Raw genomic sequence first — 288,358 nt, 5'->3', positions numbered from 1 at the left:
CGCCGCAGTACAGCCGACTGCCATGGCACCTTGCTCGAGCTCGTCGTCCCCTGCGCCTCAAGTTCCTCCTGCCGGAGCCCCAAGTCCGCCTCTGCCCCGCGCCAAGTCCTGCGCCCCTGCTTTGTCTCGCTGCAGGAGGAGAAGAGAGCCAGCGCCAAGCCCCCCCCCTGCGTTGACCCGTTCAAGCGCCAGCGTGGCCAGCCTCCTGGGCCGCAAGCACGCCCCAGGCCCAGATCTGCGCCGCTTGGGCCACCTCCTCTTAGCTGGGCTTGGCCCATGGGTGAGCTCCCCATAGCACCTCTCTGTTGGCCCAACATGCACCAGATTCGGCCTGCCATGTTTTTTTTTCTGCTCTGGACGAATTTATCTATTATCCAGGAGTTTACAGTTTTACAGAAAACCCCCTGTTCTTCATGCATTTAATAACTAATAAACCGTGCATCAGATTAAAATGATTTAAACATGTAAAATGCTTACTATTTTGTGTAGATTAATAATATGCTGCTTACATCCTTGTTTAAAATGTTTAAAAATGCTGCTTGCAATTATGTTGCTAAATGCCATGTTAAAATGATTTACTCCATAACTAAATAACGTAGCTCGGATTTTAATAAACTTTATATGTAAATGGGGTAGAAAAATGCATAGATTAACTTGCTGCACTTTATTTTGCTGATTAACAACATTAAAATTGTGTTTATGGTAGAACAGTACCAAATCAAAATATGCACATGAGGATTATCCGGAATTGTTGTTTGTTATTTCCGGCCTCATTTAAACTTGCCTAAATAGATAGTTTATTTATGCTTCACCTTTTGCCATGTTTAACAACATTTAATATCATGGGGTACACAACCGAGAGTTAACTAAATAATTAAATGTGGTGTTTCTTCATTATGTAACTCATTGCGTATTGAGCTCCACTTAACTTGTAGTATTGTTTGTTGCACTTTGCCATGCCATGCATATTTAAACTGGACATGCATCATACTTGTTTGTGCATCATGCCATGTGTATGTGGTGGTTGTTTACTATGTTGTTTGTTTCTTTCCGGTTTGCTTCTCCCGTTAGCTTCGGTTTCGTTCCGGAGTTGTGAGGATTCGTTCGACTACGTCCGCTTGTCTTCTTCATGGACTCGTTCTTCTTCCTTGCGGGATCTCAGGCAAGATGACCATACCCTCGAAATCACTTCTATCTTTGCTTGCTAGTTGTTCGCTCTATTGCTATGCCGCGCTACCTACCACTTGCTTTTCAAGCCTCCCAAATTGCCATGAACCTCTAACCTTTGTCACCCTTCCTAGCAAACCATTGTTTGGCTATGTTCCTGCTTTTGCTCAGCCCCTCTTATAGCGTTGCTAGTAGCAGGTGAAGATGAAGATTGCTCCATGTTGGATTATGTTTATGTTGGGATATCACAATATCTCTTATTTAATTAATGCATCTATATACTTGGTAAATGGTGGAAGGCTCGGCCTTATGCCTGGTGTTTTGTTCCACTCTTGCCGCCCTAGTTTCCGTCATACCGATGTTATGTTCCTTGATTTTGCGTTCCTTACGCGGTTGGGTGATTTATGGGACCCCCTTGATAGTTCGCTTTGAATAAAACTCCTCCAACAAGGCCCAACCATGGTTTTACCATTTGCCTACCTAAGCCTTTTTCCCTTGGGTTCTGCAGACTCAAGGGTCATCTTATTTTAACCCCCCCAGACCAGTGCTCCTTTGAGTGTTGGTCCGAACTGAGTAGACTGCGGGGCCCCCTCGTGGAAACTCGAGGTCTGGTTTTACTCGTAGGATGTCTCATCCGGTGTTGCCCTGAGAACGAGATATGTGCAGCTCCTATCGGGATTTGTCGGCACATCGGGCGGCTTTGCTGGTCTTGTTTTACCATTGTCGAAATGTCTTGTAAACCGGGATTCCGAGACTGATCGGGTCTTCCTGGGAGAAGATTTATCCTTCGTTGACCGTGAGAGCTTATAATGGGCTAAGTTGGGACACCCCTGCAGGGTATTATCTTTCGAAAGCCGTGTCCGCGGTTATGTGGCAGATGGGAATTTGTTAATATCCGGTTGTAGAGAACTTGACACTTGACCTTAATTAAAACGCATCAACCGCGTGTGTAGCCGTGATGGTCTCTTCTCGGCGGAGTCCGGGAAGTAAACACGGTTTCTGGGTTATGTCTGACGTAGGTAGGAGTTCAGGATCACTTCTTGATCATTACTAGTTGACGACCGTTCCGTTGCTCCTCTTCTCGCTCTTATTTGCGTATGTTAGCCACCATATATGCTTAGTGCCTGGTGCAGCTCCACCTCATTACACCATCCTTTCCTATAAGCTTAAATAGTCTTGATCTCGCGGGTGTGAGATTGCTGAGTCCTCGTGACTCACAGATACTTCCGAACAGTTGCAGGTGCCGACGATGCCAGTGCAGATGACGAAATCGACCTCAAGTGGGAGTTCGATGAGGAACGTGGTCGTTACTATGTTTCTTTTCCTGATGATCAGTAGCGGAGCCTAGTTGGGACGATCGGGGATCTAGCAGTTGGGTTGTCTTCTTTTCTTTTGGTTCCGTAGACGGACCTATGTGTGTACTCTGAATGTTGTATGAATTCATTTATGTATTGTGTGAAGTGGCGATTGTAAGCCAACTCTTTATCCCATTCTTGTTCATTACATGGGATTGTGTGAAGATGACCCTTCTTGCGACAAAACCACAATGCGGTTATACCTCTAAGTCGTGCCTCGACACGTGGGAGATATAGCCGCATTGTGGGCGTTACATACTATTACTCCACACATCGACCGCTATCCAGCATGCATCTAGAGTATTAAGTTCATAAGAACAGAGTAATGCTTTGAGCAAGATGACATGATCTAGAGGGATAAACTCATGCAATATGATATAAACCCCATCTTTTTATCCTCGATGTTAACAATACAATACGTGCATTGCTGCCCCTGCTGTCACTGGAAAAGGACACCGCAAGATTGAACCCAAAGCTAAGCACTTCTCCCATTGCAAGAAACATGAATCTAGTAGGCCAAACCAAACTGATAATTCGAAGAGACTTGCAAAGATAACCAATCATACATAAAAGAATTCAGAGAAGATTCAAATATTGTTCTTAGATAAACTTGATCATAAACCCACAATTCATGGGATCTCGACAAACACACCGCAAAAGAAGAGTTACATCAAATAGATCTCCAAGAAGACCGAGGAGAACTTTGTATTGAGATCCAAAGAGAGAGAAGAAGCCATCTAGCTAATAACTATGGACCCGAAGGTCTGAGGTAAACTACTCACACATCATCAGAGAGGCTATGGTGTTGATGTAGAAGCCCTCCGTGATCAATGCCCCCTCCGGCGGAGCACCGGAAAAGGCCCCAAGATGGGATCTCACGGGTACAGAAGGTTGCGGCGGTGGAAATAGGGTTTTGGCTCCGTATATGATGTTTCCAGGGTATATGGGTATATATAGGAGGAAGAAGTACGTCGGTGGAGCAACGAGGGGCCCACGAGGGTGGAGGGCGCGCCCAGGGGGGTAGGCGCGCCCCCTGCCTCGTGCTCTCCTTGATGATTGCTTTACGTAGACTCCAAGTCCTCTGGATCACGTTTGTTTCGAAAATCATGTTCCCGAAGGTTTCATTCCGTTTGGACTCTGTTTGATATCCTTTTCCTTCGGAACACTGAAATAGGCAAAAAAACAGCAATTTGGGTTGGGCCTCCGGTTAATAGGTTAGTCCCAAAAATAATATAAAAGTGTATAATAAAGCCCATTAAACATCCAAAACAGAATATAATATAGCATGGAACAATCAAAAATTATAGATACGTTGGAGACGTATCAGACACGTGCGGCGAAACACGCGAAGCAAAAGAAGAAACACAAGAGCAAAAGAAGAAGGAAGATTATCACCCCAAATGATCTAATTCTCCGCGGAGTCGTAACTGCTTCTTCATCGCCTCCACGACCTCCATCTCCTTGCGCATCTCCTCCGCCATCTTCTTCATTCTGTCCATGACGCGGGATTTCTCGACGCGAGCCTTCATCATCTGTTCCACGGCCGCATTACGTACCTTGACAGCAGCCGGGTGCTTGATGTGGAGCTTCGCCAACTCCTCCTTCTGTTCCATGACGAGGGCCTTCAGTATCTTCATCGAGGAACTACTACTCTCATGCAGCTTCTTCCAGCCGGCGTTTTCTCCTTCAGCAGGTCGAGCTCGTGGCAGAGCTTCGCCTTGTCCTCCTGAAGTTGCAGGATTTTGCCGGTCGCCTTCTTCACCGAGGCAATGCTCTTCTTCAGCAGCATCACCAAGCCGGCGGTCAACTCCCCCTGCTTATTGAGCTCAGCGGGCATGTCGTCGAGGCTCTCCTTCAGCAGCTCCACCAAGCCGTGGATGAACTCCTTCTGCTTATTGAGGTGCTTATTGAGCTAACCGGGCATGCCCTCGAGGGATAACGACTCCAGCGCCGCCAGCTCGGCATGTTCGCCTCCGTGGCTAAGGCGCTCCTAGGAGCCATTGCCAGCCCGTGACAGATCTTTCGAGGTCTCTACGTGGCGGCGAGCCCTCTCTTTTTTTCCGTAGCCTTGGTTGCCGCTCCCTTATTATGAGTATTTCTCGACCTAGAGCTCTGCGCACCGAACATGGCAAGGACGGGCGAAGAATAAGCACTTATGAGGAGGAAAGGTAGAGTAATTTTCTGTAGGTAGTTCCCCTTTTTATAACCTAAGTACTAGCACTAGTACTAATACCTGCATAGTGGGAACACGTTCAGGTTTGGTACGTACTAGTAGGTGTGAGCAGGCTTGCAATTAATTGTAGCACTAGTACTTTCGAATATGATGGGAACAAGGTAAAGATAAATTGATGGGTTTTGGTTTCTAGGCCCGAAACGGCTCCCGATGAGTTTAGTGGAACATAAATTTGAAGTAGACTACACTGCTCAGATGCGTAAATATTATGTTACTGTCAAAAATTGGCACAAAATACGAAGGGGACCAATGGAAGTACTACTAGCAACCCATGATTTAACTACTCGCATGCGCGCAGTGGAGTAGTAATGTCTTTCTTCTGCCCTCACGTCCACTCAATTTGCATCCACTGTATTAATTGACCATCAATGAAGTGAAGGACTTTACACACGTCAAATTATCACATGGGGTGGATCTTGGTACAAAATTGCGTCCGCCCGTGTACCCACGTGTGCGTGCGAGGGAATGAGTGCATGTGTGGCGTGCGTGCACATCTTCGCTTCGTGCATGTACCGCCAGTGTGGCTCAGGGAGGACGAGTACATTCTTCTGGATCCAGCAGCACGTCACTGTGATCAATCCACACAAGGATGTCGCGACAACGCCTCCACATGTGCCACATGGCTTCATGAACTGTAAGAGAGACACTGTGTAGCATGCCATTGTGTTTTGCACATACTCGAAGTACTAGTAAGGTACACGTGCATTGCACGCGTCAGATTTTGCAACCAAGTTATGAATTAATACCACACTATAACATGTAAGCTCTGAGTGATATATGCCTTATGTAGACCTTCGTTTAATTCTTATAGTTCATCTCATTCAAAATCAATTAGTTTTTATAAAAAACCTAGGGCCTCTTTGATTCGTAGGATTTCCAAAACGCGGGAATAGGAAGAACATGGGATTAGAGTGGAATGTCGTCTTGAATCCTACAGGATTGTACGAGTGTTTGATTGTGCACAGAAAAAATGTAGAATTCTTTCAAAGAGGTTTGAGTGGATGGGATGTTTCCTATGAAATCTAGTGCAAATGAATCATATGGAAAAAAATCCTATGGTCTACAATCCTACGAATCAAACAACCAAGATAGGAAAAATTCCTAAGGATTAGAATCCTCCAAAATTCCTTTGAGAATCCTTTGAATCAAAGAAGCCCTTAATCTATTTTATGATTCATGAATTGTGCGTTGTAAAGCATAAAGTAAAAGCAAATAATGGAAATTCAACTAGAAAAAAAGTTTGGGCAGTTATGATACGGAAGATTCTAGAACAAAGGAGAACCACTGTTGTTTTGGGATTTGTGCATTATGCTTAAGTTCAACCATGGAGTCTGCTAGATTGTACATGTGGCAAAATCCAGTGGGGGGCTGGAAGATGGTGCGAAGGGCCGAGTGGAGGGAGACTATGAAGGAGTGCGCAACTGCGAGATCGATATTTAGAGAGAGGGGGCGAGAACGTGCGCTGTTGCGCGCAGTGGCGGAGCCATGAAAAATGTCCCACGAGCTAGGGGGCCAAGCATTGCTAATCCTTACGAGGAGGGCCAATTCATCAATTTAAACCATTTTTACCAGCAATTGTCTAATGATCACATTCATATTAACCTCGATATATAGTGATGTTAGGGGGGGCAGGGCCCTTGCTGCCCCCTGTCTTCGCCATTGTGCGCGCGTCTGAGAGATGAAGCGGAAGACATGGATGATGAGAGGGGGGCATTGGATATATAATTAATGTCGGTGTATTAGCTATATATGTAATCCTATATAGAGAGGTATAGACTGATCAATGTGAACGTGGGAAAGAGGGTGAGACCTCACTAGATATATAGATTGATTGGTTTATGTGGAAAACTATGAAAGACCTAGATATATACACACACACATAGAAGAACATCGATCGTTGCGCATGCACGTGAGAGATAAAGAATGCTCGATATGATGGAGAGGGGGATGTGTGTGTGTGTGCCTTCATGGGAGACCGACCTGAAGAAAAAGATTGCATGTGTGCGATGGATAATGCCGACTGGTAGTGTGTGCGCATGCATGCACGAGAGAAAGTTAGTGGTACAATTATAAAGAGAAGACCAATGTGTGGGTGTAAAAGACTAGGTGGGGTCATAATCAATGTAAAGTTGAATTCAAATATTTGAATAAGAGATCATGATGTTTGAAACCCATGCATGCATGAATATAACGGAGATCTGCGCAGTGTGGTTTGGAAACGAGCATGTTGTAATGTATACACGTTGAATAAGGTCAGACTAGTTTGAATTTGAGATACCGATGGCAGACATTGTTTGGCCACATTGCATCCGTGCATGGACACACTATTCTAATTGGAGATGATGGGTGGCTTTCGCATCACATATCTATATCTATACCCCTATATATATATTATATTTTTTATTTTTTATATAGTGTGCGGATAACTTTAACTTTGAAAGATGGTCGTTGGATGAGGCCAATCCGATGGTGCAGAGCTGGCAAATTTGAGCACTATTGGCCGTTGGATATCATCTAGATTCCACCAGATTTTGCCACATGTACAATCTAGAAGACTCTATGGTTGAACTTAAGCATAATGCACAAACCTCAAAACACAAGCACTTCTTCTTTGTTCTAGAATCTTCCGTATCAGAATTGCCCAAATGTTTTTCTACATGATTTGTTTTTACTTTATGCCTTACAACGCACAATTCCATGAATCTTAAAATAGATTAGCTTTCTTATAAAAACTAGATGATTTTGAATGAAATGAACTATAAGAATTAAACGAACATCTACATCATGCATATATGACTCAAAGATTACATGCTATAACGAGGTATTTATTCATAATTTGGTTGCCAAATCTCATGCGTGCAATGCACGTGTACCTTACTAGTCTAAATGGTGTCTGTGTGTGTGTTGTGCGTGTTAAACACATTGTACGTAGTATATCATACTAGTCTAAATTGTCTTTTTTGGTACACGCTAAGCTTGTTCTCCCGAAATTTCAAGCCGCACCTTGTTATACCGAAATTTCAAGCTAGTGTCTCTGTCTATCGTGCTGCGAAACTCCCGCCTCTTCAACCCGCGCCTTGTTACCCCGAAATATTTAAGGTAAATCTTTGTCTCGTTGTGCTCCGACAACTCCCTCCATCTCAACACGCGCCTTGCTATTCCAAAATTACAACGCGCGCAAAAACTCCCACCTCCTGTGAAATCCCGACACGTGAAATGCCCGTGATACCCCTGAACCGAAAGAACCACCTCAAATCGGTGGGGGTACTTTCATAACTAACCCCACATTTCGGACAAGCGCGTCCCTAAGCCATGGTTCCCCACTCCTAATAACCCACAAGTATAGGGGATCGCAACAATTTTCGAGGATAGAGTATTCAACCCAAATTTATTGATTCCACACAAGGGGAGCCAAAGAATATTCTCAAGTATTAGCAGTTGAGTTGTCAATTCAACCACACCTGGATAACTTAATATCTGCAGCAAATTATTAAGTAGCAAAGTAGTATGATAGTAACGGTAACAGTAGCAAAAGTAATATTTTTGGGTTTTGTAGTGATTGTAACAGTAGCAACGGTAAAGTAAATAAGCGAAGAACAATATGTGAAAAGCTCGTAGGCATCGGATCGGTGATGAAGAATTATGCCGGATGCGGTTCATCATGTAACAGTCATAACATAGGGTGACACAGAACTAGCTCCAATTCATCAATGTAATGTAGGCATGTATTCCGAATATAGTCATACGTGCTTATGGAAAAGAACTTGCATGACATCTTTTGTCCTACCCTCCCGTGGCAGCGGGGTCCTAGCGGAAACTAAGGGATATTAAGGCCTCCTTTTAATAGAGTACCGGACCAAAGCATTAACACATAGTGAATACATGAACTCCTCAAACTACGGTCATCACCGGGAGTGGTCCCGATTATTGTCACTTCGGGGTTGCCGGATCATAACACATAGTAGGTGACTATAGACTTGCAAGATAGGAGCAAGAACTCACATATATTCATGAAAACATAATAGGTTCAGATCTGAAATCATGGCACTCGGGCCCTAGTGACAAGCATTAAGCATAGCAAAGTCATAGCAACATCAATCTCAGAACATAGTGGATACTAGGGATCAAACCCTAACAAAACTAACTCGATTACATGATAAATCTCATCCAACCCATCACCGTCCAGCAAGCCTACGATGGAATTACTCACGCACAGCGGTGAGCATCATGAAATTGGTGATGGAGGATGGTTGATGATGACGATGGCGATGGATTCCCCTCTTCGGAGCCCGAACGGACTCCATATCAGCCCTCTCGAGAGAGTTTAGGGCTTGGCGGTGGCTCTGTATCGTAAAAAGCGATGAATCTTTCTCTCTGATTTTTTTCTCCCCGAACACGAATATATGGAGTTGGAGTTGAGGTCGGTGGAGCTCCAGGGGGCCCACGAGGCAGGGGGCGCGCCCTGGGGGCAGGCGCACCTCCGACCCTCATGGAAAGGGTGTGGGCCCCCTGGCCTTGATTCTTTCGCCAGTATTTTTTATTATTTCCAAAAATAATCTCCATGAAGTTTCAGGTCATTCCGAGAACTTTTGTTTCTGCACAAAGATAACACCATGGCAATTCTGCTGAAAATAGCGTCAGTCCAGGTTAGTTCCATTCAAATCATGCAAGTTAGAGTCCAAAACAGGGGCAAAAGTGTTTGGAAAAGTAGATACGACGGAGACGTATCAACTCCCATCCCATTCACCCACCCATTCGTACGCCGAGGCCGGGAAAACCCGTGAAGCCCCACACCCTCCTCCGTTCGCCACCCAGCCAGAGCCTCTTCCCCGACGATGGCATCCACAGCAACACCTCGACGTCCCTCATCCACCGTACCGGATGAGGATTCATCGTCGATCTGGTCATCCCGCCGGTTCAGCCACCCCGTCCTCCACCACCAAGGAGCTGCCCCGACGTTCCCCTCGTCTTTCATGCCACCTCCATTCCCACACCGCCGTCTTCACCTGCACCACCGGAAGAGCATCATCATCACCGTTTCCTCGGATGAAGCTGCGGCCTAATCGTTGCCACCAAAGAGGATGTACACTAATCACCGCATTTTCTTCTTGATTCGATCTGACGGTGCTGCCGGCGCTCGGTCCCGAGCCGACACAGCGCGGCTCCATCCACGGCGGCATCGCCGGCCACTTCCACCATGGCGTCGCTCCCTCGGCGGCGATGTCCACATCAGTAGGAGCTACTACTGCTTTAGCTCTTGCTCACGCTGCTGCTCTGCTCTTGCTCTCGGTCCCCTGCCTTGTCTCCTCTTGCTCTTGCTCTTGCTCTTGCTTGCGATGCTGCTCTGATTTAGCTACACTTCAGTCGACTGAATCGACTTTTGGGTCAGCCGATTTTCATGGGGTGGGGGGCTCGCCAGAGTTAAGGAAGAACCAGCCACAGCAAGGAGGGGGCTCACCGGAGAGGTACCCCACTATCTATCTTAGGGTTCAGGGTGGGGGCGGTGGTCGCCGGCGGTGGTGGGGCGGTGGCATGGGGATCGCCAGAGAAAAATCTCGGCACGGGGGGGCCTAGAGGGATGGCCGGGGCGGCGGCGGACAGACGGTGGGGAGTGTTTTCGGGGCGGGCGGGGTGGCGCACCGCCGGCCGAGGGCGGCTGTTTGGCCGGTGGTGGCTGGCGGCTTAGGTGGGTGGAGGTTGAAGATGAACTGTAGGCCCTTGATTTCGTATCCAATGGCTGCAAAATTGACCAACCAGAGATGAAAAAGTCAGTCGACTGACGTGTAGCCTCACCTCTAGTGCGTTCAATTTCGACAGTAAAATTCAGTTTCGACAGCAAAATTCAGTTTCGACAGTCAAGTTCAGTTTCGACAGTTAAATTCAGTTTCGACAGTTAAGTTCAGAGATGAGCGACTGATGTATTTTACATCTAGCACTTTGTGGTTATGTATTTTACGTCATCTATTGGAGATGCTATTAGAATTCCACTCAGGTTAACGTTGTCTCTCTTGTCCTGCTTCATCCTCGGCGTCGTACAACTCACCGGAGCTGCTCCAACGATGAAACCCTCCATCACAGCGGAGCAGTACCTCGAGCTCCATCTCCAGACGCCTAAGATCTTCTTCCCCTCCTCCGACAGCCAAGTCAGCCGGAGCATCCTCACCGGCCAACCCAATCACGCTGAGATCGACATGGCTTCGCCAAAGAGGTTGTACACTTGTTGCATATGTTTTTTACTCTACATGTTATATATATTGTCCACTGAGCACACGGAGTAACGGGAAATACGATTATTTTATCCTACTATATGACAAGCAGTGAGGTACCAGGCAACTTAGCTATCCGTGATGGACTCTCTTGAACGCCATCATTATTTATCTCTGCGCGTTTGAGCTGTGCATTTGTCGATGGCCCTGGGAGTTGAGCTAGTAGGGCAGTGGCCTGGGTCCAAAGTAATAGAAGTAGCACAAAAACATTTTTTAGTGTAGGCTTTTCCTTGCTCAAGCCTGCCTACTAGAATCGCCAGTGCTTGAAAGGAAAAGTGAATGAAAAACATAGGAATTGGAAAGTTTTGTATGGTACTACTTTTCATGAATTTGGTGCGAAGGAATGGAGCAAAGGAAAACTGTAGGATTTGTTCCTTTAGTGTCTCCTTGAAAGAAAAATCGTAGGAATTTTAATTTCCACTTGTCCTCCTTTTCAAATTCCTATTCATGAAGCACAAGACTAAGAGATAGTAGCATACTAGCATTATAACCGTACATTTTCTTGTGGTTTGACTTAATCTCACCATGCTTCTTTGCATCCTGTGATCTTCCAATTCTTGTGAACCAAACACCCAGATTGGCAGAAATCCTGTGTTTTTAAATTCTCTGTTTTGCACGTGCATTCCTATCCTATTCCTGTCTATTTCCTATCCCTGCATTGTTAGAATCCTCAAATTCAAACAAGCCCTTACACAATTACTTCTGTTACAAATATGTGTCAGAGAAAACCTTGTGTGGTTTGTCCTGCTCCTGCGGTGCTGTGTTCCACCCCAGCTCAGCTGCTCCAACGACGGAAGGGTTCACCACAGCAGGTATCCGCTCTCCAGACTGTCTTTCGCCGCCTCAGATCTTCTTCCCCGCCGCCGGCAGCCACGACAACTGCATTACCATCATCAACTGAGCAGATGACCTTGAGGACTACACGGGTCCACAAGAGATGTGGCACTCTTTCGTGCCTGCTTACGTTATGCATCGCTTAATATGATGACATGCTACTTTATTGTCGTGTTCACCTATTAGACTCCGAGTCAGGTCCAAACTTATGCTCAAACTTGAGTTTTTAAATGGTTGTGGGGTACATATTGGGCCAGCAATCAGTACTATCTGTCTACTATCTGGTTAATCTCGGGTGTCTACTATGAGTTTCATGTTGGGTGCAAAAAAACATTAAAGGAGCCATTATCTGTATTTTTTAACTAAAGCTATTATCTGCCTGTTATCATTGGTTTTGGGTCTATCCACAGTTTGCTACCATCACTCTGGATCTGTGCATGCACTCCTTACATAATCTCACTATATTTTATTCCTATGCATGTCAGTTATTGTACACAATGGAACTGAACATGTAGAGCAAAAGCGATGAGCCTTGCGTGGCAATAAAATTTCATGCAAACGTCGCTCCATGGTGGGCGCATAGGCAGCCCCCCCTCCACCCATTTCGGATCGTAATCAAGAGGAAGATAACTGTTCTGAGGGGGATTCAGAAGCAGAAGACCACTCCTATTTACCCCATGAGGTCTTCGCTCTAACTTGGCATGCTGATGTTGGAAATATCATGCATATGGTGCCTTGCATTGCTTACTGTATACATCAAAGATGTCATCTGCTTAGTTTAGACATGCTTTGTGTCAATGCCATCGGTTTAGTTTCTTTATCATATATGTGAATCATGCAATACCATCTTGTTTAGCCAGGCATCATATATGTGAATTTTGCAATGCCACCCTGGTTAGCCAGTCATCTTATATGTGAATTATATCATGACATCATTTTTTTATTACGTGTTAAATTTGTCAAAAAGTTTAGTACATTCAATTACTCTTCCTGTGCATCAGCCATTCGGCACGGTCATGGAAAAATCTGGAGTGGAAACAAGGTCTTCAGAGCAGACAATGCTATCTGACGAAGCACATGTCTTGCTGGTTACAGATAGCTCCTCATTGGAGGATTCAGAGACAGATGACCAGTCCTATTCCCCCCCCCCCCCGAGGTGCATGCTCTAACTTGGCAGGGTTATGTTGCTCATATCGTGCGTATGGTATCTTGCATTGCTATGTCATTTGCTTAGTTTAGACATGCTTTGTGTGAATGCCACTTTTTTAGTGTCTAATTACCATATATGTGAATTATGCGATGCCATCTTGTTGCAAGACATTATATATGTGAATTATGCAATGCTATCTTGTTGCAAGGCATTATATATGTGAATTATGCAATGCCATGTTGTTTAGCCAAGCGTCATATATGTGAATTATATCATGCCATCCTTTTTTTGTATTTCTCATTGCTTTTGTCGACAATGTTTGTATATTCAACTGCTCTTCCTGTGCATCAGCCATTTGAATTGGTGATGGAGAAATCTGGAGTGAAAAAAAGGTCTTCAGAGTAGACAATGCTACCTGCTGAAGCAGATATCTTGCTGGTTATAGATAGCTCTTCAGAGAAGGATTCAGAGGCAGATGACCAGTCCTATTATCCCCCTGAGGTGTATGCTCAAACTTGGCAGGGTTATATTACTCATATCATGCATATGTTGTATTGCAATGCTTAGTTTTTACATCATATACACGATATTTAATGCCATCTCCTTACTTGACACATCATATATGCGATTGCCCTCTTCTCACTTCCTTAGTATATGAATCATATATTTGAATTATATCATGCCATGATGTTTACATAGACAGCATGTATCTGAATTATGGCATGCCAACCCATTTTCTAAATACATAATATAGTTATATCATCTCATTCTGTTCACATAGTCATCATATTTTGAATTATGTCATTCTATCCGTGAATTATATCATGCCATCATGTTTCCATCGACGGCATGTTTGTGATTTATGGCATGCCAACCACTTTAATAGACACATCATATAGTTATATCATGTCATACTGTTTGCATAGTCATCATATTTTGAAGTATGTCATTCTATCCTGTTTAGTTAGCCATCATACATGTGAAAATATGTCATGCTATCCTGTTTATTTAGCCATCATATATGTGAAATTATGTCCTGCTATTCTGTTTGGTTAGACAACATAAATGTGAATTATTTCATGCCCTATTTCCTTCCCTACTACCATTGCACCTGTCTATCTTACAATGTCTGTACATTCAATTACTTTTCTTGTTTATCAGCCATTTCAATTGGAGGGGGTGATGGCAGTATATGCGGGAGTAAAAACACGGTCTTCATAAAAGGTCGTGCTACCTGTCGATGGAGATAGAACCACGGTTGTACTTGCCCAAGAACCAGCCCCACCACACATAACCCAGACTCACGCAGATTTTACCCCTACCTAGTTGGACAGAGAACCAGCTACACCCCTTCTAACCCAAACCCCAGTAGATAGTAACCCAGTTCCCGTTGACACAGCACCGTCTCCACCACAGAGCACCCAAACACGAGCAGTTAGTAAGGCAACTGCAGTGCCCAAAGCACGAGGACCACCACTCCGAACCCCAAGTCAACGCTTAAAGCAGAAGAAGAATTGTTCTCAGGTCAGGTTCTGTAGCTATGGTTCATACTACTTTGCTCTTGCATCACTGTATTTACTCATACCAACTAATTTCAAATTTGAAGGATGCAATTGAAACTCCAATGGCGCAACAGGTATGTTTTAAACCTGTTTATTTAACGTGTTTGCTGTTGTAACTTGCTCTATGTTGATTTCAGTTTCAATTGAATAAACAGTTATGTTCTCATGACATGCACATTACAAGTGTTGTTATTGTTGTGTGGTTTCCCACACTTATATTCTGTCTATGCTGCTTTGTCTTAAATAGATATGATTCGAACTGTATCTATCTTGATTTGGCAACATAAACTAGAATGATATAGACCATACAGTGACCATACTACATAGATATATGTTTGTTTCATGCTGTTATCCTGTCCACCTTACTACTGAACTGGTTTACCAAAATGAGTTTCATATACTACATTGTAAACCTGTGATGTGTTTGTTTGTTTCTCTTTTAGAACGCGGATAAAATATTGGAGAAGAGTACCCCGTTATGCAATGGTAAAGGAAGTAATGCAGACAAGGTTCAAGATAGTGAGACATCCATGTTGGTCTCCAAGAAAGCTGATAAAACTATATTGAAGACACTGAGACAACCCCGAAGTCCTGTCTTGATGTAGTGTTCGAGTTACTGGCTACTACTGCTGGCACCAGCTCTTCGAACTCGCTTCCTGAATCAGTTCGGCTTCTTGAGTCTCAACTTCAAGTTGAAAGACATTGATCAGATGTTATGCGACAGGAAGCCGAAGGACTGAGGAAGTCCCTGCAGAATTCAGATGCATACTTTCTGGTGCAACAGCAAGTGCTGGAGGATTTAAGCGCCAAACAAGAGAAAGTTAATAAGCTTGCTAAGCATCTTGCCAGCATTATGGGTACCCAGGATATTCTGTCTTGAGCTCTTCTAAAGTGGTTTCAGTTCTGGCCTTGTTTTGCTGCGGCGTTTATATACTGCTTTGTTCCCTAGATATGCATTGGTGGCGAACTTTGATGCCCAGTGGATGTAATATGTGTAATAGCCGTGATAGCCTAGCATAAGTTGCTTGCTTATTTATTTCCTTATTGTCTTGTTTATTTGTTTTCTTGTAGTCAGTGCAATTCTTTTTCCGCGGTTTGCTAGTGGCCGCAATAACCTATTTTTTGAAACTAGATCACAATAACCATGGGCTACATATTTACTGTAGTTAACATGGGCCTCCTATGGGCCGTAGAAACAATGCGCCTTCTAAGGGCCGTAGAAACAGTGGGCCTTCTGCGGCGTAGAAACAATGGGCTTTATACGGGCCATAGACACAATGGGCCTTCTACGAGCAGTATAATCAATGGGCCTTCTACGGGCCGTATGATCGGTTGGCCAAACATGGGCCAATAACAGACCACATTATGGCCGTAAATGGGCTAGAGTTGAAATCGTCCGTTCATGGGCCGACCATAACGGGCCATCATTAATCGGCCGTATTTGATAACGCTATGAAAATGGCCCAACGTATTAATGGGCCACAAACGGGCCGACTGTAACCACGGGCCGAATTTGGCCCGGAAACAGAAGATGACAGTAACGGGCCGTAAGTAAACGAATGCTGGAAATTTGCCCAAGAATAAATGGGCCCTGAGAAGGCCGAAAGATAACATGCGCTGGAAACGGCCCAACGGAATAATGGGTCGTTAATGGGTATAAAGTGATACACTATTCATTATAGGCCAGTTTCACCACATGCCGTTAATGGGTATAAAGTGATACACTGTTCATTATGGGCCAGTTTTACCACGGGCCATTAATGGGCCGAGAGTTACTAAGGGCCTCATATGGGCCGAAAGACGTCATGGGCCATACATGGGCCGGAAGTTAAAACGGGCTGGAATTATATTGGACGGCCCAGATGACGCTACTGGGCCTAATTCGGATAGGCCGTCAACGGGCCCTAGGTAAGCGGGCTGTAAATGGGCTATATGCGAACAGGCCATTAACAGGCTTGCCGTGGGCCGGCCCGCCACCTTTTGACCAAGTCAAACGGGCAGGCCTTTTCACAGGAATGGGCCTCTGTTGGGCCGTGCCACGTGTCGACGTATCATAGGCGCTTTGGGTCCAATGAGTGGATGACATCTGTCCCAACGGTGAGCCAACACGTGTTTCCTCCAGCCAATGCTGATTTTACATGTGGAAAATCCCCATTGGTCGGGGCTGTTAACGGGTTATCGGATCCAAACCGGACCCGATAGCTTGACGGCGTTCCATTACGGCGGATGCCACGTGTCGGTCACCCTTGACGAAAGCACTTCTGTGACGCGCGATTTATCGTCATGGAAGTGGACACTTCCGTGATGATAATTTTGGTAATGTCATGGAACACTTCTAAGACAGCACAGGAATGACTATCTTGATTCTGTCATAAAATTGTCATGGATGTACATGCATGACAGAAAACGTGACCTACTGTGACAAACACGTATCATCACGGAAGTGTATTTTTTTGTAGTGTGTTGTTGAACCATTGGATGTAGTAAGCATGTGGATGTGGTCTAGTGGTGAGAGATAGCTTCTCCACCATCTCCATGCTAGCCAAGTTGTTGCAGCTCCCTCCATCTATGATGACGCGAACAAAACATTCCTTCACAACTCCCTTTGTATGGAACAAACTATGCCTCTGATTTTGCTCAACTTGCATGACCTGCACACTCAAAACACGTTGAGCAACTAAACTTTCATACATGTCAGCATCTTCAGCAGCCATGTATTGCGTCTCATGATCAGAATCATCTCCACCATGTTCTTCACTTGTAATAAGAGCCAAAGTCTCCTCATCATAGTCACTACCGGACTCATACCCACCATCCTCTGTAGCAATCATAACACACGGAGATTGGCATGCTCTCGCATAGTGACCTCTACCCTTACAATGACGACAAATAATATCATGTGTGTGCCCTATTGATGCCATGGATGAAGAAGAACTCTGTGCAGGCCCGACAGGTGTGCTCTTGGCAGATAAGGGTGGTAGTGTCTGCTTTCTTGTATCACGGCTGGAGGTTGCAGCTGACGGAGGTGCCGGTGTAGCAGAACGTGTGGAAGTAGAAGATGCACGCGATGTCCACGATGAAGGTCCACCTGCAGAAAAATTAGTCCGCGCCAATGCTTGTCGATCCTACACTTCACATTCAGCTTTGCAAGCAAGATGGAATAAACGAGTGATATTGTTATACTCTTTATACTCTAAAATGGTATGAATCTCTCTATTTAATCCACCGATAAAACGTGCAAGCATAGCTTCATTATCCTCAACAATACCACATCTAATCATGCCAGTTTGTAATTCCTAATAATACTCCTCTATAGAATTTTTTCCTTGTCTCAAACGCTGCAGTTTTTGAAGTAAGTCACGTTGATAATATGGTGGAACCCAAGGAGTACGCATAGCAGTTTTCAAAGCAGCCCAAGTAGTAGGGATATTATCATGATAAAGTCTACAATGTTCAGACCACCAAACAGAAGCAAAACTAGTGAATTCACAAACAGTAGCAGCAACACATCTTTCCTCAGGATATTGTAAGCAAGTGAAACATCGTTCAGTTTCTAACTCCCAAGTAAGATAGACATCAGGAATGTATCTACCCTCAAACGGTGGAATATTCAATTTTAGTTTAGGAATATGGTCATAATCTCGTACCTGAGGTGGTGTTGCAGCCCTACCGTTATGATTATATGGATGAGGTCGACCTGGTGGTGGTGGTGCTGGTGGTTGCACGTAGTTCTGATTTTGATCAACATCATCGTCGTAATAGTCATCCACCGCTGCAGTAGCAGTAGGAGCTACAGAAGCATCCACGGTAGTAGTAGCTGCACCAGAACTTTGTCCTAGCTCAAGAGGAACACGTTGCGCTCGCCCTACTGGATCGCGGTGTGGAGGCGGTTATTGATGTTGTTGCAATGGTGTAGCAGATGCGGGTGGTGGCTGTGGTAGACGTGCGAGTACTTCATCGAACTTGGCGTCCAACTTCATGTCAATTGTCTTCTCAATGTCATCAATCCTCTCCAGTGCCTGTCCAAAGCTGGCCATCACGTCTTCCACTTGTTGACTCAACATTTGTTGAAATTTATCATGAAGCTCCTTCTTCGTCATGTTCTCCCAGTCAATCTCGTCGGCTTGTGGTCCTGCCATGGTTAGCAGCAATAGAAACACACAAGAATATGATCCTACAGACTACTAGAAAGTGGTGGTGGTGGGGTGTCACAAATCCGTCAAGCAAATCTCAAATTCTTACCAGTTCTTACCCAGCAGCAGGTGGTGATCGGCAACCATTGTAGTCAAAACTCTCAAAGGTTGGACAGAGCGATTACCAGGTGGTATCAAATGCACGACGTAGATGTATATGGAGCTAGGAAGGCTTATTATATGCTAGCAAAAATGCCAGCACCATTCAATTCAGAGATGGAAAGTTGAATAAACGCTCAACAATGGTACTATGCTGGTCCGGCTATACCGTACTAGAGACACGAGCCTAGAACGTTAACAAAATCACGGTGCGGCACGTAAACAAGGGAAAAGCACACTCTGGATTTTTTTTTCTCCCTCTATTTTTTGCGCTCTTTTTTTGCGCTCCTATTTTTTGCGAAAAATCACTATAATGGAAAGTGTCTCAAAACTCTTCCCAACTCAAAATAACAGGATAGGCACGAAATTTTGTGCTCCTTTTTTTTGAAACCTACGCAGGCAAGGAAACACGAATCGGAAAAATAGATGAATCTCAAAGTAAACCTAATATAAAAAGAACTCAGGTTGGTGGTGGACAGGCATATGTATATGTGGACTCGGATTGGTGGTGGACAGGCGGATGTATATGGCAGCGGTAAGGAAAATGTTGGTGGTGGTGGTATATGGGAGGAGCGATGACGATGGTGCGGCGGTGGCGTGACAACTTGTGAACAGAACTTGGAACTATAAGGGTAACTAGACACTAAGACCAGCAACTTGACACGACGATGCAACCGAAAATTCAACAAAGCAAATATAGAAAATATTATGAAATGGCTCAGATTGGTTTGGATATGATGAACTAGCCCTAATTTTTTTGGCTTTTTCATGGGCTGTTGGTATGAAGAACGGACTCGATCTAAGCTACGAAAAACTGTAAAATCTCACCGAGCAACCTGCGAACCTGATACCACTTGATAGAGGCAAAGGTGTCCCGTCTTTCGATGAGATGGTGGCTATCGTTTATGGTGGAGTAGACTTTGACGATCCAACTATGAACGTGCGAGGACGTCATGCCTTAGCAACCGCTAAACCAACTCCGAGAGGTTATTGACCACGCCGGATCAGGATCAACCTGACCACGAGGGTCTATATCCTGCAAGCAAACGAATATCAAGAAAGAAACTGAAATTGCAATCTGGATATCGCGAATAAAAGAGGAAAGCTTTATTTATCAAGGTGGGGTTCTATGACGTCTTGGTCTACTCGTTGAAGACAAATGAAGTACGCAAAGTTGCAGCTATTGTGAACTTTTCATCTAAACAAAACCCAAAGTCTAAACGATGCCCTAAGGGTTGTATATATGGAGGAAGAGGGGGGAATTTCATGGCCCTTGGAGGAGTCCGAAACCAACCCTAACACTTGTTTCCCCACACATACGGACTCTAAAAATAGCCTATACTGAAGTATTTCCAAATTATATGGGCCTGGCCCAATAATAAGGTGACGCAGCACATAGAATAGCCTCTGGACAGAACTTATGAAGTGGCATCTTATATATTTCGTCCTAGGCTTCATGCACTCCTTATGGTGGCTTCAAAGTCCTGAAATCATCAATTGTAACTCCGTTCTTGTTCCCCTTGTGCATGCCATCATCTCCATGCTTGGTCTTGCTCCAATATCCATCCTTCTTGTCCAAGCTAGGCCCTTCATTTGTAAACAAGACAAACGTATCTAATTTAGGCAGCATCATATTCTCATGAACATTAGAATCATTACCAAGGAATGAAAGTACCTGGTAATTTAATTGGTGTGCGCGAGCTCTAGTAATTGGTCCAGAATGTATAGCAACAGGGGCTGTGGATGTAACAATGGAATTGATGTCCTCATCAGACGCTCTCTCGGCAGATGCGGCCACGCTCAATGCGGATGCACCCGCGCTCTCGACTTAGGCGACTGCGCTCACAGCACAAGCGGGGCCGCTCGAGGAGGACGCGACCACTGTACGAGCCCTCACGAAGTGTTTCCATGGTGTCATTCTTTGCAAGAAGGGGTTGCGGGAATGGGGATTAGGGATTTGTGGATTCAGGGGTGACCGGCACTAGAGCAGACGAAGCCGACGAAGCATATGGAGGAAGAGTTAAATAGACCCATGAATTTTCATCGCAGACGGTTCCTACAACAAATTGTGTGTGATGTTGTTGATATTTTGTGTTAGCTGTGAAAGATGAATTTGGAGTTCAGTGGCACCGGATGGTGTTTTAAATGTATGAGAAAATTTGGAGTACTAATACAACTGCCATGTCAAATTTTGGAAAATTTCAGGGGTCATTTGACCTTTTTGAGGAACATTTAAGTGATTTACTTGCAATTTAATTACCGTCATTCAAATTTGAACTACGTGTACATGCAACAGCTAACCATAATGGTTTGAAAAGTCATATTTGTATACTTGTGTGCGAGTTAATTCCCTGTGCAGTAAATTGGAAGAAATTTTCAAACATATTGGGGTGTCACGGCTTGGACACAAAGCACCGAGTGCCATGGCATTCAAATTCCAAGAACATAAAAAAAATATCAAAAATACATGAAACCTTGCTTGACGTAATCGCATGACACCTAGTTGGTGTGGTAGAAAATTGGCATGTTTGACGAAAATTTGGACGCACACCCCTCACAAACGGAGCAACTCACTAGAAGGCTCGTGGTTCCAAGAGGGCACAATGCATGTTTGATGACGAACCGGCGATAGCTTCCTCTTATGGCCTTCAAACGTTCTCAATCATTAACGTGCACTAATACAACTATCATGTCAAAATTTGGAAAATTTTAGGAGTCATTTGACCTTTTTAAGACATTTAAGTGGTGTTCTCACCATTTAATGACAGTAATTTAAATTTGAACTGCGTGTACATGGAACAGTTAACCATAATAGTATGAAAAACATATTTGTGTACTTGTGTGTGAGGTAATTCCACGTGCAGTAAATTGCAAGGAATTTTCAAACATATTGGTGTCACGGCTTGGACACAAAGCATCGAGTGCCATGGTATTTAAATTCCAAAAAATTCAAAAATGATCAGAAATACGTGAAACCTTGCTTGACATAATTGCATGGCACCAAGATGGTGTGTTAAAAAAATTGGCCTTATTGACAAAACTTTGGATACACACCCCTCACAAATGGGAGCAACTCATTAGAAGTCTTATAGTTTCGAGAGGGCACAGTGCATGTTTGATGACGAACCGGCAATAGTTTCTTCTTATGGCCTTCAAAAAAATTCTATAGTTAATGTGCACTAATACAACGGTCATGTCAAAATTTGGAAAATTTTAGGGGTCAATTGACCTTTTTAAGACATATAAGTGTTTTTCTAGCCATTTAATGACCGTAATTCAAATTTGAACGATATGTAGATGCAACAACTAACCATAACGGTTTGAAAAATCATATTTGTGTACTTGTGTGCAAGTTAATTCCATGTACAACAAATTAGAAGGAATTTTCAAACATATTGGTGCCATGGCTTGGAAACAAAGCATCGAGCGCCATGGCATTTTAATTCCAAAAAAATTAAAAAATGATCATAAATACATGAAACCTCGCTTGATGTAACGGCATGGCACCAAGATGGTGTGGTAAAAAATTTGGCCTGTTTGACGAAACTTTGGACGCACACCCCTCACAAACCGGAGCAACTCAATAAAAGTCTCGTGGTTCTAGGAGGACGCAATGCATGTTTGATGACGAACCGGCGGTAGCTTTGTCTTATGGCCTTCAAAAAATTTCTACAGTTAACATGCACTAATACAAGTCTCATGTCAAAATTTGGAAAATTTCAGGGTTCAATTGATCTTTTTTAAGACATTTAAGTGATTTACTAGCCATTTAGTTACCGCCATTCAAAGTTGAACTAGATGTACATGCAGCAGCTAACCATAACGGTTTGAATATTCATATTTGTATACTTCTGTGTGAGGTAATTCCATGTGCAGTAAATTGGAAGGAAATTTCAAACATATTGGTGTCACGGCTTGGACCCAAAGCATCGAGTGCCATGGCATTTAAATTCCAAATAATTCAAAAATGATCAGAAATACATGAAGCCTTGCTTGACATAATGGCATGGCACCAAGATGGTCTGGTAAAAAATTGGCCTTATTGACGAAACTTTGGACACACACCCCTCACAAACCGGAGCAACTCACTAGAAGGCTCGTAGTTATGAGTGGGGATAGTGCATGTTTGATGAAGAACCGGCTATAGTTTCCTCTTATAGCCTTCAAAAAATTTCTATAGTTGATGTGCACTAATACAACTGTCATGTCAAAATTTGGAAAAAATTTAGGGTCCATTTGACCTATTTAAGACATGTGTTTTCTAGCCATTTAATAACCGTAATTCAAATTTGAACGATATGTAGATGCAACACCTACCTAACCATAACGGTTTGAAAAATCATATTTGTGTACTCGTCTGCAAGTTAATTCCATGTGCAGTAAGTTGGAAGGAATTTTCAAACATATTGGTGTCACGGCTTGGGCACAAAGCATCGAGTGCCATGGCATTTTAGCTCCAAAAAATTCAAAAATGATCATAAATACATGAAACCATGCTTGACGTAATGGCATGGCACCAAGATGGTGTGGTAAAAAAATTGGCATGTTTGACAAAACTTTGGACACACACCCCTCAGAAACCGGAGCAACTCGCTAGAAGGCTCGTGGTTCAGGGAGGGCACAATGCATGTTTGACGACGAACCGGAGGTAGCTTTGTCTTATGGCCTTCAGAAAATTTCTACAGTTAACATGCACTAATACAATTGTCATGTCTAAATTTGGAAAACTTCAGGGGTCATTTGACCTTTTTCAGAAATTTAAGTGATTCACTAGCCATTTAGTTACTGTCATTGAAATTTGATCTACATGTACATGCAACAGCTAACCCGAACAGTTTGAAAAGCCATATTTGTATACTTCTGTGCGAGTTAATTCCATGTGCAGTAAATTGGAAGGAGTTTTCAAACATATTGGGATTCCACGGCTTGGACACAAAGCATCGAGTTCCATGGCATTTAAATTCCAAGAAAATCAAAAAATATCAAAAATACATGAAACCTTGCTTGACGTAATGGCATGACACCAAGATGGCGTGGTAGAAAATTGGCCTGTTTGACAAAAATTTGGACACACACCCCTCACAAACTGGAGCAACTCACTAGAAGGCTCTTGGTTCCAAGAGGGCACAATGCATGTTTGATGACGAACTGGCGATAGCTTCCACTTATGGCCTTCAAACTTTTCTATCGTTAACGTGCACTAATACAGCTGTCATGTCAAAATTTTGAAACTTTCAAGGGTCATTTGACCTTTTTAAGACATTTAAGTGGTGTTCTCACCATTTAGTGACTTTAATTCAAATTTGAACTGCATGTACATGGAACAACTAACCATAATAGTTTGAAAAAATCATATTTGTGTACTTGTGTGTGAGGTAATTCCACGTGCAGTAAATTGCAAGGAATTTTCAAACATATTGGTGTCACGGCTTGGACACAAACCATCGAGTGCCATGGCATTTAAATTCGAAAATGGTGTGGTATAAAAATGGCCTTATTGATGAAACTTCTCACACACACCCCTCACAAACCGGAGCAACTTAATAGAAGGCTCGTAGTTCCGAGTGGGGATAGTGCACGTTTGATGACAAACCGGCGATAGTTTCTTCGTATGGCCTTCAAAAAAATTCTATAGTTAATGTGCACTAATACAACTGTCAAGTCAAAATTTGGAAAAATTTAGGGGTCATTTGACCTTTTAAGACATATAAGTGATTTTCCAGCCATTTAATGACCGTAATTCAAATTTGAACGATATGTAGATGCAACAACTAACCATAACGGTTTGGAAAATCTATTTGTGTACTTGTGTGCGAGCGAGTTAATTCCATGTACAGTAAATTGGAAGGAATTTTCAAACATATTGGTGCCACGGCTTGGACACAATGCATCGAGTGCCATGGCATTTTAATTCCAAAAAATTAAAAAATGATCATAAATACATGAAACATCGCTTGATGTAATGGCATGGCACCAAGATGGTGTGGTATAAAATTTGGCCTGTTTGACGAAACTTTGGATGCACACCCCTCACAAACCGGAGCAACTCACTCGAAAGCTCGTGGTTCCGGGAGGGCACAATGCATGTTTGATGACGAACCGGCGGTAGCTTTGTCTTATGGCCTTCAAAAAAATTATATACTTAATGTGCACTAATACAACTGTCATGTCAAAATTTTGAAAATTTTAGGGGCCATTTGACCTATTTAAGACATATAAGTGATTTTCTAGCCATTTAATGACCGTAATTCAAATTTGAACTATATGTAGATGCAACAGCTAGTAACCATAAGGGTTTGAAAAATCATATTTGTGTACTTGTGTGCCAATTAATACCATGTGCAGTAAATAGGAAAGAATTTTCAAACATATTGGTGTCACGGCTTGGACACAAAGCATCGAGTGCCATGGCATTTTAATTCCAAAAAATTCAAAAATGATCATAAATACATGAAACCATGCTTGACGTAATGGCATGGCACCAAGATGGTGCGGTAAAAAAATGGCATGTTTGAAAAAACTTTGGACACACAACCCTCACAAACCGGAGCAACTCACTAGAAGGCTCGTGGTTCAGGGAGGGCACAGTGCATGTTTGACGACGAACCGGTGGTAGCTTTTTCTTATGGCCTTCAGAAAATTTCTACAGTTAACATGCACTAATACAACTGTCATGTCTACAGTTGGAAAACTTCAGGGGTAATTTGACCTTTTTTAAGAAATTTAAGTGATTCACTAGCCATTTAGTTACTGTCATTCAAATTTGAACTACATGTACATGCAACAGCTAACCCTAACAGTTTGAAAAGTCATATTTGTATACTTCTGTGCGAGTTAGTTCCATGTGCAGTAAATTGGAAGGAGTTTTCAAACATATTGGGGTTCCACGGCTTGCAAACAAAGCATCGAGTTCCATGGCATTTAAATTCCAAGAAAATCAAAAAATATCAAAAATACATGAAACCTTTCTTGACGTAATGGCATGACACCAAGATGGTGTGGTAGAAAATTTGGAGACACACCCCTCACAAACCGGAGCAATTCACTAGAAGGCTCTTGGTTCCAAGAGGGCACAATGCATGTTTGATGATGAACTGGCGATAGCTTCCTCTTATGGCCTTCAAACTTTTCCTATCATTAAGGTGCACTAATACAACTGCCATGTCAAAATTTTGAACTTTCAAGGGTCATTTGACCTTTTTAAGACATTTAAGTGGTGTTCTCACAATTTATTGACTATAATTCAAATTTGAACTGCATGTACATGGAACAACTAACCATAATAGTTTGAAAAATCATATTTGTGTACTTGTGTGTGAGGTAATTCAACGTGCAGTAAATTGCATGGAATTTTCAAACATATTGGTGTCACAGCTTGGACACAAAGCATCGAGTGCCATGGCATTTAAATTCCAAAAAATTCAAAAATGATTAGAAATACATGAAACCTTGCTTGACATAATGGCATGGCACCAAGAAGGTGTGGTGAAAAAATGGCCTTATTGATGAAACTTTGGACACACACCCCTCAGAAACCGGAGCAACTCACTAGAAGGCTCGTAGTTTCGAGTTGGGATAGTGCATATTTGATGACGAACCGGCGATAGTTTCTTCTTATGGCCTTAAAAAAATTCTATAGTTAATGTGCACTAATACAACTGTCATGTCAAAATTTGGAAAATTTTAGGCGTCGTTTGACCTTTTTAAGACATATAAGTGATTTTCTAGCCATTTAATGACCGTAATTCAAATTTGAACGATATGTAGATGCAACAACTAACTATAATGGTTTGAAAAATCTATTTGTGTACTTGTGTGCGAGTTAATTCCATGTACAGTAAATTGGAAGGAATTTTCAAACATATTGGTGCCACGGCTTGGACACAAAGCATCGAGTGCCATGGCATTTTAATTCCAAAAAAATAAAAAATGATCATAAATACATGAAACATCGCTTGATGTAATGGCATGGCACCAAGATGGTGTGGTAAAAATTTTGGCCTGTTTGACGAAACTTTGGATGCACACCCCTCACAAACCGGAGCAACTCACTAGAAGGCTCGTGGTTCCGAGAGGGCACAATGCATGTTTGATGACGAACCGGCGGTAGCTTTGTCTTATGGCCTTCGAAAAAATTCTACAATTAACGTGTACTAATACAACTGTCATGTCAAAATTTGGTAAATTTCAGGGTTCAATTGACATTTTTTAAGACATTTAAGTTATTTACTAATCATTTAGTTACCGTCATTCAAATTTGAACTACATGTACATGCAACAACTAACCATAACGGTTTGAAAATCCATATTTGTATACATGTGTGCGAGTTAATTCCATGTGTAGTAAATTGGAAGGAATTTTCAAACATATTAGGGTGTCACGGCTTGGACACAAAGCATCGAGTGCCATGGCGTTTAAATTCCAAGAAATTCAAAAAATATCAAAGATACATGAAACCTTGGTTAACATAATGGCAGGACACCAAGATGGTGTGGTAGAAAATTGGCCTGTTTGACAAAAATTTGGACACACACCCCTCACAAGCCGAAGCAACTCACTAGAAGGCTCGTGGTTCCAACAGGGCACAATGCATGTTTGATGAAGAACCGGCGATAGCTTCCTCTTATGGCCTGCAAGCTTTTTCTATTGTTAACGCGCGCTAATACAACTGTCATGTCAAAATTTGCAAAATTTCAGGGGTCATTTGACCTTTTTAAGACATTTAAATGGTGTTCTGGCCATTTGGTGACCGTAATTCTAATATGAACTGCATGTATATGGAACAGCTAACCATTACGGTTTGAAAAATCATATATGTGTACAATAGTGTGTGAGCTAATTCCATGTGCAGTAAATTGGAAGGAAATTTCAAACATATTGGTGTCATGGCTTGGACACAAAGCATCGAGTGCCATGGCATTTAAATTCCAAATAATTCAAAAATGATCAGAAATACATGAAGCCTTGCTTGACATAATTGCATGGCACCAAGATGGTCTGGTATAAAAATTGGCCTTATTGATGAAACTTTGGACACACACCCCTCACAAACCGGAGCAACTCACTAGAAGGCTCGTAGTTCCAAGTGGGGATAGTGCATGTTTGATGACGAACCAGCGATAGTTTCCTCTTATGGCCTTCAAAAAATTTCTATACTTAATGTGCAATAATACAACTATCATGTCAAAATTTTGAAAATTTTAGGGGCCATTTGACCTATTTAAGACATATAAGTGATTTTCTAGCCATTTAATGACCGTAATTCAAATTTGAACTATATGTAGATGCAACAGCTAGCTAACCATAAGGGTTTGAAAAATCATATTTGTGTACTTGTGTGCCAGTTAATTCCATGTGCAGTAAATAGGAAAGAATTTTCAAACATATTGGTGTCACGGCTTGAACACAAAGCATCGAGTGCCATGGCATTTTAATTCCAAAAAATTCAAAAATGATCATAAATACATGAAACCATGCTTGACGTAATGGCATGGCACCAAGATGGTGTGGTAAAAAAATTGGCATGTTTGACAAAACTTTGGACACACACCCCTCACAAACCGGAGCAACTCACTAGAAGGCTCGTGGTTCAGGGAGGGCACGGTGCATGTTTGACGACGAACCGGTGGTAGCTTTGTCTTATGGCCTTCAGAAAATTTCTACAGTTAACATGCACTAATACAACTGTCATGTCTACAGTTGGAAAACTTCAGGGGTCATTTGACCTTTTTTAAGAAATTTAAGTGATTCACTAGCCATTTAGTTACCGTCATTCAAATTTGAACTACATGTACATGCAACAGCTAACCCTAACAGTTTGAAAAGTCATATTTGTATACTTCTGTGCGAGTTAATTCCATGTGCAGTAAATTGGAAGGAGTTTTCAAACATATTGGGGTTCCACGGCTTGCAAACAAAGCATCGAGTTCCATGGCATTTAAATTCCAAGAAAATCAAAAAATATCAAAAATACATGAAACCTTGCTTGACGTAATGGCATGACACCAAGATGGTGTGGTAGAAAATTTGGAGACACACCCCTCACAAACCGGAGCAATTCACTAGAAGGCTCTTGGTTCCAAGAGGGCACAATGCATGTTTGATGATGAACTGGCGATAGCTTCCTCTTATGGCGTTCAAACTTTTCCTATCATTAAGGTGCACTAATACAACTGCCATGTCAAAATTTTGAAACTTTCAAGGGTCATTTGACCTTTTTAAGACATTTAAGTGGTGTTCTCACAATTTAATGACTATAATTCAAATTTGAACTGCATGTACATGGAACAACTAACCATAATAGTTTGAAAAATCATATTTGTGTACTTGTGTGTGAGGTAATTCCACGTGCAGTAAATTGCATGGAATTTTCAAACATATTGTTGTCACAGCTTGGACACAAAGCATCGAGTGCCATGGCATTTAAATTCCAAAAAATTCAAAAATGATCGGAAATACATGAAACCTTGCTTGACATAATGGCATGGCACCAAGATGGTGTGGTGAAAAAATGGCCTTATTGATGAAACTTTGGACACACACCCCTCACAAACCGGAGCAACTCACTAGAAGGCTCATAGTTCCAAGTGGGGATAGTGCATGTTTGATGACGAACCGGCGATAGTTTCCTCTTATGGCCTTCAAAAAATTTCTATACTTAATGTGCACTAATACAACTGTCATGTCAAAATTTGGAAAATTTTAGGGGCCATTTGACCTATTTAAGACAGATAAGTGATTTTGTAGCCATTTAATGACCGTAATTCAAATTTGAACTATATGTAGATGCAACAGCTAGCTAACCATAAGGGTTTGAAAAATCATATTTGTGTACTTGTGTGCCAGTTAATTCCATGTGCAGTAAATTGGAAGGAATTTTCAAATATATTGGTGTCACGGCTTGGACACAAAGCATCGAGTGCCATGGCATTTTAATTCCAAAAAATTCAAAAATGATCATAAATACATGAAACCATGCTTGACGTAATGGCATGGCACCAAGATGGTGTGGTAAAAAATTGGCATGTTTGACAAAACTTTGGACACACACCCCTCACAAACCGGAGCAACTCACTAGAAGGCTCGTGGTTCAGGGAGGGCACAATGCATGTTTGACGACAAACCGATGGTAGCTTTGTCTTATGGCCTTCAGAAAATTTCTACTATTAACATGCACTAATACAACTGTCATGTCTAAATTTGGAAAACTTCAGGGGTCATTTGATCTTTTTCAAGAAATTTAAGTGATTCACTAGCCATTTAGTTACCGTCATTCAAATTTGAACTACATGTACATGCAACAGCTATCCCTAACAGTTTGAAAAGTCATATTTGTATACTTCTGTGCGAGTTAATTCCATGTGCAGTAAATTGGAAGGATTTTTCGAACATATTGGGGTTCCACGGCTTGGACACAAAGCATCGAGTTCCATGGCATTTAAATTCCAAGAAAATCAAAAAATATCAAAAATACATGAAACCTTGCTTGACGTAATGGCATGACACCAAGATGGCGTGGTAGAAAATTGGCCTGTTTGACAAAAATTTGGACACACACCCCTCACAAACTAGAGCAACTCACTAGAAGGCTCGTGGTTCCAAGAGGGCACAATGCATGTTTGATGACGAACTGCCGATAGCTTCCTCTTATGGCCTTCAAACTTTTCTATCGTTAACGTGCACTAATACAATTGTCATGTCAAAATTTTGAGACTTTCAAGGGTCATTTAACCTTTTTAAGACATTTAAGTGGTTTTCTCACCATTTAGTGACTGTAATTCAAATTTGAACTGCATGTACATGGAACAACTAACCATAATAGTTTGAAAAATCATATTTTTGTACTTGTGTGTGAGGTAATTCCACGTGTAGTAAATTGGAAGGAATTTTCAAACATATTGGTGTCACAGCTTGGACACAAAGCATCGAGTGCCATGGCATTTAAATTCCAAAAAATTAATAAATGATCGGAAATACATGAAACCTTGCTTGACATAATGGCATGGCACAAAGATGCTGTGGTAAAAAATGGCCTTATTGATGAAACTTTGGACACACACACCTCACAGACTAGAGCAACTCACTAGAAGGCTCGTAGTTTCGAGTGGGGATAGTGCATATTTGATGACGAACCGGCGATAGTTTCTTCTTATGGCCTTCAAAAAATTTCTATACTTAATGTGCACTAATACAACTGTCATGTCAAAATTTGGAAAATTTTAGGCGTCATTTGTCCTTTTTGAGACATATAAGTGTTTTCTAGCCATTTAATGACCGTAATTCAAATTCGAACGATATGTAGATGCAACAACTGACCATAACAGTTTGAAAATCATATTTGTGTACTTGTGTGCGAGTTAATTCCATGTGCAGTAAATTGGAAGGAATTTTCAAACATATTGGTGTCACGGCTTGGACACAAAGCATCTAGTGCCATGGCATTTTAATTCCATAAAATTAAAAAAAGATCATAAATACATGAAACCTCGCTGGATGTAATGGCATGGCACCAAGATGGTTTGGTACCAAAATTGGCCTGTTTGACGAAACTTTGCACGCACACCCCTCAAAAACCGGAGCAACTCACTAGAAGGCTCGTGGTTCCAGGACGGCACAATGCATGTTTGACGACGAACCAGCGGTAGCTTTGTCATATGGCCTTCAAAAAATTTCTACAGTTAACGTGCACTAATACAACTGTCATGCCAAAATTTGGAAAATTTCAGGGTTCAATTGACCTTTTTAAGACATTTAAGTGATTTACTAGCCATTCAGTTACTGTCATTCAAATTTGAACTACATGTACATGCAACAGCTAACCATAATGGTTTGAAAAGTCATATTTGTATACTTGTGTGCGAGTTAATTCCATGTGCAGTAAATTGGAAGGAATTTTCAAACATATTAGGGTGTCACGGCTTGGACACAAAGCATCGAGTGCCATGGCGTTTAAATTCCAAGAAACTCAAAAAATATCAAAAATACATGAAACCTTGCTTGACATAATGGCATGACACCAAGGTGGTATGGTAGAAAATTGGCCTGTTTGACGAAAATTTGGACACACACCCCTCACAAACCGGAGCAACTCACTAGAAGGCTCGTGGTTCCAAGAGGGCACAATGCATGTTTGATGACGAACCGGCGATAGCTTCCTCTTATGGCCTTCAAGCTTTTTCTATTGTTAACATGCGCTACTACAACTGTCATGTCAAAATTTGGAAAATTTCAGGGGGTAATTTGACCTTTTTAAGACATTCAAATGGTGTTCTGGCCATTTAGTGACCGTTGTTCAAATTTGAACTGCATGTACATGGAACAGCTAACCATAATGGTTTGAAAATCATATTTGTGTAATAGTGTGTGAGTTAGTTCCATGTGCAGTAAATTGGAAGGAAATTTCAAACATATTGGTGTCACGGCTTGGACACAAAGCATCGAGTGCCATGGCATTTAAATTCCAAATTTTTCAAAAATGATCAGAAATACATGAAGCCTTGCTTGACATAATGGCATGGCACCAAGATGGTGTGGTAAAAAATTGGCCTTATTGACAAAACTTTGGACACACACCCCTCACAAACCGGAGCAACTCACTATAAGGCTTGTAGTTCCGAGAGGGGATAGTGCGTGTTTGATGAAGAACCAACAATAGTTTCCTCTTATAGCCTGCAAAAAATTTCTATAGTTAATGTGCACTAATACAACTGTCATGTCAAAATTTGGAAAAATTTAGGGGCCATTTGACCTATTTAAAACATATAAGTGATTTTCTAGCCATTTAATGACCCTAATTCAAATTTAAACTATATGTAGATGCAACACTTAACTAACCATAATGGTTTGAAAAATCAAATTTGTGTACTTGTGGACGAGTTAATTCCATGTGCAGTAAATTGGAAGGAATTTTCAAACATATTGGGTCACGGCTTGGACACAATGCATCGAGTGCCATGGCATTTTAATTCCAAAAAATTGAAAAATGATCATAAATACATGAAACCATGCTTGACGTAATGGCATGGCACCAAGATGGTGTGGTAAAAAAATTGGCATGTTTGACAAAACTTATGACACACACCCCTCACAAACCGGAGCAACTCACTAGAAGGCTCGTGGTTCAGGGATGGCACAATGCATAGTTGACGACGAACCGGAGGTAGCTTTGTCTTATGGCCTTCAGAAAATTTCTACAATTAACGTGCACTAATACAACTGTCATGTCTAAATTTGGAAAATTTCAAGGGTCATTTGACGTTTTTTAAGACATTTAAGTGATTCACTAGCCATTTAGTTACCGACATTCAAATTTGAACTACATGTACATGCAACAGCTAACCATGACGGTTTGAAAAGTCATATTTGTATACTTGTGTGGGAGTTAATTCCATGTGCAGTAAACTGGAAGGAATTTTCAAACATAGTGGGGTGTCACGGCTTGGACACAATGCATCGAGTGGCAATGCATTTAAATTCCAAGAAATTCAAAAATAGGAAAAATACATGAAACCTTGCTTGACGTAATGGCATGACACCAAGATGGTGTCGTAGAAAATTGGCCTGTTTGACGAAAATTTGGACACACACCTCTCACAAACCGGAGGAATTTACTAGAAGGCTCGTGGTTCCAAGAGAGCACAATGCATGTTTGATGACGAACAAGTGATAGCTTTCTCTTATTGGCTTCAATCTTTTTCTATCATTAACGTGCACTAATACAACTGTCATGTCAAAATTTGGAAAATTTCAGGGGTCATTTGACCTTTTTAAGACAATTAAATGGTGTTCTAGCCATTTAATGGCTGTAATTCAAATTTGAACTCCATATACATGGAACAGCTAGCCATAACGGTTTGAAAAATCATATTTGTGTACTTATTTGTAAGTTAATTTCATGTGAAGTCAATTGGAAGGAATTTTCAAACATATTGGTGTCACGGCTTGGACACAAAGCATCGAGTGTCATGGCAATTAAATTCAAAAAAATTCAAAAATGATCAGAAATACATGAAATCTTGCTTTACATATTGGCATGGCACCAAGATGGTGTGGTAAAAAATTGGCCTTATTGACGAAACTTTGGACACACACCCTTCACAAACCGGAGCAACTCACTAGAAGGCCCGTAGTTCCGGGAGGGCACAGGGCATGTTTGATGATGAACCGGCGATAGTTTCCTCCTATGGGCTTCAAAACATTTCTATAGTTAATGTGCATTAATACAGATGCCATGTCAAAATTTGGAAGATTTTAGGGGTCATTTCACTTTTTTGGACATATAAGTGCTTTTCCAGCCATTTAATGATCGTAATTCAAATTTGAACTATATGTAGATGCAACAGCTTACCATAACGGTTTGAAAAATCATATTTGTGTACTTGTGTTCGAGTTAATTCCATGTGCAATAAATTGGAAGGAATTTTCAAACATATTGGTGTCACGGCTTGGAGACAAAGCATCGAGTGCCATGGCATTTTAATTCCAAAAAATTCAAAAATGATTATAAATACATGAAACCTTGCTTGACGTAATGGCATGGCACCAAGATGGTGTGTTAAAAAAATATGCTTGTTTCATGAAACTTTCAACACACATCCCTCACAAACTGGAGCAACTCACTAGAAGGCTCGTGGTTCCGGGAGGGCACAATGCATGTTTGATAAAGAACTGGCGGTAGCTTTGTCTTATGGCCTTCAAAAAAATTCTACAGTTAATGTGCACTAGTATAACTGTCATGTCAAAATTTGGAAAATTTCAGGGGTCATTTGACCTTCTTTAAGACATTTAAGTGATTTACTAGCCGTTCAATTACCGTCATTCAAATTTGAACTACATGTACATGCAACAGCTAACCATAACGGTTTGAGAAGTCATATTTGTATACTTGTGTGCGGGTTAATTCCATGTGTAGTAAATTGGAAGGATTTTTCAAACATATTGGGGTGTCACGACTTGGACACACAACATCGAGTGTTGTGGCATTTAAGTTCCAAGAAATTCAAAAAATATCAAAAATACATGAAACCTTGCTTGACGTAATGGCATGACACCAAGATAGTGTGGTAGAAAATTGGCATGTTTGATGAAAATTTGGACACGCACCCCACACAAATCGGAGCAACTCACTAGAAGGCTCGTGGTTCCAAGAGGGCACAATGCATGTTTGATGACGAACCAGCGATAGCTTCCTCTTATGGCCTTCAAACTTTTTCTATCGTTAACGTGCACTAATACAATTGTCATGTCAAAATTTGGAAAATTCCAGGGGTCATTTTACCTTTTTGAGATATTTAAGTGGTGTTCTGGCCATTTAATGACTGTAATTCAAATTTGAACTACATGTACATGGATTAGCTTACCAAACACTACAAAAAAAGACACATCCATGACATTTTGGGCCGGAAAAAAAATCTGTCATGCTTATGACACATCTATTACGATAATTGTGACAAAACCTGATATCATCATAGATGTGGTGGGGTCCTACTTCTATGAGAGAAAATGGGCTTTTCGTTCTGGGCGGGCTGGAGACGCAGCTATATGACATTCTTTGGGCCGTCCATGATGGAAAAAACCGTGGTAGAAGCGAGGGCAAGGAAAATATCGGGGAGTTCCCGGTTGCAGTGGGTGGTCGGGGCCGAGCGATGCACGGAGGTTTGCGCGTTTCTCTTGTACACATATGCGCGTGTGTGCGAGGCGTTGAACTCTAACTGAACCCGAGCGAGGCATTGGGCTCTAACTGAACCCGAGCGATTGCACTAGCTATGTTACTGAACCCCGATCGGTCCCTTGCTATTAACTGAACCCGATGATTCCTTCGCTACTACTGCTAACTGAAGCCGATCGACGCTGCCTCTTGATGAACAGTGAGCGTTGTTGGGGGTGGAGGAACAGTTCCCGGTGGGGGGAGATGAACAGGACCCCGTGGTAGTAGAGGTCGTTGCCGCTGGATGAACATGACCCCGATCGAGCCAGTTGGGGGTGGATGAACAGGACCCCGTGGAGGGCTGGATGAACAGGACCCCGTCGAGGGCTGGTTGAACAGTAGCCGGTGGAGGGCTGGATGAACAGTATCCCGTGGAGGGGTGGTTGAACAGGACCACATGGAGGAGCGGTGGAGGCTGGATGAACAGGAGCCCGTGGATGAAAAGTGGCTGCTGAAGGCGGGAGGGGAGACGCCATGGATGAACAGTCACAGGTGGAGGCTGGAGGAGGTCGACGGTGAATGAACAGTAGCTCTTGGAGGCAGTCAATGGTGGAGATGAATAGTATCCCATGGAGTCCCGTTTTGCGGTACGCCACACCCCTCCCGATGAACAGGACCCCCGTTTTGACCGTAGCACTCCAACACAAGTCCGTTTCCTCCGTTTTGTGGTACGCCACACCCCTCCCGATCAACAGGACCCCGTTTCGACCATAGGACGTCCAAGAGAAGTCTGTTTCCTCCGTTTTGCGGTATGCCAGACCCCTCCCGATGAACAAGATCCCGTTTCGACCGTGGCCGGTCGAACACAAGGCCGTTTCCTCTATTTTACGGTACGCCAGGCCTCGTTTCGATCGGTTGTTCCGTCCAAGCCGGTTGGCTCCCAATGAACACGATGACGCAGTTTCTTCGTTCCGACCCAGCCATGTACACGAGCCCTGGCCGTACGTATGCGCGAGTAGGCGTTCTAGACCCCGCCCGTATGTACGTACGTGGCTGTATTTACTTTCTTGCACCCTGGTTGTACGTATGTGTACACGATATTAATGGGACTGCGTGACATGCTACGTGCACACCTCTACTACGACACGTGCGCGCTTATACTACGACACGTGCCCTTCCTTACACGGCCACGGTTCGTCGCTGCACCCTGCAGACTGACCGATCGTATGTACGTACACGTTCGCGGCCAGAATGACAACGCTACGTACGCTTCGACCAGGTGGGTCCCGACTGTCAGGCACTTCCTTGCGTGTTGATACGTCTCCAACGTATCTATAATTTATGAAGTATTCATGCTATTATATTATCCATCTTGGATGTTTAATGGGCTTTAGTATGCACTTTTATATTATTTTTGGGACTAACCTATTAACCCAGAGCCCAGTGCGAGTTTCTGTTTTTCCCTTGTTTCAGTGTTTCGCAGAAAAGGAATATCAAACGGAGTCCAAACGGAATGAAACCTTCGGGAAAGTTATTTTTGGAACGGAAGCAATCCAGGGGACTTGGAGTGCACGTCAGGGAATCAACGAGGAGGGCACGAGGCAGGGGCGCGCCCACCCCCCTAGGCGCGCCCTCCACCCTCGTGGGCCCCTCGTGGATCCCCTGACGTATTTCTTCCGCCTATATATATATATCCATATACCCTAAAACCTTCGGGGAACAGAATAGATCAGGAGTTCCGCCGCCGCAAGCCTCTATAGCCACCAAAAACCAATCGGGACCCTGTTCCGGCACCCTGCCGGAGGGGGGATCCCTCACCGGTGGCCATCTTCATAATCCCAGCGCTCTCCATGACGAGGAGGGAGTAGTTCACCCTCGGGATTGAGGTTATGTACCAGTAGCTATGTGTTTGATCTCTCTCTCTCTCGTGTTCTTGATTTGGCACGATCTTGATGTATCGCGAGCTTTGCTATTATAGTTGGATCTTATGATGTTTCTCCCCCTCTACTCTCTTGTAATGGATTGAGTTTTCCCTTTGGAGTTATCTTATCGGATTGAGTCTTTAATGATTTGAGAACACTTGATGTATGTCTTGCGTGGGATAACCGTGGTGACAATGGGTTATTCTATTGATTCACTTGATGTATGTTTTGGTGATCAACTTGCGGGTTCCGCCCATGAACCTATGCATAGGGGTTGGCACACGTTTTCGTCTTGACTCTCCGGTAGAAACTTTGGGGCACTCTTTGAAGTACTTTGTGTTGGTTGAATGGATGAATTTGAGATTGTGTGATGCATATCGTATAATCATACCCACGGATACTTGAGGTGACATTGGAGTATCTAGGTGAGATTAGGGTTTTGGTTGATGTGTGTCTTAAGGTGTTATTTTACTACGAACTCTAGGGCTGTTTGTGACACTTATAGGAATAGCCCAATGGATTGATCGGAAAGAATAACTTTGAGGTGGTTTCGTACCCTACCATAATCTCTTCGTTTGTTCTCCGCTATTAGTGACTTTGGAGTGACTCTTTGTTGCATGTTAAGGGATATTTATATGATCCAATTATGTTATTATTGTTGAGAGAACTTGCACTAGTGAAAGTATGAACCCTAGGTCTTGTTTCATAGCATTGCAATACCGTTTACGCTCACTTTTATCATTAGTTACCTTGCTGTTTTTATATTTTCACATTACAAAAACCTATATCTACCATCCATATTGCACTTGTATCACCATCTCTTCACCGAACTAGTGCACCTATACAATTTACTATTGTATTGGGTGTGTTGGGGACACAAGAGACTCTTTGTTATTTGGTTGCAGGGTTGCTTGAGAGAGACCATCTTCATCCTACGCCTCCCATGGATTGATAAACCTTAGGTCATCCACTTGAGGGAATTTTCTACTGTCCTACAAACCTCTGCACTTGGAGGCCCAACAACGGCTACAAGAAGAAGGTTGCGTAGTAGACATCAAGCAATTTCTGGCGCCGTTGCCGGGGAGGCTAGGTAAGCAGCACTCACACCCCGTCAACTAAGCAGTTTCTGGCGCCGTTGCCGGGGAGGTGAGTGCTTGAAGGTATATCTTTAGATCTTGCAATCAAATCTTTTTGTTTCTTGTTTTATCACTAGTTTATTCTATAATAGAAAATTACAAAAAAATGGAATTGAGGGTACCTCATATGCTTCATCTTTTTAATATCTTTCATGAAAATAAGGATTCCGATAATTGTGCTCAATTGCTAGAGGAAGAATGCATTAGAATGTTTGGCACTAAATCTTTGAATGATGAGAATGATTGCAATGTTATTAGTATGAATTCTTTGAATACCCATGATGCTAATGATATGCAAAGCCACAAGCTTGGGGATGCTATGTTTGATGAAGATGATATGTTTAGTCCCCCAAGTTTTGATGAGAAAATTGATTATGATGAAAGCATGCCTCCTATCTATGATGATTATTGTGATGACACTTATGCTATAAAGAATAATGATAACCATGAAACTTGTCATCTTGATCTTAATTTTCAATCACATGATAGTTATTTTGTTGAGTTTGCTCCCACTACTATTGATGAGAAGAATTTTGCTTATGTGGAGAGTAGTAAAAATTCTATACTTGTAGATCATGAAAATAATGCTTTAGGTGCTGGTTATATTTTTGAATTCATTCATGATGCTACTGAAAATTATTATGAGGGAGGAATGTATGCTTGTAGGAATTGCAATAATATCAAGTTTCCTCTCTATGTGCTTAAAATCTTGAAGTTATGCTTGTTTTACGTTCCTATGCAAGTTGATTCTTGTTCCCATAAGTTGTTTGCACACAAAATCCCTATGCATAGGAAGTGGGTTAGACTTAAATGTTCTATTCATCTTCTTCATGATGCTCTCTTTATGTTTCAATTCTCATCTTTTATGTGAGCATCATTGAAATCATCATGCCTAGCTAGGGGCGTTAAACGTTAGCGCTTGTTGGGAGGCAACCCGATTTTATTTTAGTTTATTACTTTTTGGTTCTGTTTAGTAATAAATAATACATCTAGCTTCTGGTTAGATTTGTTTTCATGTTTTAATTAGTGTTTGTGCCAAGTAGAACCTTTGGGAAGACTCGGGTGAAGTCTTTATGATCATGCTGTAAAAAACAGAAACTTTAGCGATCACGAGATTAGCTTCAACTTTTTACTGGAGAGAGCTATTTAGTTGATTATTTTTGCAGATGATTACTAGACAAATTCCTCAGGTCCACCAATTTATTTTAGAATTTTTGGAGTTCCAGAAGTATACGTTTGATACAGATTACTACATACTGTTCTGTTTTTGACAGATTCTGTTTTCTATGTGTTGTTTGCTTATTTTGATGAATCTATGAGTAGTATCGGAGGGTATGAACCATATATAAGTTGGAATACAGTAGATATTACACCAATATGAATTTAGAATGAGTTCATTACAGTACCAAAAGTGGTGATTTATTTTCTTATACTAACGGAGCTTACGAATTTTCTGTTGAGTTTTGTGTTGTGAAGTTTTCAAGTTTTGGGTAAAGATTCGATGGATATGGAATAAGGAGTGGCAAGAGCCTAAGCTTGGGGATGCCCAAGGCACCCCAAGGTAATATTCAAGGACAACCAAGAGCCTAAGCTTGGGGATGCCCCGGATGGCCTCCCCTCTTTCGTCTTCATTCATCGGTAACTTTACTTGGAGCTATATTTTTATTCACCACATGATATATGTTTTGCTTGGAGCGTCATTTTATTTTCTTTTGTTTTGCTTGCTGTTTGAATAAAATATCAAGATCTGAAATTATTAAATGGGAGATTCTTCACATAGTTACATATTTATTCAACTACTCATTGATCTTGACTTATATCTTTTGGAGTAGTTTGTCATTTACTCATGTGCTTCACTTATATCCTATGAGTAAATGGTTGAATGATTTGAATGTCATAAATCTGAAATGATATATGTTTCATATGATTATCCCATGGGGAGTAATTCCTTCACATATAAGAAGTAGAGATGGTAAATTTATTGAAGGTTAGCAAACATTGTATTGGTCACTTGAGCAATTCACGAAAGAATATTGAAGGAAGAGAGATTTCACATATAAATATACTATCTTGGACATCTTCTATGATTGTGAGCCCCATTAATTATTTTCAAACGTGAGAAAATTAGTTGAAGTTGGACAAGGAAGACAACATAATGAGTTATGCTTGGGTATATTTGTATAGAAGTTATATTGTTATGGATCCTCTAACATGTGGTGCTTGCTATTTAGAATCCTTTGCTAGCCAAAATATCTGTACTAAGCGGGAATACTGCTTGTGCATCCAAATTCCTTGAACCAAGTTTCTTCCATGAGTGTCCACCATATCTACCTATATGCGGTATTTACCTGCCGTTCCAAGTAAATTTGCATGTGCCAAACTCTAAACCTTCAAATAATAATCTGTTTTGTATGCCCGAATCGCTCATGTAGCGACTAGGGGCTAGCAGTATCTTCCATGCTAGGTGGGTTATTCTCACGATGAGTGGACTCCGCTCATCATTCACGAGAAAATGGCTGGTAACTGGGATGCCTAGTCCCATGATCAAAAGATCGAAATCAAATAAAAAATAATTGCAAACAAAACTCCCCCAGGATTGATGTTAGTTGGAGGCACCCGTTGTTTCGGGCAAGCCATGGATTGATGATTGTTGGTGGAGGGGGAGTAAAATTCTTTACCTTTCTGTTTGGGAACCGCCTATAATGTATGTAGTATGGAAGATATTGGGAACTCTTGGTCGTTATGTTGACAATGAAAGCATACCTCTCAAAATTATTTTCATCTCTGTTTTTGCTTCGAGCTCTGGCACCTCTGCAAATCCCTGCTTCCCTCTGCGAAGGTCCTATCTTTTACTTTTATGCAAGAGTCAGTAGTATTCCTTCTCATTCCAACCTACTCTTTAGTTGGCAAGCATCATGTGATGGAAAGATCTAAGCATATATGGCCATTCAAATATACTTGAGCATGAATTATTACTGTTGACATTACCCTTGAGGTAAAAGGTTGGGAGGCGAAACATTAAGCCCCTATCTTTCTCTGTGTTCGATGAATACTATTTATTCTAAAAATATGCTTTGAGTGGTAGCAATCATGGAAGACTAAATGATAGTTGAGTATGTGAAGTTTGCTGAATCAAAGCTCGGACATAGACTCTTCCTGAAAATAAGATGAATTGTAATTGTTTGATGACTAATAACACGGTTTGTTAGTTTTCAAGAAATTTTATGATCTATACTTTAACATGTGAATAGTTTGTTACTTGGTCATGCAAAGTTCTATGAGTTGAGCTACTATTATGACATATAATGATGCTAGAAAAGGTGATTGAAATTATCATTGATCAAACTTATGCACCTGCTAGCATTCACACTTCATAAATTCTTTCTTTTATCATTTACCTACTCGCGGACGAGCAGGAATTAAGCTTGGGGATGCTGATACGTCTCCAACGTATCTATAATTTATGAAGTATTCATGCTATTATATTATCCATCTTGGATGTTTAATGGGCTTTACTATGCACTTTTATATTATTTTTGGGACTAACCTATTAACCCAGAGCCCAGTGCCAGTTTCTGTTTTTCCCTTGTTTCAGTGTTTCGCAGAAAAGGAATATCAAACGGAGTCCAAACGGAATGAAACCTTTGGGAAAGTTATTTTTGGAACGGAAGCAATCCAGGGGACTTGGAGTGCACGTCAGGGAATCAACGAGGAGGGCACGAGGCAGGGGGCGCGCCCACCCCCCTGGGCGCGCCTTCCACCCTTGTGGGCCCCTCGTGGCTCCCCTGACGTATTTCTTCCACCTATATATATCCATATACCCTAAAACCTTCGGGGAACAGAATAGATCAGGAGTTCCGCCGCCGCAAGCCTCTATAGCCACCAAAAACCAATCGGGACCCTGTTCCGGCACCCTGCCGGAGGGGGGATCCCTCACCGGTGGCCATCTTCATCATCCCGGCGCTCTCCATGACGAGGAGGGAGTAGTTCACCCTCGGGGTTGAGGGTATGTACCAGTAGCTTTGTGTTTGATCTCTCTCTCTCTCGTGTTCTTGATTTGGCACGATCTTGATGTATCGCGAGCTTTGCTATTATAGTTGGATCTTATGATGTTTCTCCCCCTCTACTCTCTTGTAATGGATTGAGTTTTCCCTTTGAAGTTATCTTATCGGATTGAGTCTTTAATGATTTGAGAACACTTGATGTATGTCTTGCGTGGGATAACCGTGGTGACAATGAGTTATTCTATTGATTCACTTGATGTATGTTTTGGTGATCAACTTGCGGGTTCCACCCATGAACCTATGCATAGGGGTTGGCACACGTTTTCGTCTTGACTCTCCGGTAGAAACTTTGGGGCACTCCTTGAAGTACTTTGTGTTGGTTGAATGGATGAATTTGAGATTGTGTGATGCATATCGTATAATCATACCCATGGATACTTGAGGTGACATTCGAGCATCTAGGTGACATTAGGGTTTTGGTTGATGTGTGTCTTAAGGTGTTATTTTACTACGAACTCTAGGGCTGTTTGTGACACTTATAGGAATAGCCCAATGGATTGATCGGAAAGAATAACTTTGAGGTGGTTTCGTACCATACCATAATCTCTTCGTTTGTTCTCCGCTATTAGTGACTTTGGAGTGACTCTTTGTTGCATGTTGAGGGATATTTATATGATCCAGTTATGTTATTATTCTTGAGAGAACTTGCACTAGTGGAAGTATGAACCCTAGGCCTTGTTTCCTAGCATTGCAATACTGTTTACGCTCACTTTTATCATTAGTTACCTTGCTGTTTTTATATTTTCACATTACAAAAAACCTATATCTACCATCCATATTGCACTTGTATCACCATCTCTTCGCCGGACTAGTGCACCTATACAATTTACTATTGTATTGGGTGTGTTGGGGACACAAGAGACTCTTTGTTATTTGGTTGCATGGTTGCTTGAGAGAGACCATCTTCATCCTACGCCTCCCACGGATTGATAAACCTTAGGTCATCAACTTGAGGGAAATTTGCTACTGTCCTACAAACCTCTGCACTTGGAGGCCCAACAACGTCTACAAGAAGAAGGTTGCATAGTAGACATCACGTGCGAAGATGTAGCTGGTGGGTCCCAGCAGTCAGGGGGAAACATTTTTTTCATGAAATACTGTGGCCCATCCGGTGGGTCCCTGCTGTCAGGTGGAGGAATCATTATTTTGCGCGTAATAAGGAGGCACTTCCGTGCTGCGGCCGTGGAACCAGCTGTCAGCCTCTACACATACAGTACTCTTCCGGTGGAAGTCATTCCTTGACCACATTGACCACGCCGCGCCGAGAGCACTAGGGCGGTGGCGACGGCGAGGCCTAGGAAGGGGACGACGCGGAGCCGGGGAAGACGCGACAGTGGATGCCCACGCGGAGAGGAGTACGAGGGTTCACTGGTTCGGCTATGGTGTGAGGCTGCCGTCGCCGCAGGGCCTGGCCAGCGGTGGGAGTAGTAGGGGGCGGTGAGGACTCCGCGGTAGCACAGCCGGCCACGGCAGGCAGGAGCAGGCCACACGACCGGTGCTGGTTTGGGCGGCTGGAGCAAGAAGACCAGAGGTTGAAGAAGCACTACGGCCGTTGGATGGACATCGTACGGTCACCGGAGCTAGAATCATTCATATTGACTAAGTTGACAAAGCCCTCCGTCCGCGTCAACTTATTAGGCCCACAAGTCAGCCTCCCACTATGATGGCTCCCAGCTAGCAGGGGGAGTATTCATTTTTTGTGTGCGTAATAAGGAGGCACTTCCTTGCGTGCGAAGATATAGTTGGTGGGTCCGAGCTGTCAGCGGGGGGGAACATTTTTTTTGCGAAGTACAGAGGCCCTTCTGGTGGGTCCCAACTGTCAGGTGGAGGAATCATTATTTTGCGCGTAATAAGGAGGCATTTCCTTGTGTGCGGCCGTGGACCCAGCTGTCAGCGTCTCCATGTAAAGTCCACTTCCGATGGATGTCGTTCGTTGACCACGTTGCCACGCCGCGCCGAGAGCACCAAGGCGGTGGACGACGGTGAGGCCTACGAAGGGAACGACACGGAGCCGGGGAAGACTCGGTAGTGGTTGCCCACGCGGTGGGGAGTACGAGGGTTTACTGGTTCGGCTGCCGTCGCCGGAAAATAACAGGAGGTGTGGGTGAGTAGAGGAATGGCCTGGCCAGCAATGGAGTAGGGTGGGGCGGTGCGGCCTGTGCGGCAGCACCGCCGGCCACGGGAGGCGGGAGTAGGCAGTCCCACCGGCGCTGGTTTGGGCGACTGGAGCAAGAAGATCAAATATTGAAGAAGCAGCACGGCCGTTGGATTAACATCCAACGGTCACTGCTGCTAGAATCGTTTGTGGACTAAGTTGACAAAGCCTTTCGTACACGTCAACCTAGTAGACCCACAAGTCAGCCTCCAATCTGTCCCAAACAGCATACAACCCAAAATTTCTAGCCAAATTCAAATTAATTTAAAAACTAAACCTACCTTAATTTAAATCCAATGGAATTTTACCTGCACAAAAACAATGAAATTTAAAATATCAGAATCCGAAAGAAAAAAGTATTTTGGAACTAATTGTCTGTTTGTTGTATTTTTTTCATTTTACAGCCCATTTATTATTACTTATAGCCCATTTCTTGTTACTTATAGCCCATTTTCTGGGCAAAAAGCATCCCTCCTCGTCTTGAAAGAGTTCCGGCCCAGCAGGACGTAGAAAAGCAAGTAGGCCTATGTTGGTTATTCTGCAAAAAACAAAATAGCTCGGCTAGCCATTTTCATAAAGGGAAAAAACAAACTGGGCTGGTCATGTGGTAAACATATTAAATAAAATCCTGGGCTAGACAGGCCACAACTCCCGCACAACCCAGTTGATACCCTTCTCCGTCCCGAAGAAACAAAATTACTGCGCGCTGATGGGTCCCTACTGTCATCCTCACCATGTATAGTCATCTCCTTATTCCTCTCGGTTGTTGACCATGTTGACAACACCGGAGGGCGGTGCTGCGGCGAGCGAACCAAGGCGGAGGACGATGGTGAGGCCTCGGACGGGAACGAACAAGAGCCGGGTAAGATGCACAGAGTTTTAGGGTGCGATGTGGCCACGATGCGTGCGCGGCAGCATAGCCAGCCATGGGAGGCGGGAGCAGGCGGTCCCGCCGGTGCTGGTTTGGCTTTGGCGGCTGGAGGAAGAAGAGACTGAAGAAACACGACAGATGTTGAATGTCAATCCAATGGTCAAGGTTGGCACAATCGTTTGTTGACTAAGCCGACACCAAGTAGCATATTTTTTATATATAGGAAGAAAAGAAAACTGGGCTCGTTCGTCTGATAACATTCCCGAAATTGCGACCGTTCGGTCTTGTGTCGCAACTAAAACTGTGAGGAAAATGCGTTTGTGTCCCGTCCTCCTCCCAGGGAACGTTCGCCACATAAGTGACTAGCACCCTTGGTTTTCAACCGAGAGGTCTTGGGTTCGAGTCCCAGGAACTCTCAATTTTGTCCTCCTTCCTTCCTCGCAAAAAAACAAAGAAAATCAAAGACTTGAGAAGGCGTACAGAACAAGCTTGTGTACCAGTAAAGAGACGTTGCTGAGTTTTAGAAAAAAGAGAGACGTGCTCCTGTAGCTGGTTCGAATCCAAACCTAGACTATGACTATATATGGTGCTATGCTACTCTGCAAGTAATGAAACTGACATTCCAACGTTCGCTTCTCCTCTTCTCTACTTACTCTACCTAGCATCAGAAGCTCTGGCCGCAGCAACCATGTCCGCTGGCTGCTCGTCCACCCACTCTTCAGCAGGCAACAACCAGATATGTGCCAAGTCGCCACCTGTACCATCGCATGTGGGTCTCATCACACCCCCGCCGGCACACACACCGCAGCCGGTTGCTCATCGCAACCCGCTGTCGATGGTGTGGTGCCACTGTTGCAAATCACGCAGTCATCCATCGCGTCTCAACCACAATCCTCAACCTAGGCTGAGTCTTCTACAAATGCCCGAATCATGGGGTAATAATATGTTTAAGTGTTGTTCTGCTGCTTTCAGTTGCTGATTTTTTTAATAGTTTGGTTGATGATCTTCCAATTTGATTCGTGCAGAAAAGGGAAGATTCGTGTGATTTGTATTTCTGGGAAGTTGCTGATGTGGGGGAATGCAACTACGCTAATTATTTGGTTAGCCGAGGAATCCTAATACCAGTAGGTTGGGGTGTTGGACAAGTAACTGAAGGAACGGCAGAAGAGGAAGATGCAGAGCGGAAGGTTAAAGATGAAGTTCCTCTGATCATGGCCAAGCAACAGCTGCTGAACGGCCTTGACTACAATGAGGGAAGAGCTTGTGAAGACAATGGGTAAAATTGATGTGCTCTGTAGGATGATTGTCGCTTTATTTGCAGTGTATGTAGCACTCGTGATGTATTTAGTGGCTATGACATGAGCACTTTACTGAAAGTAGTAATGAATGCAACCTGTGTAGCAGGCTCGGCGTAGTGTTGTGAACATCTAATGATTTCTATTAATGGAAATCGGGGGGTATCCCCTTTTGCTCGTAAATAAATAAATAGCAGAGGCCGTTTTGGTAATAAATAAATAAATTAGCAGAGGCCCTGTCAGGTCAGCTTTGTTCCCATTCGAAGACGTCGAGAAAATTGCAGTCCATCAGCAAACTATGTCATCAAATTCAAGTTTCACAGCCAAATATGAGTACAACTAAACAACAATGTCATCATGTTTTAGTCGTCATACAATCACCAAACAAAAATCAACATACATAACATGTGATGTTCTCACAGCAAAATACTAAACAACACGTTCATCAGGTTTCAGTTGTCATAGCAAACACAATTTCACATAGTAGATAAAAAACGTCTTCTGACAGGAAAATACGACAAAAGCAATTTAATCATCATCCGCAGCAGCAGCGTCAACATCTTCACCATGTGTATCATTCTGAATCGTAATTCCCCACAGTGTCTTCTTCTTCATCATCCTCAATGTCCTCGAACGTTCGCTTCTTCTTGATCAACTCTTCTATGTCCACAGCACGATAGGCAATCTTTTCGCCAACGTGACGGTTCTCAAGGATATTAGGAACATCTGTGGAATCTTGTACATCAAGAGCAGTGTAAGCATCATCTTGTTGTGCAACTTCATTAAACGAATTCCTCTACTCAAACTGTTGCAATACTCTCCAGTCATCGCTGCGTGCAAATGTATCTTCCAAGAAAAATATATGTGTTGCTTGATTTGCCAAAATAAAAGGCTCGTTGGTCTGGTACGCTACCTTGACATTGATGGATTTTAAATAATCATCAGCTCTGGGTTTTGCGATCCTGGAAAACGGGTTATACCAATGACAGCACAACAGAACCACACACCGACGATCCTCGAAACTGGAGATATACTGCAACTGAACAATGTATGTTATGTTAGCATACATTTCAGTTGTCTCTCTATCGTACGTATCCGTGCTCATGATGGCACTATTTTGTGTCTTCCCGCCTTCGTCGCGTGCGATGGTGTTGTAGCGCACATCTCCAACAACGCAAGATTCATAATGTGTTACCCGAGTATCAGGACCCATTGCTAGTGCGTAAAGGGCATCATCAACTGCCTGCCCATCCTCTGCATCGTCTTAACCTATGGTTAGAAAATAGACAAGCTGGTCATCTTATGTACTCAATATATTAAAAAAACAGTGCAATTCAAAATCTTACATGGCTCTTGAACCATTTCGCAAATCCTGCCATAACCGGTTTGTCAATGTTTCTTGGATTTTGCGGCAGTAACTCCTTTTTGTAGATGCTGCACAACATAGTGATCGCATCAAACATCTAAATATATAAGAATGTGCTGCAAGTTTAGTAGATTACGATGTATAAGCTACAGTACTTAGCACTTGCTTGATATAAGGTAGTATCTCAGGACAGTTATTCAACACATACCAAACCATTTTGTCCAAATCTTCAGGTTTGTCCTCTTGTCGACTCTTCCTTGTAACTCAAACAGAATAATCAAAAACATTGAGCCGGGATTGTCTTCATCCACCTCTTTGCTAAGCTGATCAGCTGTTTCGATGTATTTTGAGCAGAATGTCAACGCTTCTGTAGCAATGTAGGCCTCTGCAATGGAACCCTCGGGTCTAGCTCTATTCCTAACATGGCCCTTGAACGTGCCTAGCCGCCTTTCAATAGGGTACATCCAGCCATACTGTACTGGACCTCTAAGTAGTGCCTCATCAGGTAGATGAACAGCCAAATGCACCATCACATCAAAGAAGGCTGGAGGATATATCTTCTCAAGGTCGCATAGGATAGTTGGTATCTTGTCTCTAAGACGCTCCAAAGCATCTATGCTGATATTTCTACTGCAGAGTTCCCTGAAGAATTGTCTCAACTCTGCAACTGCTCTGTATAAGTCAGGGCGGCCCAATCCTCTAAGGATAACACGTAAAACCCTTTGAAGTAGGATGTGGCAGTCATGAGTTTTCAACCCTTGTACCTTGTTTCCATCTGCACTGACTCTCCTTTCAGGGTTGGAAGCAAATCCATGTGGGAATCTCACACGTGACAGGACCTCGCAGAATTCTTTTCTTTTTACCTTGTCCAAGACGTACACAACTGGTGCTATATCCCATGGTTTACCTTCATCGTCCACCTGCAAATCCTTTCGGATACCCAGGTGTGTCAAATCAATCCTAGATTTTAAGGTATCTTTCGTCTTGCCTTCAATATTAAGAAGTGTGTCGATAATGCTGTCAGATATATTTTTCTCGATGTGCATCACATCGAGATTATGCCGCAGATCCAAATCTTTCCAATACTCCAAGTCCCACAAAGTGGACCTATGGGTAAGCAATAATCTCTCTTCTGCCCTGCCACGCTTCCTTTTCCCGCTACCATTACCAGGATGGTTTCCTAGTGTAATATGCCAGACCTTCTCTAATTCCACTTGCAACTCATCGGCAATGAGCCTCTTTGGCGCATCACGGTTTTCATGCTTTGCATTGAACACATGTCTTCGGTATTTTGTAGGACGCGGTTTGTCCTTGGCAAGGAAACGGCGATGTCCAATGTAACAGATCTTGCTAACTATTGTGTATGACAGCGGATTCCTGTCACAGCGAACACATGCATTGTAACCATGTGTTGTTCGCCCTAACATAGTGCCCAAAGCCGGATAATCATAGATGCACCAAATTATAACAGCACGCAGAAAGAAATCAGCTGGTGGGCTGCTATATAGGTCTCGAGTGAGAACACCCCTCCGTAGCTATTGAAGTTCCTCCACAAGAGGCTCCATGAATAAATCAAAATCATTTCCATGACTTTTTGGACCTGGGATGAGCAAGGCCATCATGTAGTTTGATTCTTTGGTGCAGACATTTGGAGGCATGTTGTAAGGGATAACAAGCACTGGCCACATGCTATATGTGGCGCTCTGGTGGCCAAATGGGTTAAATCCATCTGAAGCTAAGCCAAGTCTAATGTTTCTCGGGTCAGCAGCAAACTTTTTGTGTTTCTAATTGAAGCTTTTCGACTCACTACCATGAGATGGATGGCTCATTTCATTCTGATCTCTGTACTCCTGGTTCCTAGAATGCCACAGTACATCCTCTCTTGTTTCAGCATCATGAAACAACCTCTGCAATCTTGGTATAATTGGAAAATGTCTCAGAACATTATGAGGAATCCTCTTCACAGCATCGCCATCTTTCCATCTTGATGATTTGCTTTTCAGGCATTCACTTAAGTTGGCATAATCCTTCCGGAACAGAACACAATTATTCTTACATACATGGATCATATCATATCCAATTCCAACTGCACGAAGGAAATTCTTCATTTTACTATAGGTGTGTGGCAGCTCAGACGCATCTGGGAAAGATTTGCGGAAAGCAGCCAACATCGCATCGAATGATTTGTTGGTCATCCGCTCAGATATCTTCACCTGAAGAAAGGTGACCATAGCTGAGAATACTGACAGCTTATTTCCTGGGGTGACAGCCACGTTGCATTGTTCCAACATGCGGGCCCATCGTTTTTCTTCTGCGGGTGGAAGTTCATGAAATGCGCGAGCATTTCGTAGCATTGTTTCAATGTTGGTCAAACTCACTGGCACCGCCACCATCACCTCCTCCTCCTCTTCCACCTGAGCATCAGGCAGATCAAGATGGTGATCTGTTGCTTCCACATAGTTAGTAACATTAACGTTCACAGCTTCACCATGATGAGCCCACCTAGTATATGTGACCGACATCCCATACAAGTGTAGATGATTTTGCACAGTTGACTGGGGTCTTGTAACTGAATTCATACAACTGCTACACGGGCAGAGCACATCTGATTTTGGACCACCGTACTCAGCTCTGATAAAGTTCATGAAGTTTTCAACCCCCTCGACATATGCAGTGGAGAATCTTCGAGCAGAAGTTATCCAAGTCATGTCCATCTGTTAGGCATACAAATTAGGTCTTCTACTAGATATTACAGGAAAAGCATATATGCTTTTTTATGAAGTCCAGAAAAAATACCTAGGTCGATGTCTAAAGCTATGGCAAGATATTTGGACGAGCAGATCTAAGTAACGAAATATATGTAAAGCTAATTCAGCAAACAGATTTGAATGCTAAATTACGGCAGACTGTTTCAGCAGTCAATGAGGCTGAGAACATAGCCATCCAACTATCAAAGGCCATCTCAGCAACAAAGATCAAGTATAAAACGGTGTAGAGCTATTTCACCTAACATATTGGCTACTAGACCATGGCAATCTACGTCACAATAAATATATGGCAGGATATTTTAGCAACTAATCGGGCTTGGCATGCCATCTTAGCTAAGCAGATTGAGTGCAGAACAGGGCAAGGAAGCTTCTTAAGCAGAGCATATTGACTGCAAACTACTTCGGCAAACAGTGAGATTAACAGCGTCTATCAGCTAACATTCAACGCTACACCGACATGCACAAGACCTCAGTCTAGAATGTGCTTACCGTGGGAGAAGCTGACCGCCATGCGTCTCCACACGAACATCGCCAGCGGTGGCGGCATTGACCGCCGTGTGTCTCCACAAGAACGTCGCCAGCGGTGGCGGCGCGGCTAGAGGACGGCAATCTACGAGAGCGTACTGTGGAAGCGAGAGGATCGCCATGCGTCCCCTCGACGAACCGCGGCACCGACGTATCGGCGCAGCGGGGAGGGCGGCTTTGGTGGAGTGAATGGAGTGGAGGGGGCGGGGGGAGGGGGTTCTGGAAATATTATTGGCTAGTTGGCCGAAGGGCGGTTGAATTTGGGATTTGGGGGGAATTTTGGGGGGGGGGATTTTCGCGCGGTGGGCGGGGGGAGTTTGGCGCATGGTCGGTTTCTCCAAGTGCAGTCCCACATTTCAGTGAAGAGGCAAGCCGAAGCGCGTTCCGTTTGCGTGAGCCGTGTGTAGGACCAAACGTGTGTGGGGTGCAATGCGACCGCGACAGGGGTGCTGTGAGTGTACCGCCTTTTTTCCTTTTAAACTAGGTGCTTCGCCCCCTCAAAAAAAATTGGTGCTTCGCGCGATCCATCGATACTACTACTAGTAATCCGGTAATCCCGACTAAAACGGAGCGGCCGGGTCTTTTCCCGCGCGATATGCTGGGAGGTTGGCTTAGTTGGGTTTTTTAGGACGAGTAATGCTATACCTACGTAATCCCAGTTACGTAATTAACGTAATGTGAATCGTGTGAGCTATTGATTGTAGATTGGGGGAGGAAGGGGCCAACCACCATGAAAATCAGGGAGGAGTGAGAGAGGCAATTTACGTTAACCCTTTCGTAGGTTTCCGTAGATGTAGAAAGATGTGAAATGCGTGAATGTGTGGTGGACGTACTATTGGAGTGCCTAAGATAAATTGTGTATGTAGACCCTATGTGTTTATTTACTTCGCATGTTAGCTTTGTCTCAGTTCAAACCTTCTAAGTTTATACACACAAAAACGAATCATCATTCCATATCTATCTACTCTTATATACTCTTATAAAAAGCAAAGTTGGTGATGATGGTGTGCCTGCCATCCTGCAATATAGGCCGTCCGATCTATATCTAACGGATAGGAAGGAAACTATGACAATTTAGTAATTTACTCCTCTCCACATTTGCAGATAAGGCCTTCCCTCGTTCATCCTTTTCTCCCACAAGATCTTGATGTTTCGTGCAACGCACGGGCATCTTGCTAGTACTCCTACAATATACTACATTACTGTGAAAGTTCATATACACCGGCCGAGATTAATGCAAACATGGCAGATTTTCATTACATTTCGAACTTTTATAGGACAGAAAAATAAAAGAAACCCGACCCTAAGCCTATTCTACGGCGGCGACCTACATCCTCCATCTGTGATCTCCATGTACGGGGGCGGGGTTCAAGACCCGTGAAGTGAAGGTGCGGTCTCCGGCGAAGAAGAGTAGAACACGGGAGACAGACCGGCCAGTTGGCACACCATGCCCTACGGCCTCCCATGCCCTACTCATCCTCGAAGGAGTCCCCGACCTCGGCGGTGCCGGACGTTGGACAGCGGCAAGTAGGACGCATGGCTGACGGTGCTCCCATCGTCAGCCACCAGCGTGGCCACCGCTTGTGCTGTCGCGTCCGCGTCTGGCTACGCCGCTATTGCGTCGCGAGCGGCGACTTGAGCGAGGGCGGCGACCTCGAGCTTCATCCCCGAAGACAAGCTCTCCCGCAAAGCATTCGCGCTCGCAGTCATGGCGGATGTGGTTCCAGGTAGCAGGATGATGCGCTATGGTGTGGAGGTTAGCTGGGTGTTGCCACTTTAAGTAGCGCATTTCGATGAGGCCAAGCGTCCGGGTGCGTCATTAAGTCGCCGGAGTTGGTTCCTCGGGCACCGAGCCTCTTAACGATGGCATACGGACGGACGGACGGCGTGAATGCGGGCAGCTGGCGCCGGCTGGGAACGCACCGCACGAAGGCGCGAGGGACGAGGGTTTTTGGTGTGGCAGGGTAGTCAGATGCGGTCGTGGCAATGTTGGAGATGCCCTTTGCTCACATGCGATCCCCACATGTCATTGAAAAAGTAAGACGACCCGGCATGGTCTCAGGTCCTCGGGATGCAGTTGGCCGCGCTACACCACTCCGTGGACGCGGCGCGGCGCGCACGCACTTCGGCGCCCCGTGCATCCTCGACGAGCCGGGTGTTGATCTGCTGGTCATGCCATAGTGCTAACGCCACCCTCGGCACACTGAAGCCGACCGTGTCCAGCGACGATGAGCGTGTCGCTCACCGCGGTCGCCGTGTCCAGAGGCGGTGCTGGAGCTGCGCCATGTTGCTGGCCCCCACGACCCACATGAACGGTTGCCGGTGGCGAGGAGGTCGTGGGCCAGCTCCTCCATTGGACTAGTCTACGCAACATCGTCCCGATAGGTGTGCCCCACATGTCGGTTTCCCTATTTTCCCGACCAAATTCGGGCGTCAGTGCTCCGCGTTGCGCATTAGGCACAGAACAGGTGGTTTTTGTGCCCTGGTTCAAATGTGATACAGTACTAAGTTGTTACCCTAGCCCCAAATGTGGTGGTTTTGGGTACGGTACCACCCTTTTCCTTTTCAAGTAGTGAAGCGTAACAGTTGATTAAGTAGCCGGATAGTGTGCTAAATGTAGGTGTCCGACTGTTTGAAGGAATAATTGAGGTGTGCCCGGTCCGTGCCCGCGTTTAGGGGTCCAACTTACCATGTTCCGGCAGTAGTAACTATACTAGTCCCTGCATACTCCCTCTGTTTTTATTTACTCCACATTTTAGCTTTGCTCAAAGTCAAACTTTGTAAACTTTGACAAACTTTATAGACAGAAATAATAACATATACAATAACAAATCAATACCGTTAGATGCACTATTGCATATACTTTCACATCATATAGATTTGCTATTGTAAATGTTCATATTTCTACTCTTACTAGCAAGATGCCCGTGCGTTGCACGTAACATCAAGATGCATTTTTATGACTATTTTATCTTGTGAGAGAAAAGGATGAACAAGGGAAGGCCTTATTTGCAAATGTGGAGAGGTGTGTGAGTACCTTTTTGCAGAATTGCCATAGTTTCCTTCCTATTCGTCAGATATAAATTGGACGGCCTATATTGCAGGATGGCAGGCACACCATCATCACCAACTCTATTTTTATAAGAGTGTAGATAAAAAGCAGAGTTGGTGATGATGGTGTGCCTGCCATCCAGCAATATAGGTCGTCCGATCTATATCCAACAGATAGGAAGGAAACTATGACAATTTACCCGCACTCCTCTCCACATTTGCAGATAAGGCCTTCCCTCGTTCATCCTTTTCTCCCACAAGATCTTGATGTTCCGTGCAACGCACGGGCAACTTGCTAGTTTTCTATAAATTTGGTCAAATTTTATGAGGTTTGACTTTAGTCAAACCTAATATGCAGAGTAAATAAAAACAGAGGGAGTGTCTTACTCCGTGACCAAGACGGAGGGGAAAACGAGACAACTTATTGTTTATTTGAGCCGTTCAAGTATAATCATGTGGCGTTGCTTATTTCTCATTCATGTCCAACCCTCTTCTCCATCGATCATGCCGCCCTCCGGTCGAATCCGTCCTCCTGCATGCCTCATTAGAACATTCCGCCGAGTATCATTCGCATGTGGGCCTAGACCATGCTTGTATTTCCAATGTTGTAATTTCTCCAACATGCATACAAACAAACGGTTCGTTTAAAGTTTCACTTTGCCTCCACTACGTATCGCTTCCCGTCTTAGTTTTGACATCCCATTCGGTTCATGCCCCGACACATCTTGACGAGATCGATTGATGTTGAGAGATCAATTGCGTGTCGTGCAAGGAGATAAAGGTTTGGTCTGTTTCTATGATAGAAACACTACAAAAAAAAAGACACATCCGTGACATTTTGGGCCGAACGAAAAAAATTATGTCATGCTTATGACACTTCTATGACGATAATTGTGACAAAACCCGGTATCATCATAGATGTGGTGGGCTCCTACTTCTATGACAAAAAATGGGCATTTCGTCCTGGGCGGGCCGGAGACGCAGCTGCATGACATTCTTTGGGCCGCCCATGATGGAAAAAACCGTGGTAGAAGCAAGGGAGAGGAAAATATCGGGGAGTTCCCGGTTACGGTGGGTGGTCGGGGCCGAGCGATGCACGGAGGTTTGCGCGTTTCTCTCATACACGTACGTGTGTGTGTGTGTGAGGTGTTGCGCTCTAACTCAACCCGAGCGAGGCGTTGGGCTCTAACTGAACCCGAGCGATTGCACTAGCTACGTTACAGAACCCAATCGATCGATCCCTTGCTGTTAACTGAACCCGAGTGATTCCTTTGCTACTGCTGCTAACTGAATCTAATCGATGTTGCCTCTTGATGAACAGTGAGCGTTGTTGGGGGTTTGGATGAACAGTTCCCGATGGGGGGTTGGGTGAACAGGACCCCATGGGGTTGCCGCTGGATGAAAAGGACCCCCGATCGATCGAGCCGGTTGGGGGTGGATGAACAGGACCCCGTGGAGGGCTGGATGAACAGGACGACCCCGTGGAGGGCTGGTTGAACAGTAGCCAGTGGAGGGCTGGATGAACAGTAGCCCATGGAGGGGTGGTTGAATAGGACCCCGTGGAGAGGACTTGTTGAACAGCAGCCGATGGAGGAGCACGTGGTGGAGGCTGGATGAACAGGAGCCCGTGGATGAACAGCCGCAGGTGGAGGCTGGAGGAGGTCGACGATGGATGAACAGTATCTCGTGGAGTCCCGTTTTGCGTTACGCTACACCCCTCCCGATGAACAGGACCCCCGTTTCGACCGTAGCGCTCCAACACAAGTCCGTTTCCTTCGTTTTGCGGTACGCCACACCCCTCCCGATCAACAGGACCCCGTTTCGACCGTAGGAGGTCCAAGAGAAGTCCGTTTCGTCCGTTTTGCAGTACACCAGTATGAATAACAAGAAGTGAAAGATTACGAGGTGCACCGGTATGGGAAAACATATGAAACGAGGAAAGGGATATGATCAACACTGAAATATTGCATTTAATCCACTGGAGAGAAAAAAGGAGAACGACGAATGTTAAACTTGAAACTCGTGAACATCTCCATGAGAAATCAACGGTTAAGAACATTGAAGGAAAGGAATGAAGAGTCTTCACATGAATGAAATTGATACTTGATTAAGAAATCTGAGTCCTTGAAGAAAACGGTGGGTGGGTGGGAAAAGAAGAAGACAATTTGGGACGGGTGAAACTAACAACGTTGGGAAAATTGAGAAGTGATCTTGCGAATGGGGAAAATGATAGGATCATCTTGACGAGAAGCGAACCGGTTGGAAAAGAATTGACATGACAATCTCGATAAGCAAGAAGGATTAGCATCCACATAGAAATATGAGAACACTGCTTAGGGAAGGTATGGAATCAACACTTGACATTGAAGCAACTCGAATACCACAAACAAAACAAAACAAAGGATTGGCTTGTGGAATAAGCCGGAAACAAATATATGATGGAGATTTTGCCCAAAGTGTTCGTGATGAGGCCCCATGGGCACGACGTACAGCGGACATCACGAATGACAAACGAGACGTCCCCGAATCGGCATAGCCAAGGATTCTTTAAGACGTCTCGCGACCACTGTAAATCGACCGTGAAAAATGAACCGCTAGACGTTGGACCCCAATCTCATATCATGCATCTGTCGGAAAGATATCCTAGGTAACTACTTGAATTCCCACCTATGAACTCCCGAAACTTTCTGGTTCTGCAATCTGGTGTTGGGGATACAGGGAGGCACAAATATATCACACAACTAACAAGCCCTATGCTCCAACTGTATCCATCCGACAACACATAACCAAGAAACCTTCGGAAATTGTGTACCTCGGACCTTCGAAAACATCCGATATACTAGATGTGGCAATACATCTGATCGCTCTCCCCAGTACTGGGTGTCGTCAAACTACTCTCACCACAAAGAGTATAGAAGCATTTTCGATATCGGCGTGCTCTGGTATTCAGAACTGAAATGATAAGCACTGTGACAAGAATACCTTGGAGCTCAACTCCCCGGGACACTGCCACAACCCCTAAATGTCAGGAGGCACCAAGACAGAATTCCCGTCACAATGATATCGGAACGATTCCAAAATACCTGCGTGATCCTAAAAAAATTTGAGTGAAAAAGAGGAGAGTGAAGTCAAAACATCTACGTCAGGAGTCCTCACCAGAGCGACGAAGGGGATAAGGAGTAAAAATAATTCCTACTCTCCAATATATAACTTGACTCAAAATAGTTTTCTTCTAGACTCAACAACGGCAGCGGTTTGATCAATCAAGGGGGCTCCTAAGGTCGGTAAGGCTCTGATACCAACATGTAGCGCCCAAGATGCGATTCTATCCCAATCACGTGATGAATTCATGATCGGGACACAATCGCATTTTGAGCGCATAGCAAGGTGGATATCATTACAACATACCATGTACTGAATAGATGAGAATACAGTATAAAGACTTGCACTCGCCACAAGCTACAACATGAATACAACAGTTCATCAATACATAGCAATCATCATACAGAAGAGCAGGATCCAACTATGGATGAAACCAAATGAAAAAGAAGAACGACATCCACCCTGCTAATCCCAGGCTCCCCGGCCCGGAACCTATCCCTTGATCAAAGAAGAAGAACTCCAAAAGCAAAGCTCTCTCATCAGAACATCGCATTACGTGTACCTGCAACTATTGATGTAGTAATTAGTGAGCCACAAGGACTCCGCAATCCCATTACCATGGGTATCAAGACTAACAAAGCTTAATGGGTATGGAAAGGATAAGTGGTGAGGATGCAGCAGCGACTAAGCAATGTATGGTGGCTAACTTACGAGTACAAGAGTAAGATGAGAAACTACGCAAATGGTCGCAAACTAGTAATAATCACGTAGTGATCCTCAACTACTTACGTTCAAACATAACCCAACCGTGTTCTCCTCTCGAACTTCCCTGAAAAAGACAGTCATGGTTACGCATGCGGTTGGTGTATTTTAATTGAGTTTACTTCAAGTTCGCTATAACCGGATATTAAAAATTTCCCATTTGCCACATAACTGCGGGCACGGCTCTCGAAAGTTTAACCCTGCAGGGGTGTCCCAACTTAGCCCATGACAAGCTCACGATCCGCGGAGATAATCCTCCATCGCGGGACATCCGATCAGACTCGGGATCCCGGTGCACAAGACATTTCTACAATGGTAAAACAAATCCAGCAAGACCTCCCGACGTGCCGACACCCTGATAGTAGCCGCGCGTATCTCGTCTCAGACCATGATCGGATTGGCTAAGTTTCCGGCTGGCACACCCGTTGGTGGCCCCGGCTACTACTATTTTGGACCAACACTCATGAGGAGCACTAGCCCGGGGGGTTGATTAAGTCCTCGGGGTTCGGAAAGTCCCGATGCAAGTTTTAGTTGTTATTAGGCAAATGGTAAAACCAAGGTTGGGTCTTGCTGGAAGAGTTTTATTCAAAGCGAACTGTCAAGAGGGGCCCATAAATCCTCATCGTGTTAGGGACGCAAAATGAAGGAACATAACACCAGTATGACGGAAACTAGGGCGGCAAGAGTGGAACAAAACACCAATCAAAAGGCCGAGCCTTCCACCCTTTACCAAGTATATATGTGCATTAATTTAACAGTAGATATTGTGATATCCCATGATATCCATGTCCCAACATGAAACAACCTACAACTGCACCTGCAACTAGCAACGCTATAAGAGGGGCCGCATCCGCCTCGTGTTCCTCAAGACACTTGTAGAAGGTCTGCAATCAAACAAGGCAACACTAATTAGTACAATCACTAGGTACTGTTGATTTTTAATTTTGTAAAGGAGAAATTACCCAAAACCGCCGTCTCACAATGTCGGCCACCGTCTCGCACACGACACCGTCGACCATCTCCTCCGGCTGGGCCGGGGCAGCCTCGTACAGCTCCCAGGTCCGTGCTAGCTCTGGAAGCTCACCCTCACCGGGCAACGTGACCCACCCCGGGAAGTGGTGCCGGTCTAGAGTACCAAGGACCTGGTTGGGTCTGCGGACCTTATCTGCGTGTATCCAACCCCTGCAGTATGACAAGGCCAACACATTAGATATTAATTTGAACGAACATGAAGGCAAAAGGTTAAAAAAGACTAAATGCACTTACTTCTCCCCGTTAGGCTGAATCAACCACCTCTAGTCGCGGGTCACCGGCACGGACGGTAGCTTAGTACCACCACGCTGGTAGACCTTCTTGCCCTCCTCAACCAGCTCGCCCTCGATGTAGCTATCCTCAGATAAGGTCTCCTCGACACCATTACCATGGTCGCTAGTCTCCGGAGTCACGTGTGACGAAGACTCTAGGACCGGAGTCTCCTTTGAGGAAGACTGTGGGACCCGAGTGTCGTGGGATGAAGACACTAGGACCCGAGGCTCATCGACCCGAGGCTCGGAGAACAGAGGCTTGTCGACCCGAGGCTCATGGACCAGAGTCCGACACGGGTCCAGGTCATACGGGTCCACCTGAGACGGAGCACTCCGGTGGTCCGGAGACTCAGCGGGGGGTGGCGCGTGAGGAAGGCAGAACAACCTTCCTACCTCTCCCAGCGCCCCGTCCACCACTACTTCCACCCCTCTTCTTCCCCCGACTTCCTCTCCCGGCCGAAGAAGAAGCGCCCGCCGAAGGTGCTGGGGGTGTATTCATGCTGTCTACCAGCACTCTCCGAAGGTTCTGGGGTGCAATAACAACACCCCTCCCACGCGCCGAGGTAGGGGGCTCGGAGTGCTCTCGATCCAAGCCCACCATCTGTCAACACCTGCAATGACAAAGAGTAAACAACATTAGTACAACATAAACATAATAAAAAAATTGGTGTGTATCATCATCATGAACATAATAAAAAATTAAATACCTAAGAACATTAACTAATTAATATCGGGGTGTCGGTGTCGGGGGTGCCGTGTCAGGATCTCGGGTTGTCGTGTCGGGGGTCGGGGTGCCGGTGGTGTCGTGTCGGCGTGCTGTGTCAGGGTCGGGGTGCCCCTCGGCAACCCTCGGGGGTCGGGGTGTCGGTGGTGTCGTGTCGAGGGTCGAGGGGTCGGGGTGTCGTGTCGAGGGTCGAGGGGTCGGGGTGTCGGGGTGTCGTGTCGAGGGTCGAGGGGTCGGGGTGTCGTGTCGAGGGTCGAGGGGTCGGGGTGTCGGGGTCAAGGGGTCGGGCTGTCGTGGTCGGGATGGCAAATCCTTGACCCCTTGACCCCTCAGCGATCTCGACACCTTGACCCTCGACACGACACCCCGACACCCCGACCCCTCGACCCTCAACACGACACCCCGACACCTCTTCTTCTTTTACTTCTTTTTTTCATCTTTCTTGTTTATTCTTAAAAAAACTACCTAAACTAATTAAACTAAATAACCTAAACTAATTAAACCTAAACTAACTAAACTAAAAAAACCTAAACTAATTAAACTAAATAACCTAGACTAATTAAACCTAAACTAACTAAACTAAAAAACCTAAACTAACTAAACTAATTAAACTAAATAACCTAAACAAATTAAAACTAAACCTAAACTAACTAAACTAAAAACATAAACTAATTAAACTAAATAACCTAAACCTAAACTAAAAAACAGAAGAAGAAAACAAAAAAAGGAGATGGGGTGGCAGGGGCTCACCGCGGGGGAGGGGGCGGCGGCGACGGGTTGGGGAGGGGGCGGCGACGGGGCGCGGTGGTGACGGGGCGGGGAGGGGGCGCCGACGGGCGGCGCTCCTCTGGGGCGGTCAACCGGCGGCGGCGGCGGGGAGCTCGGGAGGAGGGTGGGGAGGCAGGGAGGGGCCGGCGGCGGTGCTCGTCGGGCGGAGAGGAGAGGAGAGGAGAAAGAGATAGGGCGACAGCGGGGGCCCTTAAGTTACTTTGAATCTTTGCCATTCGTCTCGCCTTTGCCGTCCGCTGGCGGACTTCAAAGAGGGGCCCGTTAGGGCTTACCAGCAAGTGGGCCCAACACCCTCTTTGCCGTAAGCTAGTGGACGGCAAAGAAGCTTTGTCGTCAGCTAGCGGACGGCAAAATGCTGGCTGATGGCAAAGCCTTCCTTTGCCATCCGCTGCCTCTTTGCCATCGGCTTTCCGCTAGCTGATGGCAAAGGACGGCAAAGATGGGGCGGACGACAAATCTTGTGATTCCAGTAGTACTCTGGTATTCGGAACTGAAACGATAAGCACTGTGACAAAAACACCTTGGAGCTCAACTCCCCGGGACACTGCCACAACCCCTAAATGTCAGGAGGCACCAAGACAGAATTCCCATCACAATGATATCGGAACGATTGCACAATACCCGCGTGATCCTAAAAAAATTGAGTGAAAAAGAGGAGAGTGAAGTCAAAACATCTACTTCAGGAGTCCTCACCAGAGCGACGAAGGGGATAAGGAGTAAAAAGAATTCCTACTCTCCGATATATAACTTAACTCAAAATAGTATTCTTCTAGACTCAACAACGGTAGTGGTTCGATCAATCAAGGGGGCTCCTAAGGTCGGTAAGGCTCTGATACCAACTTGTAGCGCCCAAGATGCGATTCTATCCCAATCACGTGATGAATTCATGATCGGGGCACAATCGCATTTCGAGCGCATAGCAAGGTGGATATCATTATAACATACCATGTACTAAATATATGAGAATACAAGATAAAGGCTTACACTCGCCACAAGCTACAACATAAATGCAACAGTTCATCAATACATAGCAATCATCATACAGAAGAGCAGGATCCGACTACGGATGAAACCAAACGAAAAAGAAGAATGACATCCAACCTGCTAATCCTAGGCTCCCCGACCCGGAACCTATCCCTTGATCGAAGAAGAAGAACTCCAAAAGCAAACATCGCTCTCTCATCAGAACATCGCATTACCTGTACCTGCAACTGTTGTTGTAGTAATCTGTGAGCCACGAGGACTCAGCAATCCCATTACCATGGGTATCAAGGCTAACAAAGCTTAATGGGTATGGAAAGGATAAGTGGCGAGGTTGCAGCAGCGGCTAAGCAATGTATGGTGGCTAACTTACGAGTACAAGAGTAAGATGAGAAACTACGCAAACGGTCGCAAACTAGTAATGATCAAGAAGTGATCCTGAACTACTTACGTTCAAACATAACCAACTGTGTTCTCCTCTCAAACTTCCCCGAAAAGAGTCAGTCGCGGTTTCACACGCGGTTGGTGTATTTTAATTGAGTTTACTTCAAGTTCGCTACAACCGGATATTAAAAAATTCCCATGTGCCACATAACTGCAGGGCACGGCTCTCGAAAGTTTAACCCTGCAGGGGTGTCCCAACTTAACCCATGACAAGCTCACGATCCGCGGAGACAATCCACCATCACGGGACATCCGATCAGACTCGGCATCCCAGTGCACAAGACATTTGGACAATGGTAAAACAAATCCAGCAAGACCTCCCGACGTGCCGACACCCTGATAGTAGCCGCGCGTATCTCGTCTCAGGCCACGGTCAGATTGGCTAAGTTTTCGGCTGGCACACCCGTTGGTGGCCCCGGCCACTGCCATTTTGGACCAACACTCATGAGGAGCACTAGCCCGGGGGGTTGATTAAGTCCTCGGGGTCCGGAAAGTCCCTATGCAAGTTTTAGTTGTTATTAGGCAAATGGTAAAACCAAGGTTGGGTCTTGCTGGAAGAATTTTATTCAAAGCGAACTGTCAAGAGGGGCCCATAAATCCTCATCGTGTTAGGGACGCAAAATGAAGGAACATAACACCGGTATGACGGAAACTAGGGCGGCAAGAGTGAAACAAAACACCAGGCAAAAGGCCGAGCCTTCCACCCTTTACCAAGTATATATGTGCATTAATTTAACAATAGGTATTGTGATATCCCATGATATTCATGTCCCAACATGGAATAACCTGCAACTAGCAACGCTATAAGAGGGGCTGAGCAAAGCGGTAACATAGCCAAACAACGGTCTGCTAGGTTGGTGGAAAAGGTTAGAGGCTATCATGGCAATTTGGGACTCTTATAAACAAGTGATAGGTAGCGCGACATAGCGATAGCATCGAGACAAAGCAAAGATAGTAATGGTATCCAGGGTAACGGTCATCTTACCTGAAATCCCGCTAGGAACAAGACCGAATCCATGAAAAAGGTGAGCAACGTAGTCGAACGAATCCTCACACTCACAACGAAACAGGAACTATCGAGAAGAAGCACAACCGGAAAGAAGCAAACAACATGGTAAACGAACAAGCATAATCATGGCATGATGCACAATCAAGTATGATGCATGTCCGGTTTAATGAGGCATGGCATGGCAAAGTGCAACAAACAATACTACAAGTTAAGTGGAGCTCAATACGACGAAACACCACATTCAATTATTTAGTTCTCTCCCGTTGATAAACATGGCAAGAGGTGGAACATAAGTAAACTAACTATCTAGGCAAGTTTAAATGAGGCCGGAATAACAAACAACAATTCCGATAAATCCCCATGTGCATATTTTGAATTTAATGCAAACAACACTTTTAAACATTTAAATGTTGTTATCATGATGCGGATGACATATGCAAGTTTTATGCCATTTTATGAAAATGTTAACATGAGCATGTTATGAAGCATTGGTCACCGTGGTGGAAAGGAAGGGTGCCACGGCGACGAATCCGAAAATGATGCCACGGCAACATATCGGTTCCGATAGCTCATGGAGATACCGGTGGAAAAGAGCACATGTGGATGTGAGTGTGGCATGCAAATAGCGGGGTGATCCCGGTTACCGGGTTCCCACGGGTCGACGACATGGCAAACAAGGAGTACCGTGCAATGACAACCCGGACACGGTGCAAACACGAGCATCTCATACAACACACATGTATTCGTTCATGGCGGTCGTCTCAGTGGTTATACCTTCAAAGCGTGCGTTTTCGAAGTGGGTCGAATTCGTCGAGGGAAATAGTCGTTCATGGAAGTCATGGGAGTAGTGGTACACGTTCGTTTCCAGGGCGATGGTAGTTGTACACGGTCTAGTCGTACACTCTCCATAGATGTCTGGGGTCATCACCGTACGTAGGTGGTGTAGTTGAACTTGACCAAACCCTCAGCGACAGTAGTGGTGCATGTCGTAGTGAAACTTGGCGCATCCAACGTCTTCGGGCGTAGAGGTACTTGCGAAAACCGAGATGATCTTGACGATCCGGCGAGACGACGTGGTTCGGGGCGGTCTCAGTCTTGATGGTCCTTGAGTCCAACAACTACTAGGTGGTCTTGGCGGAACAACGAAGAGGGTCAGTCACGGACGAGATGGAGGCGAGGCAAAGCTTGCAGCAGCGAGCATGGGAGGCGTCGTGCAGGAGGCACAGTAGGGAAGAAGGGCAGGAGCATCGGGCGAGGAGGCCTGCGGATGACGGGGACGGCCGGAGGTGCAGCAGCAGAAGCAAAACAGCAGCATCAGCGAAGAAGCCGGCGGCGGCTGGAGCAGATCGGGCGCGGGGAAGGGGCGGCGCCATGGACGGACTCCTGTCAATAGAGGAAACGATGGCATCGGCAGCTGCGGGTTGGAAAAGCAGAGATAGCGAGAGCAGGGAAGAGAGTTGGCAGGGCGACGGGGGTCGGCTACCCTCCGGCGACGACCGAGGAACCGGTAGGGCGGCTGGAGACCTGCAACGACCACCGCAGCAGCAGTGCTCGCACGCGTCTGCAAGGGCGCGGGAGAGGCGGAGCTGGAGAGAAACGGCGACGGGGGAAGGGAGAGGCCATGGATCGGGCGCAGGGGCTCCTCTCCTGAGCGTGGTGGTGGCACGAGGGAGGAGAGGGACGCGAGTGATTGAGGGAGAGGGAGAGGGGATCGAGCGCAGATGGGGATCGAGCAGGAGGCGGCGGGCTGAGGGAGAGATCGAGAGGAGGGGGTCGGGGCCTAGGGTTAGGAGGTCCAACTGGGCCTCCAGGAGCAAATGGGCCGGCCTGGTTGGGAGGCCCAAGTGGCCAGCTAGGCTTCTCTCCATAACAGACGAAAAAGATAGCAAAGAAAGAAAAGGGAGAGGAAAGAAAGGGGCTAGACAAAGAATTTGGGCATGGGGGGGGGGGGGGGTTTATTTTCTTGGACTCGCAAAAATACGAGGAATTTGACAAAAATGGCCTGAGGATTTTTAGAGGAAGTCAAATCCACATGCATTGAATTTAACTCGACAAAATAGAATTTCGGAACCCATTCAAATGAACTCCAAATGGGTTGAAATTATAGGAGGTGACCCTACACAATAGATGTGATTTATGGGCAGATTTGGAACATTTATGGGTAAAGTAAAATTGGAACTCAATTTTACTAAAAGGCCCCAAAGGAAGAAATGAAGTTGAGTTGGATAAAAGGAAATTTGAAGAACGGTGCATATGTGTTATGGGTGATTCCAAGCCAATGGAATGGTTTAATATAGCTCCCTAAATATTGGGAGGATATGTTATAAAGAGAAAACACCATGTGAATTCCCTCGATTTAAATGGATCGAAGATCCATACAATTTATTTATTTGAGTTGCAAAGAGTTAGTGACATGATGCAATGCAAAAGATGCCATGATGAATGCGGCAAACAAATAAAAACACCCGACGATAAGGAAAAACATGGAAGGCGTCCGGAGCGTCGGTCTCGGGTCGTTACAGCCAGACCCTTCCCGATGAACAGGATCCCATTTCGACCTTGGCCTGTCGAACACAAGGCCGTTTCCTCCGTTCTGCGGCACGTCAGGCCTCATTTCGATCGGCTGTTCCGTCCAAGCCGGTTGGCTCCCGATGAACATGACGTATTCCGTTGCCTCCCGATGAACACAACGCATTCTGTTGCCTCCCAATGAACATGACGAGGACGTAGTTTCTTCGTTCCAACCCAGCCATGTACACGAGCCCTGGCCGTACGTATGTGCGAGTAGGCGTTCGAGACCCCGCCCGTATGTACGTACGTCGCCGTATTTACTTTCTTGCACCCTGGCTGTACATACGTGTACATGCTATGTGCGCGCCTCTACTACGACACGTGCCCTTCCTTACACGGCCACGGTTCATCGCTGCAGCCTGCACACAGACCGATCGACTAGTATGTACGTACACGTTCACGACCAGAATGACAACGCTATGTACGCTTCTGCCTGGTGGGTCCTGACTGTCAGACACTTCCTTGCGTGCGAAGATGTAGCTGGTGGGTCCCAGCAGTCAGGGGGCGAATCATTTTTTCCCCGTAATATGGACGCACTTCCTTGCGTGCGAAGATGTAGCTGGTGGGTCCCAACAGTCAGGGGAAAAACGTTTTTTTTCATGAAATACGGTGGCCCGTCCGGTGGTACCCTGATGTCAGGTGGAGGAATCATTATTTTTCGTGTAATAAGGAGGCACTTCCTTGCTACGGCCGTGGACCAAGCTGTCAGCCTCTCCACGTACAGTACTCTTCCGATGGAAGTCGTTCGTTGACCACATTGACCACGCCGCGCCGAGAGCACCAAGGCGATGGATGACGGCGAGGCCTAGGAAGGGGACGACGCGGAGCCGGGGAAGATGCGGCAGTGGATGCCCACGCGGAGAGGAGTACGAGGGTTCACTGGTTCGGTTGCGGTGTGAGGTTGTCGTCGCCGTAGGTCCTGGCCAGTGATGGGAGTAGTAGGGGGCGGTGAGGCCTCAACGGAAGCACAGCCGGCCACTAGAGGCAGGAGCAGGCGGTCTCACCGGCGCTGGTTTGTGCGGCTAGTGCAAGAAGAGCAGCGATTGAAGAAGCAGCAGGACCGTTCGATTCAAATCCAACGGTCACTGCTGCTACAATCGTTTGTTGACTAAGTTGACAAAGCCCTGCGTACGTGTCAACTTAGTAGGCCCACAGGTCAGCCTCCGAACCGGTGCGCCCTAGATGTCAGTGGGAGGAATCATTTTTTTGCGTAATAAGGAGGCAGTTGATTGCGTGCGGCCAGGCCAGCGAAGGGAATAGGGTGGGCCGGTGAAGCCTGCGCGGCATCATAGCGGGCCACAAAAGGAGGGAGCAGGCAGTCCCGCCGGTGTTGGTTTAGGTGACTGGAGCAGGAAGATCAGAGATTGAAGAAGCACGTCGGCCGTTGGATGGACATCCAATAGTCACTTTTGCTAGAATCGTGTGTTGACTGACAAAGCCTTGCGTAAACAAGTCAGCCTCGAAATCTGTGGCGTGTACAGCCCATTTGCTATTATTATTTTTTTATAATTTTTACTCATTTTCTAATTCATATGTAATTTATTGCAACCCATTTTCCATTTTTAGAATTGCTGCCCATTTTCTGGTCAGTACCAGGGTTAAAAAATTGAACTAAAAATGTGCGAAATTTTGAAAATTCGCAATTTTTTGCTCGGGAACAAAATACTCTTAATCCAAAAATTAGTAGCCATACTAAAAGAAATTTAAAAATAAATTAGTACTATGTCATGTTAAAATCCAATGAAATATAAAATATCAGTGAACAAAAACAAAAAAAAGAAACTAATTTCCCATTTGCTATATTTTTTTGGAATTTTCAACCCCTTTGATATTACTTTTAACAGATACTGACCATACTCATTGGCCAGGCCGGAATGCATCCCTCCTCGTCTTGAAAGATTTGCAGCCTAGTAAATCGGAGAAAACAAATAGGCCTAGCTTGGGTATTCTTCAAAAAGAAATAGTGGGCTACCTATTTTCCCAAAGAAAAAACTGTTGGGCTAGTCATGTTGTTAGACGGGCCACAGAGACCGCACAACCCAGTTTATAGCCTGCTCCTCCGAACAAATCCTCAAAAAAAGTTGTGTAGTTCTGTCGTTAATTGACTATACGTTGAAAATGATGTGGATCCCAGATATCAGCAGGGTGGATTAGAGTAAAAAAGAGGGGTGCATCTGAGTAGTAAAAGAGGCGCTTGCTTGTGTTCGGGAGTGGACCTGGTGGGTCCGTACTGTCATAGTCACAACTACAGTCCTCTCCCGATTCACTATGCTGGCAGGGCCGGACGGCGGCGCCGCGGCGAGCGCACCAAGGCAGAGGGTAAAGTGCTGTCACCAATGTGCTGGGCTGGGTTGGACATTCTTATTGAAAAATAAAAATGGACCAGAACTATTTACGACGTTGACTATGATTTGCATGGGTCCGCTGGTTGTAGGAAGAAAATGGTGGGAGAAAGAAGACTGGTCGCTATCTTTGCCTAAGAATAATATCGACTGAATGTAGACACTATCATAGGAAATAATATCCTCCTGTTAAATCGTGAATTTAAAGAACTAGTGCATGAGCATTTAGCTTTATTTATTTACTTATTTATGTTTAGGGGACCATGAGCATGTACCTGGGCCGGATTCATGTGAGAGCCTCCCTTCTAGTTAATTATGTGCTTCTTTATTGGGCCTTCATCAGTGGGCTGCATGTTATCAACAAGTGGAAAATGTGTTCCGTATCAAAAATAGTATGCGCTACGTACGGTACGGGGCACTAAAGGATCGGACCGTGCAACGACTTCCAAAACATTGTGTTTGTCGTTCTAACAACACATTTATTCAACCAACAGACGAAATATACTACTGATTGTACATCGAAAACAGCAGCAGTAGCAACCAGGGTTGGGGGTGCAACAGAAGTAGTAAGCAGGCCAGAAGAGTAAAGACGCAACATCAGCCATTATTACAAAAGGGCTACCAAAAAAGAACAAGTGTATGCATCAAACTAAATAAAGATCCTACTACACCAAGTGTACGCATCTAACTAACTGGCTCAGTTAGATGTTACTATTTATTAAGCTGTGGAGATTGGCTGACGGCTTGAACCAGATGGGTGCCTGGCGGGGGAAACTCCAGCCAGCATGATACGTTGTGTACACACAGCTTTGCCTGATGAACGAAACCACGCTGCCATCATGATCCTTGTCGTCGGTTATCTCCTGGTTAATCGAATAATTCAGTCCGATAAACAAAGAGCGTGTGCCAAGGCTACTTACCAGCCTCCAGTAAAAAATTCCTGAAGGCCCAGAGAAGCTGGGATCCTGCTCAAAGACCTTGCAGTGACTGTGATTGTATTCTGCGAAACAACACGTCCGGTACGTGCGAACGATCGTCAATCATTCGCCATCGTCTAATCGAGCCAGGAACCACCTACAACTGCCATGCCGCTTTTCTTTGAAAGGTTCTGGGATTAGGAAGGGTAGGGACACCAGGCGGCCTACAACATCATATCAAGTTGGAGTCAAATAAAAAAGGGCTCTTAATGTAGTCAATCTTAAGAACAGCATGTTATGAGCATGAATATTTTTTCAGTAAATGTTGACAGTAATATAAGCAAGCCATCATGATATCATAGGAAAGTAACATACTGCTATAACAACCGTTTGTAGCGATGACCGGAGTAGGCCAGCAATACGTCCAGCCATAGAAGGAGTCGACAACATAAATGAAGCCCTTGTGTTCAATGGCATCAGAGAACCATGGAGGATGTATGATCATGTGATGGATGTGCAGATTCATCCACTTACCGCAGTGACTTGTCAGATAGGCGAGACCGCGTTTGAAGAACGTAGTTAGCCTGAAGTCTTTATAATTCGCAGATCTTGTGGGCACTTGGCAGATTACAACCTTGAGCAAATCAAACTTGGTATCATGTTGGCTACTGTAAGATTCCGAGTATTCTGGGCCGCGGTGCCAAAGCAGTGCAGTGTTAACCGAAGGAAGGGGGATCAATCGCCGGGTGTAGACCTCCATGAGCATCCAGCTGCCGCGATCATCGACGAGCACCATCCGAGACGTGTTCATGCCGACCCAGTACATACCGTTAATGTAGTTGAGGGTGACGGGGATCGGATCGCAGTCAAGGGGGTTGATGCTCACCACCCTACGATCGTTATGCTGCGTGGCACGCCATTTCTGAAGATCAGGCAGCATCAGCAAGCAAGGAGCTGGCTTAAAAAGCTCCGGCCAGAGGGCTTTGAGTAAACAGTACAGCCCCAACGAGCACACGGCGAGCGGCATGGTACTGAGATTGTCCACACGCGAAACAATGAGCTTGATTACCTCTGTGGGGACCGAATTCCAGCCACTCTTTCGGCGGACGCTGCTCGGTTCTGCCATTGTTAGTGCTTGGGTTTCGGAATAGGGGGGAGGCGCCTTAGCGGGGATGGAAGATTGGACGATTATGTGCGGGCAAAGATGGAGAAGCGATTATGTGGTGCGGGAAGTGGACAGGTGATGATGACTACAGCACGCCGCTTGACTTACGAGACATATACCAACAACGTAGGGTCATATCGATGCCAGACAACTTGCTTGAGTGATCACATTACTGGTACTCCCTACAGTACCTACTACTATGCCCTAACTTGCTTGAGTAGAGTAGCAGTGGAGTAGGACTCTGCTCTACTACTAGCACCGGAGGATTAGTATATTCTAATCTAAAATAGTTACAAACTTCAATGCCCAAGCGTGGAACGACTACGAACCGCCATCGATGCTAAATCTAATCCCCAGCAAACGTTCGCTGGCAGACATGGCAGTTGCAAACGCCCGCCACGTAGTTATAGTACGTGTGTAAGGTGGCGGTTTTGTCAAATACTATGGCTTAAAAATAGGCCACCGTCGGATGGAAATCTGATGGTTACATGGGATTCGCCAGGATTGAGCTCGTGGCGAACAATCGCCAGATATCATTACTAAAAAAGGTTAAAACACCCGGGGCTATAACTTGCACCGGCTGACCACTAACAATGATACTAACATAGTTGTAAAATGGTCAAAGACCGTGTCTACGTGGTGTTTGGAATTATATGCAAAAAAACTAGCAAGATGCACGTGCATTGCACGGAACATCAAGATGCATTTTTTGGAGTGCCATGTCATCTGTAGCCAACCACATTCCTCCCTTACCTCATCAAAACAGCGAACGGGCTCATTGCTATAAAGGTTTATCTCTTGCATCGTCCGCAACGAACACCTGGTGTACTGGTCCGGGCCGGATGCTCGCAGCGCGATGACCTGAGTTCGAATTCTATCCTAAACTTTAGCTTTTTATATTTTTTTAATATATACTTCTTTCGCTACTGTACTGGCAATGGAACCCACAGAGTACTTAGAATACAAGATTAAGGATGGATTTGTTTCTTTTTAACTTTCTGTATGAATCTGTAGCCAGCCTGCAAGTCATGTACACACTACTGACAATGGAACCCACAGAGTACTTAGAATACAAGATTAAGGATGCAATTAACTTTTTATAGAGGGAGAATCATACACGCAATTAACTCAAATGGATTGGATGTGACTCTATTATTATCCAATGACAAACGACAAATTTCCTCCCGCGGGCCGGAGTAGGTTTCTTGGTTTGCATGCGGGTTTAGCGGAGGCGTTTGATGGAGGCAAGGAGGCGTGTTCACCCGGGCGTGCAACGGGCGGCGCAGTACTATTCGATTTGACAACTACTAGTATATTATAAAAAAGAAAGAAGAGTAGTAGAGATAGAGATAAGAGTAGAGATAGAGACTAGGGAGGAGCACCATCTACTGCTTCGTGTGCTACTCCTGCGCTCCATTCGGCGGCCGCAACGTCCCCTATATCCACTCCCTCCTGCGCTCCATTCGGTGGGCGCTATTGAAATTTGGGGAGCGCACTCTCGCGACTGCTGGCAGCGATGACTTCACCAACGACGACTTCTTCCTCAACCTCGGCAACCTCTTCCTCAACGACATGGGCGACAACCTCAATGCCAACGGTGTTGCTCCCGTTGCATCATATGTGTTTTTGTCCTTCCTGTTCGAAATCATGGTAGAATTCATGTTTCTAGTCTGTATCCTAGATTCGATCTGCTCATCTACTATGCTAGTCCACATGATTAGTTTAATCTCTGTTATAGCCGTCATGATTTATTTTGTGCTTATTCCCACTAAATCTCATAGTAACTTGCTCATATATTCAATTGGCGCAACGTTCCCTACAACCACTCCCGTTTCATGGACGGCATGGTCGATGCCTCAAGGAGCCCTTCGTGTACTGCTATGAGTGCCAGATACCATTTTGGGGCTCGCCGGCGGACCTCGTGCATCACCTCACGCAGGCGTGCGGCGATCACTACTGGCCCTTGGCGGAGAACATCAAGTACAAGACGTGCTACCCGTTCTCTGTGCCGAAGTTGCTGGAGGATCACCGCCGCCTGCTAGTCTCGGAGGAGGATGGCAGCGTCTTCTCTTGATCGTGGGCACCGGCGAGGCCCATGCAGGTTGCCGCCCCGTCTCTATAGTGTGCGTCAGGGGCGATGCCGCTGACGCTGACACTAACAAGAGGTCGATGTGCGGGTGCGTGCTCACTGTTACTGCCCCTCAGATGTACGTGGGCGCCCACACCCACTCCATGACACTGGCTAGGACTGTGCTGAGCTGGGACCTTCCCGCTGATATGGACATGGAAGACGCATGGTATGATTCCCCCCCCCCCCCAACATGGTGCACGGGGACTCCAAGGAGGTTCACCTGGACATGTGCATTACCAAGTTAAATGATGATCATTAGTCTTCGCTCAATGTAATCCGCTGTCTAAGCATGTGGAGACTTCTTATTTATATAGTATAGAACCTTCCATGCATGATCTTGCTCTATTAGAGTATCGCGCTTGAATAACAGTTTATCCATTTATGGTTTAGTCTAGAATCATCCATGTATGCTTTTGCTCCATTAGAGTTCTCACTTGCCATTTATGAGATTAACTGAGAATTTTTACTACAGTACTGGTGAAAGACTTATGATGTACCATTTCTTACATCTCCTCTGCCCCCTTCCAAATCATCCTGATTTAATCCCTTCGTCTAGGTGTATAAGAGCATGGTTAATACTTAATAGTATAGCCAACTATTGACTATAAGAAAGTGCCATGTCATCTGTAGCCAACATGTATAATAATCGATACTCAAAAACTAATTCTTAAAGATCATTTCTTGCAAAGCACAATAAGTGTTATTTCTTCACAAGTTTTGGATGCAGGTTGAACAGGTTAACGCTTTTGTTTGCAAAAGATACTTTTTTATCTATTTCACCCGGATATTTGTGAGCTCTGGAGATGAAATAATATCCGGAGAAACCTATCGATACCCGTTACACATGAGATGACCCCACATCCTTTGTCAAAATAAACAACTCCCCGATCAATGCATTTCACTGTTCCGTGCAATGCACGGGCACCTTACTATAGATTAGTACGACCAAAATTTTAACTAACATTATATATAGTACGATAAATGCTCATGCATGTCACCTAAAATTATATCATTGAAAACTATGTTCAAATACGAATCCAATGATATAGTTTTTGTTGACACGCACTAACATTTTGTCAGTTAAATCTTCAGTCAAATTCAATGGGGGACTAATAAACCATGACCGATGTAGTACTACTGTAGAGGGCGGCGCTGCACAGGAGTCTCACCCCGCTCGTGGCACGGCAGTAAAGCCGTCATATCACAAAACCCAACCACTCCCAGTAATAAGTGGCATGGTAAAATAAACGGACAAGCAACCATCACATTCCTCCGTCTTTTTTGCATTTCATCTCTTTGCATTTACTTTCTCTGGTTCATCTCGCACACTCGATCCCTAGCTACCACTCCTAGTATCCCTAGCTACTACTCCTAGGGCCAGTTCTTTTGGCGGCTTAAAAAATAAGCCGTCTCTTCCCCAGCTTTTCCCATAAGACTAGTCACAGTGGAGAGTAACATTAAGGTGCCTCACTCATTTATTCGGGCTTCTAAAGTACTACTAGTACCTCCGTCCTGGTTTATTCGTCACCATTGTAATTTGTGCTAAATTTAGACCAAAGATTTAACTAATAAAATGTTAGTGCATGTGACATGCACAAACATTTCATTAGTTAAATTTATGGTCAAAATTTGACACAGATTACAATGGGGACCAATAAACCAGGACAGAGGTAGTAGTTATGGGATCACTAATCTAGAAGCCTAAAAGAACTGGCCCCTGGTACTCCTAGTAGTAGTACTCAAGTTGGAATTCCAACACAGCACAACTTGATAGGCAAAAAATTCGATACAGGGTGTAGGAAGCGGTTTGGGAATTTCATGCCTTCCCGACCAGTGAGATACTCCGTACAAAGTACGATACATAAATAACCACAAAGAAGGAAGCTAAAAGTAAACAATCAAACGAGCATTTTTGCATTTGTTTTGCATTGAATCGTTTCACAAGCTTGACTAGTGTTGTTTTCTACTTTTACAAAAACCGCATCGTAATGTTAAAACGTGCATTTGCACGTACATAAGTAATAGTAGTACTCCCTCCGTCTAGGTGTATAAGTCTTCCCTCGTTCTTGGTCACAGTGCACAACCAAACATGACTTATTCACCTGGACGGAGGGAGTAGCATAGTCTACAAGCATATATAGAGAGAGACGTGTAGTGCAATAGTATATAGTAAAGTTTGTGCTATAAGCACGTACTTACAAAATGCGTACGGATACACAAGGTTTCCAAACTTTTCCTTTTATACATACTTAATTAAGGACTCTAATAATTCACGAACGTTCGAGATTTATCATTTGCGTCTCAAAACTAATGAGATCGCCTTATGAAACTAAATTATATTCCTAATAAAAGCCACGACGCTCGCAAGAGCGCTTGCGGCGCGCCACGAGTGCCCTGATGCGCGGCCGTTTCCCAGCGCGCCGACACAACGCCTCTTCCTCAGCCTCACAACTCGCGAGGTGCTGATTGGCAGCTTGCCGGCGGGCGAGCGTGATCTCACTGGTGTGGTGATCCGGTGCCAACAGGTACTCCTCCTCACTGGAAGCATGCACCCGGTCCATGTACCGCCAAGCGTAGATGAGGCGATTGGGCCCGATTGCACTCAAGGGTTTGGCATAGACGTCCTCCACCACCCTCACGGCCCTCGCACAAGCCTTCTACCAAAGAGCCAATTGCCTGACTCTCTCGGACGCGACATAGGCCTGCCAGGCAGCTTGCCCCGCGGCGCGCTTCTCTTCCTCGGCCTTCTTCTCCGCCTCTATTTCGGCGCGCTCTGCTGGAGGCAAAGCCTCCCACAAGGCAACATCCATTTCTTCCCAAAGCTCCTCAAGGCTGGGGGGGGGGCGACGGGTGGCGCGGCGTTCTCCTTGTAGCAGGGAGTCGACGCGTCCTCCGGCGCGCGTGCTGGCAGGATTGGGAACGCCGACGCGTCCACCTCGACGCGTCGCGGAGAGGAGCGGAACACCGACATGTCCTCCTCGACTAGTGGCAGCGAGGAACGGAACGGCGACGCGTGACCGTCCGCGCGGTGCAGCGAGGGGTGCCTAGGGCTTGGCAGGGGCGATGCCATGGTGGTTGACGTGAGAGGGTGGGGGAGGAGATAGCGATGAACGTGAGCGTTCTTCCGTATGCCGTGGGAGCCGCAGTATTTATAGCAAGCAATGGCACACCTACGTAAGATATGGATTGACCTAAACTGACTTAACTGGAGGTCCAGTTGCGTCACTGACATGTGGGCCAGACGCTTGTTGGGCCCACATGTCAGTGACCCAATGCACCTGCAGTTAAGTAACTGAAGCAGCGTCCCGTAAGATATGTTGCGTGATTAACGTAATAGCTACGTGGGCATATTCGTTGGAGTAAATTACGGGGGAGGGAAGGGGTGGAAATATTGCTGGTCACAACGGATTGGACGAGCGCGGGGGGAGGAGAGTCATGCATGCAGACTTTTTCCACACGGGGTGGAGTGGTGGGACTACCGGAGGGAGAAGGAGAGTCAAGCAGGCGTTCAGATTTCAAGGTGCACTAAATTATTGCATGCGATGATTAAGGCTAGCCATAGTGGTGGTAATGTGGTATCTTACTAGTTGGTATCATGCACACGGGAATAGCAAACATGCTGATGTGACAAAGAATTAAAGAAGAGAGGGGGGTTAGAGTAACATAGGTAGATATCGTATCATGTTAAATACTATGCTACTTTGTGTCATACATGGCACTATAAAGGTAGTCCCGTATCATACACTAGTATCACGCACATGATACTAGTATATGATACTTTCTACTATGAGTAGCCTAAAGTGAATATTGACTAATCTCTACTCTCTATCTCGACTCCTATCTCTATTTTCTACTATATATATTTATTACTTATACTCCTATAAAAATCTCAATTTGTGGTGATGGTGTGTCTGCCTCTGGACAACGTGAGCCGTTCGATCTAGTTGGAACCAACGGCTGAGATGTGTGCGCATTGAGACATGGCCTTGTCACCGGAGGTATAGCTTATATTTACCCACCTCTGCCACAGTATAAAATACGGAACTACTCATTCTAGCCTCATTTCCTTTCTGGTTCATCTCCTTGCATTCTTGCTGGCGGCGGCGAAGATTCTAAAGATGGAGTCCAGACTCTAGAAACCACTACAAAAACTATTCCACCGCCTCTATCTTGGTAAGAGTAGGTGAAATTTTCGAATCGAGCCCTTTAAACTAGGAGTAGAAGGGAGGTAGTAGTACTCTAATAGCTAACCTTGTTGTGATGACTAGATAGGACATGGCACGCACCTGAACGGAGGAACTAGTCTGCATTGTGCATTTAAGTTCTGTCTAAAGTCAATGTACCTCTACTTTGACCAAACTTATAGAAAAATGTATCAACATTCACAATGTCAAATCAATGTTTTTGTACTCATTATAAAACGTAGTTTTTATACTCATTATAATCAGTATTGTAGATATTGATATTTTTAGTATAAATTTGGTCAAAAACTTTGCAAACGGTTGATGGAAGTAAAAAGGACCAGAGGGAGTATCATGCATGTGGAGTAGGCAAAAAAATTGCTCATTTATTGCCGGTCGAAGTCTCAAATGGCGCGACCACGCGAGGGAGGCGAAGATCATGGGAGGCACGACGGTTGACGAAATTATGTGAAGTTACATCCACGCGTCGGCATGGCGCATGAACAGGCAGAAGCTATACCGTCAGGCCTACGATATGGGTCTAGTAGACATGACATCTAGTGGGTCTTGCATAGTACCTGATAACTCTTTGGGGGCTTGCAGCCATTTATCCACTGGGCAAGCCAACAACCCCACGCTGTTCGCACGCCCTACTCGTTCCCATCTTCTACCTTACAATAGTTCGCTCCCAGTCGTCCCGTCCTTTCACATTACACCAGTTCAACTTCTCCTAACCCTCCTCCAAAATCCATGGCCTCCCAAATCTCCATGGTCGCCGCTGAGTACCAGGTTAGAGCTATCAACGGCGATGAGTTCATCGTCATCTACACCCGTGGATCCGCGACGATGAAAGCATGCCTTGCTCGCTTCCTACGCATGTTCAATAGTTCAAAGGATGAGTGGGTCGCTGGGCTAGATGTTGAGTACAGCACAGTCCTGGAAAGAGAGAAGATTCTAAAGGAGGCAGAGAAGAAGAAGCCTGCTGTGATCCAGGTTTGCGTAAATAATGTGTGCTTGGTCTACCACATATGCCATGCCGATGTTGAGCCAGGATTTTAAGAACTACCTCAAGGACGAAAGAGTAAAATTCGTTACGGTAGACTTTAGGAACGACAGGGATGTCCTGTGTCGGATAGGCCTCGTTGTAGGCTAGCCCTTCAATCTCCAGAAGGCAAGCCTGGTGTCCTCCTCTCAGCCTTCAATGCTGACCCTGGCAGCAGCCATGATTGATCCTTTGTACGCTAAACTGAAGAAACCTCACCACGAGTTTCATTATGCATGGGAGTCGAAGACAACAGATGAAGATCACATCCTGTACGCAGCAATGGATGCCTACCTTTGTTTAAATATCTACAAGGGTTGGATGAAGAAGCAGAGCCCAGTGTCCGGTTCAAGCAAAGAAGCGTCGGCGAAGAGGAAGAGGAAGAGGGACGAGGATGAAGTCGAGGAGGTGGACTCGGACTCCGAGTAAGGTGGCAGTGCCGTCGCTCATGCTGGTTCTACTGCAGTGTCAAGCGGACTAGTTGCTTAGTTTTATTTTAGGGGTGTGTTGTGCTGAGCCCCCCAGCAGAACTATGTTTATGTTCTTTCTTGTTATTTGAACTTTATGTTCTTTCTCGTTATTTTAACTCTTTAGTACGTACAGTAGTACTAGTACTATGTCTTACTACTGTTCTTCTTGGAGTTGGTACTACTGCTCGTATCTTCGTGTTCCTACTGTACTTAATACGTTCGTACTAGTAGTATAATTTGGGTCAGTCGATTTGTGAAAGAAGTTCGACGGAGCGAAGGAAGAAGACGACAGAGAAGCTACCCCAGTATCTATATTAGGGTGGCAGGGTGCCCATGATCTATCTTATGAGTGTTGGGTGTGGAATGCAGTTCACCGGAAAAATGGATCGTGCCCAGGATTAAACGGATGGCGGGGGTGGGGGGAGCATGGCGGTGGCAGGCGGTTTAGGGGAGGGCGGGGCGGTGGCGGTAGGCGGTTAGGCGTGTGGCGGGCTGAGAAGATGAACAGTGCATCAATTTCGGAGGTTGAAGAAGCCCTTCTAGCCATCCATGTTGCATCCAACGGCTCACAAGAGTCGACTGACCCAAATTGCTCCTTCAGATTGCAGGATCCACGTGGCATTCAAGGTCTCAAAGGTATATTCCGTGTCCGCACCCGGCTTGCGGGCTCGGCGCGGGCGCGACCGACTTCCGCCGCGACAGCCACCATGCACGCCTCCTCCGCGTGGGCGCAGACGACAATGACACGCTAGTTCCTCCTCGCCAGCATGCTGGAGCACGCGCTCGCCCTCCTCTGCGTACTCTGCGTGCATAGACGCGGCTCCACCAGTTGCTCGCATGCTTGGCAGCGCGGCGGCATAGCGAGGAGGGACTGTAGACGACATGAGCGGGCGAGCCTTCGGCTTCATGGCATAGGGATGGCGGCGACACGGCGGTGATGGGCGAGAAATGGTTGGCCGAAGCAGGCGCGCGCTGGCATGCACAATTGTGGCGGCGGCATATTGATGAGTGCGCGCATGGGAGCTTAGTTTTGTTTTGTATAGGGTTGTTCAAACTTAAAAGAAGACCGTACTAGTACACATAAACATTAGACTGAGGCAGCGCTTATATTAGTTACCACATCCACGATACGGAATCCTGTGCAAGCGCGTGAACCGTGGCCGCGCGGTTGATCGAATGGTGCGTCACCGTATCGCGCTCGAAGGACATCCACCGAACCTTTTGTTGGGGAACGTAGTAATTTCAAAAATTTCCTACGCACACGCAAGATCATGGTGATGCATAGCAACGAGAGGGGAGAGTGTTGTCCAAGTACCCTCGTAGACCGAAAGCGGAAGCGTTAGCACAACGCGGTTGATGTAGTCGTACGTCTTCACGATCCGACCGATCCAAGTACCGAACGTACGGCACCTCCGAGTTCAGCACACGTTCAGCTCGATGACGTCCCGCGAACTCCGATCCAGCAGAGCTTCACGGGAGAATTCCGTCAGCACGACGGCATGATGACGGTGATGATGTTGCTACCGATGCAGGGCTTCGCCTAAGCACCGCTACGATATGACCGAGGAGGAATATGGTGGAGGGGGGCACCGCACACGGCTGGAATAGATCAACAGATCAACTTGTGTGTTCTAGGGTGCCCCCCTGTCCACGTATATAAAGGAGTGGAGGAGGGGGAGAGGGCCGGCCCCTATGGCGCGCCCTGGAGGAGTCCTACTCCCAGTGGGAGTAGGATTCCTCCCCTTCCAAGTAGTAGGAGTAGGAGACAAGGAAGGGGAAGAGAGAAGAGAAGAAAGGAGGGGGCGCCGCCCCTCCCCCTAGTCCAATTCGGACTAGTCATTGGGGCGCGCGCAGCCTGCCTCTCTCTCCCCTAAAGCCCAATAAGGCCCATATACTTCTTTCCCCGTATTCCCGTAACTCCCCGGTACTCCGAAAAATACCGGAACCACTCGGAACCTTTCCGATGTCCAAATATAGTCGTCCAATATATCGATCTTTACATCTCGACCATTTCGAGACTCCTCGTCATGTGCCCGATCTCATCCGGGACTCCGAACTACCTTAGGTACATCAAAACACATAAACTCATAATACAAATCGTCACCGAACGTTAAGCGTGCGGACCCTACGGGTTCGAGAACTATGTAGACATGACCGAGACACGTTTCCGGTCAATAACCAATAGCGGAACCTGGATGCTCATATTGGCTCCCACATATTCTACGAAGATCTTTATCGGTCAAACCGCATAACAACATACATTGTTCCCTTGTCATCAGTATGTTACTTGCCCGAGATTCGATCGTCGGTATCTCAATACCTAGTTCAATCTCGTTACCGGCAAGTCTCTTTACTCATTCCGTAATACATCATCACACAACTAACTCATTAGTTACAATGCTTCCAAGGCTTATAGTGATGTGCATTACCGAGTGGGCCCAGAGATACCTCTCCGACAATCGGAGTGACAAATCCTAATCTCGAAATGCGCCAACCCAACAAGTACCTTTGGAGACACCTGTAGAGCACCTTTATATTCACCCAGTTATGTTGTGACGTTTGGTAGCACACAAAGTGTTCCTCCGGTAAACGGGAGTTGCATAATCTCATAGTCATAGGAACATGTATAAGTCATGAAGAAAGCAATAGCAGAATACTAAACGATCAAGTGCTAAGCTAAAGGAATGGGTCAAGTCAATCACATCATTCTCCTAATGATGTGATCCCGTTAATCAAATGACAACTCATGTCAATGGCTAGGAAACATAAACATCTTTGATCAACGAGCTAGTCAAGTAGAGGCATACTAGTGACACTCTGTTTGTCTATGTATTCACACAAGTATTATGTTTCCGGTTAATACAATTCTAGCATGAATAATAAACATTTATCATGAAATAAGGAAATAAATAATAACTTTATTATTGCCTCTAGGGCATATTTCCTTCAGTCTCCCACTTGCACTAGAGTCAATAATCTAGTTCATGTCGCCATGTGATTTAACACCAATAGTTCACATCACCATGTGATTAACACCCATAGTTCACGTCGTCATGTGACCAACACCCAATGGGTTTACTAGAGTCAATAATCTAGTTCAGATCGCTATGTGATTAACACTCAAAGAGTACTAAGGTGTGATCATGTTTTGCTTGTGAGAGAAGTTTAGTCTACGGGTCTGCCACATTCAGATCCGTATGTATTTTGCAAATTTTTATGTCAACAATGCTCTGCATGGAGCTACTCTAGCTAATTGCTCCCACTTTCAATATGTATCCAGATTGAGACTTAGAGTTATCTGGATCAGTGTCAAAACTTGCATTGACGTAACCCTTTACGACGAACCTTTTGTCACCTCCATAATCGAGAAACATATCCTTATTCCACTAAGGATAATTTTGACCGCTATCCAGTGATCTACTCCTAGATCCCTATTGTACTCCCTTGCCAAAATCACTGTAGGGTATACAATAGATCTGGTACACAACATGGCATACTTTATAGAACCTATGGCCAAGGCATAGGGAATGACTTTCATTCTCTTCCTATCTTCTGCCGTGGTCGGGCTTTGAGTCTTACTCAATTTCACACCTTGTAACACAGGCAAGAACTCTTTCTTTGACTGTTCTATTTTGAACTACTTCAAAATCTTGTCAAGGTATGTACTCATTGAAAAAACTTATCAAGCGTCTTGATCTATCTCTATAGATCTTTATGCTCAATATGTAAGCAGCTTCACCGAGGTCTTTATTTGAAAAACTCCTTTCAAATACTCCTTTGTGCTTTCCAGAAAATTCTACATTATTTCCGATCAACAATATGTCATTCACATATATTTATCAGAAATGCTGTAGTGCTCCCACTCACTTTCTTGTAAATACAGGCTTCTCCAAAAGTCTGTATAAAACCATATGCTTTGATCACACTATCAAAACGTTTATTCCAACTCCGAGAGGCTTGCACCAGTCCAAAGATGGATCGCTGGAGCGTTGCACACTTTGTTAGCATCTTTAGGATCGACAAAACCTTCTGGTTGCATCATATACAACTCTTCTTTAAGAAATCCATTAAGGAATGCAGTTTTGTTTATCCATTTGCCAGATTTCATAAAATGCAGCAATTGCTAACATGATTCAGACAGACTTAAGCATCGCTACGAGTGAGAAAAACTCATCGTAGTCAACAACTTGAACTTGTCGAAAACCTTTTGCGACAATTCGAGCTTTGCAGATAGTAACACTACTATCAGCGTCCGTCTTCCTCTTGAAGATCCATTTATTTTCTATGGCTTGCTGATCATCGGGCAAGTCAAACAAAGTCCACACTTTGTTCTCATACATGGATCCCATCTCAGATTTCATGGCCTCAAGCCATTTTGCGGAATCTGGGCTCATCACCGCTTCCTCATAGTTCGTAGGTTCGTCATGGTCAAGTAACATGACCTCCAGAACAGGATTACCGTACCACTCTGGTGCAGATCTCACTCTGGTTTACCTACGAGGTTTGGTAGTAACTTGATCTGAAGTTACATGATCATCATCATTAGTGAAAGATCGTGGATGTCGCCCAGAGGGGGGTGAATAGGCGCTTTAAAATAATTACGGTTGAGGCTTGAACAAATGCGGAATAAACCTAGCGGTTAATTTGTCAAGCACAAAACCTACAACAACTAGGCTCACCTATGTGCACCAACAACTTATGCTAAGCAAGAAAAACTACTTAGGTGATAGCAAGATATATGACAAGAAACAATATGGCTATCACAAAGTAAAGTGCATAAGTAAAGGGCTCGGGTAAGAGATAACCGAGGCACGCGGAGACGATGATGTATCCCGAAGTTCACACCCTTGCGGATGCTAATCTCCGTTTGGAGCGGTGTGGAGGCACAATGCTCCCCAAGAAGCCACTAGGGCCACCGTAATCTCCTCACGCCCTCGCACAATGCAAGATGTCGTGATTCCACTAAGGGACCCTTGAGGGCGGTCACCGAACCCATACAAATGGCAACCCTTGGGGGCGGTCACCGAACCCGTACACTTTGGCAACCCTTGGGGGCGGTCACCGGAACCCGTCAAATTGCTCGGGGCGATCTCCACAACCTAATTGGAGACCCCGACGCTTCCCCGGAGCTTTACACCACAATGATTGAGCTCCGAACACCACCAACCGTCTAGGGCGCCCAAGCACCCAAGAGGAACAAGCACAAGGGTACCAAGCACCCAAGAGTAATAAGCTTCTCAACTTGTAACTTCCACGTATCACCGTGGAGAACTCAAACCGATGCACCAAATGCAATGGCAAGGGCACACGGAGTGCCCAAGTCTTTCTCTCTCAAATCCCACCGAAGCAACTAATGCTAGGGAAGAAAATGAGAGGAAGAACAAGAAGGAGAACACCAAGAACTCCAAGATCTAGATCCAAGGGGTTCCCCTCACATAGAGGAGAAAGTGATTGGTGGAAATGTGGATCTAGATCTCCTCTCTCTTTTCCCTCAAAAACTAGCAAGAATCCATGAAGGGATTGAGAGTTAGCAAGCTCGAAGAAGGTCAACAATGGGGGAAGAACACGAGCTCAAAGGATAAGGTTCAATGGGGAAGAAGACCTCCTTTTATAGGTGGGAAAAAATCCAACCGTTATGCTCACAGCCCGCACAGAGCGGTACTACCGTTCCAAGGAGCGGTACTACCGCTAAGGAGGTAGTACCCCTTTGAAAAACAACAGCGAGGAGGCAAAAGGCCAGTAGAACCGCCGGAGCGGTACTACCGCTCGTCCCCACGGTACTACCGCTCGACCTCACGGTACTACCGCAAGTGGTAGCGGTACTACTGCTTGCGAGCGGTACAAAAAAAATACTTCCGTGCCTACTTCCGCTGAGCAAAACACGAGATTTTGGTCCGGAGCGGTACTACCGCTTAGGAGCTGCGGTAGTACAGCTCTGGAGCTGTACTACCGCTCAGGAGCCGCGGTAGTACCGCTCCAAGCGGTAGTACCGCTCCCAAGAGCGGTACTAAAAAATTACATCCGCAGCAGCCCCTTTAAAGGACACCAAAACTGACACAACTTCTGCAAACGGACTCCGAATTCGACGAAACCAAGTTTGTTGGAAAGCTAGCGACAAGGGCTAACACAATATTGATAGAAATACCGATAAGAAGCAAATGAGAAAAGGCCCAAAAGAAAATGGTGAGAACCCTTCCTCGGATAAGATCGGTAAAACATCCAACATCGAAAACATCATAGAAGACGCATGCAAACTCCGTTTTCGATGAACTCAAGCTTGTCATCAAGATGACCATAAGCTCTAAGACTCACAAAGAGAACCAAACAAGAACCAAGAAACATGATGCAAGGATGCAATGGTTTGAGCTCTCGACGAACGATGCGATCAAGCTACTCACTTGAGAGTCCCCCTTGATAGTACGGCTATCGATCCTATAACCCGGTCTCCCAACTACCACCATGAGACCGGTAAAATAGAAAACCTATCAAGGGCAAACCTTTGCCTTGCACATGGTCCACTTGAGCTAGATGATGACGATCTTGACTCCCTCAAGTTGGACCACCTTTCTTGATTGCGTTGGCTCGATGAAGACTAGATGATTACTCCCCCATAGTCCACTATGGGTGAGCCACTCTTCGGCACATCTTCACAAGTCCATTGTCACCACAATGGAAGGCAAGCTTCAAGAACTTGATCTCTTCATGATGCTCCACTTGAACTTGCACACGGCAATCTTGATGACGATCACCACTTGATGTCATCCTCTCCATGGGTTGAGTGATATCTTCCTCTTGACGCAAGCCCATGAACACGTACCTAACCCCACATAGAACTCTCACATAGACCATGGGTTAGTACACAAAGCACAATGGACAATGCTTACCATACCATGGGATCACTTGATCCCTCTCGGTACATCTTCTACGCTTTGTGAGTTGATCAACTTGATTCACTCTTGACTTAGTCTTGATCAACCTAGAATCTTTCCAACTCTCTTCATTTGGATGATGTCTTGAAGGTAAACATGAATGATCACACAATCTTCTTCTTCAAGACATGCTTGCAATAAGCTCAACTCTCACATGACGAATCTTTGGATAATTCCTTAATAGCACCTTGGTCAACACAAACTCTCCCTGAAACCAACACATGTACTCCAAGAAAAGCCTATGGACAAAACCTTCAAATATAACTCAAGGCAACCATTAGTCCATAGAGATTGTCGTCAATTACCAAAACCAAACATGGGGGCACCACATGTTCTTTCAATTAGCTTCCTCACTAATTGGTGTAGGAGTCACATGAACAGATTTCTGTGATGAACTACTTTCCAATAAGGGAGCAGGTACAGTTACCTCATCAAGTTCTACTTTCCTCCCACTCACTTCTTTCGAGAGAAACTCCTTCTCTAGAAAGGATCCATTCTTAGCAACAAATGTCTTGCCTTCGGATCTGTGATAGAAGGTGTACCCAACAGTTTCCTTTGGGTATCCTATGAAGACACATTTCTCCGATTTGGGTTTAAGCTTATCAGGATGAAACTTTTTCACATAATCATCGCAACCCCAAACTTTAAGAAACGACAACTTTGGTTTCTTGCAAAACCACAGTTCATATGGTGTCGTCTCCACGGATTTAGAAGGTGCCCTATTTAACGTGAATGCAGCTGTCTCCAATGCATAACCCCAAAACGATAGTGGTAAATCGGTTTGAGACATCATAGATTGCACTATATCCAATAAAGTACGGTTATGACGTTCGGACACACCATTATGCTGTGGTGTTCCAGGTGGCATGAATTTGTGAAACTATTCCACATCGTTTTAATTGAAGGCGAAACTCGTAACTCAAATATTCTCCTCCACGATCAGATCGTAGAAACTTTAGTTTCTTGTTACGATGATTTTCCACTTCACTCTGAAATTCTTTGAACTTTTCAAATGTTTCAGACTTATGTTTCATCAAGTAGATATACCCATATCTGCTCAAATTATCTGTGAAGGTCAGAAAATAATGATACTTGCCGCGAGCCTCAACACTCATCGGACCGCATAAATTAGTATGTATTATTTCCAATAAGTCAGTTTCTCGCTCCATTGTTCCGGAGAACGGAGTCTTAGTAATCTTGCCCAAGAGGCATGGTTCGCAAGCATCAAATGATTCATAATCAAGTGATTCCAAAAGCCCATCAGCATGGAGTTTCTTCATGCGCTTTACACCAATATGACCTAAACGGCAGTGCCACAAATAAGTTGCACTATCATTATTAACTTTGCATCTTTTGGTTTCAATATTATGAATATGTGTATCACTACAATCGAGATCCAACAAACTATTTTCATTGGGTGTATGACCATAGAAGGTTTTATTCATGTAAACAGAAAAAAAATTATTCTCTAACTTAAATGAATAACCGTATTGCAATAAACATGACCAAATCATATTCATGCTCAACGCAAACACCAAATAACACTTATTTAGGTTCAACACTAATCCCGAAAGTATGGGGAGTGTGCGATGATGATCATATCAATCTTGGAACTACTTCCAACACACATCGTCACCTCGCCCTTAACTAGTTTCTGTTCATTCTGCAACTCCCGTTTCGAGTTACTAATCTTAGCAACTGAACTAGTATCAAATACTGTGGGGTTGCTATAAACACTAGTAAGGCACACATCAATAACATGTATATCAAATATACCTTTGTTCACTTTGCCATCCTTCTTATCCGCCAAATACTTGGGGCATTTCTGCTTCCAGTGACCAGTCCCTTTGCAGTAGAAGCACTTAGTCTCAGGCTTAGGTCTAGACTTGGGCTTCTTTACTTGAGCAGCAACTTGCTTGCCGTTCTTCTTGAAGTTCCCCTTCTTCCCTTTGCCCTTTTCCTTGAAACTAGTGGTCTTGTCAACCATCAACACTTGATGCTCTTTCTTGATTTCTACCTTCATCGATTTCATCATCACGAAAAGCTCGGGAATTGTTTTCGTCATCCCTTGCATACTATAGTTCATCACGAAGTTCTACTAACTTGGTGATGGTGACTAGAGAATTCTGTCAATCACTATTTTATCTGGAAGATTAACTCCCACTTGATTCAAGCGATTGTAGTACCCAGACAATCCGAGCACATGCTCACTGCTTGAGCTATTCTCCTCCATCTTTTAGCTATAGAACTTGTTGGAGACTTCATACCTCTCAACTCGGGTATTTGCTTGAAATATTAATTTCAACTTCTGGAACATCTCATATGGTCCATGACGTTCAAAACGTCTTTGAAGTCCCGATTCTAAGCCGTTAAGCATGGTGCACTAAACTATCAAGTAGTCATCATATTGAGCTAGCCAAACGTTCATAACATATGCATCTGCTCCTGCAATAGGTTTGTCACCTAGCAGTGCATCAAGGACATAATTTTTCTGTGCAACAATGAGGATAAACCTCAGATCACGGACCAAGTCCGCATCATTGCTACTAACATCTTTCAACATAGTTTTTCTTTAGGAACATATCAAAATTAAAACAGGGGAGCTAAACGCGAGCTATTGATCTACAACATAGATATGCTAATACTACCAGGACTAAGTTCATGATAAATTAATGTTCAATTAATCATATTACTTAAGAACTCCCACTTAGATAGACATCCCTCTAATCCTCTAAGTGATCATGTGATATGGAGTAGTTTCAATGGTGAACATCACTATGTTGATCATATCTACTATATGATTCACGCTCGACCTTTCGGTCTCAGTGTTCCGAGGCCATATCTACATATGCTAGGCTCGTCAAGTTTAACCTGAGTATTCCACGTGTGCAACTGTTTTGCACCCGTTGTATTTGAACGTAGAGCCTATCACATCACATTGTGTCTCAGCACGAAGAACTTTCGCAACGGTGCATACTCGGGGAGAACACTTTTATCTTGAAATTTAGTGAGAGATCATCTTATAATGCTACTGTCAATCAAAGCAAGATAAGATGCATAAAAAGATAAACATCACATGCAATCAATATAAGTGATATGATATGGCCATCATCATCTTGTGCTTGTGATCTCCATCTCCGAAGCACCGTCATGATCACCATCGTCACCGGCGTGACACCTTGATCTCCATCGTAGCATCGTTGTCGTCTCGCCAACTTATGCTTCTATGACTATCGCTACCGCTTAGTGATAAAGTAAAGCATTACAGGGCGATTGCATTACATACAATAAAGCGACAACCATATGGCTCCTGCCAGTTGCCGATAACTCGGTTACAAAACATGATCATCTCATACAATAAAATATAGCATCATGTCTTGATTATATCACATCACAACATGCCTTGCAAAAACAAGTTAGACGTCCTCTACTTTGTTGTTGCAAGTTTTACGTGGCTGCTACGGGCTGAGCAAGAACCGTTCTTACCTACGCATCAAAACCACACCGATAGTTCGTCAAGTTAGTGCTGTTTTAACCTTCTCAAGGACCGGGCGTAGCCACACTCGGTTCAACTAAAGTTGGAGAAACTGACACCCGCCAGCCACCTGTGTGCAAAGCACGTCGGTAGAACCAGTCTCGCGTAAGCGTACGCGTAATGTCGGTCCGGGCCGCTTCATCCAACAATACCGCTGAACCAAAGTATGACATGCTGGTAAGCAGTATGACTTGTATCGCCCACAACTCACTTGTGTTCTACTCGTGCATATAACATCTACGCATAAAACCATGCTCTGATACCACTGTTGGGGAATGTAGTAATTTCAAAAATTTCCTACACACACGCAAGATCATGGTGATGCATAGCAACGAGAGGGGAGAGTGACGTACCCTCGTAGACCGAAAGCGGAAGCGTTAGCACAACGCGGTTGATGTAGTCGTACGTCTTCACGATCCGACTGATTCTGATATGTTGTGTATACATGAGAGAATAATCTTCTATTTTACTTGTGTGTGTGTGCGTGTGTGTGTGTGTGAGAGAGAGAGAGAAGAGCATCCGTAACACAACAACCATCTCTCTCTATTCGTCCGTCCCTCGCACGATTGCTTGTAACACATGCATCAACGCACACATTTTGACACCCTCACCCGGCCCCTGCCCACCTCAAGGCCCACACATCGCTCTCTATCTCGCACGCACAATCTCTTCGTGAAAACCCTATTTAGCATGTAGCTTTCCGTCACATACACACACATTTCTCTCCATAGGTTTGATTTCTCTCAATATCTGACACACACACACACACACACACACCGCACACACACTCCCCCTCCCCCGAGCACACAATTCATCCCCATCCAAGGTTATATGGCAACCACTCTCACTTGTGCTTCTCTGCACCCCAGCATGCACAACACCTCAATCTTCAAAGAGCGCATCGAGGAGATCGAAGACGGCGACCACACTGCACTAGAGAATGCGGGGCCATTTGGAAGTAGGATGATGTGACGATGACTGACTGACTCCCCCCTCTCTCCCCCGCACAAAATTACCAATCCCTCTGTCCCCCGCACAAAATTATCAATCCCTCAACCCACGAGATCCTTCCCCTCTCTTCCATGTTTTTCTAGCTCTTTCATCAAACCTGTTGTCTCTCCTCCTTCCACGTGTACAGAATCCGGATGCACACACATTTCACGTATATTACATGTCTCCAACTTTCTCACAGACCTAACTTCGTCCTCTCTCTATCTCTCTCTCTCGTTAGGTTTTTCTCCTACTCTCTCGTCCACATACATACAATCTTTCCCGCCCTATCTGCTCCATCTTCGCAAGCTCTCTCTACATGTTTCATTCACACATTGGGATGTGTTCAAAATGTTGCTTTTATAATGGATGATGTAGAGTTATGGTTAGTTTTGTTGCATCCTACAAAGTAATAACAATGAAATGCATTTAGATTCTCATTTGACTAGGATTATGTGAGTTTGAGCATATTGTGAAGTACTATAGACCTCGTATACATCTTGTAATTCAACAACGATTGTAACTATTGAATTGTATAGACCATTACATTCGAAGTCAGTAGCCTAGTATATTTATTTCACAATTACAACAAATGATTAATTCACTACAAACTAAGAAAACAAATGTGTACTCCCTCCGTTTTTATTTAAGTCCGCGTATTAGCATTGGTCAAAGTCAAGTTTCGTAAACTCTCAGAAAGTTTATAACAAAAAATATTAACATATACAATAACAAATAAATACCATTAGATTCATTATTGAATGTACTTTCATATCATACATATTTGTTATGGTAAATGTTTATATATTTCTATAAACTTGGTCAAACTTTAGGAATTTTGACTTCGGTCAAACCTAATATGCAGAGTTAATAAAAACGTAGGGAGTACTAGTAGTTACTAGTACTACTCGCTAGTTGCTTAGCCCAATCACCCAACACGCCACACGGGGAGTTCAGTGTCACAAATTTTTTGAGGTCGGCGGGAAAATCTCCCGCGGCCTGATTCGAGTAGTGCGAAGTTACCATCATAGCCTTCGGAACAGACCTACAGATGATGCTTGGTAGGGGGCTGTTTTTGTAACTTCAGGTTCACCCTACCCAGCCAACCCCACCCTGGCACCTAGAGTAGTACACATGAATACTCCCCATTTTATATCCCCACCGCAAAATAGACTTCTCCACGGCACCACAGCCTTCGTGCTCCTCCCCTTCTACATCTGCGCACTCGTCCACCGCAGCGCATATGCCTCATACGACCTCGTACGCCGCACTGGAGCTGGTCCACCGCCGTCGTCGTACATGGAGCCTCTTCCCCGGCACCGTCTTCCACGGTCTCGGATCTGCTTCCCGGAAGCCGACGCCAAGCGCAGAAGCATCACCGTCGTGGACAATGAACTAACTCCCGTTGCCGACCATGATGCACAGAGGCCGCCGCGACCATCGTTCTCCTCCTCGATTGGTAAGTGTGTATTGAATCACTTAGCAGTACATGTGTAGTTCCAATTTTGTTCATACCTACCTCAAATTTCCTGGTTGCTATTGTTCCCGTAAAAGTAATTGGTTATAGCCTCCATTGTCCAACAGAATATCAACTTGTAATTGTGCGTCGCTCCTGTATCGCGCTTTGCTTGGGTAGGTTCTTCAACTGCAATCGGTAGTGTGGCAAATGATGGAAAGTTTTTTACAACTAGCAAGATGCCCATGCGTTGCACGGAACATCAAGATGCATTTGTATGAGTAGTTTATCTTGTGGGAGAAAAGGATGAACGAGGGAAGGCCTTATTTGCAAATCTGGAGAGGGGTGTGGGTATCTTTCTACAAAATTGCCATAGTTTCCTTCCTATCCGTCGGATATAAATCGGACGGCCTATATTGTAGGATGGCAGGCACACCATCATCACCAACTCTGTTTCTTAAAAGATTAGAGAGTAGAGAAGTAGAGATAAATATAAAATATAAAATAAATATAACAGTAGAGAAGAGAGTAGAGATAGCAGGGACGTCGGGAAAGGATCGCGCGCGCGGGGGAAAAAGCGGCCGGGCGCGTGCTAGTTTTGGCGCGTGGCGTCCGGCGCGCTTTATAAAATCCAACGCCCTCCCACCGCTCTGTGCCTTTCCACCGCTCTCTCCCTGTTCTGTGCCTCGCCACAGCTCTCTCCACGCTCTGCGCCTCGCCACCGTTCTGCGCCTCGCCACCGCTCTCTCCCCGCTCTTTCTCGCCTCGCCGCCGCCGCGCCACCATGTCGCCCCGTCGCCGGGAAACTTGGGGATACCGCGGCATCCGCGCGCGCGCCCCTCCGGCGTCTTCTCCGCCGAGATCCAGTTCCGCAGGACGCGCCCCGGCCTCGGCAATTTCGGCACGGCCAACGAGGCCGCCCGCGCGTACGACGCGGCGGCGTGGCTCCTCCAATGGCCTCATAGAACATTGAACTTCCCCAATGTGCCGACGCGGGAGCGGGCGCATGAGCTCGCGCCTCTGCCGTGGCTTATCACCGACGAGGATCGTCGCGACAACTGGAGGCGGGAGCACCGTCTCGGCATCGCTGAGATGGACGAGGAAGCCATGGCACTGTGGCACCAATGCTTCCCGCAGGACATCATCAACGAGCGCGAGTTCTACGCGCAAAGGAGGGCGGAGAGGGAGAAGAGGAGGGCGGAGTGAGCCGCCTATCGCGAGGACAAGCGTACGCAAAAAGCGGACGCTCAATTCAACATGAGGCTAGGAGCAGCGTCGCCCTAGGAATCCGATGACGATCGGTATCTTCACGCCTACATTGAGATGTCGGAGGAGGACATCACTGAGGAGGAGTCAGACAACGAGGAGTAGTTGAACTATCTATTTTTTATCTATCTATGCTATATCTATGCTGAGAACTATCTATGTCTCTACTCTCTAGTCTGTACTCCCTATCTCTACTTCTTGATCTCAGCATTGTAAACGCTTTTTTAAAGCGCCGCGCATTGCGCTTCTGTTGGAGATGCTCTAACATGGCAGACGAGTGCTTTAATGTTGCCCACAAGATGCGTGAGTATTACTACTCCCTTCGTCCCATAATATAAGAACATTTTTGACACTAGTGTAGTGTAAAAAACGTTCTTATATTATGGGACGGAGGGAGTAGTATATTTTTCTTGCCATGTTGAGATTTTAAAACCACGAGCGCGAACATGCAGAGGAGTAATGAAGACCAGACACGGGATATTGGGGACATCTTCAAGGAGTGTGGCAAGTTAAAGAGGAGCTGCACCGAACCTGTAAAACGAGCTTTGGTAAGTAACACCCTTTCAATTACTTTCGTTTAGCCTCATGTTCTTTGATGTGTATATGTTGTAGTTTTGTTTCTCTTAGCCTCATGTTCTTCGATGTGTATTAAGAAGAGTCTTAATCGTCCTAATGCTTTCGTTTTTAGCTTGATGTAGGAAGTGGGTGTTCTCACCTTGTAGTCTGTTTATATATTTTTCCTTTTGAATTCACTTCTCCGAGTCATGTTTATCTGGCTTCTACTAAATGGATCTGGGTTGCTCTGAGTATTGATCTAAAAAAGAAGTAACTTCATGTCAGGATGCAGTTCCTGCGAGGAGGGAAGTATGGTCAACCTCGAGATCATGTTTCCAAAATGAGGTTGGATTACACACAAGGTGCCATTTCCCTAATTGTGCTGGATTAGACACAAGGTGCAAATTCCGAGATGATGCTGGATTACACACAAGCCAGGTGGAGTCGTCAACTGTTCATGTCCTCGTGGCTCTAGTAAAGGCTAAAACAGCGTGCAGTAGCCCTTGAGAATGTAGCTGAGTTCCTGGAGAAGCGAAAAGAGCAATCAGATGCTCTGTACACCCAAGCCAAAGAAGAGATGGAAGAAGCTAGAAATAAGCTAGTAGAGGCAGGCTAGGCGTCTCCTGCTATCTAAAACGGATGTCAATACAAATTTTTCCTTCATAATAGCTAGGTTCAAATGTTTATCCAGTCAACATGTCTGTTGTGATGTCCGTGCATCTACTGATGTGGCACAAAATAAATTTTTTTTCGGGTCATGTAATAACAGCAATTACTTTCCAAACAATAACAGACGAAGCATTGGACATGGTATAGTTCACGCGCAAGCTCGACATCCAAGTTCAACTTCCACATCAAACTCATGTTCACAGATATCTGCACATTCATAGATAATGTCCACAACCATGATTCACTTCGAAGCCAAAAAATGTGAGGAGAGTTATAAATAAAGAAAAACCTCTAGTTCCTGTTACCAGTGCGAGCACAACAAGTCAAGACCATGCTTAGTTAATTATATTTTGGTCATTTTTTGTGTTCTAAAATGCCGGCCGGCTCGCGGAAGGACGTGTTGCCGGCACACGCGCGGATTCAATGGAGGCAGGCGGGGCAGTCTGAAGCCGGTTGTATGCGGCGAGGAGGCGTGTTCATCCGGGCCTGCAGCGAGTGGGGCCCTATTGGCCGGCGTGCCGGTTCAATGCCTGCGCTATGAGAGGTCGCGTCCGTGTTAAAGCAATCACTCCCACTAGTCCTTTTTTGTTTGGGTATAACAAAATCTCGTTTTCCATTCACATTTTACAAGTAAAATTCGTGGACAAACTTTGACCCAAAATACGATGGGGACTAGTAAACCAGAACGGAGGTAGTAGTTTTTTTATCAAAGAAGGGTTTCCCCCTTCCAATTTTCATTACTGAAAACCAACATCTAAACCATAGTATTTGCCCTAGAACTACCAGGTTCAACATCTCGCATCATAAACCCATAGAACCATATGCCAAGGAGATAGTAGTTATGAATTCCATTTTTGCTCCATACCAATCGTTCTAAAAACTACTTAGTACTTATAACGCGCCATTGAAAATCGGAACTCTTACCCCGCTAAAAAAATGATATTTTCAACGTGGCTACTCGATCTGTGGCAACTGGCGAGCCACCGCCTCCAGGTCGTTCACCTGTGGTCCCAACCATCAACTCCTACGGATCAAATTATCACGCGAGCTGACTATTCCTACAAAGGTGCGCTCCACCACGTACCCGGTACCCGCGCATGCAGCGATCGTGCACCTAGGGTTTTAGGGTTTATTTGTTAACGGTGCCTTTACGTAACTCTCATGTGTGCGAGACGGCGAGAGACCGACTGCGTGCGTGTGCCTCTTCTCTTCGTATATGTACTCCACCGTTTGTCTGGTGTCCAAAAAATTATACAGTAGTAATAACTACTAGCAATGTGCCAATGCGTTGCCACACGATCAAAGTAGACTGATACATATTCACCTATTTGATAGAAAAAAAGAGTCTAGTTTTGAAATACGTATATCACTAAAAATATGTTACGTTTCACTCAAAATATATTCCTTTGGCGGTTTTGATGAGATAAGGGAGGAATGTTGTTGGTTTCAAGATTCGAGAAGTGGTATATCTCTAATTTCTACTCTTACTAGCAAGATGCTCGTGCGTTGCAGGAACATCAAGATCTTGTGGGAGAAAAGGATGAACGAGGGAAGGCCTTATCTGCAAATGTGGAGAGGAGCGCGGGTAAATTTCCATAGTTTCCTTCCTATCCGTTAGATGTAGATCGGACGACCTATATTGCAGGATGGTAGGCACACCATCATCACCGACTATGCTTTTTATAAGAGTAGAGATAAAAAACAGAGTTGGTGATGATGGTGTGCCTGCCATCTTGCAATATAGGCCGTCCGATTTATATCTGACAGATAGGAAGGAAACTATGGCAATTTTGCAAAAAGATACCCACACCCCTCTCCACATTTGCAAATAAGGCCTTCCCTCATTCATCCTTTTCTCCCACAAGATAAACTACTCATACAAATGCATCTTGATGTTCCGTGCAAAGCATGGGCATTTTGCTAGTTGTTGCAAAAAGCCCATGTGTGTGAGAGAGAGGGAGAGAGGAGGAGGACAGAGTGCATGTGTGACAAAGACACAAAGAGTGTGTGTGCGAGAGGTATCAACTTAAAATGAGGCGATAGTGTGTGTGTGCACGATCGAGAGGGCGTGTCTCAAGAAGGGAAGAAAAATCTACATAGATACAAGGAGCGCGAGAGAGACATGTACGCGATAGTGGAAGCACGAGTGTGCGGGTGTATAAACCTATCTAGAGGCTAGTCGATAAATGTTTGTGAGAGAAATACGAGTCGGGGGTGCGAAGGTGAGAGTTTTGTTTGTGTGTGAGAGAGACGGTAGTCGGGAAGGGGAGTGGAAGCAGGAGTTGTGTGTGTGTGTGTGTGAGAGAGAGAGAGAGAGAGGAGTTTGTCTGATCGGTAAACAAATGAATAATGTTAGTTTTATAACTGGGATGGAGACGGAAAGGAGACCTCAACAAATGTTGTGTCTACATGACAAAGTAATTTTAGTGGTATGAGTCATATCTAGAGATATATAGGGTGTGAGAGAGAACCCCATAGAGATAAAGACAATTGAAAGACGAGTGAGACTGTGTGTGTGGCGGTGAAAAAGAAAGCTTAGGTACCTAGTGATACCAGAGAACGGTAGAGACGTGAGAGATAATGAAAACCGTGTAATGCATAATGATAGGGAGAGTGTGACACTTCTCAAGGGAGACGTTGAGAGAATATGTTTGCGAAGATAGGAGAAACATGAAGTGAGCGCGCGGGTGAGCTGGAGAAAAGAGAGTGATAGCTACATGAAGGAGCATGCGAGAGAGATGGGCGTGAAAGGAGTCAACATAAAAGGGATTCAAATATTTGAATTCGAGATGATGATACATATAATTCATACTCGAACCAAAATTGATCTATCAAACATGCATACTCATATGAATTCACGCGCATCTATGTTATTTAATATGTAGATATTACTGATCCATACATTTTAGTAGAACATAATTTGGTTTAAATTTTTTGAATTCAACCTTATGATTTTGAGATCATTGTAATTGTAAATCATATTATACATATAAAGGAGAAGAATTCTTTGTTGTGCTTTTGAAAGTATATATAAAAAATGATGTATATAGAATTTTATTCCAATCAAAAATGGATCCTGCCCGAACAAAAATAGAATACAAACTGGATTCGAATTGAGTTGGCACGGTAAACATGCACTCTTGGTCTGCAAAAATATGAACGAAGCAGGGAAAGTCGCAGTAACCGCCCGAAACCAAAATCTGCGAGATGGAAATTACTGCCTATCCCTGACACGCAAAGCCTATCGGTTCGATTTCTATAGGTTTCGATAGGGGTAGGTTTGTAATTGCATTCAAACGTGACATAACCACCTCTCACCCAGATTCATACACGGTCGGCGCCAAAACACAGTGTCTCCTTGTCGGTGTACAAAAGTAGGGGCCTTCTGTACCCCTTTACTTATGCGCAGGCAGTCGCAGCCCCACTTGCGGCCGCGTTTGGTGTTGGGAAACGCAGTAACTTTAAAAACTTTCCTACGCACACGCAAGATCTATCATGGTGATGCATAGCAACGAGAGGGGAGGGTGTTGTCTACGTACCCTCGTAGACCGAAAGCGGAAGCGTTATGACAACACGGTTGATGTAGTCGTACATCTTCATGATCCGACTGATCCTAGTACCGAAAGTACGGCACCTCCGCGATCAGCACACGTTCAGCTCGGTGACATCCCACGAACTCTCGATCCAGCTGAGTGTCGAAGGAGAGCTTCGTCAGCACGACAGCGTGATGACGGTGATGATGAAGTTACCGGCGCAGGGCTTCGCCTAAGCACTACAACGATATGACCGAGGTGGATTATGGTGGAGGGGGGCACCGCACATGGCTAAGACAATGTCTGTTGTTGTGTTCTAGGGTGCCCCTGCCCCCGTATATAAAGGAGCAAGGGGGGAGGCCGGCCGGCCCTAGGGCGCGCCAAGGAGGGGAGGAATCCTCCTCCTAGTAGGAGTAGGATTCCTCCTTTAGTCCAACTAGGAGGAGAAGGGGAAAGAGGGAAAGGAGAGGAAGAGGAGAAGGAAAGGGGGGCGCACCCCTCCCTAGTCCAATTCGGACTCCCTATAGGGAGGGGGAGCAGCTGCCCCTTGTGGGCTGCCTCCCCTCTTCCCTATGGCCCATGTAGGCCCAATCTTCCCCCCCCCCCCCGGGGGGGGGGGGGGTTCCGGTAACCCTCCCGCACTCCGGTTTTCTCCGAAATCACCCCGAACACTTCCGGTGTCCGAATATAGCCGTCCAATATATCAATCTTTATGTCTCGACCATTTGGAGACTCCTTGTCATGTCCGTGATCATATCCGGGACTCTGAACTACCTTCGGTACATCAAAACACATAAACTCATAATATCGATCGTCACGGAACTTTAAGCATGCGGAGCCTACGGGTTCGAGAACTATGTAGACATGACCGAGACTCATCTCCGGTCAATAATCAATAGCGGAACCTGGATGCTCATATTGGTTTCTACATATTCTACGAAGATCTTTATCGATCAAACCGCATAACAACATACGTTGTTCCCTTTGTCATCGGTATGTTACTTGCCCGAGATTAGATCGTCAGTATCTCAATACCTAGTTCATTCTCGTTACTGGCAAGTCTCTTTACTCGTTCCGTAATGCATCATCCCGCAACTAACTCATTAGTCACATTGCTTGCAAGTCTTATAGTGATGTGCATTACCGAGAGGGCCCAGAGATACCTCTCCGACAATCGGAGTGACAAATCCTAATCTCGATCTATGCCAACTCAACAAACACCATCGGAGACACCTATAGAGAACCTTTATAATCACCCGGTTACGTTGTGACATTTGGTAGCACACTAAGTGTTCCTCCGGTATTCGGGAGTTGCATAATCTCATAGTCATAGGAAGAAAGCACTAGCAACATACTAAACGATCAAGTGCTAAGCTAACTGAATGGGTCAAGTCAATCACATCATTCTCTAATGATGTGATCCCGTTAATCAAATGACAACTCATGTCTATGGCTAGGAAACTTAACCATCTTTGATTCAACGAGCTAGTCAAGTAGAGGCATACTAGTGACACTCTGTTTGTCTATGTATTCACACATGCACTAAGTTTCCGGTTAATACAATTCTAGCATGAATAATAAACATTTATCATGATATAAGGAAATATAAATAACAACTTTATTATTGCCTCTAGGGCATATTTCATTCAGTCTCCCACTTGCACTAGAGTCAATAATCTAGATTACACAGTAATGATTCTAACACCCATGGAGTCTTGGTGCTGATCATGTTTTGCTCGTGAGAGAGGCTTAGTCATCAGGTCTGCAACATTCAGATCCGTATGTATCTTGAAAATCTCTGTGTCTCCCTCCTTGACTTCATCACGGATGGAATTGTCTCTTGATGTGCTTGGTTCTCTTGTGAAATCTGGATTTCTTTTCCAAGGCAATTGCACGAGTATTGTCACAAAATATTTTCATTGGACCCGATGCACTAGGTATGACACCTAGATCAGATACGAACTCCTTCATCCAGACTCCTTCATTTGCTGCTTCCGAAGCAGCTATGTACTCCGCTTCACACGTAGATCCCGCCACGATGCTTTGCTCAGAACTACACCAACTGACAGCTCCACTGTTCAATATAAACACGTATCCGGTTTGTGACTTGAAGTCATCCGGATCAGTGTCAAAGCTTACATCGACGTAACCATTTACGACGAGCTCTTTGTCACCTCCATAAACGAGAAACATATCCTTAGTCCTTTTCAGGTATTTCAGGATGTTCTTGACCGCTGTCCAGTGATCCACTCCAGGATTACTTTGGTACCTCCATGCTAAACTAATAGCAAGGCACACATCAGGTCTGGTACACAACATTGCATACATGATAGAACCTATGGCTGAAGCATAGGGAATGACCTTCATTTTCTCTCTATCTTTCGTAGTGGTTGGGCATGGAGTCTGACTCAACTTCACACCTTGTAACACAGGCAAGAACCCTTTCTTTGCTTGATCCATTTTGAACTTCTTCAAAAATTTATCAAGGTATGTGCTTTGTGAAAGTCCAATCAAGCGTCTTGATCTATCTCTACAGATCTTGATGCCCAATATATAAGCAGCTTCACCGAGGTCTTTCATTGAAAAACTCTTATTCAAGTATCCTTTTCTGCTATCCAGAAATTCTATATCATTTCCAATCAACAATATGTCATCTACATATAATATTAGTAATGCTACAGAGCTCCCACTTACTTTCTTGTAAATACAGGCTTCTCCAAAAGTCTGTATAAAACCATATGCTTTGATCACACTATCAAAACGTTTATTCCAACTCCGAGATGCTTGCACCAGTCCATAAATGGATCGCTGGAGCTTGCACACTTTGTTAGCATCCTTTGGATCGATAAAACCTTCAGGTTGCATCATATACAACTCTTCTTCCAGAAATCCATTCAGGAATGCAGTCTTTGCATCCATTTGCCAAATTTCATAATCATAAAATGCAGCAATTGCTAACATGATTCAGACAGACTTAAGCATCGCTACGGGTGCGAATGTCTCATCATAGTTAACTCCTTGAACTTGTCGAAAACCTTTCGCAACAAGTCGAGCTTTGTAGACAGTAACATTACCGTCAGCGTCAGTCTTCTTCTTGAAGATCCATTTATTCTCGATGGCTTGCCGATCATCAGGCAAGTCAACCAAAGTCCACACTTTGTTCTCGTACATGGATCCCATCTCAGATTTCATGGCCTCAAGCCATTTTGCGGAATCTGGGCTCATCATCGCTTCCTCATAGTTCGTAGGTTCGTCATGGTCAAGTAACATGACCTCCAGAACAGGATTATCGTACCACTCTGGTGCAGATCTTACTCTGGTTAACCTATGAGGTTCGGTAGTAACTTGATCTGAAGTTACATGATCATCATCATTAGCTTCCTCACTAATTGGTGTAGGAGTCACATGAACAGATTTCTATGATGAACTACTTTCCAATAAGGGAGCAGGTACAGTTACCTCATCAAGTTCTACTTTCCTCCCACTCACTTCTTTCGAGAGAAACTCCTTCTCTAGAAAGGATCCATTCTTAGCAACGAATGTCTTGCCTTCGGATCTGTGATAGAAGGTGTACCCAATAGTCTCCTTTGGGTATCCTATGAAGACACATTTCTCCGATTTGGGTTCGAGCTTATCAGGTTGAAGCTTTTTCACATAAGCATCGCAGCCCCAAAGTTTAAGAAACGACAACTTGGGTTTCTTGCCAAACCACAGTTCATAAGATGTCGTCTCAACGGATTTAGATGGTGCCTTATTTAACGGGAATGCAGCAGTCTCTAAAGCATAACCCCAAAACGATAGCGGTAAATCAGTAAGAGATATCATAGATCGCACCATATCTAGTAAAGTACGATTACGACGTTCGGACACACCATTACGCTGTGGTGTTCCGGGTGGCTTGAGTTGCGAAACTATTTCGCATTGTTTCAAATGAAGACCAAACTCGTAACTCAAATATTCTCCTCCACGATCAGATCATAGAAACTTTATTTTCTTGTTACGATGATTTTCCACTTCACTCTGAAATTCTTTGAACTTTTCAAATGTTTCAGACTTACGTTTCATTAAGTAGATATACCCATATCAGCTCAAATCATCTATGAAGGTGAGAAAGTAACGATGCCCGCCGCGAGCCTCAATATTCATTGGACCACATACATCAGTATGTATGATTTCCAACAAATCTGTTGCTCGCTCCATTGTTCCGGAGAACGGAGTTTTAGTCATCTTGCCCATGAGGCACGGTTCACAAGTACCAAGTGATTCATAATCAAGTGATTCCAAAAGTCCATCAGAATGGAGTTCATTCATGCGCTTTACACCAATATGACCTAAACGGTAGCGCCATAAATAAGTTGCACTATCATTATCAACTCTGCATCTTTTGGCTTCAATATTATGAATATGTGTGTCACTACTATCGAGATTCAACAAAAATAGACCACTCTTCAAGGGTGCATGACCATAAAAGATATTACTCATATAAATAGAACGACCATTATTCTCTGATTTAAATGAATAACTGTCTCGCATCAAACAAGATCCAGATATAATGTTCATGCTTAACGCTGGCACCAAATAACAATTATTCAGGTCTAAAACTAATCCCGAAGGTAGATGTAGAGGTAGCGTGCCCACTGCGATCACATCGACTTTGGAACCATTTCCCACGCGCATCATCACCTCGTCCTTAGCCAATCTTCACTTAATCCGTAGTCCCTGTTTCGAGTTGCAAATATTAGCAACATAACTAGTATCAAATACCCAGGTACTACTGCGAGCATTAGTAAGGTACGCATCAATAACATGTATATCACATATACCTTTGTTCACCTTGCCATACTTCTTATCCGACAAATACTTGGGGCAGTTTCACTTCCAGTGACCAGTCCCTTTGTAGCAGAAGCACTCAGTCTCAGGATTAGGTCCAGACTTGGGCTTCTTCACTTGAGCAGCAACTTGCTTTCCGTTCTTCTTGAAGTTCCCCTTCTTCCCTTTACCCTTTTTATTGAAACTGGTGGTCTTGTTGACCATCAACACTTGATGCTCTTTCTTGATTTCTACCTCCGCAGCCTTTAGCATTGCGAAGAGCTCGAGAATTGTCTTATCCATCCCTTGCATATTATAGTTCATCACGAAGCTCTTGTAGCTTGGTGGCAGTGATTGAAGAATTCTGTCAATGACACTATCACCAGGAAGATTAACTCCCAGTTGAATCAAGTGATTGTTATACCCAGACATTTTGAGTATATGCTCACTGACAGAACTATTCTCCTCCATTTTGCAGCTGTAGAACTTATTGGAGACTCCATATCTCTCAATCCAGGCATTTGCTTGAAATATTAACTTCAACTCCTAGAACATCTCATATGCTCCATGACGTTCAAAACGTCGTTGAAGTCTCGGTTCTTAGCCGTAAAGCATGGCACACTGAACTATCGAGTAGTCATCAGCTTTGCTCTGCCTGACGTTCATAACATCTGGCGTTGCTCCTGCAGTCGTTTGGCACCTAGCGGTGCTTCCAGGAAGTAATTCTTCTGTGCAGCAATGAGGATAATCCTCAAGTTACGGACCCAGTCCGTGTAGTTGCTACCATCATCTTTCAACTTAGCTTTCTCTAGGAACGCATTAAAATTCAACGGAACAATAGCACGGGCCATCTATCTACAACAACATCGACATGCAAAAATACTATCAGGTACTAAGTTCGTGATAAACTAAAGTTCAATTAATCAAATTACTTAAGAACTCCCACTTAGATAGATATCCCTCTAATCATCTAAGTGATCACGTGATCCAAATCAACTAAACCATGTTCGATCATCACGTGAGATGGAGTAGTTTTCAATGGTGAACATCACTATGTTGATCATATCTACTATATGATTCACGCTCAACCTTTCGGTCTCAGTGTTCCGAGGCCATATCTGCATATGCTAGGCTCGTCAAGTTTAACCCGAGTATTCTGCGTGTGCAAAACTGGCTTACACCCGTTGTATGTGAATGTAGAGCTTATCACACCCGATCATCACACGGTGTCTCTGTTGGGGAACGTAGTAATTTCAAAAAAATTCCTACGCACACGCAAGAACATGGTGATGCATAGCAACGAGAGGGGAGAGTGTTGTCCACGTACCCTCGTAGACCGACAACGGAAGCGTTATCACAACGCGGTTGATGTAGTCGTACGTCTTCACGATCCGACCGATCAAGTACCGAACGCATGGCACCTCCGATTTCAGCACACGTTCAGCTCGATGATGTCCCTCGAACTCCGATCCAGCTGAGTGTTGAGGGAGAGTTTCGTCAGCACGACGGCGTGGTGACGATGATGATGTTCCACCGATGAAGGGCTTCGCCTAAGCTCCGCGACGGTATTATTGAGGTGTAATATGGTGGAGGGGGGCACCGCACACGGCTAAAATATCGTATATCAAGTGTGTTTAGAGGTGCCCCCCTGCCCCTGTATATAAAGGAGCAAGGGGGAGGCCGGCTGCCCTAGGAGCGCCAAGGAGAGGGGGGGAGTCCTCCTCCTAGTAGGAGTAGGACTCCCCTTTCCTAGTCCAACTAGGAAAAGAAGGGGGGAAGGAAAGAGAGGGAGAGGGAGAGGGAAAGAGGGGTTGTGCCCCCTCTCCTAGTCCAACTAGGATTCCTCATGGGAGGGGGTGCGCCACCTCTTGGCTGCTGCCCTCTCTCTCCCCTCAAGGCCCACTAAGGCCCAATACTTCCCCGGGGGGTTCCGGTAACCCTCCGGCACTCCAGTTTAATATGAAACTTCTCCGGAACACTTCCGGTGTCCGAATATAGTCGTCCAATATATCAATCTTTATGTCTCGACCATTTCGAGACTCCTCGTCATGTCCGTGATCACATCCGGGACTCCGAAAAACCTTTGGTACATCAAAACATACAAACTCATAATATAACTGTCATCGTAACGTTAAGCGTGCGGACCCTACGGGTTCGAGAACTATGTAGACATGACCGAGACACCTCTCCGGTCAATAACCAATAGCGGAACCTGGATGCTCATATTGGTTCCCACATATTCTACGAAGATCTTTATCGGTCAAACCGCATAACAACATACGTTGTTCCCTTTGTCATCGGTATGTTACTTGCCCGAGATTCGATCGTCGGTATCTCGATACCTAGTTCAATCTCGTTACCGGAAAGTCTCTTTACTCGTTCCGTAATACATCATCCCGCAACTAACTCATTAGTCACAATGCTTGCAAGGCTTATAGTGATGTGCATTACCGAGTGGGCCCAGAGATACCTCTCCGACAATCGGAGTGACAAATCCTAATATCGAAATACGGCAACCCAACAAGTACCTTTGGAGACACCTGTAGAGCACCTTTATAATCACCCAGTTACGTTGTGACGTTTGGTAGCACACAAAGTATTCCTCCGGTAAATGGGAGTTGCATAATCTCATAGTCATAGGAACATGTATAAGTCATGAAGAAAGCAATAGCAACATACTAAACGATCGGGTGCTAAGCTAACGGAATGGGTCAAGTCAATCACGTCATTCTCCTAATGAGGTGATCCCGTTAATCATATGACAACTCATGTCTATGGGTAGGAAACATAACCATCTTTGATTAACGAGCTAGTCAAGTAGAGGCATACTAGTGACACTCTTTTTGTCTATGTATTCACACATGTATTACGTTTCCGGTTAATACAATTCGAGCATGAATAGTAAACATTTATCATGATATAAGGAAATAAATAATACTTTATTATTGCCTCTAGGGCATATTTCCTTCAGTCTCCCACTTGCACTAGAGTCAATAATCTAGTTCACATCGCCATGTGATTTAACATCAATAATTCACATCACCATGTGATTAACACCCATAGTTCACATTGTCATGCGACCAACACCCAAAGGGTTTACTAGAGTCAATACTCTAGTTCACATCGCTATGTGATTAACAACCAAAGAGTACTAAGGTGTGATCATGTTTTGATTGTGAGATAATTTTAGTCAACGGGTCTGTCACATTCAGATCCGTAAGTATTTTGCAAATTTCTATGTCTACAATGCTCTGCACGGAGCTACTCTTAGCTAATTGCTCCCACTTTCAATATGTATCTAGACCGAGACTTAGAGTCATCTAGATTAGTGTCAAAACTTGCATCGACGTAACCCTTTACGATGAACCTTTTGTCACTTCCATAATCGAGAAACATATCCTTATTCCACTAAGGATAATTTTGACCGCTGTCCAGTGATCTACTCCTAGATCACTATTGTACTCCCTTGCCAAAATCAGTGTAGGGTATACAATAGATCTGGTACACAGCATGGCATACTTTATAGAACCTATGGCCAAGGCATAGGGAATGACTTTCATTCTCTTTCTATCTTCTGCCGTGGTCGGGCTTTGAGTCTTACTCAATTTCACACCTTGTAACACAGGCAAGAACTCTTTCTTTGACTGTTCTATTTTGAACTACTTCAAAATCTTGTTAAGGTATGTACTCATTGAAAAAACTTATCAAGCATCTTGATCTATCTCTATAGATTTTGATGCTCAATATGTAAGCAGCTTCACCGAGGTATTTCTCTGAAAAACTCCTTTCAAACACTCCTTTATGCTTTGCAGAATAATTCTACATTATTTCTGATCAACAATATGTCATTCACATATACTTATCAGAAATGTTGTAGTACTCCCACTCACTTTCTTGTAAATACAGGCTTCACCGCAAGTCTGTATAAAACTATATCCTTTGATCAACTTATCAAAGCGTATATTCCAACTCTGAGATGCTTGCACCAGTCCACAGATGGATTGCTGGAGCTTGTATATTTTGTTAGCACTTTTAGGATTGACAAAACATCCTAGTTGCATCATATACAACTCTTCTTTAATAAATCCATTAAGGAATGCAGTTTTGTTTATCCATTTGCCATATTTCATAAAATGCGGCAATTGCTCACATGATTCAGACAGACTTAAGCATAGATACGAGTGAGAAACTCTCATCGTAGTCAACACCTTGAACTTGTCGAAAAACCTTTTTGCGACAATTCTAGCTTTGTAGATAGTAACACTACTATCAATGTCTGTCTTCCTCTTGAAGATCCATTTAATCTCAATGGCTCGCCGATCATTGGGCAAGTCAATCAAAGTCCATACTTTGTTCTTATATATGGATCTCATCTCAGATTTCATGGCCTCAAGCCATTTGCGGAATCTGGGCTCATCATCGCTTCCTCATAGTTCGTAGGTTTGTCATGGTCTATAACCTCTAGAACAGGATTACCGTACCACTCTGGTGCGGATCTTAATCTGGTTGACCTACGAGGTTTAGTAATAACTTGATCTGAAGTTTCATGATCATTATCATTAACTTCCTCACTAATTGGTGTAGGTGTCGCAGAAACTGGTTTCTGTGATGATCTACTTTCCAATAAGGAAGCAGGTACAGTTACCTCATCAAGTTCTACTTTCCTCCCACTCACTTCTTTCGAGAGAAACTCCTTCTCTAGAAAGGATCCATTCTTAGCAACAAATGTCTTGCCTTCGGATCTGTGATAGAAGGTGTACCCAACTATCTCCTTTGGGTATCCTATGAAGACACATTTCTCCGATTTGGGTTTGAGCTTATCAGGATGAAATCTTTTCACATAAGCATCGCAACCCCAAACTTTAAGAAACGACAACTTTGGTTTCTTGCCAAACCACAGTTCATAAGATGTCGTCTCAACGGATTTAGACGGTACCCTATTTAACGTGAATGCAGCTGTCTCTAATGCATAACCCCAAAAACGATAGTGGCAGATCGGTAAGAGACATCATATATCGCACCATATCTAATAAAGTACGGTTACGATGTTCGGACACACCATTACACTGTGGTGTTCCAGGTGGCGTGAGTAGTGAAACTATTTCACATTGTTTTAACTGAAGGCCAAACTCGTAACTCAAATATTTTACCTCTGCGATCATATCGTAGAAACTTTTATTTTCTTGTTACGATGATTCTCCACTTCACTCCGAAATTCTGTGAACTTTTCAAATGTTTCAGACTTGTGTTTCATCAAGTAGATATACCCATATCTACTCAAATCATCTGTGAAGGTCAGAAAATAATGATACCTGCTACGAGCCTCAATATTCATCGGACCACATACATCTGTATGTATGATTTCCAACAAAACTGTTGCTCTCTCCATAGTTCCAGAGAACGGCGTTTCAGTCATCTTGCCCATGAGGCACGGTTCGCAAGCATCAAGTGATTCATAATCAAGTGATTCCAAAATCCCATCAGTATGGAGTTTCTTCATGCGCTTTACACCAATATGACCTAAACGGCAGTGCCACAAATAAGTTGCACTATCATTATTAACTTTGCATCTTTTGGCTTCAATATTATGAATATGTGTATCACTATGATCGAGATCCAACAAACCATTTTCGTTGGTGTGTATGACCATAGAAGGTTTTTATTCATGTAAACAGAATAACAATTATTCTCTAATTTAAATGAATAACCGTATTGCAACAAACATGATCAAATCATATTCATGCTCAACGAAAACACCAAATAACACTTATTTAGTTTCAACACTAATCCCGAAAGTATAGGGAGTGTGCGATGATGATCATATCAATCTTGGTACTACTTCCAACACACATCGTCACCTCGCTTTTTACTAGTCTCTGTTTATTCTGCAACTCCCGTTTCGAGTTACTACTTTAGCAACTGAACCAGTATCAAATATCGAGGGGTTGCTATAAACACTAGTAAAGTACACATCAATAACATGTATATCCAATATACCTTTGTTCACTTTGCCATCCTTCTTATCCACCAAATAGTTGGGGTAGTTCCGCTTCCAGTGACCATTCCCTTTGCAGTAGCAGCACTTAGTCTCAGGCTTAGGACCAGACTTAGGCTTCTTCACATGAGCAGCAACTTGCTTGCCGTTCTTCTTGAAGTTCCCCTTCTTCCCTTTGCCCTTTTCTTGAAACTAGTGGTCACGTCAACCATCAACACTTGATGTTTTTCTTGATTTCTACGTTCGTCGATTTCAGCATCACGAAGAGCTAGGGAATTACTTTCGTCACCCCTTGCATACTATAGTTCATCACAAAGTTCTACTAACTTGGTGATGGTGACTAGAGAATTCTGTCAATCACTATTTTACCTGGAAGATTAACTCCCACTTGATTCAAGCGATTGTAGTACCCAGACAATCTGAGCACATGCTCACTAGTTGAGCGATTCTCCTCCATCTTTTAGCTATAGAACTTGTTGGAGACTTCATATCTCTCAACTCGGGTATTTGCTTGAAATATTAACTTCAACTCCTGGAACATCTCATATGGTCCATGACGTTCAAAACGTCTTTGAAGTCCTGATTCTAAGACGTTAAGCATGGTGCACTAAACTATCAAGTAGTCATCATATTGAGCTAGCCAAACGTTCATAATGTCTGCATCTGCTCCTGCAATAGGTCTGTCACCTAGCGGTGCATCAAGGACATAATTCTTCTGTGCAGCAATGAGGATAATCCTCAGATCACGGATCCAATCCGCATCTTTGCTACTAACATTTTTCAACATAATTTTTCTCTAGGAACATATCAAAAATAAACACAGGGAAGCAACAACGCGAGCTATTGGTCTACAACATAATTTGCAAAATACTATCAGGACTAAGTTCATGATAAATTCAAGTTCAATTAATCATATTACTTAAGAACTCCCACTTAGATAGACATCCGTCTAATCCTCTAAGTGATCACCTGATCCATATCAACTAAACCATGTCCGATCATCACGTGAGATGGAGTAGTTTCAATGGTGAACATAACTATGTTGATCATATCTACTATATGATTCACGCTCGACCTTTCGGTCTCCGTGTTCCGAGGCCATATCTGCATATGCTAGGCTCGTCAAGTTTAACCTGAGTATTCCGCGTGTGCAACTGTTTTGCACCCGTTGTATTTGAACGTAGAGCCTATCACACCCGATCATCACGTGGTGTCTCAGCACGAAGAACTTTCGCAACGGTGCATACTCAGGGAGAACACTTTTATCTTGAAATTTTAGTGAGAGATCATCTTATAATGCTACCGTCAATCAAAGCAAGATAAGATGCATAAAAGATTAACATCACATGCAATCAATATAAGTGATATGATATGGCCATCATCATCTTGTGCTTGTGATCTCCATCTCTGAAGCACCGTGCTTGTGATCTCTATCTCCGAAGCACCGTCATGATCACCATCGTCACCGGCGCGACACCTTGATCTCCATCGTAGTATCGTTGTCGTCTCGCCAACTTATTGCTTTTACTACTATCGCTATCGCTTAGTGATAAAGTAAAACTATTACATGGCGATTGCATTTCATACAATAAAGCGACAACCATATGGCTCCTGCCAGTTGCCGATAACTCGATTACAAAACATGATCATCTCATACAACAAATTATATCACATCATGTCTTGACCATATCACATCACAACATGCCCTGCAAAAACAAGTTAGACGTCCTCTATTTTGTTGTTGCAAGTTTTACGTGGCTGCTACGGGCTTAGCAAGAACCGTTCTTACCTATGTATCAAAACCACAACGATAGTTTGTCAAGTTGGTGCTGTTTTAACCTTCGCAAGGACCGGGCGTAGCCACACTCGGTTCAACTAAAGTGAGAGAGACAGACACCCGCGGGTCACCATTAAGCAACGAGTGCTCGCAACGGTGAAACCAGTCTCGCGTAAGTGTACGCGTAATGTCGATCCGGGCCGCTTCATCTCACAATACCGCTGAACCAAAGTATGACATGCTAGTAAGCAGTATGACTTATATCACCCACAACTCACGTGTGTTCTACTCGTGCATAGCATCAACGCATAAAACCAGGCTCGGATGCCACTGTTGGGGAACGTAGTAATTTCAAAAAAAATCCTACGCACACGCAAGAACATGGTGATGCATAGCAACGAGAGGGGAGAGTGTTGTCCACGTACCCTCGTAGACCGACAGCGGAAGCGTTATCACAACGCAGTTGATGTAGTCGTACGTCTTCACGATCCGACCGATCAAGTACCAAACGCACGGCACCTCCGATTTCAGCACACGTTCAGCTCGATGACGTCCCACGAACTCCGATCCAGCCGAGTATTGAGGGAGAGTTTCGTCAGCACGACGACGTGGTGACGATGATGATGTTCCACCGACGAAGGGCTTCGCCTAAGCTCCGCGACGGTATTATCGAGGTGTAATATGGTGGAGGGGGGCACCGCACACGGCTAAAATATCGTATATCAAGTGTGTTTAGAGGTGCCCCCTGCCCCCGTATATAAAGGAGCAAGGGGGAGGCCGGCTGCCCTAGGCGCGCCAAGGAGAGGGGGGGAGTCCTCCTCCTAGTAGGAGTAGGACTCCCCTTTCCTAGTCCAACTAGGAAAAGAAGGGGGAAAGGAAAGAGAGGGAGAGGGAGAGGGAAAGAGGGGCTGCGCCCCCCTCTCCTAGTCCAACTAGGATTCCTCATGGGAGGGGGCGCGCCACCTCCTGGCTGTTGCCCTCTCTCTCCCCTCAAGGCCCACTAAGGCCCAATACTTCCCCGGGGGGTTCCGGTAACCCTCCGGCACTCCGGTTTACTCCGAAACTTCTCCGGAACACTTCCGGTGTCCGAATATAGTCGTCCAATATATCAATCTTTATGTCTCGACCATTTCGAGACTCCTCGTCATGTCCGTGATCACATCCGGGACTCCGAACAACCTTCGGTACATCAAAACATACAAACTCATAATATAACTGTCATCGTAACGTTAAGCGTGCGGACCCTACAGGTTCGTGAACTATGTAGACATGACCGAGACAACTCTCCGGTCAATAACCAATAGCGGAACCTGGATGCTCATATTGGTTCCCACATATTCTACGAAGATCTTTATCGGTCAAACCGCATAACAACATACGTTGTTCCCTTTGTCATCGGTGTGTTACTTGCCCGAGATTCGATCGTCGGTATCTCGATACCTAGTTCAATCTCGTTACCGGCAAGTCTCTTTACTCGTTCCGTAATACATCATCCCGCAACTAACTCATTAGTCACAATGCTTGCAAGGCTTATAGTGATGTGCATTACCGAGTGGGCCCAGAGATACCTCTCCGACAATCGGAGTGACAAATCCTAATCTCGAAATATGCCAACCCAACAAGTACCTTTGGAGACACCTGTAGAGCACCTTCATAATCACCCAGTTACGTTGTGACGTTTGGTAGCACACAAAGTGTTCCTCCGGTAAACGGGAGTTGCATAATCTCATAGTCATAGGAACATGTATAAGTCATGAAGAAAGCAATAGCAACATACTAAACGATCGGGTGCTAAGCTAACGGAATGGGTCAAGTCAATCACGTCATTCTCCTAATGAGGTGATCCCGTTAATCAAATGACAACTCATGTCTATGGCTAGGAAACATAACCATCTTTGATTAACGAGCTAGTCAAGTAGAGCTATACTAGTGACACTCTGTTTGTCTATGTATTCACACATGTATTATGTTTCCGGTTAATACAATTCTAGCATGAATAATAAACATTTATCATGATATAAGGAAATAAATAATACTTTATTATTGCCTCTAGGGCATATTTCCTTCAGTCTCGGCACGACGAACTTTCGCAATGGTGCATACTCAGGGAGAACACTTGTACCTTGAAATTTAGTGAGAGATCATCTTATAATGCTACCGTCGAACTAAGCAAAATAAGATGCATAAAGGATAAACATCACATGCAATCAATATAAGTGATATGATATGGCCATCATCATCGTGTGCCTTTGATCTCCATCTCCGAAGCACCGTCATGATTACCATCGTCACCGGCTTGACACCTTGATCTCCATCGAAGCATCGTTGTTGTCTTGCCAACTATTGCTTCTACGACTATCGCTACCACTTAGTGATAAATAAAGCAATTACATGGCGATTGCATTTCATACAATAAAGCGACAACCATATGGCTCCTGCCAGTTGCCGATAACTCTGTTACAAAACATGATCATCTCATACATTAAAATTTAGCATCATGTCTTGACCATATCACATCACAACATGCCCTACAAAAACAAGTTAGACGTCCTCTACTTTGTTGTTGCAAGTTTTACGTGGCTGCTATGGGCTGAGCAAGAACCGTTCTTACCTACGCATCAAAAACCACAATTTTTTTGTCAAGTGTGTTGTTTTAACCTTCAACAAGGACCGGGCGTAGCCATACTCAATTCAACTAAAGTTGGAGAAACTTTGAAAGCACAAGTCCTCCCTGGGTGATTTTGGTAATTAATGTCAACATATCTCTTGTTGAACTAATGCTTCTACCTAGTATGTTTCAGATAAGTTCAACAATGGAGTGGCATGGACTAGAGGATGTGGAACCCCTTCGAAATGCTAAAGACAAAGGATTGGCTCAAGCTCAAAGCTCAGGACTCTACATTTTCTATTTTAGTGATCCAAGATCACATTGAGTCTATAGGAAAAGCCAATACTATTAAGAAGGGATGAGGTGTTGCTTAATGAGGTTCTTGCTCGAAGTGCTTAGTGATATGCTCCAAAGCCCTCAACCACTTTCTCATATCCACATATGTCCAAAACCAAAAGGTCAAACTCGGCCCCACCGATTCTTTCTATCCGGCGCCACCGAGTTCAGTTGACAAAGCCACTGCCAGAAACCCTAATCAATTCGGTCTCACCGATGGGATCTCGGTCTCACTGAGATGGGCTTGCAAACTCTCTGTTGCCTATTGCAATAATTTCGGTCCCACGGAGATATGCAATCGGCCACACCGAGTTTGCTTGGTGTCGGATGTGGGGTTCCGGCAAAACCCTTAAGGTCCGAACCCTGGGGTGTGTGCGAAGTTCTTTCCCTCCTACCGATCCATGCGCTAGCTCGCTAAGATCTCAAGGACGAACTCGTAACACAGAAAGACACGAGATTTATACTGGTTCGGGCCACTGTTGTGGTGTAATACCCCACTCCAGTGTGTGGTGGTGGATTGCCTCTTGAGCTGATGATGAACAGTACAAGGGGAAGAACAGCCTCCTGAGGTTGAGGTGTTCTTGTGCTCTGTGGACTTGTGGATGAGAACTCTCTCTCCCCTGTGGTGGTGTCAGGACCCCGATCCCAAGTCACACCGATCTAGCCTGTAACACCTCATATAGCATTGCGGCCTCACGCACGGTACTCCCACGGGTGTCGCCTTACCATGGCCCGGGACCGTTTGCGCCTTTTGGCTCACGTATATGATAATGTCGCTAGCATCCATATGACAGAGAACCCGGGCCGACATGGCTAGTCGTGAACCCAAAGCGGCACTAACGTATGGGGACAGGCATACATGAATCAACGTCGAACGTGTCGGTCAGCAGCGTGTGAATCCGGGCTGTAGCACTGGGCTAACAGGACTCCGGGAACCCGGGCTGTAGCAGGCTAGGCAGGACTCCGGATGTCATTGCGTGACATTTCCCTGAAGGGACAGACACAGGAACGATATGAATCACATGCCGGCCAGTCAGGTGTCCAGAGCAGTAGTGCTGGGCTAGCAGGACTCCGGTGAACCGGGCTGTAGCGGACTACTATGGCTCAAGGAGGCACTAGACTACATTTCCCCATAAGAGAGGCTGCCAAGGATAAACAACTAGATTGTCGGATCCCACACATACCAAGCATTTCAAACATACACACAATATGCTCGATATGTGCAAATACAACACGGCATCACAACAAAACTCTACAACTCAAGTACTTTATTTAAAGGGCTCCGGAGAGCCTTACATAACTTGTTCATACAGATAGGGGTCACATGACCCGACACTCAAGTCATACAATCATACAAGCACATGCGGAAGCAAACTGTCTGGGTACAGACACTAGAAAGAAAGAAGGCTTGACGAAGCCTGTCTATCTACATAGGCCCTTCACAAGCCTAGATCACCACCTGGGTGGCAAGTCACTCGTCGTCGTCGAGTTCTACGTAGAACCCGTCAGAAGGGGCGGTGTTGTCGTCTGAAAACAGTAATTGCAGCAACATGAGTACAAAGGTACTCAGCAAGTCTTACAACAGATCCTACTATACATGTTCATTCTCAAGAAGGTAGTGGGGTTATTGCAGCAAGCCAGCTTTGACTCCTGGCTAAGCTATCCTATGATACACCACTTGTGAAATAGTTTTCGCACACGAGTCCACTAATCACCATCTCAATACTCCACCGTGGATCCTCCCTCGTCATCCAACGAGAGGGCCATCCGCGGTACTCACACTTATCTTGAGGCTTTTAGTAGTATCCATTTACTTGTCTATGAACTGCATAAGCGACCAAGTAGTCCTTTACCGCGGACGCGGCTATTCGAATAGTTTCATACCCTGCAGGGGTGTACTTCGTCACACACGCTCTCACCACTTATCGCCGCTACACGACGTGTACTCGGCAACCTTCAAGCGGAAGCCCAACGTGGGTGTCGGCCACAGCCTACCTAAACACTCGAGTCTCTAGTCCAGGTTTATCGCCTATTTAGGTTCCATCCACAGGGAGTCCGGCCGAGGTTTCCACATACGGTCCCAAACGATGTGTGCAGGGTTCCCGGACACCAAACGGGCGACTCGGTACACCGTGCCACGAGCCTACCGCATCACAGCCCACCCCTTGGTCAGCGCTGTCCACGGCCTCCAGCTTACTACAAACACCAGAAACTACGTGCAACTCCTGGACAGAGGACAAGGGTGATTAAGAAGCCGAGGGGGTCCATTGGTTTCGGGCCCAATGTGTGGTAGTAGCTGAATCTTAAATCACGCATACAGATCTCAGTTCTTAGGTACGGTCTCAATGAAACAACCCACCATGTACTCCTACATGGCCTCCCATCGATACCTTTACCAAATCGTATTCAACACTTCACTCCCATTACCGACACACGCACTTTCACTCCAGTTCATCACCCTGATGAGCCAGACCTGACACAACCCTAAGCGTAGCAAGCATAGCATTGTAGGAACACAACATGGCTCAATCAACTCCTACATATGCTAGTGGGTTTCATCTAGTTACTGTGGCAATAACAGGTCATGCAAAGGAAAGTGGGTTCAACTACCGCAACACACAACAGTTTGAATCACGCTGTCTTAATGCAGTAAACGAGAGCAGAAGCGAGAAGATGGGTTTGTATCGAAATGATCAATGGGTTGCTTGCCTGACGGAGTGGTGGTGGGATACTGCCCTTCAGTTGGATACTCGTGGATATCCTCGGAGGCAGGACCTACTACAGTGAACATACCGAAGCACAATCAACACCAAACAAGTGCAACAATATGATGCATGCATGGGACATGGCAAGATGTATGTATTGGGCTAATGCAACTAAGACCAGATGGGTTTGGACTATTTTGAATCAAAGATTCAAATTCCAATTTCATAAATGGCCCATATTAGTGCTTTATCTTGTTCTGTATAAAACAGTAGGTTAACTTGCTTAATCATGCATGAAACCAGTACAGATGGATAGAATGGATTTTTCTGATCATTTTTCATATATAAATCTTTTCATTCTGAGCTATAGATTATTTTCTATGATTTTTTGAAGTTTGTGATAATTTCTGGTATTTCCAATATAAGAATATATCCAGTAATGTTTTACTGCGTCAGCCTGACGTCAGTGTGACGTCAGCGGGTCAACGGGGTCGTCCAGGTCAAACCTGACGTGTGGGTCCCCTGTGTCAGTGTCACTGTTAGATATTTAGCTAATTAGGATTAGTTTTAATCTCTAACTCAGATTAATTAGCAGGCGGGCCCCACTTGTCAGTGACCCTGGGGGGGTCAACCTGTGGTCAAACCACGTTGACTCGCCGGCGTTTAGCCGCCGGCGACGTCCAGACGCGGCGGTGGGGTGCGGGATTGCTCCTCCGGCGACCAAAAGGACGGCGGAGAGTACCTAGGTGTAGCTGGGGGCGAACCGCGTCGACTGGTGGTGGTGGTGGAGCTCGGGGTCGCCGGAATCGACGCCGGCGACGAGCCGTGCGGCTGCCGGGGTACGGGCGTGGTTGGAACCATAGCTAGAGAGCACGGCGAGGGACATGCGATGGCACTACAGGTTCCTGGCATTGCGGTGGAGCTAATGGCTACGGTGGTGCGGCCTTTGGATGGCCGGAGCCTCGTCGGCGACGAGCTCGTGCGGCAGCGCGTACGGGTGAGCTTCGTGCGGTGGCTACAGAGCTCGAGAAAGAGAGAGGAGAGGATGGGAAGGTGGCCATGCTCACGACGGTTGCGACGGAGCGGACGGCGAGGTCGGAGCGGAGCTGTTGCAGTGGCGACGGCGGAGGGGATCTCCGACGGTGAGCGGCGAAGCCGAGGTCGGTGGCGGAGCTTCGGGGCAACCGAGCGCTCGGGGCTCGGCTTGCTCGAAGGAGTGGGGGACGGCGGAGCTGTTGGACACGGTGGAATGGCGTGAGGTCGACGGTGGGCGCGGTTACTCCGGCGAGGTGGCTGCGGCGGCGTCAGCCATGGTGGGGGAAAGGCGAAGGAGAGGCGACGGGGGAGAATGGCGGTGTCCAGAGGCAAGGGGGCGCGTCAAAGGGGTCGTCCAGCGCATCCACGGGCGAGGGCGGCAAGCAGGTGGCGCGGTGGCGAGCTCGCGCTCGCCGGCGTCACCTCTCTGCCTGCTCTGGCGAGAGCAGGCAGCTGACTGGCGCGGGCCAGCACAGTGCTGGGCCGCCAGGTGGGCTGCCAGGTAAGTCCCCTGCTTTCTGTTTTTCTCCTTTTATTTATTTCTGTTCTGTGTTTTGAAATAGTAAAAATACTATTTCATTTGGAAAAACCCTGAAAATATTCTGAGGCTCCTTTGACATTATTCTCAACAGCCTAAAAATACCTTCAAGATTATTTGGGCATTTGAAAATATTTATAGCATTTAAAATGCCCAAATGCAAATACTTATGGCTTGTGCAAAAATCCAAGATGGCCTCCAAAAATATGAAACCATTTTTGGCAGAGGTTTTAGCCAGAACCAAAGATGGTGAACATTTATGGAGGGCATTTCAGGTTCATTGAAAAGAATTTTAGTAAACCCTAGTTGTTTCAGGGGGGTGCTGGGGGTTTCTGGCATCCCCATTTCAAGTTTCTGTGAAAAAATAGACATGATGCAACACTCTAATGCATGAACTAGCTAGGATGTGACAACTCACCCCCACTCAAAAGAATCTCGTCCCGAGATTTAGGATCCGTTGGGAAGAAGGTGGGGTACTCAAGTCGAAGACAATCCTCCCTTTCCCAAGTCGCTTCTTTCTCGGAATGATGTGACCATTGAACCTTGAGAAACTTGATGTTTTGGCGTCGAGTTGTACACTCGGCTTGATCAAGGATTCGAACGGGATACTCCCGGTATGTGAGATTATCTTGGAGATCAAGCGTTTCGTGGTCCACTCCACGGATAGGATCCGAGAAGCAACGCCTGAGTTGGGAAACGTGGAAGACGTCATGAACCTTGGAAAGATGCGGAGGTAGTTCCAATTGGTAGGCAACTTCTCCTCGCTTGGCAAGAATGCGAAAGGGTCCAATGTAGCGAGGAGCCAATTTGCCTTTGATACCGAATCGATGGGTTCCCTTTAAAGGAGTCACCCGAAGATAAGCCTTCTCGTCAACCTCAAAAGTCATAGCCTTATGTTTGCGATCATAATGGCTCTTTTGGCGTGATTGGGCTGTTTTCAATTTCTCACGAATAATGCAAACCTGCTCTTCTGCTTCCTGGATCATATCCGGGCCAAAAGAGTTGTCTTTCCCCGGTTTCTGACCAGTTAAGAGGCGTTCGACATTTTCGTCCATAGAGAACCTCGAAAGGGGCTTTGTCCAAGCTAGCTTGGTAGCTATTGTTATAAGCGAACTCGGCGAATGGAAGGCATTTCTCCCAATCCATGCCAAACGAGATGACAGAAGCTCGGAGCATATCCTCCAGAATTTGATTAACTCGTTCTACCTGACCACTTGATTGAGGGTGAAAGGCGGTGCTAAAAGAGAGACGAGTTCCCATAGCATTTTGGAAATTTTCCCAAAATCGAGAGGTGAAGAGACTTCCACGGTCTGAATTAATTTCCAATGGAACACCATGAAGAGACACTATTCGGGAGATGTACAAGTCTGCTAGCTGGCTAGCGGTTATACTCTCACGAACAGGTAGGAAGTGGGCTACTTTGGAAAGACGATCGACAACAACGAAGATAGCATTATTCCCTCTCTTGGTTCTGGGAAACCCGGTAATGAAATCCATACCGATTTTATCCCATTTCCATTCAGGAATAGCCAGAGGCTGAAGGGTGCCAGCAGGCCGTTGATGCTCTGCTTTAACACGACGGCAGATGTCGCAATTAGCAATGTATTGAGCAATTTCTCTCTTCATCCTAGTCCACCAAAACCTCTGGCGTAGGTCTTGATACATTTTAGTACTACCGGGATGAATGGTGAGAGGAGATTCATGAGCTTCCTTAAGGATCAATCGCCTCAGGTTGCGTACCTTGGGAACCACTAGGCGGTCTCCAAAGAACACAACACCTTGGTCATCAACGGAGAAACAATCCGCAACTCCTTTCTTGATGTTTCTCTTAATACGGGAGATTCCCGGATCTACCTTCTGAGCTTTAATGATCTGATCCGTAAGGGTAGGTTTCGCCACCAGGGTGGATAGAAAACCTCGAGGAACAATGTGAAGGTTAAGCTTACAGAATTCCTCGTGGAGAAGTGGTTGACTTTGTTGTAACATCAAGTTGTTACAATAGGATTTACGGCTTAGCGCATCAGCCATGACGTTGGCTTTGCCCGGGGTGTAAGTTATTCCTAAGTCGTAGCCTGAGATCAACTCGACCCAACGTCTTTGCCTGAGATTCAAATCCGGTTGGGTGAAAATGTATTTCAGACTCTGGTGGTCGGTGAAAATCTCGCAACGATTACCGAGAAGGTAATGTCGCCATGTTTTGAGTGCATGGACTACGGCTGCAAGCTCTAGATCATGTGTGGGATAATTATCCTCATGTGGACGCAACTGTTGGGAAGCGTAGGCAATCACATGACGGTCTTGCATGAGTATGCAACCTAGTCCTTGTCGCGAGGCGTCGCAATAGATAACAAAGTCCTTAGAAAAATCTGGTGGTACGAGTACGGGGGCAGATGTCAGGCGTCTTTTCAGTTCCTGAAAGCTGAACTCGCACTGTGGGGTCCACTCGAACTTCTTATCTTTCTTGAGGAGTTCGGTTAGAGGTTTAGCAACCTTGGAGAAATTCTCGACGAAGCGGCGGCAGTAGCTCGCTAAGCCAAGGAAACTACGGACTTGCTTGACCGATTCAGGTGGAGTCCAGTCAAGGATGGCTTGAACTCGCTCGGGATTGACAGCAATACCTTTACCAAAGATTACATGGCCTAGATAGGTCACTTCTGGCAACCAGAATTCACACTTAGAGATTTAGCATATAGGCGGTGCTCTCGAAGTTTCGTCAGTACTAGCCTTAGATGCTCGGCATGTTCTGCCTCGTTCTTGGAGTAGATGAGTATATCATCGAGGTATACTACGACGAATTTATCCAAATACTCCATCAAGATTGAGTTCATTAACCGAGAGAAGGTGGCTGGAGCGTTGGTTAAACCGAAGGACATGACAGTGTACTCGTATTGGCCATAACGAGTAACAAAGGCCGTTTTAGGAATGTCCCCGTTCTTGATTTTGATTTGATGGTAGCCCAACCTCAAATCCATCTTAGAGAAGACTGAGGATCCAGCGAGCTGATCATACAGGTCGTTGATCCTGGGAAGCGGATACTTGTTCTTGATTGTGACTAGGTTGACAGGTCGGTAATCTACAACCATCCGATCCGTACCATCCTTCTTCTTGACAAAGAGGACGGGGCAAGCCCACGGAGAAGAACTAGGACGGATGAAACCCTTTTTCAAGGACTCATCGAGTTGTTTCTTAAGCTCGGCTAGCTCTAGGGGTGCCATCTTATAGGGTCTTCTAGAGATTGGGACGGTTCCTGGAACAAGGTCTATTACGAACTCAACATCCCTGTCAGGTAGAATACCTGGCAGTTCTTCAGGGAAGACATCCGGGAAGTCACGGACTACCGGCACATCTTCGAGGTCTGGAAGAGGGTTGGCATTTAATGAGTAGAGCTGACGCTTAGACACTCGGGTCAAAACATTGACTGTCTTGCCCGACGGATGGGTGAGTTGAACAGTTCTAGTAGAGAAATCAATCTTAGCATAATGGGCTGACATCCAGTCCATACCCAAGATGATGTTTATGTCCGAGGACTTGAGAGCTATTAGTGATGCAAGGAAGACCAATCTGTCAACAAGAATTTCATTTCCATGGCTTATCTTAGAGGTTTGCCACTTAGAACCAGGGGTTTGGATTACCATGGAAGTGGGCATGTCACAAAATGTGGTGTTGTGTAATCGAGCATAGCTCTCAGAGATAAATGAATGAGATGCTCCTGTATCGAAAAGAACAGTTGCCGGATGGCAATTAACAAGGAGCGTACCAAGGACGACGTTGGGATCCTCATGAGTTTCTTCAGCTGAAACATAGTTGACATGGCCACGTGCAGTGGTGGCTGGCTTGGCGTAGTAAGTCTTTCCTGCTGGCTTACCACGGCCAACGGACTGTCCAGGTTGGTTGAGGTTGTTTCGAGGGCACTCACACAAATAGTGACCCGTTTCTCCACACTTGAAGCATGTCACAATATTGGGGCGTGGAGCGGCATTAGCAGCGGGGCCACCATAGACCTTGGGCGGTGCATGCTGCTGGTTGGGGCGAGGCGCCTCGAAGGATGGCCTCGGGGTGAACCTGGGTGGCAGAGCAGTATTTGGAATCCAGACCCGGCGCTTCTGGGATCCGGAGCCAGATGAGGAACCAAAATCACGAGAGTGCTTGCGTGTAGCGTCATAGTCAGTTTGTCCTGTCTCGGCACTGATGGCCTTATTGACCAACTTTTAGGAGGTGCACTCATGCAGACGAAGATCACGGCGAAGCTCGGGGCTAAGTCCCTTGCGGAACCTTGCCTGCTTCTTGGCGTCGGTGGATACCTCTTCAGGAGCATAGCGTGCTAGATTTCCAAACTCACGGCTGTATGCATCCACGGTCAGTCTGCCTTGGGTGAAGTTGCAGAATTCTTCCCGCTTACGATCTATGAGACCCTTCGGAATGTGATGCTCACGGAAAGCCTCACTGAATTCAGCCCAAGTAGTGATTTGGCCAGCTGGGCACATAGCCTCAAAGTTTTCCCACCAAGGCTAGCAGGGCCTTCGAGGTGATAGGCAGCGTAGGTAACCTTATCAGCTTCGGCTACGTTGGCGGAACGTAGCTTATGGGTGATGCTGTGAAGCCAATCATCCGCATCAAGGGGCTCGACGGAATGGTTGAACTTCGGTGGGTACAACTTGATAAAGTCATTGATGGACACCAGGTCGTTCCTCTGGTGACGTGCAGTATTCTGCTCAATTCGCTCTAGCAAGCGGTTAGTCTCACTCTTGTTTCTTTCTGCCTCCAGCATAACTTCGGCCAGTGAAGGCGGTTGGGGTAGATTCTCCGCCCTGGCTGCATTGGCTTCACCCTGCGCCTGGACAGCAGGGTTGTTGCGGGTGTTAACCATCCTAGGAGAAACAAAGCAACGGTTCAGACGAGGATGGCTAAATCTTGATAGGGAAATGCGGAATGTAATGGATAACACGGAATGCGGAGATGATCATTAGTATGACATGGTAACATAGCAACATACATATACCAACGGTCATACACGCCATACATAGTTTAGTACAAGCCCAGGCTAAGGTACAACTACGATGAAAGACGATACACCTCATCAGAGGCATTCCAAGCTCCTATACATTATTTTTCTACACCTCCGGAACGTGATACACACCAAGTCGTATCCCACAAGACACGCAGGACTGTGGAGATTACAACTGTTACAATACTAGTGGAACTACTACCAACTCAGACGTCTCCGTAGTAATCTTCATAGAAGTCACCACCATGTCCTGGGAGCTGAACATGATCATCTGGAAACAGTCGGTCCTGTGGAGCTTGCGGTCCATAGGGACTCGGGTGTGGCCTTGGTCCAACAAACGGTGGCAGACGGGGTCCACGAGGAGGGGTGATGCCTCCTACATCACACCATTCCATACATTCTGGCAGACCAGATCGCACGGGATACAAGTCCCTCATGTCCATGAACCCAGCTTGCACGGAAGGTGCAAACCGTGTCAGAGTGGCCCAGTGATCAGCACGAGCATTAAAGAGCTCCATTCGCAAGGCACGATTCTCACGGTCCTTGTCCTCAAGCATCTCGGTGGTGGTACGGAGTAGTGAACCCTCATGGGTAGAATCACAGTAAGTGGCCTGATAGTACCCCTGTGCCCCAGGGAGTGCTGCTGGCATATAGCAGAAGTCGGTGTTCTGAAGCAAGGCAGTTCTGGCTCGCATGATAGTCATCATTGAGTAAGCTGCGTCCTGCACGGACATCTCGATAGTAACCCCAAGTCCATAAGAGCAATGGAGGGGTTCAGTGGCTCCAGGATAGGATGGGTAAATCCTGACTGTGCAAGATATTGACTTTGATTAAAGTCTCAGAACTGCTCCTCGACGGTATACTCAGGATACCAACGATAGCCTGTCTCAACCATCACTCGGACCAACATGGCCGTGTGACCAGGTACGCCGATGCACCGGGTCAGACGAACCACTTGATTCTGGGAACGGGTGGCCATCTGAAAGCACGAAATAATGCAAGGCATTAGTATTTCTAGGAGAATTTGGACAGCATAACGACTGTAAATGCTTGAAAAAGGATTTGAGACATTCGCAACAGTTTGCAATACCACTCAACAACATCATGTCAGGGTTCTGGTTCAACCGACAACATACTAGGGTAGTAGAAACTGAACCGAGGCATGGAACCAACAATCCTATAAGTTACTACGGATTAGTAACACGTGAACCTAATAGAGAGGAGAGAGCCTAGTCCTTAACCCGCGTAGAATGAGAAGAGTATGACTCAGATCAGAGGGCATGAGGTAAAGGAGTAAAAGCACCTTACGTTCCCTCCCACAATCAATTCCCCTACATATAACTAAAGCATTTCTAGACTCGACATCGACCAGTTTGGCTTATCGCACCTACAGGCAGTCCGGCTCTGATGCCAACGCTGTCAGGACCCCGATCCCAAGTCACACCGATCTAGCCTGTAACACCTCATATAGCATTGCGGCCTCACGCACGGTACTCCCACGGTTGTCGCCTTACCATGGCCCGGGACCGTTTGCGCCTTTTGGCTCACGTATATGATAATGTCGCTAGCATCCATATGACAGAGAACCCGGGCCGACATGGCTAGTCGTGAACCCAAAGCGGCACTAACGTATGGGGACAGGCATACATGAATCAACATCGAACGTGTCGGTCAGCAGCGTGTGAATCCGGGCTGTAGCACTGGGCTAACAGGACTCCGGGAACCCGGGCTGTAGCAGGCTATGCAGGACTCCGGATGTCATCGCGTGACATTTCCCCGAAGGGACAGACACAGGAACGATATGAATCACATGCCGGCCAGTCAGGTGTCCAGAGCAGTAGTGCTGGGCTAGCAGGACTCCGGTGAACCGGGCTGTAGCGGACTACTATGGCTCAAGGAGGCACTAGACTACATTTCCCCATAAGAGAGGCTGCCAAGGATAAACAACTAGATTGTCGGATCCCACACATACCAAGCATTTCAAACATACATACAATATGCTCGATATGTGCAAATACAACATGGCATCACAACAAAACTCTACAACTCAAGTACTTTATTTAAAGGGCTCCGGAGAGCCTTACATAACTTGTTCATACAGATAGGGGTCACATGACCCGACACTCAAGTCATACAATCATACAAGCACATGCGGAAGCAAACTGTCTGGGTACAGACACTAGAAAGAAAGAAGGCTTGACGAAGCCTGTCTATCTACATAGGCCCTTCACAAGCCTAGATCACCACCTGGGTGGCAAGTCACTCGTCGTCGTCGAGTTCTACGTAGAACCCGTCAGAAGGGGCGGTGTTGTCGTCTGAAAACAGTAATTGCAGCAACATGAGTACAAAGGTACTCAGCAAGTCTTACAACAGATCCTACTATACATGTTCATTCTCAAGAAGGTAGTGGGGTTATTGCAGCAAGCCAGCTTTGACTCCTGGCTAAGCTATCCTACGATACACCACTTGTGAAATAGTTTTCGCACACGAGTCCACTAATCACCATCTCAATACTCCACCGTGGATCCTCCCTCGTCATCCAACGAGAGGGCCATCCGCGGTACTCACACTTATCTTGAGGCTTTTAGTAGTATCCATTTACTTGTCTATGAACTGCATAAGCGACCAAGTAGTCCTTTACCGCGGACGCGGCTATTCGAATAGTTTCATACCCTGCAGGGGTGTACTTCGTCACACACGCTCTCACCACTTATCGCCGCTACACGACGTGTACTCGGCAACCTTCAAGCGGAAGCCCAACGTGGGTGTCGGCCACAGCCTACCTAAACACTCGAGTCTCTAGTCCAGGTTTATCGCCTATTTAGGTTCCATCCGCAGGGAGTCCGGCCGAGGTTTCCACATACGACCCCAAACGATGTGTGCAGGGTTCCCGGACACCAAACGGGCGACTCGGTACACCGTGCCACGAGCCTACCGCATCACAGCCCACCCCTTGGTCAGCGCTGTCCACGGCCTCCAGCTTACTACAAACACCAGAAACTACGTGCAACTCCTGGACAGAGGACAAGGGTGATTAAGAAGCCGAGGGGGTCCATTGGTTTCGGGCCCAATGTGTGGTAGTAGCTGAATCTTAAATCACGCATACAGATCTCAGTTCTTAGGGACGGTCTCAGTGAAACAACCCACCATGTACTCCTACATGGCCTCCCATCGATACCTTTACCAAATCGTATTCAACACTTCACTCCCATTACCGACACACGCACTTTCACTCCAGTTCATCACCCTGATGAGCCAGACCTGACACAACTCTAAGCGTAGCAAGCATAGCATTGTAGGAACACAACATGGCTCAATCAACTCCTACATATGCTAGTGGGTTTCATCTAGTTACTGTGGCAATGACAGGTCATGCAAAGGAAAGTGGGTTCAACTACCGCAACACACAGCAGTTTGAATCGCGCTGTCTTAATGCAGTAAACGAGAGCAGAAGCGAGAAGATGGGTTTGTATCGAAATGATCAATGGGTTGCTTGCCTGACGGAGTGGTGGTGGGATACTGCCCTTCAGTTGGATACTCGTGGATATCCTCGGAGGCAGGACCTACCACAGTGAACATACCGAAGCACAATCAACACCAAACAAGTGCAACAATATGATGCATGCATGGGACATGGCAAGATGTATGTATTGGGCTAATGCAACTAAGACCAGATGGGTTTGGACTATTTTGAATCAAAGATTCAAATTCCAATTTCATAAATGGCCCATATTAGTGCTTTATCTTGTTCTGTATAAAACAGTAGGTTAACTTGCTTAATCATGCATGAAACCAGTACAGATGGATAGAATGGATTTTTCTGATCATTTTTCATATATAAATCTTTTCATTCTGAGCTATAGATTATTTTCTATGATTTTTTGAAGTTTGTGATAATTTCTGGTATTTCCAATATAAGAATATATCCAGTAATGTTTTACTGCGTCAGCCTGACGTCAGTGTGACGTCAGCGGGTCAACGGGGTCGTCCAGGTCAAACCTGACGTGTGGGTCCCCTGTGTCAGTGTCACTGTTAGATATTTAGCTAATTAGGATTAGTTTTAATCTCTAACTCAGATTAATTAGCAGGCGGGCCCCACTTGTCAGTGACCCTGGGGGGGTCAACCTGTGGTCAAACCACGTTGACTCGCCGGCGTTTAGCCGCCGGCGACGTCCAGACGCGGCGGTGGGGTGCGGGATTGCTCCTCCGGCGACCAAAAGGACGGTGGAGAGTACCTAGGTGTAGCTGAGGGCGAACCGCGTCGACTGGTGGTGGTGGTGGAGCTCGGGGTCGCCGGAATCGACGCCGGCGACGAGCCGTGCGGCTGCCGGGGTACGGGCGTGGTTGGAACCGTAGCTAGAGAGCACGGCGAGGGACATGCGATGGCGCTACAGGTTCCTGGCGTTGCGGTGGAGCTAATGGCTACGGTGGTGCGGCCTTTGGATGGCCGGAGCCTCGTCGGCGACGAGCTCGTGCGGCGGCGCGTACGGGTGAGCTTCGTGCGGTGGCTACAGAGCTCGAGAAAGAGAGAGGAGAGGATGGGAAGGTGGCCATGCTCACGGCGGTTGCGACGGAGCGGACGGCGAGGTCGGAGCGGAGCTGTTGCAGTGGCGACGGCGGAGGGGATCTCCGACGATGAGCGGCGAAGGCGAGGTCGGTGGCGGAGCTTCGGGGCAACCGAGCGCTCGGGGCTCGGCTTGCTCGAAGGAGTGGGCGACGACGGAACTGTTGGACACGGTGGAATGGCGTGAGGTCGACGGTGGGCGCGGTTACTCCGGCGAGGTGGCTGCGGCGGCGTCAGCCATGGTGGGGGAAAGGCGAAGGAGAGGCGACGGGGGAGAATGGCGGTGTCCAGAGGCTCGGGGGCGCGTCGAAGGGGTCGTCCAGCGCATCCACGGGCGAGGGCGGCAAGCAGGTGGCGCGGTGGCGAGCTCGCGCTCGCCGGCGTCACCTCTCTGCCTGCTCTGGCGAGAGCAGGCAGCTGACTGGCGCGGGCCAGCACAGTGCTGGGCCGCCAGGTGGGCTGCTAGGTAAGTCCTCTGCTTTCTGTTTTTCTCCTTTTATTTATTTCTGTTCTGTGTTTTGAAATAGTAAAAATACTATTTCATTTGGAAAAACCCTGAAAATATTCTGAGGCTCCTTTGACATTATTCGCAACAGCCTAAAAATACCTTCAAGATTATTTGGGCATTTGAAAATATTTATAGCATTTAAAATGCCCAAATGCAAATACTTATGGCTTGTGCAAAAATCCAAGATGGCCTCCAAAAATATGAAACCATTTTTGGCAGAGGTTTTAGCCAGAACCAAAGATGGTGAACATTTATGGAGGGCATTTCAGGTTCATTGAAAAGAATTTTAGTAAACCCTCGTTGTTTCAGGGGGGTTGCTGGGGGTTTCTGGCATCCCCATTTCAAGTTTCTGTGAAAAAATAGACATGATGCAACACTCTAATGCATGAACTAGCTAGGATGTGACAGGTGGCTAGTTCTACTTATATAGGCCGTGGCCCTCTCCCCAAATAATGAGCGGGAAGGGAGCCAACAACGGTGGGTAAATTCGAAAGGGGACAACTAGTACAAGCTATCCTGACAAAAGTGGTCTTCACCTGCTAAAGGCTCCAGTGATTACGCCGTCTTGGGCTCCACGGTGCTCTCCGCCTTGCCGTCCTGCTGGTCTTGGTCTCGTTGCACTGATATGGAAACCTTTGCCTGATGCCTCGGTACTCCGCGCCTGCGCCTGCCTCCTTAGCACCAAAGAGGAAATAAGGATGCTGCGCGCGCTGGCGCTCGCCTGGCGCCCGCCTGGTGTCGGTCATCATGGCTCACGTCATGAGAGCCTTGTGAGGTTTGCCCCGCCTTGACATCTCCGCTCCTCGTGAGCCTGCCTGGCTAGTCCACTCCTGAGGAGGTCTTGCCTTGTCTGCCCCGCGAGGGTCTTGATTGCCTTGTCGATGAAGATGGGTCGTACGGCCCGCTAGCTTAGCCACGCCGTGGGCCGCATGCAGGCAAGTCTGGGGACCCCCGTTCCCAGAACAGCGACACTTGGCCAACTCTATGTTTCACTTATTACCCAAATCGGTCCTATCGAGTTTGAGTAATCGGTCAAACCGAGATGAGGATTTACCCTAACCCTAGCACATCGGTCCCACCGAGTTGATCCATTCGGTCCCACCAAAATGCCTAACGGTCACATTATGAATCAAATCGGTCTGACCGAGTTCTTTGAATCGGTCCCACCGAGTTTGGTGATTTGTGTGTAACGGTTAGATTTTGTGTGGAGGCTATAAATACCCCTCCACCCACTCTTCACTCGTGGAGAGAGCCATCAGAACATGCCTACACTTCCAACACATATTTTCTGAGAGAGAACCACCTACACTTGTGTTGAGGTCAAGATATTCCATTCCAACCACATAAATCTTGATCTCTAGCCTTCCCCAAGTTGCTTTCCACCCAAATCTTCTTTCCACCAAATCCAAATCCTGTGAGAGAGAGTTCAGTGTTGGGGAGACTATCATTTGAAGCACAAGAGCAAGGAGTTCATCATCAACACACCATTTGTTAATTCTTGGAGAGTGGTGTCTCCTAGATTGGCTAGGTGTCACTTGGGAGCCTCCGTCAAGATTGTGGAGTTGAACCAAGGTGTTTGTAAGGGCAAGGAGATCGCCTACTTCGTGAAGATCTACCCTAGTGAGGCAAGTCCTTCGTGGGCGACGGCCATGGTGGGATAGACAAGGTTGCTTCTTCGTGGACCCTTCGTGGGTGGAGCCCTCCGTGGACTCACACAACCGTTACCCTTCGTGGGTTGAAGTCTCCATCAACGTGGATGTACGATAGCACCACCTATCAGAACCATGGAAAAAATCTCCGTGTCTCCAAATTGCGTTTGCATACTCCAATCCCATCCCTTTACATTCTTGCAACTTGCATGCTTTACTTACGGTCTCCTCCTTCCTCGACTCCCCCGTCAGCCTTGAGCGTCCCGAGTCCGCTTGCCGCCCCTGGAGCGGGGTTGGTTGAAGGAGCGCTCCTGCCTTCGTGGCGCGCTGAGCCTGCGGCTTCGTCGCCCCTCCCCCACAGTCTGGCGTGGAGCTTGGGGGGCGTGCCCAGGACCCCTCCTCTGGTCATGGGAAGTAGCTGGTTGGCCTCGATCCTCGGCTCCTCTTCAAGCAGCGAGCCCCGATTGGTTTGGACTCCTCGTGAGGGCCGGTTGACGCCTGGTGCAGCACCAGCCCCCAGCCCCCTGCCGAGAGGTGGTGTGCTGCCTGATGCCCCGCCCGCAGCCCCCAAGGTGGAGGACGAGGTGGGCCGAGAGTTCGAGCTCGAGCGCGGGCGGAGCGTAGTTCGTCATGAGCTCTTCCAAGAGGCAATGGGCGCAATGAGCCGACTTGGTGAAGAGCTCGCGGGCGTTGACTCGCGCCTTGAGGCGGAGGGTCTTTGGCTGGTGGAGGAACGGCGCAAGCTGAGGGTGGCTATTAACCTTGGCCGTTACCAGCGTGATCTTGAGAACGCGAAGGCCGAGGCTTCCCTCAAGGTTTCCCACGAAGCTTGCTCCCGAGCCTCGGAGGAGGCTCGCGAGGCTGACCGCCGTCGTGAGGCTGCGGATAAGCGCGCGTGGGAGCTCCAGGCCTGGAGTGCATCCCTCGAGCAACAGGTGGAGGCGCGCAGAGCTGCTCTTGCGTCGTTGCGGGGGAGGCCCGCCGAGGAGGAGGACGTCCGGAAGCGCGAGGAGGCATTGGCCCTAGAAGCCGTGGAACGCAGCCTTGAGCTTGAGCGACTGGAGACGAGGGAGCGTCAGGTTGATCAAGCAGAGGATGCCATTGGGGCTCGCGAGGCCAAGGTACAGGAAGAAGTCGACCGGCGGGTGGCCGAGGTCCGCACCGATCTGGAAGGCAGGTATGACTTGAAGTTGAAGCTCGCAGGGACGGAGGATGCGGGCAGGGCCGTTGCTCTCAGGACCAGGTTGGATGAGGCGGAGAGGCGTGGGGAGGCCATGGCCGCCGCCCTGGTCACAGCGCAGGCGGACTTGGCCTCCGCCCGCGCCGAGCTGCTTTCTCTTCGGAAGCGGGTTGACGTCGCCGAGGCCGTCACACGACAAAACAGGGAGGAAGTGCTCCAACGGCGGACGCTGGAGCGCGAGCACGCCCCCATGCTTCAGGATCTCCGGAACAGGGCTAATACTGCCCTGGGCCACATGTACGACGAGAATGCGCCGCACCCCCGCTCGAATGACTACGCCAGCCACCTGACCTTCTTCACCGACGTGGTGACGCGCGTGGAAACCCGGTCTGACAGGGCTCGTCAACTCGTGGAAGAGAGAAGCCGGGGCCTGCTCGGGCGCGCGTTATCTTACGTCTTTAGCCACCTCAGGAACACCTTTCCTGACTTCGACTTTGACGCCGCCATTGCCCCCGTGCCGCAGGCCGTCCGGGGTGACCTGGTGCGATGGGTGGAGGACAACGTGGATGCGCTGGTCAGAGCCTTCGCTTCTGATGACGACGCGGTGGTGGTCGTTGCAGACGAAGGCGACGTGGTTGACAACGGCGATGAAGGCGTCGCCGAAGGCGCCGACGGTGGTGGAGAAGATGAAGATGATGCGAGTGACGCGTCTGAGGGCGATGCAGTGAGGGACATATCTGGCTGATCCCATGTTCTCCTGTCGTACGCAAAAACTCGGGCGCGGCCCTTGAAAAACTTGTAAGAGCATTTTGAGAGGGGGAGCCCCTCATGTAAGCAAGTTGCAGCCTTTACTTTCCTACGCGGTATTGAGCATGTGCCCTCGCGAACTCGTGAGTCCAGGGGTGAGTTTTCCGTCGTGGGTTACCTTAGTCAATGCCAGCCTCGAGCTGGGTCGTGAGGCGACGAGTTTCTGAGAATCCTGCGGAGCTTGTCGACCCGTCAGGAGGGGCCCCGCAAGTGGCAAGCACCAATTGTAGCGTTAACGCACGCTCGGCACGCGTGTGCTTCGCGCTGTCCCACTCGCGAGGGGCTCGTGAGGGGAAGGCGATGGACATGAGTCCAGGCAAAACGAAACTCAGAAAGCAAGAAATTGCTCGAACGAGAAAAAGGCACCCCCTGTGCGCATCGATAAAAACTCGACTTCAACTCAAATCCAGATCCAGAAAGCAAGGCCACAAAAAAAGAGATCCAAAACGAAAGGCTGCGTCCGGCGCCTATTCTAGTCTTCTGGTATTCAAGTCTTCTCAGCAGCGCGGAGCTAAGTGCCGCCACTAGGCGTGGGAGGGAGCCCCAGGGCCTGAGGCCGGCACCCCTGAGACTCCGGGGCGTGTACAGCCCTAACTCATTATTACGTGACAGTGTCACGGGCGGCGAGCTTCACAGGCACTGGGCCTTCTTCACAGGTACCGGCCTTGCTTCATATCGCCAGACGAGGGCCCCACCTTGCACCACCCTCGACCACCTTTGAGCCGACCGGCAACCTGGACGGCACAAAGGGGGAAAGGGGACACCAGCGGTGCCCTCGGCGACCACAGGTCCTCTGCCGGGGGAAGAGTCGTCGAAGCCTTCCCGGCAGACGGCCTACCTCCGGGTGTTGCCCGGTTTCACGCGACGGGGGGAGGGGCCCTGCTCCTGGCTCCCTCCGCGCAACCCCCAACTAGCTTCCCCTGGCGGGAGAGGCGTCGCTGCGCCAGGGTGGTCTGCCGAGGTTGTAACCTGGTTCACTTGAAGCCCATGGTTAGCGTAACCTTGCTCCTGAGAGATTAGCGGTACCCTGTAGTCGTTGTTGCTGGCGCGATCGTTGCGGTCCTCCGTCGTTTCCTGGAAGGCTTCCACTCCTAGCGCCCCTTCTTCTCAATCCTCTCCGAGGAGCGTGCCAGGGTCGTCCTCCGGTGTGTACTCCTGGTCCATCATGCGGGGCACGTAGGCTTCCCGGGCTATTACCCCGACCACCTCGCCGTAGTGCCCCACACTCCATGTTGCCCGGACCAGCGCGGCGTCCTGAGGATAGTAGCGTGACATCTCGCTGGGACCATGGGGGGCGACGCTTGTGCCCATGCTTGTCGCGGGCGGTATGGGGGCGGCGGAGCCCCCGGCGCCACCGGCCGCACTGGTGTTGACGAAGCCCCCATGCGCGCCCGACGGCGCGGGGTTGCGGCGAGGCCCGCCATGAGACCCCGCTACGGCCTGAGAAGGGAGCCAATAGCAAAAGGGCGGCGCTCCCGAGGCCGCCACGTCCACCAGCTCGGCAACGCATCCCAGCAGCGCGTCCCGGCCGCTCTCCATCAGCCGGCACCGCAGCAGCTCTCTCGCCACTGTGAGTGTTTCCCGCATGTTTGCCTGCTCCCGCCGCGAGTGCGGCGCTGTCGCCGCGGCGTGGCTTGCTGCCCTTGCAGCGGCTCGCACTTGTCGTGGAGTGAGGGTGGACGATGCCTGGGCGCGCCGCTCGCGCCCGGCACTGTTGGGCGGCGCGCGCGCCGCCCGGAGCGCGGGGTCGGGGTTTTCATGGGAAGGTGTCACCGCCCGGGCTGGCCAAGCTGCCCAGCGGTCGGATTCAACCCTTGGGTCGCCGGACATCGTGGCTACGAAGCGTGTGCAAGCTGATTGAAAGAGAGGAAGCTCCGGCGCACCCCTACCTGGCGCGCCAAATGTCGGATGTGGGGTTCCGGCAAAACTCTTAAGGTTCGAACTATGGGGTGCGCGTGAAGTTCTATCCCTCCTACCGATCCACGCCCTAGCTCGCTAAGATCTCAAGGACAAACTCGACGAACTCGTAACACAGAAAGACACGAGATTTATACTAGTTCGGGCCACCGTTGTGGTGTAATAGCCTACTCCAGTGTGTGGTGGTGGATTGCCTCTTGGGCTGATGATGAACAGTACAAGGGGAAGAACAGCCTCCTGAGGTTGAGGTGTTCTTGTGCTCTGTGGACTTGTGGATGAGAACTCTCTCTCCCATGTGGTGGCTAGTTCTACTTATATAGGCCCTGGTCCTCTCCCCAAATAATGAGTGTGAAGGGAGCCAACAACGGCGGGCAAATTCGAAAGGGGACAGCTAGTACAAGCTATCCTGAAAAAAGTGGTCTTCGCCTGCTAAAGTCTCTGGTGATGACGCCGTCTTGGGCTCCACGGTGATCTCCGCCTTGCCGTCCTGCTGGTCTTGGTCTCGTTGCACTGATATGGAAACCTTTGCCTGATGCCTCGGTACTCCGCGCCTGCGCGTGCCTCCTTAGCACCAAAGAGGAGACAAGGACGCTGCGCGCGCTGGCGCTCGCCTGGTGTCGGTCGTCATGGCTCACGTCACGAGAGCCTCGTGAGGTTTGCCCCGCCTTGATATCTCCGCTCCTCGTGAGCCTGCCTGGCTAGTCCGCTCCTGAGGAGGTCTTGCGTTGTCCGCCCCGCGAGGCTTGGCCCCTCGCGAGGGTCTTCATTCCCTTGTCGATGAAGATGGGCCGTACGGCTCGCTAGCTTAGCCACGCCGTGGGCCGCAGGCAGGCAAGTCTAGGGACCCCCGTTCCTAGAACGCCGACACTTGGCCAACTCTCTGTTTTGCTTATTACCCAAATAGGTCCTACCGAGTTTGAGTAATCGGTCAAACCGAGATGAGGATTTACCCTAACCCTAGCACATCGGTCCCACCGAGTTGATCCATTCGGTCCCACCGAAATGCCTAACGGTCACATTATGAACCAAATTGGTCTGACCGAGTTCTTTGAATCGGTCCCACCAAGTTTGGTGATTTGTGTGTAACGGTTAGATTTTGTGTGGAGGCTATAAATACCCCTCCACCCACTCTTCACTCGTGGAGAGAGCCATCAAAACATGCCTACACTTCCAACACATATTTTCTGAGAGAGAACCACTTACACTTGTGTTGAGGTCAAGATATTCCATTCCAACCACATAAATCTTGATCTCTAGCCTTCCCCAAGTTGCTTTCCACTCAAATCTTCTTTCCACCAAATCCAAATCCTATGAGAGAGAGTTGAGTGTTTGGGGGACTATCATTTGAAGCACAAGAGCAAGGAGTTCATCATCAACACACCATTTGTTACTTCTTGGAGAGTGGTGTCTCCTAGATTGGCTAGGTGTCACTTGGGAGCCTCCGTCAAGATTGTGGAGTTGAACCAAGGATTTTGTAAGGGCAAGGAGATCGCCTACTTCGTGAAGATCTACCCTAGTGAGGCAAGTCCTTCGTGGGCGACGGCCATGGTGGGATAGACAAGGTTGCTTCTTCGTGGACCCTTCGTGGGTGGAGCCCTCCGTGGACTCGCACAACCGTTACCCTTCGTGGGTTGAAGTCTCCATCAACGTGGATGTACGATAGCACCACCTATCGGAACCACGAAAAAAAATCTCCGTGTCTCCAAATTGCGTTTGCATACTCCAATCCCATCCCTTTACATTCTTGCAACTTGCATGCTTTACTTTCCGCTGCTCATATACTCTTGGCATGCTTGCTTGATATGTATTGTGAATGCTTAAACTTGTACTAAAACTCCACATGAACATAAAGAATTAAAAACTGCAACTTTTCTTGATTAGAGTCTATTCACCCCCCTCTAGACACCTCTTCTCGATCCTTTAAATTGGTATCAGAGCTTTGGTCTCCATTGCCTTTGTTTAAACACCTTTGGAGGAAGATGGATGTGTCTACTTTGGGGAGTCTTAGACGTAGAGTGCCTATTCTTGATGGAGAGTTCTTCTATGAGTGGAAAAAATGAAATGCTTGAGATTTTCAATGAATATCATTTGAACAAGTACATTACTAGCCCTTGTGCACCTCATATTGATCCTTTGCATCCTTCACCCGAAGAGGATCTTGACATGATTCACAATCTTAGAACTATCAATCTTATCATTAGAGGATTGCCCAAAAATTTGATTGATAGTTTGCCTACTCTTGATTGTGCCTATACTATTTGGAGATTTCTTGAGGAATGATTTCCAAATTATTCCTTCAAAAATTTAGACGAAATTCACCATAAGTCTATTGCCTTGAGTAAGATGAATTCCAGTGATCCTATGTTTGGTGACTGTCTATTTTAGCTTACCAATCTCATGCGTGCCAAAGGAGATGTTGGAATCATTAGCAACATCATTTCCGAAGCTATTAGAATTCATAAAGATAACCATAGGAATGATCATTTATCTAATGAATTACCCTCTCTAGGAGATGATCAATCACAAGATGATGTTGAACATGGATACTATGATGAGGATGATGATAGTGACTATGATCTTGATGATGCGATGAGACACTTTGGTCCTACGGCAAATCTTCGCGGCTACATGGCTGGAGGAAAGGAATGGGTCCTTGATAGTGGATGTACTGATCATATGACCGGAGATAAAGACATGTTCCGTGAGCTTGCTGAAAATGACGGCCCTCGAAAGTATGTCACCTTTGGTGATAACTCAAAGGGTAAGGTGGTTGGCCTAGGTAAGGTGGCCATCTCACATGATAGCTCCATACAAAATGTCATGCCCGTTGAATCTCTTGGGTACAATGTACTTTCAGTATCTAGACTTGCTGATTTCGGATTCAATGTCCTATTTACTGAGATAGATTGCCAAGTGTTTCAAAGAGACAATCATAAAATGGTCTTTACCAGTATACGTAGAGGTGATCTTTACATTGTTGATTTCACTAAAAAGGCTCAACCTAGAACTTGCCTAATTGCTAAATCTTCTAAAGGCTGGTTGTGGCATAGAAGGCTAGGTCATGTGGGCATGCGAAATCTTGATAAGCTTATTAAAGGTGATCATATCCTTGGAGTAAAAGATGTCATATTTGACAAGGATAGACTGTGTAGTGTTTGCCAGGCAGGAAAACAGGTTTGAGGAAGTCATCGCGCGAAGAACATCATGACCACGAGAAGACCACTCGAACTACTTCACATGGATTTGTTTGGTCCCAATGCCTACAAGAGTCTCGGTGGTAACTCATTCGGACTAGTCATAGTCGATGATTTTTCAAGATTTACGTGGGTGTTCTTTCTTGATGACATATCGCAGGTCCAAAAGATCTTCAAAAACTTCGCTAGGAAGGCCCAAAATTAATTTGACGTGAAGATCAAGAAGGTTCGGAGCGACAACTGAACGGAGTTCAAGAACGCAAATGTGGATAACTTTCTTGACGAAGAAGGGATTTCACACGAGTTCTCGGCTACGTACACGCCTCAACAAAATGGAGTTGTTGAGAGAAAGAACCGGACTCTTATTGAGATGGCAAGAACGATGCTTGATGAGTACAAGACTCCAAAACACTTTTGGGCGGAAGCGGTTGAGACAGCTTGTCATGCAACAAATCGCTTGTATCTTCACAAGCTACTCGGCAAGACGGCATACGAGCTCCTCACTGGTAACAAACCCCAAGTTGGATACTTTCGAGTATTTGGCTCAAAGTGCTACATTCTTGATAAGCATCATCGTTCTAAATTTGCTCCTAAATCTCATGAAGGTTTCCTACTTGGTTATGGCTCAAACTCTCACACTTACCGTGTCTACAACAATTTCACCCGAAAGGTTGAAGAGACGGTAGATGTGAAGTTTGATGAATCTAACGGCTCGCATGTAGAGCAATTGCCAATTGATGTAGGAGACAAAGACCCTTCGGAAGCTATCCAAGACTTGCCTATTGGCAAGATTCGTCCAACGGAGGTGAAGGAGAGTACCTCGTCCGTCCAAGTGGAATCTTCTACCTCACGACAAGGTGAACCAAGAATTGATACGGAAGCATCCACAAGTGGGACACACCAAGACGAAGAAAACGAGGAAGTACACCAAGATGAACATCAACGACCTCCTTCTCCACCACGACAAGAGAATGAAAATGTCAACAATGAAGAAGACCAAGAAGAAGAACAAGATGTTCCACCTCGAGCCAAGCCAAAGCTCCCACGAGTTCGAGCAAGAATCGCCAAAGACCATCCCATCGAGCAAATCTACAATGATATCCAAACCGGGAGAATAACTCGCTCTAAAACTCGTTTGGCTAACTTTTGTGAACATTATTCATTCATCTCTAGCATTGAACCTATGAAGGTTGAGGAAGCATTGGAAGATCCGGATTGGATTAACGCTATGCATGAAGAGCTACACAACTTTGAGAGAAACCAAGTGTGGACATTGCGAGAAGCCCGACAACAACCACAACATCATTGGTACCAAATGGGTGTTTCGCAACAAGCAAGAAGAAGATGGTCAAGTAGTCCTCAACAAAGCACGCCTAGTCACCCAAGGCTACACTCAAGTCGAAGGTATGGACTATGGTGAGACATATGCTCCCGTTCCTAGACTTGAGTCCATCCACATTTTACTTGCTTATGCTAATCACCATGATATCACCTTGTACCAAATGGACATTAAAAGTGCTTTTCTAAATGGTGAAATTGAGGAGGAAGTTTATGTTAAGCAACCTCCCGGCTTTGTCAATCCTAAGAAACCTAATCATGTTTACAAACTTCACAAAGCCCTTTATGGTCTTAAACAAGCTCCTAGAGCGTGGTATAAATGCTTAACCAAGTTCCTCACTGATAAAGGCTTTGAAATTGGAAAATAGATTCTACTCTTTTTACTAAAAGGGTTAATGGAGAACTATTTGTGTGCCAAATTTATGTTGATGATATTATATTTGGTTCGACTAACCCTCATTTTAGTGAGAAGTTTAGAAAGCTAATGTCGGAGAAGTTTGAGATGTCTATGATGAGTGAACTCAAATTCTTTCTTGGTTTGCAAACCAAGCAAACTAAGGAAGGTACCTTTGTTTCTCAAACAAAGTACACCAAGGACTTATTCAAGAAGTTCAATATGCAAGAATGCAAAGGTATGTCCACACCCATGCCTACTAGTGGACATCTTGACTCGACTAAGGACGGTGAATCGGTTGATCAAAAAGTTTACCGCTCTATGATTGGTTCATTGTTATATCTATGTGCCTCTCGTCCCGATATTATGCTGAGTGTGTGCATGTGTGCACGATATCAAGCGGCCCCTAAAGAGTGTCATCTTAAGGCTGTGAAAAGGATAGTGAGATACTTAATCCACACACCAAATTTTGGCATTTGGTATCCTAAGAGGTCTTCTTTCGATCTTGTTGGTTACTCTGATTCGGACTATGCCGGAGACAAGGTTGATAGAAAGTCCACTTCGGGTGCTTGTCAATTTCTTGGTAGATCTCCTGTGTCTTGGTCCTCCAAGAAACAAAACTCGGTATCCTTATCCACCGCCGAAGCGGAATACATTGCCGCTGGTCCATGTTGTGCTCAATTACTTTGGATGACCCAAACTCTTAAAGATTATGGGATATATGTGAAACATGTTCCATTTCTTTGTGACAATGAAAGTGCTATCAAGATTTCTCACAATCCCGTGCAACATTCTCGAACTAAGCATATTGAATTTCGTCATCATTTCATTCTAGATCACGTTGCCAAAGGGGACATTGATCTTAAGCATGTTCGCACCGATAAGAAATTAGCGGATATATTCACCAAACCGCTTGATTAGAAAGTCTTTTGCCGTTTGAGAGGTGAATTGAACATCATTGATGCTTCAAACTTGGAGTAGGAACTCCATTTGGATACATGCAAGGCATGAGCCTTTGACTAAACCTTGATATTTCTTTCATGATGCTATCTATATGCCTTGGATATTCTTGCACCCTTGCATGCTATCTAACCTTTGTAGGTACTTGGATGACTCTAAATCCATGAAATTGCAACTCACTCATATCTTAAGCAATTTCTTCATCACCAAGTCTCTACACAATGGTGGTTGAAGACAAGGAAGCACAAAACCCTTCAAATATATCCTTTGACAAATTCCATGTTAAATTTTATGATTGTCATTTTGGATACACAAGTGCTCTTCCTTGCAAAACTAACCCATGTAGGTAGACGAACTCAAATTCCAAGTGGTGCTCCCAACTCTTGATGAGCTACATCGACCTTGAGCAACCCACACAAGTTCAACTAAATGATCAAGATCAACACCACCACCCAAGGTATGTTATTCCATCATAGAGAAGCTTTACTCCAAATCATTGGGCAAAGCAACTCAACAAGATGTGAATACATCAAGATGCTTAAATGAAAAATGGTAACCCCATTTTGAGCTTAAACGATGAGTGTGACCTATGATCAAGTGCCCTCACTTGACTCCTAAGTCAATATACTCTAACATAGGTGACCTTGTCGCCGCCCATTTCTAGATGAAGTTCTCTAGTGTTTCTCTAAGTTCTTGCATTTGTTTCTTGCATATTTATTTCCCCTTCCATTTAAAAAAACTTCATCTAGATTTATTTTCTGTTTACTTGTGTTCTGCATTCTCTGCATCCAATTCATTGCAAATCTTTCAGCTAATTCCTTGCAAATCCTTGTGAGATCTTAATTGCCTAGTGAGCTGAGGTGAAAAGTGTTTTCACTGTGATGAACTCGGTCACACCGGTTTGTTTTCTTCGGCCCAACCAAATTCTCTCAGTGCCACCGAAGCCCACTACCCGGTGCTACCGATTTCGCTGCAGAAAAGACAGCTTGCCACTTGTTTCTGCATTCTTTCTACTCCAGCTCCACTCAATGATTCTTGTCCTCTACCAGCATCACGTTCAACTTGCTTTGTGACTCAAGGACCAAACCCATTTGTAGTAAAGATCCAGAAGAGCCCTTCTTGGAAATTGATGTCAAAGGGGGAGAGAGAGATCACATCAAAGCTTAAAGAGAGAATACTCAGGGGGAGAGTGTAAGAAAACCCCAGATGCTTGGTGATCAAGAGGAGAGAAATCACATGTCTTTAAGAGGGGAAAGACATGTTCATATTTGATTGTTAGCATTAGCTCTATTTCTTTTTCTTTGCTCTGATTTTCTGTTCCCTATCTTCTCCCAATATCCCATGCAAGATTCAGGGGGAGCAAGACATCTAAGGGAAGGAAATCCTTGAATTCGTTGGACATCTTTACCTTTGGGGACATGTCTATATCCAATAGAGTACTCAGTACTCACTCTCTACATGTCATCCCAGTCTTGGTACTCTTGTGGTTTCTTTTGTTTGCTTTGGCTAGTAGATGTATCTGTGTTATCTAACCTTGTTTACTCAGGTTCATTCCTTCCTAAGCCAACTCAAGACCACAAGGTAAGTATATGCATCACAGTCATGTGTATGAGGATCTCTTGCTGTTGTACATACTATTTGCAAGAAGAACTCATGAGCATGAAGATACATTTCCTATATTTACATCATTTGCTCTGATGCATATAGCCAAGATACATGTAACACATGGCTTACTCTGTCATGCTTATGCATTCACATGCTCCTATGTTCCGTATTTATATGATTGCATACATATAGGGGGAGCCTATGTAGGTTATATGTCTTTCGAAAGCTTTACTTGTTATTCTGTATATCTTTATCTAAAGCTTTGATGTATGTTGTCATCAATTACCAAAAAGGGGGAGATTGAAAGCACAAGTGCTCCCTAGGTGATTTTGGTAATTAATGTCAACATATCTCTTGTTGAACTAATGCTTCTCCCTAGTATGTTTCAGATAAGTTCAACAATGGAGTGGCATGGACTAGAGGATGTGGAACCCCTTCGAAATGCTAAAGACAAAGGATTGGCTCAAGCTCAAAGCTCAGGACTCTACATTTTCTATTTTAGTGATCCAAGATCACATTGAGTCTATAGGAAAAGCCAATACTATTAAGAAGGGATGAGGTGTTGCTTAATGAGGTTCTTGCTCGAAGTGCTTAGTGATATGCTCCAAAGCCCTCAACCACTTTCTCATATCCACATATGTCCCAAACCAAAAGGTCAAACTCGACCCCACCGATTCTTTCTATCCAGCGCCACCGAGTTCAGTTGACATAGCCACTGCCATAAACCCTAATCAATTCGATCTCACCGATGGGATCTCGGTCTCACCGAGATGGGCTTGCAAACTCTCTGTTGCCTATTGCAATAATTTCGGTCCCACCGAGATATGCAATCGGCCACACCGAGTTTGCTTGGCCAACTCTCTGTTTCGCTTATTACCCAAATCGGTCAAACCGAGATGAGGATTTACCCTAACCCTAGCACATCGGTCCCACCGAGTTGATCCATTCGGTCCCACGAAAATGCCTAACGGTCACATTATGAACCAAATCGTTCTGACCGAGTTCTTTGAATCGGTCCCACCGAGTTTGGTGATTTGTGTGTAACGGTTAGATTTTGTGTGGAGGCTATAAATACCCCTCCACCCACTCTTCACTCGTGGAGAGAGCCATCAGAACATGCCTACACTTCCAACACATATTTTCCGAGAGAGAACCACCTACACTTGTGTTGAGGTCAAGATATTCCATTCCAACCACATAAATCTTGATCTCTAGCCTTCCCCAAGTTGCTTTCCACTCAAATCTTCTTTCCACCAAATCCAAATCTTGTGAGAGAGAGTTCAGTGTTGGGGACACTATCATTTGAAGCACAAGAGCAAGGAGTTCATCATCAACACACCATTTGTTACTTCTTGGAGAGTGGTGTCTCCTAGATTGGCTAGGTGTCACTTGGGAGCCTCCGTCAAGATTGTGGAGTTGAACCAAGGAGTTTGTAAGGGCAAGGAGATCGCCTACTTCGTGAAGATCTACCCTAGTGAGGCAAGTCCTTCGTGGGCGACGGCCATGGTGGGATAGACAAGGTTGCTTCTTCGTGGACCCTTCGTCGGTGGAACCCTCCGTGGACTCGCGCGACCGTTACCCTTCGTGGGTTGAAGTCTCCATCAACGTGGATGTACGATAGCACCACCTATCGGAACCACGGATAAAAAATCACCGTGTCTCCAAATTGCGTTTGCATACTCCAATCCCATCCCTTTACATTCTTGCAACTTGCATGCTTTACTTTCCGCTGCTCATATACTCTTGGCATGCTTGCTTGATATGTATTGTGAATGCTTAAACTTGTACTAAAACTCCACATCAACATAAAGAATTAAAAACTGCAACTTTTCTTGATTAGAGTCTATTCACCCCCCCTCTAGACACCTCTTCTCGATCCTTTCAAACTGACACCCGCCAGCCACCTGTGTGCGAAGCACGTCGGTATAACCAGTCTCGTGTAAGCGTACGCGTAATGTCAGTCCGGGCCGCTTCATCCAACAATACCTCCGAATCAAAGTATGACATGCTGGTAAGCAGTATGACTATTATCGCCCACAACTCTTTGTGTTCTACTCGTGCATATAACATCTACGCATAGACCTGGCTCGGATGCCACTCTTGGGAAACACAGTAATTTCCAAAAATTTCCTACGCACACACAAGATCTATCATGGTGATGCATAGCAACGAGAGGAGAGAGTGTTGTCTACGTACCCTCGTAGACCGAAAGCGGAAGCATTATGACAACGCGGTTGATGTAGTCGTACGTCTTCACGATCCGACCGATCCTCGTACCGAAAGTACGTCACCTCCGCGATCAGCACACGTTCAGCTCAGTGACGTCCCACGAACTCTCGATCTAGCTGAGTGTCGAAGGAGAGCTTCATCAGCACGATGGCTTGATGACAGTGATGATGAAGTTACCGGCGCAGGGCTTCGCCTAAGCTCTGCAACGATATGACCGAGGTGGATTATGGTGGAGGGGGCACCGCACACGGCTAAGACAATGTCTGTTGTTGTGTTCTAGGGTGCCCCTGGCCCCGTATATAAAGGAGCAAGGGGGAAGGCCGGCCGGCCCTAGGGTGCGCCAAGGAGGGGAGGAATCCTCCTCCTAGTAGGAGCAGGATTCATCTTTTCCTAGTCCAACTAGGAGGAGAAGGGGAAAGAGGGAAAGGAGAGGAAGAGAAGGAAAGGGGGGGCACCCCTCCCTAGTCCAATTCGGACTCCCTATAGTAAGGGGGCGCGGCTGCCCCTTGTGGGCTGCCTCCCCTCTTCCCTATGGCCCATGTAGGCTCAATCATTCCCCGAGGGGGTTCCGGTAACCCTCCGGCACTCCGGTTTTCTCCGAAATCACCCGGAACACTTCCGGTGTCCGAATATAGCCGTCCAATATATCAATCTTTAAGTCTCGACCATTTCGAGACTCCTCGTCATGTCCGTGATCATATCCGGGACTCCGAACTACCTTCGGTACATCAAAACACATAAACTCATAATACCGACCGTCACAGAACTTTAAGCGTGCGGACCCTACTGGTTCGAGAACTATGTAGACATGACTGAGACTCATCTCCGGCCAATAACCAATAGCGGAACCTGGATGCTCATATTGGTTCCTACATATTCTACGAAGATCTTTATCGGTCAAACCGCATAACAACATACGTTGTTCCCTTTGTCATCGATATGTTACTTGCCCAAGATTCGATCGTCGGTATCTCAATTCCTAGTTCAATCTCATTACCGACAAGTCTCTTTACTCGTTCCGTAATGCATCATCCCGCAACTAACTCATTAGTCACATTGCTTGCAAGGCTTATAGTGATGTGCATTACCGAGAGGGCCCAAAGATACCTCTCTGACAATCGGAGTGACAAATCCTAATCTCGATCTATGCCAACTCAACAAACACCATTGGAGACACCTGTAGAGCACCTTTATAATTACTCAGTCACATTGTGACGTTTGGTAGCACACTAAGTGTTCCTCCGGTATTCGGGGGTTGCATAATCTCATAGTCATAGGAACATGTATAAGTCATGAAGAAAGCAATAGCAACATACTAAACGATCAAGTGCTAAGCTAACGGAATGGGTCAAGTCAATCACATCATTCTCTAATGACGTGATCCCGTTAATCAAATGACAACTCATGTCTATGGCTAGGAAATTTAACCATCTTTGATTCAACGAGCTAGTCAAGTAGAGGCATACTAGTGACACTCTGTTTGTCTATGTATTCACACATGCACTAAGTTTCCGGTTAATACAATTCTAGCATGAATAATAAATATTTATCATGATATAAGGAAATATAAATAACAACTTTATTATTGCCTCTAGGGCATATTTCCTTCACTTGGCAGGGCAGAAGAGGAAGCAAAGACACAAGACTACCAGAGCAGCGCCAAGCCAGAAGCGCGAGGAGCAAAGGGACAAGGTGGGCTTTCCCCGGCAAGAAGCCTTGCCGGGGTGGCCTGCATAGCCCCGACAAGAGCCTTGCCGGGGCAACTTGCCCAACACCAGCAAGGCTGCCACCCTCGAGCCCAAAGGTTCCGACACCATCAACAACGTTGGAACCAGCGCTCGGGAGGCGCCTGCATAGGTGGCATGCAGATCTTTGTGAAGACCAGAGGATTGCAAATCTAGATGAGAACCAGAAGACGAAGGCCCCCAACAAGACCCTTGCCGGGGACGCCCACAAGATCCCCGCAAGACCGTTGCCGGGGGCCCGGCAAGAACCTTGCCGGGGATTTCTGCGGGGCCACAGCCAGGCCCACACCTACCGAGGATCCACCGTCGTTCCGACACAGCAGTCAGCCCACCAACTAAGCAGGCACCTGCGTGGCGGCGTGCGGCTTCCAGGCCAACTCAGCAAGCACCTGCGTGGTGGCATGCAGATCTTCGTGAAGACTCTGCCACCGCACTAGTTCAGCAGCCAACCAGCCAGCGTGGCGCAGCACGCCTCGTCAGTATGGACGCGCGTCGGAGCGAGGCGAAGCGGCGACAGATGGGACGAGCTTCCTTGCTGTCCCCGATAAAGTGAGAGGGCACGTCGGCAGCGCATTAAATGCGTTTTGTCCTACGGTGCCAGAGATAGACTTGTATACAGTACATACTTTCCACCTCCTGTGTGCCACTGTGGCGACCCCTTTCGACTATAAAGGAGGCCCGAGGCATACCGAGGAAGGATTCATACTTTTTGCACCCTGTACGTCTTGTAGCTAGTCCAAGAACACCAGATAAACATACCAAAGCAGGATTAGGGTATTACGCCTCGCTTGCGGCCCGAACCTGGATAAAATTCCCCCGCGTTGATCTTCTAAACCCGCTCTTTCCACAGCCCCGCGCCCTGTCAACCGCAGTAGGGATTCCCTGTGATCCCATAGGTGTCGTTTCCCCGACATCTTTGGCGCGCCAGGTAGGGGGCGCGAGCTGTGGAAGTCCGGTTTTGGAGTCAACTCACCGATTCCTTCATCGTGACAGCTCGAGAGGAGAAGGCGGCATCGATCAGCCGCACTCTGGTGTCGTCCGCAGCTGCAACAACCATCCGCCTGGCCACGAAAATCTAAGTCACGGAAAACATTGAGCAATTCTTCTTAATATAAGGTTATTCTCCTCGAAAGATCTTGCTCTTTGTATGGAAAACTTGCACGCAATGGGACCCTTCCGCTATTGGCAACGCCCTTGTCCTGTTTCGAGTCCGCTCAACAGTTCAAGCAGCCGTGTTGAGAATGGCAAGGTGGCTTGCCCGCCGTTGGCAACACCCTTGTTATGTTTTGAGTCCGCTCAACAGTTCAAGCGGCCGCGCTGAGGACGGCAAGATGGCTCGCCCAGCAGCAAGCGCCCCCCGGCAGGCTGCTAAGGATCCGTCCTCAAAGCGCCATAGTATGGGTTTATGCGCTGGCAGACCTATCCAGCTAAGCGTAGGGTGTGTATGTACAAGGAAGGATCGAACAGGAAGATAGCATGCATCATTTTAAAAGTAATGTAGAGTTATATTACATCAATAATTGCTGCGGTTCTAACTTAAGATAAAATTGTCTTGGTCATGAACTCGCAGCGGCGATGAGAAACAGGGTGCCTAGTCCTGGCGCTGGCCCTCCACCCTCTTGACTCCGTCAACGCAGCTGATGATGGGCTCGATACACTCCTCGAGCGCCGTGAGGTCTGCATCCTCCGAAAAGCTCTCCAGCGCGTCGGCGAAGTTGACGCTGGGGTTCCAGAACGCCACCTTGGTGAGCACCTTGGTCAGGGCACCCCGGCAGAGCCTCTGGGACTCATTAGCTAGATAAACTGCTCGGTTGGAGTGGAGCCGCTCCAGGGCTTCGAGGACCCCCTCGAAGAACAGGGTCAGCCTGGCATTGGGGCTCACGTTCGGCTCTTGGGAGTACCTGACATCTGGCAGGCCCATAGCGGCTAGCTGCGCAGTGAGCCTCCCTGCAACGTCGACGAGACGGCTGATCCAGAGATTGATGCTGCCCACATACTCCTTGTGGGCGGTGGCGTCATCACTCCGCAGCCGCTTTTCGGCCTCGAGGGCCTTGGTCAGGGTCTCCTCCTGGGCCCTGACCTCTGAGAGTGTCCCCTCCAAGCCGTCCGCCTTCAGCTTCAGATCGTTGATGGAGCCATTGGCCTCGGAGAGTAGCTTGGCCTTGTCGTAGACCATGGCCTGCGCATCCACCAAACGCGGTTGGCCGTATCCCTCTCCTCCATCAGCTCCAAGACCTTCTTCTTCAGCCCGTCCCGCTCCAGGTCCAGCTCCTTCACCTTGCCGGCGTGGTCCAGGGCCAGAGCATTGAGTGCGTCCTTGTGCTTCTGCTCCAGCTCCTGGGTCCGCTGTGCAACGGCCTTCTAAATTTCCTCGTCCTTGCCATGGAGCGTGGCGGCAAGCGCCTGCTCCCGGGCGGCGAGGTCTTCATCCTGGGTGTCCAGTGAAGCCTGCTGCTGTAGCCGGGCAGCCTCATCCTTGGTGGCCCGTTCCTTCGCCGCCTCCAGGGCCTTCTTGATGTCGGCCTGCTTTAGGATGAGCTCTCTCTTGCGCTCCTCCAGCTCACCCTGGCCGGCCCTTAGTTCATCCCGGGCCTCGCCAAACCAGGTTTGCGTCTGAGTGTTGCGCTCCTCAAAATTTGCCTCCGCCTTGTCCACCGCAGCCATCCTGGATTTCACCTTGTCTTGGCGTGCACGGTGGAGCGCTTGGAGCTTCTGGAAGTTGACGCTCATGGCTCGGAGGAGCCGCTTCTCTTGGGAACCGCCACCGCCAGTGCTCAGTTCATCGACAACCTAGAGCCCGGCGGTGGCAAGCGCCTCGTCATCGAACACCTGCCCTTCGGCTGGCGCCCTGGTGCTCGTCGTCCCTGGCAGGTGGACGAACAGGTCGTCGCCCACCTTCAAGTACTTTCCTGGGGTGGGGGCTGTAGGGGAGGAAGGTTGGTCATCAGCCACGTCCTCCCCGGCAAGCCCCTTGCCGGCCTCCTCGGCAGTGGCCTTGCCGGCCTCTTCGGCAGCGGCCTTGCCGGCTTCCCTGGCAGGCCCCTTGGCGGCCTCCTCAGCGGCGGCCTCCTCGGAGCGATCTTGTCGGCCTCGGCCTCGGCATCCTTGGTGACCTCCTCGATGACGGTGTCGATATCTTCCTGGTCCATCGAGGGAGGGTCTGGAAACCGCAAGGGAAGATGAGGCAAGGCCAAGGCCAAGGCTCAGAACAAAGTAAAAAAGAAAATGTCACATAGCAAAGACAACGAGAAGTAGGAGGCAGGCCACTTACCCGTGCCGAGCTGAGAGGAAGTATTCCCCACCCCGTCAACATTCATTGCCGGGATGGAGCCACCGCCGCCCAAGTTCGCCTCCTCCTCCTCCGTGCGCGTGGGCTCGGTGGTTGGTGCCCTTGCCGGGGACACCCCTCTGGGCAGTGTGGTCGATGGGGGTGGCATGTTGGGGGTGGCCCTCGGCGGCTCCTCTTGCTGCCGCTCTCCTCCTGCGAGCCGGGCAAGGTCAGCATCAAGGAATCGCATCCCAATGCCCGTCAACGAGGAATGAGTAATGAACTCACGCTGGGGGCTAAAGCGGGGGTTGCACCGAAGGCGGTTGTCCGGGCTAATCACCACCAACGCCGGCGTGCATGGGGTGCTCGCCGAGGGCTTGTCGCCCATCGAAGCCCCGACCCTCTTCGCCACCCTCTGAGCCAGTGTCTCCGTGTCCCTTCAAAGATAAAATCAAGTCAGAGAAGGTGGCACAGGCGGAGGGTCAGAAGTGATGGAGGGCAAGATACTTACTCATCCTCCTCCGCTGGCCTCCTCTTCCTCTTTAGGCTAAAGGACCCAAGATCGAAATTAGCCTCCGGGCCACCGTCGCCATCCGAAGGGGGTGTCGAAGTAATCGGCCACGGGTAGCCTAACCCGAGTCCCTGAGCATTTCAAGACATTGGGCCGGCTGCGCCCCTCAAGCATCCAGAATGAAGCGCCGCCTTCTGGCATCCGGCTGGCTCAAGAGGCCGGCTGCCAGAAGACGGCCAAGCACTAGAAGACGGCACCGAGATGGGCCGACTCCTAGCAGGCGCCTCCAGAGAGGCCGGCACCTAGCAGGCGGCCCGCGGCGCCCTCAAAAGTCTGCGCCTCCATTAAGAAGATAAGACAAGATGTGGCTACAGTATATCCCATCACCCCCATATTCAGGGCACGGCGTGGCCACAGTGCCCCGTACAGGTGGAGATCTCCGCACGGCGCGGCACTGTTGCCACTCCACCCCTGACGTCATCCCTGTCAGGCAGAGCCCTGCTCCCACGACGGCCTGTAGGTACGGCCTGCAGGCGGCGGGTCCCATCGGGCAGCGAGAGGCCGGAGGACGGCAGAGCTTGACCAGTCGGACCCGAGGGAAGCCGGCCTCTAGCAGGCGGCCCGCTCCTCCCTCGGAGTCCAGGCGCCATTAACCAGACGAGACATGGTGCGTCATTAGCCTTGCAGCTACAGTAACAAGCTGTCGACTAGACCCGCGAGCGGTGGGGGCGGCCTGTCGGCTCCGCACCAGACCAGTCGGCGGGGCCCACCAGGCGGCGGGGCCCAGCGGCCGGCGGAGAAGCCGGCGACCAGAGACAATGATAGCCGGGACCAACACCCGGCCAGATTACCATTGTACCCCTGGGGGTAGGCCTATATAAACCCCCCCAGGGCACCCATGCAAAGGGTTCCCAACCTGTTAGACCTAGACCTATACATAGAGAGAGGAGAAAGTTAGCCCTGCTTTCTCCTACCTTTGGCATACAGCTCGAGGAGCCCCATTGTACTCACTAGTGCCTTAGTGATCATGCGGAGATCCCGCAGAGCAGGACTAGGGGTGTTATCTCCCAGGAGAGCCCTGAACCTGGGTAAAGTACGCCGGCGTTCGTGTCTACGCCTCATCCCGCTTCCCGGCACCGGCGATGTTCTACTTGCTCCCACCATGATAAGCCATCCCTTGGCATATGTCGCACCCAACCCCTGACATTTGGTGCCCACCGTGGGGCAAGGTACACCGTCGTCTAGAGACCTGCTCTGGACGAGAACCCTGTTCCTTCCTGGTGAGCGCAGCCAGCACGGCACGCCAGACGATGTCTGCGCCAACGCGCTGCACGGTGCGGAGGTCGCCTGCGCGGCGAGCTGCCTCGCCGATCTTGTTGGCGAGATTCGCCTCTCCGACGAGCCCGCATCTGACGCAGACATAGATGGCCCTGAGAGCCGCCTCGTCAGCCTCCTCGACCAGCTCCACATCGTCAGCGAGCCTGCTATGGACTTGGAGTCGGTTGGTTCCACCGACCCGATACTTGTTGATAACCCACAAGTATAGGGGATCGCAACAGTTTTCGAGGGTAGAGTATTCAACTGTCAGGACCCCGATTCTAAGTCACACCGATCTAGCCTGTAACACCTCATATCACTTTGTGGCCTCACGCACGGTATTCCCACGGGTGTCTCCTTACCATGGCCCGGGACCATTTGCGCCTTTTGGCTTACGTATATGATAGTATCGCTAGCATCCATATGACAGAGAACCCGGGCCGACATGACTAGTCGTGAACCCAAAGTGGCACTAACTTACGAGGACAGGCATACATGAATCAGCATCGAGCATGTCGGTCAGCAGCGTGCGAATCCGGGCTGTAGCACTGGGCTGACAGGACTCCGGGAACCCAGGCTGTAGCAGGCTAGGCAGGACTCCGGATGTCACCGCGTGACATTTCCCCGAAGGGACAGACACAGGAACGAGGTGAATCACATGCCGGCCAGTCAAGTGTTCCGGAGCAGTAGTGCTGGGCTAGCAGGACTCCGGTGAAACAGGCTGTAGCGGACTACTATGGCTCATGGAAGCACAAGACTACATTTCCCCATAAGAGAGGCTACCAAGGATAAACAACAAGGTTGTCGGATCCCACACATACCAAGCATTTCAACGATACACACAATATGCTCGATATGTGTAAATACAACATGGCATCACAACATAACTCTATGACTCAAGTATTTATTCATTAGGCTCCGAGGAGCCAAGTATTACAAACATGGGTCTCATGACCCCAACATACAGATCATACAAGCAAGAAGCACATGCGGAAGCTTAACTTGTCTGAGTACAGACAACTACAAATGAAGAAGGCTAAGAAGCCTTACTATCTACAAGACCTTCCCAAGGTACAACATCGTAGCTGAGGTAACAAGCTAAACGTCGAAGTCCACACGGAACTACTAGTGAGACTGACGGCTATCTGCAAAACATAAATTAAGCAAACGCGAGTACAAATGTACCCAGCAAGACTTACATCAGAACTAGCTACATATGCATCAGTATCAACAAAGGGGTGGTGGGGTTTAGCTGCAGCAAGCCAGCTTTGACTCAGTGGCTATCCTGAACTACGACTGCAAGTAACTCTTTTGAGGTGGCGCACACGAGTCCACATATTCACCAGATCAATACACCACTATGGACCCGCTCCCGTCTCCCTACGAGAACGCCATCCATAGCACTCACGCTTATCTTGCGCATTTTAGGGTATCCACTTTCACTTATCTATGAATTGTACAGGAAACCCAGAAGTCCTTTACCGCGGACACGGCTATTCGAATAGATCATTTATAACCCTGCAGGGGTGTCCTTCTTCACACACGCTCTAGCCACTCCTTCAAGCGGAAGCCTGGCGAGGGATTCGGCCACGACCTGACTAACCACACAAGTCTCTAGTCCAGGTTTATCGCCTATTCGGGTTCCATCCGCGAGGAGATCCGGCCGGGGTTTCGCTCACAGCCCCAAACGATGTGTGCAGGGTTCCCGAGACACCAAACGGGTGACTCGGTACACCGGGCCACGGTGTATCTACCGCATCATAGCCCACCCCTAGGGTCAGCGCTATGCACGGCCTCCAACACATATCCTACAAACACCAGAAACTAGTTGCAACTCCTGGACAGAGATCAAGGCGATTAATAAGTCGAGAGAGTCAATTAAGGATCCCAATGTGTGGTAGTAACTGTTCATGGATCACAAACATAGAACTCAGTTCCTGAGGACGGTTTCAATGAGAAAACCCACCATGTACTCCTACATGGTCTCTCACCGCTACCTTTACCAATTCGTGTTCACACACAAAGCTCTCAACAATACGACATGTTCACCACATTCCGATTCATCCCCGATGAATAAGACCTGACTCAACTCTAAGCAGTAGCAGGCATGACAGCAAGCATGAATGAGTAGGCACATCAGGGCTCAAACAACTCCTACTCATGCTAGTGGGTTTCATCTATTTACTATGGCAATGACAGGTCATGCAGACGAAAGGGGTTCAACTACCGCAGCATGTAACAGTTGAATCGTTGTTGTCCTAATGCAGTAAAAGAGAGCAGGAGTGAGAGAGTGGGATTGTATCGGAATGAACAAGGGGTTTTTGCTTGCCTGGCACTTCTGCAGATAGTATAGCTCTTCATCGGTGTCATCGAACTCATCGTCGGAACAAACGTCTACCGAGGGGGAACAACCACCGGCAAAGAGAGAAAGGACACAATCAATGCAATGCACAATATGATGCATGATCATGACACGGCAATATGTTGTGATTTGAGCTAATGCAGCTAGTAACAGAAGGGTTTGAGTTGATTTGAACCAAAGGTTCAAATTCAAATTCAAACTATGAATTTCCAAAGTGCATTAACATGTTTTGATATATACAGCAGGGTTAAGTTGCTTTAACATGCATGAAACCAGTACAGATGGATAGATTGGATTTTTCTGATCATTTTTCATATATAACTTATTTCATTCTGAGCTACGGTTTATTTTCTATGAATTTTAGAAGTTTAGGATATTTTCTGAAATAAATAAATCATTTCTGATTTATTTAAAATCCTAGAAAACAGATTACTAAGTCAGCACCACATCACTGTGACATCAGCCAGTCAACATGACCACTCCAGGTCAAACCTGACATGCGGGTCCCACTGGTCAGTGACTCAGGGCTAGTCAGACTCACAAACAGGTGGGACCAGTCAAATGCCACGTCAGCAAGGTCAATGCTGACGCATGGGTCCAACGGATTAACTCTAACTAATTCGGTTAGCCTGTTAATTGAACCGGTGGGTCCGGCTGTAAGTGTCAAGGGGTTAACTAAATAAGGTAATTAGCCCTAATAGCATGGTTAGCCGGCAGCTAATCACCGACGACCCTACAGCATGGCGGAGGCATGCCGTATTTGCTATTCCGGCGACCATTCGTCGCGCGGGTGGGTTCTACGGGACCTTGGGGATGCGCCGCATCCAACGGTGTGAGTGGCTGTTCGTGGGGATGCTGGAAGCGACGCCGGCGAGCATTTGGGCGGCGGCCGGAGCACGGCTGTCCTTGGGCGCGGGGCGGTGGCTCGAGGGCCAGCCGAAAGAGGTGCTACGCAGCACCTACGCGGCAAGAGGAGCACGCCGAAGCAACTGGCTGGGGTGGAGGGGCTCAGGAGCAAGGGCTCACCGGCCATGGCGGACGACGGCCTCGAGTGATCTCGGGGCGGCGGCTAGAGGACGTGAGCAAGCAGGGAGGCAGAGGGGGAATGGTCAGTAGCTCACCGCGGTTCGAACAGAGTCGAGGCCGAGGCCGGGGAAGCACTGGACGGCATGAATCGAGCGACGATGATCACCGGGCAGAGGCGGCGATGAAGACAACAGGGACGACGTTGTGGCGCGTCCGTCATCCCATGGCTCGGTGGAGAGGTCGAGGACGAGGCTGACGTGCCTATGTACGCGGAGAGCGGTCGCGGGGAGCTCGATGGCTGCGGCTATGGCGAACGGCGGCGAGGGTGGCGCTCGGGCGTTCGCGGGAGAGAGAGACAGAGGAGGGGCATGGGCGCGGGAAGAGTCGAGAGGGAGCCAGCTGGTGCGTGGCGCTCGGGGCCGTCTCCAGCAACGAGCAAGCAGGAAGGAGGTGGCCGCACGGCGGTGCGCGCACATCGGGCACTCGCCCGTCCTCCTGGCAAGGAGGAAGACGATAGGAGGAGGTGGCCAGGCGGGCTGGGCCGCTAGCTGGGCTGCACAGGACCTGGGCCAGCCAGGTAAGGCCAGGTAACTCTCTCTCTCTCTCTCTCTCTTTTATTTGTTTCTGTTTTCTATTTTTCTTTCTTTTTTTGATTTGATTTACAAACCAAACCATTTTAAAACTTTCTGTAAATTATTTATGTGAGCTCAGGGAGCTAGTCCAAGGTCACATGCAAACTTACAAAAATATTTGAACTTTATTTCTTATATAACAGAAATAAATTCAACTCAAATATGTTATTGATTTAATTCAAAGGCCCAAAATAAATATCTCTGAGATTCCAAAAATATTGTTTTGAGTTTTACCTCTTGTCAATATTTTCAGAGACTAAGAGGAACATTTTCTTGGACTTCTTTGAAAAGATTTTAGTGTTGATTATTTCTAAAGTGATTTCTGAGGGTTTCAACTAACCTCAATTCAACTTTCAGAAATCTTAGACATGATGCATGAGTGCAGATGCAACTATTTCACTCAGGTATTCTAGGGCTGTGACAACTCACCGCCACTAAACAAGAATCTCGTCCCGAGATTCAAGACGTGAGGTAAGAAGACAGAGGGGGCACAAACTAACACAATCTTCTTGATCCAACTGCCCTTCTTAAAGATGTTGACTCCTTGCATCATATTGATCTTGGCATCTTTGCTTGCGAGATCTTCACCCAACACGAGGACAAAAGAGCAAGATAACTCTACAGGGATGGATCAACTTAATGATCACAAGATCAATTCACAGAATGAGACGTAGAAATGTCTCTTGAGTTGAGACACAAACACATATGAGGAGCGATGGAAAGAGGCAGATAATGAAGGTTCAGATTGGTAGGCAACAATGCCACGCTTAGGTAAGAGTGAAGGGTTTCAAAGTAGCGAGAAGATAATTGCCATGATATCATAACAAGGCACCTCAGGGGAGGTGACCTGTAGAATTATTCCCTTAAGTGGCAAAAAGAATTACTTTTGATGCATAGATCATTGAAACTCTCTAAACCAGCCTAAGGAAAATCACAAACGATCGTTTGTAGGAGTTTGGAGAAATGCCATACCCGGGTTGGAGAGAGAACTAGAGTTATAAGACAACTCAGCAAACAGAAAGCACATTCCAGATGATGCCGAGGATATAACCCAGTGGCTGAGCGTGCTCTCAAGAACTTGAGCATTTCCGTATTCATCAGGGGTTTACCAACATCTATGACAAGATCTTGGCAACACTCCATACTACCATGATGAATAGGGGTGGAGGATGCATATACAAAGGGAGACAACACTTTCTCAGATTTCACCTTAGCGAGGCCAAGGAAACGAAATCTAGATGATCGACCGAGAGACATTTAGCACTCCGCTTCTAATGTTCCCCTTGATGTACTAGATATCACAATCATGCTTAAAAGCATTAACATGGCCATCAAGTATAGGTCGGGCTTCGTAAGCACAAAATCCATAAGGAACAACTTCTAGATAAGTCGCACGAAATCCTCATGGTGAAGATGGTCAAATAGCTCAATCAAGATACTACAATGATAGATCTTCCGGCTAGGTGTGTCGGCCAGAACATCAACCTTATCGGGACCTACATCATAGATCTTGGAAAAGTTCCAACCATCATATCTGCCTGAGATTCAGATCTGGTTGGTAACAGGATATTTTAGACAGCATGTCTGGAAAAGAAAGTTTGCAACACAAACCGACGAGATGACGTTGCGAGATTCTCGGGAAATGAGCTACGATAGCAAGCTCCAAAACATGAGCCAGTTCTGCTACATACATGTGAACACACTGTCCAAGACAAGCATGACCATGTAGAAGTCTTATAATAAAACACTATCGAGTTCAGGTGGGGAACCATCATCAAGGATATTGAAGCCTCCACACGTGGAAGTCCAAAGGATTAACCATAGAACAGACTCCGTGTTTCTTGAACAAGTCAATCAGTGGCTTGGTGTACTAGGAGATACATATCGAATGGAGGTAGCGAGCCTGTCAAACCATAGCATACTTCGCACATGCATGACTGACTTGGGATGGTACCAGAGAAAAAAAACAATCTTTCTCGAACTCACGGCGGCAACCTGCATCAAGTGCACATGAATTAGAGGAAGTCACTTCTTTCATCCAAACATATGCTTCATGAACGGGACATGAAGATAATGCTTATAAAAGTTTCCAACACTAGCATAATGTCCAACAAATCATGGAGAAGACAGGAATGTGGTCGATGGGCTCAACAACAATTCATCCAGGTTTCCATATAAATGGAATTCCACAATCATGTGAACAAGGTGATAGCATTGGTCATACCCAAAAGATATAATGGTGTATGCTCGAGGAAGCAACCACGAGTAAGACAACATTATGAATATCGTTGGTTCTGAGTTGATTTGAGAATAACCCACACTCAAATCAAAGTTTGGACCGGACAATAGATCCAGCATTTGGTCACGGAGATCAATCGCTGAAGATACCATCTTTCTTTAACACACGTATACAAAGAGATATCCCTTTGGAATGAACTAAGTCGGATAAAGCATTTATCTTCCAACTCTCCAAGTTGTTGTTTAGCTTAACAAACTAGCTCAGGGATATCCAACACAGATTCTTGGAGAAGGGGTGGTTTACAAGAAACCAACTTGATCACGAGCTCAACATAGCGGTCAGGGAACAACCTGATAACACTTCCGAGAAGATATTCGGAAAATCATGAACCACCGATATGTTACTAAGCTCAAGAACAATCTTGCTTTTCAGGGCAAGACAATATGATCAAAAGAGCAAGGGATTCAACCCTATCTCAAAGATGGAGGAGTGCACCAGAAATAAGGACAAGGTAGCACGATCAATCCTAGAATAGTGATTCGATAACCAACACGCTAAGAATGATATTAATGTCCATTAACTACCAAGCAACACGGTTGCTAGGAGTATAGATTTCACACATCATGGTTCACTTGTCGGCATTTCGGTTCCAACAACACGGGACCGAGGAATGAAGGATGATGGCGAGAGGTATCACTATATCAAGGGTTCATAGGAGGTGGTGCAATTCCCATGACAATCCTGACATAAAGGGGGTAATACTCTGAGGTAGAACAGAACAAAAGCTGGATTGGCATTTTGATCTGCGGAATACAACTACTTTGACCAGTCCAAGAAATGGATGAGGTGCTAGAGTTTGTTTCTCCTAGTCATTCCGGAATAGAATGGCTTGACGGACCACAAAAATAATAGGCATCGATGAACGAATGCACGCATACTCTTGACTATCAATTGATAGACGAAGGTCAGAAAATAGCTAAAGAGGGACAACTCAAAGGAACATACGATTTTCTAAGTTGCGGATGCATAGATTTAGTATGTCAAACAAGTTCAACATATTTCTTCCAGATAATCCATGCAGAAAGGTAGGACTGGAAGATTCACAATGCAGAATGGAGAACTCATCAAGAGCACTCTTATTGTGATGTTTTGGTTCAACAAGGAACTTCTGCCATAAGTAGTTCATGGTATTGGAAGAAGGAAATACCACGAACCTCGAGGACTATTGCAAAGGTTACTAATATTCTAAAGGAACGAGCAAAACACTAGCTACACGAATTAAGTAGAGTGAATCTTGGGTTCAAGAACCCAGAAATAGAATGCCTACTAACTAAATGGCATCACGGGATGCTTTCGAGAATAATGGCCAGAATCATCACACTGGGGACGCAAAGCATTGCTAGATTACTAAGTGGTCCTCTAAGACACCTAGGGTCATAATAATAACTCCAACATATACGTCGAGGCAACAGAGTACCTCAACTCGGCTATTAGTGTGGTTAATCTGGCCCAAGGAACATCGGGAATGGAAAGAAGGGATTTGCAAATGCATCAGACTATTTAGAGACCTAGGATAACTCGGATAGCATAACGGCTGTAAATGCTTAAAAAGCTTTGAGATATCCTGCAAAAATGGTGGCATAACCACTCAAAATCACAATATCAAGGTTCCGAGATCAACTGTCAACACATGGAAGTAGTAGAAACTGAACTGAGGCTTGAGACCAACAATCCTATGAGTCTACGGATTAGTAACACGTGATCCTGATAGAAAGATGAGAAGCCTAGTTCTTAATCCCCGTAGCAAAGAAGAGGGTGACTCTGATCAGAGGACATAAGGTAAAGGAGTAAAAAGAGCCTTACGTTCCCTTCCACAAACAATTCCCTTATATAACTAAAGCATTTCTAGACTCAACTTCGGCCACTTTGGCTTGGTAATCCTACAGGCAGTCAGGCTCTGATACCAACGCTCTCAGGACCCCGATTCTAAGTCACACCGATCTAGCCTGTAACACCTCATATCACTTTGCGGCCTCACGCACGGTATTCCCACGGGTGTCGCCTTACCATGCCCGGGACCGTTTGCGCCGTTTGGCTCATGTATATGATAGTGTCGCTAGCATCCATATGACAGAGAACCCGGGCCGACATGACTAGTCATGAACCCAAAGTGGCACTAACTTACGGGGACAGGCATACATGAATTAGCATCGAGCATGTTGGTCAGCAGCGTGCGAATCCGGGCTGTAGCACTGGGCTGACAGGACTCCGGGAACCCGGGCTGTAGCAAGCTGGGCAGGACTCCGGATGTCATTGCATGACATTTCCCCGAAGGGACAGACACAGGAACGAGGTGAATCACATGCCGGCCAGTCAAGTGTTCCGGAGCAGTAGTGCTGGGCTAGCAGGACTCCGGTGAAACGCGCTGTAGCGGACTACTATGGCTCATGGAAGCACAAGACTACATTTCCCCATAAGAGAGGCTACCAAGGATAAACAACTAGGTTGTCGGATCCCACACATACCAAGCATTTCAACGATACACACAATATGCTCGATATGTGTAAATACAACATGGCATCACAACATAACTCTATGACTCAAGTATTTATTCATTAGGCTCCAAGGAGCCAAGTATTACAAACATGGGTCTCATGACCCCAACATATAGAGCATACAAGCAACAAGCACATGCGGAAGCTTAACTTGTCTGAGTACAGACAACTACAAATGAAGAAGGCTGATAAGCCTGACTATCTACAAGAACCTCCCAAGGTACAAGATCGTAGCTGAGGTAACAAGCTAAACGTCGAAGTCCACACGGAACTACTAGTGAGACTGACGTCTCTCTGCAAAACATAATTTAAGCAAACGTGAGTACAAATGTACTCAGCAAGACTTACATCAGAACTAGCCACATATGCATCAGTATCAACAAAGGGGTGGTGGGGTTTAACTGCAGCAAGCCAGCTTTGACTCAGTGGCTATCCTGAACTACGAATGCAAGTAACTCTTTTGAGGTGGTGCGCACGAGTCCACATATTCACCAGATCAATACACCACTATGGACCCGCTTCCGTCTCCCTACGAGAACGCCATCCATAGCACTCACGCTTATCTTGCACATTTTAGTTTACCCACTTTCACTTGTCTATGAACTGTACAGGCAACCCAGAAGTCCTTTACCGCGGACACGGCTATTCGAATAGATCATTTATAACCCTGCAAGGGTGTACTTCTTCACACACGCTCTCGCCACTTACCACCATGTACACGTCATGTATCTCGGCAACCTTCAAGCGGAAGCCTGGCGAGGGAGTCGGCCACGACCTGACTAACCACACAAGTCTCTAGTCCAGGTTTATCGCCTATTCGGGTTCCATCCGCGAGGAGATCCGGCCGGGGTTTCGCTCACAGCCCCAAACGATGTTTGCAGGTTTCCCGAGACACCAAACGGGCGACTCGGTACACCGGGCCACGGTGTATCTACCGCATCATAGCCCACCCCTAGGGTCAGCGCTACGCACGGCCTCCAACACATATCCTACAAACACCAGAAACTAGTTGCAACTCCTGGACAGAGATCAAGGCGATTAATAAGTCGAGAGAGTCAATTAGGGATCCCAATGTGTGGTAGTAACTGTTCATGGATCACAAACATAGAACTCAGTTCCTGAGGACGGTTTCAATGAGACAACCCACCATGTACTCCTACATGGTCTCTCACCGCTACCTTTACCAATTCGTGTTCACACACAAAGCTCTCAACAATACGACATGTTCACCACATTCCGATTCATCCCCGATGAATAAGACCTGACTCAACTCTAAGCAGTAGCAGGCATGACAGCAAGCATGAATGAGTAGGCACATCAGGGCTCAAACAACTCCTACTCATGCTAGTGGGTTTCATCTATTTACTATGGCAATGACAGGTCATGCAGAGGAAAGGGGTTCAACTACCGCAGCATGTAACAGTTGAATCGTTGTTGTCCTAATGCAGTAAAAGAGAGCAGGAGTGAGAGAGTGGGATTGTATCGGAATGAACAAGGGGTTTTTGCTTGCCTGGCACTTCTGCAGATAGTATAGCTCTTCATCGATGTCATCGAACTCATCGTCGGAACATACGTCTATCGAGGGGGAACAACCACCGGCAAAGAGAGAAAGGACACAATCAATGCAATGCACAATATGATGCATGATCATGACATGGAAATATGCTGTGATTTGAGCTAATGCAGCTAGCAACAGAAGGGTTTGAGTTGATTTGAACCAAAGGTTCAAATTCAAATTCAAACTATGAATTTCCAAAGTGCATTAACATGTTTTGATATAAACAGCAGGGTTAAGTTGCTTTAACATGCATGAAACCAGTACAGATGGATAGATTGGATTTTTCTGATCATTTTTCATATATAACTTATTTCATTCTGAGCTACGGTTTATTTTCTATGAATTTTTAGAAGTTTTGGATATTTTCTGAAGTAAATAAATCATTTCTGATTTATTTAAAATCCCAGAAAACAGATTACTAAGTCAGCACCACGTCACGGTGACATCAGCCAGTCAACAGGACCGCTCCAGGTCAAACCTGACGTGCGGGTCCCACTGGTCAGTGACTCAGGGCTAGTCAGACTCACAGACAAGTGTGACCAGTCAAATGCCACGTTAGCAAAGTCAATGCTGACGCGTGGGTCCACCGGATTAGATTAACGCTAACTAATTTGGTTAGCCTGTTAATTGAACCGGTGGGTCCGGCTGTAAGTGTCAAGGGGTTAACTAAACAAGGTAATTAGCCCTAATAGCGTGGTTAGCCGGCAGCTAATCGCCGATGACCCTACAGCAAGGCGGAGGCACGCCGGATTTGCTATTCCGGCGACCATTCATCGCGCGGGTGGGTTCTACGGGACCTTGGGGATGGGCCGCATCCAACGGTGTGAGTGGCTGTTCGTGGGGATGCTGGAAGCGACGCCGGCGAGCATTTGGGCGGCGGCCGGAGCACAGCTGTCCTTGGGCGCGGGGCTGTGGCTCGAGGGCCAGGCGAAAGAGGTGCTACGCAGCACCTACGGGGCAAGAGGAGCACGCCGAAGCAACTGGCTGGGGTGGAGGGGCTCAGGAGCAAGGGCTCGCCGGCCATGGTGGACGGCGGCCTCGAGTGATCTCGGGGCGGCGGCTAGAGGACGGGAGCAAGCAGGGAGGCAGAGGGGGAATGGTCAGTAGCTCACCGCGGTTCGAACGGAGTCAAGGGCGAGGCCAGGGAAGCACTGGACGGCACGAATCGAGCGACGACGATCACGGGGCAGAGGCAGCGATGAAGACAACAAGGACGACATTGTGGCGCATCCGTCGTCCCATGGCTCGGTGGAGAGGTCGAGGACGAGGCTGCGGTGCCTATGCACGCGGTGAGCGGTCGCGGGGAGCTCGGTGGCTGCGGCTATGGCGAACGGCGGCGAGGGTGGCGCTCGGCCGTTCGCGGGAGAGAGAGACAGAGGAGGGGCATGGGCGCGGGAAGAGTCGAGAGGGAGCCAGGGGGTGCATGGCGCTTGGGGCCGTCTCCAGCAGCGAGCAAGCAGGAAGGAGGTGGCCGCACGGCGGTGCGCGCGCGTCGGGCACGCGCCCGTCCTCCTGGCAAGGAGGAAGACGACAGGAGGAGGTGGCCAGGTGGGCTGGGCCGCCAGCTGGGCTGCACAGGACCTGGGCCAGCCAAGTAGGGCCAGGTAACTCTCTCTCTCTCTCTTTTATTTGTTTCTGTTTTCTATTTTTCTTTCTTTGTTTTGATTTGATTTACAAACCAAACCATTTTAAAACTTTCTGTAAATTTTTTTATGTGAGCTCAGGGAGCTAGTCCAAGGTCACATGCAAACTTACAAAAATATTTGAACTTTATTTCTTATATAACAAAAATAAATTCAACTCAAATATGTTATTGATTTAATTCAAAGGCCCAAAATAAATATCTCTGAGATTCCAAAAATATTGTTTTGAGTTTTACCTCTTGCCAATATTTTAAGAGACTAAGAGGAACATTTCCTTGGACTTCTTTGAAAATATTTTAATGTTGATTATTTCTGAAGTGATTTCTGAGGGTTTCAACTAACCTCAATTCAACTTTCAGAAATTTTAGACATGATGCATGAGTGCAGATGCAACTATTTCACTCAGGTATTCTAGGGTTGTGAATCAACCCAAATTCATTGATTCGACACAAGGGGAGCCAAAGAATATTCTCAAGTATTAGCAGTTGAGTTGTCAATTCAAGCACACCTGGATAACTTAATATCTGCGGCGATAACTTAATATCTGCGGCAAAGTATTTAGTAGCAAAGTAGTATGATAGTAGCGGTAACGGTGGCAAAAGTAACAGTGATAGTTTTGTAGTGATTGTAACAGTGGCAACGGTAAAGTAAATAAGCGAAGAATAATATGTGAAAATCTCGTAGGCATTGGATCGGTGATGGAGAATTATGCCGGATGCGATTATTCATGCGACAGTTATAACATAGGGTGACACAGAACTAGCTCCAATTCATCAATGTAATGTAGGCATGTATTCCGAATATAGTCATACATGCTTATGGAAAAGAACTTGCATGACATCTTTTGTCCTACCCTCCCATGACAGCGGGGTCCTATTGGAAACTAAGGGATATTAAGGCCTCCTTTTAATAGAGTGCCGGACCAAAGCATTAACACATAGTGAATACATGGACTCCTCAAACTATAGTCATCACCGGGAGTGGTCCTGATTATTGTCACTTCGGGGTTGCCGGCTCATAACACATAGTAGGTGACTATAGACTTGCAAGATAGGATCAAGAACTCACATATATTCATGAAAACATAATAGGTTCAGATCTGAAATCATGGCACTCGGGCCCTAGTGAAAAGCATTAAGCATAGCAAAGTCATAGCAACATCAACCTCAGAACATAGTGGATACTAGGGATCAAACCCTAACAAAACTAACTCGATTACATGATAAATCTCATCCAACCCATCACCGTCCAGCAAGCCTACGATGGAATTACTCACGCACGGTGGTGAGCATCATGAAATTGGTGATGGAGGATGGTTGATGATGACGACGGCGACGGATTCCCCTCTCCGGAGCCCTGAACGGACTCCAGATCAGCCCTCCCGAGAGAGATTAGGGCTTGGCGGCGGCTCCGTATCGTAAAACGCGATGAATCCTTCTCCCTGGGTTTTTCTCCCCGAACATGAATATATAGAGTTGGAGTTGAGGTCGGTGGAGCACCAGGGGGGCCACGAGGCAGCGGGCGCGCCCAGGGGGGCAGGCGCGCCTCCCACCCTCGTGGACAGGGTGTGGGCCCCCTGGCCTTGATTATTTCGCCAGTATTTTTTATTATTTCCAAAAATAATCTCTGTGAAGTTTCAGGTCATTCCGAGAACTTTTGTTTCTGCACAAAAATAACGCCATGGCAATTCTGCTGAAAACAGCGTCAGTCCGGGTTAGTTCCATGCAAATCATGCAAGTTAGAGTCCAAAACAAGGGCAAAAGTGTTTGGAAAAGTAGATACGATGGAGACGTATCAACTCCCCCAAGCTTAAACCTTTTCTTGTCCTCAAGCAATTCAGTTGATAAAATGAAAGTGATAAACAAAAGCTTTTACAAACTCTGTTTGCTCTTGTTGTTGTAAATATGTAAAGCCAGCATTCAAGTTTTGAGCAAAGATTATGACTAACCATATTCACAATAACACTTAGGTCTCATGTTTACTCATCTCAATGGCATAATCAACTAGCGAGCAATAATAATAAATCTTGGATGACAACAGTTTCTCAAAACAATCATAATATGATATAACAAGATGGTATCTCGCTAGCCCTTTCTTGAGACCGCAAAACATAAATGCAGAGCACCTTTAAAGATCAAGGACTGACTAAACATTGTAATTCATGGTAAAAGAGATCCAGTCATAGTCATACCCAATATAAACTAATAGTAATGGATGCAAATGACAGCGGTGCTCTCCAGCTGGTGCTTTTTAATAAGAGGGTGATGACTCAACATAAAAGTAAATGGATAGGCCCTTCGCAGAGGGAAGCAGGGATTTGTAGAGGTGCCAGAACTCGATTTTTGAAATAGAGGTAAATAATATTTTGAGTGGTATACTTTCATTGTCAACATAACAACCAAGAGATGGCGATATCTTCCATGCTACACACATTATAGGCGGTTCCCAAGTAGAATGGTAAAGTTTATACTCCCCCACCACCAACAAGCATCAATCCATGGCTTGCTCGAAACAACGAGTGCCTCCAACTAACAACAGCCCTGGGGGAGTTTTGTTTACAATTATTTTGATTTGGTTTGCATAAAGCATGGGACCGGGCATCCTGGTGACCAGCCATTTTCTCGTGAGTGAGGAGCGGAGTCCACTCCTCTTGAGAATAACCCGCCTAACATGGAAGATACAGACAACCGTAGTTGATACATGAGCTATTCGAGTATACAAAACAGAATTTAATTTGAAGGTTTAGAGTTTGGCACATACAAATTTACTTGGAACGGCAGGTAGATACCGCATATAGGAAGGTATGGTGGACTCATATGGAATAACTTTGGGGTTTAAGGGATTGGATGCACAAGCAGTATTCCCACTTAGTACAAGTGAAGGCTAGAAAAAGACTGGGAAGCGACCAGCTAGAGAGCGACAACAGTCATGAGCATGCATTAAAATTAATGAACATTGAGTGCAAGCATGAGTAGGACATAATCCACCATGAACATAAATATCGTGAAGGCTATGTTGATTTGTTTCAACTACATGTGTGAACATGTGCCAAGTCAAGTCACTTAAATCATTCAAAGGAGGATACCACCCTATCATACCACATCACAACCATTTTAATAGCATGTTGGCACGCAAGGTAAACCATTATAAACTCCTAGCTAATTAAGCATGGCATAAGCAACTATAATCTCTAATTGTAATTGCAAACATGTTTATTCATAATAGGCTGAATCAGGAACGATGAACTAATCATATTTACAAAAACAAGAGAGGTCGAGTTCATACCAGCTACTCTCATCTCAATCAGTCCATCATATATCGTCATAATTGCCTTTCACTTGCACGACTGAACGATGTGTATAATAATAATAGTGCACGTGCATTGGACTAAGGTGGAATCTGCAATCATTCAATAAACAGGAGAAGACAAGGCAATATGGGCTCTTGGTTAAATCAACAATAATGCATATAGGAGCCACTTCAACATTTTCATTATGGTCTTCTCCTTTCGACCCCTAAAGAAAAGAAATAAAACTGTTTACACAGGAAAGCTCCCAACAAGCAAAAGAAGAACGGGAAATCTTTTTGGGTTTTCTTTTAATTATTACTACTACAGCAAGAAAGTAAGCTAGCTAAAAGCTACAACTAATTTTTTTTGTTTTTCTTAAAGTTTATCAAACACACGAGAAGAAAGCATAAAAAGGAAAATAAACTAGCACGGATAGTACAATGAAAAAGTATGAGCACCGACAACTATCATGAGTGTGTAAACATAATTGTAATGTCGATGAGAAATACGTACTCCCCCAGGCTTAGGCTTTTGGCCTAAGTTGGTCTATTGCCACGGCTGGCCTAGCGGATATCCGAAGTTGTAACTGGAGTCGTACTGAGATGAAGCCTCGGGTTGCCACTGGTTGGCCATCTCCTTCGGATCCCACTGGTAAACAGACTGGCGTGAAGGAACAAATTGTGGTTCTGGATCTGGCTCTATAGGTGATGTGGGGTTCTGGTAAGCGTGAATGGCCTCCAGCGGAACAAGGTACTTGCCTGCAGATAAGTCAAACAAGGAAGGAGCAGGCAAAGTAATAGCCTCAGGGTGATTTTTATCAAATATCAGTCTATAGTTAAGCTCCTTTTCCTGTTCTTAACAATGAAATCATGTGCAACCATACTCTTGTAGTCTAGAAAAACAGGAGGCAACAACTTTTCTTCTTTCTCATAATGCCTAATAGGTATGTTAAAGTATGCAGCGAGGCGCGAGGCGAAGATACCTCCCAAGATGGGGCCCTTAGTATGGTTAAGATTTAACCGCTTTGCAACAATAGCGCCCATACTAAATGTGTCATCACGAAATAGGGCATGGCACAAAAGAACAATATCAGGGCACTTAGGTTGCCACAGTTTCCGCGACCAATCAAGCATCTACTAGCAAATATTGCAAAGTAACATAGGACAGGAAAATGTATGCTAGTAATTCTTGCATCGGAAACCTTCCTAGTTTCCCTATAGCAATTGTATCAATAAACCCCTCCACATCGTCACGATGTGGTTCCTCTACGCTGCCCGAAAAAGGCAACTTGCAAACCTCACAAAATTCATAGAGGGGCATCTCCTTATACTCATCATATAAACAGAAATCCACCGAAGGTGGTGACCTCCTAGCATGGAAATGAAAATTTGGCACAAAGATATTAGTGAGTAAGAGACACTGTTCATGTTGGTCGCGGAGGAAGTCGGTGAGGCCTACATTCTGAGCCAATTCATAAAAATCATCATAAATCCCGGCTGCTCTCAAGAAATCATCACAAGGCCATTCACACGGTCGAACTTCCGTGGTGCGAGGGAGATTATACTTGGGCCACTCTTCTTCTTCACTTTGCTTATCCTTCGAGCTTCGGCTCGAAGAACCCCTCAAAAATCTCTTCATCATTTTCTGAAAATTTCTAAATTTTTTAGTAACTTCAAAAAAAAAGTGAACCAAACTCAACAAAATTGACAGCAACTACTCCCACAAGTGCCTAGAGACTATATCATGCATTAGAACTACTTGGGACCATATAAATTTGACTTGCAAGCTCAAGAACAGGGTCACCTAGGCAACAAAAATTGTCAATGAATAAAGCACTAGAACAAAAACTAATTGGACCATTGGAGGAGTCACATACCAAGGAACAATCTCCCAAAGCAGTTTTGTGAGTGGAGCTTTGAGCAAGGAGATCGAAAATCGCAGCATAATGAGCTAGAACTCGTGCTTGAGCTGGTTGGTGATTTTTTTAGGGAGGAAGAAGGAGTGTGTGGTGGCTGGAATAAGTGGAGGGGAGCCACCATTGGCCCACGAGGCAGGGGGCGCGCCCAGGGGGTGGGCGCGCCCTGGACCCTCGTGGCCAGGTGCTTGCTCCCCCTGCTGTGTTCTCAGTGCCAGATATTCTCAAATATTCCAGAAAAAATCATATTTCAATTTCGGGGCATTTGGAGAATTTTTATTTTCGGGATATTTTTTTATTGCACGGATAATTCAGAAAACTAACAGAAAATACTATTTTTGCTTTATTTAATCTAAATAACATAAAGTAAAAGGAGGGTACAGAAGGTTGTGCTTTTCTAAATTCATCCATCTCATGCTCATCAAAAGGAATCCACTAACAAGGTTGATCAATTATTGTAACAAACTCATTCCGAATCGCATGAAACCGGAGAATTTCGAATAGCACTAGGTTACCTCAACGGGGATATGAACATCCCCAATAATAAGAATATCATATTTCTTTTTGACAGTAGGAAGAGGAAATTCAAAACCTCCAATAGTAATAGTTGGATGTTTTCCAATAGAATTGATACTGTGGACTTGAGGTTGTTTCCTCGGAAAGTGTACCGTATGCTCATTACCATTAACATGAAAAGTGACATTGCCTTTCTTGCAATCAATAACAGCCCCTGCAGTATTCAAACTGGGTCTACCAAGAATAATAGACATACTATCGTCCTCGGGAATATCAAGAATAACAAAGTCCGTTAAAATAGTAACGTTTGCAACCACAACAGGCACATCCTCACAAATACCGACAGGTATAGCAGATCGGCCATTTGCAAAGATATTTCAGTAGGTGTCAACTTATTCAAATCAAGTCTACGATATAAAGAGAGAGGCATAACACTAACACCGGCTCCAAGATCACATAAAGCAGTTCTAACATAGTTTCTTTTAATGGAGCATGGTATAGTGGGTACTCCTGGATCTCCTAGTTTCTTTGGTATTCCACCCTTAAAAGTATAATTAGCAAGCATGGTGGAAATTTCAGCTTCCGGTATCTTTCTTTTATTTGTAACAATTTCTTTCATATACTTGGCATAAGGATTCATTTTAATCATATCAGTAAAACGCATACGCAAAAAGATAGGTCTAATCATTTCAGCAAAGCGCTCAAAATCCTCATCATCCTTTTTCTTGGATGGTTTGGGAGGAAAAGGCATGGCTTTCTGAACCCATGGCTCTCTTTCTTTACCGTGCTTCCTAGCATCAAAGTCTCTCTTATCATAACGTTGATTATTTGATTGTGGGTTATCAAGATCAACAGCAGGTTCAATCTCTACATCATTATCATTGCTAGGTTGAGCATCAACATGAACATCATTATTAATATTATCACTAGGTTCATGTTTATTACCAGATTGTGTTTCAGCATCAGAAATAGAAATATCATTGGGATTCTCAGGTGTGTCAACAACAGGTTCACTAGAAGCATGCAAAGTCCTATCATTTTTATTTTTCTTCCTCTTAGAAGGACTAGGTGTATCAACATTATTTCTCTAAGAATCCTGCTCAACTCTCTTAGGGTGGCCCTCAGGATACAAAGGTTCCTGAGTCACTTTACCCCCTCTAGTTGCAACTCTAACAACAAAGTCCTTATTCTTACTATTCAATTCATTGAGCAAATCATTTTGAGCTTTAAGTACTTGTTCTACTTGAGTGGTAACCATAGAAACATGTTTACTAATGAGTTTAAGTTCACCTTTAACTCTAGACATATAATCACTCAAGTGTTCAATCATATAAGCATTGCGTTTTAATTGTCTACCAAAATAAGCATTGAAATCTTCTTGCTTAACCATAAAATTATTGTTGGTGTACAAAAGTAGGGGCACACCTTTGTACCCCTTTACTTGTGCACGGGCAGTCGGAGCCGCGCGCCATGGCCACACTAGGCAGGGCAGAGGGGGGAGCTAGAGAGAAGCCAAGACAACCAAGACAACACCAAGGTCAAAAACACCAAAGAGAAAGAGGGTGAGGTGGACTCCCCCGGCAAGGCCCTTGCCGGGGCAGCCTCCGCGGCCCCAGCAAGAGCTTGCCGGGGCAACTTGCCCGATGCCAACAGAGTTAGCCACCCTTGAGCCCAAGGGTTCCAAGCGTCGCCAACGGCTGTATTGGAACCAAGGCTCGGGAGGCACCTTTGTGGTGGCATGCAGATCTTCGTCAAGATCATAAATACATGAGATCAGATGAGGACCAGAAGACGGTGACCCTCGGCGGGATCCTTGCCGAGGAGATCCACAAGACCCCCGGCAAGCGCCTTGCTAGGGACGACTGCAACACCACGGTAAGGCCCTTGCCGGGCCCCCGGCAAGGCCCTTGCCGAGGGCGTCAGCGGGGCCACAGCCAGGCCCGCGTCGACCAAGACTCCACCGTCGTCCCCAAGCAGCTGCTAGCTCAACCAGCTGGGCAGGCACCTGCGTGGCGACGGGCGGCCTCTATGCCAACTCAACAAGCACCTGCGTGGTGGATTGCAGATCTTCGTGAAGACCCTACCACCGCGCCACCTCAGCTGCCTGCCTGCCTGCCTACATGTTGCCGCATGCATCGCTGCCCGGGCGCGTGTCGAAGCAAGGCGAGGCGGCGACGGACGGGACGGACCTCATCCCCGTCCCTGATAAAGCTAAGGGACACCTAAGCTACGCATTAAATGCGTCTTGTCCTGTAATACGGGCGATAAGCTCACAACACTGTAGACCTTTCCACCTCCTGTGTGCCAGTGTGGCAGCCCCTTTCGACTATAAAAGGAGGCCCATGGCATACTGGAGAGGGATTCGGCTCTTTTGGACTACGCCGCCACCATAGCTAGTTCGAGAGATCAAGAAATCTCTCAAGTACACACCAAAGCAGGACTAGGGTATTACGCATCCTCGCGGCCCGAACCTGGGTAAATGATCCTTGTGTTGACTTTTAATCCTGCTCTTCTCACAACCCCATGCCCCGGCAACCGTAGTAGGGATTCCTGTGATACCATAGGTGTCGTTTTCCACCGACACCTTTGGCGCGCCAGGTAGGGGGCGCAATTGTGAGAATCTTGTCTAGTAGTTAGCCTAGCAGTTCTTCATCGCCATGGCTTCTAAAGAAGAAGACGGCGCCGCCTGCAAGCGCGAAGGACGCCAGCGCGGCAACAGAAAAGCTAAGTCATCCAGAGACTTGAGCAATTTCCTTTTATACATAAGGTTATTGTCCTCGGAGATCCTACCTATGTATGGAAAACCTGCACGCAAAGGGGCGCTCCTGCAATTGGCAACACCCTTGTTCTGTTTTGAGTCCACTCAACAGCTCAAGCGGCTGCGTCGAGAGTGGCAGGGTAGCCTTCCGCACTTGGCAACACTCTCGATTCTGACTCGAGTCAAGCTCGACAGGTCGAGCGGCCGCGTTAAGGGCGGTATGGTGGTTTGCCCGGCAGCAAGCACACCCGGCAGGCCAATGGGGATCCGTCCTCAAGACGCCGCCCTGGGTTTACGCGCCGGCAAGCCTACCAAGTTAACGTAGGGCGGACATACAAAGGAAAATCGAACAGGAAAATAACATGCATTGTATCAAAAGTACTGCAGAAGTTATATTACATCAAATTGTTGCTGCGGTTCTAACTAAAGATAGAATTTGTCTTGGTCATGAACCTGTAGCGGCGATAAGAAACGGGGTGCCTAATCCCGGCGCTGGCTCTCCACCCTTTGAATCCTATCGATTAGGCTGATGATGGGCTCGATACGCTCCTTGAGCGGCGCGAGGTCAGTACCCTCCGGCAAGCTCTCCAGCGCGGCGTCGAAGTCAAGGGTGGGGTTCCAGTACGCCACCTTGGTGATGACCTTGGTCATGGCACCCCGGCAGAGCCTTCGGTTCTCGTCGGCCAGTAAAGCCGCCCTGTTGGAGTGGAGCTGCTCCAGGGCCCCGAGGAAACCCTTGAAGAACAGGGTCAGCTTGGCGTTGGTAGTCCCACTGTGCTCTGGGGCATACCTCACATTTGGCATCCCCATGGTAGGCAACTGCGTGGTGATCCTGCCGGCGACGTCCTCGAGGCGGCTGATCCAGCGATTCTCGCCCTCCACAAAATCCTTGTGACAGGCGGCTTCGTTCCTCCGCTGCAGCTTCTCGGCCTCCAGATCCTTGGCCAGGGTCTCCTCCCGAGACTTGGCCTCTGAGAGCATCTCCTCGAGTCCCTCCAGTTTCAGCTTCAGGTCTTTGATGGAGTTGTTGGCTTCGGAGAGCTCCCCGGCCCTGCTGACGGTCGCGCCCTGCGCCTCCGTCAGGGCGTCGTTGAGCATGTCCCTCTCCTTGGACAGTTTCAGGGCCTGCCCCTTCAGCTCGTCCCGCTCCACCTCCAGCTCCTTCACCTTGCCGGCATGAACCAGAGCCTGGGCATCGGGCGCCTCTCTGTGCCTCTGCTCCAGCTCCTGGGTCTGCTGCACGACGAGCTTTTCCACCTCTTCATCCTTGCCGCGGAGCATTGCGGCAAGCTTCTCCTCATGCGCGGCAAGGTCTTCCTCCTGGGAGTTCAGCGCGGCCTGGTGCTGGGTCCGAGCGGCCTCGGCTGCGGCGGCCAAGCTCTCCGCCGTCTCCTGGGCCTTCTTGATGTTGGCCAGCTTCATGGTGAGCTTCACGTCGCGCTTGGCCAGCTCGCCCTGGGCGGCCTTCAGCTCTTCGCTAGCTTGGTGGAAGCAAGTCTGCGCCTCGACGACGCGCGCCTTGAGGTCCGCCTCCGCCTTGTCCACCATTGCCATCCTAGACTTGGCCTTGTCCAGGCGGGCGTGGTGGAGCGCCTGGAGCTTCCGGAAGTTGGCGCCCATGGCCTGGAGAAGCCGCTCCTCCTGAGAGCCGTCGCCACTGGTGCTCGGTTCGTCAACAACCTCAAGCCCGGCGGCAGCAAGCACCTCCTCGTCGAACACCTCTCCCTCGACGGGCGCCCTGGAGCTTAACGACCCTGGGAGGTCGACGAAGAGGTCGTCGGTCACCCTCGGATACTTGCCGGAGCCGAAGGCAGCGGAGGAGGAAGGCTGGTCATCGACCACCTCCTCCTCGGTGGCGGCCTTGCCGGCCTCCCCGGCAGGCCCCTTGGCGGCGTCTTCAGCAGCACCCTTGGCGGACTCCTCGGCAGCGATCTTCTCAGCCTCTGCCGCGGCATCCTTGGCAACATCCTCGATGATGGCGTCTGTGTCCTCCTGGTCCGCCGATGGACGATCTGGACACCAAGAAGGGGATGAGACAAAGCCAAGACCAAGAGTCAACAAGAAAAGAAAAAGAATAGGGACGAAAGGTGAGCGACTTACCAGTGCCGGGCTGGGAAGCAGAGGTCCCCTCCCTGCCAATGTTTGGCGCTGAGCCAAAGCCACCAGCGCCCGAGTTCTCCTCCTCCTCCTCCATGTGCGTGGGCTCGGTGCTTGGCGCCCTTGCCGGGGACGCCCCTCGGGGTGGCGTGGTCGATGGGGGCGGCGTGTTGGGGGTAGCCCTCTATGGCTTCTCCTCTTGCTGTCGTCCTCCTGCGAGCACGGCAAGGTCAGCACAAGGAGATCGTGCCCCCAACACATGCTGATGAGGGGTGAGTGATGAACTTACGCTGGGGGATGTGCCGGGGGCTGCTGTCTGGACTGCTCAACACCACCAGTGGTGCGCCAGCAGCACCTGCCGGGGCTGGCCGCCCGCCGAAGCCTTGGCCCTCTTCACCCTCTGGGCCAGCGTCTCCGCATCCCTGCAAAGATGAACACAAATCGAGATAAGTGGCACGGTCTAAGGGGGGGTGGAGATGAAAGAAATGAACAATACTTAATCGTCCTCCATCTCCTCCTCAGCTGCTTTCCTCTTCCTCCGTGGGCCGAGGGACCCAAAGTCGAAGGTGACCCCCGCGTCATCGTCTGCCGGGGGAGGGAAGCTGATGGAGTCCGAGGGCGTTTGGACGAAGAGGAGGCGGTCGCCCTCTGCTTCGCCACCGCGGCCTTCACCGACTTCTTCGCCGCCGCGGCCCTTGTCTGGCGCCCGGATCCCTCCTGGTCTTGCCGCGGTTGTACGTCCCTGCCGGGCCGGACTGGCTCACCAGAGGTGGCCCGCTGCAGGAACCGCCCTCTCCCCATGGCCGGAGGATCGACAGCCTCAGCCTCCTCCTCCGACAACTCGTCGAGCACACCCTCGACGAGAGGAGCCCCGGTGCCGGCGCTGCTGACCTCCCCAGCGGCCTCTGCCCACTGGGCGAGCTCCTTCTCCTCCGCCTCTGCTGCGGCCTTTTCCTCCATGCCACCGGCGCTGCCGGCCTCCTCGGCAAGCTTCGCCTCCATCGACCTAGCGGTGATGTAGTCCAGCTCTGCCTGGGGGGTGTCCTGGACGAGCCGCGGCTCGGCGGTGACGTACCCCTCGTGCAAGGTGTCGAAGAACTCATGCACTTGAATTTCCTCCAGCTCGGGTCAAGGCCATGCGCGTTGAATTTCGGCATCATGGCGATGATGTCGGTCTGGCGCGAGTTGTTGCTCAGTGGGACCACTCCTGTCGGTAGCTTGAACAAGGGCCCCTTGGCGACCTTGCCGGCCTTCGCGGCGGCCCTCGCAGCCTTGCCGGTCCGCTCGACCTCGCCGTTGCGGTTCACGCCGAGGTGGAAGAGCCGCTGGCAGAAGTGGGCGTGCCCCATCACCGTGAAGTTGTGGTCGAGGCCGGGGCGAAGCCTCATGATGTTGGCGGCGTTCGTGAAGAGCTAGGCCGGCCTCCCCTTGTTATGCAGTGGAGCGATTCGGCAGCGGATGAAATCCGCCCCGATCATCTCAACGGTGAGCCCGGCCTCGGTAAGGCGAAGGATCCTGGTGGTGGCGACCGTGAGCTTCGCATCGTCGACGTCAACATCGCTCCAGTCGCCCCGGCGAACCGGCGGCGCATCGCGGACCCGACAAAAGTTCGGCGGGTCTTTCTCTTCAATCCAGCAATACCAGCCTCGCCATTCTTCCCACCTCTCCTTCATGGTGCCCTCCGGGTATGCCCCCTTGGACCGTGGGATCCAGGCGACGCAACTGGAAATGGCGCCCCCGGTTGGATCCGAGGGAAGAAGTAGTGGCAGAAGAACGCCGTGTTGGGATGCACCCTGGCGAAGCCCTCGCAGAGGTGCGCGAAAAGAGCCATGCACGCCACGGCATTCGGAGTAAAATCCAAAAGGTGGAAGCCATAGGTGTGCATGACATCATTGAAGAAATCAGAGAAGGGGGGACAGAGCCTGCAGGAGAAGTAGTCGACAAAGAAAGGGTTCCGATTTGAGGTGGCCTCGGCGCAATTGGCGGGGATGACGCGCGTGGCTGGATGCCCCGTCGTCTCTCCCCCGTCTTCACCCCCACAGGGGTTTGAAGGCCTCCCGAAGCTCGAACACGTCGACCGTCAAGGCGAAGTAGGCGAGATGCATCCATTGCGCCGCCAACGCACTCTCCGGCGGCTCCGTCGCTCCGGCGTCCTTGGCCACTCCCTTGCCCTTGGTGAATTTGGGCGCCATGGCGGCTGGGGGGAGCAAGAGCCAGAAGACGGCGGAGACGCAGCGATGGCGAGCAAAGGCGAAAGCTTAGGAAGGAAGGAGAAAGGGGGTGGCGGCTCGGAGATAGGAGAAGACGCAGGAAGGAGGGTAAAGTGAGCAGCGCGCCCGCGGTTATTCCTTTTTACGGGGAAGGCGCGGGCCGCCTCCTTTCCCATTAACTGCGATGTGACGCATGCGTGCTGTGACACCCAAAATTTTCAAGTGGTTTTATCAAAATCTTTTATTTGATTTGAGGAGGGTATTTAGATTTTCTTCTAAAAGAACTTTCCCTCTCAAAATATTTTCTTTTATGACAAGTGTTTTGTTTTGGATTCACCCAAGACTTGATTTTGGCCTTGGAGGTTTTTTCTTTCTTATGTGGACTCAAACCCAATTGTTTTTCATTTGGGAAATTTCTTTTGAAAATCTTTTAAAATAATCCTATAGCATTTGGAGTGTTTTTCTCCCCCTTTCAAAAATCCCTCTTGCCTTGAACCAAGTGGAAATCTCCTCCCAAAATCCTTTCCCCATCTTTGGATCATGATATGTTTCAAATCCAGCAAGTTGAACCTCTCCATATATTTGTTTCCATTTATTTCTCATCAAAAACAATTTCTGCCCTCTACTTTGATCCTTGGAGGTTTTCAAAGGAACTGCCACTTCTACTTTGAGTTTGGCCTCCAAACCAATTCCCCTAGCTAGTCCTTTGAGCCCTCAACCAGGATCCATGAAGATCCACTGGTCTCCAGTTCAAAAATTTCAAATTGTGCTTGCTGCAAGTTTGGACCTTATTTGCCAAATTTGATGAAATTCATTTGAATTCTCCTCCTAAAAATTTGAGAAAAATCAGGCAGCCTCTGGATGCATTGAGAGGTCACCTCACCAAGTCCCAGCTCCAGAAAATTTTTTCTTCATGCCAAATCATTTCGTCGAACACCTGCAGTGCACTGTTCCTGTCAAGTTCAGTTTTCAGAGCAACAGTTTCAGAGATGCACTGTCGTTTTCTTCAGGGCCCGTTGTCGATCTCGCCAGTACCCCGGTGTCGCCGTGCTTCCTGTCCCCTCCTTCTTATCTCTGCGCCGCACGATCACCTGGAAGCTTGCGGGCGTCGGCGACGAGCAGGAAGCGGTGCGCCACCCGTGAGCGACGGCAGCGGCGGCTTTGCGGCCGCCAGAGAGAGGCGCAGCGTGGACGGCGCCACCCAGCGCCGCCCAAGCCACCGGAGGTCGCCGCGTGGCCTTCCACTCCCCCGTGCGCGCTGCCACCCTTCGTCGCGAACTGCTAGGCGCGGAGCGCGCTCTCTGCCGCCGCCGTGCCCGTACGGCCGCCCCGTCGTTGATCGGTGCATTACGCCTTGCCCGACCGAGGTTTAGCGGTGGAACGGCACCAGTGATCTTCCCTGATAGTGCCTAGCCCCCTAAACCCCCTGCCCAACCACTGCCTCGCCGTAATCGCTCGCCGGAGATATCCCGTTCACGGCCACCCCCTCGAATCGCCTATAAATAGAGGCCCCGAGCTTGAACACGAACTCACACCACCCCTACGCACCACCAATACCACGCCAAGCCACTGGTAGAGCCACGAGGGAGCCTTCTTCCCCAACTCCGGCAGCCTCGACCCGCCACGGGACCCAGCTCGATTCTCTCCCGTGCGTGCACCTCTACCCCTCATCTCTTGCCAGTAGCTTCCTTATGCATCCACTCTGCTGACCCGCGCTTCAATTTGGAGTTTGCAGCGCCCACCGGAGTTCCCCACCATCGCCCGAACCACCGTCCGCCGGAGATAGTGTCGCCATCGACGTGGTGCTCCCCGACGGCCAAGTCCACCACCCACCGACGCGGAAGGGCACACTGAACCTCTTGGTACCCTCCGATCTCCCTGCCTCGCCGTGGTTTGACGCCGGCGACCACCGCAGCCTTCGGGCGCCGGCGAAGTTTTAAACCTGACGTGTGGACCCCCCCTGTCAGCCTCTCTTCTTTCTCCCCCTCGAACCGTTTTCTGTTGGCGCCTTCGGGCAAATGCGCTTTCCCTTCGGGCTGGCGCATTTCTTTCCGAACCGTTTTCTGTTTTCTCAGTTAAGTCCCTGGATCTTTTCTGTTTCATCACAGATTAGTCCCTGGACTAAAACCCTTATAACTTTTTAATAAAAATTGATTTTTGATTGATTCTTTTTCTGACAGTCTTATATTTTTGTCTAGTTTTTTATAGTATTTATTTCGAAAAAATTTGGAACAATTTTTGTGCACGTGATGATTTTTACGTTAGTGTACGTTTTCGCTATACCGTAGGTTCCGGAGGAGGTGACGGAGCCGCGAACTTCGCCGAGCTAGACTCCGACTTCTCCGAACCAGGCAAGCATGTTTGAACCTTTGATATGATAGGTGTTTTGCATGTTTGCTTGAATGGTTGTGCATGGCATATGAGCATCGGTGAGTATCTCGTTGCATGTAAGGCAACTATTCGTGTGTTCCGAAGTTACTGTGATCTCTAATGAGAGATGGCCTAGTCATGTGGTGACATGAAAGGCAGTAAGGTGGTATTGTTGTAGCATGCCAGCCTTACGACATCCGATAAACTCCGACGTTAACGTGGACTGAGCCACGTTACCGCCCCTTCCTTTTCGTGCTACCACATGTTTTTTGCAAAGGATACGGTTTAGTAAGTTGTCAACCTCTTTCCTTGTACACACCAAACAGAGGGGCCGGGATGAGGGTCCCATGGCCCTGGATTAAAGCCAGTCATCCGGTCAGGGGGCATGGGTGTTTCCGGTTGGGACCGAGAGGGGGGCACCCCTTAGAGCGCGCGTATATAAATTTGATCCCATGCTACGCGAGGTTGTAGCCTCCCCGTCTCAAGGTTTTTCTTGAACGTTGCCGAGGGTGATTCCTGGCATCGGAATGTTGAATGGGTGTGTACTGGTTAGATGTGTTTCTCCTAAAACACCGTAAACGGAACTAGTCCCCGTGACTACTGAAATCCGTTGGCTGTGGTTAAAGTGCAAACTCTGCAGAGTCAAATCCTTCCGAGTCATCGTGTCCATGGTCAAGGACCATGGCCAGTATATCCATATCTATGTCAATCCTCGTGGTAAATCCCCGGTGAACAAGCTTAAGTGGTATACCCGTTTGAATTGTTATTCCTGTGGATGGACTAACCTTTATTTTATCTCGTACTTGAATATTTCCGCAAACCGAATTAAATTCATGAGCTACTGAATTATTGAGTTGTGAAATATAAGCCCTTTATGTGATGTCGCTCAGACGTCCGACTGTGACACTCTTGTCATTTACTTTCAATATAAGCCCTTTATGAGATGTCGCTCAGACGTCCGACTGTGGCATGTCCGTTATTTACTTTTGATAGAAGCCCTTTATGTGATGTCGCTCAGACGTCCGACTGTGGCACTCTTGTCATTTATTTTCAATATAAGCCCTTTATGTGATGTCGCTTCAGACGTCCGACTGTGGCACACACTGTCTTTTATATTCTATTATAAGCCCTTTATGTGGTGTCGCCTTGACGCCCGACTGCGGCATTTTTATTTCATTTTTTTACCCTTCCGAGGAGTCTTTCATACACTCGATTGGCCCTCAGGATTTTCTTTGGGATTTCGGGAGGACTACCGCCCGACTTCCCTTTTATTCTCCATGCATTGCTATCTCATTGTCTGAGTGCGCTTGTTAATCAGTTCATATGCATCATGTTTACATTTGTTATATCTTATGTCCGAACTGTCTTGCGAGTACTTTCATAGTACTCACCTGGCTTGTTGATTTGGCCAAATGTTGACGAAGGCAATCTCATGGATGAAGAGTTTGATAGTGAGACCGACGCCTAGAGGAGTCCCAGTCAGTCCCGTGCGATCCTAGATAATGGTCACTTGTATTATATACGCTTCCCCACCCTCAATAAGTATCCTCGAGCCTCACTCCGACGCTCGAAGAGTTGTTAGATTCAGGAGTCTTGTCACCCACTCCGCTGTGACTTTTCCACCACCTCTTTTATCGTGAGTTAGTAGTTATGCCACCCCATCCGCCTTTATGTATTATTGGCGTGTTTGTAATAAATTGTTGAGCAGGTCTCCGCTCAACCTTGTATTATATTCAGTACTCCTGGTATTTTTCTTCTGTGATCAAGATATTGTCTACAAGTGAGAAGGAATTCTTCTTTACTGGTCCGTAAAAGGGATCGGTCTCTCAATAAATATTGTATTGAAAAACCGGTCGTGACACGTGCGGAAACCGCCCCACGCATGCCCCCCACGTCACGCACGATCCTCCACGACGCGCGTTCAACACGGGTCGTGGGGAAGCACAGCGGATGAAGAGTTACTGCGGTAAAATCCGCCCCGCCTGCCCGCGCACCGTTCTAGTCCTGGCCCAACAACGTGTCGCGCTTATGTGTGGCCCAGGCCCGGGGGCTCCTGTCGGTGTACAAAAGTAGGGGCACACCTTTGTACCCCTTTACTTGTGCACGAGCAGTCGGAGCCGCGCGCCACGGCCACACTAGGCAGGGCAGAGGGGGGGGGAGCCGGAGAGAAGCCAAGACAACCAAGACAACACCAAGGTCAGAAACACCAAAGAGCAAGAGGGCGAGGTGGGCTCCCCCGGCAAGGCCCTTGCGGGGGCGGCCTCCGCGGCCCCGGCAAGAGCCTTGCCGGGGAAACTTGCCCGATGCCAACAGAGTGAGCCACCCTTGAGCCCAAGGGTTCCAAGCATCGCCAACGGCTGTATTGGAACCAAAGCTCGGGAGGCACCTCTGTGGTGGCATGCAGATCTTCGTCAAGATCATAAATACATGAGATCAGATGAGGACCAGAAGACGGCGACGCTCGGTGGGATCCTTGCCGAGGAGATCCACAAGACCCCCGGCAAGCACCTTGCTGGGGACGACTACAACGCCACGGCAAGGCCCTTGCCGAGGGCGTCAGCGGGGCCACAGCCAGGCCCGCGTCGACCAAGACTCCACCGCCGTCCACAAGCAGCTGCTAGCTCAACCAGCTGGGCAGGCACCTGCGTGGCGACAGGCGGCCTCTACGCCAACTCAGCAAGCACCTGCGTAGTGGCATACAGATCTTCGTGAAGACCCTACCACCGCGCCACCTCAGCTGCCTGCCTGCCTACATGGCGCCGCATGCATCGCTGGCCCGGGCGCGTGTTGAAGCAAGGCGAGGCGGCGACGGACGGGACGGGCCTCATCCCCATCCCCGATAAAGCTAAGGGACACCTAAGCTAGACATTAAATGCGTCTTGTCCTGTAATACGGGCGATAAGCTCGCAGCACTGTAGACCTTTCCACCTCCCGAGTGCCACTGTGGCAGCCCCTTTTGACTATAAAAGGAGGCCGATGGCATACTGGAGAGGGATTCGGCTCTTTTGGACTATGCAACCACCATAGCTAGTTCGAGAGCTCAAGAACTCTCTCAAGTACACATCAAAGCAAGACTAGGGTATTACGCATCCTCGCGGCCCGAACCTGGGTAAACGATCCTTGTGTTGACTATTAATCCTGCTCTTCTCACAACCCCACGCCCCGGCAACCATAGTAGGGATTCTTGTGATCCCATAGGTGTCGTTTTCCACCGACAATTATCAAACTCATCTAAGCATTGGCTAGCAAATTTAGTAGGCGGGATTTCAGCTTTATCATATCTATAGAGAATTTACCTTTACTACATGTGTCGGATTATCAAGACCATGAATCTCTTCAACAGGCGATAAATTTAGACCATGTATTTCTTCAACAGGAGGTAAATTCTTAAGATCTTCAGCTTTAATACCTTTTTCTTTCATGGATTTCTTTGCCTCTTGCATATCTTCAGGACTGAGAAATAGAATACCCCTTTTCTTTGGAGTTGGCTTAGGAGTTGGTTCAGGAAGTGTCCAATTATTTTCATTAGTCAACATATTATTCAATAGAATTTCCACTTGATCAACAGTTCTTTCCCTGAAAACACAACCAGCACAACTATCCAGGTGGTCTCCGGAAGCATCGGTTAGTCCATTATAAAAGATATCAAGTATTTCATTTTTCTTGAGAGGATGATCATGCAAAGCATTAAGTAATTGGAGAAGCCTCCCCCAAGCTTGTGGGAGACTCTCTTCTTCAATTTGCACAAAGTTATATATATCCCTTAAAGCAGCTTGTTTCTTATGAGCAGGGAAATATTTAGCAGAGAAGTAAGAAATCATATCCTGGGGACTACGCACACAACCAGGATCAAGAGAATTAAACCAAGTCTTAGCATCACCCTTTAATGAGAACGGAAATATTTTAAGGATATAATAGTGGCGAGTTTTCTCATCATTAGTGAATAGGGTGGCTATATCATTTAATTTAGTAAGATGTGCCACAACAGTTTCAGATTCATAGCCATAAAAAGGATCAGATTCAACCAAATTAATTATCTCAGGATCGACAGAGAAATCATAATCCTTATCAGTAACAAAGATAGGTAAAGTAGCATATAAAAAGGATCAGATTCAACCAAAGTAATTATCTCAGGATCGACAGAGAAATCATAATCCTTATTTCATTCTAGCATTCAAAGATTTTTATTCCAGCTTAGCTAATAGTTTCTTAAGATCATTCCTATCATTGCAAGCAAGAAAGTCTCTAGCAGTTTCTTCATCCATAACATAACCCTCAGGTACAACAGGCAATTCATATCTAGGGGGAGAATCTTCGGTTTTTGTAATGGCCTATCTTCTTTAAAAAGCCGAAAGATAAGGATTTCACAAAACTTTAGCGTTCCTTTTTCTTTGAAAAGAAAACCTTACCATTTTTGGGCCGCTGTTACCATTTCCATTTCATCATCGCTTTCATCAATATTATCAGTTTCAATAATTTCATTCTCTCTAGCCCTAGCAAGTTGTTCATCCAGAAATTCACCTAGTGGCACAGTAGTATGAAGCATAGAAGTAGTTTCATCATAAGTATCATGCATAGCAGAAGTGGCATCATCAATAACATGCGACATATCAGAATTAATAGCAGAAGCAGGTTTAGGTGTCGCAAGCTTACTCAAAACAGAAGGTGAATCAAGTGCAGAGCTAGATGGAAGTTCCTTACCAGATCAGCCCTCCCGAGAGAGATTAGGGCTTGGCAGCGGCTCCGTATCGTAAAACGTGATGGATCCTTCTCTCTGGTTTTTTTCTCCCCGAGCGTGAATATGTAGGGTTGGATTTGAGGTCGGTGGAGCACCAGGGGGCCCACGAGGCAGGGGGCGCGCCCAGGGGGGCAGGCGCGCCTCCCACCCTCATGGACAGGGTGTGGGCCCCCTGGCCTTGATTCTTTCGCCAATATTTTTTATTATTTCCAAAAATAATCTTCGCGAAGTTTCAGGTCATTCCGAGAACTTTTGTTTCTACACAAAAGGAACACCATGGCATTTCTGTTGAAAACAGCGTCAGTCCGGGTTAGTTCCATTCAAATCATGCAAGTTAGATTCCAAAAAAAGGGCAAAAGTGTTTGGAAAAGTAGATACGACGGAGACGTATCACTTGTTGACTCCGAGACGGCATCGCTCGACGCGTTCCCCACCAACGTGGTGGTCTACGATGAGCCGCTTCCTCGCGAGCATGGCGGCGGAAGCACCATCACAAAGGTGCTTGTCATCAGCCATGGCGAGCGCTCGGGCGGGGACGGTGCTCGAGACCCGCTCGAGGCGGCGTTGCAAGACCTGACTGCGCCGATCCTAGAAGACGCCGACGCTGAGACGCTGCAAGCACGCCGTGTCCAGCTCGTCGAAAGCGCGAAGAAGCTAGCCAGCATGAGACGCCTTTCGGAGGGCTACCAGGGCGAGATGGATCGCGCCGTTGGCGGCACACCGGCTCCTGGCGGGCCTAGCCGCATCGGTACGGTCCGGCTACGCGGCGCGGCCATTGCCAGCATGTTCGGGGCAGATCGCCCTGTCTACGCCACGCCCGCGGAGAATATACGAGCTGCCCAGGCGGCAGCAGACGAGCTGGACTAGCTCGAGGGCGACGAGCGTCGCCTCATGACGGAGCGCGTCGAGTGGCTCATTGATGCGGCTGCTGAGCAGCAAGAGGCTAGCTGCCGCACTGAAGCGCCCAACCGGCAGAACGACAACCCGCCTCCTCGCCGAGATCAAGGTGCGAAATCCCGGACACCGACTGGTGGCGTCCGTGATAGAAGAGACAAGGAGCCGGCTGCCAGCCGCAGCCGGACTCGCGTCACCATCAAACGCGACCAAGACAGCCGCCCAAGAGCAGTGGAACGACGGGGCGACTGTCCGCCTCCCCCTCCCCCTCGCAGGGAGAGGCGCGCTTCCCACCGCCTATTGACCACCCGACACTCGGCGACCGCCTTGGCCGCCGGGAAGGAGTCGGAAGAATGATGCCCGCCACCGGATCGACCGCCTCAACCAATCCCTGGCACTAGAAGAAGAAGGCGCATTGGGTCTACCTTGTTTTGGCCCCCGAATCCGAGATGAGCCCTTCCCCAAAGGGTTCACGCTCCCGAGAGATACGCCCAAGTACACCGGCTCCGTGAAGCCGGAAGACTGGCTGGTCGATTACTCCACGGCCGTCAGCATAGCGTACGGCAACAAGCGAGTTGCCGTGAAGTACGTCCCACTCATGCTCCAGGGCACAGCCCGGACATGGCTGAATATCCTAAAGCCCCGCAGCATCAACAGCTGGGTTTACTTCACCGAAGCCTTCATTCGCAACTTCACCAGCACGTACAAGCGGCCGCCCAAGGCTCGCCAGCTCTCCTTGTGCGTCCAAGGCCCCAACGAATCAACTCGTGACTACCTCACGCGTTGGGCCGAGCTGCGCAACTCTTGCAAGGGCGTGCACGAGGTGCATGCCATCGAGTACTTCACTGCCGGGTGCCGAGAAGGCACCCTCCTCAAGCACCGGCTTCTCTGCGACGAGCCGGCGACCCTCGACGAACTACTGATCATAGCAGACAAGTATGCCACGGCCGACTCCTCCATGAAGGCGGAGATCCAAGTCGACACATCTGGCAAAGTAGCTCCTCAAGCTCCTCGGACTCCGGCTAGTGACAACAGTCGGCGTCAGCAATAGAATGACAACAAGCACAAGGCCACGCAGCCGGCCTCCACAAGCCGGCAGGTGGCGACAGTTGAAGACCAGCAGCCGGAAGGGCAGCCTCCTCCGAAGCGTCAGAAGGGCGGCAGGCCCAACTGGTTGCCCGCCTTCTCATACGAGCAGACTCTCGATGCACCCTCCAAGTTTCACAGCGGCGCGAAGCCATCCAACCACACCACTCGGAAATGCCGTTGGCTCACCAGAATTGCCAAGGGTGACGGACTCCTGCCTCCTCCGCCTGTCGGCCCACCGCCTGCTCCTCCCCAGCAGCCGGCGGTTCGACCAGTCGGCGCGATACAAGATGAGTATCCCGAGGAGCATGGAGCTTATGTCGTGTTCACCAGCGTGGCTGACGACAGGCACAGCAGACGACAACGGGAACAAGAAGTACATGCAGTAGCATCAGAGACCCCCGAGTTCATGCATTGGTCTGAGAAGCCTATCAGTTGGAGCGGAGCTGACCACCCAGAGGTGATGCCCTTCCTGGTTCTTATGCCTTGGTCTTAGATGCCACCTTTGCAACGGAGAGGCGGGCTGCTCACTTCTCCCGAGTCCTGATAGATGGCGGCAGCAGCATCAACATCCTATACCATGACACTATGGAGAAGTTGGGAATCAAGCAGAAGCAGCTTCAGCCCAGTCGGACTGTATTCCATGGCATAGTTCCTGGCCTTTCCTGCTCAGCAATCGGCAAGATCCATATAGATGTCCTCTTCGGAGACAAAGATCACTTCCGCCGAGAGTCAGTCTGGTTTGAGGTGGTGGACCTTGAGAGCCCCTATCATGTGCTACTTGGCCGGCCTGCTCTGGCCAAGTTCATGGTGGTCCCCCACTATGCTTACCTCAAGATGAAGATGCCAAGCACCAAGGGAATTCTAACCATAGTCGAAGACTACAAGAAGTCGTCCGCCTGTGCGGCAGACAGCAGCCGGCTAGCCGAGTCCCTCGTGATTGCAGCAGAGAAGCGGCTCCTTGACCGGGTTGTGGCAATGGCAGGCAAGTAGCCAGAAATGTCGCCAAACCCCAAGGAGTTGGAAGCTGAGGGCTTGTTCAAGCCGGCAAAAGAAACAAAGAAGATACCCTTGGACCCGGAGCACCCGGAGAGGCACGCTGTCATAGGCGCAAATCTTGACAGCAAATAGGAAGGTGAGCTCGTTGATTTCCTCCGTGGAAATCGGGACATCTTTGCATGGTCTCCTAAGGACATGCCGGGTGTTCCGACGGATTTCGCCGAGCACAAGCTACATGTCCGACCTGATGCCAAGCCAGTCAGGCAGCCCTTGCACCGCCTGTTAGAAGAAAAGAGAAGAGTCATTGGAGAAGAGATAGCCCGGCTTCTAGTAGCCGGCTTCATCATGGAAGTGTTCTTCCCAGAATGGTTAGCCAACCCAGTCCTTGTGCTGAAGAAGAATAAGCAGTGGCGCATGTGTATCGATTATACTAGCCTCAACAAAGCTTGCCCCAAAGATACCTTTGCTTTGCCAAGAATAGACCAAGTGATAGACTCCACAGCCGGATGCGAGCTGTTGAGTTTTCTGGATGCATACTCAGGGTATCATCAGATCAAGCTGAACCCGGCAGACAGGCTGAAGACCGCCTTCATCACACCATTCGGAGCCTTTTGCTACCTGACCATGACGTTCGGCTTGAGGAATGCCGGCGCCATGTTTCAGCGTTGCATGCAGAAGTGTCTCCTCAAGCAACTCAGCAAGAACGCCCATGTCTATGTGGACGACATTGTGGTGAAGACGGAGAAGTGTGGCATGCTGCTAGAAGACCTCAAGGAAACCTTTGAAAACTTGCGCTGCTTTCAGATCAAGCTCAACCCGGAAAAATGCTTCTTTGGAGTACCAGCCCGCCAGCTTCTTGGCTTCCTGGTCTCAGAGCGCGGCATAGAGTGCAACCCTGTGAAGATCAAGGCCATCGAGAGGATGGAGGTACCCACCCGACTGCTGGATGTGCAAAAATTCACTGGCTTCTTGGCATCCATTAGCCGTTTCATCAGTCGGCTGGGCGAGAAGGCTCTTCCCTTGTACCAGCTCATGAAGAAGACCACTTTTTTCGAGTGGAAGGATAAGGCAGACGAAGCTTTTCTCCATCTCAAGAAGATGTTGACCACTCCGCCTGTCCTGGCGGCTCCGGCTGCTAAGGAACCCATGTTTCTCTACATTGCTGCCACCAGCCGGGTGGTCAGCACAGTCATAGTTGTGGAGCGCAAGGAAGACGGCAAAGCATTACCAGTCCAGAGGCCGGTGTATTACCTGAGTGAAGTGTTGTCCACCTCCTAGCCGAACTACCCCCACTATCAGAAGATGTGCTACGGCGTGCATTTCGCCGCCAAGAAGCTGAAGCCATACTTTCAAGAGCACCCAATCACTGTTGTCTGCACTGCTCCACTTGCCGAGATGCTTCGAGTCGAGTGTCCAAATGGGCCATAGATTTGGCCCCTACACCATCTACTACCAGCCTCGCACCGCCATCAAGTCCCTGATACGTCTCCAACGTATCTATAATTTTTCAGCTGACAGGCTCAATACTAGAAATCTTCTGAGAAGGAAATCTTTTCAGCTGGGCAACTATAATTGTGTTGTCCACAATTTTCCACAGGAAGAGACTCTTCAGCACCTTTTCTGGACTTGCCCTTTTGCTGCATAGTGTTGGGACCTGATTTGCCCTTCAAGACAGGCAAATGTTTCAATCATGGAAGCTTTTCTTGATCTCAAGCAGAAACTTCATGTACCTTTCTTCATGGAGATAGTTATCCTTGCCTCTTGGGCTATTTGGATCTCCAGGAACAACCTGATTTTCCAAGCGATTCAACCTAGCATTCAAAGGTGGAAAGCCATCTTCATGGAGGAGCTCTTTCTTCTTAGATTTAGAATTAAAAAGAGTTATGCTGGAGCATACTGTTTTTGGCTGGATAATCTTGTTCTGTAATCCTAGTTCTTAGTTGTTAGTTTTCTTTTCTCTTTTTGGCTTCCTCCTTGGCTTATCTCAAGCCTTTTGTACTTTGGTTCCATTTTGGGACTTTACTTTTTTAGATTAATAAAAATTGCAGTGGGGTTTTGCCCTACTATGTATAGTCAAAAATAATTTTTGATTGTTCCATGCTATATTATATTATGTTTTGGACATTATTGGGCTTTACTATACACTTTTATATTATTTTTGGGACTAACCTATTAACCGGAGGCCCAGCCCGGAATTGCTGTTTTTGCCTATTTCAGAGTTTCGCAGAAAAAGAATATCAAACAGAGTCCAAACGGAATGGAACCTTCGGGAACGTGATTTTTGGAACGAACGTGATCCAGAGGACTTGGACCCTACGTCAAGAGAGCAACCAAGAAGGCACGAGGTAGGGGGGCGCGCCTACCCCCCCAGGCGCGCCCTCCATCCTCGTGGGGCCCACGTTGCTCCACCGACGTACTTCCTCCTCCTATATATACCTACGTACCCCCAAACTACCAGATACGGAGCCAAAAACCTAATTCCACCGCCGCAACCTTCTGTACCCGTGATATCCCATCTTGGGGCCTTTTCCGGAGCTCCGCCGGAGGGGGCATCAATCACGGAGGGCTTCTACATCAACACCATAGCCTCTCCGATGATGTGTGAGTAGTTTACCTCAGACCTTCGGGTCCATAGTTATTAGCTAGATGGCTTCTTCTCTCTCTTTGGATCTCAATACAATGTTCTCCCCCCTCTCTTGTGGAGATCTATTCGATGTAATCTTCTTTTGCGGCGTGTTTGTTGAGACCAATGAATTGTGGGTTTATGATCAGGTTTATCTATGAACAATATTTGAATCTTCTCTGAATTCTTTTATGTATGATTGGTTATCTTTGCAAGTCTCTTCGAATTATCAGTTTGGTTTGGCCTACTAGATTGATCTTTCTTGCAATGGGAGAAGTGCTTAGCTTTGGGTTCAATCTTGCGGTGTCCTTTCCCAGTGACAGTAGGGGCAGCAAGGCACGTATTGTATTGTTGCCATCGAGGATAACAAGATGGGGTTTATATCATATTGCATGAGTTTATCCCTCTACATCATGTCATCTTACTTAAAGCGTTACTCTGTTCTTTTGAACTTAATACTCTAGATGCATGCTGGATAGCGGTCGATGTGTGGAGTAATAGTAGTGGATGCAGGCAGGAGTCGGTCTACTTATCGCGGACGTGATGCCTATATACATGATCATACCTAGATATTCTCATAACTATGCTCAATTCTGTCAATTGCTCAACAGTAATTTGTTTACCCACCATAATACTTATGCTCTCGAGAGAAGCCACTAGTGAAACCTATGGCCCCGGGGTCTATTTTCCATCATATTAATCTTCCAACACTTAGTTATTTTTATTGCCTTTTATTTTACTTTGCATCTTTATCATAAAAATACCAAAAATATTATCTCATCATATCTATTAGATCTCACTTTCATAAGTGACTGTGAAGGGATTGACAACCCCTTTATTGCGTTGGTTGCGAGGATTTTATTCTTTTGTGTAGGTGCGAGGGACTTGTGTGTGGCCTCCTACTAGATTGATACCTTGGTTCTCAGAAACTGAGGGAAATACTTACGCTGCTTTACTGCATCACCCTTTCCTCTTCAAGGGAAAACCAACGCAGTGCTCAAGAGGTAGCAAGAAGGATTTCTGGCGCCGTTGCTGGGGAGTCTACGCAAAAGTCAACATACCAAGTACCCATCACAAACCCTTATCTCCCGCATTACATTATTTGCCATTTGCCTCTCGTTTTCCTCTTCCCCACTTCACCCTTGCCGTTTTATTCGCCCTCTCTTTTTCATTCGCCTCTTTTTCGCGTGCTTCTTGTTTGCTCGTGTGTTGGATCGCTTTCTTGTCATGATGGCTCTACCTAGATTTGGTGATCTTCACCTTAAAAGGTTAGAAGAGATCGAAAGCAACATTAGGAGTTTTATGGTCTTACAATTTGAGCATAATAATTTCTTTAGAAACGAGCTTAAGGAACAAAAAAGCTTTATGGGTTATATGAATAAAGAGCTCGATGATATGTCTAAAGAATTTGATGGTTTGAAATCTCAGATTGCTCATCTTGAGAAGTTAATAGCTGAAGTTTCGGATAAGCAGGCCACCTTAGTTAATAAGATGGCCGCTAAGCCGGAATTTTTTTGGGAAAATAAAGATGAAGATCTAAAAGTTATTGATGTGTCCCCTATTAAATCTTTGTTTTGCAATATGAATCTTGATAATGATGGGACTGAATATGATCCACCTTTACCTAGAAGGCGTTCCAAAAATTTGGAGTTTTTAGATCTTGATGCAAAAATTGGTAAAAGCGGGATTGAAGAGATCAAAACTCTAGATATTAATGAACCCACTATTTTGGATTTCAAGGATTTTAATTATGATAATTGCTCTTTGATAGATTGTATTTCCTTGTTGCAATCCGTGCTAAATTCTCCACATGCTTATAGTCAAAATAAAGCCTTTACCAAACATATTGTAGATGCTTTGATGCAATCTTATGAAGAAAAACTTGAGTTGGAAGTTTCTATCCCTAGAAAACTTTATGATGAGTGGGAACCTACTATTAAAATTAAAATTAAAAATCATGAATGCTATGCTTTGTGCGGTTTGGGTGCTAGTGTTTCCACGATTCCAAAGACTTTGTGTGATTTGCTAGGTTTCCGTGATTTTGATGATTGCTCTTTAAACTTGCACCTTGCGGATTCCACCATTAAGAAACCTATGGGAAGAATTAATGATGTTCTTATTGTTGCAAATAGGAATTATGTGCCCGTAGATTTTATTGTTCTTGATATAGATTGCAATCCTTCATGTCCTATTATTCTTGGTAGACCTTTCCTTAGAACGATTGGTGCAATTATTGATATGAAGCAGGGAATATTAGATTCCAATTTCCGTTAAGAAAAGGCATGGAACACTTCCCTAGAAAGAAAATAAAATTACCTTATGAATCTATTATGGGAGCCACTTATGGATTGCCTACCAAAGATGGCAATACCTAGATATATCCTCGCTATTATGCCTAGCTAGAGGCGTTAAACGATAGCGCTTGTTGGGAGGCAACCCAATTTTATTTTTTTAGTTTTTTTCTTTTTGCTTCTGTTTAGGAATAAATATTTGATCTAGCCTCTGGTTAGATTTGTTTTTATGTTTTAATTATTGTTTGTGCCAAGTTTAACCTATGAGATCTTCTTGGATGATAGTTATTTGATCTTGCTGAAAATTCCAGAAACTTTCTGTTCACGAACATAATTGTTACAAATCACCAGAATGTAATAAAATATTGATTCCAATTGCTGCTAATCAATAAAAAAAATTCTAGGTCGTCCTATTTTGGCTGAATCTTTGGAGTTCCAGAAGTTTGCGTTAGTTACAGATTAGTACAGACTGTTCTGTTTTTGACAGATTCTGTTTTTCGTGTGTTGTTTGCTTATTTTGATGAATCTATGGCTAATAAAATAGTTTATAAACCATAGAGAAGTTGGAATACAGTAGTTTTAACACCAATATAAATAAAGAATTATTTCATTACAGTACCTTGAAGTGGTGTTTTGTTTTCTTTCGCTAACGGAGCTCACGAGATTTTCTGCTGAGTTTTGTGTTGTGAAGTTTTTAAGTTTTGGGTGAAAGATTTGATGGATTATGGAACAAGGAGTGGCAAGAGCCTAAGCTTGGGGATGCCCATGGCACCCCAAGATAATCTAAGGACACCTAAAAGCCAAAGCTTGGGGATGCCCCGGAAGGCATCCCCTCTTTCGTCTACTTCCATCGGTAACTTTAATTGGAGCTATATTTTTATTCACCACATGATATGTGTTTTGCTTGGAGCGTCTTGTATTATTTGAGTCTTTGTTTTTTAGTTTACCACAATCATCCTTGCTGTACACACCTTTTGAGAGAGACACACATGATTCAGAAATTATTAGAATACTCTATGTGCTTCACTTATATTTTTTGAGCTATATAGTTTTGCTCTAGTGCTTCACTTATATCTTTTAGAGCACGGCGGTGGATTTGTTTTATAGAAACTATTGATCTCTCATGCTTCACTTATGTTATTTTTAGAGTCTTAAAACAGCATGCCAATTTGCTTTAATTATAATATCATGAGAAATTTGATACTAGATAATTGTTTTGAGATATAAAGGTGGTAATATCATAGTTGTGCTAGTTGAGTAATTGTGGAATTGCAAAATACTTGTGTTGGAGTTTGTGATTCCCGTAGCATGCACGTATGCTGAACCGTTATGTAACGAAGTCGGAGCATGAGGTATTTATTGATTGTCATCCTTTGTGTGGCGGTCGGGATCGCGCGATGGTTAACTCCTACCAACCCTTCCCCTAGGAGCTTGCGTAGTAGTACTTTGCTTCGAGGGCTAATAAATTTTTGCAATAAGTATATGAGTTCTTTATGACTAATGTGAGTCCATGGATTATAAGCACACTTACCTTTCCGCAATTTTCTAGCCTCTTCGGTACCGTGCATTGCCCTTTCTCACCTTGAGAGTTGGTGCAAACTTCGCCGGTGCATCCAAACCCCGTGATATGATACGCTCTATCACACATAAACCTCCTTATATCTTCCTCAAAACAGCCACCATACCTACCTATTATGGCATTTCCATAGCCATTCCGAGATATATTGCCATGCAACTTTCCATTGTTTCGTTTATCATGACATGCTCCATCATTGTCATATTGCCTTGCATGATCATGTAGTTGACATTGTATTTGTGGCAAAGCCACCATTCATAATTCTTTCATACATGTCGCTCTTGATTCATTATCCCGGTACACCACCGGAGGCATTCATATAGAGTCATATTTTGTTCTAAGTATTGAGTTGTAATTCATGAGTTGTAAGTAAATAAAAGTGTGATGGTAATCATTATTAGAGCATTGTCCCAAGTGAGGAAAGGATGATGGAGACTATGATTCCCCGACAAGTCGGGATGAGACTCCGGACTAAATAAAAAAAGGCCATAAGAAAAGAGAAAAAGCCCAAATAAAAAAATGAGAGAAAAAGAGAGAAGGGACAATGTTACTATCCTTTTACCACACTTGTGCTTCAAAGTACCACCGTGATCTTCATGATAGAGAGTCTCTCATTTTGTCGCTTTCATATACTAGTGGGAAATTTCATTATAGAACTTGGCTTGTATATTCCAATGATGGGCTTCCTTAAAATGCCCGAGGTCTTCGTGAGCAAGCAAGTTGGATGCACACCCACTTAGTTTCTTTTGTTTGAGCTTTCATACACTTATAGCTCTAGTGCATCCGTTGCATGGCAATCCCTACTCCTTGCATTGACATCAATTGATGGGCATCTCCATAGCCCGTTGATTAGCCTCGTTGATGTGAGACTTTCTCCTTTTTTGTCTTCCCACATAACCCCTACCATTATACCTGATTCCACCTTAGTGCTATATCCATGGCTTGCGCTCATGTATTGCGTAAGAGTTGAAAAGGCTGAAGCGCGTTAAAAAGTATGAACCAATTGCTTGGCTAAAACCGGGGTTGTACATGATATGAATATTTTGTGTGGGGAAGATGGAGCATAGCCAGACTATATGATTTTGTAGGGATAACTTGCTTTGGCTATGTTATTTTGATAAGACATAATTGCTTGGTTAGCATGCTTGAAGTATTATTGTTTTTATGTCAACATTAAACTTTTATCTTGAATCATATTAAATCTGAACATTCGTGCCACAATAAGAAGAATTACATTGAAATTATGCTAAGTAGCATTCCACATCAAAAATTCTGTTTTTATCATTTACCTACTCGAGGACGAGCAGGAATTAAGCTTGGGGATGCTTGATACGTCTCCAACATATCTATAATTTTTTATTGTTCCATGCTATATTATATTCTGTTTTGGACATTATTGGACTTTATTATACACTTTTATATTATTTTTGGGACTAACCTATTAACCGGAGGCCCAGCCCAGAATTGCTGTTTTTTTGCCTATTTCAGAGTTTCGCAGAAAAAGAATATCAAACGGAGTCCAAACGGAATGAAACCTTCAGGAATGTGATTTTTGGAACGAACGTGATCCAGAGGACTTGGACCCTACGACAAGAAAGCAACCAGGAAGGCACAAGGTAGGGGGCGCGCCTACCCCCCCAGGCGCGCCCTCCACCCTCGTGGGGCCCACGTTGCTCCACCGACGTACTTCTTCCTCCTATATATACCTACGTACCCCCAAACTACCAGATACGGAGCCAAAAACCTAATTCCACCGCTGCAACCTTCTGTACCCGTGAGATCCCATCTTGGGTCCTTTTCCGGAGCTCCACCGGAGGGGGCATCGATCACGGAGGGCTTCTACATCAACACCATAGCCTCTCCGATGATGTGTGCGTAGTTTACCTCAGACCTTCGGGTCCATAGTTATTAGCTAGATGGCTTCTTCTCTCTCTTTGGATCTCAATAGAATATTCTCCCCCTCTCTTGTGGAGATCTATTCGATGTAATCTTCTTTTGCAGTGTGTTTGTTGAGACCGATGAATTGTGGGTTTATGATCAAGTTTATCTATGAACAATATTTGAATCCTCTCTGAATTCTTTTATGTATGATTGGTTATCTTTGCAAGTCTCTTCGAATTATCAGTTTGGTTTGGCCTACTAGATTGATCTTTCTTGCAATGGGAGAAGTGCTTAGATTTGGGTTCATTCTTGCGGTGTCCTTTCCCAGTGACAGTAGGCGCAGCAAGGCACGTATTGTATTGTTGCCATCAAGGATAACAAGATGGGGTTTATATCATATTGCATGAGTTTATCCCTCTACATCATGTCATCTTACTTAAAGCGTTACTCTGTTCTTTTGAACTTAATACTCTAGATGCATGATGGATAGCGGTCGATGTGTGGAGTAATAGTAGTAGATGCAGGCAGGAGTCGGTCTACTTGTCGCGGACGTGATGCCTATATACATGATCATACCTAGATATTCTCATAACTATGCTCAATTCTGTCAATTGCTCAACAGTAATTTGTTTACCCACCGTAATACTTTTGCTCTCGGGAGAAGCCACTAGTGAAACCTATGGCCCCCGGGTCTATTTTCCATCATATTAATCTTCCAACACTTAGTTATTTTTATTGCCTTCTATTTTACTTTGCATCTTTATCATAAAAATACCAAAAATATTATCTCATCATATCTATTAGATCTCACTTTCGTAAGTGACCGTGAAGGGCTTGACAACCCCTTTATTGTGTTGGTTGCGAGGATTTTATTTGTTTGTGTAGGTGCGAGGGACTCGTGCATGGCCTCCTACTGGATTGATACCTTGGTTCTCAAAAACTGAGGGAAATACTTACGCTGCTTTACTGCATCACCCTTTCCTCTTCAAGGGAAAACCAACGTAGTGCTCAAGAGGTAGCAATCCCAAGCACTGGCCGACTTCCTCGTCGACTGGGCCGAGACCCAGTACCTGCCGCCAGCGCCGGACTCCACCCATTGGCGGATGCACTTTGATGGTTCCAAGATGCGCACCGGTTTGGGAACCGACATCGTCCTCACCTCTCCCAAAGGCGACAAGCTCAGATATGTGCTACAAATTCACTTTGCCGCCTCCAACAACGTAGCTGAATACGAGGCACTCATACACGGGCTCCGGCTTGCCAAGGAACTCGGCATTCGCCGGATCCTGTGCTATGGTGATTCTGACCTGGTGGTCCAGCAGTCGTCAGACGACTGGGACGCCAAGGATGCAAATATGGCAAGCTACCGCTTCCTCGTTCAGCAACTCAGTGGATACTTTCAAGGGTGCGAGTTCCTCCATGTGCCACGAAACGACAACGAGCAAGCCGATGCTTTGGCACGGATCGGCTCCACCCGGCAAGCAATACCAGCCGGCGTCGCCCTACAGCGCCTCCTCAACCGTTTGTCAAGCAATCACCAGAATCAGACTCCATCTTCGTGCCGGCTCCCCCCGAAGCAGTCGGATCCGACTTGGGGACCCCAGCGGCCGGCTCGGGGACTTCGGCAGGTGGCTCGGGGGCTACAGCGGTCGCACCCGGCCCGGGGACTTCAGAGCCCGGCCCGGGGACTGCAGTAGTCGGCCCGGGGACTTCATCGACACAGCAAGCGGCAGCCGACTCCAACCCGCCGCCTCCCGGCCCACCCGCCCTCGTGCAAGTAGCAATCCTGGTAGTCAAAGAAATAGCAGCACCGTCATGGGCGCAGCCCATCCTCAAATTTCTGGTGAACAAAGAGCTGCCGACTGATGAGATCTCAGCCCGACAAGTGCAACGTCGGGCAGTAGCATACACCATAGTCAACAGAGAACTTGTGAGGCGCAGTGTCACTGGTGTGTACCAGCGCTGCGTGGAGCCGGAGAAAGGCCAAGCAATCCTCAAATATATCCACCAAGGCGAGTGTGGTCACCATGCGGCTTCAAGATCACTTGTTGCCAAAGCTTTCTGCCATGGTTTTTTCTGGCCGACTGCTCTAGAAGATGCCAAAGACTTGGTCCAGAAGTGCAAAGGGTGCCAGAAGTTCCGCTCCAAGCCACATCTGCTGGCTTCTGCGCTCAAGACCATCCCCATTGTCTGGCCCTTTGCCGTCTGGGGACTGGACATGGTGGGACCATTCAAGACGGCACGCGGCGGCATGACTCATCTGCTCGTCGCCGTGGACAAATTCACCAAGTGGATAGAAGCAAAGCCAATCAAGAAGTTGAATGGTCCGACTACCGTGACTTTCATCGCTGACATCACCATTCGGTATGGCATACCACACAGCATCATCACCGACAACGGCACAAACTTTGCCAAAGGCGCCTTGGCCCGTTTCTGCGCGACGCAGGGCATCTGACTGGACTTAGCGTCCGTTGCCCATCCGCAGTCAAACGACCAAGTGGAGCGAGCAAACGGCCTCATTTTGTCTGGCATCAAGCCCCGACTGGTCGAGCCTCCGAAGCGTTCAGCCGGCTGCTAGCTCGATGAGCTGCCGGCCGTCCTCTAGAGCCTGCGCACAACTCCAAACAAGTCAACTGGCTTCATGCCTTTCTTCCTCGTCTACAGTGTCGAAGCCGTCATCCCGACCGACATAGAATTCGACTCCCCCTGAGTCACCATGTACACTGAGGAGGAGGCCAAAGAAGCACGAGAAGACAGCGTCGATCTGCTAGAAGAGGGCCGGCTGTTGGCACTTAGCCGGTCCACCATCTACCAGCAGAGTCTACGCCGATAGTACAATTGGAAGGTCAAGCCAAGATCCTTCCAAGAGGGAGACCTTGTGCTCCGGCTGATCCAGCGAACAGCCAGCTAGCATAAGCTCTCGGCACCTTGGGAAGGCTCCTTCATCATCAGCAAAGTTTTGGGCAACGACTCCGACTACCTGATCGATGCTCAGAAGCCCAGAGCACGCAAACGAGACGACTCCGGCAAGGAGACAGAGAGGCCATGGAATGCAAACCTCCTTCGAAGATTTTATAGCTGATGCAGTATGTACCACGCTACCTTTTGTATTAAGTACAAATACTTCGGGTCCCCCGAGAAGAGCTCGAGGGCTACCCTCTTTTATCTATATGATAAATAGTATGCCTATGAATGTGTTATTTCATATTTCCGCCTGGCACCGGGTTCGACCAGTCGGCCCGGGGGCTGGCCGCCTTGTACTATGTGGTGCTTCCTGTAGTCGGACAAGTAGTGTGTCGGCACCTAAACCATCTCCTGCCAAAGTCGCAGCTCCCAGAGCGACTGTCCGGTAGGCAGGAGTTAAAGGCAGAAAAGGGTGCCCACATGAAAAATGGCTAAGGACCCAAAGCATGTACATAGTTCAAGCCGGCCTCCCGCCTCATCGATGGGCTCCTGAGCAGCCGGTGGCCGGTTTCTACTTAACTTGCTAGCGCTCTAGTCGGTTAAGTACTTGCCCTCCCAAAGTAGCTAAGTACTTGACCCAGCCACAGTCCGCAGAGCGGCTGTCTGGCTGGCAAGATGGCAGCTAAGGGAGGGCGGCAAAGGAAAAAAGCCAAGGAGCAAAAAGTAGGGAAAGTCGGAACTCGGCAAAAACACAACTTATGTGGAAGAATATTTACATGTCAAAAGGCCCATTGGCCAGCATTCAACAGAGTTTGAAATACACCTCGTGGGTGGAATTGTGCAAATTTAACAAAGTTTGTCGAGACTGATAAAGCAGGAAAAATAAAGATAAGTTGGCGGCCTAGGGAGCAGCAGAGGGGTCTGGCTGGTTGGCGGAGTCGGTGGTGCCGGTTGGTGGAGTGGACGGCTGGTCAGTCTCCGCTTGGTCGCCTCCAGCAGCAGTCAGCGCGCTCGAGCGCGGCTCGTTGTTCGAGGCGCGGTCAAGCTGAGGCTGGCTATCCACTCCGACCTCTGGCGCATCTCCCCACTTTCCTCGTCCTCGTCGGCTTCTCCCTCGTCGCTGGAGTCGATCACCTCAGCTGAGTCCTCGTCGTCCTCCGGGTTCAGCCCGAACCACTCTGGTGGCGCCTCGGCACCATTCTCAGCCAGCTCAGGGATGAGGATGCTGGTGTTTTTGTAGTCGGCGATCGCCGCCGCCCGTTTGACAAGGTCACGCTCCACCGCCACCAGCTCCTCCTGGGCCTCCTGCCGGAACGTGGTCAACTGGGCTAGATTTAGCCCAGGCTACCACGCCTTGACGAACTCCAAGGCCCAGTGTGCTCCAGCCCGGGCCGAGGAACCCTTCGAAGCCTTGAGTCGGCCGGCCGCCACCTCCAGCCAGTCGGCAGTTCGGCCGGGAGTGCGCGGAGCCGGCACGTCTGGCCAAAGGGCAGAGATCGCCTGGGCCCCGACACGCTGAAGACGACGTAGCATCCGATGAGCCAGCCGAAGACGGGCCTGGATGCTGAGGAGCTGTTCGCTAAGGGTCCGGGGGGCGTCGACAGCGATCTGCGCACCTTCCGCCCTCCGCTCTTCACGATAAGCCTCAATGGCCTGGTTGGCGGCGCCAGAGTGGCCGGGGAAGAAGTCTGCTCAGGCAGAAAGCAAGGAAACCAGAAGTCAGATGCTAGAAGCCGACCTGATCAGCAGCCGGTAGCTCAAAGAAAGAAAAATGAAGAAAGCTTACCGTCAACCATGTCTTCAATCCTGCCGAAGCCGGCAGTCAGCAACGCCTCCTTGTTGGGCCAGGCGGAGCGTTCGGTCTCGAACTCGGCGAGGAGATTGGACTCTTTCACCTCCACCTCCTTCTGGACCTTTTGGAGAAGCTCCGCCAGTTGCTTGGCCAGTCGGTCACGCTCTTTGGCCAGCTCGCTGCGCTCTGTCTCCTTGACACGCAACGCGGTGTTGGCTTCGCCCAGCTGCTGCTCCAAGACGGCGTTAGCCTCTGCAAGAGTAGAGAAAGAAAAAGACGTCAACAATCAGCAAACAAGAAATGCAGTTGCTGGGGAGATCCGGCCCGACTGCTCAGCAGTCGGCCCGAATCTCGGGGGCTACAGCCTGCGGGTGCTCTAGCGCGCCCCGTAGAGAAAGAAAACGAAGACTCACTCCGGCTTTCCGACAAGTCGGCGGTCCGTTGGTCCAGCTCTCGGACATTGGAGTTAAAGGTGGCCGCGCGAAGGTTATGATAATCCTACAATAAAGATATCAGACGAAGATAGCACTCGGAGCTCAGCAGTCGGCCCGAAACTCGGGGGCTACACCCAGTGGGTGCGCTGGCGCGCCCCCACAGAGAAGTACAAGAATCAAGGACGAAGAAGTAAGAAACATACCCGAATGGCAACTCGCGAATCCATGAACGCCCTGTTGCACTGCTGAAGAGCGGTGGCCTCAGCACGGAGTTTGCCTTGGACGTCCAGGACCGCTCGATTTAAGGCGCCCGTCCCACCTCCATGCGCCCATTCAGTGGGCGCGGCGCTGGTTGCCTCGGCATCTGGGACTGACGAGCTCACGGCGCCGGCTCCCAACGGTCGTGGCGCTGAAGCCGCTTTCGCGCCTCGGCGGCGTGATGGTGTATGGGCCTCAGGAGCCAGGCCCGTCGTCATCTCGCCTCCAGCTGGCTGCGCCGGCGGGCCAGTCGGCTGGTTGTCCTGTGCTCCTCCAGACGGCGGTGGTGCAGGCACGTCCACCTCCGGCATGACGACATCGCCGCCTTCCCTCTCCATTGCCAGATGCTCATTGCCGGCTCCCCTAGTCAGCGCCGTGAACTCTGGTGGAGGCGGCGCGGAGTTTAGGGGAATGACGAATAGTGGCGCCTAGCGGCGCGCAGCTTCTTCAGCCAACTTCTTTGCCGTGGCGTCAGCCTCAGCCTCTGCCAGCTTCTTCAGTGCGGCGGCCTCTGCCTTGTCTGCCTCCACCTTCTCCACGCGGGCGGCTTCCTGCTCCTCGCGCACCTCCCGCGCGTTTCATTCCTACGCCTCCCAGAGGTCGGCTGCAGGGTCGATTCGCCGGGTGGTGGTGGAGGTCTCCGCCGATCCAATGACGGAGGTAGCGGCCGACTTCTCAAGAGAGAGCGGGGCCCTGAGTCAAGAAAAAATAAAGCAAGGAAGCTCAGATAGAATCGACAAAGAAGGAAAGAACAAGGAAAAGACACTTACGCCGACACCATAGGAGGCGCCTTCGGAAGTTTCTGGAACTTGGCCGCCTTCGCAGCGGCCTCCTTCCGCCTGGTCGCGGCGGTCGGGTTCTTGGTCTTCTTCGGCGCGCTACTGAACCAGATGGCGCCCTGTTTACGCTTGTGCGTGACGCCTCGAGCAGCCAGCTCGACGGAGGGGCCCACGTCCGCCTTGTCGGTGCCTCGTGCATGGCGCGACTCATCCTCTTCATCATCATTGTCGGGCCAGGTCTCGAGGCCGCCTCCGTCTTCGGAGCCGCCTGCTCCGTCGCCGCCGCCTATAGCGTCGTCCTCCAGGGCGGCCGCCCCCAAGTCGGGGTCGTCCACATCGCTCACCTCCCGGTCCGGCTGGTAGTTTCCACCCGGCCCCACAATGGCGGCCGTCGCTGGAGACATGTAGATCTGCGTCCAAAGGACCGACTGCTCAAGACCAAGACCAAGACCAAAATAAGTACTAAAGAGGAAAGAGTTGAGAAACTTACAGCAGGCGGCGGGTAGTCATGGGAGTACGACCGCTTGCCGAACCTCCAGGACCCTTCCGACAACTTGAGGTCGGAGATCTCGTTCACCATACGGGCGACTTCGGCAGTCGGCATGTCCCTCGTGCACATCCGGCTCGGGTCACGGTGCCTACTCATCCGACAGATCAGATGAGGCCGGCCTTGGAGCGGGAGAACCCGGCGCTCGACGAAGGCGACCAGCAGGTCGGACGCCCTGAGGCCTTCCACCTCAGTCAGCACCCGGAGCCGGTTGACGACGGCGGTGGAGTCGGCCGACATGTGCTTCGGCTTGTAGCCCCAGTTGGCCCGAGGCTCGGCCGAAGGGCCGGCTTCATAGGGTGGCAAGTTGATGAAGTCGATAGCCGGGTCGACGTTCTCCACGTAGAAATATGATTTCTGCCATAGTTTGACCGACTGTGACAGCTTGATGGCGGGGAAGGCGTTCTTCGCCGACGGACGGCGCACCGCGACGAAGGCACCGCACTAGGCCGCCTTCTCCCTGGCGGAAGTGCCCAGTTTGGTGTAGAAGAATGCTCCCCACAACTCGATGGTGGGGAGGATGCCGAGATAGCCCTCGCACATCATGACGAAGGCGGACAGCAACGTCACGGTGTTGGGCATCAGATGATGCGGCTGAAGATGGTAGAAATCGAGGAAGGAGCGAAAGAATCCACTCGCCAGCAGGCTGAAGCAGCGGAGGAAGTGCGAGCGGAAGATAACCCGCTCGCCTCCTTGCGGCACCGGCGAAATGTCCTTCTCCGGCGGCACGCGCACCTTGACGAAGCCCGCGCTGGGCAGCCGCCGTGTGGCGCGAAGGAAGGCGAGATGCTCGTCGATCACGACCGAGCCGTCCCAATCCCCTCCTTGCTCGCGCGCCATGGAGACCGAGCTCGACGAAGAGGTGGCGCGGCGGCGGGGGCAAGGGCTGCAGCGGGTGAGAGGCTCCGGGACGAAGGGGGTCGACGGCGACGAGCTGTAGCGGCACCTCACCGGAGCGTAGAGGTGCGGCGACAGTAAGAGGGAGAGAAGGGCGAAAATGGCGAAGGGAGAGGAGGGCGCGCGTGCTTCGCCGCTCCCCCTCCTCCCCCTACTTATAGCCCCTGGGCTGCGAAGCCGAGGGGGCGGGCGTAGGATCATGGGATTAACTGCGCCCACGCCCCCACGACCCCGCGATTATTGCGCGAGTTACTGTGTGCAGTAACTCCGCAGGAATCGCCGAGGCCCGGTAGTGGCGGGCCCAGTCTGCTGCCGCGTCCCATCGCGCGCGTGGGCTGGCAGGCTGGCCCGGCTGGCTGGTGCCACGTGGCGTACTTACAGCGGGCGATGGGCCTAGAGGCTTAGCAGGCACGCCACCAGATTCCCGCCTTGGCGTTTCAAATTATCAGGCGAAGTCGCCTGGTCACGGCCGACTTCCAGCAGACGGCACACCACGAGACGGACAAAGAATTTAGCAAGAGCACTCAGAGAAGGAAACTGCTGAGGCTTCACGACTAATCAGTCGCGATGCCTGACCAGCTACGGGGACTACTGTCGGAGTAATGGGCCACAGGTAGCCTAACCCGAGTCCCTGAGCATTTCAAGACATTGGGCCGGCTGCGCCCCTCAAGCATCCAGAATGAAGTGCCTCCTTCTGGCATCCGGCTGGCTCAAGCGGCCGGCTGCTAGAAGATGGCCAAGCACCAGAAGACGGCACCGAGATGGGCTGACTCCTAGTAGGCAGCCTCCAGAGAGGCTGGCACCTAGCAGGCGGCCCGCGGCGCCCTCAAAAGTCTGCGCCCCAATTAAGAAGATAAGACAGGATGTGGCTATAGTATAGCCCATCACCCCCATATCCAGGGCACGGTGTGGCCACAGTGCCCCATACAGGTGGAGATCTCCGCACGGCGCGGCACTGTTGCCACTCCACCCCTGACGTCATCCCTGTCAGGCAGAGCCCTGCTCCCACGACGGCCTGTCGGTACGGTCTGCAGGCGGCGGGCCCCATTGGGCAGCGAGAGGCCGGAGGACGGCAGAGCTTGACCAGTCGAACCCGAGGGAAGCCGGCCTCTAGCAGGCGGCCCGCTCCTCCCTCGGAGTCCGTGCGCCATTAACTAGACGAGACATGGTGTGGCTACAGTGATCTCCCACCACACGGCGGGACTATAGCCACTCCCCCCCCCCCCGACCAAGCCTGCGTCATTAGCCTTGCGGCTACAGTAACAAGCCGCCGACCAGACCCGCAAGCAGCGGGGGCGGCCTGTCGGCTCTGCACCAGACCAGTCAGCGGGGCCCACCAGGCGGCGGGCCCTAGCGGCCGGCGGAGAAGCCGGCGACCAGAGACACTGACAGTCGGGACCAACACCCGGCCAGATTACCATTGTACCCCTGGGGGTAGGCCTATATAAACCCGCCAGGGCACCCATGCAAAGGGTTCCCAACCTATTAGAACTAGACTCATACATAGAGAGAGGAGAAAGTTAGCCATGCTTTCGCCTACCTCTAGCATATAGCTCGAGGAGCCCCATTGTACTCACTAGTGCCTTAGTGATCATGCGGAGACCCTGCAGAGCAGGACTAGAGGTGTTATCTCCCAGGAGAGCCCCGAACCTGGGTAAAGTATGCCGGCGTTCGTGTCTACGCCTCATCCCGCTTCCGGGCACCGGCGACGTTCTACTCGCTCCCACCATGAAAAGCCATCCCTTGGCATATGTCGCACCCAACCCCCGACAGGGGGGAGGGGAAGGTGTCCTGTGCCACTTGGACGAGGAAGAGGCGGCGACCGTTACTTTCCTCTTTGCCACCGCGGCCCTCGTCTCGCGCACGGGCTGCGCCTGGGCCTGCTGCTGCTGCGTTGTCCTCCCGGGCCAGACCGGCTCGCCGGAGCTGGCCCACCGCAGGACGCGTCTCCTCCCCGAGGCCAAGGAGTCAGCTGCCTAGGTCTCCTCTTCGGCTAACTCCTCGGCCACGTCTTCGACAAGGGGAGCTGTAACGCCCACGATGCGGCTATATCTCCCACATGTCGAGGCACGACTTGGAGGCATAACCGCATGGTGGTTTTGTCGCAAGAAGGGTCATCTTCACACAATCCCATGTAATGAACAAGAATGGGGTAAAGAGTTGGCTTACAATCGCCACTTCACACAATACATTAATTAAACATACATCATTAGAGTACAATCAAGGTCTGACTACGGAACCAAAATAAAAGAAGACAACCCCAAATGCTAGATCCCCGATCGTCCCAACTGGGCTCCACTACTGATCATCAGGAAACGAAACATAGTAACGACCAAGGTCCTCGTCAAACTCCCACTTGAGCTCGTTTGCGTCGCCTGCACTGGTATCGTCGGCACCTGCAACTGTTTTGGTAGAATCTATGAGTCACGAGGACTCAGCAATCTCACTCCCGCGAAATCAAGACTATTTAAGCTTATGGGCAGGAAAGCGGTAATGAGGTGGAGCTGCAGCAAGCACTAAGCAAATATGGTGGCTAACATACGCAAATAAGAGCGAGAAGAGAAGCAACGCAACGGTCGAGAAGCTAGAAGTGATCAAGCAGTGATCCTGAAACTACTTACGTTCATCCATAACACAAGACCGTGTTCACTTCCCGGACACCGCCGAAAAGAGACCATCACGGCTACACACGCGGTTGATGTATTTTAATTAAGTCAAGTGTCAAGTTCTCTACAACCTGACATTAACAAATTCCCATCTGCCACATAACCGTGGGCACGGCTTTCGAAAGTTTATACCCTGTAGGGGTGTCCCAACTTAGCCCATCATAAGCTCTCACGGTCAACGAAGGATATTCCTTCTCCCGGGAAGACCCGATCAGGCTCGGAATCCCGGTTACAAGACATTTTGACAATGGTAAAACAAGACCAGCAAGACCGCCCGCTGTGCCGACAAATCCTGATAGGAGCTGCACATATCTCGTTCTCAGGTCACACCGGATAAGCTAAGCGTACAGGTACCAACATAACCCAAGTTGCCAAGGGACGGTCCCGCACGGTGCTCTAGTTTGGACCAACACTTAGAGGAGCATAGGCCCGGGGGTAAAATAAAGATGACCCTTGAGTCTGCAGAACCCAAGGGAAAAAGGCTTAGGTGGCAAATGTTAAAACCAAGGTTGGGCCTTGCTGGAGGAGTTTTATTCAAAGCGAACTGACAAGGGGTTCCCATAACACCCAACCGCGTAAGGAACGCAAAATCAAGGAACATAACACCGGTATGACGGAAACTAGGGCGGCAAGAGTGGAACAAAACACCAGGCATAAGGCCGAGCCTTCCACCCTTTACCAAGTATATAGGTGCATTAATTAAAATAAGAGATATTGTGATATCCCAACATATCCATGTTCCAACATGGAACCAGCTTCAACTTCACCTGCAACTAGCAACGCTATAAGAGGGGCTGAGCAAAAGCGGTAACATAGCCAAACAACAGTTTGCTAGGAAGGATGGTTAGAGGCTTGACATGGCAATATGGGAGGCATGATATAGCAAGTGGTAGGTAGCGCGGCATAGCAAAAGAGCGAACAACTAGCAAGCAAAGATAGAAGTGATTTCGAGGGTATGGTCATCTTGCCTGAGATCCCGCAAGAAAGAAGAACGAGTCCATGAAGAAGACAAACGGACGAAGTCGAACAAATCCTCACAAACGCGACATTATCGGAACTAACCCGAAGAAGCAACACCGGAAAGAAGCAAACAATATAGTAAACAACCATCACATAAACATGGCATGATGCACAATCAAGTATGGTGCATGTCCGGTTTAAAAGCATGGCATGGCAAAGTGCAACAAACAACACTACAAATAAAATGGAGCTCAATATGCAACGAGTTGCGTATTGACGAAACACCACATCAAATATTTAGTTCTCTCTTGGTTATGTACCCAACAATATTAAATGTTATTAAACATGGCAAGGGGTGAAGCATAAGTAAACTAACTATTTAGGCAAGTTTAAATGAGTCCGGAACAACAAACAACAATTCCGGAAAATCCCCATATGCATATTTTGAATTTGCTACTCTTCTGCCCTAAACACAATTTTAATGTTGTTAAACAGCAAAATAAAGTGCACCATGTTAAACTAGGCATTTTTCTACCCCATTTACATATCAAGTTTATTTAAATCCAAGCTATGGTTAATTAGTTATGAATTAAATCATTTTAGCATGGCATTTGAGCAAATTTAAACAAACAGCATTTTAAACATTTTTAACATGGATGAAAGTTGCATATTATGAAACTAGATGAAATTCTAAGCATTTTACATATATAGTTTATTTAATTCTGATGCATGATTAATTAGTTATTAGATGCATGAACACTAGGGGTTTTTCTGTAAAACTGCACTCTCTTGGTAAATAGGAAATTGGCGCGTTCTCCGGCGAGGGAGACGCAGCTTGAGGTGGGGAAGACCTAGAACGGGACGGAGCCGGAAGATCCAAGGCGGAGGCACGGATCCAGGCGGTCGAGATGGGCTGGCGAGGTGACATTGCAGGGGGGTCGAGGCGCTTGTTCTTCTCTGCAACCGGAGCAGGGCTTTGATACAGAGGACACCGGCGCATGGGCGTGGCACGGGGTGGCCGTGCGGGTTGGTGGTGTTGGGATTGGTCCGGGGGAAGGCAACGCAGGGCTGGAGCAGGGGCACCGGCAGCATCATCCCGTCGGGTGCATCGGCGACCTGCAGACAGGCGGCCACGGCAGGGTAAGTTCAGAGAGGAGCAGCAGGGAAAAGAGAGGAGGCACGTGGAGCGGCGGCATGACCTGGTTGCCGGACAGGCGAGGCGACGGGGGGAGGAGGAGGTCTTCACCGGCAACGGGGCTCCGGTCTGGTGGCTGCGCTGGTTGGGTGGACGACAGGATCTAGGGGAGGCACTGGTTGGTTGGGCGTGAAAACTGAGGAGGAGCGGGGGCGGGCTGTGGATGGTGGTTTTGGATCGGGTGGGGATCCCAAGGAGGAGGAAGACAGTGGACTGGCGGCGCGGCGGAGGATGGATGGGACATTGCTCCTAAAATTTAGGGTTAGGGTCTATTTATAGGAAGGGGTTAGCTTAGGGGTATCCGGTCCCTCCGATCGTAATCGGACGGCCCGGGAAAAATAGTCTAGAAGAGTCTATATAAGAAACGATGATGTTTTATAGATGTTTGGGGATGATCCGGACCCATCGGTAGCGATAGTCCGGGTCGGGTTGAGGGAAGTTTCGGACACGCACACGAGGGGTCTGAGAGAGGTCGACAACGACAAGGGGCATGTCAAAAGGTCAACGGAGACAAGCGAGGAGCGGCAACTATGAACGATTGCAGTTTTAAAAATAATGACGGCAATGAGTACCGATGCAATGTGGATGATGCCATGATGAAATGCAACAAACAAATAAATACACACGGCGATAACAAAAAAACAAGGAAGGCGTCTGGAGCATCGGTCTTGGGGCATTACAACACTCCACCACTACAAGAGGATCTCGTCCCGAGATCTAAGGATGGCACCGGGGAGAAACGAAAGAGGAAGAGGTAAGACAAAGTTGCTTCTTTGACAAACGAGTGAAACCACGAACCTTGAGAGGTTGAACAAATTGAAAGAAAGAATGCAATGGAATGAACGAGATTGTAAACACTTCGTTAGCAAAGAGGAACAAGGAACATTTGAGAACCTTGTAGGTTGAAAGACATGAAATAAGAGCTTCAAGAACCAAAAGAATATGACCACACCGCTAGAAAAGAGAAACAAGGAACACCATGTGAACTTTGGAGTTTGCAAAGCTATGAATGACGAGAACAATGGATGAGAAGTACATGCAAGCACTCCGGTTGAAACGAGATGTAGAAGGAACGATAAGGATCAATTACGATAACACTCCGGTTGGAAATGAAAAGAATAGAATTTGAACTTGGCAAAATGACAGGACTTGGATGAGACTCCGGTTAAAACTAGATAGAGAAGGAATAAGATTGATATAATTTGGGCAGCACTCCGACTGAAAGAAAAAGGAAAACTTGATAAGATGAAAAGAACTTGAAGAGATGACACAACACTCTGGTTAAATGGAGAAGCATGAAAAGAACACGATCCTCACAAATCGAGATGATGAGTGAAGAGAGCAACGGCACACTGCCTTCGGAAGAAAGAATAGAAGATAGATCATTGGAATGAAAGAATGGAGAAGAAAATGCAACTTCTGGCACAAAAGAGCTTGGAGAGCACCCTTCCAAGAAGGTTATAACGGAGTTGTTGGAAAACCAACAACGAAACGAATAAACTTGTAGTGGGCTTATGGAAAACTTCTCAAAATTGAGGCGAAATACTACCACTATGGAAACAAAAGATTGGATTGAGGTCAACAAGGAGATGACAACTCCTTTCGCCGACAGGATAGGAGAAAACTTGGATCATTGATAACCACCATAATAGCAACAATCCTTAGGGAAAGCTTTAGGTGAAATATAACCCAAGATAACTCCAATGAAGAGATTGATGGATTTAAAATACCTCATTCTTGACAACATGTGAATCATGAAGCATGAAGGGAAATTGTCAAGAATGACATAACACCACCTCAAAAGATAAGGTAGAAAGAATTGCACTTCGGAATGCAGGAAGAAGAATATTTGAGCTCTTCCAACAAGGATCTTGAGAACACTTCGAGAATGAAATCTTGAAGAGCAATTGAAGAATGAAAAGAATCCTTGACGAACCATCATGTAGAGCCTCCATGAAGAACTCCGGTAATAAAAGGATGATAGAAAGAAAGAGAAGTTGAAAACACAAGGTGAAGCCTTGCAGTGATAAGATGAAGCTTTGAAATGATATAACCGAGAAAACTTGGAACTTCGGAAAGAAAGATGAACAAATGAAATCAAGAATTTTGATGAACCTCCGGAATAAGGAATTGAATTTACTCGATGAAACAAGAACAAGAATTACATTATGCTCATCCTTCACCAATTAAATTGATGACAAGCAATGGATTCGGCATACTACTTATTCTCGTAGAAAGGAATAAGATAGATATGGCGCAAACTTGGGAAGGTCTTCAATGAACCACCGGTAGGATTGGAAAGAACGAATGAATCTATATGATAACAAAGGAAGAGAACTCTTGAACGAACCACCGTAAGAATTGAAAATGAACGAAGAAAAGATAAAGAAACACCGGGAAGAATTAGAAAATGAACGAAGATACTTGAGAGAATTTAGATACAAGTGAACGCAGAGATCCCGAGCTGATTAGATAACACTTGAATGATGCACCGGTATGATTTGGAGAACGAGAGCTGAAAGCTTGAATGAATAATTCTGAGATGATGGGCTCCGGAGAATCAAACTGAAAAGACTCCTGAAATGCTCTGGATGGGTGAAAAGAATTCTCACAATCGAAAACAATTATGAGAGGATGGCATCAAGCTAGAACCATGAATCTTGAAGAGAATGGAGCAAGATTTAAGAGAAACTCTTCGTCGGTCTTCAAATGTTGAGAATGACGATGAGAAACACCACCATGAATTGATGAGCCACTCCGGAACAATGAAGAATAGAAATGATGAACCAACGATGAAAAGAATTTGAAAGATCTTGGAGAAGGACATTTAACTGATGATAATTCATTCTTAAGTCAAACTTGGAAAAGAATTTTAGAGTAACTCCAGGAAGATTAGAAGAGTCAAGTAAGATCCTGGAAAAAGACCTGTGGGTTAGGGCCCACTCAAAAGAACCACCGTTGAATGATTGCTTGAAAAGAGAGATTGCACCGGTTGAAATTAAATGGCTTGAACAAGATAGCATCCTCAAAAGAGCTTGAGTGAATTGAGAATGGAAACTTGAATCTTCTGAGATATCTTCATCACTCAGGAACAATTGAATAGCTAGAAGTGGATGATTAAGAGGTGCCCCGGTACGAGAAAAACATTTGAAACGAGGAAAAGATATGATCGACACAGCTTGAATTTAATCCACTTGAGAAGAAAGAGAACGAATAATGATGAAGTTAAGGCTCCGTTAGTATCTTCCTGAGAATCACCGGATAAGAACAAGGAGGAAAAGAATGAAGAGACTTCACATCAATAAAAGGATACTTGATTAAGAAATCTGAGTCCTTGAAGAAAAGGGTGGGAGGGTGGGAAAACAAAGGCAACTTGGGTCGGATGAAACGAACACCGTTGAGAAAAAGCTTAGAATTGATCTTGCGAATGTTGGAATGATCGGATTTACTTGAAGAGAAGCACACCCGTTGGAAAGGATTGAAAAGACAACCTTGATGATCAAGAAGGATTAGCATCAACATAAAAATATGAGAACACCGCTTAGAATAAGGTATGGAATCAACACTTGGCATTGAAGCAACTCGAATACCACAAAAGTAACAAAAACAAAGGATTAGGCTTGTAGAATAAGCCGGAAACAAACATATGATAGATCCCATATCGTATCATGTGTGTGTTGGAAAGATATCCTACGAGATACTTGAATTCCCACTTATAAACTCCCGAAACTTTCTGGTTATGCAATCTGTTGTTGGGGATACAGGGGACGCTATATATCTCACCCAAACTAACAATCCCTAGATCCAGCTGTATCCATCCGTCAACACATAGCCAAGAAAACTCCGGAAATCGTGTACCTCAACCTTCAAAAAGCATCCGTTATACGAGTTATGGCAATACTCCCGAACTCCCGCCCCAGTACTGGGTGGCGTCGAGGTGATCTCACCAACAACTGCATAAAAGAGATTTTCGATGTCGGCGAAACTCAGGTATTCAAGAACCGCAACGATAAAATTGTGAGGACAACACCTCGGAGCTCAACTCCCCGGGACACTGCCACAACCCCTAAATGTCAGGAGGCACCAAGAACAATGTTCTCGTCACAAGAATATCGGAACGATTCCAAGATACCCGTGTGATCCTAATTTTTTTAGTGAAATTTGAGGAGAGGGAAGACAAAACATCTACGTCAGGAGACCTCACCAGAGCGATGAAGGGACTGAGGAGTAAAAAGAATCCTACTCTTCGATATATATAATCCTAAGACTCAAAGCATTTTGTTCTAGACTCAACAACGTCAGCGATTCGATCAAGCAGGGGGCTCCTAAGTCGGGGATGGCTCTGATTACCAACTTGTAACGCCCACGATGCGGCTATATCTCCCACGTGTCGAGGCACGACTTGGAGGCATAACCGCATGGTGGTTTTGTCACAAGAAGGGTCATCTTCACACAATCCCATGTAATGAACAAGAATGGGATAAAGAGTTGGCTTACAATCGCCACTTCACACAATACATTAATTAAACATACATCATCAGAGTACAATCAAGGTCCGACTACGGAACCAAAATAAAAGAAGAACACCCCAAATGCTAGATCCCCGATCGTCCCAACTGGGCTCCACTACTGATCATCAGGAAACGAAACATAGTAACGACCAAGGTCCTCGTCAAACTCCCACTTGAGCTCGGTTGCATCGCCTGCACTGGTATCGTCGGCACCTGCAACTGTTTTGGTAGAATCTGTGAGTCACGAGGACTCAGCAATCTCACTCCCGCAAGATCAAGACTATTTAAGCTTATGGGCGGGAAAGGGGTAATGAGGTGGAGCTCCAGCAAGCACTAAGCAAATATGGTGGCTAACATACGCAAATAAGAGCGAGAAGAGAAGCAATGCAATGGTCGAGAAGCTAGAAGTGATCAAGAAGTGATCCTGAAACTACTTACGTTCATACATAACACAAGACCGTGTTCACTTCCCGGACTCCGCCGAAAAGAGACCATCACGGCTACACACGCGGTTGATGTATTTTAATTAAGTCAAGTGTCAAGTTCTCTACAACCGGACATTAACAAATTCCCATCTGCCACAAAACCGCTGGCATGGCTTTCGAAAGTTTATACCCTGCAGGGGTGTCCCAACTTAGCCCATCACAAGCTCTCACGGTCAACAAAGGAAATTCCTTCTCCCGGGAAGACCCGATCAGGCTCGGAATCCCAGTTACAAGACATTTCGACAATGGTAAAACAAGACCAGCAAGACCGCCCGCTGTGCCGACAAATCCCGATAGGAGCTGCACATATCTCGTTCTCAGGGCACACCGGATAAGCTAAGCGTATAGGTACCAACATAACCCAAGTTGCCAAGGGACGGTCCCGCACGGTGCTCTAGTTTGGACCAACACTCAGAGGAACACTGGTCTGGGGGGTAAAATAAAGATGACCCTTGAGTCTGCAGAACCCAAGGGAAAAAGGCTTAGGTGGAAAATGTTAAAACCAAGGTTGGGCCTTGCTGGAGGAGTTTTATTCAAAGCGAACTGTCAAGGGGTTCCCATAACACCCAACCGCGTAAGGAACGCAAAATCAAGGAACATAACACCGGTATGACGGAAACTAGGGCGGCAAGAGTGGAACAAAACACCAGGCAAAAGGCCGAGCCTTCCACCCTTTACCAAGTATATAGGTGCATTAATTAAAATAAGAGATATTGTGATATCCCAACATATCCATGTACCAACATGGAACCAGCTTCAACTTCACCTGCAACTAGCAACGCTATAAGAGGGGCTGAGCAAAAGCGGTAACATAGCCAAACAACGGTTTGCTAGGAAGGATGGTTAGAGGCTTGACATGGCAATAAGGGAGGCATGATATAGCAAGTGGTAGGTAGCGCGGCATAGCAAAAGAGCGAACAACTAGCAAGCAAAGATAGAAGTGATTTCGAGGGTATGGCATCCTGCCTGAGATCCCGCAAGGAAGAAGAACGATTCCATGAAGAAGACAAACGAACGAAGTCGAACAAATCCTCACAAACGCGACGTTATCGGAACTAACCCGAAGAAGCAACACTGGAAAGAAGCAAACAATATAGTAAACAACCATCACATATACATGGCATGATGCACAATAAAGTATGGCGCATGTCCAGTTTAAAAGCATGGCATGGCAAAGTGCAACAAACAACACTACAAATGAAGTGGAGCTCAATATGCAACGAGTTGCGTATTGACGAAACACCACATCAAATATTTAGTTCTCTCTCAGTTATGTACCCAACAATATTAAATGTTATTAAACATGGCAAGGGGTGAAGCATAAGTAAACTAACTATTTAGGCAATTTTAAATGACGCCGGAACAACAAACAACAATTCCGGAAAATCCCCATATGCATATTTTGAATTTGCTACTCTTCTGCCCTAAACACAATTTTAATGTTGTTAAACAGCAAAATAAAGTGCACCATGTTAAAGTAGGCATTTTCCTACCCCATTTACATATCAAGTTTGTTTAAATCCAAGCTTTGGTTAATTAGTTATGAATTAAATCATTTTAGCATGGCATTTGAGCAAATTCAAACAAACAGCATTTTAAACATTTTTAACATGGATGAAAGGTGCGTATTATGAAACTAGATGAAATTCTAAGCATTTTACATATATAGTTTATTTAATTCTGATGCATGATTAATTAGTTATTAGATGCATGAACACTAGGGGTTTTTCTGTAAAACTGCACTCTCTGGGTAAATAGGAAATTCGCAGACATGAAAAAAAAACTACATGGGCCAAAACTGCTGGGCGGCTGGGCTGTTCACCATGGGCCAAGGCCCAGTCGGTGGAACTTGGGGCAGGCAGATCCAGCTAGGCCGAGGCAAGGCCGGCCCAGGCGTGTGCGGTCGTGGAACTTGGCGCGGCGACGGGTCAACGCGGGGTCGAGCGGCGCTCGATGCAGAGGCCATGTAACGGCTGTGGCGGGTGCGAGGTTCAGCAGAAGGGTAGCAGCCATGGCGAGGAGGTCAACGCGAGGCCGGCAGGGACTTGGCGCGGTCCAGGACGACGGCCTCAGGTCAGGGGAAGCGGTCTTGGCGTGGCAGGAGGAGGCCGAGTGCGGTCAATGAGTGGGCGAGCGGGAAGCAGAGGAGGCCGAGGCGCCATGGCAGGGGAACGGCCTCGTGAAGCAGGACGATGGCGGCGGACTTGGCGCGTTCTCCGGCGAGGGCGACGCAGCTTGAGGCGGGGAAGACCCAGAACGGGACGGAGCCGGCAGATCCGAGGCGGAGGCACGGATCCGGGCGGTCGAGATGGGCTGGCGATTCAACATTGCAGGGGGGTCGAGGCGCTCGTTCTTCTCTGCAACCGGAGCAGGGCTTCGATACAGAGGACACCGGCGCACGGGCGTGGCGCGGGGTGGCCGTGCGGGGCGGTGGGGTTGGGATCGGTGCGGGGGAAGGCGACGCAGGGCTGGAGCAGGGGCACCGGTAGCTTCATCCCGTCAGGTGCATCGGCAACCTACAGACAGGTGGCCATGGCGGGGTAAGTTCAGAGAGGAGCAGCAGGGAAAAGAGAGGAGGCACGTGGAGCGGCGGCATGACCTGGTTGCCGGAGCGGAGAGGCGACGGGGGGAGGAGGAGGTCTTCACCGGCAACGGGGCTCCGGTCTGGTGGCTGCGCTGGTTGGGTGGACGACAGGATCCAGGGGAGGCACTGGTTGGTTGGGCGTGGAAACTGAGAAGGAGCAGGGGCGGGCTGTGGATGGTGGTTTTGGATCGGGAGGGGATCCCAAGGAGGAGGAAGACAGTGGACTGGCAGCGCGGCGGACGATGGATGGGACATTGCTCCTAAAATTTAGGGTTAGGGTCTATTTATAGGAAGGGGTTAGCTTAGGGGTATCCGGTCCCTCCGATCATAATCGGACGGCCCGGAAAAAATAGGCTAGAAGAGTCTATATAAGAAACGATGATGTTTTATAGATGTTTGGGGATGATCCGGACCCATCGGTAGCGATAGTCCGGGTCGGGTTTAGGGAAGTTTCGGACACGCACACGAGGGGTCTGAGAGAGGTCAACAACGACAAGGGGCATGTCAAAAGGTCAACGGAGACAAGCGAGGAGCGGCAACTATGAACGATTGCAGTTTTAAAAATAATGACGGCAACGAGTACCGATGCAATGCGGATGTTGCCATGATGAAATGCAACAACAAAAATAAATACACACGACAATCACGAAAGAACAAGGAAGGCATCTGGAGCATCGGTCTTGGGGCATTACAGGAGCCCCGGCGTCGACGCCGCTGGCTTCCCCGACAGACCCCGCCCACTCGGCAAGCTCCTTCTCTTTTGCGGCCGTGTCAGCCTCGTCTTCCACGGTGCCGACGCTGCGGGCCTCCCTGGCGAGTTCCGCCTCCTCCGCCCTGGCACCAATGTATGACAGCTCTTTCCGGGTAGTGTCGTGGACGAGCAGTGGCTCGTCGCGACCATACCTCTCCGACAAGGTGTCGAAGAACGCCTGCACCCGCTCTGCTTCTGGCTCATCCCAGGTTGGGTCGAGGCCATGCGCGTTGAAATCCGGCATCATGGTGATGGTGTTGGTCTGGTGAGAGTTGTTGCTCAGCGGGACCACCCCCGTTGGCAACCCAAACAGAGATCCGCCAGGCCTGACGGCCCTGCCGGCTTCACGGCCTTTCCGGCCTTCTCGGCCTTGCCGGTTCTCTCGACCCCGCCGGCCTCGTCCACCTTGAGCTGGAAGAGCCTCTGTCAAAGATGGGCGTGCTACAACACCGTAAAATTATGCTTCAAGCCAGGGTGGAGCCTCATGATGTCGGCCGCGTTCCTGAAGTCCCAGGCCGGCCTCCCCTTGTTGTGTAGTGGGGCAATCCAACGATGGATGAAGTCGGCCCCAATCATTTCGAGGGTGATCCCGGCTGAAGTAAGGTGATGGATCCTGGTGGTGGCGACCGTGAGCTTCTTGTCGTTGGCGTCGACATCACCCCAGTCTTTACTAAGGACCGGCGGCGCCCAACGGACCCGGCAGTACTCCTACAGATCTGCCTCCTCAATCCACCATCACCGGCCCCGCCACTCTTCCCACCTTTCCTTCTGAGCACCCTCCGGGTACGTACCCTTCCCCTGGTCCGCGGAATCCAGGTAATGCACCCAGAGATGGCGCCCCCTGGCTGGATGCGAGGGTAGAAGTAGTGGCAGAAGAGCGCTGTGCTGGGGAGCACTCCGGCAAAGCCTTCGCAGAGATGGGTGAAGAAGGCCATGCACGCCACGTCATTCGGCGTAAGGTCCAGAAGATGGAAGCCGAAGGTGTGCATGACATCGTTGAAGAAATCAGAAAAAGGGGGACAGAGCCCGCAGGAGAAGTAGTTGATAAGAAGGGGTACTGCGTTGGCCCGGCCTCGACGCAGGAGGTAGGGATGACGCGCGTGGCGGGATGCCCCGACGTCTCCCTTCCCCACAGGGGCCTAAACATGTCCTTGAGGGTGAACACGTCGACCGTCGAGGGGAAGAGGGCGCGCTGCGTCTGCATCTCCACCAGCTCGCTCTCCAGCGCCTCCTCCCCCCCCCCCGGCGTCCTTGGCCGCTCCCTAGCCCTTGCTCGTCTTGGGCGCCATGGCGATTGAGAGGAAATGAGGGATCAGGGGCAATGGAGACGCGCGGCAGCGAGCAGAGGCGAAAGCTTTGATGCGCGCTTGAGGAGGAAGAAGAGGGGAATGGCGGTTCCGAGATTGGAAAAGGCACAGAGGGTAAATGATCAGTGCCCCTGCAGTTTCCCTTTTTATGGGGAAGACGCGGGCCGCATCTTTACCATTTACCACGACGCGACACAGGCGTGTAGCGACCGCCCCACGCACGACCCCCACGTCACGCATTCAACGCGGGTCGTGGGGAATCACAACTGGTAAGGGAGTTACTGCAGTAAAACTCTGCCACGCGTGCCCGCGCACCGTTCTGGGCCTGGCCCAATAACGCTCCGCGCTTACATGTGGCCCAGGCTCGGGGGCTCCTGTCGGTGTACGAAAGTAGGGGCCTTATGTACCCTTTTACTTGTGCACGGGCAGTCGCAACCCCACTTGCGGCCGCACTTGGCAGGGCAGAAGAGGAAGCAAAGACACAAGACTACCAGAGCAGCGCCAAGCTAGAGGCGCGAGGAGCAAAGGGACAAGGTGGGCTTTCCCCGACAAGAAGCCTTGCCGGGGCGGCCTGCATAGCCCCGGCAAGAGCCTTGCTGGGGCAACTTACCCAACACCAGCAAGGCTGCCGCTCTCGAGCCCAAAGGTTCCAACACCATCAACAACGTTGGAACCAGGGCTCGGGAGGCACCTGCATAGGTGGCATGCATATCTTTGTGAAGACCAGAGGACTGCAGATCTAGATGAGAACCAAAAGACGAAGGCCCCCGGCAAGACCCTTGCCGGGGACACCCACAAGACCCCGGAAAGACCCTTGCTAGGGACATCTGCGGGGCCACAGCCAGGCCCACACCTACCGAGGATCCACCGCCGTTCTGACACAGCAGTCAGCCCACCAACTAAGCAGGAACCTACATGGCGGCATGCGGCTTCCAGGCCAACTCAGCAAGCACCTGCGTGGTGGCATGCAGATCTTCGTGAAGACTCTGCCACCGCACCAGTTCAGCAGCCAGCCAGCTAGCGTGGCGCAGAACGCCTCGTCAACTTGGACGCGCGTCGGAGCAAGGTGAAGCGGCGACAGATGGGACGAGCTTCCTTGCCGTCCCCGATGAAGTGAGAGGGCACGTCGGTAGCGCATTAAATGTGTTTTGTCCTACGGTGCCAGAGATAGACTTCTATACAGTACATACTTTCCACCTCCTGTATGCCACTGTGGCGACCCCTTCCGACTATAAAAGGAGGCCCGAGGCGTACTAAGGAAGGATTCGGACTTTTTGGACCCTGCACGTCTTGTAGCTAGTCCAAGATGTCAGGACCCCGATTCCAAGTCACATCGATCTAGCCGGTAACACCTCATATCACTTTGCGGCCTCACCCACGGTATTCCCACGGGTGTCGCCTTACCATGGCCCGGGACCGTTTGCGCCTTTTGGCTCACGTATATGATAGTGTCACTAGCATCCATATGACAGAGAACCCGGGCCGACATGACTAGTCGTGAACCCAAAGTGGTACTAACTTACGAGGACAGGCATACATGAATCAACAACGAGCATGTCGGTCAGCAGCGTGCGAATCCGGGCTGTAGCACTGGGCTAACAGGACTCCGGTGAACCGGGCTGTAGCAGGGTAGGCAGGCCTCCGGATGTCACCGCGTGACATTTCCCCGAAGGGACAGACACAGGAACGAAGTGAATCACATGCCGGCCAGTCAAGTGTTCCGGAGCAGTAGTGCGGCGCTAGCAGGACTCCGGTGAACCGGGCTGTAGCGGACTACTATGGCTCATGGAAGCACAAGACTACATTTCCCCATAAGAGAGGCTACCAAGGATAAACAACTAGGTTGTCGGATCCCACACATACCAAGCATTTCAATCATACACACAATATGCTCGATATGTGTAAATACAACATGGCATCACAACATAACTCTACAACTCAAGTATTTATTCATTAGGCTCCGAGGAGCCAAGTATTACAATCATGGTCTCATGACCCAACATACAGAGCATACAAGCATCGAGCGGAAGTATAAACATGTCTGAGTACAGACAACTAGAAATGGAAAAGGCTGAGAAGCCTGACTATCTACAAGACCCTCCCAAGGGTACAAGATCGTAGCTGAGGTAACAAGCTAAACGTCGAAGTCCACGCGGAACTACTAGCGAGACTGACATCTCTCTGCAAAACATAAAATAGGCAAACGTGAGTACAAATGTACCCAGCAAGACTTACATCAGAACTAGCTACATATGCATCAGTATCAACAAAGGGGGTGGTGGAGTTTGACTGCAGCAAGCCAGCTTTGACTCAGTGGCTATCCTAAACTATGACTGCAAGTAACTCTTTTGAGGTGGCGCACACGAGTCCAATATTCACCAAATCAATACACCACTATGGATCCGCTCCCGTCTCCCTCCGAGAAGGCCATCCATAGCACTCACGCTTATCTTGCGAGTTTTAGAGTATCCACTTTCACTTGTCTATGAACTGTACAGGCAACCCAGAAGTCCTTTACCGTGGACGCGGCTATTCGAATAGATCATTTGTAACCCTGCAGGGGTGTACTTCTTCACACATGTTTCCACCACTTAGCGTCTGCACACGACATGTGCTCGGCAGACTTCAAGCAAAAGCCGACGTGGGTGTAGACCACGACCTAACTAACCACACAAGTCTCTAGTCCAGGTTTATCGCCTATTCGGGTTCCATCCGCGAGGAGATCCGGCCGGGGTTTCGCTCACAGCCCCAAACGATGTGTGCAGGGTTCCCGAGACACCAAACGGGCACCCGGTACACTAGGCCACGGTGTATCTACCGCATCATAGCCCACCCCTAGGGTCAGCGCTACACATGGCCTCCAACACATATCCTACAAACACCAGAAACTAGTTGCAACTCCTGGGCAGAGGACAAGGGCGGTTAATAAGTCAAGCGGGGTCATATTTCAGGGCCCAACGTGTGGTAGTAGTTGTTCATGGATCACAAACACAGAACTCGGTTCCTGAGGACGGCTTCAATGAGACAACCCACCATGTACTCCTACATGGCCTCTCACCGCTACCTTTACCAAATCGTGTTCACACACTTAGCTCACACACAGTAGGACATGTTCATCACCATTCCAATTCATCCCCGATGAATCAGACCTGACTCAACTCTAAGCAGTAGCAGGCATGACAAACAAGCATGAATGAGTAGGCACATCAGGGCTCAAACAACTCCTACTCATGCTAGTGGGTTTCATCTATTTACTGTGGCAATGACAGGTCATGCAGAGGAAAAGGGGTTCAACTACCGCAGCATGTAACAGTTGATTCGTTGTTGTCCTAATGCAGTAAAAGAGAGCAGGAGCGAGAGAGTGGGATTGTATCGGAATGAACAAGTGGGTTTTGCTTGCCTGGCACTCCTGAAGATAGCATTGAGTCTTCATCAGTGTCAACGATCACAACGTCGGAACAACTTCTACCGAGGGGGGAAAACACCGACAAACAGAGAAGAAATACGATCAATGCAATGCACAATATGATGCATGATCATGACATGGCGATATGCTGTGATTTGAGCTAATGCAACTAGAAACCAGATTAACTGAAGTTGGTTTGAACCAAGGGTTCAAATTCAAACTCCATATGTGCTTATTTAAATGCCAATTATGCAAATTGCCATATATAGCAACCTTAGATTGTTTAAACATGCATGCAAATGGTACATATGGATAGATTGGATTTTTCTAATCATTTTTCATATATAATTTGTTTGAATTGGTTTTACGGATTAATTTCTATGAATTTTTGAAGTTAGCATTATTTTCTGAAATTTCCTGAATAAGAATAAATCCAAAAAATAATTAACTGCATCGGCACTCGTCACTGTGACGTCAGCGGTCAACGGGTCGGCCAGGTCAAACCTGACCTGCGGGACCCATTGGTCAGTGACCCTGGGCTTGTTAGGTCACGGACAGGTGGGCCCGGTCAACGGCCACGTCAGCGCAGTCAACACCGACGTGTGGGTCCACCGGGATTAAATAAAACTAAACAGAAATTAAACTAGTGTTAGTTAAGGGTGTGGGGCCCATATGTCAGTCACTAGGTTGGGTAGTTAGTGACCTAATTAGTTTAGCCTAACTTGACACGTCAGCCGGCCGGGGTTAAGCCGCCGGCGACCTCAACCGACGGCGGAGGCACACCGGCATCTCTGTTCCGGTGACCATTCGTCGCGCGGGTGGGTTGTACGGGACCTTGGGGATGCGCCGCGTCCAAGGGTGCCACTGATTGGTCGTGTAGTCGCCGGAGCTGGTGGCGACGAGCACACCCGCGGCGGCGCCCGCACGAAGTTGGCCGGAACGGCGTTGTGGTGTACGTGAGGAAGAGCTGGTAGGTGTTCTCGGCTCCTGGGAGCACGGTGAGTGCGATGACACACTCAAATGCGAGCGGAAGCAGCTAGGGCCGCGGTGGCGACATTGCCGGAGTTCGGGAGCTCTCGGCTCCGGTGGAAACGGCGGGTACACGGTGCAATAGAGCACGGGGAGAGAGGGGAGCGGCAGAGGAGCTCACAGTGATTCAAACGGGAGAGTCAGCGAGCTCGGGGAGGCACTGGGGGCAGCAAATCGACGGCGACGATCTTCAGTGGCCGATGAGGGGAACGACGGTGCTTGCGGCGTCCAAGGGCTTCCGGCGTCGGGCAGCTCGGTGAGGAGGAAAAGAGGGATGAGGCGGAGCTCGTGGGTAGCTCCAGGGTGTCATCGGAACGGCGGTGACAAAGCCGTTTGGGGGGTGAGAGTGAGAGGTCCAGGGGAGGGGATGAGCATGGGGGAGAGTGGGAGAGGGTCGAGGTGAGTGCGCGGCTTCGCCTAGGCGCATCTGGGATGAAGCAAGCAGGGAGGAGGTGGCTCGCGCGCGGCGACCACGCGCCCTTCGTCCTCCTGGCAAGAGGAGGAAGACGACAGGGGAGGTGGAGATGGGCTGGGCCGGCTTCAACAGCAGGCCGCACAGGTAGGCGCCAGGTAGGTTCTCTCTCTCTCTCTGGTTTTTCTATTTATTAATGTTTTCTATTTTCTACAATTGGTTTTGATTTGATTTAGAACATCAAATCATTTTTTTAACTTTCTGTAAATTGTTATGTGAGCTCAGAAACTAGTCTAAGGTCACAGGCAACTTACAAAAATATTTGAACTTTATTTCTTATATAATAGAAATAAATTCAACTCAAATATTGTAACGCCCTGGATGTGACTTTCCATATTTGTAACTCCAACTCTTGCCATTTTCGGCTATGTGTTATGATATTCCCTCCGTGGTCGGGTTTTGTTTTCGTTTTGCATTTTGTTCATGTCATGCATTTCATATCATGTCATCATGTGCATCTCATTTGCATACGTGTTCGTCTCATGCATCCAAGCATTTTCCCCGTTGTCCGTTTTGCAATCCGACACTCCCACATGCACCGGCGCACCCCTCTTGTCTTTTTTCGTGATCGGGTGTTAAACGTTCTCGGAATGGACCGAGGTTTGCCAAGTGGCCTTGGTACACCACCGGTAGACCACCTGTCAAGTTTCGTTCCATTTGGAGGCCATTTGATGCTCCAACGGTTAACCGGGTAACCGCAAAGGCCTTTTGTGTGTTGCAGCCAAACACCCTCCAAAACAGCCCAATAACCCATCTAAGTCACTTCCATGCTCTCCGTCGTTGGATCACGATCGGGTGGGCGAAAACTAAACCCCATTTGGAGTCTGCTAGCTCCCTCTAGCTATAAATATGTGCACCCTCCTCCAAATCCGGGTCCCCGAAACCCTAGCCCCGCTCCCTCGCGCCGCCGGACAAATGTGCACCCTCCTCCAAATCCGGGTCCCCGAAACCCTAGCCCCGCTCCCTCGCTCCGCCGGACACCTTCCCCGCCACCGACGGATGTGTCTGCGCCGTCACCCGACGAATCCAGGGGCGACACGTGGCAGTCCTGCGCCCACATCGCCGCCGGTCGCCCGGGGCCCAGATCCGGCCCGCCCCGGGTCGAACCGGGCCTCACCGGGCCCCGCGCCGCCGCGCCCGTCCTCCGCCCCGCGCCCGCTCCACCGCGCCCGGGCGGGATCCCGCGCGCCGCCCCGCAGCTGTTCCTCGCCGGCGCGCCCCGCGCCCCGAGCCGACGTGCGCCGCCCTCCGCCGCCTCGCCTCCCCTCGCCGGTGACCGCGCCCCGGCCAGATCCGGCGGGCCCCGACCTTCCCCGACCTCGCCGGCCCCGTCACTTCGGCCGCCGCGCCACCCGTCTCCGGCGAGTCCGGCTGCCTCAGTTCGCGTGCCACGAAGAACCCTAGATCCGGAGGTCTATTTTTCCTCTCAAGTCATTTTGCTGTTATATTATGTTGCCTCCTTTGACCAGTCATATCTCCTTGCGTACTGCTTCATTTCATGCGCATGATATATGGAAATGTTCATCACGAGATTCTCTTCATTTTGTTCCATTATGCCATGCTCGTTTGAGTTCATCTGGTTGCTCAAATCTTTGATGCAAGAGTGCTATATGATGTTTACTGCTGTTACTTATCAGAACTTGATGTTTTATTATTTTTGTTGCATTTGATGTGTGCATCTTTTGGGCATGAGCTTTACATGTGTTTTGATCTATGCCATGCTATCTTTCCAGGGTTGTATGTCATGTATTTTTGTGATCTATGTGGTGACTAGCACAAGCATGCAAACTAGGCTTCGTGATGTTTTCGTTTTCAGGGACTTAGGATTTTGCTAAGTCCTTTACCTGCTGTTATTTTTATGCCATGTAAACTTGATGCTACAGTGAGATCCATGCTTATTTTGAGATACTTCAGTAAGGATATTTTGAACATATGGTTATGCTCTACCCATCCATGCCCCTGTTTGCAATTATGGAGTGCCCTAGCATGTCGCAATCTTGCTCTACTTTTTCTATAAAATGTTCCTGGCAGAATGTTAACATGCTATTCAATTTTGCCAAGGTTGTCGTAGTTGATACATACATGCTATGAACTTTCTATTGCAATGGTTAGCTTCATGAACATGTCTTCTTGCTGTTGGTATGCTTGTTTTTTCATGAAATGCTTTGTGATGAGTGAATCGAGCTCACAAAGATGCCTTCATAATTCTGTCCATGCCATGCTCTGTTTTCTGCTAAGTCTGAAACCTGTTAACGAAACTTGCTATGTTTACATGGGTGCCATCATATCTTCTGTGCCTTTTTAGCTCATGGTCAGTAAGGGACTTTTGTTCTATGCATTTAGTAGATTCATGTCGTGCCTTGTTTTTCTATGATAAGTTCCTGTAGCATGTTGATTGCTTGCTCTGAACATTGCTACCTGCTGCTGTTTATGCCATGTTCAGTATTTTCACTAAGTCTGTGAAGCTGATATCTTTTGCACTTTTGCCATGCTTGTTTGAACCTGTTATTTTGTGATCTAGCCATAGCTCAGTGTTCATCTTTTGTCAAGCATCTTGAGTAAATCACTGTCATATGCTTTGTTGTTATGTTGGGGTGCAGCAGCTTAGCTTCTTGATGTATTCTAAGTGCTATCATGCTGTTAATCTTAGAATTGTGTCATTCTTGTTTTGCTTGCCATTTGCAAACCGTGCATCCGCTTCAGGTGATCTTTATATCGATTTCGACCAAAATCATCTCATCTTTCCAGCGGCATACTTGGTTTGCCAAGTTGATGCCTTGTTCATCATTTTCCTTTCGGAGCACGCATATGCATTGCATATCCCATCTCGCATATCATGCCATGTATTGCATCATGTTGCTTGTGCATTTCCCGTGATTGATTGCTGGTCCTTTGCTTGTGTTCTTGCTTTGGGTAGAGCCGGGAGACGAGAACGCTTACGAGGAACCTGTTGAGAACGCTTACGAGGATCAAGCTTTCGACAACTCTGAGAACCTTGCAGGCAAGATGACCATACCCTCGAAATCACTTCTATCTTTGCTTGCTAGTTGTTCGTTCTATTGCTATGCTGCGCTACCTACCACTTGCTTTATCATGCCTCCCATATTGCCATGTCAAGCCTCTAACCACCCTTCCCTAGCAAACCGTTGTTTGGCTCAACCCTTATAGCGTTGCTAGTTGCAGGTGAATTTGAAGTTGGTTCCATGTTGGAACATGGATATTTTTGGCTTATCACAATATCTCTTATTTAATTAATGCATCTATATATTTGGTAAAGGGTGGAAGGCTCGGCCTTATGCCTGGTGTTTTGTTCCACTCTTGCCGCCCTAGTTTCCGTCATACCGGTGTTATGTTCCTTGATTTTGCGTTCCTTACGCGGTTGGGTGATTTATGGGACCCCCTTGACAGTTCGCCTTGAATAAAACTCCTCCAGCAAGGCCCAACCTTGGTTTTACATTTTCCTACCTAAGCCTTTTTCCCTTGGGTTTTCTTGAGCCCGAAGGTCATCTTTATTTAACACCCCCCCCCGGGGGGGGGGGGGCAGTGCTCCTTCGAGTGTTGGTCCGAACCGAGTAGACTGCGGGGCCACCTCGGGGAAACTTGAGGTCTAGTTTTACTCGTAGGATGTCTCATCTGGTGTGCCCTGAGAACGAGATATGTGCAGCTCCTATCGGGATTTGTTGGCACATTCGGGCGGCTTCGCTGGTCTTGTTTTACCATTGTCGAAATGTCTTGTAAACCGGGATTCCGAGACTGATCGGGTCTTCCCGGGAGAAGGAATATCCTTCGTTGACCGTGAGAGCTTATAATGGGCTAAGTTGGGACACCCCTGCAGGGTATTATCTTTCGAAAGCCGTGCCCGCGGTTATGTGGCAGATGGGAATTTGTTAATGTCCGGTTGTAGAGAACTTGACACTTGACTTAATAAAATACATCAACCGTGTGTGTAGCCGTGATGGTCTCTTTTCGGCGGAGTCCGGGAAGTGAACACGGTCTGGGTTATGTATGAACGTAAGTAGTTTCAGGATCACTTCTTGATCATTTCTAGCTTCGCGACCGTTGCGTTGCTCCTCTTCTCGCTCTTATTTGCGTATGTTAGCCACCATATATGCTTAGTGCTTGCTGCAGCTCCACCATATTACCACATCCTTCCTATAAGCTTAAATAGTCTTGATCTCCCGGGTGTGAGATTGCTGAATCCTCGTGACTCACAGATTCTACCAAAACAGTTGCAGGTGCCGACGATACCAGTGCAGATGACGCAACCGAGCTCAAGTGGGAGTTCGACGAGGAACTTGGTCGTTACTATGTTTCGTTTCCTGATGATCAGTAGTGGAGCCCAGTTGGGACGATCGGGGATCTAGCATTTGGGGTTATCTTCTTTTCATTTGGATTTGACCGTAGTCGGTCTATGTGTGGATTTTGGATGATGTATGAATTAATTTATGTATTGTGTGAAGTGGCTATTGTAAGCCAACTCTCTTTATCCCATTCTTGTTCATTACATGGGATTGTGTGAAGATGACCCTTCTTGCGACAATACCTACAATGCGGTTATGCCTCTAAGTCGTGCCTCGACACGTGGGAGATATAGCCGCATCGTTGGCGTTACAAATATGTCATTGATTTAAGTCAAAGGCCCAAAATAAATATTTCTGTGATTCTGAAAATATTGGTTTGAATTTTACCTCTTACCAATATTTTCACAGAGTAACAGGAACATTTCTTTGGACTCTGTTGATGAGAATTAAATGTTGATTATTGTTGAACTGATTCTGAGGGTGTCAACAAACCTCTGTTCAACTTTCAGAAATTTTAGACATGATGCATGAGTGCAGTTGCAACTATTTCACTCGGGTATTCTAGGGCTGTGACACAAGAACACCAGATAAACAAACCAAAGCAGGATTAGGGTATTATGCATCGCTTGCGGCCTAAACCTGGATAAAATGCCCCCGCGTTGATCTTCTAAACCCGCTCTTTCCACAGCCCCGCGCCCTATCAACCGTAGTAGGGATTCCCTGTGATCCCATAGGTGTCATTTCCCCGACACTCCTCGGCCGAAATCGAGTCCCTCCCCAATTCATACATGTTGGGCGCCAAAACAAACTCTCGTCAGCAAATATTCGGTGTATGCCAGATTAGCGTCCTGTCCCTAACCGACTAATATTGCTGTGATGTAGGAAATTTTAAACGGGGGCTAAGTTTGTAAATTTCCTCTCATTCGAGACAAGCGCGCCCTAAAGACATGGTTCCCCCTTCCTCTCTCCCTCCATTTCCCCATTCGTACTCCGTGGGCGCCAAAACACCCTTTCCACCCCAGCCTCCTCTGTCTGCCACCCCATCCACCGTCGTCCTCCTCCACCATGCTGGAGCTGATACCCTGACGTCATCGTCCATTACAAGAGATCGACCTCTCTCATCCACGGCTTCGGACCGGGATCCTAGCATCCCGTCCTCTCGCTTCATCCCCGCCGTCGTCCACCTTGCCGGCACCGCTCCTACGACCGTCTCGTCCACCGCTCCCCGCCGCCACCGTCTACCCTCCTAGATCTGCTTCCACGCTGTCGACAGCCATCGCTACCGCAGCACCGTCAAATTCTCAACAGATGCATACACGGCGCCACACCAGAGGCGGTACTCTTTCGTATCTGCTCAACTTATTTATCGCAGCAAGAAAATAGATCGCCAATGCTTTACTCTGATTTCTTGTCCATCACTTACTTGTTAGTTGAAACCAAACATTGGTTGCAAAGTTGCCTTTGTCCGGTTTGTACCTTCAGATCTGTCATGGCACGCTCAACACTATACTCGCAATGCTTATGGTTTTCCCCTTTTATATTCCACACTATTTAAATGACAGTAGACTAAATTTCAAAATTGGGTCAGTCGATTTTTTAGAGCTTGCCAGAGTTAGCCGATGTGAAGGAAGGGGCTCGGGTGGGGACGGTGGTTGTGGGGGCGGTGGTGGGGCCTCGCCAAACAAAGGAAACTCGACGCGGGTAGGGGCAGGGGTGGGGGTGGGGGTGGCGGAGGAACACGGGCGGTGGGGGTGGTTCAGGGGAGGGCGGGGGGGGGTCGGGGCCAGTGGTTCGGCCGGCGGCCCGTGCGGTGTTCTGCATGGGAAGAAGGGTTACGAGACGTAGGATCTTCATCCAACCACCTAAAATGGTCGACTGTCCCAAATGACAAAAGTCACGCGACTTGCATGCAGACATGCCTTTATATTCAGTACCATCATCATAGCTGCTTAGCACTGCTCCTGAATCCATCAAGCTAAACAATGTGCCACTCATAATTCCAAACTTGTTGCTCAAATACGAATTTGATATGATGCTGATATTACTAAAACAGATAACGTTTAATTGGTCAGCTAATGTTCCTACTTTACTTTCGAAAATCACGTGCACCACATATAGAGAGACGGCAGGGAGTTGCATTCTTAATGCGCTCTGGTTCATCATGTGTTGGCACTGCGCAACGAACATTTTATTATCCAAATTTTGCTTTCTCTTCTTTAGCATGTTCCTCTTCCGTTCTTCTTTAATAAGTACTCTCTCCATTCCTAAATACAAGTCTTTGTATAGATTCCACCATGGACTACATATGGAGCAAAATGAGTGAATCTACACTCTAAAATGTATCTGTATACATCTGTATGTGATCCATAGTGGAAATCTCTACAAAGACTTATATTTTGGAACGGAGGGAGTATGATATTAGTACAGTATGTTCCTTGTAGTGAAGATGAGCAGGGACATTTGCAGTTTAGAGGTCTATACGGTCGGTTGGGATGGACACTTTGAACTCTTCGGGCCTCTTTGATTCGTAGGATTTTGTAAACATAGGAATAGGATTGGTAGTGGCCTGCCCACTTGCATCCTATAAGATTAGCAAGGAAATGCGGGGAGCTGTGCCGCCTTTGGGAGTAACACTGATATTAACAGTACCGCACCTTTAGTTGAAGAGAGCTGGTATCTGAAGCCTTTCTAGCCGTACCAGCAATACTAGCACATATATTCCAGCAAGTTCCATTTTGCTGATTTTACTCCTGATGCTTACGGTTTTCCCGTTATATCTACACTATGATCTGTGTAGCTGCTTTGTGCCGCACTAGCAGCACTCCACTCTTGAAGCTAAACAACACACCAATCATAAGTGCAAAGCTTACTTCTTCAAATACGATTGTGATATGATACTGATATTAGTTAACAGACACACATTTAATTGGTCAGGTAATGCTCCCACTTGATTTTCCAAATGCATGTGGCCACATATAGAGAGACAGCATGGAATTGCATTTCTTTGGGCGCTGTGATTCATCATGAGTGGGCAACCAACATTGTATGCAATGAAGCGGAACCTCAAGAATATGCTTCCTCTTCTGTTCTTTAACATGTTCCTCTTTTGTTAGTGTGTATTTAGTACGTACAGTATGTTCCTTGTCAGGAAGGGGAGCAGGGACATCTGCAGCCAACAGCTGATAGAGTTGGTCTGTACGTGATCAATAGGCTTTCAATTACTAGCGGCAATACAACACCGTATTTTCCAGCCAGTTCCACTTTCCCGATTTATATATCGTGGTTATGGTGTATCCCTTTTATGTACACTACGATCTGCCTAGTTGTTGTGTGCTCTTGTTATCATGGTTTGGCAATAAACTCTCTATACAGTATATTATGAACCTATCATCTGCCAACTATCCTTACTTCTGGAGCCTACTTTTTTGTGTACTTGTGCCAGATTATATTAATGCACGCACCATATTACATCACACATGAGCTCTCTCATCAGAATCTAGTGATAGCACACAAGGGTTTACAGGGGCGCCCCTATATTAGAATATCCTCTGCATTACAAAGATAATCTCACTAATATTTATGTTTTCATGGTTCTCAGATATTATACGTAATTACAGTGAATATCAGAATTCGCCAATCAGAAGAATATTGTGGAACACTACAACGTACAAAATTGGCACCAAGGCATTGAGTGCCATTCTGGATGCAATGAAACTCATACGCTCCCCACCTGTAGATTCTTGTTCAGAATATGATCCTAATGACTATTCTAACCTCGAGGAGTCGAAGGAAGATGGCCTGTCCTATTCACCCATCAAGGTGCATGTTCTAATTTGGCAATGTTTTATTGATTGCGCGTATCTTGCATATGTTGTCTTGCATTTCTTCTACTTTGTTGCACCGCCAGCTGCTTAGTTTACTCATCATATATGTCAAGATGCCATGCCCATCCATTATCAATACATATTCCATCTGTCATCATACCATGTTTTCCCACTCAAATGTTGTTCTTGTGCATCAGACATCAAAAAGGAAGAGGGTGATTGATGAACCTGAAGAAGCACCAGCAAAGTCCTTGAAAAACGTGGTGCTGCCGGAGAAATCAGACACCCCACTTATATTGGCTGTACAACCAGTTACACAAAACGTAGGACCGACTCCAGCATACTGTACCCATACTTCACTGGCCACACCACTAGCCCCACCACACAGGACCTGCACTCCAGCAAAAGGTATGCATATTTCAGTTGCCATAGCACCAGCCATACCACAGAAAAATCCCACTCCAGCAAAAAGTACAGCAAGTCCACCGGCCGAAGACCTATCCCAACTGTAGAGACGGCCAATTCGTGCAGATTGGAACCCATTCCGGTTATTCCCAGTTTAAAAGACAATGCTTTCAATGTTGTTAGGGACTACGTGCATATATTCCCATCATGGGAACATTATAGTGAAGACAAACACCATTTTCACATCTTCCTGTCCCACTTACGTGTAAGTGCTATTATTCATGGTGATTATTTTCCTGTTTTTTGCTGATTGAACACATCAATGATTTACATTACATTGTTGTAAGTAGGCGAGGGTCAATCTGGATAGTCATGACGAGCAAAGCTTGCTTGCGCTTTTCAAGGAAGCATTGCAGAATTATCGGTGTTACCTGAGGAAATCACACTTTGATGGCAAGTCTATAAATGAATTTCCGGTGAAGTCTCCTGTGCTAAATTTAGAAGACATTGAATGGAAAAACCTTGTTATGAACTGGTCTCGTTCCCAGGATGAGGTACTGTCTATGATATCACATGACAATTTGAACTTCTACTTTTCCACATGTGCCTTACGGATCTCTTTCGTAGGAAATCTGCTCAAAGAAGAATTCTAGTTTGAAAAGAACGACAGGATGTCGCAAATATGCTGCCCGCTGCTTTGCTCTTGTTAGTACCTGTTGTCATGTATCATTGTACTTGCATTCATACCTGGTTCATTATGTGACGACAGTATGCATGATAGCTTGCTTATCAATTGTTCGCTCCAAATTATCTGATCTATATGAATGGTTACATTAGTCTAGAATATATCCAATGCCAATGAAATTTTTTAGCTCTGCATTGTTCTTGTAAGTACCTGCTATCCTTTATCAGTGTACTTATATTGATAGGTAGTTTTTCATGTACCATCACTCTGCAGCTTATTTTCCTTTGCCCTCCATTTTCTACACATCAGATCTATATTTACTCTTACCATAAGGTTGGATAACACCGATGGTACTGAAGAAGTTTAGCTCTGCATTGCTCTTGGATGTACCTCTTGCCTGTATCGCAATACTTACATTTATAGCTACTTGGTTATGTAGCATCACTCTTCATATTATCTTAAATATTCTCCATTTTGTCTTATATTATCACATCTATATTTACTCTTAACAAAATGTAGAATAAAGGCAATGCTTATGAAGAGGATTCTATGGTAAACTTCTTGAATTGCCCCCCCCCATCAGCATGAACAAGGGCTTTATAGAGCCTGTCTTCACCAATAATGTAAGTTTGTCCTTCTCAAGCCTTCAAACTTTGTTGTGTATATTTGGTTAGGCATGACTGCAACAACTGTTTATTTTTGGTGTTTGCATCAAATTGCATGTTTAAAGTTTATTATGTAGTTCATAAACAAAAGTTTGTCCTTCTCAATTTAAGTTTTTAGTTGTACAACCAAGTTCCTTCTTCATACCATGTAAATTAAACTATACAGAGCAAGTGATCTTCTTTTGCACTACATGTATGCTTCTGTTCTTGATCCATAATTTAGTGGTGTGGTGAACCTACCCACTACAACACAATGTCATATTCTGCAATGTCTTAACTATGAACAATGTCATATCATTCTACTATTATTTAAACCGTCTCTTTATTTGCCAATCCGAAATGGGTTAAATTGACAGCACACTAACCATTGATACTTATGAGTTCTTGATCTGTAATCCAGTGGTGTCGTGAAGCTGTCAATTCCTTCACAATGTCATTTCCTGCCATGTCTTAACCTGAACAATACCATATTGTGTTAATGCTATTTTAAACTATGTCAGTTTATTCGTCAGTAAGAAATGTGATGAATTGTCAGCACTGATCCTTATATGTGCAAAACCTGTCATCTATCTGCTTGTTTATCTTTCAGAGTGAGGAGGATATAAGTGTCAAACAAGCGCAGTCTCATCAGCTTGATCAACTGCTTGCGCTGGAGCTCCCGAGCAGGGCTAACCTTTCTTAAACTCTATTGAAGTGTTGTCGGTTTTGTATATTATTTTGTCTGCGTGTTTATTCGCACTGGTGGCGATCTTTGATGCGCTGTGTATGTAATCTGCTGTCTGCTTGTGCTTTATTATCATAGTGGCGAACTTTGATGCCCAGTGGATGTAATATGTCGTAATTTCTTTATTGTATAGTCTAGGTTTTTTCTTATTCACGATGCTGCAGTTATTTTACTATATATATATATATCCTGTCTTCGCAGTAAACCGGCCAAACTATAAAATTACGGTACATAATCGGGCCGTCATGCAAATCACTATATATGATTCGCATCATGGGCCCAGTCATCTTGGTCCGTTAACAGGCCTAAATGTAAACTGGCCCACTAGTAGATTCAGGCCTTTAATAGGCCGAGTAAGCCGCCGGCCCTATTTTCGCAAGAAAACTCAATGGGCTTTTAGGAGGCTGAAAAGTAGGTTGGGCCTGAAACGTGCCGAACAGCTCACGGGCCGGCAGCAGGCCGAAATAGACCCCAGCCCATGATTGTGCCAATCACATCACGGGCCGTTAACAAGCCAAAATTGTCTCAGCCCTTGTTTGGCCCAATCAGATTATCGGATGTGAGCAGGCCGAATGCAAACCGGACCGTAGTTAGGCCCAACTATACGGGCTTTTAATATTCTGAAATAAATATAGGGCCGAAATGTTAAATGGGCCTGTTAACAGACCGAAACTAATACCAGGCCAAATTACTAAATGGGCCTTTAGCAAGTGGGCCCAAAAGCGTAGCGTCCAATTGACGGGCCGAATCTGATATGGGCCATAATTTAGCCCAAAGCCTCTTAAAGGGTCGGATCTGATCTGGGCCGTAATTTTGCCTAAAACGAGGTAGTCTTTTAATGGGCCGGATCTCATATGGGCCTTTATTAGGCCGCGGAACGTGGCAGGCTATTAATGGACCGGATCAAACATGGGCCGACATTTGGCCCAAAACATGGCAGCCTATTAACGGGTCGGCCCACTAGTGTCCTCAAAATCTTGTGGGCCTTTAGCTGGGCCGGCCCACTATGGTCGGCGAAATCTCGTGGGCCTTTAGCTGGGCCGGCCCATTATGGTCCGCAAAATCTTGTGGGCCTTTAGTTGGGCCGGCCCATTTAATCTTTTTGGGCCACTTTTGGGCCGGTCCACATGTCAACATATCATAGGCGCATCTCGCCCATTGGATGAGTGACACTTGTGCCAACGCGGAGCTGACACGTGGTTCCGTCGGCCAATGAGAATTTTACACGTGGAAAATCAGCATTGGTCGTGGCTGTTAGTGGGTTATCGGATCCAAAACCAGACCCGATAGCTTAACGGCGACCCGTTACGGTGGATGCCACGTGTCGATCACCCTTGACGAAAGCACTTCCATGACGCGACATTTATCGTCATGGAAGTGAACACTTCTGTGATGATAATTTTGGTAATGTCATGGAACACTTCTACGACAGCATAGGTATGACTATCTTGATTCTGTCATAAATTCGTCATGGATGTACATGCGTGATAGAAAACGTGACCTACTGTGACAAACACGTATCATCACGGAAGTGTATTTTTTTGTAGTGAAATGACCCACGGGGGGGGGGGTCTATGGGGATCAGAGGGAGTATATCGTACGTTCATAAGCGAAACGGACGTATTGTACCCACCCTAGTCCTCTTTCATTCAATCTCCGGACCCTGAGATGAAATCGAGAGAGAACAAGTGGGTTCATGTGTGATACCTAAGGTGGATTCAAAATTTTGAACCGGTGATCATAGCATCTGCAAATCATATATAAAGGGTATTCAATGTTCGTTTCGCTTTTGAACATACAATGTACTCCCTCTGATCCTTTCTAGTTTACATATAAGTTTTATGTGTGGTCAAAGTATCTCTACTTTGATCAAACTTACAAAAATAGTATCAACATTCAACAACGCCCAATCAATATTGTTAGATTCGTACGTACTCCTAGATTTGTGTTTAAACAGAGATGGTTTCCAATTTGTTTTCAACCACGTGAATGTGCTTCTTCTCGCGCATGCTCTTCCTACTAGGATTTCGCCACGTATAGCCAGTCCAATAGTAACTTTTTTAAGCTCCCTGTCCAATAGTACTAGTGGAGTACTGACAACATCTGTAGTAGAGTATGCAGTGCTCATAGTACTCCCTCCTTCCATTTATATAGGGCCTAAGAGCAAGTCTAATAAGGCCTAGTCAGCAGGCTATAAGACTTGTCATGTCATTAAAATCCTACTTGGAGGAGTGAGAAGAGAGGAGAGAGAGTGAAGCGGGCTCTTATTCTACAGCCCGACTATAAACATAGATCAAGAAAAAAATAGTATGCATGCAACTCTCTTTTTCCAATCATATACCTTGCTCATGCAAATATTAAATGCTTAGAGCCAACCTAATAGCCATTCTAAGAGCAACCCAATTACTTATATGATTATTTTTTATGATGGCTCTAAGTGAGGTAGCATCTCTTTATAGCCAACAGCCGGCTACATTATTAACCATGATCGCGTTTTTCAAAACCGCCTTTGACTATTGAAAAGATTAATAGTACATGAGATATATAATGTGAAAATTATATCATTGGAAGCTCCTTCCACATACGAATTTGACCGTATGCTTTGTGTAAGTTGCATGTCATATATTATTACTCTAACATTTGGTCAAAGTTAGCCTCGAAAACCGCATTAGGCCTTGCATAGATGGAAGGAGGGAGTAGTGTGGAATTGGATCCTCTGACATAGGTATCCCTGCCTTACCCTGCCTTTCGGTCACTTACTGGCGGGCCCCATGCTTGCTAGGCCCGCATGTCAGTTACTCAATGGGTTTGGCCACGTCAGGGGATCCTCATCCGTAGTTAGTATACTCCCTCTGTTTTTATTTACTACGCATAAAACGGAGGGAGTAGTAGTATAAATGACGCGGGAGGGGAGGGGGAGGGACGTCGGTTTGCTCTCAACTGCGGTCCCACAAGCGAGCGAAAACACAAGACAAAGCGCGTTCCATTCGATGAGCGATGTGGAGGGTCTAGCATGCCGGGGTGCAATGCGAACGCGACCAGAGCGATGTACAATCAAAGACGATTGACCGGTCATCACCAGAACCACTATTCACACCAGAACCTTCGCTGCTCGGCCTACGCCAGCCACTGCCCCAAAACCACAGCTCCTCTCCAGCCCATTCCCCACCTTTCGATCCCCTAGCCCGCATCAAGCATCCCCTAGTTCACCGAAAAGCCATGGTGCACCGCAACATCACGTACTACAAGATGCTGACGCCGGAGCACCGCGCAGAAATCGTGGCGGCGGTCGGTGCCACAGACCTCCGTTCCCAAGCTCACTTTGCGGCGGGCCAATCCCCGAGTTCTCTGGAGCTAAGCTACGAGGAGGAGGAAGCCGATCCAATGTTCATGGCGGAGGTCGCGGCGTGGAAGGCCCCCGATGCGTATGAGACGATGGCCGTCGACTTCGCGCCGGCGTCCGGGTCCCCCATGGTGCAGGCGGACCAGCGGTTCAACCTGGCGATACTAAAGGAGGACCGGGAGGCAGAGGCTCAACTCGACGTGGAGTGCGCGCATGCCGCTGCCATCAAGGCTCTCCTGTAGGCGGAACCTGATGTCGTGGCTATGAACCGGGCGGTGGAGGCTCAACTTGACGCGGAGCGCGCGGATGCAGCTGCGATCGAGGTCCTCCTGCAGGCGGAACCGGACGTCCTGGACTTGAACCGGGCGGCGGAGGCTCAATTTGATGCGGAGCACGCGGATGCCGCTGCCATCGAGGCCCTCCTGCAGGCAGAACCGGACGTCCTAGACTTGAACCGGGCGGCGGAGGCTCAACTTGACGCGGAGCGCACGGATGTCGCTGCCATCAAGGCCCTCCTGCAGGCGGAACCGGACGTCCTGGACTTGAACCGGGCGGCGCAGGCTCAACTCGACGCGGAGCGCACAGATGCCGCTGCCATCGAGGCCCTCCTGCAGGCGGAACTGGATGTCATGGAATTGAACCAGGCGGTGCTCTCGTCTGTGCAGAGTGCCCACACGCTCCGCGTGAACGAGTAGCTGGAGGCCGAGGACAACCACGGTGAGCAGACACACGTCGGCAACTACGGTTGGTTCGCGCCGGCAGCCAAAGACGACGAGGCCGTCTCGTTCCGCGAGAAGTGATAGTTCTTTTATGTTGTTGTTTTTAGGGATCTTTTGCTGTGTAAAAACATATATTTATGCAAGTCGCCTGACTTTCATCATTTGGGTCAGTTGACCATTTTAGGTGGTTGGATGAATATCCTACGTCTCCTAACCCTTCTTCCTCACCTCTTCTTTTTCCCCAACAGACCACGGCATGGGCCGTACGGATCTTCCCCAACATGCAGTTGGATAAACAAAATGTATGAATGAAATTATGTGTTAGCGGTAGGACGACTAAGTTTGGTTTGATCACATGCGGTAGCACGTGTCAGTGAGGGTGCATTCCCTTGGTTGGGTTTGCGGCGTGCAGGAGCGACTGTGTGAGGGTGCATTTCGACCGCGACAGTCGTGCGCAAGTGTACCTCCTTTTCATTTTGAAAACTTTAGGCAAGCTTGGCAAAAATGTGTGGCGAAGTATGGCAATGCAAGGCCTAGACCCAAAGAGGATACAAGTACGTACGTAGGAGTACTAGTGTTAAAAAAGAAAGGCGGGGTTTTCCTTCGCGGGATTAATCGATACAAATCCTCGTTTGACGTGTCAATTAATGCGTATTTTTTTCTCCAAAGCCCAAAGAGTTAACCATCTCACGCCTCATCGCTTGATTAATGCAACACCATGTAAACCAACCTTCTCACTTCCGCATGCATGCAAGGTTATATTAATGTCCTTGGTTGCTAGTACGAGGCAAACCCCATCAATTTTGCCTCGATTAGTGTTAGTGGCCTTCTGCAAATTGTAATTTTGATATACTGGCCTTGTGTACAAAAAAATGGAGGTAGTAACTATTTGACTTCCTTCCCCATTGCGGTGACGTCGATGATATCTCGAATGTTGTGGTTTGGCGAAGTGCATTCGACGGAGAACACCATTGAGGGAGACCACGGTAAGTCGTTTGCTAGTGTCGCCTGCAAGCCGAGACTACCGCCTTATTTGCATCCAGGAAGTCTGTTGAACCAAAGGACGCGTAAATGTACTAGTACTGGTACGCAATAGCATCGTCCGTCCAGCTTAGTGTGGTGAGGTGGTTTCTCGAAGAAGACGATGGAGAAGCGGAGTCAGCAAAGAGTGAAATGATGGTTGCTTCGTCTGTGCTTTGTGATTTTACGCCTCACTGCTTTGTGATTTGTGATAGAAGGGACGGGGAGTGGACTTTGTGCTCTATACTGTACATGCGTCCAAGCACGGGAGAAAGAGGAGAGATGTTGCATTTTTCTATTCCTTCAATCAATCAATTAGGGAGCTTCGTTCCAACTTTTTGGCTTTGGCAGCACCGTCCACAATGGTTCCCATCGATGCCAAAAGCTATTTTCACATTTGGCTACACATTGTGGATGCCCTTAACCGTACCACTTGGTTTTGCTCCTGTGTGCTATCTATAAAAATCTCAATTATATTGATCTAAAAAATTATAGAATCAAGATTAGTAAAAAGGAGGTGATTTTGCCGCGCGGATGGCGGGGCGGTTTCTTATTTTTAGAGGACGTTGGCCTGGTGTTTGCTAACATGCAGTCCCACGTGTCAGTGCTTTACCAAGCCGATCCGCATTCCACATGAGGCAGAACAATGGCAAAAGCAACACGTGGTTAACTTGAAGAAGATGAGGGAGAAGCGGATTCAGCAACGAGTGAAATGATAGTTGCTTCGTCCCTCCAACTTCTTTTTTTAGCATTATTACTTCGTCCCTCCAACTTAACTGCGGGAAAGGTGCAGCTTTGTGATTTGATGCCTCATTGCTCATTACTACGCCGGTGCAATGACTGGGGTGCTTCACCCCTGCTGCTCTGCACTGTATTTCGGTATGGCACGTGGACCCGGTAGCTTGATGTCCCACATGTTGGAGAAAGGGACTAGAACATTTATGAAAGCGAGCGCTCCACTCTTACGACAGAGGAATACACGACACGGCAGCCCAGTGAACTGTTACTTGTACTGTAGTACTATAGTACTATAGTACTATAGTTTTGCTGTTTCGCACGATCCATCGATACAAATCCGATTAAACAGGAAAGGGCGGGATTTTTCCGCGCGGTAGATGATACTGGCCATACATTTCAAAGGCAATTTTAATGTATGCAAACTGAATAATTAAGTAACAATATGATATCTAGTAAAACTAAAAACACATATGATTTATTATGTTAGAGTGTAGTAGTAGTGCTCTATTGCATAGTTGTTAGATGTAACATGCGAGAACGTGTAGAGATGTAGTTTTGGAGGGCTACAGATAGAAAAGCGTAATACGGTCACCGGACTTCAGAATACACTCATTACGGTCACTATATACGTTTTGCGGTGATTATACGGTCACTTGCTCACTGTTCAACATCGGATTGCACTCTGTTGACCAGCCAAATAGTCTGCGTGGCACCATGTTGACTAGTTAAATTGACCATGTTCCTTGTGGGTCCCACCTATCAGTTCGCATAGGAAAAAGGTCAGATAAACACAAATTTGCGCAGGCACGACAAGACTCCAACCCGTGCGCGTGAACCACCTGGTTGTGTATGTGTCTGTCAGGGCCTGATGTGTGCGCATGCACGTGTAGGTTGAGCACTTGAGCGTGAGAGTGTGTGTTGGTTGTGTGGTCTGTGCATGCAGGCGTGCGTGTGAGTGTTGCGTGCGTGCGTGGCTGCGTGTGTACGTGTGAGTGTTGCGTGTGTGCGTGGCTGCATGTGTGAGTGTTGTGTGTGTGCATGTCGTGGGACATTCGCGGCCACCTATGGGATCGGGTGGTCCCTCGCTGGTTCGGCGGGGGGACGTCGCATTGCACAAAGAGCAGATCAGTGCACGGCAGCACGGCAGAGAGCACACAAGCAATTTACCCAGGTTCGGGCCGCCGCGAGGTGTAAGACCCTACTCTTGCTTTGGTGGATTTATGGTGGAATGAGTGTGGTGATGCATAGTACACTTGCCCGGCAGGGTTTGCCTCAGGGCTGTGGCGACTACGCGCGTATGGTGGCCTGGGTTCATCAACTTTCCAACCTTCTAACCCCTCCTACGAGTGCCATGGGCCTCCTTTTATAGATTAAAGGGGTCACCACAGTGGCAAAGTGGTCATTATCCACCGATATGATAGCAAGCAGTGATATCATACCTAACTCTGCGGGCTGACAGGGTGCATTAAATGTGCTGCTTAGTGTCACATCACTGGTTGCCCGGCAAGGCCTGCCGGGCTATCTTACTAGCTCCGCCTGTTCCCTTGACACGTCGCAGGACGGGTGTCGTCTGTGGGTTTCTTCTGTAGGAAATGGCTGCCACTTAATCACCTTGCGGCTTGACACCGCACTGATTGACGGCGTGAGTCGTGTTTGAGTGGTTGGTGGGGTGGTTCAACCCCCGTGAGCCCCGGCAGGCTCCGCCGGGGAGTCTTGGTTGCTTGCTTCTGGTGGTGGCCTCGCCCCTTGCCGGGTTCGCCTACCCGGCAAGGGAGGCCCTTCTCTTGCTGATATCTTGCTCTTCTGGTTTGATCTTGGTCCCTCTGAGCTGCATGTTAGTTTTTCAAATCTCTTAATCCCTGACTTAAGCTGATGCTTCAATCTTAATCTTGTGCCTGTGCACAGTTGGGTAACAGACCCAGGGTTTGTTGCACTGACAGAAGCCCCTAGGCCTGCCCCGAACGCTCTGCTGAGCGTCGTCGGGGTAGGGCCTAATAAGTGCACAGGCAGAATCGCTGAAGGGGTTGGCCCCTTGAGGCTTCCATTGCTGCTTCATTAGTCTTGATCTCAGGGCGGTTTCCGATTTCCCCGCGCGTTGTGCGCGGTGTCGCGGAAGAACTTGGATCGTGGCCCACAGAATCTCCTCACCCCATGGTCACGGGGCGAAAACTGCCATCCCACTCGCCCCTTGTCCCGCATGCACCTTGCCATGTGTTCCGCATGCATTGGGCGTGGTAGGTGGTGGATGCGGAAGACACGGGGAGGAGCGCTATGGCTGAAACCCGAGCGTCGGTGGTTGGGGCAGAGGGGTGGCCTCGACCCTCAGAGTCATAGTAGGTGCAAAGAGGCCGTATTGGAGGAGAGCGGCGGCCGTTTCCCGTAGGAGGGGCCAGCCCCCTGCACCGTTTCCCTATAAAAGGGGTAGGGGAAGCGTTCTTCTGCACGCAGTTCTCCTTCTCCTTTGTGATCCTTCTCTTCTAGCAATGGTGCGAGGGCAAGGGCGTGGTGGTGTTCCGGCGGCGGCAACGAGGGTTTCTTCTCGACAGCGCGCCCCTCCTCCCCCGGATCCTGAGGCAGCGGAATCGTCCGCAAGGAGAGGAGGAAGGGGTTGTGGCCGTGGTCATCATGGTGCTCGAGGAGGAAGAGGGCGGGGCGGTGCCTCTGCCGGCGGCTCTTCCCCCGATGGAAGTCCACGTTGGTGACCAACCCCGGGAATTCGTCATCAGGCTATACAATCCCATGTGTGGTCACCTTTGCCTCCCAACTCCCTTTGCGCGGGAGATGGAGCTCGAGCAACCACGCGCTCTGCGGCTGCACATGAGGGGATGCGGGAATGGAGGTATGAGGGTTGATGTCGACTTCCCTGCTCCTCATGTGATGTATCTTCGCCGCGGCTAGAAGACCTTTGCCCGTGCCCATGGCTTCTCGGAGGGGCACGTTCTCCAGTTCAGGTTAATGGAGAATGGCCTACTCTCCATCAAGATCTTTGGGCGCTTTGGTGGTCGCTTAGGGTGCTGCGCGGAGAGCTCGACCGATGACGAAAGCTCCTCCTCGAGCGAAAGCGACGAGGAGGACAGTGACAGCAATGACGACGGCAGCGGACAGAGGAGCGACGACTCTGACTCTAGCTGATTGTCGCCCACACCATCTTCATCAGGCGGCAGCACCATCACCTGCATCTGCATCTCCTCCCCGGCAATGTGATTTGCCGGGGAGTTGGGTGTAGAGGTGCAGATGGCGCTGCCGGGCTCCTCCAGCAGCCTTCCAGCTGGACTCTGGCAGGCTTCCTCTCGGGCTGCTAGCCCTGGTGACGGTGGTTGACGGGGCCGCCTTCCGCCGTGCTCTCCATCGAGGCATTCCCTCGTGCTTCCGCTCCCCCCGGGCTACCTCTCCTGGAGCCCGATGAGAGCGGGCCGGGCCTTCGCTCAGGCGCTCCTTTTGCCCCCCCTCGCCTTCGACGGCTGCACCTAGGAGGAGAGGGACAAGAAAGGGCATTACAGGGCACTTATCTTTTTTCAATCTTATACTTGTAGGCAATCGCCAAATTTTAATTCAAATAATGTAATCGCTCGAGTTCATCTTTGTGTTCTGTAATGCTTGTACTTGTGTTAGCATATGAATGAAAAAGATGAACCTTGCTGGAAACCCGTGCATGTATATGTCCATGCAGAGGTGGAGTGCCTCTTTAATGTAAATAAACGAGTCTTTCCCGTCAGGATATCCTGACGGCACCCTCTTTGTCAACCGGAGAGCAACGTCTGCCGGGGAACAGACAGAGGGGCCAGCCCCCCGCCAGCTTCTTTTTATCAAAGGCTACTACGACCATCTTGACAGAAGCAACGTTCGAGTCATAGATTGGAGCACCTCAGTTTCAAAAGAGAGGCGACACTTTCTCATGCAAAGTTATAGCTTTATAGAACACTAATGGACAAGAGGTAAACTTATCTGTTTGGCTTTGCCGGGGATCGCTGTGCCGTGCAATCTTCTCATCCTTTGTTGAAGTCAAGTTCACAGCAGGAACTTGCAACTCCATGTAGGTGAGAATAAATGCAGGAGGCAATCCTATCTATATGCATATGCAAATGCTCATGAAATGCTTATGAAGTGATCTGGGTGTGCTCATGCATGCATGCAATCTTAGTTGGGACCCCCCTACAGCGCTTCTTTATTTTCTCTTGCACGGGGTCATCGCCCCGGCTTTGCACAAGGGGTTACATGCAGCTGAGGCAAGGCATGTACAAAAGGTTGGCTGCCGGGCAGTGCCCGGTAGCCTCGCGCCTTACGGGTAGTACTTACAGAGATGCTCAATATTCCATGAGTTTTGCAAACGAGTGCCATCCACGGTCTCCAGACAGACTGTGTCAGGTCTGGTGACTCATACTACCCGGTAAGGGCCTTCCCACTTTGGTGATAGCTTGTTTGTACCCTTGGCGGACTGAACGCGCCTAAGGACAAGGTCACCTTCCTCAAAACACCGGGCATGAACCCTGAAGTTGTGATAGCGACGTAGGGCTTGCTGGTAGCGTGCAGCATGCGTAGCAGCCCGGAGACGGTTCTCCTTGAGTAGCACAGCGTCGTCACGCTGGTGCTGATCTTGCGCTACTTCGTCTTAGGCAAGCACTCGAGGGGACCCGTAAATGAGTTCCGTAGGGATAACTGCTTCTGCCCTGTAGACCAGGGAGAAGGGAGTCTGCCCGGTAGCTCGGTTAGGTGTCGTTCTGAGGGACCAGAGAACTACCGGCAGCTCCTCGATCCACCGCATGCCGTGCTTCTGCAGCGTATCGAAAGTCCTTGTCTTGAGTCCATGAAGTACTTCAGTGTTCGCCCTCTCAGCTTGTCCATTTCTCTGGGGGTGTGCCACAGAAGCGAATGAGATCTTGCATCCGAGGGCATGAACGTATTGCATGAAGGCGTGGCTCGTGAACTGGGAGCTGTTGTCAGTGATGATCCTTGCCGGAACTCTGAAACGACACACCAATTCTTTCAAGAACTTGATAGCTGACTGAGCAGTCACCTTTATCACAGCAGTCACTTCCGGCCACTTTGTAAACTTATCGATGGAAACGAACAAGAATTCAAAGCCCCCGATTGCTCGGGGGAAGGGGCCGAGGATATCGAGCCCCAGACCGAAAATGGCCATGATAGAGGGATTGTCTGAAGGGCTTGGGCAGGCAGGTGTGTTCTCTTGGAATGGAACTGGCAGGCTTCACATGTCGTGACGAGCTCAACTGCATCTTGGAGGGCTGTGGGCCAATAGAATCCTTGCCGGAATGCTTTCCCAACTAATGCCCTTGATCCAATGTGTGAGCCGCACATTCCTCTGTGAATCTCAGCCAGTGGTTCCTTTCCATCCTCCCGGCAGATAGACTTCAATTTCACAACGTTGGGCCTTCTTCTGTACAGAGTGTCATCGACAAACTGATACATACTGGCCCTCCGGGCTACTTTCTCAGCTTCATCTTGGTCGCCGGGTAGTTTTCCGGTTTGGAGGAAGCAGATGATGTGCCTTTCCCAAGTTGTATCTTGGGGCTCAGCAACGAGGACTAGCGGCACCTCCTCTACGGCGGGAGCACCAACCTCGTTCACAGGGTCCATAGGCCCGGCTGGAGGGGGTGGTCCGGCAGGTTGTGCGGAGTTGTTTCCGGCAGGGTCTCTACCGAGGGCGGATGGCTCGACCAGGAGAGGCTTACCATAGTCCAACTTTCTCCTTTTCCGGGCCATTGGGGCTGGTGATACGGAGGGCTGAGGGAGATGGAGAACAAAAGTTCCTGGTTCCATAGGAAGCTTCTGCGCAGCACACTTTGACAGGTGATCGGCTATGCTGTTTTCCGCACGGGTACGTGCTCTGTTTGCAACCCATCAAAGTGCTCCTCCAATCTCCTCACTTCCTCGACATATCCTTCCATCAATGGACTTTGATAATCCTTGTTGACTTGTCTCACCACAAGCTATGAATCTCCTCGAATGATCAACTTCTTAATTCCCAATTCTGCTGCAATCCTGAGCCCGGCAAGGAGCCTTCATACTCAGCTGTATTGTTGGTGGCTTCTTCCTGGGCAAAGTGCATTTGAACGGCGTACTTTAAGTGCTCCCTGGAGGGGCAACAAGAAGCACGCCAGCCCCCGCACCTTGTAGGGAAAAAGCACCATCAAAATACATAATCCATTCTTGGGCTGATTCCTTGCCCAGGAGAGCAGTTTCTGTCACTTCTTCATGAGGGGTTGGCGTCCATTCTGCAATAAACTCTGCCAGTTCCCTTCTCTGAATAGTTGACATGCTCTCAAACTTCAAACCAAAGTTGGATAACTCCAAAGCCCACTCCACTATTCTACCAGTGGCCTCAGGGTTTCAGAGTATCCTTTGCAACGGAAAACGAGTGACAACCATAATCTCATGGGCTTGGAAGTAGTGGCGCAGTTTCCTTGAGGCCATGACGAGGCCAAAGATCAACTTTTGCATGCCAGAATACCTCGAGCTAGCCCCTTGTAACAAGGAGTTGACGAAGTATACTGGGCGCTGCACCACTTTCTTCCTTGCCGCGTCCTTGGGGTTGCTCTTGTTGTCGTGCTTACTGCTGTTCTGATCCTTTTTTGACTCTGCCATGATCTGGCCACTTTTTGCCTCATCCACTTCTCGCTGTGCTACCAAGGCCGCACTGACCACTTGATTGGTTGACGCCAAGTAAAGCAATAACGGCTCTTGGGGTTTGGGTGCAACCAAGATAGGCACAAACGATAGGTAGGCCATCAATTCTTGCAGAGCTGCATCTGCTTCTAGGGTCCACTTCATGGGCCCTGCTTTCTTCAAAATTCTGAAGAACGGCAGGGCATGCTCGGCAGACTTGGAAATGAATCTGCTTAGCGTGGCAACGCATCCCGTCAGGCGCTTACATCCTTAACTGTCTTTGGTGCTTGGATCTGCTCAACGACTTTGATCTTGTCGGGGTTGGCTTCAATCCCCCGATGGGACATGAAGAATCCAAGTAGCTTGCCGGAGGGAACACCAAATACACACTTCTCCTGATTAAGCTTCAAGTTAATCTTACGCAGATTAGCAAATGTCTCTTCCAAATCCTGGATAAGGGTGGTTTTATCCTTGGTTTTGACCATGATGCCATCCATATAGGCTTCTACATTTCTGTGTAACTGTGGCTCAAAACCAATCTGGACTGCTCATGCAAAAGTGGACCCGGCACTTTAATCCGAAAGGCATACGAACAAAGCAGTACGTACCACATGGAGTGATGAACAATGTCTTCTCCTCATCTTCTTTAGACATGAAGATCTGGTGATATCCGGAGTATGCATCCAGAAAGGAGAGAAAATCGCAACCTGAAGTGGAGTCCACGATCTGGTCAATGCGCGGCAAGGGAAATGGGTCCTTTGGGCAAGCCTTATTGAGATCGGTGAAATCAATGCACAGCCTCCATTTCCCATTCGCCTTCCGGGCCACCACTGGGTTTGCGAACCACGTAGGGTGCAGTACTCCTCTGACCAAACCACCCACCTCTAGTTTCTTGATCTCTTCGGCAATGAACTGCTGCCGCTCCAAGGCCTGCTTCCAGACTTTCTGCTTGACGGGTCGGGCATGTGGGCAGACAGTAAGGTGGTGCTCGATTACCTCCCTGGGAACACTGGGGATATTAGATGGTTGCCAGGAAAACACATTGATATTTGCCCACAGGAAGGCAACGGGCGCGCTTTCCTATTTGTCATCAAGGGTGGCGCTGATAGTGAAAGTACCATCAACGCCAGCCAGCCCTGTTGGGACCTTCCTCATAGGGGGGTGCAGCAACCTTGGATCTCTTGCTGTTGGAATACTCCGGCACGTCGTCAACGGGTGTTGTGCACTCGGAGGGGGCGCGCTTCCCGAACCCCCTGCCAGAGGCCCTACAATCCTTCTTATTCCCTTTGCTTTCCTTGGTGGGAGCTGCTGCTCTCGCAGCCTCTGCCACGACAGCATCCCGGTACATCTTGTCCACGCAGATAATTGCATCCTTCTCATCTGATGGGATAGTGATGAATCCCGGTGGCCCAGGCATCTTCAAAGTGTTGTAAGCATAGTGAGATGCTACCATGAACTTAGCCAGGGCCAGGCGTCCCGGAATCCCATTGTACGGCATGTGGAGAGCAACCACATCAAACACAATCTTCTCAGTCTGATAGTTCAGTTCTCCCCCAAATGTCACCGGCAACGTAATCTTCCCCTTGGGATGGCTCCAGCCGGGATTGACTCCTTGAAACGTGCCAGTAACCTCTAGCTCTTCTTCTCCTATCTGAAGCTTGTTGATGACTTCCGGGGAAATCAGATTCAACCCGGCCCCGCCGTCCACCAACATCTTTGTGACCTTGAGGTTGCGAATCGTTGGGGAGACCAACAATGGCAAACACCCTGCCGCTGTGGGGCGGCCAGGGTGATCCTCCTTGTCAAAGATGATGGGCGTGTGGGACCACTTGAGCTGCTTCCGGACCTCTGGCGTTGGTTCCACAGCATTGACCTCTCGTGCCCATCGCTTGAGTTGGCGATGAGAGGTGTGCAAAGATGCACCTCCATCAATGCATAGGGCGTCAGTGGCCTTCTGAAATTCCTGCTCACCTCTTCATTCCCTTCATCACTCACATCATCACAGATTTCCTTTTCTTGGCCCCTGGCGGGTTTTCCTTGGTTCCGAAAGGGTTTGCCAGGGCGATTTGCTTCACCGCCTCGGCCCTTACCTCCAGCAGCGTTCTGACCTTTCTCCTTATCATGCTTATCATACTCTGCCCTCTGTTTCTTGACGAGCTGCTCAACTTGATAACACTCTTGAAGGTCGTGGCCCTTGGTCTGGTGGATCTTGCAGTACGGCCCATCACCTTTCCCAAATTTTTCCGTGGCAGCGGCTTCCCGGCAGGCAGTGCACGCGGCAGCTTCCTTGCTGGGGGCCTCAACCTTTGCCTTCTTGCTGGTACTAGGTGTGCCCGATCCTTCCATGGTCATTACTGCCTTATCCCTTGGCTTCTTATTACGCTTCTTGCCCTTTCTCTGGCTGGTTGATTCATCCTCATCCTCTGAATCAACATTGATGCAATCCTCCTCTCCGGGAAACTTCCTTCCTTCCTCCATCCGAGCACACTTATCCACCAGTGTGTACAACTCCTTCACAGTCTTGGGCAACCGCACATTCATCTTAGAACGAATGCGATGGTTGTGCACATTAGACTGGAAGGCCGCTATAATGGCTGCCGGATGGATATTTGGAATATTTCTGTGAACTTTACTGAATCTCTATAATACTTACGGAGGGTTTCTCCTTCCTTCTGCTGGAGAAGCTGCAGGTCGCTGGGCCTGCCGGGCTCTTGGTGGCCACCGGTGAAGGCACAGATGAACTCGTGGCACAGATCTGCCCATGACGAAATGGAGTTCTCTGGCAGGTGCATCAGCCAAGACCTCACATTGGACTTGAGGGCCAAAGGGAAGTAGTTGGCGAACACCTTCTCGTCTCTTCCCCCGGCAGTCTGAATAGCGATGGTGTAGATGCTCAGGAACTCTGCCGGGTTCAGCCTCCCGTCGTACTTCTCAGGTATTTCTGGCTTGAACGTGCGAATAGACGGCCAACGGACTTGCCGCAGCTCCCATGTAAAGGCAGGGCAGCCGACCTCGAAGGGCAGGCACCCGCCAACACCGAGCGCAGGCTCGTCGACGTTGAGGCCGCCACACCCGTTGGTCTGGCGGAGGTCGTCGGGGCGCCGATCCATGACGGCACGCGCGTCTCCCCGCCGCCTATCCTCCGGGGCTCGACGTTGGCCTGGACGAGCTCGAGGATCAGAAGAGGCCATCGAGACGTCGTCGGGGTCTGGAGTCCGCTGTGCCCGCGTCGGCTGCCGTGGTGGGGACTGCACCATGTGAACAGCCCCCTCCATTCGGCCAGCAGTGCGGGCGGTTGTTGTCGCTTGGGGAGGTTGTGGCGGGCCAGCTCGTCGCGAGCCCCCAGCCTCAGCAAAACCATGCAGGCTCTGGATGGTGGCACGCCATTCATCCATTTGCTCGGCTGCCGGCGGAAACCTCAGTAGTAGCTGAGCTCGCGCCATGGCCTCTGTGGTTGTGCTTGGCATAGATGTTGATGACGTCGACCGCACCGTCGCCTGGCTTCGGATGGTGCCAGCAGTGGCGATAGCGTTAGTGTCGCATCCACGCAGCTGTGGGACAACCACTTGGGCAGCGGGGTTGCACGGCGATGGTGCTCAAGGGTCAGTGGCTCCGTCGAGCGCAACATTCTGGTCGGCTAGTCCCGGAGGAGGCACATGCGCCGTGAATACCCCTGTAGTAGGGACGACCGAAGGACGATGGCTCACCCTGGACCGAGCACATATAGTTCAAATTTGAATTATGATCCTTAAATGGCTAGAAAATCACTTATATGTCTTAAAAAGGTCAAATGACCCCTAAAATTTTCCAAATTTTCACATCACAGTTGTATTAGTGCACGTTAACTATAGAATTTTTTTGAAGGCCATTAGACAAAGCTACCGCCGGTTCGTCATCAAACATGCATTGTGCCCTCCCGGAAGCACGAGCCTTCTAGTGAGTTGCTCCGGTTGTGAGGGGTGTGTGTCCAAAGTTTCGTCAATAAGGCCAATATTTTTACCACACCATCTTGGTTCCATGCTATTATGTCAAGCAAGGTTTCATGTATTTCTGATCATTCTAGAATTTTTCAGAATTTAAATGCCATCGCACTCGATGCATTGTGTCCAAGCCGTGACACCAATATGTTTGAAAATTCCTTCCAATTTACTGCACATGGAATTAACTCACACACAAGTACACAAATATGATTTTTCAAACCGTTATGGTTAGCTGTTCCATGTACATGCAGTTCAAATTTGAATTACGGTCATTAAATGGCCAGAACACCACTTAAATGTCTCAAAAAGGTCAAACGACCCTTGGAATTTTCCAAATTTTGACATGACAGTAGTATTAGTGCATGTTAACGATAGAAGAAGTTTGAAGGCCATAAGAGGAAGCTATCGCCGGTTCATCATCAAACATGCATTGTGCCCTCTTGGAACCACGAGCCTTCTAGTGAGTTGCTCTGCAGCGTCTCGACGGTCACGCTCCACAAGGTGTGGACGATGGGGTCACTGCGCTCGCACCCGCTCCTCCCATCGCCGGGCACAGCCGTCTCCAACGTATCTATTTTTTCTAATGCTTTTCCTCTTGTTTTGGACTCTAATTTGCATGATTTGAATGAAACTAACACCGGACTGACGTTGTTATCAGCAGAACTACCATGGTGTTGTTTTTGTGCAGAAATAAAAGTTCTCGGAATGGAACAAAACTTTGCGAAGATTTTTTATACAATAAACAAGAATTTCTGGAGCCAAGACCCACCGGAGGGGGGCACCTAGGTGGGCACAACCCACCAGGGCGCACCCAGGTGGGTTGTCCCCACATGGTGGCCCCGCAGACCCAGAAACCGACGCTATAAAATCATATTTTTCCAGAAAAAATCAGGGAAAAAATATTATCGCGATCCATGAGACGAAGCGGCCGTCACCTCCTGTTCTTCATTAGGAAGTCAGATCTAGAGTACGTTTGGGGCTCCGGAGAGGGGGATCTTCGTTCTTCATCATCACCAACCCTTCTCCATCGCCAATTCCATGATGCTCCCCACCGGGAGTGAGTAATTCCTTCGTAGGCTCGCTGGTCGGTGAGGAGTTGGATGAGATTCATCATGTAATCAACTTAGTTTTGTTAGGGCTTGATCCCTAGTATCCACTATGTTCCAAGATTGATGTTCCTATGACTTTGCTATGCTTAATGCTTGTCACTTTGGGCCCGGGTGCCGTGAACTCAGATCTGAACCGTTTATGTTATCATCATTATATCCATGTTCTAGATCCGATCTTGCAAGTTATAGTCATCTACTACGTGTTATGATCCGGCAACCCCAGAGTGCCAATAGTCGGGACCACTCCCGGTGATGACCGTAGTTTGAGGAGTTCATGTATTCACTACATGTTAATGTTTTGTTCCGGTTCTCTATTAAAAGGAGGCCTTAATATCCCTTAGTTTCCAATATGGACCCCGCTGCCACGGGAGGGTGGGACAAAATATGTCATGCATGTTCTTTCCATAAGCACGTATAACTATTTATGGAATACATGCCTATATTATATTGATGAACTGGAGCTAGTGTCGTATCGCCCTAGGTTATAACTGTCTCATGATGAATATCATCCAACAAGTCACCGACCCAATGCCTACAAATTTATCTTATATTGTTCTTGCTAACTTACTATTGTTATCATCACAGTTACACTTGCTACAAAATTACTGCTATCACTATTACCATTACCGTTGCTACTGTTACTATTATCAAAGTTGTCAAAGTACTTTGCTATTGATCACTTTGCTGCAGATAATTAATCTCCAGATGTGGTTGAATTGACAACTCAGCTGCTAATACCTTCAAATATTCTTTGGGTCCCCTTGTGTCAAATCTATAAATTTGGGTTCAATACTCTACCCTCGAAAACGGTTGCGATCCCCTATACTTGTGGGTTATCATAGATGCAACAGCTAACCATAACGGTTTGAAAAATCATATTTGTGTACTTGTGTGCGAGTTAATTCCATGTGCAGTAAATTGGAAGGAATCTTCAAACATATTGGTGTCACAGATTGGACACAAAGCATCGAGTGCCATGGCATTTTAATTCCAAAAAATTCAAAAATGATCATAAATACATGAAACCTTGCTTGACGTAATGGCATGGCATGAAGATGGTGTGGTAAAAAAATTGGCATTGACGAAACTTTGGGCACACACCCCTCACAAACCGGAGCAACGAACTAGAAGACTAGTGGTTCCGGGAGGGCATAATGCATGTTTGATGACGAACCGGCGATAGCTTCCTCTTATGGCCTTCAAAAAATTTCTACAGTTAACATGCACTAATACAACTGTCATGTCAAAATTTGGAAAATTCCAGGGGTCATTTGTCCTTTTTGAGACATTTAAGTGGTGTCCTGGCCATTTAATGAACGTAATTGAAATTCGAACTACATGTACATGGAACAGCTAACCATAACGGTTTGAAAAATCATATTTGTGTACTTGTGTGCGAGTTAATTCCATGTGTAGTAAACTGGAAGGAATTTTCAAACATATTGGTGTCACGGCTTGTATACAATGCATCGAGTGCCATGGCATTTAAATTTTGAAAAATTCCAAAATGATTAGAAATACATGAAACCTTGCTTGACGTAATGGCATGGCATGAAGATGGTGTGGTAAAAAAATTGGCATTGACGAAACTTTGGGCACACACCCCTCACAAACCGGAGCAACGAACTAGAAGACTAGTGGTTCCGGGAGGGCATAATGCATGTTTGATGACGAACCGGCGATAGCTTCCTCTTATGGCCTTCAAAAAAATTCTACAGTTAACATGCACTAATACAACTGTCATGTCAAAATTTGGAAAATTCCAGGGGTCATTTGTCCTTTTTGAGACATTTAAGTGGTGTCCTGGCCATTTAATGAACGTAATTGAAATTCAAACTACATGTACATGGAATAGCTAACCATAACGGTTTGAAAAATCATATTTGTGTACTTGTGTGTGAGTTAATTCCATGTGTAGTAAACTGGAAGGAATTTTCAAACATATTGGTGTCACGGCTTGTATACAATGCATCGAGTGCCATGGCATTTAAATTCTGAAAAATTCCAAAATGATTAGAAATACATGAAACCTTGCTTGACATAATGGCATGGCACCAAGATGGTGTGGTAAAAAAATTGGCCTTATTGACAAAACTTTGGACACATACCCCTCACAAACCAGAGCAACTCATTAGAAGGCTCGTGGTTCCGGGAGGGCACAATGCATGTTTGATGATGAACTGGCGGTAGCTTTGTCTTATGCCCTTCAAAACATTTCTACAGTTAACGTGCACTAATACAACTGTGATGTCAAAATTTGGAAAATTTTAGTGGTCATTTGACCTTTTTAAGACATATAAGTTATTTTCTGGCCATTTAATGATTGTAACTCAAATTTGAACTATATGTAGATGCAACAACAAAACATAATGGTTTGAAAAATCATATTTGTGTACTTGTGTGCGAGTTTATTCCATGTGCAATAAATTGGAAGGAATTTTGAAACATATTGGTGTCACAAATTGGACACAAAGCATCGAGTGCCATGGCATTTTAATTCCAAAAAATTCCAAAATGATCATAAATACATGAAACCTTGCTTGACGTAATGGCATGGCAAGAAGATGGTGTGGTAAAAAATTGGCATGTTTGACGAAACATTGGGCACACACCCCTCACAAACCGAAGCAACTCACTAGAAGGCTTGTGGTTCCGGGAGGGCACAATGCATGTTTGATGACGAACCGGTGGTAGCTTTGTCTTATGGCCTTCAAAAAATTTCTATAGTTACAAATGTCATGTCAATATTTGGAAAATTTCAGGGGTCACTTGACCTTTTTAAGACATTTAAGTGATTTTCTAGCCATTTAATGACCGTAATTCAAATTTGAACTACATGTACATGCAATAGCTAACCATAACGGTTTAAAAAGTCATATATGTGTACTTGTGTGCGAGTTAATTCCATGTATAGTAAATTGGAAGGAACTTTCAAAAATATTGGTGTTACGGCTTGGGCATAAAGCACGGAGTGCCATGGCATTTAAATTCAAAAGTTAAAAAATGATCAGACATACTGAAACCTTGCTTGATGTAATGGCATGGCACCAAGATGTTGTAGGTAAACAATTGGCATGTTTGGCGAAACTTTGAACACACACCCCTCATAAACCGGGGCAACTCACTAGAAGGGTCGTGGTTCCGAGAGGGCACAATGTAAAACCGGGCATGGGCAGCCCGGCCCGACAACCCGGCCCGAGCCCGGTCCAAAAAACTCGGGCCGAGCCGGGTCGGGCTTGACATTCGGGCCGGGCTCGGGCTTTGTTTTGCAGCCCAGAAGATAGTTCGGGCCAGGCTCGGGCTTCTATTTTTCTATATTTCGGGCCGGGCTTTCGGGCTTCGGGCTGAGCTTACACGTGTGCATACTAAAAAATAGCATTCGGGCTAGGCTTTTGGGCTTGATTTCGGGCCGGGCTCGGGCTTGAAAATAGGGAGTATTTCGGGCTTCGGGCCGGGCTCGGGCTTGAGAAATGAAGGTCGGGCTTTTACAAGCCCAGCCTGAAACCCGGCCCGGCCCAACGTTTGCCCGGGTTTAGCACAATGCATGTGTGATGACGAATCGGCGATAGATTCCTCTTATGGCCTTTAAAAAGTTTCTACAATTAACTTGCACTAATACAATTGTCATGTGAAAATTTGAAAATTTTCAGGGGTCATTGGACCCATTTAAGACATTTAAGTGATTTTCTAGCCATTTAATGGACGTGATTCAAATTTGAACTACATGTACAAGCAACAACTAACCATAACGGTTTGAAAAATCATTCATGTGTACTTGTTGTGTGCGAGTTAATTCCATGTGTAGTAAATTGGAAGGAATTTTCAAACATATTGGTGTCACCGCTTGGACACATGCATGGAGTGCCATGGTAACACAAAATAAGCATTTGTGCCTTCTATGAGGAAAGAAAATGTAAATATCTAGCAAGACAACCGGGCCCCACACGATTGGAACTCTATTTCGCGCCTCGAGGTTTCGAAGGTGTGTGGCACGGGTTATTAATCAGATGTGGTTCTGTATTGGAAATTGTCAGCTATTAAGTTCACACACGGCTTTTGCTGCGGGAGTCGTGTGCAATTCAAACTATAGTACTCATAAATTCCGGCGACCGGCGTGTGTGCTGTTCCCATCGATCTAGATTCCGGCCGCCAATAAATACTAACTTGCTCACGTCGTCCCGTCTGCATTCTCATCTACATCCTCCCCTCGCTCGCCCTCTCTATCACACCACACACAGAGAGAGACACAAATCTCTGCCATGGCGCCGCCGATCTGCCCACTCGTCGATGAGGTGGCGCCCCCTCCCCCCCCCCCCCCCCCCCCCCCGCGCGAGGACGTTTAGTCTAAGTGCAGTGACAAGGCCCTATGCGCCACCGGACGGGGTTGCGCCGGACCCCCCCCCACCCCAACTTTGGAGTGGTTTTGGGGCCAGTACAATCTTTGTTTGTCGAAGTCACTGTCGCCTGCTAAGAAAGCCAAGCAAGTGGCTTTCAAGAAGGAGATGGCGGAGGAGGAAGCCAGGTACCAGGTGGCTTGTGAAGCCCGTGAGGCAGCCTGGAAAAAGGAGGCGATGGAGCTTTGGAGGCGGTCGCGTCAAGTGCGGAGGGGATGTATGAAGACATGTACTTCGCTAGGAAGGCCAAAGGCGCAAGGCACCTCGTCGTTGCGTGGAGGTGGGCCGATAAGCTCCAGCATACCACCAACGAGGAGCTCCAGTGGGCGCCCAATGAAATGGCAGGATCATTCGCCCACGTCCGCCAGCAAGTGGTAGATCGGTACGTCAAGCGCCGCGAGGCGGAGGAGGCGGAGTACTGCCTGCGCGCTAGGAAAACGCCGCGCACCAGGGAGCTACTAGCATGGGGCTACCGGAATACTGCCCCCGTAAGGAGGGATTATTAGTTTTAGTATCGTTCATTTTCATTTTTATGCATTGTACATAGTAGTTAAGTATCATCATGTATATGTCACGATATTATATATATTTTGTGATTAACTAATGCACAATTAATATAAATTATGAATTCCATTTTTCTATCTGTTTTCGTATACTAATTTGTATCTAGTTGTTATCATCCACATATACAGAATGGAAAGCATATATATACACATTGAAACAGAACATATAAGACTGGAAAACAAAGTACACACATTGAAACAGAGAAATATTATGATTGTTGTGAATACATAGCGATCCACGTTGAAACGACTCAAGAAAATAGAACACGTCCATGACTAGCAGCCTTCGCCTGCGGTAGCTCATGGCTCTACCTGAACTCATGTTGGCGTTCGTCCAAGCGGTCGACACGCTCACGGTACATCTGGAGCGCGATCTGGAGCTCCAAGTTGGGTATTTCATCGGAGATCACCGGGTTGAGGATACGACGGCCATGTTCCTCTACTGCACCTAGGTGGGCATCTGGGCCAAGGAGGCGGTCGAGCCTAGCGACAATCGCATTGGCATCGAGTGTGCCGCGGACAAGGAGAATGATGCAGCGGGCGTCCGGTGCAAGTACGGCACGGCCGGCCTCTCATGCAAGTACGGCGCAGATGGCCTCTGCCCACTCCTGGCAAGGAATGGGGTACTCACGGGCCTTGTACCTAGCTGCAACACCCTATCGACAGTAGGCAAGCATCGATGGATCCGCTCTTGCTGTGTGGCGCATCGTGCCTCTTGCTCTGCTGCGCTCCAACAGTCTCGTTGTACGGTGAGCCGCAGACTATCATCACAGACACGCCTAGCTTGTTGTGCGCCACACCATCGATCATGTTGTGTAGTGAGCTGCAGCCTCTCGATGCTGACATGCCTATCTCGATCTGCGGCGCTGAAGCGTCGTGCACTAAGGGTATGCTCAATCCTGGAGATGACGCGCAGCACAGCATCGTCCATCGCGTTGCCGGGGAGCGCCTCACCCTCGACGGGCCATGGCGCCTTCTCGTTTTCCTCATCGAGGAGGTTGATGGCAGAGGCAGCGCTTCGGTGGATTAGCATGCTTGGAAAAGGTGGATGCGCTATAGGTTGCGCTTGTTGCCTCGGTGCGTCACGCGCTGCCTATAGGTTTATGTGCAATATCATTGGTTTGCGGTGGGAAACCGATGAGGAAATGGTGAGAAAGGTGGCGTGTTCATAAAGTGTCATCAATTAATGGAAACTTAGCATAGAAGGAACAATGAGCTATAGCACGACGCGTGCGGGGACATTCCTTGCCCAAGGCTATGTAATTGGATGTTTAAGTTTGTTGTGCAATCATGTCCTTAATAGTGTATATGTTGATGTTCTATATGCAATCACATCGCACACGGAACATAATAGGGAAACCGTCGGTAATGAATTCATCAGTCGCTGACAATTGTATACTAGGACGCGTTTGCCCACAACACACATGTATTATCAGCAGCAATCGTTTGTGTTATTATCGGTCTTCGCACACATTTCTGATTACACACCTGTTTGCCGTGTACCAGACACATCTTGTCAAGTTGAACCATTTCTGTTCTCTTGGCTCAACGCAAACAGTTCATCCGAGTGAACTATATGCCGTACATCACACACACCTTTGATCTGGGTGACCGTTTCTGTTGTGTTATCTAATCACAAACAGTTCCTCCGAGTGAACTGTATGCCATATATCGCACACACCTTCATCTGGTTGACTGTTTCTATTGTTATGCTCATCGCAAACAGTTCATGTGAGTGAATTGTGTGCCACGTATCGCACACGCAGCGATAATCTGAAACGTGTTTGATTTCTCTACCATTGCAAATGTTTTGTATCATTTTTTACAGTTTTCTTACACCACCGTTTGCGGTTAATGCATCGCACATAGTTTAGTCGAAGGGTCTCTGATTGTGTCGCGTTTGGACCATCCTGCAGTAGTGATGCATCTAGTGTATTAAGTTAACAAAAACAGAGTAACACCTTAAGCAGGATGACATGATGTAGAGGGATATATCCAATCAATATGAACAAACCCCATCTTTTTATCCTTAATGGCAACAATACAGATACGTGTCATGCCCTTTCTGTCACTGGGATTGAGCAACGCAAGATTGAACCCATTACAAAGCACCTCTCCCATTGCAAGAAAAATCAATCTAGTTGGCCAAACCAAATCAATAGAACGGAGAGAAATACAAAGCTATATAAATCATGCATAAAAGAGTTCAGAGAAGACTCAAATAATATTCATAGATAATCTGATCACCCATAATTCATCAGATCTCAATAAACACACCGCAAACGAAGATTACATTGAATAGATCTCAAAGAACATCGACGAGAACATTGTATTGAAGATCAAAGAGAGAGAAGAAGCCATCTAGCTACTAGCTATGGACCCGTAGGTCTGTTGTAAACTACTCACACATCATAGGAAGGGCGGCAAGGTTGATGTAGAAGCCCTCCGTGATCGAATCCCCCTCCGGCAGAGTACCGAAAAAGGTCCCCAGATAGAATCTCACGAAGACATAAACTTGTGGCGGCGGAAAAGTATTTTTGGTGTGCCCTCTGGTCTAAGTGGAATATTTAGATATTTACAGAAGAAAGATTAGGGTTGGAAGTGCCATGGGGGCCCGCAAGCTTGGCGAGCACGCCCCCCTCGGGCGCCCCCTGAGCTTGTGGCCACCTCATGACTCTTCTGGCGTCCCCCCAAAGCTTCCAGGTTGTCTTGTGGTCCAAGAAAAATCGTCAAAAAAATTTGTTGCAATTGGTCTCTATTTGGTATTGATTTTTGATACGTCTCCAATGTATCTATAATGTTGTATTGTTCCATGCTATTATATTATCATTCTTGGATATTTTACCATCATTTCATAGCAACTTTATATCATTTTTTGGGACTAACCTATTGACATAGTGCCCAGTGCGAGTTGCTATTTTTTTGCTTGTTTTTTACTTCATAGAAAATCAATACCAAACGGACTCCAAACGCAGCGAAACTTTTTGGAGATTTTTTCTGGACCAGAAGACACCCAGTGGGCCAAAGAATTACCAGAGGGGAGGGACAAGGTGAGCACAAGACACTTGGGCACGCCAGGAGGCCCATGCACGCCCAGGTGGGTTGTGCCCACCTCGGAGACCTCCCGCACCGCCTCTTCGCCCTATAAATACCCAAATATTCTGGAAAACCTAGCAGAGTCGACGAAACACAATTCAAGCTGCTACAAGTTCCAGAACCACGAGATCCAATCTAAACACCATCATGGAGGGGTTCATCATCCTCATTGGTGCCTCTCCGATGATGCGTGAGTAGTCCACCATAGACCTACGGGTCCGTAGGCTGTAGCTAGATGGCTTCCTCTCTCACTTTTGATTCTCAATACAATGGCCTCTTGGACATCAATTTGATGTGACTCTTTTTTGCGGTGTGTTTGTTGGGATGCATGAAGATCTTTAACGATCGAACCTTTATGACAACATACATAGTTTCCTTTGTCCGTTGTTATGTTACTTCCCTGAGATTCGATCGTCGGTATCTCCATACCTAGTTCAATCTCGTTACCGACAAGTCTCTGAAAGGATCAAGAAGAGGGGTGTAGAGGGGGTGATTAGACCCTCAACAAGCAAAAGTGGCAGTTTTTTGAAGTTCTTCAAGTTGAGGTGGAGTTTTAGCGCAAGTTTAAGCATTCACAATACATTTCAAGCAAGCTTGGCAAGAGTATGAGCAGCGGAAAGAGTAAAGCGTGCTAGTTGCAAGAAAGTGAAGGGATGGGATTGGAGTGTGCAAACACAATGTAGACATGGAGATTTTGGTGTGGTTCCGATAGGTGGTGCTATCATACATCCACGTTGATGGAGACTTCAACCCACGAAGGGTAATGGTTGCACGAGTCCACGGAGGGCTCCAGCAATGAAGGGTCCACGAAGAAGCAACCTTGTCTATCCCACCACGGCCATCACCCACAAAGGACTTGCCTCACTCGGGTAGATCTTCACAAAGTAGGCGATCTCCTTGCCCTTTCAAACTTCTTGGTTCAACTCCACAATCTTGTCGGAGGCTCCCAAGAGACACCTAACCAATCTAGGAGACACCACTCTCCAAAAGGTAATAGATGGTGTGTTGATGATGAACTCCTTGCTCTTGTGCTTCAAATGATAGTCTCCCCAACACTCAATTCTCTCTCATAGATTTGGCTATGGTGGAAAGATGATTTGAGTGGAAAGCAACTTGGGGAAGGCTAGAGATCAAGATTCTTGTGGTAGGATTGGAATATCTTGGTCTCAACACATGAGAGGTGGTTCTCTCTCGGAAAATGAGTAGTAGAAGTGTAGGCACGTTCTGATGGCTCTCTCACAAATGGATAAGGGGTCGATGGTATATATAGCCTCCACAAAAAATCTAACCGTTACACACATTTGACCCAACTCGGTCAGACTGAATAGAAGAACTCGGTGAGACCGATTCAGTTCAGAATGTGAACGTTAGGAACCTCTGTGGGACCGACTGGAACAACTCGGTGGGACTGATGTGCTAGGGCTAGGGCAAAACCTCATCTCGGTGAGAACGATTTCAGCAAAGAGCAAACAAAGAGTTGGTCAAGCAAACTCGGTGAGACCGATTGCACATTTTGGTGAGACCGAAATAATTGCAACAGGCAACAGAGAGTTTGCAGGCCCATCTCGGTGAGACCGAGATCCGTATCAATGTAACTGAATTGCTAGGGTTTCTGGCAGTAGCTAGGTCAAAAGAACTCGGTGGCGCCGGATAGGTCATTTCGGTGGGGCCGAGTTTGACTTTGAGTTTTGGGCATATTTGGAAGAGAAAGTGGCTGAGGGTTTTGGAGAAATATCACTAAGCACTTTGAGCAAGTAGACCATTAAGCAACACCTCATCCCCTTTTAATAGTATTGGCTTTCCTATGGACTCAATGTGATTTTGGATCACTAAAATACAAATGAAGAGTCTTGAGCTTTTGCCAACCTTTGTCCTTAGCATATTGATGGAGTCCCACATCCTCTTGTCCTTGCCATGCCATTGTTGAACTTATCTGAAATACACTAGGTAAAGGTATTAGTCCAACAAGAGATATGTTGACATTAATTACCAAAATCACCCAGGGAGCACTTGTGCTTTCAATCTCCCCATTTTTGGTAATTGATGACAACATACATCAAAGCTTTAGATAAAGGTATGAAGAGTAACAAGTAAAGCTTCGGAAAGACATGTAACATGCACAGGATCCCCCTACATGTGTGCAATCATGTAAAGATAGAATATAAGAACATGTGAATGCATAAGCATGACAGAGTAAGCAATGAGTTACATGCATCTTGGCTATATGCATCAGAGCAAATGATATGTATAGGAAGTGTACCTTCATGTTCATGAATCCTTCTTGCAAACAATATGTACATCAGCAAGAGATCATCATGCACATGAGTGTGATGCATATACGTACCTTGTGGTCTTGAGCTGGCTTTGGAAGAGATGAACTTGAGAAAACAGGGTTAGATAACACAAGAACACTCTAATTAAAGCAATTTCAGGAGACCACAAGAATACCAAGACTGGGATGACATGTAATGGGTGAGTACTCAGTACTTCATTTGGATATAGACATGTCCCCAAAGATTTAAAGATATGCGATGAATTCCAAAGATTTTCTTCCCTAGATATGGACTCTTTCTCCCCCTGAATCTAATATTGGATAATGGGAGAAGGTAGGGTAGGAGAAAATTAGAGCAAGAAATGGTGTTGTCAACCAAAGGTAGATCAATAAGGATAAGCAATAACAATTCCTAAGATTAATCATATTGACATGTCTTTCCCCTCTAAGAGACATGTGGCTTCTCTCCTCTTTGTTTTACTAGAGCTTAGATGTGCTCATATGATAAGCTTTGTTGGTCTCTTTCTCCCCCTTTGACATCGATTTCCAAGAAGGGCACTTCTGGAGCATGAGTCAAGTAGGTGTGGTCCTTGAGATACACTACAAAGCAGCATGTAGCTTAAGATGCCGGTAGAGGATAAGAATCATTGAGTGGAGCTGGAGAAGAAATTAAGTATGCAATGGCAAAAAGTTTTCTCAGCAGTGAAATCGGTAACGCCGATCTGTTTCCATCGGTGACACCGAGTTGGTTGTGTCATGGATGATGCATACCGGTCAGACTGGGTTAGTCCATGTTGGTTTTACAGATGAACTATCCACAAGATATCCTTGTAGTTTGGTCTAGCCGATAGGCAGGGATCGGTGAGTCCGAGTTCAATGCAGAGGAAAAATTTTGCCAACTCAGCTCACTTGGCAAATTAAATCTCACAAGGATTTGCAAGGATTAACTGAAAGATTTGCAATGAATTAGACACATAAGTAAAAGTGAAAAACATACATAAGAAAAGAGATCTAGATAAAAAAATATAAGGGAAACAAGATACCAAGAAATATATGCAAGAACACGAAGAAACACTAGAGAACTTCATCTAGGAGGGGTCGGCGACAAATTCACCTATGTTAGAGTATATTGACTGAGGATTCAAGTGATGGCACTTGATCGTAGGTCATACTCATCGTTTAAGCTCAAACTGGGGTTACCATTTTTCATTTAAGTATTTTGATGTGTTCACATATTGTTGAGTTTCTTTGTCTCATTTCTTGGAGCAAAGCTTCTCTAAGATGGAATATCATACCTTGGGTTGTAGTGTTGATCTTGATCATGTAATTGAACTTGTGTTGGATGCTCACGGTTGATGTAGTCCATCAATAGTTGGGGGCACCATTTGTAGTTTGAGTTCATCTTCCTACATGGGTTAGTCTTGCAAGGAAGAGCACTTGTGTATCCAAAATGACAATCATGAGACTTGATACCAAATGAAATTTGATATATAGAAATTGTCAAAGGATATGTTGAGTGGGTTCATGCTTCCTTGTATTCAACATTCATATAGTAGGGAATTGGTGATGTTGAGATTGCTCAAAATGTGAGTGGCTTGCAATCTCATAGATTTGGGCTTATCCAAGTACCTACAAGGGTTAGATAACGTGCAAGGGTACAAATATAGATCCAAGACATATGATCATCATCATACGAGAAATATCAAGGATTGGTCATAAAAGGCTCATGCCTTGCATGTATCCAAATGGAGTTTCTACTCCAAGTTTGAGGCATCAATGATGTTCAATTCACCTCTCAAACGGCAAAATACTTTATCATCAAGCGGTTTTGTGAATATATCCGCCATTTGCTTATCGCTACGAACAAGCTTAAGATTGATGTCTCCTTTAGCAACATGATCTCGAATAAAATGATGACGAACTTCAATATGCTTAGTTCGAGAATGTTGCACGGGATTGTGAGCAATCTTAATAGCACTCTCATTATCACAAAGAAATGGAACATGTTTCACATGTATCCATAATCCTTAAGGGATTGGGTCATCCAAAGTAATTGAGATCCGGCGGCAATGTATTCCACTTCGGCTGTTGATAAGGATACGAGTTTTGTTTCTTGGAGGACAAAGATACAAGGGATCTAACAAGAAATTGACAAGTGCCCAAAGTGGACTTTCTATCAACCTTGTCACCGGCATAGTCCGAATTGGAGTAGCCAACAACATCAAATGATGACCTCTTAGGATACCAAATGCCAAAGTTTGGTGTATGAATTAAATACCTCACTATCCTTTTCACGGTCTTAAGATGACATTCTTTGGGGGCGCTTGATATCGTGCACACATGCACACACTTAGCATAATATCAGGATGGGAGACACATAGATATAACAATGAACCAATCATAGAACGGTAAACCTTTTGGTCAGCCGGTTTGCCATCCTTCGTCAAGTCAAGATGTCCACTAGTAGGCATGGGTGTTTTCATACCTTTGCTTTCTTGCATGTTGAACTTCTTGAAAAGGTCCTTGGTTACTTTGTTTGAGAAACAAAGGTACCTTCGTTAGTTTTCTTGATTTGCAAACCAAGAAAGAATTTGAATTCACTCATCATAGACATCTCAAACTTCTCCGACATTAGCCTTCCAAACTTTTCACTAAAATGGGGGTTAGTAGAACCAAATATGATATCATCCACATAAATTTGGCACACAAATAATTCACCATTAACCCTTTTAGTGAAAAGTGTAGAATCAATCTTCCCAATTTCAAATCCTTTTTCAATAAGAAACTTGGTCAAGCATATATACGATGCTCTAGGAGCTTGTTGAAGACCATAAAGAGCTTTGTGAAGTTTGTAGACATGATTAGGTTTCTTAGGATTAACAAAGCCGGGAGGTTGTTTAACATAAACTTCCTCCTCAGCTTCACCATTTAGAATAGCACTTTTAATATCATGGTGATTGGCATAAGCCAGTAAGATGCGTATGGACTCAAGTCTAGCAACGGGGGCATATGTCTCACCATAGTCCATACCTTCGACTTGAGTGTAGCCTTGAGCGACGAGACGGGCCTTGTTACGTACAACTTGTCCATCCTCATCTTTCTTATTCTGAAACACCCACTTGGTTCCAATGACATTGTGGTTGTCGTCCGGCTTTTCAACCAATGTCCACACATGATTCCTCTCGAAGTTGTGTAGCTCTTCATGCATAGCGTTCACCCTATCCGGATCCTCAAGAGCTTCTTCAACCTTCATAGGTACAATACTAGAAACGTATGAGTAATGTTCACAAAAGTTAGACAAACAAGTTTAAGAGCGAGTAATTCTCCCGGTTTGAATATCATCAAAGATTTGTTCGACGGGACGATCTCTTGAGACTCTTGCTCTAACTCGTGAGAGCTTTTGTTTGGGTTAGGGTGGAACATCCTCTTCATTGTCTTCTTCTTCTTGTCCTTCTTCATTGTTGTTGGCGTTGTTGTTCTCTTATAGAGGTGGAGAAGGAGGTCGATGAGGTTCATCTTGTTGTACTTCCTCGTTTCCTTCGTCTTGACGTGTTCCACTTGTGGATGCCTCCAAGTCAACTTGTGGTTCACCTTGTCGTGAAGTTGATGCTTCCACTTGAACGGACGAGGTACTCTCCTTCAGCTCTGTTGGGCGAATCTTGCCAATAGACAAGTCTTGAATTGCTTCGGAGGGATCTTTGTCTCCTACATCAATTGGCAATTGCTCTACTTGCAAGCCATTAGATTCATCAAACTTCACGTCTACCGTCTCTTCAACCTTTCGGGTGAAATTTTTGTAGACACGGTAAGTGTGATAGTTTGAGCCATAACCGAGTAGGAAACCTTCATGAGATTTAGGGGCAAATATCGAACGACAATGCTTATCAAGAATGTAACACTTTGAGCAAAATACTTGGGGTTTGTTACCGGTGAGAAGCTCGTATGCCGTCTTGCCGAGAAGCTTGTGAAAGTATAGTCGATTTGTAGCATGGCAAGCTATCTCAACCGCTTCCGCCCAAAAGTGTCTTGGCGTCTTATATTAATCAAGCAATAAGTGTCTGGTTCTTCCTCTCAACAACTCCATTTTGTTGAGGTGTTGTGACGCTCCCGATTCGACCGTACACTAATCATACACGCAAATGTGTACGATCAAGACCAGGGACTCACGGGAAGATATCACAACACAACTCTAGACACAAATTAAAATAATACAAGCTTAATATTACAAGCCAGGGGCCTCGAGGGCTCGAATACATAGCTCGATACACAAGAGTCAGTGGAAGCAACAATATCTAAGTATAGACATAAGGTAAACAAAGATGCCTTAAGAAGCCTAGCACAAAAGCAACACGATCGAAGAGGCAAGGCCTCCTGCCTGGGACCTCCTAACTACTCCTTGTCTTCGGCAGCCTCCATGTAGTAGTATCCGTCGGTGGTGGCATCTGGCTCCAGGGTCCACCATCTGGTTGCAACAACCGGAAAGAACGAAGAAGGGGGAAAAGGGGTAGCAAAGAAACCGTGAGTACTCATCCAAAGTACTCGCAAGCATCAGATCTATACTAAGTATGCATTGGTATCAAAGGAAGGTATGTATCTGTGGACTGAACTGCAGAATGCCAGAATAGAGGGGAAGGCCAAGCCTATCGAAGACTAGCATCTTCAAGCAACTCCAAGCATCTTGCAGCATGTAGAAGAGTAAAGAATAGCAGTTTATATTTAACAAACATGTTGTAAAATTAACGCCCAGAGATCCTTCCTTGACTCCCTGCGAGAAACCAATCTCGGAGCCACATATCCATCACATATCTCAAGTAACCAGTTCTAGTTGTAATAGATCAGGACAAAAGTCTGAACGTCCATTACAGTGGACACAGTATTCGAATATATAACTTCCCTGCAGGGGTGCACCAGGTTACGCAACACGCTTGATTTCTTTGGCCAGACACACTTTCCTGGGTCAATGCCTGGCCTCGGAAGATCAACACATCGCAGCCCTACCTAGGCTCAGCAGAGAGGTCCCCGTCGGTCTACATCCTAAGCACTCCGGGGTCATGGGCCCATCACCCGTTGCACTATGGGTCGTTGTGTGCAGGGTGAATACCAGCACCGCCTCGGATGGCCGGCGCGATTCGACCGTGCCACAATGCTGAACTGGACGTCTGACAAAGCTTCTGCTGATACTATGATGTCGAGGCCCATAACTATTCTCGCGTGGTGGTTAGTGCGTAAAGGCCAAAGACCAACTCAGAACAAATACCCAAACCTGTTAGTGCATTGGGGGCTCACGGAGACGAGCAGAGACTCGCGATAATGTGACCCCGTCACCCTATCTTGTGGACTTACGGCAAGGGCCCAGAATCCCCGGCCGTGCCTCATAGAAAACTCACGGGTGCTCTACGGGCCCGCCCAACTTTCACATCAACTCGCGGGTACCCCTCAGGGCTGACCCAACTTCAATAATGGTCTCTAGTAAAGTTCGGGTAACCGTGTGTCCAAAACATCGAGGAAAACCCAAGGAATCACCCTCGGTGGATTCCACTCGATGTAATCATCAAGGTGAAAGTAAGAGGAACCACCCTCGAGGTTCACACTTGAGGGGTTGCACGACAGAGTCATATCAGGAGTGGTCAAGGAGGAATCACCCTCGATGACCACGACCGAATAGCTACACTATAGAATTATCATCAGGAGTGTGTTACGAGGTATCACCCTCGGCACTCGGTAGTAGCTCTGCAGAGTCGAACAACAGAAGGGGCGTGATGTGATGTGAGGTGTCGAGCTCTGGTCGTTGATCACGTTGATTGAGTCGTCCATGATGAAGCAGGGGCAACAAGGACAAGGTGGGGGGAGGGTCACTGATGGATCACCAACCAACCTATACTAAGCGGTTTAGGATAAGGAGGTAAGGTACAATGAGCGGTTACAAAAGCAGGCTATGCATCAGAATAGGAACAAACAATAATAGTAGCAAAATCTAATCCAAGTATGAGAGAATGGAACGGGCGATATCGGGATGATCAAAGGGGGGGCTTTCCTAGAAGGGGGAAGACATCCACTGAAAGGGAAGAAGGGTCATCGTCGACGTAGACGATCACCGTGGCATCAGCAGCGGTCTCGGGGTCTACCGGAGAGAAGAGGGGGAGGAAACAATAAATACAGAGCAAACAAGTGCAATACTAAGCATGACAAGGCAATAAGCAACACTAGGGGTGTTCTAACGTAGGGCTACATGATACCAGCGACGGGGGGAAATACCCGGGAATGCTTTCCCGAAGTTTGGCATTTTCGGACAGATGAAACGGATGGGGACGGTTGCATTTTCGCTATGCTAGGGACGTGTGGCAGACGAACGGAATGCTTATTCGGATTCGCCTCGCTTTTCTGAGCAACTTCCATGTACAAAGTATTTTCATCCGAGCTACGGTTTATTTTAAATTAATTTCAAAGTTTTAAAACAATATTCTGAAATCATTATTAATTCGAAATTAAATAGCTAAAAGCTAGGGGTACCCAGAAATGTACCCAACAGTATGTATAAGAGGCTGACAGTGGGTCCAGGGGGGTCCCAGTTGACCAGTCAACATTTGACTGGTCAACAGGGGGTGGGCCCCCCTTGTCATTGCCTCATCTATCTAATTACAGATTAAAATAGTTAATTAGCAGGATAACTACTGGTAAGTTAATTAAGCAAACTTTAATTAAGTTAATTAACTGATTATCTAATTAATTGATTGATTAATTTTATTTATTATTATTTCGTTCTAAACAGGGGGTGGGCCCCTGTGGTCAGTGGCACAAGGCCACGCCCTGGTTGTGGCACACACGCACACAGGGGGCATATATGGCTATGGTGTGGCCAGGGGAGGCACTGGCCGCGCCGGTGAGGCCGGCGATCGAGGGGCGGGACCAGAGGCGGCGCGGAAGTGCCGGCGGCGGTGGTGGCCGCGAGCGGCGAGCAGGGCAGCGTGCGGATCGGCGAGCAACAACGGTTGGGCGTACAGGGGCAGGCGCGGGCGAAGGCGGGAGCACGACGGGGAGGCTGGGGCGTTGTGAGCGCGGGTGCGGGCCGGATGCGACGACGGGGAGAGAGGAGGGCAGACGGGGCTCACAGGGGGGGTCGCGTGCGAGCTCGAGGGGGGGCAGTTGCCGTCCGGTGACAGCGAGGTCCGGCGCGTCGAGGCGGCGAGGGCGTCCAGCGAGGGGGGCTCCATGGAGGAAGGAGAGGCGTCCGACGATGTCCAGCGGCGGCGCAGCGCCGGGTATGGGCGCCTGGGGGCGCGGGGTCGGGCCCCTGGGCGCGGGCGGGTGTTTAGATCAAGCGAGGGAGGGGGCGTGCGAGAGAGAGTGGGGGATCGAGGGGAGCGGGGGTGGTAGCGATTTACGGTTTCAGAGAACAGGGGGCCATATAGGCTAGCCGGGGCGTGCGGGGAAGTGGGTCGGCCTGGCCGACCGACTGAATGGCCAGCTGGGCCACGAGGCCCACTGGGGGGAGTGGGGTTCTATTTTCTTTTTTACTTTCATTTATTTTCTGTTTTCAAATTTAGCTACTGTTTTCTACTAAATTATAAAACTAAAAAGTTTTGATAGATATGAGACTTGTCACATATATCAAGCACATTATTTCTAGGAGTCACAAAAAGTTTGTGGCCAAAAGGAGTTGTCTAACCATTTTTAGAAATTCAAAAGGCCAATTTTAAATGTCGCTGGACCACTAAATAATTTCCGGGGGCACTTTCGGAATCCAAAAGAGGTTGGTTCCAACATGACAAATAACTAGAGATTATTTGCCACACTTTGAACATTTTAGATTTTACGTTTGAAAACTTTTATTTTTGACTTTAATTTAAATTTGAATTTTGTACGGATTCGAACCAATGCGAGTTTAACAGCAGTAATCATGATGATGTTGCATCATTGGCAGGGAATTACTATAGCTTAATTATCCGGGCATCACAATTCTCGTCCACTACAAGAAATCTCGTCCCGAGATTTAAGGGGTGGAGTAAGGGGGAAAGACTCGGGAAGGACGGAGCTCAACAGAAGATAGGTACCTAGGGGCTATCTCAGTGAACGTGGCATAGAGGCATCTCTCGAGTTGAAATTCAAGGAAGTCATCGAGAGCAAGGCTAGAAGGTGCAATCAGAAGCTTCAAGCGGATGTACAATCGTTCGATGTCTGAAAGAGAGTGTGAAAGGGGTTCAGAGCGTCGAAAATAAGTATTGCATCTGATACCAGAACAGATCACAAGAAGGTGGCTCGTTAATTACATGTGAAGCCAAGTGTGAGGAACAATTTTGGAAAACAGGGATGTACAAGAGAGTCAGGTTTCGATCCTGTGGAACTGTGGGTTAACAGCAGGAAGGCGCTAATCATTTTGCACAGTCATGATAGCAAGGCAGGTCAGAGGATATATAGCCTACCAATTATGTTGGCAACAACATAGGTACCAAGGGCGAGGGGCGAAGAGAACCATTTTCCTGCTGGTTAAGACGAGGCAGACCAATAGGCAAAGTTCTCGTCCATCGGAGGCTACCGGAATGTCATCAACAATAGTAAAAAGGTCTTACTAACAGAGTTTGTACACCGAGGTGTTACATAAGCAGGGAATTATCACTGTTCAGGTATGTTAGGTTACAAGAAAGGTTAAACAAAATAATGGAAAGGGAAGTGTAGACTCGAATCATTTATCGATATTCTCGAGTGTCTAACAACTCAGAACCCGTGGAAAATATGAATTGGCGAGAAATTACAGTTGATGAAGAACTCATAAGAAGTTACATAGTTCTGAGATATTCTCGAGATACCATAGGGTAATACTCGAGGGTAGAGCAGAATAGAGGTTGGACGGGTGAAATGGTCTGCAGAAGACAAGTACTTCAACTTGTCCGAGGATTGGGATCAAAGAAAAATAGTATGGTTGAAACCACGGTTGCAAGGGATCAAACATAGACACAAGATGAACTAATCACAAGGGGATTATTATTATTACAGGAAGTTTCCATGTTAAGTTCCACATCGGGTCCATGGGCATGAACACAAAGGTTCAAGGTCAACTCCCACTTCAGCAATGCATAACCTTCCATTCACTTATCGCATTCGAAGAAGTTGTAGCGTTGTTGTTTTTTGAAGAAATGCTAGTACATATAACCCGCATAATCTTCTAGTTCACATAGATTATGGAAGGCATAGATTCACCCATCGGGGCATCTTAGGAACATACATCACAACTTCAGGAGTAATTAACTCAAGCTTGAAAGCAGAGTATGGTTGACAAGAGAGGGGGATACAATTTACCAAAGGCATTAGGTATCCGAGGAAAAGCTCACAAGGTTACTGTATATGAAGGACGCTGTCGGATAGAACCCCACAAAGGATCTGGTGGTTCACAAGGGATCTGATGTGGGCATCGGTACTCAACCAGAAGAAGAAAGAATGCAAGGATATCATATTATAGAAACAACTGACTAATTCTAAGCTCCAATGCAAAGGGAATTATGATTTCCAAAATGGGGGATCAGAAGCAAAGGCTCTGATCAAAGTCAAATAAGTAGAATAGACATAGATCGACAATCAATCAAAGTCTGATTTGTCGAACACCAGCTCATGTCCGGGGTGACGTCTGGGCCGAAGGGAAGAATTCTAGTTGTGATTGATGATTGCAAGCATTCACAAACATATCGAATCAAATGTTCAAAATGATGATGACAAAGGATACTACTGAATATTGACAGACATACGGAAAGTATCCATAATGCAAGCAGACAAGTATTTGCAGAGCAACAGTTGAAGAGGAATATCGGAAGATCGGATGGTATTTCAAAGTATCTTGTGAAACACATGAACAACGGTGGACGAATGGATACTCGGCAAGCGCGAGTTATTATACGTAGGGGTATTCAGGTGGCAAAGAACTACAAGGTAGTAGGCACAAAGTATTCTCGTAACAAAAGAGAGAATTTCAGGGTATCTTGTAATAACAAGATCAACGGGGAATGATTGTATGAATGGAAAATGTATGTAGTTATCCATAGTGACTTATCAATGATAGAGAATTGCAAAAGCAAAGGGCACAAGGGTCTCGAAAAAACATCGGAGAGTATCTTCAGAGTCTTCTGGTGCACCAAGCAATCATATAGAGTGAGGGGCTCTCCGGGAGAACGTATTTACGAACCTAGGGTTAGAGTTAGCAAAATCATTTAACCCGAATAGAAGAGAGATCAAAATCCCAGAGTATAGACGAGGAATAAAAGATCCTAATAACACCCAATGGCGACGTGGGCCCGTAAGCCACACAGCCATGTTAGTAAATTAGGTTTTCAAAGACTAGACTCAACTTCGGCCAAGGAGTTGGAAAGGGGGGGTTCCTACAGGCAGTCGGCTCTGATACCAACTTGTGACGCCCCAGATTCGACCGTACACTAATCATACATACAAATGTGTATGATCAAGATCAGGGACTCACGGGAAGATATCACAACACAGCTCTAGACACAAATTAAAATAATACAAGCTTTATATTACAAGCCAGGGGCCTCGAGGGCTCGAATACATAGCTCGATACACAAGAGTTAGCGGAAGCAACAATATCTGAGTACAGACATAAGGTAAACAAAGATGCCTTAAGAAGGCTAGCACAAAAGCAACACAATCAAAGAGGCAAGGCCTCCTGCCTGGGACCTCCTAACTACTCCTTTTCTTCGGCGGCCTCCATATAGTAGTATCGGTCGGTGGTGGCATCTGGCTCCAGGGATCCACCATCTGGTTGCAACAATCGGAAAGAACGAAGAAGGGGGAAAAGGGGTAGCAAAGAAACCGTGAGTACTCATCCAAAGTACTCGCAAGCATCAGATCTATACTAAGTATGCATTGGTATCAAAGGAAGGTATGTATCTGTGGACTGAACTGCAAAATGCCAGAAGAGAGGGCAAGGCCTAGCCTATCGAAGACTAGCATCTTCAAGCAGCTCCAAGCATCTTGCAGCATGTAGAAGAGTAAAGAATAGCATTTTATATTGAACAAACATGTTGTAACATTAACGCCCAGAGATCCTTCCTCGACTCCCTGCGAGAAAGCAATCTCGGAGCCACATATCCATCACATATCTCAAGTAACCAGTTCTAGTTGTAATAGATCAGGATACAAGTCTGAACGTCCATTACCGTGGACACGGTATTCGAATATATAACTTCCCTGCAGGGGTGCACCACGTTACCCAACATGCTTGGTTACTCTGGCCAGACACACTTTCCTAGGTCAATGCCCGGCCTCGGAAGATCAACATGTCGCAGCCTACCTAGGCTCAGCAGAGAGGTCCCCGCCGGTCTACATCCTAAGCACTCCGGGGTCTTGGGCCCATCACCCATTGCACTCTGGGTCATTTTGTGCAGGGTGAATACCAGCACTGCCTCGGATGGTCGGCGCGATCCGACCGTTCCACAATGCTGAACTGGACGTGTGACAAAGCTTCGATTGATACTGCGACATCGAGGCCCATAACTATTCTCGTGTGCTGGTTAGTGCGTAAAGGCTAAAGGCCAACTTAGAACAAATACCCAAACCTGTTAGTGCATTGGGGCTCGCGGAGAGGAGCAGAGACTCGCGATAATGTGACCCCGTCGCCCCATCTTGTGGACTTAAGGCAGGGGCCCAGAATGCCCGACTGTGCCTCGTAGAAAACTCGCGGGTGCTCTACTGGCCCGCCCGACTTTCACATCAACTCGCGGGTACCCCTCAGGGCCGACCCAACTTCAATAATGGTCTCAAGTAAAGTCTGGGTAACCGTGTGTCCAAAACATCAAGGAGGAAAACCCGAGGAATCACCCTCGATGGATTCCACTCGATGTAATCATCAAGGTGAACGTAAGAGGAATCACCCTCGAGGTTCACACTTGAGGGGTTGCACGACAGAGTCGTATCGGGAGTGGTCAAGGAGGAATCACCCTCGATGACCACGACCGAATAGCTACACTACAGAATTATCATCTGGAGTGTGTTACGAGGTATCACCCTTAGCACTCGATAGTAGCTCTGCAGAGTCAGACAACAGAAGGGGCATGATGTGATGTGAAGTGTCGGGCTCTGGTCGTCGATCACGTTGATCGAGTCATCGATGATGAAGCAGGGGCAACAAGGACAAGGTGGGGGAGAGGTTCACTGATGGATCACCAACCAACCTATACTAAGCAGTTTAGGATAAGTAGGTAAGGTACAATGAGCGGTTACAAAAGAAGACTATGAATCAGAATAGGAGCAAACAATAACAGTAGCAAAATCTAATGCAAGCATGAGAGAATGGAATGGGCGATATCGGGATGATCAAAGGGGGGGCTTGCCTGGAAGGGGGAAAACATCCGCTGAAAGGGAAGAAGGGTCGTCGTCGACGTAGACGATCACAGTGGCATTAGCAGCGGTTTCGGGGTCTACCGGAGAGAAGAGGGGGAAGCAACAATAAATACAGAGCAAACAAGTGCAAAACTAAGCATGACAAGGCAATAAGCAACGCTAGGGGTGTTCTAACGCAGGGCTACACAATACCGGCGAAGGGGGAAAACATTCGGGAATGCTTTCCCGAAGTTTGGGATTTTCAGACAGATGAAAAGGAGGGGGGCGGTTGTATGTTCGCTATGCTAGGGACATGTGGCAGACGAACGGACTGTGTATTCGGATTCGCCTCGCTTTTCTGAGCAACTTTCATGTACAAAGTATTTTAATCCGAGCTACGGTTTATTTTAAATTAATTTTCAAAGTTTTAAAACAATATTCAGAAATCATTATTAATTCAAAATTAAATAGCTAAAAGCTAGGGGTACCCAGAAATGTACCCAACAGTATGTATAAGAGGCTGACAGTGAGTCTAGGGGGGTCCCAGTTGACTAGTCAACGTTTAACTGGTCAAAAGGGGGTGGGGCCCCCTTGTCATTGCCTCATCAATCTAATTACAAATTAAAATAGTTAATTAGCAGGTTAACTACATGTAAGTTAATTAAGCAAACTTTAATTAAGTTAATTAACTGATTAGCTAATTAATTAATTAATTGATTGATTTTAATTATTATTTCGTTCTAAACAGGGGGTGGGCCCTGTGGTCACTGGCACAAGGCCACGTCCTGGCTGTGGCACACATGCACACAGGGGGGCATCTATGGTCATGGTGTGGCTAGGGTAGGCACTGGCCGCGCCGGTGAGGCCGGCGATCGAGGGGCGGGACCGGAGGCGGCGTGACAGTGGCGGCGGCGGTGGTGGCCGCGAGCGGCGAGCGGCAGCGGCTGGCCATACAGGGGCAGGCACGGGCGAAGACGGGAGCGCGACGGGGAGGCTGGGGCGTTGTTAGCGCGGGCGCGGGCCGGATCCGACGACGGGGAGAGAGGAGGGCAGACGGGGCTCACAGGGGGTCGCGTGCGAGCTCGAGGGGGGCAGGGGCCGTCCGGCGACGGCGATGTCCGGCGCGTCGAGGCGGCAAGGGCGTCTAGTGAGGGGGCTCCGTGGAGGAAGGCGAGGTGTCAGGCGATGTTCGGCGGTGGCGCGGGCGAAGCAGGCGGTGGGGCGGCGTCGAGTATGGGCGCTGGCGTCGGGGGCGCGGGGTCGGGCCCTTGGGCGCGGGCGGGTGTCCAGATTGAGCGGGGGAGGGGGCGTGCGAGCGACCGAGAGTGGGGGTGGTAGCAATTTAGGGTTTCGGGGAACAATGGGCCATATAGGCCAGGCGGGGCGTGCGGCGAAGTGGGCTGGCCTGGCCGACCAGCTGAATGGCCAGCTGGGCCACGAGGCCCACTAGGGGATAATGGCCAGCTGAATGACCGGCTGTTTTCTACGAAATTATAAAATTAAAAGAGTTTTGATAGATATGAGACTTGTCACATAAATCAAGCACATTATTTCTAGCAGTCACAAAAAGTTTGAGGCCAAAACGAGTTGTCTAACCATTTTTAGAAATTCAAAAGTCCAATTTTAAATGCTGCTGGACCACTAAATAATTTCCAGGGGCACTTTCGGAATCCAAAAGAGGTTGGTTCCAACATGAGAAATAACCAGAGATTATTTGCCACACTTTGAACATTTTAGATTTTATGTTTGAAAACTTTTATTTATGACTTTCAGTTAAATTTGAATTGGACAGGATTCGAACCAACGCGAGTTTAACAACAGTAATCATGATGATGTTGCATCATTAGTAGGGAATTGCTGTAGCTAAATTATCCGGGCGTCACAGGTGTGTACGTAGCCGAGAACTCATGTGAAATCCCTTCTTCGTCAAGAAAGGTATCCACATTTGCGTTCTTGATCCCCGTTCTGTTGTCGCTTCGAACCTTCTTGATCCTCACTTCAAATTGATTTTGGGCTTTCCTGGCGAAGTTCTTGAAGATCTTTTGGACCTGCGATTTATCCTCAAGAAAGAACACCCACGTAAATCTTGAAAAGTCGTCAACAATGACCAATCCGAACGAGTTACCACCGAGACTCTTGTAGGAGTTGATACTTCAATGCTATGGTTGGGTTTTGCCTTAATGATCTTTAGTAGTTGCAGATGCTTGATAGAGTCCCAATCATAAGTGCATATGATCCAAGTAGATAAATTATGTTAGCTTATGCCTCTCCCTCATATAAAATTGCAATAATGATTACCGATTTTGTTAACAATTGCCTAGGATAATTCCGCACACCGATCCATCATTATTCCACACTCGCTATTTATAATATATATTAATATATTCTAAATTTATGTTAACATCACCTATTTTTATATTTTAGTTCTCCGATATCATGCAAAGCTATCCTCTTCATACCCACAACATAGTTTTATTTCTTGTTTCTAGATGGAAGCAAACGTTCGGTGTACGTAGAGTCGTATCAGTGGCAGATAGGACTTGAGAGAATATTGATCTTACCTTTAGATCCTTGTGGTTTCGACACTCCATAATTATCACCTCTAACTTTGGAAATTGCTATGATGATTCCTTGCACTTCGGGATTATCAAGCTCTTTTCTGGCGCTGTTGCCGGGGAGCAATAGCGTAGGGCTGATATTCTCGTGTGTGCTTGTTTGCTTTATTCACTAAGCAGAATTTGGTTTCCCTTTTGTTTTTGTTTTCTTTAGTTGTGTGTGAAACAAACAAAAAATATTAAAGAATGCAAAATACAAAAAAATACTTGCCTCTTATGCCTAAAACTTTTTCAAAAAGAGAAGTGATTGGAAGGTTATGCAATGGAGAAGTGAGGGTCGACCTTGAACACTTCTGTTCATGCTCATGGAAACAATGTAGATTTTTCATGGAATTTTCTCAAAAATAATTATTCCCTTGTATATATCCATTGTATTATAAAAACAATGTGCCAAGTTTTGGTTTTAGGATGATTAGATTGCTTGTTGGCTATGTGCGGTGTAAAAATAGAAACTTTGGCTGTAGTGCATGAATTTACATTTTTTACTGGAACGTCAAAAGTTTCTGAAATTTTTACACGGTACTTCTATGCAAATTGTTTATTTTGTCCTATGTTTTTAGAATTTTTGGAGTTACAGAAGTATATGAAGTTTTCAATTGCTACAGACTATCCTTTTTCTGACAGATTCTGTTTTCTATGTGTTGTTTGCTTATTTTGATGAATCTATGGGTAGCATCAGGGGGGTATGAACCATGGTGAAGTTGGAATATAGTAGATATAATGCTAATATGAAATTTGAATGAGTTTACAACAATACCTAAAGGTAGTGATTTGCTTTATTATACTAACGGATCTCACGACGGTTTTTGTTATGTTTTTGTGTGGATGAAATGTTCAAAGATCGAGGAGTTATCGATATAAGAGCAATAAGGAGAGGCAAGAGTTCAAGCTTGGGGATGCCCAAGGCACCCCAAGTAATTATTTAAAGGATACTCAAGCATCTAAGCTTGGGGATGCCCTGGAAGGCATCCCATCTTTATTCTTCAACAATTATCGGTATACCTCGGTTTTTGTTTTGTTCACATGATATGCGTCTTTTGTGTTTATTTTTATTTTCTATTCCTTTATGCACCATGCTAGTATGAGATAGTCCTTCATTGATTTATAGAATGCTTCATGTGCTTCACTTAAATGTTTTGAGTATGGCTTTATAGAATGCTCTTTGTGCTTCACTTAAATCTTTTGAGTATGGCTTTATAGAATGCTTTGTGTGCTTCACTTATATAATTTGATCTTGGATATTGGTAAATCTATGTTAATTGTAGAATGCTCTATGAACTTCACTTATATCTTTTAGAGTATGAATAAAATTATCATCGGGCTTGGAAGAGTATCATTAAAATATCATGCCTAGCTAAAAAGGCATTAAAGAAAAGCGCTTGTTGGGAGACAACCCAATATTTACCCCTACTATTTTTGTGTGTTCACATGATTAAGCTACTGTAGTAATCGGTTTTTATAGTTTTTGTTTCAATAAAGTGCCAAGTAAAGCCTTTGGAGTAGTGTGGATGATAGTTGACTTGATTCTGTGTGAAAACAGAAATTTTTGTGCCCAGTGACAGGATTGTTTAAAATTACTGGTGCATCGAAAAATTCTGAATTTTTTACAGATGATTTATATATAAATTTTCTACGTTGTCCGAATTTTTCAGAATTGTTGGAGTAACATAAGTATGGTTGTTGTTCAGATCATTACAGACTATTCTGTTTCTGACAGATTCTATTTTCAATGCATAGTTTGCTTGTTTTCTAGTTTCTATGACTTATATTGCTCAATATAAATTGTAGAAATGATATGGTACAGTAGGCATTGTGTGAGAACAAATTATGAATCTTATCTTGACAGTACCAAAGTGAATTATTTGCTCTTTATCATACTAACCCATCTCATGAAGTTCCGTTAAGTTTTATGTGATTGAAGTTTTCAAGTTTTGGGTGAGATATAGACATGAGGAGAATAAGGAGTGGAAAGACCCTAAGCTTGGGGATGCCCAAGGCACCCCAAGGTAATATTCAAGGAAGACTAAAGCGCCTAAGCTTGGGGATGCCCCGGAAGGCATACCCTCTTTCGTCTTCAAAACCATCGGTATACCTTACTCGGAGCTATATTTTTATTCGTCACATGATATGTGTTTTGCTTGGAGCGTATATTCATTTTACTTTGTTTGAATAAAACCATTGGATCTGAAATCTTGAATTAGATATAGTACTCCCATGGCTATTTAACTATTTGACTACTCATTGATCTTCACTTATATTTTTCTGGAGTAGTTTTGTCATTTACTCTCGTGCTTCACTTATATCCTATGAGTAAACGGTTGAATGCATTGAATATAATAAACCTGAAATTATTTATGTTTCATATGCTTATCCCATGGGGAGTAACTACTTCACAAATAAGAAGTATAGGTGGTATAATTTATTGAAAGTTAGCAAACACAACATTGGTCACTTGAACAATTCATGAAAGAATATTGAAGGAAGAGAGATTTCACATATAAATATACTATCTTGGACATATTCTATGATTGTGAGCCCCATTAATTATTTTCAAACTTGAGCAAATTAGTTGAATTTTGACAAGGAAGACAACGTAATGAGTTATGTTTGGGTATATTTGTATAGAAGTTATATGGTTATGGATCCTCCAACATGTGGTGCTTGCTTAGGATCTTTCGCTAGCCAAAACTTTGTGCTAAGTAGAGATACTACTTGTGCATCCAAAACCCTTATACCCCGTTTCATGCCATGAGTGTCCACCATATCTACCTATGGATTGAATAAGATCCTTCAAGTAAGTTCTCGTCGGTGCAAAAAGCAATAAAAAATGCTCCTAAATATTTATGATCTTTTATTGTAAGGGAAAATAAGCGTCGTACGAACTTGTGGTGGTAAAGAAATAAAGGGACGGACTGCATAATAAAGGTTGCTATCACAAAGGGCAATACAACGTGACGTTCCTTTGCATTAAGGGTTTCCACATCCAAAATTAAAAAGCGCATGACAACCTCTGCTTCCCTCTGCGAAGGGCTTATCTTTTACTTTCATGTATTTACTTTTATGCAAGAGTCAATAGTATTCCTTCTTATTTCAACCTCAATTATTCTTTAGTTGGCAAGAATCATATGGTGGGGAAAGATCCAAGCATATATGGCCATTCAAATATATTTGATCATGAATTATTATTGTTGACAATTATCTATATGGCAAATAAGTTGGGAGGCGAAACATTAAGCCCCTATCTTTCTCTGTGTTCGATGGATGCTATTTGTCCTAAAAATATGCTTTGAGTGTTAGCAATCATGGAAGACTGTATGATAGTTGAGTATGTGGGATTTGCTAAATCAAAGCTCTTACATAGACCCTTCGTGAAAATAAGATGAATTGCAATTGTTTGGTGACCGAGGATATGGTTTGTTAGTTTTCAAGAAACTTTATGGTCTATAATTTGACATGTGAATAGATTGTTACTTGATCATGAGAAGTTTTATGAGAAGAGCTACTGTTTAGGATATAGAATAATGCTAGAAAAAGTGATTGAAATTATCATTGATCAAACTTATGCACTATGCTAGCATTCACACTTCATAACTTAATTCTTTTATCATTTACCTACTCGAGGACGAGTAGGAATTAAGCTTGGGGATGTTGATACGTCTCCAACGTATCTATAATTTATGAACTATCCATGCCATGTTTACCAAAAATTTATATGGTTTTGGTATGATTTGATTACAACTAACCCGGATTGACGTTGTTTTCAGCAGAACTACCGTGGTGTCGTTTTTTGTGCAGAAATAAAAGTTCTCAGAATGGGCTGAAAATTTACGGTGATTTTTTATGGACCAAAATACACCCCCGAAGCACAAGAGTTGGACCATAAGCTTCACGAGGAAGCGACAAGCCAGGGGGCGCGCCCTACCCCCCGGGAGGGTGCTCCCGACTTGTCGCTGCCTCGTGGACCCCCTTGACGTGAGACCAACGCCAAAAATTTCTATAAATACCAAAAACCCGAGAAAGAAACCTAGATCAGAAGTTCCTCCACTGCAAGCCTCTTTAGGCATGAAAAATCAATCTAGGCCCTCTCCGGCACCCTTCCAGAGGGGGCCATCATCGCCGGAGGCCATGGAGGAGGAAGCCGGAGGGGGTCATCATCACCATGGAGGCTAAGGACTAGAGAGAGAACCTCTCCCTGTCTAGGGGGGAGGCCATGGAGGAGGAAGCACAAGGGGGATACTCTCTCCCCCCCCCCTCCCTCTCTCGGTGGCGCCAGAGTGCCACCGGGGGAACCATCGCCGCGGTGATCGTCTTCGTCAACATCACCATCTTCATCACCTTCCTCATCTCTTTTACGCGGTCCACTCTCCCGCACCCCACTGTAATCCCCTACTTGAACATGGTGCTTTATGCCACATATTCTGATCCAATGATATGTTGCCATCCTATGATGTTTTGAGTAGATTTCTTTTGTCTTTTGGGTTGATTGATGATCTAGATTGGTTTGAGTTGTATGTTTTACTTTGGTGTTGTCCTATGGTGCCTTCCGTGTCGCGCACACGTGAAGTATTCCTGCTGTAGGGTGTTGCAATACGTTCATGATTCGCTTATAGTGGGTTGCTAGAGTGATAGAAGCTTAAACCCGAGTAAGGGGGTTGTTGCATATGGGATAAAGGGGACTTGATACTTTAATGCTATGGTTGGGTTTTACATTAATCATCTTTAGTAGTTGCGGATGCTTGCTAGAGTTCCAATCATAAGTGCATATGATCCAAGTAGAGAATGTATGTTAGCTTATGCCTCTCCCTCATATAAAATTGCAATAATGATTACCGATTTTGTTAACAATTGTCTAGGATAATTCCGCACACCGATCCATCATTATTCCACACTCGCTATTTAAAATATATATATATATATTAATATATTCTAATTTTATGTTAACGGCACCTATTTTTATATTTTAGTTCGCCGATACCATGCAAAGCTATCCTCTTCATACCCATAATGTAGTTTTATTTATCGTTTCTAGATGGAAGCAAACGTTCGGTGTACGTAGAGTCGTATCAGTGGCAGATGGGACTTGAGAGAATATTGATATTACCTTTGGCTCCTTGTGAGTTCGGCACTCCATACTTATCACTTCCACCTTTGGAAATTTCTACGATGATTCCTTGCACTTGGGGATTATCAATGTTCTTCACGGGATGACTTCCTCCGACTTGTTTTCCTACTTGACAAGCACTGCAAAGTCTATCCTTGTCAAATATAACATCTTTAACACCAAGGATATGATCACCTTTAATAAGCTTATCAAGCTTTCGCATACCCACGTGACCTAGTCTTCTATGCCGTAACCAACCTTTAGAGGATTTAGCAATTAAGCAGGTACGAGGTTGAGCCTTTTTAGTGAAATCAACTATATGTAGGTCACCTCTATGAATACTGGTAAAGACCATATTATGGTTATCTCTTCGAAACATTTGGCAAACTATTTCAGTAAATAGAAGTTGAAACGAAAGTCAGCTAGTCTAGATACGGAAAGTAGATTGTAACCAAGGGATTCAACGAGCATGACATTTTGGATAGAGCTATCCTGGGAGATGGCCACCTTACCAAGTCCAACTACCTTACCCTTTGAGTTATCACCAAAAGTGACATACTTTTGGGTACCATCATTTTCAGTAAGCTCACGAAACATGTTCTTGTCTCCGGTCATGTGATCGGTACATCCACTATCAAGAACCCATTCCTTTCCTCCGGCCATGTAACCATGAAGGTTAGCCATAAGACCAAAGTGTCTCATTGACTCATCAAGATCAATGTCACTATCATCATCCTCATCATAATATCCATGTTCAACATCATCAGTTGATTGATCATCACCCAGAGAGAGTGATTCATTAGATTTATGACCATGACAATGTGCATCTTTATGAATTCTAATGACTTGTGAAATGATGCTACTAATGACTCCAACATCTCCTTTGGCACGCATAAGGTCACGAAGCTCAAATAGACTATCACCAAATTTAGGATCACTAGGATTCATTTTATGAAAAGCAATGGACTTTTGAAGAATCTCATCTAGATTTTTCAAGGAATAGTTTGGAAAGCGTTCCTCAAGGTATCTCCATATATTATAAGCACATTCAAATGTAGGTAAGCATACAAGCAATTTCTAGGCAACCCTCTTATGATAAGATCAATAGCTCTAAGATTGCGGGTCATCTAAAGATACTCATCGGGGGTAGGATGTAAGGGATAAATAGGACGCACACAAGGGCTAGTAACATACTTGTTCACATTATATTCATTGAAAATCTCAAGCATCTCATTTTTCCAAGTACTATAGAACTCCCCGTAAAGCATAGGCACTCTACGTCTAATACTCCCAATCGTAGACTCGTCCATCTTCCTCCAATGGTGATTAAACCAAAGCAATGGAGACCAATGCTCTGATACCAATTGAAAGGATCGAGAAGAGGGGTCTAGGGGGTGATTATACACTCAACAAGAAAAAGTGTCTGCTTTTTTAAGTTCTTCAAGTTGAGGTGGAGTTTTAGCACAAGTTTAAGCATTCACAATACAATTCAAGCAAGCATGGCAAGAATATGAGCAGCAGAAAGAGTAAAGCATGCTAGTTTCAAGAAAGTAAAGGGATGGGATTGGAGTGTGCAAACGCAATGTAGATAGGGAGATTTTTGGCGTGGTTCCGATAGGTGGTGCTATCGTACATCCACGCTGATGGATACTTCAACCCACGAAGGGTAACGGTTGCGCGAGTCCATGAACGGCTCCACCCACGAAGGGTCCACGAAGAATCAACCTTGTCTATCCTTGAATGAAATATGCCCTGGAGGCAATAATAAATTTGTTATTTATATTTCCTTATATCATGATAAATGTTTATTATTCATGCTAGAATTGTATTAACCAGAAACTTGATACATGTGTGGATACATAGACAAAACACAGTGTCCCTAGTAAGCCTCTACTAGACTAGTTCATTAATCAAAGATGGTTAAGTTTCCTAACCATAGACATGTGTTGTCATTTGATGAATGGGTCACATCATTAGGAGAATGATGTGATGGACAAGACCCATCCGTTAGCTTAGCATGTTGATCGTTCAGTTTTATTGCTATTGCTTTCTTCATGACTTATACACGTTCCTTTGACTATGAGATTATGCAACTCCCGAATACCAGAGGAATACCTTGTGTGCTATCAAACATCACAACGTAACTGGGTGATTGTAAAGATTCTCTACAGGTATCTCCGAAGGTGTTTGTTGGGTTGGCATAGATCGAGATTAGGATTTGTCACTCTGAGTACCGGAGAGGTATCTCTGGGCCCTCTCGGTAATGCACATCATAATAAGCCTTGCAAGCAATGTGACTAATGAGTTAGTTGTGGGATGATGCATTACAGAACGAGTAAAGCGACTTGCCGGTAATGAGATTGAACTAGGTATGAAGATACCGACGATCGAATCTCGGGCAAGTAACATACCGATGACAAAGGGAATTACGTATGTTGTCATTACGGTTTGACCGATAAAGATCTTCGTAGAATATGTAGGAACCAATATGAGCATCCAGGTTCCGCTGTTGGTTATTGACCGGAGAGGTATCTCGGTCATGTCTACATAGTTCTCGAACCCGTAGGGTCCGCACGCTTAACGTTCGATGATGATTTGTATTATATGAGTTATGTGATTTGGTGACCGAATGTTGTTCGGAGTCCCGGATGAGATCATGGACATGACGAGGAGTCTCGAAATGGTCGAGAGGTAAAGATTGATATATTGAATGATAGTATTCCGACACCGTAAGTGTTTCGGATTGTATCGGGTACATATCGGAGTATCTAGGGGGTTATCGGAACCCCCCCGGGGAAGATATGGGCCATATGGGCCATAGGAGGGAGGAAAACCAGCCCACATAGGGGTGGCGCCCCCCCCCCCAAGGGAGGAGTCCGAATTGGACTAGGGGAGGGGGCGGCGCCCCCTTTCCTTCTCCCTCTCTTTCTCCTTTCCCCTTTCCCCCTCCGATAAAAGGAACGGGGGCGAATCCTACTAGGAGCCCAAGTAGGACTCCTCCCACTTGGGGCGCGCCTAGGGCCGGCCTCCTCCCCTCTCCCTCCTTTATATACGGGGGTGGGGTGCCACTAACACACATCAATTGTTACAAGCCGTATGCGGCGCCCCCCTCCACATTTTACGCCTCCAGTCATATTCACGTAGTGCTTAGGCGAAGCCCTGCGCGGATCACTTCACCATCACCGTCACCACGCCATCGTGCTGATGGAACTCTCCCTCGACACTTTGCTGGATCAAAATTTCAAGGGACGTCATCGAGCTGAACGTGTGCAGAGCTCGGAGGTGTTGTACGTTCGGTGCTTGATCGGTTGGATCGCGAAGACGTTCAACTACATCAACCGCGTTAAGCTAACGCTTCCGCTTTCGGTCTATGAGGGTACGTGGACACACTGTCCCCCTCTCGTTTCTATGCATCTCCTAGATAGATCTCGCGTGAGCATAGGAATTTTTTTGAAATTGCATGCTATGTTTCCCAACAGTGGCATCCGAGCTAGGTCTATGCGAGATGATATGCACGAGTAGAACACAAAGAGTTGTGGGCGATCATAGTCATACTACTTACCACCAATGTCTTATTTTGATTCGGCGGTATTGTTGGATGAAGCGACCCAGATCAACCTTACATGACCACGTTCACGAGACCGGTTCCACCGACAGACATGCAACTTGTTTTGCATAAAGGTGGCTGCTGGGTATCTGTTTCCCCAACTTTAGTTGAATCGAATTTGACTATGGCCGGTGCTTGTTGAAGGTTAGAACAGCAAACTTGACGAAACATCGTTGTGGTTTTGATGCGTAGGTAAGAGCGGTTCTTACTAGAAGCCCGTAGCAGCCACATAAAACTTGCAACAACAAAGTAGAGGGCGTCTAACTTGTTTTTGCAGGGCATGTTGTGATGTGATATACGTTATTGTATGAGATGATCATGTTTTGTAAAAGTTATCGGCAACTAGCAGGAGCCTTATGGTTGTCGCTTTATTGTATGAAATGCAAACGCCATGTAATTGCTTTACTTTATCACTATGCGTTAGCGATAGTTGTAGAAGCAATAGTTGGCGAGACAACCATGACGCTACGATGGAGATCAAGGTGTCAAGCCGGTGATGATGGAGATCATGATGGTGCTTTGGAGATGGAGATCAAAGGCACAAGAAGATGATGGCCATATCATGTCACACATTTTGATTGCATGTGATGTTTATCTTTTATGCATCTTATTTTGCATAGTACGGCGGTAGCATTATAAGATGATCCCTTACTAAAATTTCAAGGTATAAGTGTTCTCCCTGAGTATGTACCGTTGCGACAGTTCATCGTGCCGAGACACCACGTGATGACGGGTGTGATAAGCTCTACGTTCACATACAATGGGTGCAAGACAATTTTGCACATGCGGAATACTCGGGTTAAACTTGACGAGCCTAGCATGTACAGACATGGCCTCGGAACACTGGAGACCGAAAGGTCGAACGTGAATCATATAGTAGATATGATCAACATAGAGATGTTCACCATTGAAGACTACTCCATCTCACGTGATGATCGGACATGGTTTAGTTGATATGGATCACGTGATCATTTATATGACTTGAGGGATGTAACGCCCACGATGCGGCTATATCTCCCACGTGTCGAGGCACGACTTAGAGGCATAACCGCATTGTGGTTTTGTCGCAAGAAGGGTCATCTTCACACAATCCCATGTAATGAACAAGAAAGGGATAAAGAGTTGGCTTACAATCGCCACTTCACACAATACATAAATAAAACATACATCATACAAGATACACACTTAGGTCCGACTACGGAACCAAAATAAAATAAGACAACCCAACTGCTAGATCCCCGATCGTCCCAACTGGGCTCCACTACTAATCAACATGAAAAGAAACAACACAACGAACAAGGTCTTCATCGAGCTCCCACTTAAGCTCAGTTGCGTCACCTGCACTGTCATCGTCGGCACCTGCAACTCTTTTGGAAGTATCTGTGAGTCACGAGGACTCAGCAATCTCACACCTGCGAGATCAAGACTATTTAAGCTTAAAGGAAAGGATGGGGTAGTGAGGTGGAGCTGCAGCAAGCACTAGCATGTATGGTGGCTAACATACGCAAGTGAGAGTGAGAAGAGAAGCAACGGAACGGTCGTGAACTAGCAATGATCAACAAGTGATCCTGAACTCCTACTTACGTCAAACATAACACAAGAACCATGTTCGCTTCCTGGACTCCGCCGAGAAGAGACCATCACGGCTACACACGCGGTTGATGCGTTTTAATTAAGTCGAGTGTCAAGTTCTCTACAACCGGATATTAACAAATTCTCATCTGCCACATAACCGCGGGCACGGCTTTCGAAAGATAATACCCTGCAGGGGTGTCCCAACTTAGCCCATTATAAGCTCTCACGGTCAACGAAGGATAAACCATCTCCCAGGAAGACCCGATCAGTCTCGGAATCCCGGTTTACAAAACATTTCGACAATGGTAAAACAAGACCAGCAAAGCCGCCCGATGTGCCAACAAATCCCGATAGGAGCTGCACATATCTCGTTCTCATTGCAACACCGGATGAGACTAGCTACAAGTAAAACCAGACCTCAAGTTACCCCAAAGTGGCCCCGCAGGCAGCTCAGTTCGGACCAACACTCGAAGGAGCACTGGCCCGGGGGGGTCTAAAATAAAGATGACCCTTGAGTCTGCAGAACCCAAGGGAAAAGGGGATAGGTGGTAGCAAATGGTAAAACCAAGGTTGGGCCTTGCTGGAGGAGTTTTATTCAAAGTGAACTGTCAAGGGGGTCCCATAAATCACCCGACCGCGTAAGGAACGCAAAATCAAGGAACATAACACCGGTATGACGGAAAACTAGGGCGGCAAGAGTGGAACAAAACAACAGGCATAAGGCTGAGCCTTCCACCCTTTACCAAGTATATAGATGCATTAATAATATAAGAGATATTGTGATATCCCAACATAAACATAATCCAACATGGAGCAATCTTCAACTTCACCTGCAACTAGCAACGCTGTAAGAGGGGCTGAGCAAAAGCGGTAACATAGCCAAACAACGGTTTGCTAGGAAAGGATGGTTAGAGGCTTGACATGGCAATAGGGAGGCATGATATGGCAAGTGGTAGATAACGCAGCTTAGCAATAGAGCGAACAACTAGCAAGCAAAGATAGAAGTGATTTCGAGGGTATGGTCATCTTGCCTGCAAGGTTCTCAGAGTCGTCAAAAACTTGATCCTCGTAAGCGTACTCAACAGGTTCCTCATACACGAACTCGTCTCCCGGCTCTACCCACAATAAGAACACAAGCAAACGGAACCACAATCAACCACGGGAAATGCACAAACAACATGATGCAAAACATGTATGATATGCGAGATGTGGAATGTGATGCATATGCGTGCTCCGGAAGGAAAAAGATGAAAAAGGAGTAACTTGGCAAACCAAGCATGCCACTGGAAAGATGAGATGATTTCGGTCGAAATCGATATAAAGATCACCGGAAACGGATGCACGGTTTGCAAATGGCAAGCAAAACAAGAATGACACGAATCTGCGATTAACAGCATGATAGCACTTAGAATGCAACAAGTAATAATGCTACAGCACTCCAACATAGCAAAAAAGTATATGACAGTAATCTACAGGAGAGGCTTGACAAAAGATGAACACTGAGCTATGGCTAGTTCACAACACAGCAGGTTCAAACAAGCATGGAAAAAGTGCAAAAGATAACAGGTTCACAGACTTGGTGAAATTACTGGACATGACTGAAACAGCATCAGGTAGCAATGTTCAGAGCAAGAAATCAATATGCTACAGGAACTTAACATAGAAAAACAAGGCATGGCAGTAACCTACTAAATGCATATGACAAAAGTCCCTTACTGACGATAAGCCAAAAAGGAGCAGAAGATATGATGACAACCATGTAAACATAGCAAGTTTCGTTAACAGGTTTCAGACTTACAGAAAACAGAGCATGGCAGAAACAGACATTATGAGGGCATCTTAGTGAGCTTGATGCACTCACCACAAAGAATGCATGACAAAACAAGCATACCTACAGCAAGATGGCATGTTTATGAAGCTATCCATGGAAAGAGAAAAGTCATAGCATGAATGAAACAACTACAATAACCTTGGCAAAATTGAATAACACGTAAACAATCTGCCAGAAATATTTTATAGCAAAAGTAGAGCAAGATTGAGTCATGCTATGGCTCTCCATAATTGCAAACAAGGGCATGAATATATCAACTATAATAATATCTACAAAACATCCTTAATGAAAATCCTCAAAATAAGCATGGATCTCTCTGTAGCCACATGGATACATAGCAACAAAATAACAGCAGACAAAGACTTGGTAAAATTACCAAGTCCCTGAAATCAGAAACATTACGGAGCCTAGTTTGCATGCTTGTGCTAGTCACCACAGAGATCACAAAACTACATGGCATACACCTCTGTAAATATGGCATGGCATACAATAAAACACATGTAGAGCTCATACTCATAAGATGCACAGATTAAATGCAACAAAAATAACAAAACCCTAAGTACTAATAAGTAACAGCAGATAACAGCAACTAGCCCTCTTGCACCAGAGATTTGGGCATCAACATGGACTCAAATGAATATGGTGCAATGGAACAAAATGAAGAGCATCGAGAGACGAACATATTTGATATATTACACGCACGAAACGGAGCTATATGTAGAGAGTTATGGTGCGATGAACATGAGCATATATTGTAAAATGCATGGGACTTGGAGAAATTCAACCTCGGGGAAAAGTCAACGGGGCACGGGAACCGAGGCTCGCCGGCGCGGGGCTCGCCGGAGATGGCGGGGAAGGAGGCGGGGCTCGCCGGAGATGGTGGATCCGGGCCGGATCTCGCCGGATCCGGCCGGATCCCGGCGCGGGGAGGCGGAGGAGGTCGCCGGCGGGCGCGGGGCGAGGCCGGGTGCTCGGGGCGGAGGGCGGCAGCGGCCGGGCGGCGGAGCGCAGGCGGCGGGGCGGCGATGCAGGGCGACGGAGGCGAGGCGGCAGCCGGCGCGCGCGGGTGCGGGCGGCGGGGCCGGCGCGGGAAGGCGGAGGGAGCGGGCGAGGCGGCTAACGGGCTCGGGGGCCCGCGGCGGGCCTGGCGGGCCGGCGGACGCGCCACATGGCAGCTTCCGGTTGGGCGGGGCGCGGCGGCGGATGCGTCCGGTCCGATCCAGACGTGCCCGGCGGCGGAGAGGGAGCGGAGCTAGGGTTGGACTGCGCGAAAAATTCGGGGGAAGACACCTATTTATAGCTAGAGGGAGCTAGGAGAGTCCAAACGGAGTGCGGTTTTCGCCCACACGATTGTGATCGAACGACCTAGAGCATGGAAGTGACTTAGAGGGGTTTTGGCTGTTTAGAGAGGGGTTTTGCTGCAACACACAAACGGACTTTGCGATTACCCGGTTAACCGTTGGAGTACCAAACGACCTCCAAATGGAACGAAACTTGACCGGTGGTATACCAAGGCCACTTGACAAGCCTCGGTCCATTCCGAGAACGTTCAACACCCGCTCACGAAAAGAAACGAAAAGGGGTGCGCCGAAGGAGGTGGGAGTGCCGGATTGCAAAACGGACAACGGGGAAAATGCTCGGATGCAAGAGACGAACACGTATGCAAATGAGATGCACATGATGACAAGATATAAGATGCATGACATGAACAAAATGCAAAACGAAAAACAAAACCCGACCACGGAGGGAATATCATAACACATAGCCGAAAATGGCAAGAGTTGGAGTTACAAATATGGAAAGTTACATCCGGGGTGTTACAAGGGATGTCTATCTAAGTGGGAGTTCTTAATTAATATGATTAATTGAACCTAATTTATCATGAACTTAGTCCTGATAGTATTTGCATATCTATGTTATAGATCAATAGCTCGCGTATAGCTCCCCTGTTTTATTTTTGATATGTTCCTGGAGAAAATTAAGTTGAAAGATGATAGTAGCAATGATGCGGACTGGATCCGTGATCTAAGGATTATCCTCGTTACTGCACAGAAGAATTATGTCCTTGATGCACCGCTAGGTGACAGACCTATTGCAGGAGCAGATGCAGACGTTATGAACGTTTGACAAGCTCGGTATGATGACTACTTGATAGTTTAGTGCACCATGCTTTACGGCTTGGAACCGGGACTTAAAAAAAATTGAACGCCACGGAGCATATGCGATGTTCCAAGAGCTGAAATTGGTATATCAGACTCATGCCCGTGTCGAGAGGTATGAGACCTGTGACAAGTACGTTGCCTACAAGATGGAGGAGAATAGCTCAGCTAGTGAGCATGTGCTCACAATGTCTAGGTACTACAATCGCTTCAATCAAGTGGGAGTTAATCTTCCAGATAAGATAGTGATTGACAGAGTTCTCTAGTCACTATCACCAAGTTACTACAACTTTGTGATGAACTATAATATGCAAGGGATGACGAAAATGATTCCCAAGCTCTTCGCGATGCTGAAATTGGCGAAGGTAGAAATCAAGAAATGGCATCAAGTGTTGATGGTTAACAAGACCACTAGTTTCAAGAAAAAGGGCAAGGGAAAGAAAGGGAACTTCAAATAGAATGGCAAGCAAGTTGCCACTCCCATGAAGAAGCCCAAAACTAGACCTAAACCTGAAACTGAGTGCTTCTACTTCAAAGGGAATGGTCACTGAAAACGGAACTACCCCAAATACTTGGCGGAAAAGAAGGATGACAAAGTGAACAAAGTTATATTGATATACATGTTATTGATGTGTACTTTACTAGTGTTCATTGTAACCCCAGGGTATTTGATACCGGTTCAGTTGCTAAGATTAGTAACTCAAAACAGGAGTTGCAAAATGAACAGAGACTAGTTAAGGATGAGGTGACGATGTGTGTTGGAAGTGATTCCAAGGTTTATAAGATCACCATCGCACACTCCCTCTACCTTCGGGATTAGTGTTGGACCTAAACAAATGTTATTTGGTGTTTGCGTTGAGCATGAATATGATTGGATCATGTTTGTTGCGATACGGTTATTCATTGAAGTCAGAGAGTAATTGTTGTTCTGTT

This window comes from Aegilops tauschii, chromosome 3 (genome assembly GCF_002575655.3).
Source record: "Aegilops tauschii subsp. strangulata cultivar AL8/78 chromosome 3, Aet v6.0, whole genome shotgun sequence".
Lineage (NCBI taxonomy): Eukaryota > Viridiplantae > Streptophyta > Magnoliopsida > Poales > Poaceae > Aegilops > Aegilops tauschii.
The sequence above is the reverse complement of the archived record's forward strand: the minus strand, read 5'-3'. Positions refer to the sequence as shown.